This window comes from Salmo trutta, chromosome 27, assembly GCF_901001165.1.
Source record: "Salmo trutta chromosome 27, fSalTru1.1, whole genome shotgun sequence".
NCBI lineage: Eukaryota > Metazoa > Chordata > Actinopteri > Salmoniformes > Salmonidae > Salmo > Salmo trutta.
In genome coordinates, this window is record NC_042983.1 from 21,992,872 (window position 1) to 22,281,229 (window position 288,358).

The window sequence follows — 288,358 nt, forward strand, 5'->3', positions numbered from 1 at the left end:
CTATGATAACAGTGTTCCAGACGCATCAGGCCTCATCACAGCACCTGAACGTACCTTTTTAGCAACTAATGGTGTCCCCGCTGTCTCTCACAGCAAGGCACATTGGGACGAGAATGTGGTGGCCGGGGTTCTTCTCTTCTCTGCCCCACAGCTTTACCAAACACATCCAAGGAGTACAGCTACTGCTGCTGCTGTTGTTTACTTTTCCCTGGTCAATACTCTTTAATCTCCAAGATGATGCTTTCTCTCATGAACTCAAAAATAGCTATTCTCTTAGTGAAGCCACAGGCCCATTACTCTTTATTAGCTCTTACCGTGTAAAATGTGGCCATCTATTAAAGGTCAGGCAGTGAACAGCTACAGCAGGTTCACCACTGTAGTCGAAGAGGAAACTGTTCTACACATAGCAATTTGCACATGAGTTGTTATTATAGATGTAATTTTGCTCATCTCAGGGATAGAGAGGGAGGGGTAATAGCACCTAGGGAAAATGTCAGTTTAAAGTGATCGTCGTAGTGCTCCAAAAGTGATCTTATTGACTCTGTCTGAATCATCCTCTTTCTGTAGGATGATAAATCATTTTGTTTTGCCTGATTCCATAAAATTGTTTCCCTAAATTCCGTTTTCTCTGTTTTGTTTTTCCAGGTTTCTGTTTAAAAAAGAAATTCTTCAGGTTTTCGGTCTCAAAATTGTAGATTTTTTTTGAAAAACAACCAAATTGGATGTTCTAAGTCCACAACAATACTTAAACCACCTCAGGAGACCACCTTTGAGGTCTTGAAAAATCTACAAAATTTTGATTTTCAGGTGGGTGCACCTTAATTCAAGTGTGCACCTGCCAGAGCCCATTGTTTGGATGATTTTCTGTACTGTGCATGTGATTGCAGAGTTTGGAAAACAAATGATTGATGCAAATAATCGGGATATCATTCTGCCATGTAGGCATAGGCTACTTTGTAGTTAACATTGAATTGAGAAGGTTTTTGGGAAAGCCTTTCCATCTCTATGGTTATCATTAGCATCATCGCTAATGGCTACATAAAGTGTAGTCGTACGTGTGCACCTCAGACACACACAGACAGGGACATTCCTGTGTTGTTTCAGAAAGTTGCAGGAAACTACAAATCACTGAAGCATTTTGTTCATGTCTTATGATTAACTTGGGCAAATTAAATAATAAAGTTAATTATATTTAGTGGATTTACTACTAAGTTCAATACATTTTTGAATATTGTTGAATTTCATTTTAATGTCTGTCTTCTGTAATTCCGTCCAAACTTTGCATAGCATAGATTTTATATGGCCCTAGAAAAGTAAACAAGCAGAAAGTAATATCATATTGTAACGTGTATTGATTCGTCCCCTAGTGCCTTTGCCACTTTCTTACATTTCTTGGTGGCTCAACAACATAGATCATTCTCAACTGATGCTTGAAAGAAAAAATGTATTTATTATTGTTGACACTAGGGGCACATATTCAATAGCCCTTATTAATTACATATGATGATAAATACGCTGTTGGTAGTACATAGGGATGAGAGAGCTTTAAGTTATTCTTCATATTTAAGGAATGTCCCATTCGGATTAAAGTCAGAGCTGTGGACTGTGGGAGTCAAAGGTGTAAGAGACAGGTACACACCCAGGAAGAGGAAAAGAAGAGAGGAGGAGGAACTGTCAAAGTCAACCATTATAGCCTTATCCCAGGAAACATGACCCCATTGGCCCCATGTGGGTATTCGGTGGGCAAGGTGGACACAGGTTAGCCCACATCAAACCCACACCAGCCCAGCACGGGCTAGCCCACAGCAATCCCACACCAGCCCAACATGGGCTAACCTACACCAGTCCCACACGGTCTAGCCCACACATAGCTGTGGGAAGTAACAAATAACATTTTAACAAGGCACACCTGTTAATTGAAATGCATTCCAGGTGACTACCTCATGAAGCTGGTTGAGAGAATGCCAAGAATATGCAAAGCTGTCATCAAGGCAAAGGGTGGCTACTTTGAAGAATCAAATATCAAAAATATATTTTGATTTGTTTAACACTTTTTTTGTTACTACATGATTCCATATGTGTTCATTCATAGTTTTGATGACTTCACTATTATTCTACAATGTAGAAAATAGTAAAAATAAAGAAAAACCCTTGAATGAGTAGGTGTGTCCAAGCTTTTGACTGGTACTGTATATACATGTTTTTTTTCTTCCAAAAAACATTGTGCACTGGGCACCGGTTTGAATGTGTCAAGAACTGCAACGCTGCTGGGTTTTTTCACACTCAACTGTTTCCCGTGTGTTTCAAGAATGATCCACTACACAAAGAACATCCAGCCAACTTGACACAACTGTGGGAAGCATTGGAGTCAACAATGTCCAATATCCCTGTGGAACTCTTTCAACAATCAAATGAAATTGTATTTGCCACATTTGCCGAATACAAAAGGTGTAGACCTTACAGTGAAATTCTTACTTACAAGCCCTTAACCAACAATGCAGTTTTAAGAAAAATACCTTGAGAAAAATAAGAAATAAAATAAGAAATAATTAAAGAGCAGCAGTAAAATAACAATAGCGAGGCTATATACAGGGGGTGCCGGTACAGAGTCAATGTGCGGTTAGTGGAGGTAATTGAGGTAATATGTACATGTAGGTAGAGTTATTAAAGTGACTTATGCGTAGATAATAACCAGATAGTGGTTTCTCAAATGACTGCCTCGCCTGGTTCACCAACTACTTCTCAGACAGAGTTCAGTGTGTCAAATCGGAGGCCCTGTTGTCCGGACCTCTGGCAGTCTCTATGGGGGTTCAATTCTCGGACCGACTCTTTTCTCTATATATATAAATGATGTCGCTCTTGCTGCTGGCGATTCTCTGATCCACCTCTACGCAGACGACACCATTCTGTATACCTCTGGCCCTTCTTTGGACACTGTGTTAACTAACCTCCAGACGAGCTTCAATGCCATACAACTCTCCTTCCGTGGCCTCCAACTGCTCTTAAATGCAAGTAAAACTAAATGCATGCTCTTCAACTGATCGCTGCCTGCACCTACCTGCCCGTCCAGCATCACTACTCTGGACGGTTCTGACTTAGAATATGTGGACAACTACAAATACCTAGGTGTCTGGTTAGATTGTAAACTCTCCTTCCAGACTCATGTTAAGCATCTCCAATTCAAAATTAAATCTAGAATCGGCATCAAAGCCTCCTTCACTCATGCTGCCAAACATACCCTCGTAAAACTGACTATCCTGCCGATCCTTGACTTCGGCGATGTCATTTACAAAATAGCCTCCAACACTCTACTCAGCAAAATGGATACAGTCTATCACAGTGCCATAAGTTTTGTCACCAAAGCCCCATATACTACCCACCACTGCGACCTGTATGCACTTGTAGGCTGGCCTTCGCTTCATATTCGTCGCCAAACCCACTGGCTCCAGGTCATCTATAAGTCTTTGCTAGGTAAAGCCCAGCCTTATCTCAGCTCACTGGTCACCATAGCAGTACCCACCCGTAGCACGCGCTCCAGCAGATATATTTTACTGGTCACCCCCAAAGCCAATTCCTCCTTTGGCCGCCTTTCCTTCCAGTTCTCTGCTGCCAATGACTGGAATGAATTGCAAAATTCACTGAAGCTGGAGACCCATATCTCCCTCACTAACTTTAAGCACCAGCTGTCAGAGAAGCTCACAGATCACTGTACCTGTACATTGCCCATCTGTAAATAGCCCATCCAACTACCTCATCCCCATACTGTTATTTATTTCTTTGCCCCTTTGCACCCCAGTATCTCTACTTTCACATTCATCTTCTGCACATCTATCACTCCAGTGTTTAATTGCTAAATTGTCATTATTTCGCCACTATGGCCTATTTATTGCCTTACCTCCCTTATATTATCTCATTTGCACACAGTGTATATAGACCTTTTTTTCTCTATTGTGTTATTGACTATGTTTGTTTATTCCATGTGTAACGCTGTGTTGTTATTTGTGTCGCACTGCTTTGCTTTATCTTGGCCAGGTCGCAGTTGTAAATGAGAACTTGTTCTCAACTAGCCTACCTGATTAAATAAAGGTGAAATAAAAAAATACAAAAAAAGAAGGGGGGGCAATGCAAATAGTCTGGGTAGCCATTTGATTAGAATTTCAGTAGTCTTATGGCTTGGGGGTAGAAGCTGTTTAAAAGCCTCTTGGACGTAGACTTGGCGCTCTGGTACCACTTGCTGTGCGGTAGCAGAGAGAACAGTCTATGACTAGGGTGGCTGGAGTCTTTGACCATTTTTAGGGCCTTCCTCTGACACCGCCTGGTATAGAGGTCCTGGATGGCAGGAAGCTTGGCCCCAGTGATGTACTGGGCCGTGCGCCCTACTCTACCCCACTTTGGGTTTGGCCGGAGTAGGCCATCATTGTAAATAAGAATTTGTTCTTACCTGACTTGCCGAGTTAAATAAAAACTCAAAACTCCGTAGTGCCTTGTGGTCAGAGGCAGAGCAGTTGCCATACCAGGCAGTGATGCAACCAGTCAGGATGCTCTCGATGTTGCAGCTTTAGAACCTTTTGAGGATCTGAGGACCCATGACAAATCTTTTCAGTCTCCTGAGGGGGAATAGGTTTTGTCGTGCCCTCTTCCCAACTGTCTTGGTGTGCTTGGAACATGTTAGTTTGTTGGTGATGTGTACACCAAGGAACTTGAAGCTCTCAACCTGCTCAACTACAGCCCCGTCGATGAGAATGGGGGTGTCCTCGGTCCTCCTTTTCCTGTAGTCCACAATCATCTCCTTTGTCTTGATCACGTTGAGGGAGAGGTTGTTGTCCTGGCACCACACGGCCAGGTCTCTGACCTCCTCCCTTTATGCTGTCTCGTCGTTGTTGGTGACCAGGCCTACCACTGGCATCGGCAAACTTAATGATGGTGTTGGAGTCGTGCCTGGCCGTGCAGTCATGAGTGAACAGGGAGTACAGGAGGGCAGTGTGGAGTGCAATAGAGATTGCATCATCTGTGGATCTGTTGGGGTGGTATGCAAATTGGAGTGGGTCCTGGGTTTCTGGGATAATGGTGTTGATGTGAGCCATGACCAGCCTTTCAAAGCACTTCATGGCTACAGTCGTCAGTGCTTTGGGTCGGTAGTCATTTAGGCAGGTTACCTTAGTGTTCTTGGGCACAGGGACTATGGTGGTCTGCTTGAAACATGTTGGTATTACAGACTCAGACGGGGAGAGGTTGAAAATGTCAGTGAAGACACTTGCCAGTTGGTCAGCGCATGCTCAGAGTACACGTCCTGGTAATCCGTCTGGCCCTGTGGCCTTGAGAATGTTGACCTGTTTAAAGGTTTTACTCACATCGGCTGCGGAGAACATGATCACACAGTTGTCCGGAACAGCTGATGTTCTCATGCGTGTTTCAGTGTTACTTGCCTCGAAGCGAGCATGGAAGTAATTTAGCTCGTCTGGTAGGCTCGTGTCACTGGGCAGCTATCGGCTGTGCTTCCCTTTGTAGTCTATAATAGTTTCCAAGCCCTGCCATCTCTGACGAGCGTCGGAGCCGGTGTAGTACGATTCAATCTTAGTCCTGTATTGATGCTTTGCCTGTTTGATGGTTCGCTGGAGGGCATAGCGTGATTTCTTATAAGCTTCCGGTTTAGAGTCCCGCTCCTTGAAAGCGGCAGCTCTACACTTTAGCTCAGTGCAGATCTTGCCTGTAATGCATGGCTTCTGGTTGGGGTATGTAACTACAGTCACTTTGGGGATGAGTCATCGATGCACTTATTGATGAAGCGTGACTGATGTGGTGTACTCCTCAATGCCATCGGAAGAATCCCGGAACATATTCCAGTCTGTGCTGGAAAACAGTTTTGTAGCTTAGCATCTGCTTCATCTGAACACTTTTTTATTGACCGAGTCACTGGTGCTTCCTGCTTTAGTTTTTGCTTGTAAGCAGGAATCAGGAGGACAGAATTATGGTCAGACTTGCCAAGTGGAGGGCGAGGGAGAGCTTTGTACCCATCTCTGTGTGTGGAGTAAAGGGGGTCACTACAAAGATACAGGCATCCTTCCTAACTCAATTGCCGGAGAGGAAGGAAACCGCTCAGGGATTTCACCATGAGGCCAATGGTGACTTTAAAACAGTTACAGAGTTTAATGGCTGAGGATGGATTAACAACATTGTAGTTACTCCATAATACTGACCTAATTGACAGAGTGAAAAGAAGGAATCTTGTACAGAATAAAAATATTCCAAAACATGCATCCTGTTTACAACAAGGCACTAACGTAATGCTGCAAAAAATGTGGCAAAGCGATACATTTTTTGTCCTGAATTCAAAACTTTCAGTATCTCATTCAATATTGTGCTCCTAAAAGGAGAAATATTGCAAAAAATGGTTTGATGATTTTGGAGAAATGCTTTTGGCCCACTTCACCTGCAGTGAAGATGGAACTGAGTGTTCCCAATGTCCAGACAGACAGGTGCCAGAGAGGCCAGCCAGCATGCATGCAGTCAGTGTCACTGCAGTGTCTCCTCTGAGTCACCAACCTGCCTGCAGTAGCAAATCAGCCTTGGCTGTACTGTAAGCATTACCTCCACTCAGCCTCAGACTCACAAAGTGGGCTTACTCACATTACGTATAATGCTGAGACTTAAAAAACAGAATATTTCCAAGTTAGAATATGACTATTTCAGCATACTCTCTGTGAATCCTATCATGTATAATTAAATAGGAGCATTGTCTTACTTTTAATATAATATATAATTAAACAAGATAATTGTCAAACTTTTTTTCTGAACTAAGACAGCATTATGCTGATTCATAGTTAAATAGATGAAATTAAATGTCTTAATTGTAGGCAACATATTCAGACACTATTCAGTAATGTGTGGCATGTGTGTATTTTGAACAACATATCACTTGTCAGTGTTATAGTGCTTGTAGTCCTAAAAACCGGAAATGAGTTAGCATTTTCTACCTCTGGTTTGTTGGGCATTCCAATGTGGGAAATGAACAGCGAAAATAAATGGTCTTGTGATATATGCCGATAATAAGGTCTGAGGTTATCATAGGCTTAGGAGACCTTACATGTTTTGTTCTATGAGATAATATCAGTCAGTTAACAGGACCTTTATGAATTATGAAGCCTTTATGTGCTCAAAAAAAGTCAGTTGCTAACAAATCTTAACTGTCAGAGAAATGGAACTAGAACATACTTCTCAAAAACATTTCACGTCACTAGGCCGACCACGCAAACTAGTCTACGCTACAGTCCGCCAAAAAGCTAGTTAGCTTTCTGCTAACCAGCTCGAACTGAAAATGCAAGGATGGTATATTTCTTTGCTCCAGGCTTCAACCATATCTCTTCAGTGGAAAGGAGCTAATTTTATCAGTTCCCGAACAATGTTGTCCAGAGGAGACTTTGGGTATGTCTCATAAGGTAAGCTAAGCCTGTTAGCTAGATGTCAAAGGCATGCGATCGGAGGTGTAGTTTGAGCTTTTTATTTGTTTTGAATATATAAATGCTTTAAAATTCACAAAAGGTTATGTTACCTAGCAAAATGTATAAGAACTCCTAAACCTAATTTCATCGGTTTTGAACAACAAGCCATTGCAGAGTTAGCCTCCGTTAGTGCCTACAAAAATATGGCATTACTATTGCTCTCTATTAGCAAGAGTACTAATCATCAAATAATTATTATCATAGTACAGCGTTCTAAGGGAGTGACCATAAAAAGCAAAAGCATGCAAATGATGGTGAGTTTGCATGTTTCTATTAGAGTGAGACCTCTCCAAATGCTTTTGAGGCATTTCTTCTCTTTCGAGAAGAGCTAGCCACATCCTGCGTTCAGCATGGTGATGGGCTTGGGGAGAGCTACACACTGTTTGAGCCATCAGGACAGACAGACAGATATATAGGCAAGTGGACAGGCTCCCAACAAGAGTGTGCATGTAGCTCCCAGGCCGAACCAAACAGTCAGAGCTCCTGACTAAACAAGCAGCACTCCTTATACACCTCATACATACATGCTCAGCCATGCTATCACACAGGCTCCAGACCAGACCAATGTGTTTGTAGAACTGAAACAGGACTGAGAGAGCAGGCAGGGCAGCAGCCTTCACACATGGAGTAGACTGGGTAAATTACTGGCTACTGGAGAGGACACCTAGGATGGAGACAGTGTTCCTCCTGCCCACTGCCTTGTCTAATGATGTGGGTGGCCACTAAAGGAGCACTAGAGGGAGGGGCTGGCTGGTGGCCTGCCTTTCTACTCCTTGCACAGGTCAACAAGAGACAGGGAAAGACTAGTATGATTAGTATGCAAAATACAGCCCTAAAATAGGGTCGGGTGTGATAGAGTGGGATATAAAAGTTTAACAGCACAGAAGGAAAACTTAGCAAAGAGAAAGAACTCCACAAGATATAAGCATACAGAGAAAAGTCAGTAAAAGGAGCATAAGCATCTGACAGCAACAAACAGAGGGGAGGAGCTATCTGTAAGGAATAAGAATACCCAGCAAACATGTCCACATTGGCATGATGTGGGCCAAATGCGGGCTAAAATATTGTCCACATGTTTGCTGCCAACATTGAGCCAAAGCTTTTTTGCTCATCGGCTCTACATTGGCCCACAAAGCATTTGCCCAATTTGGCCTAGTGTGGGCAGCCCATATCTGGTGAAGGCAGCCTGAAATAAGCCATTATTTCCCCAGTAAACATGGGCTAAAATATTGCCTCTATGTAGGCTGCCCACATTGGGCCGATGCGTATGTACTTATAATGTATTCATTACAATTGAATTAAATGCATAATGCAAGTATGAAAATTGGATACTTTTTCCACCACTGCTTTCACCTTTATTCATGGAAAGAGCAGGTGTTCCTAATGTTTTGTACACTCAATGTATATTATTTATTTCAATTCCAAGCACTGGCATGCTGACTCTTGGTTACTATGGATTTGGGTTCAGAGTTTTCCCATCACTCTTTATTTCCTTTTCACTCTTGATGTTTTCTGGGGTTTTTTGAGGTTGTAAATTCGGAGCCAATTCCAGAGACTGATTCCATCAGAGATTTGTATACAAACACCCAGCGTCTGGGAAATAGGATCTCACAGTTGTCTATGGGTGTAAGCATATTGTAGACTACAATTACTCTACCACATAGTCACATAATGAACTACATTAAGGTTGTTGGCTTCAAGCTGCTTTTATTAAATTAAGATACAAATGAAAAAAACATTTGTGTAAAAGGTTAAAGAATTATTTTCTGATGTAAAAACACATTCAGTGCTTTGTGTATTTGTTGTAAACATACAATTCCAACCTCCTTTATTACATAAATCAATCAATCTCCAGCATGTTATTTTACAATGAGCATAGAATGGCTTTGTCTTTCTACAAAACTGCCTCACAAAGATTGCATAGAGGAATGTAGCTATCTGCTTTTGAATACACATGTCAAATTCATAACTATTTTTTATTGGTAGATTTCATGTGCTCACACAGGGCTTTCATTTGTTGCTGGTGCTTTGAATGCAATTCAATAATCTGCAAAGATTTATATGTTCTAGGGAGTCTAAATTTTTAACATCTCTTTTTTTTCTTCCTTTAAACTTTTGTCCTCTCAGTTTAGAAATCATACACTAAATTCAGTCACAAACAGATTCAAATGATGTTGATTAATGTGGTCCCTTTGAGAGATCTTGGCCATGCTTGTAATTGTAATAAGAACATGGTTACATTTACATTTAAGTCATTTAGCAGACGCTCTTATCCAGAGCGACTTACAAATTGGTGCATTCACCTTATGATATCCAGTGGAACAACCACTTTACAATAGTGCATCTAAATTTTTTAAGGGTGGGGGGGTTAGAAGGATTACTTTATCCTATCCCAGGTATTCCTTAAAGAGGTGGGGTTTCAGGTGTCTCCGGAAGGTGGTGATTGACTCCGCTGTCCTGGCGTCGTGAGGGAGCTTGTTCCACCATTGGGGTGCCAGAGCAGCGAACAGTTTGGACTGGGCTGAGCGGGAACCGTGCTTCCTCAGAGGTAGGGGGGCCAGCAGGCCAGAGGTGGATGAACGCAGTGCCCTTGTTTGGGTGTAGGGCCTGATCAGAGCCTGAAGGTATGGAGGTGCCGTTCCCCTCACAGCTCCGTAGGCAAGCACCATGGTCTTGTAGCGGATGCGAGCTTCAACTGGAAGCCAGTGGAGAGAGCGGAGGAGCGGGGTGACGTGAGAGAACTTGGGAAGGTTGAACACCAGATGGGCTGCGGCGTTCTGGATGAGTTGTAGGGGTTTAATGGCACAGGCAGGGAGCCCAGCCAACAGCGAGTTGCAGTAATCCAGACGGAAGATGACAAGTGTCTGGATTAGGACCTGCGTCGCTTCCTGTGTGAGGCAGGGTCGTACTCTGCGAATGTTGTAGAGCATGAACCTACAGGATCGGGTCACCGCCTTGATGTTAGTGGAGAACGACAGGGTGTTGTCCAGGATCACGCCAAGGTTCTTAGCACTCTGGGAGGAGGACACAAGGGAGTTGTCAACCGTGATGGCGAGATCATGGAACGGGCAGTCCTTCCCCGGGAGGAAGAGCAGCTCAGTCTTAATGGTTAATTACTTTGTTCTTTCTTTTGTATCAAATGTTCACAATTGGCTAGAATGGTCCTCAGATATTTTAACAAGGCATCATTTAACAATGATGCAGCACCCCCTTCGGCCATTCAGTGTAATTTTGTAAATTACGGATCATTCAATCAAGTTTCATCAAAATCGGGTCAGTGGTTTCTGAGAAATCGTGTGTGGACTGACATACATACAGTTGATAACTATAGCGCCCCCCTTGGGCTATTTTGTAAATGCCGGATCTTTATGGCAAGACATATCATTCACCTAAGTTTAGTCAAAATTGGGCCAGTGGGGTCTGAGATATTGTGTGGGTCAGTTACTCATGTCCCTGAGCATGTGTGCCAAATTTCATCACTCTGAGTCAAACAGATCAATAGATAAACAGTACCAGTCAAAAGTTTGGACACACCTACTCATTCAAGGGTTTTTCTTTATTTTTTATATTTTGTACATTGTAGAATAATAGTGAAGACATCAAAACTATGAAATAACACATATGGAATCATGTAGCAACCAAAAAAGTGTTAAACAAATCAAAATATATTTTATATTTGAGATTCTTCAAAGTAGCTACCCTTTGCCTTGATGACAGCTTTGCATACTCTTGGCATTCTCTCAAACAGCTTCACCTGGCATGCGGTTTCCAACAGTCTTGAAGGAGTTCCCACATACACTACCTTTCAGAAGTTTGGGGTCACTTAGAAATGTCGTTGTTTTCCATGAAATCATACATGAAATGAGTTGCAAAATGAATAGGAAATATAGTCAAGACATTGACAAGGTTATAAATAATGATTTCTAATTGAAATAATAATTGTGTCCTTCAAACTTTGCTTTCATCAAAGAATCCTCCATTTGCAGCAATTACAGCCTTGCAGACCTTTGGTATTCTAGTTGTCAATTTGTTGAGGTAATGTGAAGAGATTTCACCCCATGCTTCCTGAAGCACCTCCCACAAGTTGGATTGGCTTGATGGGCACTTCTTATGTACCATACAGTCAAGCTGCTCCCACAACAGCTCAATAGGGTTGAGATCCGGTGACTGTGCTGGCCTCTCCATGATCCCTTTTACCCTGTACAAATCTCCCACTTTACCACCACCAAAGCACCCCCAGACCATCACATTGCCTCCACCATGCTCCACCATGCTTGACAGATGGTGTCAAGCACTCCTCCAGCATCTTTTCATTTTTTCTGTGTCTCACCTCAAACTTAGATTCGTCTGTCCATAACACTTTTTTCCAATCTTCCTCTGTCCAGTTCTTTTGCCCATCTTAATCTTTTCTTTGCATTGGCCAGTCTGAGATATGGCTTTTTCTTTGCAAATCTGCCTAGAAGGCCAGCATCCCAGAGTCGCCTCTTCACTGGTGATGTTGAGACTGGTGTTTTGCGGGTACTATTTAATGAAGCTGCCAGTTGAGGACTTGTGAGGTGTCTGTTTCTCAAACTAGACACTCTAATGTACTTGTCCTCTTGTTCAGTTGTGCACCGGGGCCTCCCACTCCTCTTTCTATTCTGGTTAGAGCCAGTTTGTGCTGTTCTGTGAAGGGAGTAGTACACAGCGTTGTACGAGATCTTCAGTTTCATGGCAATTTCTCGCATGGAATAGTCTTCATTCCTCAGAACAATAATAGACTGATGAGTTTCAGAGAAAAGGTCTTTATTTCTGGCCATTTTGAGCCTGTAATCAAACCCACAAATGCTGATGCTCCAGATACTCAACTAGTCTAAAGAAGGCCAGTTTTATTGCTTTTTTAATTAGTACAGCCGTTTTCAGCTGTGCTAACATAATTGCAAAAGGGTTTTCTAATGATCAATTAACTTTTTAAAATGACAAACTTGGATTAGCTAACACAATGTGCCATTGGAATACAGGAGTGATGGTTGCTGGTAATGGGCCTCTGTATGCCTATGTAGATATTCCATAAAGAAATCTACCGTTTCAAGCTACAATAGTCATTTACAGCATTAACAATGTCTACACTGTATTTCTGATCAATTTGATGTCATTTTAATGGACAAAAAATGTGATTTTCTTAAAAAAACAAGGACATTTCTAAGTGACCCCAAACGTTTTAACGTTAGTGTATGTTGAGCACTTGTTGGCTGCTTTTCCTTCACTCTGCAGTCCAACTCATCCCAAACCATCTCATTTGGGTTGAGGTCGGGTTATTGTGGAGGCCAGGTCATCTGATGCAGCACTCCATCACTCTCCTTCTTGGTCAAATAGCCCTAGCACAGCCTGGAGGTGTGATGGGTCATTGTCCTGTTGAAAAACAAATGATAGTCCCACTAAGCACAAACCAGATTGGATGGCATATCGCTGCAGAATGCTGTGGTAGCCATGCTGGATAAGTGTGCTTTGAATTCACTGACAGTGTCACCAGCAAAGCACCTCCACACCATCTTCAATGCTTCACGTGGGAACCACACGTACAGAGATCATCCGTTCACCTACTCTGCATCTAACAAAGACACGGTGGTTGGATCCAAAACTCTCAAATTTGGACTCATCAGACCAGACAGATTTCCACCGGTCTAATGTCCATTGCTCATGTGTCTTCGCCAAAGCAGTCTCTTCTTCTTATTGGTTTCATTTAGTAGTGGTTTCTTTGCAGCAATTCGACCATGAAGGCCTGATTCATGCAGTCTCCTCTGAACAGTTGATGTTGAGATGTGTCTGTTACTTGAACTCTGTGAAGCATTTATTTGGGCAGCAATTTCTGAGGCTGGTAACTCTAATGAACTTATCCTCTGCAGCGGAGGTAACTCTGGGTCTTCCTTTCTTGTGGCGGTCCTCATTCATCATTGCGCTTGATGGTTTTTGTAACTGCACTTGAAAAAACGTTCAAAGTTCTTGAAATGTTCCGTATTGACTGACCTTCATGCCTTAAAGTAATGATGGACTGTCATTTCCCTTTGCTTATTTGAGCTGTTCTTGCCAAAATATGGACTTGCTTTTACCAAATAGGGCTATCTTCTTTATACCACCCCTACCTTGTCACAACACAACTGATTGGCTCAAACGCATTAAGAAGGAAAGAAATTCCACAAATTAACATTTAACAAGGCACATCTGTTTTAATTTAAATGCATTTCAGGTGACTACCTCATGAAGCATGAATGCCAAGAGTGTGCAAAGCTGTCATCAAGGCAAAGAGTTGCTACTTTGAAGAATCTCCAAATATCAAATATATTTTGATTTGTTCAACGCTTTTGTGGTTACTACATGATTCCATATGTGTAATTTCATAGTTTTGATGTCTTCACTATTATTCTACAATGTAGAAAATAGTCAAAAATAATAATAATTATTGAATGATTTGGTGTGTCCAAACTTTTGACTGGTACTGTAAACATGTGCCGTTATGAATTTTCTTGCATATGTTGAGTCTTGACAGTGTTTGCAACATGTGTACCAAATTGTGTTACAAAACGAATATCCTTGACAGATTTATATGCATTTACGTGCCAGACCACGCCCACCTGAATGTTGTTTTAGGTACTAGTCTGGAAAATATTTTTGAGAGACCTTTGTCCATAGTTTCCAAATATCAAGTTTTGTGCAGATCGGTCATTCAGTGCTCGAAGAGTATAACAAAAAATCCATAATGGCGGACCTTATGGGTCCCTGAGGCAAATGTGTTCCTTGTGAGGAGAGGGACCTATGTACCGAATTTCATGAATTTAGGTCAAAACGGGGTGAGGAGCGTGACCTTTTAAAGTTCAATCTCTTGTTATAGTGCCACCACCTGGCCAATCGCCGATTACTATGGCAAGATGCATCATTCACCCAAGTGCTGCCTTAGATATCGCGTGTGACTAACGTATGAATGTACTAACAGACGGAGCCAGATCCACAGTCCCTTCCCCGATTTCAGTCAACCTTGCAATAATATATTAAGTCTATAAAGGTTTTCCTTTCAGCACACACTGCATAGCTAATCTTGGTGGTAACGCTTAACATTGACAGGTAATTCTTCTCTTGATAATGTCTCAGACTTTTGTTGACTCCATAGACGCCAAAATGTTGCCCATGCAGTGTATGGTATCTGTCGTTCACTGTCAATACAGCGTGACAAACAGTTAGAAAATGGTCATTTGACAGCCGTTAACAAGGGAATAAATCTGACTGACTTTAAAAACAGGCGGATTGACTAAGAAGACGAGTGATCCCATTCGTAGATGTGTATATGTGCACTTTGCAGTGTTCTATGTGTAGCATTAGCCTATGTATGTGAGGCACAAAGGGACATTTAATTCCTTCTCAAGTGTGTTATGGCATCTGCAAAGCACAGACGATAAATATCATTATAGTAGAGACATGAGAGAAATGCTGAGGCCTTTGGAGCAAGTGCTTTGTCTTATAAGGCTTGCTGGATTGAGACAGCTCCTGAGATGCGAAGAGAAACATTGCCACCATGGGAGCACAGAGGAGGAGACTTTGTTCCTGATTGTTCTTTCTGTATTGCTCTTGCTGGACTATCAAGCTTTTCATTTGTTAATGTCGTCGTACCATCTGCAACAATGCTTCTTGTGTACAAACAACACTTCTCGAGTTTGTTCAGAAAATAACAAATTACACTGCGGTATAGTATTGTTCAATTCTGTCTTCTGTTATAACCGCTAAGTGATGTTTAAGTGGAGCTGTTATAGAGCGAGAGAGTCCCTAAAATAAACAGTGCGAGCCCCTTAGCTAAACAGTGTTGTATTGCCCTTCAGATGCAGAGGCAGGCAGGCTGCATCCCTCGCGGCCTCCAGGCTGCCTCCAGGCTGCCTCCATGCTGCCTCCATGGGCCGGACAGGGCCGAGGTCAAGTGGGCGCCATGAATCACAAATCCCTGGCTGATTTGTAAATTGTCGGGACATTGATTTACAAGGCTGGGGCTAAGGAATGAAATCCTCTCCCAGCAAACGTTGAAGATGGAAGTGTGCTGTGCAGGCAGGCGGGCGGATGGAGAGGTGTAGTAATCACAGCAGATTGCTCTTAAAAGGAAGGTCATAGCCCACTCTTTGGGTGATTAAAATCTTTTTACCAGTGTAGTGTTTTCTCCCTCATCACACAGGCCATCATGGAGTGGGACCTGTTAACAATAGCCCACCAGAAACAACTCATGATTACTCCACATTACAATACATAAACTCCAATGATTACATTCATTCATACAGTATGTTCATGTACATCTTGCTTATTTAAAGGTGCAATATTCAGAAATAGCTCCGCCATTTCCTGGTTGCTAAAATTCGAATAGTTTGCCTAATTTCAGTTTGTGGCAAAACAAGCAGTGTATAGTGTAGAAAATCACTTTACCATCTAAAACACATTTTCAATAACCGAAAATATTGCATTTTCAGCTGTTTGAAGCTGCAGTACAAAACTGAAAGTAAAAGATGCAAAAAAACAAATTTAAGAACGGGAAGCATAGAAATAGCGCACATTCAACAGACCTGCCGCTTGTTAGACTTGGTTCAATGAGAATGACAGATTTAGAACTCGCATTTCTATGTGAATTTGATCGGGTCACCCTAAAAAGTACAGAATTTCAGCTTTAACACATAGTGAATTGTAGGTCTACTTAAAGTCATCTTTCATATGAATTCCAATATGATAATGATACCTGAGCTTTTCATGAACGTTATACATATTTAAATGTTTATTTGTTCTTGTTTTATCACAATCTGTGTTGATAATCTTGTCATCATACTGTTGGTGTAGTCTGTGTTGGTGCCTCTACTCTCGGTCGGCACCTCTCTGGCTTTATGCAGTACTCTTTGTTCTCACACTAGAATATTGCATATTTCCCTTCCATCTGGAGACTGAGCTGAGCTCAGCTGAAAGATTGATTTACCAGAGGTTCAATATAATTGGATCTCATTCCATTTTCAGAGCAGAATATTTTGAATGTTAGGTGCAGCCAACATGAAGTGAGCGGGGGAGGGGGCAGCAAAGCATGAAAAGGATACTAGTGCTTAGTAGAATATCATTGACCAAAACTTATGATGTGGTTATTCCAGATGTGGTTCCCAGAAATGTGACCATTTCCGTCTTTGTGAATTTGAAATCAATATGTATTATTATTTATTTATTTATTACAATATGAGAAAATATATGGATAGTAATGAAATGTGCAATGGTCCTGACTCCTGGAGTTAGTTTTCTTCATTTTAAGAATATCAAAACATTACAATAACCGTACACCATGAAATGACATCTACAACATAATGAAATGTATTGTAAAGTAGGCCTGACAGTAGCTTACATTAGTCAGTGTCATCTCTGCTGTCTATGTGTAGTTCTATCAGGTCTGTCTGTTAAACTCCAGTCCAAATGGCTGTCACTCAGTATGGCCATTCTAGTTTTACCGGAGGGAAGCTTTAGAGGAAATGTACAGGATGTACAACAAGCAAGCACTGTCTGAGCTTGTCCTGACTCAGCCCTTCTTTTCTGTCTTGTAGTAGCAGACTGTCGAGTCTTGGAGGGATTGCAGAGGTTTTCGTCCATCCCCACCTACTTGCCTGTCAACTACCAGGTGGTCAGCGCAGAGTCTGCCTTCTTCCTGAAGGAGGCCAACCAGGAGTTTATGAGGAACTCCAGCCTGCTGTCGCGGACGGAGCCCTTCTTCATTTACCAGGCCCGCAGCATGCCCTCAGTAAACGCCAGCTATGGCCCCCTCTCAGTGGAGCAGCCTGTCCCCCCGGAGCTCATCCAGCACCCTGGAGCCTTTGTGGCGTCCTCCATGTTCACCTTCAACTGGAAGGTGCAGACCTTCATCATTCAGGAAAGGATCTACCTGGCCAAGCCCAGGGTCCAGGTGCTGTTCTATGTGGCCGGCAGGGACTGGGACGACTACAGCGCCATTGACAAGCTGCCCTGCGTACGCATGTTTGCCTTCCACGAGACCCAGGAGGTGCGTGGCACCTGCCAGCTGAAGGGGGAACTGGGGCTGTGTGTAGCTGAGCTGGAGCCCCTGGCTGGCTGGTTCAGCCCCCCCAGCGTAGTGCCTGGGCGTCAGAGGACCATAGAGTTGGCCGAGGGAACCACCGTGGAGCTCTACTACATGTTACAGTCAACAGAGGCAGGAGAGTGCCACTCGGAGGAGGCCCGGAAAGGCAACTCCATCCGCTCGGATCAGGAGGGTCTGTTTGGCTCATCCACCTCCACCCCCATGAGGAGGATCGGCAGTGTGCGTCTGTACCAGATCCCTGCCGCTCCTTTCCTGACTGAACACAGGCTGGATAGTAACTTCCTGGTCATGGTGCCAGCCATGCCCATGAGGCAGAGGGACACTGTCTCTGCCTTCATCACTGCCTCAGCCTTCTCTCCTGTGGAAATGTTCACCCTAAGGTAAGACAACACTGTACATAAGCATGCTCTGATATTAAAAGTTAATAATTAGACCTGTGCATATCTTCGTACAAAGTGTCTCTGCAATGCTGTATTAAAGAGTGAAGAAATTGAGAAATGAACAACTCTTTGTAGTACAAATCAAATCAAAGTGTATTTGTCACGTGCACTGAATACAACAGGTGTAGACCTTATAGTGAAATGCTTACTTACAGGCTTTAATAGTGCAAAAAAGGTATTAGGTGAACAATAGGTAGGTAAAGAAATAAAACAACAGTTGTAATTTAAAAAACCCTAGTTGTAATTCAATTAGCAAGGAGTATAGGGCAAGTGTAATGTTTGGCAGTTAGTTCTGATTTAATTATTAAGTTATCTCAGTGTTTTTGCAGTCTCCAAAATTAAAGTTACTTTACTCATTTTAGCCAAGCTTATGTAACTCAGTGAAAACAGGGAGTGGAGCATCTCTATCTCAGAGAAATTGTCAGATTCATTGAAGCTGTAAGTTGTAATTAGAATGTGCAGATGAGATTAAGTGATTTAGATAATTAACACACAATGCAAATGAGGATGTCATTAATTAAAATGCATTTCCATTAGCGTAATGACTGCAAGCCTGATCTTAATCACACTGGTTGGGAACATTTATAAACCATAAGAGATGCCATGACTAAGGGTCAAGCCAATTTGTCAACCTGTGTAAATGAAAACAAGCCAACTGGCTGATTGGATTGTTTTCTGCATAGGTGAGTGGAAATGCTGAAACTAGTTTAAGTTAGTTACACCATACTTTTCTCATCCTGAACCATGGAAATAGAGGACAAGTTGTCATAAATGTCCTATATATTTCATTGTTTTCAGAGTCTAGATTTGATGTTGAATATCTCTCTCAGCGATCTCTGACTTTCACATGAAATCTAAATTATAATCTAAATGAAAACTAGAACATAACAAACATTTAATCACCAGATATTTATTCTGGAGATGAGGTAATGGCAAGTTTGTAAATATATATATATATATATATATATATTTTTATCCCATTAATAAAAAAACTGGTCACACAGACTTAGCCTGTGGTGTTTATATTTGGCAGTAGTGTATTTTGTGATTACCAGTCTGTACTGGCCAGCTGAGAGATTCAGATATGGAGAGGCCTTTGGTTTCAGGCCTCAGCATGTTACTAGGTGATGAGTGTCCTCGTGTGTACATGTGTTAGGATGCCCAATCACCAGGACAAGAAAATACGTAGATCTCTTTATACACAACATTATTTTGTTTTCTGTACTCAGTACCTCAACTTCCACCACCACTGGCTGCATGGTGTCTTATTTTTACTATTTTCACAACCAGAATATGGGCATTAGTAGCAAGTGGTGGCGCGAACAGGCTGGGTTTTGATTAATTAACAAGTTGAAGTTGTGTTGAGGCTTGACCACTCACTGGTCAATCAGAACTGCTAAATACAGTTGAAGTCAGAAGTTTACATACACCTTAGCCAAATACATTTAAACTCAGTTTTTCACAGTTCCTGACATTTAATCCGAGTAACAATTCCCTGTCTTAGGTCAGTTAGGATCACCAGTTTATTTTAAGATTGTGAAATGTCAGAATAATAGTAGAGAGAATGATTTATTTCAGATTTTATTTCTTTCGTCACATTCCCAGTGGGTCAGAAGTTTACATACACTCAATTAGTATTTGGTAGCACTGCCTTTAAATTGTTTAACTTGGTTCAAACATTTCGGGTAGCCTTCCACAAGCTTCCCACAATAAGTTGTGTGAATTTTGGCCCATTCCTCCTGACAGAGCTGGTGTAACTGAGTCAGGTTTGTAGGCCTCCTTGCTCGCACACGCTTTTTCAGTTTTGCACACAAATTTTCGATGGGATTGAGGTCAGGACTTTGTGATGGCCACTCCAATACCTTGACTTTGTTGTCGTTAAGCCATTTTGCCACAATTTTGGGGTCATTGTCCATTTGGAAAACCCATTTGCGACCAAGCTTTAACTTCCTGACTGATATCTTGAGATGTTGCTTCAATATATCCACATAATTTTCCTGCCTCATGATGCCATCTATTTTGTGAAGTGCACCAGTCCCTCCTGCAGCAAAGCACCCCCACAACATGATGCTGCCACCCCTGTGCTTCACCTTTGGGATGGTGTTCTTCAGCTTGCAAGCATCCCCCTTTTTCCTCTAAACATAATGATGGTCATTGTGGCCAAACAGTTTTATTTTTGTTTCATCAGACCAGAGGACATTTCTCCAAAAAGTACGATCTTTGTCCCCATGTGCAGTTGCAAACCGTAGTCTGGCTTTTTTATGGCGGTTTTGGAGCAGTGGCTTCTTCCTTGCTGAGCGGCCTTTCAGGTTATGTCGATATAGCACTCGTTTTACTGTGGATATAGATACTTTTTTACCTTTTTCCTCCAGTATCTTTACAAGGTCCTTTGCTGCTGTTCTGGGATTGATTTGCACTTTACGCACCAAAGTACGTTCATCTCTAGGAGACAGAACGCATCTCCTTCCTGAGCGGTATGACGGCTGCATGGTGTTTATACTTGCGTAATATTGTTTGTACAGATGAATGTGGTACCTTCAGGCGTTTGGAAATTGCTCCCAAGGATGAACCAGACTTGTGGAGGCCTACAAAAAAAGAAAAAATTCTGAGGTCTTGGCTGATTTCTTTTGATTTTTCCATGTCAAGCACAGATACACCGAGTTTGAAGGTAGGCCTTGAAATACATCCACAGGTACACCTCCAATTGACTCAAATTATGTCAATTAGCCTATCAGAAGCTTCCAAAGCCATGACATCATTTTCTGGAATTTTCCAAGCTGTTTAAAGGCACAGTCAACTTAGTGTATGTAAACTTCTGACCCACTGGAATTGTGATACAGTGAATTATAAGTGAAATAATCTGTCTGTAAACAATGGTTGGAAAAATTACTTGTGTCATCCACAAAGTAGATGTGCTAACCGACTTGCCAAAACTATAGTTTGTTAACTAGAAATTTGTGGAGTGTTTGAAAAATGAGTTTTAATGACTCCAACTTAAGTGTATGTAAACTTCCGACTTCAACTGTATGTGGTTGCTTTAAGTTGTGTATTTATGGTATTTTATGTATTACATTGTCATCAACGGCAATTTGAATGTTAGTCTGTTATAGACTAGTTTGTTAAATAGCCTACAAAAATAAAATAACAAAATGTAGGCCTATACCATATTTGCTAGATATGTTGAAAATGTTTTTGAACAGTAATTGCATGGCTTCAATATGGAAGTATATTGTTAACATAGCATTTACACTAAAATTTGCCTACTGTAAAATGCATTATGTTTGAGCCATGGAAATGCCAAATGTTGTCAGTGAGCAAGATTAAATTAACTATTGATAAGACCTAAAAAGACAGTGAATAATTCGAATCAAATTCTAATAAAATGAAACAACAACTTGTGTAAAATAGGCTATGTCTAAATACAGTTACAAGCACCATTATTGCTCCCCATGGGCGTATAACATTGGGCCTAAGACAACGTAGACTATGGAGGGTTTTACGCACTTCCAACATTTTCACAGGAGCTGGGAAAATATCCAATATAAAGAGAAAGAGGGAATGTTCACTCACAGTTAATGACCCAAATATACATAGCTATAGCTTCCCATCGCCTTTGATATGGCCAGTAGTGACTTTCATATGTGAAAGGTAAACAAACAAAGAGGAAAATATAGCCTACAAGGGGATTCAGCACCATGGACAGCAATCAGAATTACCGCAATTCACAGTTAGGTCCATGGCATTTTTACAAAATGATAATTGAAAAACAATAAGCAGTCTTTTTAATTATCTTGATGTTCCTAAACAGGCTTCTTTGACACCTTTCATGCAATGGGCATCACACATAATGAGTCCAAATGTTTCACAGGAGCTGGACAAAGATAATGTACAATATATAAAAAAGGAATATTTGAATAAAACATTGGTGATGTACAGTGTGTGCACCTCCGCTGGCAAAATCAATGCCAAAACCAAATGCGTTACCGCTAAGACCAGTTTTTGGTCGGTCTTAAATATCCCTAGTTGTGCTCATTGAAATTGGCATATTGGCACACGTTTTTAAGGACACACCTCAAATATCTCCACCCCTCCCAACTCAGCGCAGGAGCGCTGATATTAGACAGGTAAATTGCCGAACCTGGCGTAAGTAGTGGTGTAGTGAAGGGTATACGCAGGTATACGCTGTATACCCACTTATTTTTCAGTGGGCATTGTGTATACTCACTTCTTAATCCCCACAATGCATATGAAAATAGTGCAGTGGAGGTATACGCCGTATCAATTAATAAGGCTGATGGAACAGATCAGAATGTTTAGCTTAAAATCTTCATAAACTATTATTTCTTCACATTTTAGGCACAGCAACATGCACACAGTGGTAGGTCTACACACGAATGACACCATTCTACAATGCGCACCGCACATGCGAGCGGTTTCATGGACGCAAGATGCAACAACTATCATGGGTTGCTAATAATAGCCTTCCCTGTAGCTCAGTTGGTAGAGCATGGTGTTTGCAACACCAGGATTGTGGGTTCGATTCCCACGGGGGGCCAGCACAGAAAAAAAAAATGTATGAAATGTATGCATTCACTACTGTAAGTCGCTCTGGATAAGAGCGTCTGCTAAATGACTAAAATGTAATGTAAATGTAAATATGACTAGGATAATGCCTTTGTCTAGCAGCCAATGACATAAAGTTTAAAGAAAACCAATAGTACAGGAGAATGCATATGAGGGAAGTCTTTATAAAATAATTGCCTACACTTTTCTATGGAGGGATTTTGGCTCTAGGCTACTTTGGCTATAGGCGAGGTAAGACATGTTATCCACGATAATCACATTATTGTGTGCATGTAACTGTACTCAATGATAGCCCTAACTGTCTTCTGGTAGATGGAAATGCTTTCCCAATAAATGTCTCAATTAAATGTTAACTACAAAGTAGCCTATGCCTATCTGGCAGAATGATTTCATGATTATTTTCATCAATCCAGTGGCCATTTGTTTTGCAAACTCCATCTCATGTGCTATAGAAACACCTCTAACCAAACAACAGTTCTAAGTGCCTGTGCACTTGAATTAAAGGGTAACTACACTAAAAAATCTAAACGTCTTAGATTTTTCACAGACCTCAAAAGTGGTCTCCTGATCTGGATTAAGCATTGTTATGGATTTAGAACATGTTGATGTTTTTTATTTAAAAAAGGGTGACAAAAATCTGATTTTCTTTTTTTACAAATCTAAAGCATGTACATTTCTGACTCATTTGACAGCCTCATTTATATCTTTCAATAGTAAGTCTACTATTAGCCTTCTTGCACAGTACAGCTTGGATTGGTCTGACTGTGAAAGACCAATATGGGGTTCATAATTTTAGGTAATTCAGGGCGCCAGCCTTTGCTGGGTGAGACGTTTGGGAAGATTTTGGCAAAATTAGGGCTGAAAAATGGCAGTGTGCCAGTTTTACATTACGAAATTGCAAACTGACATGCGTTTGACACTTGTGCCTCCCTACCACCAGCCGAAAGTAGTGCCCGTAGTCTCTCTACATAGTAAACAGTAACCTACTATGAGCCACTTCATTCAGCAGTATACAGATCAAGCTCAATGTAATTACAGCCTGTCAGTGGTACTGTAAACAACTTTATCCTTACTCTCTGATTCCCACTCTCAATCTTCACCTCCCTCAACTCCATGTTTATTCAGAGACACATGCTGTGACAGAAACCAGAGATGAGAACTCATGAACAATCATAGCCAGCCAATGGGTTGTTTGATTGACACCTAATTTCTGGACCCTCTTGAATATTTCCATCTTGTTACAACATGTCTAGTGTGATTGGAATAGAAGGAAGTTCGGATCTGGCCAAGATTCAAGGGTGATTAAAAACTCAGAAGGAAAGATTATATCTTTACTCTTATTTGTATACTTACAAGTTAATTCAGACTGACAACATAAACAAGCAGATTGAAAGAATCTAATATGGATTGTGAAGTGATTGTGTAGATTTTTTTACCTTCGCCTTATTTAATAACAGGAGAGAAATGTGATCTAACTTGACAATCTATTCCTTGGAAGAAACATATTTGTCCATACCTTTACCTTGGTTTGCTGGCTTAGATTTCCTGGAATTTCCTGAGGTCCGTCTGATGTGTTACATGTGTCAGATGGAACAATCTCCTCCACCAGATCACAAAGGCCTGAGCTGTAACTACTTGGAGCTGTTAAGAGTCCAAATGACCACTGAATGACAAATTACTCTCTATAGGGTGAGACAGACACAGTCTCTCTTGTTTCCAGTCTCCCAGAGGAAGAATTATTTTCACCATGGTATATTTTTGCATGATCGGAAATTCTCCCCGTATTTAATTACAAAAGTGTCTGTCATTTTGAATGTTACTCTCAGTATTAGTATCGGTTGATTCAATGCTGCTAACATGAGTCAGTGTTGAGATTTGCAATTACCAATGACAATTACCGTAATGTATCTAAACAACTTGAACAATTTTTGAAATCAGAGAACATTGCTGTACACCATAATAAACATTCTGGACTGAATATGATTAAACTGGATTAGGCCTGATAATTGTTTATTCTTCATAGTTGATTCTCGTTTGATATTTTCATGCTGTGTTAAATTGATGAGTGGGTAGTAACAGAATGTCTACACAACTGATTACACTATCAAGTCCAATTATGCCATTTCATCTTGTTTATGTGTATTGGATTCCTGCAACCGGGCCAATTCATCTTCTTTCAAAAGAACAAAATTTGAAAAAAGCATAGGAATAAGCCTAGCATCCACAATTTGAAGGACAATTAACATAATGCAAGTAATACATAACATGAAGTCATTAGCATAATATGTTTTCAGCAATCATTGTAAGACTATAATTAGTATGGTTATAAGTCATTGATAATTTACTATCCCTCAGTATTAGATGGTTTATATGCAAATCAGATTATCCACAAAAGCTAGAATACTGACTTAAAATGATATTTTCCCCAGGACATAAAGCATATAGTATCATAAAGAAAGGCAAGTTCACTAAATAAAAGTGCCCTACTTACAAGCAATTCAATCACTCAGCATGCTAACCGCCGACCAGACTATCTTTGTAGCCTATGTACTGTTGATCAACATCAACATCAATGATTCTCCATATTGCTTGCATTTTGATGTAGATTGATGGGAGTCACACAATGACTTGCTATTAGAGGATGGTTACTATGTTCCTGTCTAATTATCTAAAGTAACCTCCACATCCAAACAAGTGCAGAGTCCATCTCTAGAACAGGGAGATATGCAATAGCTCTAAGGTAGCTTAATAACACAATGCAGTGTTTCATGATGAAACTCAATATGCTGAGACATTATAAAGTGAGGATCATGTCTTAGAGGTTCTTCTGAAACAACCTCTGTGTGATCAGGAAGCTGTCGTTAGAGGTCTTTAGCATGGCCTCTTTCATGAGGGACAGCAGTGACTTCAGGCTAGATTGAAAACAGTGCACTGATTCAATATTGGACTCAATACATATTGGCATGGAATAACACCACTTGATTACATGTTTCTTTCATGTAAGGTCTCAGGTTTTTATAGACTGAGACCGTGTTTGTGTATGTGTGCGTGTCTGTGCGCATTTGTGCAGTGCATGGCTGTGTGTATGCGGGTGTTGTGCATTATGTTGATTTGTTAGTGTGTGTCTGTGTTTACTTGTACCGCCAGACAAATTCTGTTGCTTCTCCCCTCGTAATTTGTTTGAATAATTTGCCCTCCACCAAGAACAATTTACAAATATTTGTCTGAAAACAAATTTAAATAAAACTTGGAGTTGTTGCCTGTGGGAGCAATCCGGAAGTGTGTGTGTAACGTCTGCGTCCAACTCACACTCCCCAAACACTTAGATCCCTGGAATGCAGCCCACTTTCCAGCTCACTCTCCAGATCCCAATCACCGGAATTCTAATCACCTGTTCACACACCTGCATGTCATCATCCCACACTATTTAGTTCAGTTCCTTGCACTCCATCACTGCGAGGTATTGTTTGTTTTGAGACACACTTTTTCGGAGCTCTGGTTTTTCCCATCCCGTGTATGTTAGTTTTTACCTGCTTCACTCACGACGCCTTTTGCATATTCCCTGCCAGTACTGTTGCCATTTTTGAACCTACCATGTATGACCTTTTGCCTGCCCCTGGACCCAGCTACCTACCTCCTCCTATGGTCCCCTTCATTAAACAGCTGCTGCGCTTTGCGCTTGAAACCAGCTCTCTGTCTCCCTCATGTTCATTACAGAATACCTCACCGAAAACAACGAATGGATTCAGCGGAGCTGCAGCTACGTCTAGCCCGACAGGAGGAACGGATTGATGAACTCTGCGACCTCCTTCGCAACTCCATTCCTGCTTCACCGATATCAGGTGCCACAGCCTCCTCTCGTTCATTCTCCACTATATCCATGCCTAATCAATACGACGGCTCCCCAGTGAAATGTCAAGGATTTATCATTCAGTGTAAAATGTACATAGACAATCACCCTGCTGACTTCACCTCTGACAAAGACAGGGTGGACTTCGTCATCTCCCTATTCACAGGCAAAGCTCTGTAATGGGTCACAGCCCTGTGGGCCGCTCAAGGTTCTGATCTGTCCTCTGAATCACGTTTCCATGCCCTTTTCAAGGAGGTGTTCGACCATTCAGTTTCAGGTCGTCACACCGGGAACCTGTTATGTGAGCTTCGACAGGGTCGTCGCTCCACCACTGAGTATGCCCTTGAGTTCCACACCATGGCTGCTGGCACTGGATGGAGTGAACCAGCTCTCCTTACAGTCTACTGGAGGGGTCTTAATCAGGAGTTACAGACCGAACAAGCCTGCAGAGGAGATTTAACAGACCTAAACCAATACATCTGGATGTCCATATCCATTGGAAACCTACAGGTGGACTGCAGCCCTATACAGTCGCCCATTGCCTGCGAGTCTTCCATGCCCTTCTCTCGTCCACCACGGTCCAGTAGCCCCGAACCCATGCAACAGAGTGAACAAAGGATTTCATGTGACCGAACTCCTAAATCCCCAAAATGGGAAAATGAAACTATATGTCCACTTGTGAGAATGTGGGAAGGGACCGTGGACACTTAAGGGACAGTTATGTTGAGTGTGTTTCATTTGGTGACCTCACGAAGGACAGGAAATACACATAATTATATTTCTGAATATGTACATTTCTCAATTATTGTGTTTGCATCTAATTCTTGTATAAAATGAATGAGTAAAGATGAAACTATTTGTGATGTTAACCTTTAATTTTGAGAGAATTGTATTCCCTGTAAAGTTTAACAAGTCAGCGGCCACGCCCCTTTGAGCACAGACATGATCTGGTGTCATGAAACCGCCTTTTTCTATTGTTACGAATAAAACCACCTCCTGAGGAAATCCTCTTCAGCCAACGCATACCTCGGCTGAGGTGGCACAGGTTTGAGTACCAAGACTAAGCAAACCCACAGCGGGAGCTGTGACTGCGAATAGTTGAGTACCAAGACTAGAAAACTATACCATGTGGAGCATTGGCTACACGGCTGGAAACGGTTCAACTCTGAGACTATCGATCCCTAAAGAATAAGAGCAAATCTTAGATACTAATTACTAGTCTGCAGCTAGAAATTATGTTAACCTGGGATGCAAATACCGACAACTGCCGAAACATCTACTCTAAGAACAATGGATGCCTGACGTATCCATTACAACAGACACTATCAGGAGCCTCCGATAGAGAAACCACCATGAGGAACCAGAGACTCTGATGAACTGACTCTCCCAGACGGACCGACGATTCCAACAGAGAAGACTACAACGACATATGGGCCTAAATATATTGTTTGCAATTATTCCCGAATGAGCGAGCGTTCATGTGCAAAGGATTAGCATTTCAATGAATATAATTATCCACTGTGTGTAGTGGTCTAGTTTGTCTTTCCCGTTCTTTCTCAGTCCACACACCCTTCCCTTTGTCCAGCAAGACGTCATATCGGTTTAGCCCCCTACGGGATCTTCCCTATCATTGTTAGTAACCAATATCTACTGTTGTTTGTTTATGCATTTCTGTGATTATTTAGTTAGTAAATAAATGATTAAGCCAATTTGTGTATGGATGATTCATAGTTTGGGCTGGGTTCGTGCAGATAACCAAGAATTCTATGACGTTTGAAATGAAATGGTAAGGTAAAGAATAATTCATTAATTGAAGACTAATTGATCGGATAATAACATATCTGAAGAGTTATATCCGAACATTACAAACATCTTCCATTTAAGAATGATGGAGGCCACTGTGTTCTAGGGGACCTTGAATGCTGCAGACATTTTTTGGTACCCATCCCCAGATCTGTGACTCGACACGATCCTGTATTGGAGCTCTACGGACAATTCCTTCGACCTCATGGCTTGGTTTTTGCTCTGACATGCACTGTCAACTGTGGGACCGTATATAGATGGGTGTGTGCCTTTCCAAATCATGTCCAATCAATTGAGTTTACCACAGGTGGATTCCAATCAAGTTGTAGAAATGTCTCAAGGATGATCAATGGAAACAGGATGCACCTGAGCTCAATTTCAGTTTTCATTGCAAATGGGCTGAATACTTGTGGGGACAACATCACCAATGCAATCCCTAATGAAGCCGGTGGTTAGCTTGTTGATGTCATCAGTGGAGTCTCAGAACATATTCCAATCAGCACAAGCAAGCTGTCTTTTTTAGTTTTCCTTTATTTAACTAGGCAAGTCAGTTAAGAACAAATTCTTATTTTCAATAACAGGAACAGTGGGTTAACTGTCTTGTTCAGGGGCAGAACAACAGATTTTTACCTTGTCAGCTCAGGGATTCGATCTTGCAACCTTTCGGTTACTAGTCCGACGCTCTAACCACTAGGCTACCTGCCGCCCCTGTTCTGTAGCATAAGCTCTGATTCTGTCTACAATTTCTCAACGGGGCGAGTCACGAGTACTTCCTGTTTGAGCTTCTGCTTGTAAACAGGAAGCAGGAGTATGGCGTCATGATCTGGTTTGCCGAATGGGGGACGAGGGATGGCCTTGTATGCATGCTTGTGGGTAGATTAACAGTTGTCCATGACTTTATCTCCCCTAGTGGTGAAGTAGATGTATTGATGGGAGTTGGGCATCACGTGTCTTAATGACACAGAATTTAAATCGCCGGCAACAAGTAAAGCAGCCTCCAGGTGCAAGTTTTCCTGTTGTTTATAGCCTTGTACAGTTCGTTAAGTGCCAGCTTGTTATTTATCTTGTCTTGAGGTAGAATGTATACAACAGTCACAATAGCAGCTGAAAACTATCTTGGGAGGTAAAAGGGTTGGCATTTGACCATCAGGTATTCCAAGATGGGTGAGCAATGGGCCGAGACTTCCACTGCGCTCGAGTTGGCACACCATTTGTTGTTGTTGAAGAGGCAAACACCTTCTCCAATCAATTTCCCTGATTGAGTACACGTCTGTACAGTCCTGTCCGCTCAGTGTGTGTGTGTGTGTGTGTGTGTGTGTGTGTCTGCGCGCGACCGGGTGCACACGCTGAAGCCAAAAGCATGAACTACTTAGGGAGAATAAATTTGCCTCATCTTTAAAAGGCAATGCATCAGTAAGCACATTATCATTATGTGTGCTGATGGACAGTGAACAGTGAACTAATGTATGCAGCGATGGCCTGAAAAAGAAATCAGCAGGTGCAGGATACTATGACTCAGAGAATGCTCAGAGGAGGGGAATGGTGGGGGGTGGAGGAAGGGACTCGCAGAGATGCCAGGTCTTTACTAAAGCTTCAGGGCGAGTGTGTTTGAATGCTGGCAGGTGAGTGGGCTGGTGAGTGGGCTGTGGTAGTGCGTGGTGGACTGTGGCTGACTTGTCAAGTGAGTTAATTAGATTTCTTACGTTTTTCCTGGACAGATTTTACTTCTGATTATACAACAGCATGACCCATAATGCTTCAGTAACATTGCTCTACAGTTGAATTGGTTGTAGTCCCTCTCTTTCAATTCCTATCACAGAAAGGCATATCCTCAGCTTTTGCTCTAAACCTTTACTCTGCTCCAGGCCTTTAGATGGGGTTTATTCTTGGTCCCTTTTGTTTAAGACTCGAATCAGGCCCAAAGTAACCTAGTCCTGCGCGCTTAAATCCTGCCCACTACATCCACATGTGTATCCTGCAACCTGTGGTGGTGGTGGTGTAGCTCAATTATCTTCCTCATCCATATCAGGGATCCAAAGGGAATGTTGTCTCAATTCTCACCCCTCTGATGTATGACTGGTCGACAGCAGTGTACTCAGTATGAGTATCAGTATGGCCAACTAAGGCCAGGGTATAGGAAGTAGTGATGGGGGGGTGGATCAGAATATTCTTCGATTATAATCACAGTCATGTACATCCCCCCCAAGCAGACACCTCGGCGGCCCTGAAAGAACTTCATTGAACTCTATGTAAACTGGAAATCACATATCCTGAGGCTGCATTTATTGTAGCTGGGGATTTTAACAAGGCTAATCTGAAAACATGGCTCCCTAAATTTTATCAGCATATCGAATGCGCAACCCGGGCTGGGAAAATTCTGGATCATTGTTACTCTAACTTCTGCGATGCATACAAAGCCATCCCTCGCCCTCCTTTTGGCAAATCTGACCACGACTCGATTTTGTTGCTCCCAGCCTATAGACAGAAACTAAAACAGGAAACGCCCGTGCTCAGGTCTGTTTAACGCTGGTCCGACCAATCTAATTACACACTTCAAGATTGCTTCAATCACATGGACTGGGATATGTTATGGATAGCGTCGAACAACAACATTGATGTATTCGGTGAGTGAGTTTATTAGCAAGTGCATCGGTGATGTTGTACCAACAGCGACTATTAAAGCCTTCCCCAACCAGAAACCGTGGATTGATGGCAGCATTCGCGCAAAACTGAAAGCGCGAACCACTGCTTTTAATCAGGGCAAGGTGACCGGAAACATGACCGAATACAAACAGTGTAGCTATTCCCTCCGCAAGGCAATTAAACAAGCGTCAGTATAGAGACAAAGTAGAGTCGCAATTCAACGGCTCAGACACGAGAGGAATGTGGCAGGGTCTACAGTCAATCACGGACTACAAAAAGAAAACCAGCCCCGTCGAGGACCCCGATGTCTTGCTCCCAGACAAACTAAACAACTTCTTCGCTCGCTTTGAGGACAATACAGTGCCACCGACATAGCCCGCTACCAAAACCTGTGGACTCTTCTTCACCGCAGCCAACGTGAGTAAAACATTTAAACGTGTTAACCCTCACAAGGCTGCCGGGCCAGACGGCATCCCTAGCCGCGTCCTCAAAGCATGCGCAGATCAGCTGGCTGGTGTGTTGACGGACATATTTAATCAATCCCTATCCCAGTCTGCTGTTCCCACATGCTTCAAGAGGGCCACCATTGTTTCTGTTCCCAAGAAAGCTAAGGTAACTGAGCTAAATGACTATCGCCCCGTAGCACACACTTCCGTCATCATGAAGTGCTTTGAGAGACTAGTCAAGGATCATATCACCTCCACCCTACCTGACACCCTAGACCCACTCCAATTTGCTTACCGCCCCAATAGGTGCACAGATGACGCAATCGCAATCACACTGCCCTAGCCCATCTGGACAAGAGGAAAACCTATGTAAGAATGCTGTTCATTGACTACAGCTCAGCATTTAACACCATAGTACCCTCCAAATTTGTCATTAAGCTGGGTCTCGACCCCGCCCTGTGCAACTGGGTCCTGGACTTTCTGACGGGCCGCCCCCAGGTGGTGAGGGTAGGAAACAGCATCTCCACCCCGCTGATCCTCAACACTGGGGCCCCACAAGGGTGCGTTCTCAGCCCTGTCCTGTACTCCCTGTTCACCCATGACTGCGTGGCCATGCACGCCTCCAACTCAATCATCAAGTTTGCAGACGACACTACAGTGGTAGGCTTGATTACCAACAACGACGAGACGGCTTACAGGGAGGAGGTGAGGGCCCTCGGAGTGTGGTGTCAGGAAAACAACCTCACACTCAACGTCAACAAAACAAAGGAGATGATCGTGGACTTCAGGAAACAGCAGAGGGAGCACCCCCCTATCCACATCGACGGGACAGTAGTGGAGAAGGTGGAAAGTTTTAAGTTCCTCTGCGTACACATCACGGACAAACTGAAATGGTCCACCCACACAGACAGCGTGGCGAAGAAGGTGAAACAGCACCTCTTCAACCTCAGGAGGCTGTAGAAATTTGGCTTGTCACCAAAAACACTCACAGACTTTTACAGATGCACAATCGAGAGCATCCTGTCAGGCTGTATCGCTGCCTGGTACGGCAACCGCTCCGCTCCGCCCACAACCGCAAGGCTCTCCAGAGGGTAGTGAGGTCTGCACAACGCATCACCGGGGGCAAACTACCTGCTCTCCAAGACACAGGAAGGCCAAAAAGATCATCAAGGACAACAACCACCCGAGCCACTGCCTGTTCACCCCACTATCATCCAGAAGGCGAGGTCAGTACAGGTGCATCAATGGTGGGACCGAGAGACTGAAAAACAGCTTCTATCTCAAGGTCATCAGACTGTTAAACAGCCATCACTAACATTGAGTGGCTGCTGCCAACATACTGACTCAAATCACTAGCCACTTTAATAATAAAAAATTGGATGTAATAATTAAAAATTTGATGTAATAAATGTATCACTAGTCACTTTAAACAATGCCACTTTATATTATGTTTACATACCCTACATTACTCATCTCATATGTATATACTGTACTCTATACCATCTACTGCTTCTTGCCTATGCCGTTCGGCCATCGCTCATCCATATATTTATATGTACATATTCTTATTCATTCCTTTACACTTGTGTGTGTATAAGGTAGTTGTTGAGAAATTGTTAGATTACTTGTTAGATATTACTCTATGGTCGGAACTAGAAGCACACGCATTTCGCTACACTCACATTAACATCTGCTAACCATGTGTATGTGACCAATAAAATTTGATTTGATTTGATACAGTTATAGTTGAAGTCGGATGTTTACATACACCTTAGCCAAATACATTTAAACTCAGTTTTTCACAATTCCTGACATTTAATCCTATTAACAATTCCCTGTCTTAGGTCAGTTAGGATCACCACTTTATTTTAAGAATGTGAAATGTCAGAATAATAGTAGAGATAATGATATATTTCAGATTTTATTTCTTTCATCACATTCCCAGTGGGTTACATACACTCAATTAGTATTTGGTCACATTGCCTTTAAATTTTGGACCATTCCTCCTGATAAAGCTGCTGTATCTGAGTCAGGTTTGTAGGCCTCCTTGCTCCCACACGCTTTTTCAGTTCTGCCCACACATTTTCTATAGGATTGAGGTCAGGGCTTTGTGATGGCCACACCAATACCTTGACTTTGTTGTCCTTAAGCCATTTTGCCACAACTTTGGAAGTATGCTTGGGGTCATTGTCCATTTGGAAGACTGATTTGCGACCAAGCTTTAAATTCCTGACTGATGTCTTGAGATGTTGCCTGATGTCTTGAGATATATCCACATAATTTTCCGTCCTCATGATGCCATCTATTTTGTGAAGTGCACCAGTCCCTCCTGCAGCAAAGCACCGCCCCAACATAATGCTGCCACCCTCGTGCTTCACGGTTGTGATGGTGTTCTTCAGTTTGCAAGCCTCCCTCTTTTCCCTCCAAACATAAAGATGGTCATTATGGCCAAACAGTTCTATTTTTGTTTCATCAGACCAGAGGGCATTTCTCCAAAAGTACGATCTTTGTCCCCATGTGCAGTTGAAAACCGTAGTCTGGATTTTTTATGACGGTTTTGGAGCAGTGGCGTCCTCCTTGCTGAGCGGCCTTTCAGGTTATGTCGATATAGGACTCGTTTTACTGTGGATATAGATACTTTCGTACCTGTTTCCTCCAGCATCTTCACAAGGTCCTTCACAAGATCTGCCAAAAACGCAAAGTCAAAGACAATAATAATTATTCTGTCAAGGAAGCTTTAGGAGTAGTCTTGGGGTTCCAATGGTCCAATGTGTTGGTACCCTTCCCCAGATCTGTGCCTTGACACAATCCTATCTCGGGGGTCTACAGACAATTCCTTCAAACTCATTGCTTGGTTTTTGCTCTGACATGCACTGTCAACTGTGGGACCTTATGTGGACAGGTGTGTGCCTTTCCAAATCATGACCAATCAATTGAATTCACCACAGGTGGACTCCAATCAAGTTGTACATACCTATGTAAATGTGATATTTCTGCCCTAGTAGATAGGTGAGGGACTTCTACCGTGGCCTGGGCCTGACATGGTGCACTGCTTTAAACTGGACCCAGATTTACTGTCTGCTCAGGGTTTATAGGGGAAGGTCTCTCTCTCTGATAGTGTGTGTGTTTACTGTATAGGAGACCAGACTATAACATGGCTGATTCCCTTACTAGCTTTATTCAACTTCTCTCTCCCTCTCCCCTCTACCTCTCTCTCTCACTCTCTCTCTTTCTCGCTTCTTTCCTCTCTGCAGTAAAATACTTGGGACAATAATTACAGAATTAGATGGTAATAAATGCTCATGTGTACAATAATGGACAAAATTAACCAATGCCTTTGTGGAAATATACTACCTGGCTTGTGGTGTAAAAAGGCCAAGCGAGTGAGTTTCTATCCAACAGCTAATGTTAAACTCTTCTGATCTGTCCCAGAGGCCTGACACTTACATCAGACCCATAATGGTGTAATCTCATTTGAGAAATAATCATCTACTATAAACAGCTATGAAATCAGTCGCTGTTTCAGTTGGAGTGCAAGATAGAGATGAAAGCCCAAGTGATTGCTGCTTAATGTAATGGCCAGTATCATTGCCCAGGCATAGCCGACCACATTCTGATGAAGCTATTATTTTATATGAAATTGAGATGTAAGCACCCCAGAGATCAGATGGTTGAGATGAGATAAAATATCCAAACCTAAGGTGGATTGACATGAGTTTGAGGGATTTGATGGATTTGATGTGAGATCTGCCAATTGGCAGTTGTGTTTGTGAATGGTTCCGCAACATTCAAAATTAATCACAAATTGCAGCTGGCATAAACGAAAAACTATTTTCTTACTACAATTCCAATGGCCAATAGAGCCATTACCAGAGGCATGGATCAGTTTGATGATCGTTTGTCTGATTTTGCAGCTGCCCAATTGCTCAGTGCGCTGGATTTAATTTGTTCATCTGAGCTTGTGAGCACAATGATAAATGGGTTCAGTAGAGAGGGACAAAAACCCAGCCCATCTGAGCACGGAGCAGATAGTTTTACTGGTGGCAATTCTCCTCACGTATTTAATAAGGCAGCACGGAGGCGCCAGTATGTGTCAAAACCTGACACCTTTTCTGCTGAGCTAGCCTATTGGAATTTAGCCCATTAATGTCTTACATTTTTATAAGCCTGCAGATTGGATCACATGTGCATCTGTGGCCCAGCCAGCAACCCACTGGGGAAAAAATGGTTGAATCAACGTTATTTCCACGTAATTTCAACAAATAAATTCAATGTGATGACGTTGAATCAACTGATCAGATTTGCTAAATGTCATCAACGTAAGGAAGTTTCGTCTTTTTTTCACCCAACTATTAACCTAAATCTAATAACATGGCACATTTGTTTGTTGATTTCAAGTTGTATTCACCTTAGTTGACAACTCAACCAAATGTAAATCAAAACTAGACGTTTAACTTGATAGAGATTCTGTTGACAAACACTCCTGCCAAAGTTCCACCTTCTGTCCGGAGAGAAATACTGTACCACGCTGAGCTGAGCTGAGCAGGGCACTGTCCATCCAACCCCATTGAGCTGTCACCCACCCACCACACTGCATGCAGATCCAAAGGGATACTTCTGCAAAAACCCATGCACAATGCAATGCTGTTGTTCAGTATATGGCCCTTGCCCAGACTGTGCAGATGAAATCACTACTAACATGGCCTGTGTTTTAATTATTCTTCTGATGTTGACTAAATATAACTCTTCTTCTTCTCCTCATTGTGAATATGAATATGCTAATCGAAAGCTGACAAGTGTGTGACACCTCCCAGGTATTAATGTTCTCTGTGGGAAGTTAATGGAGGTCAGACTCTTGATGCTGATGAAAACACTGATAAGAATAGAGTTCTAAGGAATGGATCTCCACACATGTTCTGATCTATCTTAATACGTACATGCATTCAAGTGTATTGTTTATGTGCAGAACGACTGAATTATATCATGATCATATATTCTATTCATTAGAGAGGACTAATTAATGGGTCAAGTTATTAAATCATCATAGTGTTGTATTTCCTTGCTGCAGCCCCCTTTTTACTCTTCTCTGATCAAAGCAGTGTTATAATTAATTGCAATCTCTAACCAGACTCATGTCATGTGGCCTTTGTTCAACTCTAATTTCATTATTTTGCTCATTGTATTAATTGATACAAGATCACCTTAGATGTTCAGGAAAAGCATGCTGAATCACACAAGTAAGCATTAACACTGATGGCATAGCGTTTTAATAAGGGAATCTGAAAACCTGGTAAAACAAGGATTTTTTTATCATCTTCCAAAGACCTAATCCCAAGGGAAAGTCATCTTCAAGTGATCAAGCAGCTGTTATGGGAAAATTACATTAGGAAGACATAAATAATCTTCTGATTTTGGATAGACTTAAAATGATTAAATAAAGGTAACAAAACATTTCCATGTTAGTAAACATGAATAAAGCAGAGTTGACAGAAAAATGTTTTCTGACTCAGAGCAAACACGTATTGATAATTAATCTGATTTGTTTTTTTATTTTACTAGGCAAGTCAGTTAAGAACAAATTCTTATTTTCAATGAAAGCCTAAGAGCAGTGGGTTAACTGCCTTGTTCAGGGGCAGAACAACAGATTTTTACCTTGTCAGCTCAGGGATTTGATCTTGCAGCCTTTCGGTTACTAGTCCAATGCCCTAACCACTAGGCTACCTGCTGCCCCAGTAGGGTGTGTAGCACAAATCAACTCTCTTCCTCTGGGGTGGGTGGTGTGAGGAGGAGCACAAAGATACTGGTCTCCTCTTTAGATAATAATATTACATATATAATTTTGCATATGGAGATAAAATAAAATCAGAGTTTAGCTCCTTACAACTGCTGTATAAAAATCTGTCAATTAAGAAATAAACTGATCAAGGTTGCTCTCCCTTATATACTTTTATATTACCCATCTGTTCATTTCCCTTGATATTTTAAAAAAGAGCACCATGCAGGGTAATATATGTGTTGTAAATTGGGACACAGAAGTAACATTTCCCTTAATTGATGTTAGTACTAGATTGCCAGAATGTACAGTTTATCTCCAGGCTCCATATACAGTGCCTAGTAAAAGTCTGCACACCCCTTAAACAGTTTTGACATTTTGTGGTGGCAGCATCATGTTATGGGTATGCTTGTCACCGGCAGAGACTGGAGAGTTTGTCAGTATTAAAAGAAGTATGGAACGGGCAACGCCCAGGTAAAAAGTTAGAGGAAACCCTGCCTCAGACTTCTGAATACCTAGCCCTGGGATAGAGCCTTTTTTTTCAGCAGGACTATTGCACACATTTTAATGCCAAAGACACACCAGAATGGCTTTCCAATAGGTGTTGAGTGTTCTAGTCTCAGTCCTCTGACTTAAATCTGCATGAAAATCAGAGACAAGGTTTTAATATTGCTGATTCTCAAGCAAATCTACTGAGCTTGAACTATTTCTACTGCGCTTGAGCAAAAACAATGGTTTTAATGTTGCCCTAAGAGTTGTGCAAAGTTGGTAGAATCTTATTCAAAATGATTCACAGCTTTAATGGCTGCCAAAGCTACTTCCACCAGGTATGAACTACGTGTGAAGATCAACACAATCAATACTTTTTTAAATGTATTGTTATTCATTTGGAAAATGTTCTATACTTTTTCTTTCACTTTGAAAATGTGAAGTAGGTTGTGACATCAAATTTTAAGGCAGCAAAATGTGAAAACTGTGTAACCGGGTTGTGTATACTTTCACTAGGCACTCTACCTCAAGTAGGCTATCCTTGTACATTTCACTAGGCACTCTACCTCAAGTAGGCTATCCTTGTACATTTCACTAGGCACTCTACCTCAAGTAGGCTATCCTTGTACATTTCACTAGGCACTCTACCTCAAGTAGGCTATCCTTGTACATTTCACTAGGCACTCTACCTCAAGTAGGCTATCCTTGTACATTTCACTAGGCACTCTACCTCAAGTAGGCTATCCTTGTACATTTCACTAGGCACTCTACCTCAAGTAGGCTATCCTTGTACATTTCACTAGGCACTCTACCTCAAGTAGGCTATCCTTGTACATTTCACTAGGCACTCTACCTCAAGTAGGCTATCCTTGTACATTTCACTAGGCACTCTACCTCAAGTAGGCTATCCTTGTACATTTTCAGTAAAGTGCATTTCATGAGTTCTCATTAATCAACCTCATTTGAAAAATGTGAGAATTCTTACTACGAAATTGATTTCCATTTAATTTGAATGTCAAGTGCATTCTGTCACAACTTTGTATCATATCAGTGAATAGATTCAGAAATGCATATAGACATAAATTAATAGTTATATGCTATAATCCAAAGTCTGGGCTTTTAAAATAATTAGTCATGATGGTGTGCTATGTGATGTGTGAACAGCCCAAGGACACAACCTCTTGTGGGAGCCCATATAATCACTGTCTGCTCTGTTTCTCTATTGATTCTAAAAGGGAGGGTTCTGTTACTTCAGCCATGGGCAGAGTGGGATTTTAACCCTTTTTATCTGAAGAATATCTTATGATTTCAGTATCATTATCTGTTCACAGACACAACTGTGTTTAGCCTGATATGTAACTCTATCTGGCCTAAGCATGAGCATCTCCTCTGTGAGATGGGTGGTGTGGTGTACCTAACCCTGTGTATCCCTGGTATATTACCTATAGCCTGAAGGTAGTGTGGTCAATCATGTACCCTTCTGTGCTGGAGGTTATTTATTTCTAACCTGTTGTACATACAATATAAATCATCCATAATCTCTGGCATCTACTGATGACCTCCCCCCATAGTCGCTGTTGGAAACCCTTCCAAATACAGGATTGGCCCGGATCATCCCCCTAGACTGTGTTAGATCTATTTGGGATGTTTATCTGTTAGTCTGTCTGGCTGCATCCAGAGATCAGGCCAGATAGACTAACCGTGCCCTCTCCTCTCTGATCAGAGTAACACACAGAGCATCGCATGCCATCAGCACTGCCAGTTCCTTCTTGCTCTTCTCTAACCTACATCAAATAATATGGATTAGTGAATTAATGCCCTATAAGCTTCTCCATTGCATTCACGGTAACTAATGCTATTTGGAAGAAAAATTGTGTGTCTAATTAAAATGTTGTGGTGGCATTCTAGCTCCCTTCCAAATAATCTGTGACATATTCATTTTTCACAAGCAGATGTTTTTTTTAACATCAATGTTTTTTTTCCATAGACACCACCTCACCTTACTCAGTCATTCATTGTGTTTTGGTTATTTTCGGGGTTCATACTGAGCATCAATCAGGTAGGCGGCAGGTGGCCGAGCAGTTAGGCCAGTAGCCGAAAGGTTGTTGGTTCGAATACCCTAGCCGACAAGGTGAAGAATCTGTTGATGCACCCCAAACTACTATGGCTAACCCTTTAAAACAGCACATTTCACTGCACCTATCAGGTGTGTGATATAAAATCACAACCACGCAGCTCTTTAGTATCTCTAGCGGAGATATCTCACAGAATGGATGTGGTAGAACTTCAGTACATACATGCTCCAATGACAGGATGTATCTTCTTCTCTTACCAACATGCTGTAGGTAACTTCACTGCACAACTCTGTGAAGTGAAGTTATCCATATTACATGTGAGGCTTTTAAATGCTGGTCAACCATATATTAATGTCCACCAGCTTTGAAAAAATTATTCTGAGTTTTTCGGAAGCAGATCATGTTCTATTAGAATATAGGTGTAGGATTACTTATTTCCATATAAAAACTGGCCATGATAATAAGCTGCATGATACATATGTAGGATCTTAATCTGATAATATTTTTGCTGAGAATTTGCAAACAAAGAACTTTCTTCTGAAACTCGTCAGTCTATTCTTGTTCTGAGAAATGAAGGCTATTCCATGTGTAACGATCGTCAAAAGGAGTAGACCAAGGTGCAGCGTGGAAAGTGCTCATATTTATATTTATTGTAACTCTGAACACTCAAACAAAATAACAAACCAAGGAAAAACGAATGTCACGTTCTGCAGGCTTACTGAGCTGTACAAAAACAAGATCCCACACTGAAGGAGGGAAAAAGGGCTGCCTAAGTATGATTCCCAATCAGAGACAACGATAGACAGCTGCCTCTGATTGGAAACCATACTAGGCCAATCAAAGAAAAATAAAAACATAGAAATATACACATAGAATGCACACCCCATGTCACACCCTGACCTAACCAAACAGAGAAAAACGGCTCTCTCAGGTCAGGGCTTGACACCATGCGAGAAATTGTCAAGAAACTGAAGATCTCGTACAACGCTGTGTGCTACTCCCTTCACAGAACAGTGCAAACTGGCTCTAGCCAGAATAGAAAGAGGAGTGGGAGGCCCCGGTGCACAACTGAGCAAGAGGACAAGTACATTAGTGTCTAGTCTGAGTAGCAGACGCCTCACAAGTCCTCAACTGGCAGCTTCATTAAATAGTACCCGCAAAACACCAGTCTCAACGTCACCAGTGAAGAGTGGGATGCTGGCAGAAGAAAGGTCTTTGTTTCTGGCCACTTTGAGCCTGTAATCGAACCCACAAATGCTGATGCTCCAGATACTCAACTAGTCTAAAGAAGGTCAGTTTTGTTGCTTCTTTAATCAGAACAACAGTTTTCAGCTGTGGTAACATAATTGCAAAAGGATTTTCTTATGATCAATTAGCCTTTTAAAATGATACACTTGGATTAGCTAACACAACATGCCATTGGAACACAGGAGTGATGTTTGCTGATAATGGGCCTCTGTACTCCTGTATAGATATTCCATAAAAAATCTGCCATTTCCAGCTACAATAGTCATTTACAAAATTAACCATGTCTACACTGTATTTCTGGTTAATTAGATTTTAGTTATTATTAGTTATTTTAATGGCCAAAAAATTAGCTTTTCTTTCAAAAACAAGGACATTTCTAAGTGACCCCAAACTTTTGAATGGTAGTGTGTATATATATATATATATATATATATATATATATATATATATATATGTTTTAGCTGTTAGTGATACATTTGTCAATAAATAGGTTATTAATGTTCTGCTGATTTATGAAGGTTCTCTCATGATTCACAGGTTACTGTAGGGTGTGAAAGGTATTTAAATGTGTGATGGACCTGCAAAGTTTGCGCACGCACACGCGTGTGTGTGTGTGTCTCTCACACAGAACCAAGATGATTTGGAGTAGTCCAACATAAAACTACCGCTCTAGGTATTCCTCTTCTGTTCCCATGCTGGAGACCAGGGTTTGATTACAACCTGTTACAATGGTGAGAACATGTTGTGGCTGATCTTTCAGCAGGGGAGTGGGTGAATGTGTCAAATACCTGACTGGGCCGAACACCACTTGGTATGGCTAGGTTTTGTTGTGTGCATGTTTGTGTACTGAGGAACATGTAACTTGGTTCCAGAAGAAAGACACTCAATTTCTTTAGGTTGGGGGTTTTCATCACGGTGAGTGTTTCTTGGTGTAACATCCTCCCCAGGCTATTGCACACAGCACATACAAGCCTGGGATATCAACCATTCAAATTTGGCCTTAGTGGGAGTGACCATAGAATTCTATAGGAGTGACCTTACTGAGTAAAGTATTTGTCATCGTCACTACTTAACACAGTCAAAAAGTAAGAATTATAGCTAAACCCTGCCCATTTCCCCAATTGATTTTCTTAAAATGTGATTTTAAACCTAACCCTAACTAATGACGGCCAAGTTTGATGTGTTGGTCCATCAGACCTTCCCCACAAAAGTGGGCGGAGTTGTCTGGGAATGAGATTAGTTGTAATGGGACTAACATTACATCACTTTAAAGCATATGCCATCCTTAAGCACAACAAGTCACCCTTTATAAAGAGCATGTTTATATCATATTCAACATAGTGGGATATGTCATATTTGACATGGGTGATTATGTCACACAGTTATGCCACATTTATTAACCCTTTATAAAGCATGACAAAGTTATAGATGCTTTGCAACACATTTATGTAGTGCTTATGAAGGCATTACGAAGGCTTTATGAAGTCTTTATAAGCTGAATGTAATTTAAAGCTGGACCGAATAGGGTCAATAATGTCAGCAGACAACAAGAAAAGATAATGCATTTTTCTGCCCTAGATTTCCGTTATTCTGAAAGATGTGTTCAGCTAGTCTCAGCCTCAACTCCTACCACAGTACCATGGGATTTAACCAGAGAAGAAATGCTGTACAACACTGTGGCATTTTACATGCGCTTCCAAAATGTGTTGGGTTATTTAACAGGGTGGCATTTCCAAAGGTCATGGCCTTTCTTTGTTCATATGGTGCTTTCGATGTCAATGTTTCAGTGTTCAACATCAGTTTTTCGAGTGCATTTGTCAGCGGTCTGATCCCTGTTAGGGCTGCAGAGATGGCTTATCAGCAGGAGGGATTGATTCTCAGCCAGCTCCCTGTGATCTTTTCCACCTGTCACTCTCCCCTTCATCTCCCAGGCCTAATCGATGGGCTGCACCCAGATACTAAACTCTGCTGAATTACAATTGCACCTGCCAGCCAGTTTGGGGAGGGAAGGAGTCTCGACAATGATTTACAAGTCCCCTATGGTCTATAGGTCTAGCTAAACACACAACATAATGACTAAAAGTTGACCCATACACTTTACCCTTGAGTCAGGAATAAGGAACTTCTCTGCAGTTCAACTTCTTCTAGTCCGCTGTTGAATTGTTTCTTCTTTTTAATGTTTCATTCCTTCAGATGAAAATCCTGTCACTTTTCAACTAGTATCAAAGTCCAGACAGTGAGAACACGACATACTTTCCCCAGGCAGGCAATTAATCATTATATGAAAGAAAAGGAGGAGCAGAAAGAAGTGGTTTTTCAGAGTCCTCCTGGATCGGGAGAGATGAGACCCGTGGCCTTTTCTTTCCCCTTAAAGGAATCTTGGGGCCCCTCATGGAGGAGTGAAGTTAAGGATTCATCACTGACAAGGAAATAAAAGTGTGTGTGATCAGGGTGGCTGGGTCAGCAGCACTGGGCTTAATGGAAGACTAATGGGCAAGGGGAGCAGGCCTGACGGGCTCTGAGGAGCCCTGTTCACACTCGCTACACCTGCCATCTATCACACTTCCAGCTGATACTGGGAGATAGCTGTACCACGCAAAGGGGTGGGTTCACTGGGGACCAAACAGCCAGCCAGCTGCATGGGGACACAGACAGTGCGGCATGTCATTAGGAACAGCCTGTGTTGTAACCATCCTTTCTGCATCACATATTGAGGTGAAGAATGTGTTGTCAGTTTGGGATTTGTGCTCAGTCTTAAGGCTCGCACACATCGTACACCGAATGTGGATCTAGCTTTCATCTGCCGATCGTTCAGCGTCCAGTGTTTTAGAGACTACCCGCTGTAGACGTCTGACTGCTGACATTTTGATTTGATTATACACATGTCAAATCGGTGTGCACTCAGTTCTCAAATTACGTTCAGAGGTGCTAAGTACTCTCGGCCAGCAAACGTTATTGGTGTGTCTGAGCCCTTACAAGCAGGGCCTTCCAGCTAATCACAGTGTCATCATGTGGTGGATGATGTTATATGTTCTGGTATGAAATTCGTAGGATATTTAAGTTGAAAAAATCGATAGCATCTGTATGAGAGGAAGATGATTGAACCTCCATCTTTGTCAATTGCGATGTGTTTGTAATTAAAATGGTGATGTATTCAGCCCAAGTAGACAATGTCTTGTGTAAGCTGCTATGCGCTCAGTGGTCAGTCTGGATGTTTCTGTTAAACAGTGAGGGTTCAGATGTTTTCCTGCAGTACGGGAGCTCAGGGAGGAATGTGAAAATGATTGGGTCTCGGAGTAAAGAAGGGTAAAGAAAACAGGTTATGGATCTATTTGAACACCTGCCTTCTATGAGTCTTTGCCATGGCAAAACTTCAAAACTGAGTGAATGCTGCTCAGATTGAATAATAAGGAGTACAAAAGCCATTCTTCAGCGCAAGATTGCTATTTACTGTACCATTGTATAGAATAGACGGAAAAACATCAACAACATCCTTGCCAAAAAACAAAATGTTTTAAGAGCTAAATGCAATTACAAACAGGAGAGAGGTGGGCAGGGAGAGGCACATAATGCACAAAGACAAGGGGGGGGGGGATGGGTTGTCAACACAGGTGTTGATTCCAGCAGATGTAATTGTTGATGTATGCCCCAGATGGCTGTTGGTAGGGTGCTGCTAAGTGTAAAGAGGACATGATTATAGCTGGATTACCCTCCCCAGCGCATATAAACCTGGGACATAAACGATTCAAAGTTGGCCATAGTGGGAGTAACCATAGAATTATATGGGAGTAATCTTACTGAGTAAAGTATTTGTCATCATTTAATTTTAGCGAATCAAAACACTGAGAAGGTGTTGTGGGAGATGATTGGTTGGTAGATTAAGCCGATTAAGCCAATGCCTATGTGCTGGGAGTTTCTCCCGGTCTTTTTGTATTGGCTAACAAAGGCCAAGTTTTACGCGTTGGTTCACCAGACTCTTCACTCGAAGTGTCTGGTAACGAGATTAGAGCTGGGTAGAAGAAGGGTGAAGTAAGAGATGTAGATGCACAGAGTATTGTATTGATTACTACTACCACTTACAGTAGCACTCCTGTATCCATCTTTAGTAGCTGTCTACGTGAACTAGTTCTCCTCTATCTGTAAATATCTGTATAACTCCTGTTCTTACCTGCAGAAAATCATACCTATTACCTGCCGCGTCAATGTACCTGCTTTATCTCACCTCCATGTACAGATGTAGGATCTTAATTTGAGCCAGTTTGTTACAGCAGGAAAATAATCCTGCAGCAACAGGAAATGTGAATTATTATGCGGATTATAATTATTGGAAATGTTTGTAGGGGTTGATACATTTTTTGTTAGTGCAAATCAAGTCTGAAACTTTAGAAGCCTTTTTAAAACTCAAATACACTACAAGATTGCATTTCCTGCCTGCTATGCAGGAACATTCTCAACAACAAAAGAGTGATCAAATTAAGATCCTACATCTGTACCTACAATTGGTTTTTCTTATGTGTTTACTGAGGCTCCTCTGCTTGTTGTCAGTTGCAGTCCTGTGTAGCTCTTAAAAATGCAAATTGCATACAGGATAGCTTTCGAGCTAGCTTTTGTGTGCAGTCTGCAATTGACTTTGTAATGTCACTCTCTCCTTGTCACTGAACAGTGGACTTGAGTGTCAGCAGTATAGCCTTCCTCCTGAGTCCTGGTGGAATTACATAGTATCTTTCAGAAAACGCTGCAGCATCTCCCTGATCAGCATGGTGACAAATAGTGTTGAAAGCAGCCGGCTGTTCTGTATACTCTCTAATGTATGAGGCCGTGACAGTATTTGTGTGCCTTTTATATGTATTTTAATCAGGGCTCCAGAATGGCGCAGCGGTCTCTGGCACTGCTTCTCAGTGCTAGAGGCGTTACTACAGACCCTGTTTCGGTTTCTAGTCTGTATCACAACCGGCCATGATTGGGAGTCCCATTGGGCAGCGCACAATTGGCCCAGCGTCATCCGGGTTAGGGTTTGGCCGGGGTAGGTCGTCATTGTAAATACGAATTTGTTCTTAACTGACTTGCCTAGTTAAATAAAAATGATGGCAGTCCAGAGAAAACCTTAAGCGTTCCTCCTGTAGATATACAGTAGCTAAAGATGTTGAGTAAAAATCTTTACTGCATTGAACTGTCAAAAAATTAAAACAGACTTCACACTATGTCTCTGTTAAATTCAGGGACAGCTACATGCATTCATTTACGATTTACTGGCTTTTGAATGATACCCCCTACATTAATGAATTGTATGCAATACTGTGCAAACGTTTTAGGCAGGTGTGAAAAAATGCTTTAAAGTAAGAAGGCTTTCAAAAATAGACATGTTAATAGTTTATATTTATCAATTAACAAAATGCAAAGTGAGTGAACAGAAGAAAAATCTCCATCAAATCCATATTTGGTGTGACCACCCTTTGCCTTCAAAACAGCATCAATTCTTGTAGGTACACTTGCACACCGTTTTTGAAGGAACTCGGCAGGTAGGGTGGCCCAAACATCTTGGAGAACTAACCACAGTTCTTCTGTGGATTTAGGCAGCCTCAGGTGCTTCTCTCTCTTCATGTAATCCCAGACAGACTCAATGATGTTGAGATCAGGGCTCTGTGGGGGCCATACCATCACTTCCAGGACTCTGTTCTTCTTTACGCTGAAGCTGTATGTTTGGGGTCATTGTCATGCTGCAGAATACATTTGGGGCCAATCAGATGCCTCCCTGATGCTATTGCATGATGGAAAAGTATCTGCCTATACTTCTCAGCATTGAGGAGACCATTAATTCTGACCAAATCCCCAACTCCATTTGCAGAAATGCAGCCCCAAACTTGCAAGGAACCTCCACCATGCTTCACTGTTGCCTGCAGACACTAATTTGTGTACAGCTCTCCAGCCCTTCGGTGAACAAACTGCCTTCTGCTACAGCCAAATATTAAAACTTTTGACTCATCAGTCCAGAGCACCTGCTGCCATTTTTCTGCGCCCCATTTCCTGTGTTTTCGTGCATAGTTAAGTCGCTTGGCCTTGTTTCCATGTTGGAGATATGGCTTTTTGGCCGCAAGTCTTCCACGAAAGCCACTTCTGACCAGATTTCTCCGGACAGTAGATGGGTGTACCAGGGTCCCACTGTTTTCTGCCAATTCTGAGCTGATGGCACTGCTGGACATCTTCCGATTGCGAAGGGAAGTAAGCATGATGTGTCTTTCATCTGCTGCAGTAAGTCTCCTTGGCCAACCACTGCGTCTACGCTCCTCAACATTGCCAGTTTTTTTGTGCTTCTTCAAAAGAGCTTGGACAGCACATCTGGAAACCCCTGTCTGCCTTGAAATTTCTGCCTCGGAGAGACCTTGCTGATGCAGTATAACTACCTTGTGTCTTGTTGCTGTGCTCAGTCTTGCCATGGTGTATGACTTTTGACAGTAAACAGCAACTTCAGTCTTCAGCAACCTCACCTGGTTAGCTGAGTTTGGCTGTTCCTCGCCCAGTTGTATTCCTCCTACACAGCTGTTTCTGTTTCAGTTAATGATTGTGTTTCAACCTGCATATTGAATTGATGATCATTAGCACCTGTTTGGTATACTTGTTTAATCATACACCTGACTACATGCCTACAAAATCCCTGACTTTGTGCAAGTGTACCTACAAGAATTTATGCTGCTTTGAAGGCAACGGGTGGTCACACCAAATATGGATATGAGTTCGATTTTTTTTCTGTTCACTCACTTTGCATTTAGTTAATTAATAAATATAATCTATTAAATTTTTAAAGCATTGTTACTTTACATCATTTACAGCATTACTTTAAAGCATTCTTACTTTACATCACCTGCCTAAAACTTTTTCACAGTACTGTATATTACAGAGATTTCCAACCAGTTTTAACCTGCCAGGCAGAGCCACAATCTACTTACAGTAGCTTTTTATAGAACTTTATTCTATAGGTAGCCTGGTGGGTCGGAGCATTGGGCCAGTAACTGAAAGGTTGCTGGATTGAATCCCCGAGCTGACAAGGTAAAAAATCTGCCGTTCTGCCTCTGATCAAGGCAGTTAACCCAGTGCTCCCTGGGTGCCGAGGATGTGGAAGTAGATTAGGGCAGCCCCCCGCACCTCTCTGATTCAGAGGGGTTGGGTTAAATGCAGAAGACACATTTCAGTGAAATGCATTGAGTTGTACAACTGACTAGGTATCCCCCTTTTTATTTGTTTTATTCTAAACCTATGGCATATGGTGACAGTACCATATAGTACTGTAGTACCTTCCCTGATATAGTGTAATGCTGACCCCAGAGAGAGGTCTGCAGTGTGATCTGTGCTCCTTCCCTGATATAGTGTAATGCTGACCCCAGAGAGAGAGATCTGCAGTGCTCTCTGAGCTCCAGCAGGTCTGCTGCTGTTTAAGCACTGGGCTGTTGCCATCTCCTGAGAAGCTTCAGTCACCGCACACTCACCCAAATGCTGGGCCTGTCACAGCAGGGGACTGCTGCTGATTCCAGCAGCTGGATTGTCCATACTCCCTCCCTCCCACCCCCTCTCTCCCAGCCACCCTCTCTCCCTGCCTCCCCCTGCCTCCCAGCCCCCCCTCCTCTGCCTCCCAGCCTCCTCCCAGCCACCCTCTCTCCCTGCCTCCCAGCCCCCCTCCCTCCCAGCCCCCCTCTCTACCTGTCTCCCCCTGCCTCCCAGCCCCGCTTCCTGGGTCTAAGAAGAAGACTCTCAGTAGGGAACATCACAGCCCGTTTGTAAACATGCAGCATTAATTGTCACAGTCTCATTAACTCAGACTGAGAGTAAACAGAGCGTTGGCTGAGATGAAAGTAGTGCTGAGTTGGAAGAGCATGATGCTTGCAATGCCAGGGTTGTGGGTTTGATTCCTATGGGGGACCAGTGTGAAAATGTATGCACTCGCTACTGTAACTCATTCTGTATAAGAACATCTGCTAAATGACTAAAATGTAATGAAATGAAGCTCACTGAAAATAATGTGTGCTTGGCATGGGGAAGAATGCTAATGTTTGTGTGTGTATGTGAGACTGGTTTCCATCAGGATTATACAGCACTTCCCTCTCCCCCGTCATGACATTGAGTCATCACAGCTTCAGGGAAGTGCCCTTGTTGCCATAAATCACACTCTTTATTAACATGCTCCTGTTTATGGAGGAACTAGCCACGAAATAAAGATCACTTAACGAGCCTCTTTAATCCCTGTTTAACATGGCATCTACTTACTTCTACCAAATCCTGTCTGGCTGTCGTCTTGGGCACTAACTGAACTTTTCTCCCCCCCAGATTTCTGTGAGAGTATAAACCGACCATGCTGGTTGAAATGGATGTGAGGAATATGAGAGTGCAATATGCAGTAGAGGTCTGTTATAAAGATACTAAGTACACATAGTACTTTTGTAGCGCATATTCTTTTCCAATGTGATGCCAGTCTGGTAGCATTGATCAAAACAAATCAAATCAAATCACATTTTATTTGTCATGTGCGCCGAATACAGGTGTAGACAGGTGTAGACCTTGCAGTGAAATGCTTACTTACAAGCCCTTAACCAACAATGTAGTTTTAAGAAAAACAAGTGTTAGTAAAAAAAAATAGATAAGTAATCAAAAAATAGAAAATAAAACAAATAATTAAAAAGCAGCAGTAAAATAACAGTAGTAGGCTACAGTATATAACAGTAGTAGGCTATATACAGGAGGTACCGGTACAGAGTAAATGGTTAGTCGAAGTAATTGAGGTAATATGTAAATGTAGGTAGAGTTAAAGTGACTACCGTAAATTCCGGACTATAAGCCGCAACTTTTTTCCCAGGCTTTGAACCTCGCGGCTTAAACAATGACGCGGCTAATATATGGATTTTCCCCGCTTTCAATTTTTTTCCAAAAAAACACATTCTGTGACGTGCTCAGTTTTTTGGCGGCATGAAGCTTTCATTAGATCAATGAAATTGCCGAACGGGTTAAGGTCAAACAACTTTTTTGTTTACTGTTTAGATTAAATCGAGCGCTCTCAAACTTCCCATCATTCTGATTACGGTAGTCATTTTGTCACCCTCATCATGGCAAAGACACAGAGAAATGCATATGATGCAGCTTTCAAGTTGAAGGCGATTGATCTGGCTGTTGGAAAAGGAAATAGAGCTGCTGCACGGGAGCTTGGTCTTAATGAGTCGATGATAAGACGTTGGAAACAGCAGCGTGAGGAATTAACTCAGTGCAAAAAGACAACTAAAGCTTACTGCAAATTTTTTATTTTTTGTTACAAGCCGTGTTTCGTTAAAGTCTATTTATTTTAGTTACAAGCCGTGTTTCGTTAAAGCCTGTGTAAAGTTCATTTGTTTCAATGTACCGGTAGGCACCTGCGGCTTATAGACATGTGCGGCTTATTTATGTTAAAAAAAAAATATATATTTAATTCAGTGGGTGCGGCTTATATTCAGGTGCGCTTAATAGTCCGGAAATTACGGTATGTATAGATAATAACCAGAGAGTAGCAGGAGCGTAAAGGGGGAGGTGGGTGGGGGGGGGGACAATGCATATAGTCTGGGTAGCGATTTCATTATCTGTTCAGAAGTCTTATGGCTTGGGGGTAGAAGCTGTTAAGAAGTCTTTTGGACCTAGACTTGGCGCTCCGGTACTGCTTGCCATGTGGTAGCAGAGGGACTATGACTAGGGTGGCTGGAGTCTTTGACCATTTTTAGGGCCTTCTTCTGACACTGCCTGGTATAGAGGTCCTGGATGGCAGGAAGCTTGGTCACAGTGATGTACTGGGATGCTCTCAATGGTGCAGCTGTAGAACTTTTTGACGATCTGAGGACGCATGCCAAATCTTTTCAGTATCCTGAGGGGGAATAGGCTTTGTCGTGCCCTCTTTCGTAACTATCTTGGTGTGTTTGGACCATGATAGTTTGTTGTTGATGTGGACACCAAGGAACTTGAAGCTCTCAATCTGCTCCACTACAGCCCCGTCGATGAGAATGGGGGTGGGCTCCTTTTCCTGTAGTCCACAATCATCTCCTTTGTCTTGATCACGTTGAGGGAGAGTTTGATATCCTGGCACCACCCGGCCAGGTCTCTGACCTCCTCCCTATAGGGTGTCTCATCGTTGTCGGTGATCAGGCCTACCACTGTTGTGTCATCGGCAAACTTAATGATGGTGTTGGAGTCATGCCTGGCCATGCAGTCATGGGTGAACAGGGAGTACAGGAGGGGACTGAGCATGCACCCCTGAGGGGACCCCGTGTAGAGGATAAGTGTGGCAGATGTGTTGTTACCTACCCTTACCACCTGGGGGCGGCCCGTCAGGAAGTCCAGGATCCCGTTGCAGGGAGGTGTTTAGTCCCATGGTTCTTAGCTTAGTGATGAGCTTTGATGGCACTATGGTGTTGAACGCTGAGCTGTAGTCAGTGAATAGTATTCTCACGTAGGTGTTCCTTTTGTGCAGGTGGGAAAGGGCAGTGTGGAGTGCAATAGAGATTGCATCATCTGTGGATCTGTTGGGGCGGTATGCAAATTGGAGTGGGTCCTGGGTTTCTGGGATAATGGTGTTGATGTGAGCCATGACCAGCCTTTCAAAGCACTTCATGGTTACAGACGTGGGTGCTACGGGTCAGTAGTCATTTAGGCAGCTTATCTTAGTGTTCTTGGGCACAGGGACTATGGTGGTCTGCTTGAAACATGTTGGTATTACAGACTCAGTCAGGGACAGGTTGAAAATGTCAGTGAAGACACTTGCCAGTTGGTCAGCGCATGCTCGGAGTACACGTCCTGGTAATTCGTCTGGCCCTGCAGCCTTGGGAATGTTGACCTGGTTAAAAGCGTGATCACACAGTCGTCCAGAACAGCTAATGCTCTTATGCATGCTTCAGTGTTGCTTGCCTCAAAGCGAGCATAGATGTAATTTAGCTCATCTGGTAAGCTCATGTCACTGGGCAGCTCGTGGCTGTGCTTCCTTTTGTAGTCTGTAATAGTTTACAAACTCTGCCACATCCGATGAGCGTCGGAGCCAGTGTAGTACGATTCGATCTTAGTCCTGTATTGATGCTTTGCCTGTTTGATGGTTCGTCTGAGGGCATAGTGGGATTTCTTATAAGCGTCCAGGTTAGAGTCCCGCTCCTTGAAAGCGGCAGCTCTAACTTTTAGCTCAGTGCGGATGTTGCCTGCAATCCATGGCTTCTGGTTGGGGTATGTACGTACAGTCACTGTGGGGACAACGTCATCGATGCACTTATTGATGAAGCCAGTGACTGATGTGGTGTACTCCTCAATGCCATCAGGAAGAATCCCTGAACATATTCCAGTCTGTGCTAGCAAAGCAGTCTTGTAGCTCAGCATCTGCATCATCTGACCACTTTTTTATTGACCATGTCACTGGTGCTTCCTGCTTTAGCTTTTGCTTGTACGTGGAAATTAGGAGGATAGAATTATGGTCAGATTTGCCAAATGGAAAGCAAGGGAGAGCTTTTTATGCATCTTTTTGTGTGGTGTAAAGGTGGTCTAGAGTTTTCTCTGGTTGCACATTTAACATGCTTCTAGAAATTAGGTCAAACGGATTTAAGTTTCTCTGCATTAAAGTTCCCTGTCACTTGGAGCGCCGCCTCTGGAAGAATGTTTTCCTGTTTGCTTATGGCCTTATACAGCTCATTGAGTGAGGACTTAGTGCCAGCATCAGTTTATGGTGGTAAATAGACAGCTACAAAAAATATAGATGAAAACTCTCTTGGTAAACAGTGTGGTCTACAGATTATGATGAGATACTCTACCTCAAGCGAGAAAAACCTTGAGACTTCCTTATTATTAGATTTTGTGCACCAGCTGTTGTTTACAGATATACACAGACCACCACCCCTTGTCTTACCGGAGGCAGCTGTTCTATCTTGCCGATGCAGTGTAAACCCAGCTGTATTTTATCCATGTCATCGTTCAGCCACGACTCAGTGAAACATAAGATATTACAGTTTTTAATGTCCCGTTGGTAGGATATTTGTGATCATAGCTCATCTATTTTGTTATCCAATGATTGTACGTTAGCTAATAGGACTGATGGTAGAGGCAGATTACCCACTCACCATCGGATCCTTACAAGGCACCCCAACCTATGTCCCCGATATCTCCGTCTCATGCGAATGACGGAGTTGTTGGCCTTGTCCGGTGTCTGAAGTAAATCCTTCATGTTAGACTCGTTAAAGAAAAAATCTCTGTCCAGTACGAGGTGAGTAATCTCTGTCCTGATATCCAGAAGCTCTTTTTGGTCATAAGAGATGGTGGCAGAAACATTATCTACAAAATAAGTTACAAATAACATGAAAAAACACACACAATAGCACAATTGGTTAAGATCCCGTAAAACGGCAGCCATCTCCTCTGGCGCCATTCAGTCCTTGTGACTACTGTTGATGCTTAATATCGTCATGCATTATACATTCAGTCTCCACCTGCCGGTAGCCACTCCTTATCTCTGTCTTCTGCCATCATATCTGTGTCATGTAGACCTTGCGTTTATGGTTGGGTCATTTTATCAATCAGATAATGTAGAGGTGTTGAATTATTCATAAAGCATTAACCTCCCTGGTGTTGCATATGAGGTCTGTGTAATAGAAATGTCTTGCCATAATTGTATAAAGACTAATACAGCAATTCATGATTACTTACTCAACGCTCACTAGTCGACTATTTGTGCAGTGTCTAAATCAGGGCTCCAACCCGGTTCCTGGAGAGCTACTGTCCTGTAGGTTTTCAATCCAACTCCAGTTGTAACTAACCTGATTCAGCTCATCAACCAGCTAATTGTTAGAATCAGGTGCACTAGGTTACGGTTGAAGTGAAAACCTACAGGACGGTAGCTCTCCAGGAACAGGGTTGGAGAGCCCTGGTCTAGATAATCAGACATTTTCTTCAGAAAAGAGGGAAGACCGATTGAGATTGGAGTACTGGGCTGCATACTGATGTGTAACATAAAAGTCTGTTAAAAGCTTGCTAAAGTTGATTTAAGTCATGTAGCCTTTGTACTGAAAGAACTGAGCTGTTTATGTTTCTTCAAACAAAGCAGTTGTCAATACCTGTTCACAATGACTGACCGAGTCTGTCTTCTACAGTGAGACACATGCACACACACACTCTCTCTCTCTCACTCACACACTTTGCTCTGTCCACATATTGAGTTCACCTCTCCTTTCACTGAAATCCTGAGCTCATCAAACATCTATTGTTTCAGAGCAGTGATGTTTTGGGGGGCAGGGTGGGGGAGAGGGGACAGGGGAAGAGGGGGATTGAAGGACACTTCCACTATGGGGAAATAAAAAGGCCCTTTGTGTGCACCTTAAGAGCTGAGCTGGTGGCACAGAGGACAGCCTGGGCTGTGTTCGGCCAGGTCTGTCTATCATCAGGGCTGAGGCTTGGGCTCACAAACAGGACAAACAGGACAAGGACACAAAAAGGCTATCCTGTCCTTCCCAGCCATCCTCACGTGCTCACCTCACTCCCATGTCAATGCCATATGCCTGTCATATGCTCTGTCACCTGTCACTCACTGGGCTTAATGTGTTGTACAGTTCACATCCTAGGACATGGGGACCAGTGATGTCCTAGGAATGATTTTCTCTGTGGAAGACCATTCTAGTATGAGTCAGAGGAAGGGAAGTGAGCCTGTGTCTATGCTGCAACCCTATGATCAGTGTTTGGTCAGTAGAGAGAGAAAGTGTGATTGGAAAATGATGGGATGAGGTCTCTCCCGTCTCCTTTTCTATTCTCTTCCCCCCACCTCCATCTTTTTCTTCCAGTTCTGAGGCCACCGTAATGAAATGGGGTGGGTATTGGAGGCTGGTGGAGAGGGGTGTTGGGAAGTGTCTTTACCCAGGATTAAACACCAGCATCCAATACCAATTCATGAATTAAATCAATTAGGATGCATTTTGTTGTGGGGCCCATCCTCTCCCTGCCCTGGCTCACCTTTCCTCATCCTCTGAAGAGTAGATGGCCTCTGATTGACTCCAACATACTCTCCTCTCCTGTTTTGGGCTCTTAGTGGTGCTCAGTCGTTTTACATGATTTGAATAGTTCTGGCATCACATTAGTGAACCCAGTTCCCTCTAATCCCATCTGGCCTGTGGTTAGAGACAGATAGACAGGGTGCCAGCAGAGCCACTCAGCTGAGAGAATGGGGAAGTAGGCTCTAATAGAAGCATCCCTAATTCAATTTCAATGAATGTGTGGCTTTAATGGATTTTACCTGGTGGGCCTGAAATTGGAAAGATTTCAGGGTACATTAACCTGTTTAAAGTAATTGGAAAAAATGTCTGATTTTCATTTTGTGAGGAAGGAAGTTGGTGACATGCAGGAGATTATGATCTATTTCTTAGGCCACGTGAGTAGAGTTTTGATTCGGCGTAGCTAAAGTGTTCCTTCCCTTCCGCCTGTGGGGTTGGTCTTTTATCTCCCCCATGACATTTGATGTACTCTTCCACAGATACGCTGCACAGTGCACGCCCACCGTCACCAAGCCCTCTCCTCTCCCCTCTCCTTCATTGTGTTTTTGGGATGTTGAACTTCTTGCTTTGTCATCTCTTTGTGTTTCTCCCGGGTGAGGTCTTTTTTTTGTGCTCTGCTCTCTGCCAGTTGGGGCTGGCCTCCTTTCATTCCTGCTTTTTTAAAGGTCAGCGTGTCTGGGATAAAGATGTGTCGATCACAGGATAACCCTGGCTGGACGGGTAATTTACATCAAAGCTGCTGTGAGAGGATGTTGGGTTCTGGAGCACCCAGGGGCCTCTCTCTTTCTCTCTCTCTGAGGACCTCTCCTCAATACTATTAGCCCCACAGAATTACGGTGGAGACATGGCCTTGAGTCTACTCCACCCTGTCTCGCTCTTCATCTCAACCAAATGTTATGTATCTCTGCACACTACTTAGTATTCCATTGGTGATGCAGAGGAGATTAGTGAGCATCATAGGAACATTTAGAATGTTTTGAACAGTCACCTGACAGAATTTCCAGAAGAGCACGGTAGTTGATCCACCCACCCTAGACTTTGTTCCTCTCTTCCAATCTTTTATTCAGTCTCTCCGGCAAGTAGCCTAGCGTTTAGAGTGTTGGGACAGTAACTGAAAGGTTGCTTGTTTGAATACCTGAGCTGGCAAGGTAGAAAAATCTGCTGTTCTGCCCTTTAGCAAGGCAGTTGCTGCTCCCTGGGTGCTGATGACGTGGATGTTGATTAAGGCAGCCCCATGCAGCTCTCTGATTCAGAGCGGTTGGGTTAAATGTAGAAGACACATTTCAGTTGAATGAATTCAGTTGTCCAATTGACTAGGTATTCCCCTTCCCTTCTCTTCCTCCTCCTTCTCTCTGTTAGTTTCCAAACATGGTTTGCATTGATTTATTCTCATCCACCAATTAAAAGTAATTTTGTGAGCATTAGAGTAAGCCATGCTGGGAGCCTTGTACCACAGCAGTCTGTTCATTAACTCACTGATAGTTTATGCGTACAGTGTGTGTGTGTGTGTGTGTGTGTGTGTGTGTGTGTGTGTGTGTGTGTGTGTGTGTGTGTGTGTGTGTGTGTGTGTGTGTGTGTGTCCGTGCCTACGTTTTTGTGTGTGAGTGTGTTTATCTGAGATTCCCATCACATGCAGGGAATTCATTTTCTGTTCTCAGGCTAAATCCTCATGTTGTTGGAGCAGTGTCAGTAGCCTTTGCTGCCACACAATGCTTATATTTTATAAACTCCCTGCCCCCATGGCTGTAGAGGGGTCATTGACCCTGGGAGGGTTGAGAGGAGGAGAGGAAGCCACTGGTGTAAATAACCCTGGGCTGTGATGTCTGTGAAAAGACCTGGACACTATACAGAATACCAAGTGTCACTGCATACCCAGCTCTTCCTCCCCACGTAGCCTACTGCCTGCTGTCTTAGTAGTAGTGGCATTGGCAGAGCTCTGACTGGTTCTGTGTGCCAATGCCACTACTTACACTACATGACAAAAATATGTTTTTGTACGTTTACAATTGCAAAATGTCATAAAATGGAAAGCACATCTTTAAATATACACAACATGACCAAAAGTACACCTGCTCGTCGAACATCTCATTCGAAAATCAAGGGCAATAATATGGAGTTGGTCCCCACTTTGCTGCTATAACAGCCTCCACTCTTCTGGGCAGGCTTTCTACTAGATATTGGAACATTGCTGCGGGGACGTGCTTCCATTCAGCCACAAGAACATTAGTGAGGTCGGGCACTGATGTTGGGCGATTAGGCCTGGCTCGCAGTCGGTGTTCCAATTCATCCAGAAGGTGTTCGATGGGGTTGAGGTCAGGGCACTGTGCAGGCCAGCCAAGTTCTTCCACACCGATCTCGACAAACCATCTCTGTATGGACTTCGCTTTGTGTACTGGGGCATTGTCATGCTGAAACAGGAAAGGTAAAGTTGGCATTTGGCACTATGCATTTGGGCAGGTAGCATTCTCCTGGCATCCGCCACAACGATTCATCCGTCAGACTACCAGATGGTGACGCATGATTCATCATTCCAGAGAACGCGTTTCAACTGCTCCAGAGTCCAATGGCAGCGAGCTTTACACCACTCCAGCCAACGTTTGGCATTGCCCATGGTGATGTTAGGCTTGTGTGCAGCTGCTCGGTCACGGAAACCGACGACAGACGATTTTTACCCGCTACGCGCTTCAGTTCTAAGTGGTCCCGTTCTGTAAACTTGTGTGGCCTACCACTTCGCGGCTAAGCCATTGTTGCTCTTAGACGTTTCCACTTCACAATAACAGCACTTACAGTTGACCGGGGCAACTCTAGCAGGGCAGAAATTTGACAAACTGACTTGTTGGACAGGTAGCATCCTATGATGGGGCCACATTGAAAGTCACTGAGCTCTTTAGTAAGACCATTCTACTGCCAATGTTTGTCTATGGAGATTGCATGGCTGTGTGCTTGATTTTATACACCTGTCAGCAACTGTTGCTGGAATAGCCAAATCCACACATTTGAAGCGGTGTCCACATGTATTTTGTATATATAGAGTATACTGTAGGTATGGAAGTGGATATGGATGGACCTCACTCCATCCTTCATTGTCCATCACAGGGTTTGTGGAATGAGTCGGCTCTCCTCTTCCCTCAACAGCTGATCATCTTGTGGAACATCATTATCTCCAGGAAGCACATCTGGAGCTTTCAATAGGCCTTCCATTTACAACCAATTTCCTCCACGTACAGAACTATTTATTCCACCTATTTTCAAAAGTAAGAACGAATGAAAAATTGAGTGAGGGAAGAAAAAGGGGGGAAAACAAGTGTGAGGGTAAATCAGTCTCCTGCCGCAGGCGACATCCCGGCATTATCGCTCCGTCACAGCTTAGTGAAGGCCTGGTCGTGTGTGTGTGTGTGTGTGTGTGTGTTGAGACTGAGAGGGGGTGTTGTGCTGTAAATGATAGGCATGTTTATCCATATGCACATGTTTGCCTGCAGATTAGCCTGTGCCTGCTGTAGGAATCAGTGGAAACACACTCCTCTCCTGCAGGATGGGAGCCTCTCTTTTCTTGAGCTGAGCTCCTCTACCTGCTCTCTCGCTCTCTCTTTCTGTTTATTTTTATTTTTTAATCAGCTCATCTCGAACAGGGTGACACTTTTAGGTCCTGGGACCTGGGAAGATACTGCCATATATAGGATAGATGAGCAGTTGAACTAATCCTCTATGTAAATTAATAACTGTACAAATTACGGCCTAACTGCCATCCAAGTCAATGATTTCCTCTTGGAATAGTTGAGGCAAGGAGTTAGAGCCATCTAAGTTCTTGGTTAAGGTAATCTTATGGAGATACAGGAAAGCAATGGTGCCTCTGAGTTGAATTGAATGGAACACCTCTGATTGGATGGAGCAAAAGTGGAAATGTTATGCAAGTGTCTTAGTTATGTACGAGTATTATTAACTTACTATTCATATGTATCTCTCTGCTTCTCTCTTTGTTGTGTGTTCTTTATCTTTGTTTTGTCTACCCCCTCTCTATCTTTCTCTGTCTCTCTCTCTCTCTGTCCCCCGACTGTCGTCAAAATACAATTAGGAGACAGATTTGTGAGGAAACCACAGATCCGCACACCATGATCCGCACACCATGATGCTTCCTTTTTGCACATAGCTCAGCGTGTTGACACAAAGGGTGGTGTAATTGTCACACATATATGCATACAAAACATTTTTCCTCTCTCCAGTATGGGCACTCAGGAGAGCAATGGCACAACATACAGTAATCTCTGCTGTGTGATTCTGAAAGGCAAAGCCAATGAAACATGTTCCCTCTGTGAGGTGGAATGTCCGACCACTGAGGGGATGTTGTAGACACTTGCGGTCCATGGTATAAAGGTACAGTAGGCTACATGGGCCAGGGAGCCACAAGTTCACTGCTATGCACCATAGTCACATTGGTCGCAGCCCTTTCTTTTTACTGAGCCACTTCAGGTCATCTGCCGTCCCAGTCTGCCATGCCCCTGTCAGTATGGCTACAATTATAAAATACATGAGGTTATGTAATAGATGCAAATATGGCCATGGGCGCAGGTGGGGAATTCTAAATGCTTTCTTATCATTCATGTTGACATTGTGATGGTTAAAAGGGACACTAGATGAATAATTCATGAGAGATTAAAAGTGGGGGCTGATATGGCTGATAAAATGACTGTCCTGGGAAATATTGTGTTTACACTGATTTCCTAAGGTGTGCTGTTGTGTGTGCTGTTGACAGTAATCTGAGGCTAGGCTGTTTACAGTGAGACTTCATATTTATTCATATTTATAGAAATGTAAAATGTGTGACAAAATGTTGGATTTTTTGTAATCCTATTAACATTTTATTATGACTAAAAACTGCTTACGAATAACATATACTGCAGTTTCCAGATGGTAGTTACTGTTGTCTCTGATAGTTGTCCTATAGCAGCTGTTTCCCTTCCCTGTTGAATGCCCGAGATGAGCGGCACGACAGATCGATTTAACTAGCAGCAGAGTGCACAGTCACGCTCTGACTGCAAATGTAACAGGGTTGGTTATGTTTCCACTTGGTACTGCAGAAATATGTATTCCTATTGGTTGGTTGAGTTTTACATATTATACAATTGGTTATGCTTGCAGATAGGGGACGCGAACGTCATTTCTTCCCAGTTTATTGACATGCAAGCGGTCGGTCACGTTCTGAAATAGTGGAATCTATTTACGTATATTTACAGTGTGTACGAGTTAACTATGTACATTTCCTGATATATACTGTACATATACAGTTGAAGTCGGAAGTTTACATACACTTAGGTTGGAGTCATTAAAACTCGTTTTTCAACCAATCCACAAATTTCTAGTTAACAAATTATAGTTTTGACAAGTCGGATAGGACATATACCTTGTGTATGACAAAAGTAATTTTTCCAACAATTGTTTACAGACCAATTATTTCACTCCTAGAGATGAATGTACTTTGGTGCGAAAAGTGCAAATCAATCCCAGAACAACAGCAAAGGACCTTGTAAAGATGCTGGAGGAAACAGGTACAAAAGTATCTATATCCACAGTAAAACGAGTCCTATATCGACATAACCTGAAAGGCCGCTCAGCAAGGAAGAAGCCACTGCTCCAAAACCGCCATAAAAAAGCCAGACTATGGTTTGCAACTGCACATTGGGACAAATATCGTACTTTTTGGAGAAATGTCCTCTGGTCTGGTGAAATAAAAATAGAACTGTTTGGCCATAATGACCATCGTTATGTTTGGAGGAAAAAGGGGGAGGCTTGTATGCCGAAGAACACCATGGCAGCATGTTGTGGGGTTGCTTTGCTGCAGGAGGGACTGGTGCACTTCACAAAATAGATGGCATCATGAGGGCGGAAAATGATGTGGATATATTGAAGCAACATCTCAAGACATCAGTCAGGAAGTTAAAGCTTGGTCGCAAATGGGTCTTCCAAATGGACAATGACCCCAAGCATACTTTCAAAGTTGTGGCAAAATGGCTTAAGGACAACAAAGTCAAGGTATTGGAGTGGCCATCACAAAGCCCTGACCTCAATCCTATAGAAAATGTGTGGGCAGAACTGAAAAAGCTTGTGCGAGCAAGGAGGCCTACAAACCTGACTCAGTTACACCAGCTCTGTCAGCAGGAATGGGCCAAAATTCACCCAACTTATTGTTGGAAGCTTGTCTTTGTTGGACATCTGTTACACAAACGCACACACAAACACACACACACTGTGAACTCTTTAGCCGTCGGATGGGAGAGGGCAGACCATACTGTATCTGTCACACTACAGTGGCCCACAGTGAACTGAACAAGAGAACTGACTAGACATGCACGCCCATGTAATAGACACACACATATAGCACATGCACATCCTCCTGTTCTCGTCCTCCTGTTCTCGTCCTCCTGTTCTCGTCCTCCTGTTCTCATCCTCCTGTTCTCATCCTCCTAGATCCTCCTTCGACAGCGGGAACTATCAGATCCTCCTTTCCACCCTCTCAGGGCTGGGCGTCTCAGTTTCTGCACAATGCTGAATTGCATCCTACCTGGCAGGTCGCTCCTACCAGGTGACGTGGAGAAGATCTGAGTCTGCACCATGAGCCCTCACTACTGGTGTCCCGCAGGGCTCGGTTCTAGGCCCTCTCCTCTTTTCTCTATACACCAAGTCGCTCAGCTCTGTCATATCCTCACATGGTTTTACCCAATCATTGCTATGCAATTGACTCTCAACCACTTTTCTCCTTCCCCCCTTTTGACACCCAGGTGGCGACACATCTCTGCATGCCTGGCAGACATCTCAGCTTGGATGCCGGCCCACCACCTCAAGCTCCACCTTGGCCTGCCTTCTCCAAGACTTCTCCATCATGGTTGACAACTCCACAGTGTCCCTCCCAGAGTGCTAAGAACCTTGGCGTGACTCTGGACAACAGCCTGTCGTTCTCTCACTACTGCAGGTCCATGCTGTGCAGATCCGTAGAGTACGACTGTTCCTCACAGAGGAAGAGGTGCAGGTCGTAATTCAGGCACTTGTCATCTCCCGTCTACTGCAACTCTCTTTTGGCTGGGCTCCCTGCTTGTGCCATCAAACCCTCGCAACTTATCCAGAATGAGGCAGCCCGCCTGGTGTTCAACCTTCCCAAGTACTCCCATGTCAACCCACTCCTCCGCACACTCCATTGGCTTCCAATCGAATCTTGCATCCACACCAAGACAATGGTACTGACCATGGGAACTGCCCATCCCTACCTTAAGACTATGATCAAACCCTACACCCAAACCCGAGCACTCCATTCTGCCACCTCTGGTCTATCACCTCTGAACTCTTGGCCCTCCCACCCCTACTGGGCTCAGCTCCCACCCAGCCCAGTCAAAGCCCACTCACCCCAATGGTGGAACGAGCTTCCCCCTATCGTCAGGACAGTGGAGTCCTTGCCCATCTTCCGAAAATGTCTCACCTAGCTATCTTACGATGAACGCACTAATTGCAAGTCACTCTGGATAAGAGTGTCTGCTAAATTACTAAAATGTCAAATGTAAACACTCATTACTGTAAAATATGTGTGCTGAATGAGACATCTGTGCATTCCAGAAACCTGCAAGCTCTGCATACCAAATATATTATTTACCAACATCTCAATTGGTCTCAGACAACCCTTAACAACCTCCATGTAATGCTGAACAAAGCATCTGTCTTGGTGGGTCTCATAGTGCCTGATGTTTGTTCTGTTTACTGTCCAAAGAGAAGAATTGGTAGAACATCCAATGTTTCATTGTTGCGCATTACTACAGTATAATGAGCTGTTTTTGTGCAGTCTGGGCCAAGAGAGTGTGTAAATGGTTTCATGTTGTTTTGTATTCCAGGTAAGAGTATGTGAATGACCAGATGTTGTTGTGTAGTTCAGGGTAAGTGTGTGTGTTAATGGCTTGATGTCGTTGTGTATTCCAGGGTAAGAGTGGGGTGGCAGGTAGCCTAGTGATTAGAGCGTTGGACTAGTAACCGAAAGGTTGCACGATCGAATCCCCGAGCTGACAAGGTATAAATTTTCCCTGTGGCTCAGTTGGTAGAGCATGATGTTTGCAACGCCAGCATGGTGTGTGCAACGCCAGGGTTGTGGGTTCGATTCCCACGGGGGGCCAGTACAAAAATATATATATATATATATATAAAAAAAAATGCATGAAATGTATGCATTCACTACTGTAAGTCGCTCTGGATAAGAGCGTCTGCTAAATGACTAAAATGTAAATCTGTCGTTCTGCCCCTGAACAAGGCAGTTAACCCACTGTTCCTAGGTTGTCATTGAAAATAAGAATTTGTTCCTAACTGACTTGCCTAGTTAAATAAATAAATAAATAAATAAATAAAGAGTGTGTTATGTGTACATGCGTGTTAATGGCTTGATGATTTGGTGGTCTGGGTACATCCCAACAGTCTTTTTGATAGTGTCAGCTGCTTCTGAGGCGTTTCAGCTCAGCTTCCATTAGCCACGAGCCACAAACCATCGCAAACCACCATCCCCCCTGTTGTCCCCCAGCAGTCCCCCTGATGACAAACTCACTTTTTCCCCTCCCTGCTGAGCAGTCTCATTCACCCACACTGTGTTGGAGGGGGTGGACCAGTGTAACAGTGAAACATGGCCTCCTGCATGCAGCGCCGAGCCTGGTGATGGAGGATGCAGATGGGCCTCAGCAGAGTAATGGAGGGAAACGAAGAGCAACAGAGTGCCATCCCTCTCCTCTCCAATGGCCTGTGCTGCATCATGGAGCCAGGCAGAGCGGAGCGAGGGAGAGGGGAGCGAGAGGCCCAGGAGCATGCAGGGGACTGCCGACTGGAGACCACTGTAGCACAGCTTCCAACTTATTGGATTTCCTCTGAAGATGTTTGTTTCCTTCACTGCCCCACTGAGGGACAGTGCTTAATTCCTAGTTATCTCATCATTATTTATTGAGGGAACCCTCCAAGGAGTCAGAGTGTGGCTTCTGCAGTCGATCAGGGTCTGAATGAGGAGGTAGAGTGTTAGGCAAGGGTGTAACCTGGTGGTGGGGGGCCTGATGTTATTCTGAAATGGTGTTTCAATTGAGAGTGGACTATAGTAACTTTCTGATTGCCTCAGGACTAGCAGTGTCCACTTTGTTATGCTCAGCTCCATTTTGCTTTGCTATGCTGACAGATTTGTGAAGTAGCATATTGTGACTCCCATGCAGTTTCTGAGAGTATTGTTAATGAAGTATTGGAAGTTGAAAACATTTAAAAACACATGACATTTCCTCTTCAGTTGATGTGGGTATTATATTTTCTTTATTAATTTGTTACTGTGCATTATTTGGTATTCAGGACATTCAATGTGGCACGTAGCTCAATACGTTCAAAGAAAATCTATTCCCTGACGGGTTGGTATTGATATAGAATATGCCTCCACCTTTCATTTCTGTGAAAATGTCAGCTCACAGCTTTCCTTTGTTCAGAGTAACACCCAATTGTTGCATTCTATTCTGTAAGTCTCAGACTGTCCTATGACTTCACTGGCTATTTGGGTGTTGATTCCCACTAGTACAGAGAGTGCTACTACATCCATTAGAGTTCCTTTGTGAGAGGGAGAGGTACAAGGAGAGATAGAAAACCACTGATAAAAATGACTTTTCACTATTCCGTCTGTATGCTGTTAGTGAATCGGCTGAGCTTCTTTAAATTATGTCAGTATTTTGCCACGTTTTCCAGACTCCATTGTGTATTGTGGAGGCAATACACAATGGCAATTTACTTGATTTCATGTTTCATAAGAACATCGCAGGTAGATATTTCCTTTAGATTAGTTGTGCCAGCACATTTCAGCACCATGACAATCCCACGCTCCCCCTCGCACTGCCACAGTACACCACTCATTGGCAATAAGACCAAGGTGTCACACCTAATGAGTCTCTCAGGAGTTGCTTTCATATTCGTAGTCTATTTGTATTTTATGATTATTCACTCCCTCCCCAGCTATCAAAGACATGAAAAGCACATTTGCCATAATTCTGTTCTAAATGCTATATGTCAGTTTTAAAAGTTTAGAAAAGTTGAACAGTTCCAGTATTTGAAGTGGTGTATCCACATGGGGAGTGTTAGATGACCAACATTAGAGGAACTCTGATGGGCCTACAGAGCTGCAGGAGGTTCCTCAACTGGATGCAAGGCCATATTGAACATTAAGTCAATAAAGGGACTTTTACTTCAGTCGATGTACTCAATGTACTACACACTACACTCCCAGCTTCGACATGGTTGGGGAGGTTAATGCCCTGTATTCCTAAGTGCTGGATTCAGCCGAGTACAGAACATTCTCAAATCCAATGTCTGGATGGGAAACTACTGAGAGACATCATGTTTATTCAAGTGAGGAGAAACAAGAACCATGTCCCCTTTGCTCTCTGCCTCCTCCTGAAAAAAACAGAGAGTGAGAGAGAGAGAGACAGAAAAACAGACAGACAGACAGACAGACAGACAGACAGACAGACAGACAGACAGACAGACAGACAGACAGACAGACAGACAGACAGACAGACAGACAGACAGACAGACAGACAGACAGACCTTTACTGTATTTAATATCTCTAAAATGTGTGAGAAGCAAGAGCCATCTTAGAGGAGTGCGTTTACCTGTAACATTAGCTTAAATACTTCATACCCACATTTGTCATTCTGGGTATGGCATTCAGTGTGTTTGCTTCATTTGAAGCGCTGAAATTTAATCTGAAGCGCCCTCCTCTTTTCCGTATGATCCTGTCACATTAGGTCTATCTGTCTGGCTTCACTAATTTTTCATCCAAAGGGAGCTTACTCAACAAACATCCAAGACAAAGAACAAGCTGGTCAAGAGAGCTCAAATTTCTAGAAAGTAACACGCAGCCATGCATTCTGAGTGACCATTAGCCCTGGACTGTATCCCCAATCTTGTAGAGTGGAACCACACCATCTGTGCTGCTGTCTTATTACGCTCCAATCATTGTTCCTGTAATACGCTAATAAGGTTTCACATCAAAGTATTCCTTTTGACTGGCCAGTGAGGGTTTTGTCATTGCATATATGTCTGGTGATAGAAAACGTTTGTTATTGCGGTTATGGCAGAGGGCAGCTGGCATGGATTTGAGCTAGACAGAGTCTCAGGACACAGATGATCAGTGAGACATCAGAACTCAAAATATATGTTTGTTTTACTCCAAAGTTTGTAAACAATGTAAATGTTAACCCTATATAGTCCCAAAACATGGTTAAAACTATAATTTTTACATCTTGGATGGTCATTACTTCCGTCCATAGCTCTGTCTGTGTAGTGTTGGGAAGGTGTTTGGTGTTGGAAGATGTGTGGTGTTGGGAAGGTGTTTGGTGTTGGGAAGGTGTTTGGGAAGGTGTGTGGTGTTGGGAAGCTGTGTGGTGTTGGAAGGTGTGTGGTGTTGGGAAGGTGTGTGGTGTTGGGAGGGTGTGTGGTGTTGGGAGGGTGTGTGGTGTTGGGAGGGTGTGTGGTGATGGGAAGCTGTGTGGTGATGGGAAGGTGTGTGGTGATGGGAAGGTGTGTGGTGATGGGAAGGTGTGTGGTGTTGGGAAGGTGTGGGGTGTTGGGAAGCTGTGTGGTGTTGGGAAGCTGTGTGGTGATGGGAAGCTGTGTGGTGATGGGAAGGTGTGTGGTGATGGTAAGGTGTGTGGTGATGGGAAGGTGTGTGGTGTTGGGAAGCTGTGTGGTGTTGGGAGGGTGTGTGGTGTTGGGAGGGTGTGTGGTGATGGGAAGCTGTGTGGTGATGGGAAGGTGTGTGGTGATGGGAAGGTGTGTGGTGATGGGAAGGTGTGTGGTGTTGGGAAGGTGTGGGGTGTTGGGAAGCTGTGTGGTGTTGGGAAGGTGTGTGGTGATGGGAAGCTGTGTGGTGTTGGGAAGGTGTGTGGTGTTGGGAAGGTGTGTGGTGATGGGAAGGTGTGTGGTGATGGGAAGGTGTGTGGTGTTGGGAAGGTGTGTGGTGTTGGGAAGCTGTGTGGTGTTGGGAAGATGTGTGGTGATGGGAAGCTGTGTGGTGTTGGGAAGCTGTGTGGTGTTGGGAAGGTGTGTGGTGATGGGAAGCTGTGTGGTGTTGGGAAGGTGTGTGGTATTGGGAAGGTGTGTGGTGTTGGGAAGGTGTGTGGTGATGGGAAGGTGTGTGGTGTTGGGAAGGTGTGTGGTGATGGGAAGGTGTGTGGTGATGGGAAGGTGTGTGGTGATGGGAAGGTGTGTGGTGTTGGGAAGGTGTGTGGTGTTGGGAAGGTGTGTGGTGATGGGAAGCTGTGTGGTGTTGGGAAGGTGTGTGGTGATGGGAAGGTGTGTGGTGTTGGGAAGGTGTGTGGTGTTGGGAAGGTGTGTGGTGATGGGAAGGTGTGTGGTGTTGGGAAGGTGTGTGGTGATGGGAAGCTGTGTGGTGTTGGGAAGGTGTGTGGTGATGGGAAGGTGTGTGGTGATGGGAAGGTGTGTGGTGATGGGAAGGTGTGTGGTTTTGGGAAGGTGTGTGGTGTTGGGAAGGTGTGTGGTGTTGGGAAGCTGTGTGGTGTTGGGAAGGTGTGTGGTGTTGGGAAGGTGTGTGGTGTTGGGAAGGTGTGTGGTGATGGGAAGGTGTGTGGTGTTGGGAAGGTGTGTGGTGATGGGAAGGTGTGTGGTGATGGGAAGGTGTGTGGTGTTGGGAAGGTGTGTGGTGTTGGGAGGGTGTGTGGTGTTGGGAAGGTGTGTGGTGTTGGGAAGGTGTGTGGTGTTGGGAGGGTGTGTGGTGTTGGGAGGGTGTGTGGTGATGGGAAGGTGTGTGGTGATGGGAAGCTGTGTGGTGTTGGGAAGGTGTGTGGTGTTGGGAAGGTGTGTGGTGTTGGGAGGGTGTGTGGTGATGGGAAGGTGTGTGGTGATGGGAAGGTGTGTGGTGATGGGAAGGTGTGTGGTGATGGGAAGGTGTGTGGTGTTGGGAAGGTGTGTGGTGTTGGGAAGCTGTGTGGTGTTGGGAAGGTGTGTGGTATTGGGAAGCTGTGTGGTGATGGGAAGGTGTGTGGTGATGGGAAGGTGTGTGGTGTTGGGAAGGTGTGTGGTGTTGGGAAGGTGTGTGGTGTTGGGAAGGTGTGTGGTGTTGGGAAGGTGTGTGGTGATGGGAAGGTGTGTGGTGTTGGGAAGCTGTGTGGTGTTGGGAAGGTGTGTGGTGATGGGAAGGTGTGTGGTGATGGGAAGGTGTGTGGTGTTGGGAAGGTGTGTGGTGTTGGGAAGGTGTGTGGTGTTGGGAAGGTGTGTGGTGTTGGGAAGCTGTGTGGTGATGGGAAGGTGTGTGGTGTTGGGAAGGTGTGTGGTGTTGGGAAGGTGTGTGGTGTTGGGAAGGTGTGTGGTGTTGGGAAGGTGTGTGGTGATGGGAAGGTGTGTGGTGTTGGGAAGGTGTGTGGTGTTGGGAAGGTGTGTGGTGATGGGAAGGTGTGTGGTGTTGGGAGGTGTGTGGTGTTGGGAAGGTGTGTGGTGTTGGGAAGGTGTGTGGTGTTGGGAGGTGTGTGGTGTTGGGAGGTGTGTGGTGTTGGGAAGGTGTGTGGTGATGGGAAGGTGTGTGGTGTTGGGAAGGTGTGTGGTGTTGGGAAGGTGTGTGGTGTTGGGAGGGTGTGTGGTGATGGGAAGGTGTGTGGTGTTGGGAAGGTGTGTGGTGTTGGGAAGGTGTGTGGTGTTGGGAAGGTGTGTGGTGTTGGGAAGGTGTGGTGATGGGAAGGTGTGTGGTGTTGGGAAGGTGTGTGGTGTTGGGAAGGTGTGTGGTGTTGGGAAGGTGTGTGGTGTTGGGAGGGGGTAGCAGGACACATGGTTATTCCTGAGTGCACCACACTGGCCTCAGCCTGATTAATAATGTAAAGAAAGGCTAGCTTTTCCGTTTCTTTACATCATTTCCCCTCAGAAACCCGACTGCTCTACAGTATGTGCAGTGAATGGACTAATCACTTTTCATTTGTAGATTTTCACTGTGAACATTATCCCTTTTTGCAGTATTTTCTGCCAAGGACATAGGGCTACTTTAATTTGCTGTAGTTACTGAACACATTTCATGATGTCCTTTTTGGATTCAGAAAATGTTTGTTATTATAACCATTACTGGAGGATAATAGACATTGTATTTAGTATACACATGGAAACAAATTGCATGGTCCCTGTGCCAGGGACAAACCCTTTTGTTAATCTACTTCAATAATACATGTTGAAGCAAAACAACACCATGATTTTACTGTAAACAATGTTATTTCTACCATTATATGTACATACAGTGATAGTTTTTTATTGAACTGAAGAACAGCAGTTACACCACAAAACGAAGATAAACATGTTTGTCCACAATTTCTCTTCCAGGAGGATACATCTGTTAGTCACATAATTGGCTGGAACGTGACAGAGTTTGAGTAATTATTTGATAGGAAGAAAAGAACAGACAGCTGAGACACATATGAAGAAAAAGGGATTTGTTGAAACCATCTGATCCTTTAATGTGTATTTCTATGGCGAAGACGACATGGTCTGTTGGGCCTCAGCTGTTTGGAGCAGGTTCAGCTGGATGCATACAATGATTCAGTGAATTAAAGATCTGTTTGATATAACCACATGTTTAACCAACCCATGCTGCACTGTGTTCTCTCTCATCCTGAGTCTCTGTGTGTTTTTTCTGCTTCCCCAGGGTCAAGTTGAAAGAGGGCATGGTGTTTCTGGGTGCCCGGCCCAGCAACCCAACCCTGTGGATGGTGAGCCAGGATGTGAGGAGCGAGGGGCACAGGGTGGTCACCCTCCATTGCCGCAGGAAAGAGTCCAGCTACGGACAAAGGTTAGTCAGGAGCACCTGGATCTCCCCACTGTGTCCTATTGGACATCACTGGTATACTGTACGCACAACCATCTACAACCTGCACTCACCCATCTACAACCTTCCCCTATAGGACCGAAGTCTGCCTTATAACTCTTGACTCTAAATATCACAGTGTTGGCTTGAGTAAACCCAGCTAACACATAACGTTCTGAGAACCATATGTTTCTTAGTTCTTGGTGAGAGCGTGGTTGTCCTATGATTATTTTGCATACAACCTTCCCAAAACCTTCTGGGAATGGTGCAGGATAGTTGCTTTGCTTTTAAACATACTCAGCACATTTAAGGAGCTTGACAAAATAATTTTCTTGGTATTTCATTACTTTAACAGAACGTTTCATAATAGTTCAAACATGGTTACATTTAATTTCATGTTCTAGGAGCATTCTCCAACTGGTTTGACATTGGGAATGTTCTCAAATAGTTCAGAGAATGTTAAGAAACAACGTTCTTCTGTGGGAATTTCAGTACTTCAGCATAACGTTTCATACAGGTTTTGTAATGGTTCTACTTAATGTTCTTGGAACAATTTGAGAATGTGACTTTAAGAAAACTTTTTAGAAAAACCACAAGGAAACATTAATAACGTTGAGAGCAGTTCTAAGATTGTTATTTAAAAACATACATTCCTTTCTCAGAATGTTAAGAAAACGTTTCATAAAAAACACAAGAAAACTTTAGTAATGTTTAGAGAACATTCTAAGAATGTTGATTAAATACATATACATTCCGTTCTCAGTGTCAACAAAACTCTCTCTATCCTCTATCTTGTTAAGTGTGTTCAGGTGTTGGCCTCTCCCACTAATTGGCAACACCTGATCTTAATGAGTGCTTGTTTCCTTTGAGATGGGGTCTTTTTGAATAGACTAAAATGAACAGCATTGTATGCGTATAAAAACATGGCATGCTAGCTCCATCCTGATGCCGGATTGGATAGAGAACAGAACATTATAGGTTCAAATCTTACTGATGTCATGTCAAAATACATTTCTTTTCTCATGATTAATGCGTAAGGAAATTAATTTCTGTGTGTCCTATCTGCCCTTGGAATTCCAAAAAGTTAACCCAAAATAAGCTATCAGTGTTAGTAAAATTTGTATTGAAACATTCAGTGAAAGTTAAGGAAGTTATTCAAAAACCTCAAAATAACCTATCCTTTCCGTTCTCAGAGTGTTAATTAAACCTCCCAGGAAAGCTTTCAAGGAACCAAAGTAAAACATTCTCAGAACCTCCCTGCAACCTAAAAATAAACATTTCCTAAACAATTTTCACTTCTGTTCTCAGACCGTTTTAAAGACAATCAGTTTTACCGGTCAGGAAACTTATGGCTTCATTCACAGAACCAATGGGAGAACCATGGGAAACCAAAAATGTACGTTCCCACAACTTCCAAGGAACCAAATGTGGTGATGCCTATGCCCATTTTCTATTATATATTTTTATTTAACCTTTATTTAACTAGGCAAGTCAATTAAGAACAAATTCTTATTTATAATGACGGGCTGGCAAGAGTTAAACGTCCTCCGGGGGCTGAGATTAAAAATAAAAACAAACAATGTAAGACCAAACAGACAACACAGACAGAAGACACTTGCAACAGCACAAATACAACAGCAAACAAACAGTGGATGTGTGTGTGTGCAGGCATGTGTGTGGTGTGTGTAAAGTAAAACAACATGCTTCCTTACAAAAGGCAACGCAAACTAGAAACAACTACGTCTCAACAACCTGTTCATCTATTTGTCCTTTGAACTCCTGTCGTGGAAATTCGAATCGATAATGAGGAGAGACAAGGTCAATCACCAATCAGGATATTAACTTTATTAAAAACGTATCGATAAGGGAGCAGGTCAATACAACACACACATACAAGGTGAATCGATTGAGTGCTCCAATAATACGCAAGGGGTTTATATAGAAACCCAAGAACTGCTTAGTCATGGTTGGTTCCACCCCTCCCCATCAGATCAAGGCATCATAAGCTTCCTTGTTTTGTTCTTGTGGCCAGGTGTAACAGGTCATAGCGCACAAACAAGTGATAACTGCAGTTCCGTTTACTCCTTTCTCTACCAAGCTAGCCTCTGTTCTCTTCCATCCCCCCACAGCGGTGCCCTTGGAAGATAGTAAAAGAACAGGATGGGCTGAATAACTGTGGTCACTTCTCAGAGACTATTTGTCTTATTTTTTTACATTTACATTTTAGTCATTTAGCAGACGCTCTTATCCAGAGCGACTTACAGTAGTGAATGCATACATTTCATGCATTTTTTTTTGTACTGTCTCATGCCGTCTGACCAGGTTACTCAGAAGCAAAGATAAATTGAAACTATACAGGTCTATCTGTTCCTCAAGCTTATCTCCATCCCATGTCCCTGACATGGGATGGACCAGCTGCAGGAAGTGAGTGTGGAAGAGATTAACCATCCTTTCTCAGAAGCACAGCATTGGCACTAAAGAAATGTCTCTACTATTGTTAAGCATATTCATTGTTAACTATTAATATTAAACAAATCAGGTAAATACGTGATTATTTGTCTCATACTCCTCCAGGGACACCAGGTCGTGGAGTTTTAGGTTGGCTTGGAGGGAATTCCAATTTTCAGCACTGTTAGCATAAAACAAGATTGAGATCTGTGTTTGCATGTGTTTTTATTTCGAGCTAGAAGAGAGGATACATAAAATGCCAGTTTTCCTAAAATAGCCTTATAAATAGGAATGTACCAGTGTTTGAGCCTGCGTTTTGCTAGTGATGTCCACCCGACAGCACTATGTCCAATATAGTATGCTCTCTTTTGATTCGCATACTAATTTCCCCAAACTGAAATAGCCTTAAAGCTGTTTGGTAATTTTCTATCTATATTATGTACTTAAATGTATCTAGTAAATAGGAAACAGATTCCCAGGATGTGAAAAAGGTTACTGCTGTGTTAATTAAACTGGGATGCGGGTCCTTTGTGTGTTCAATGGTTTTCTTCTATGGATCAGAAAGTTGGGTTAATAAATGTAACTTTTTAGTGACAGGTGTAATTATACGGATTAGCGAATGATTGGGAGGTTGGAAAGCTCTGATTATTAAGTCCATCAGCATCATTATACTCTACTTATTTTTAAAGAAAAGAGAAGACTTTAGAGTTTGACCCTGTCACCTTCAATTCCAAGTATGCCCCGTCGTTGTTTGAATTTAGCCTTTTAAACTTACTTGTGTAATTCTAATATATTTTTTCCAGTGTTTTTGCTTAAATTCTTGTTAAACAATTCCCCCCACAAAAAGTATTAGGGCAGTAACCATCCATTGATTACTTTGGTTAGTTCAATGCAGAGCTGTGTGTTCAAAAGAAGTAAAAGAGTGATTGCTATTCCAACCTCTGAGTCTAGAGACTTTGAATGTTTAGGTCTGTTGTATAGTTCATATTGATATCATGAACCAGGGAGGTACCCCTACATGGTCCTTAGCAGTACTAGAACACTGACTATCAAGCATCATGTACAACATAAAAAAACATCCAGGCAAACAAGTCTGGCACAGTCAACCTGGCACTCAAGTCTTCTACTTCTCTTGCCTCATCTCCCTGATATAATGCTCAGTGTACTCTCAGCGCTCTGTCTCAGCAGCACCAGGTTGTGCCGAGTTTCTCTCACATGAGTGCGTAGTGAAGTCAGTTTCATTGATTGAAGTGAGGGAGTCAGGGACAAGAGCGAGCATGTTCTGTCTAATCCCTGGCTGTCCTGTTGGGCCATGTTGGATGGACTACTGCTCCCTAATCCCCCAGCTGTCCCAAGTCACTCCATAGGCACAAGAAGCCCAGCCGTGGCTATAATATACAATTATCCTTTATTTTTGCATTGCCTCTCCACCCCTCTTTTCATTGGAGCCCTTTGGAGGGGTTAGATACAGCCATCTCATCTGTTGAGCTGTCATCCAATTTATCAGCCTCACACTGACTGTCATGTTTCTCCAAACCGTTCTCTCTTTTCAAACTAGCACAATGAGTGGATGTGAGTACTGTCGGTCAATCTGCTGTAGCTGCAGCTTTTTTACCATGGGGAATTTTATTACCCACTTTATTACCTGTTTGTTCACAAGTACCTTTAACCTTGTGTATATGATGTATTTTATAACCAGTACATCAGCAGTGCAGCAGGCATATTGTTCCTGCTATGTATTAAAGGGAATACTATAGGTGAGTTGGACGAGTCACACAATCTGGAGTGGTGGCAATTCCATTTGAATTCAGACAAATGTACATTTATTACAATTCATCATGAGTCAATGATTGAATACTCATTTTCTGAAATAATTCATTTAATTTTAATGAATCTCTGAACTGAGTTCAAATTGAGTTGGCTTCAAATCTGCACCAGATAGCCTATCCACACCCAGCTCTACTGTATAGGCCTACTGTAGCTGTTGTAGTGTACTATAGTCCTACAGTGCCTTCAGAAAGAATTTACACCCCTTGACTTTTTCCACATTTTGTTGTGTTACTGCTTGAATTTAAAATGTATTACATTTCAATTTTTCTGTCACTGGCCTACACACAATACCCCATAATGTCAAAGTGGAATTATGTTTTTTATCATTTTTACAAATTAATTAAATCTGAAATGTCTTGAGTTAATAAGTATTCAACCCCTTTGTTAAGGCATGCCTAAATAAGTTCAGGAGTAAACATTTGCTTAACAAGTCACATAATAAGTTGGATGGACTCACTCTGTGTGCAATAATGGTGTTTAACAAGATTTTTTGAATGACTACCTCATCTCTGTACCCCACACATACAATTATCTGGAAGGTCCCTCAGTCCGAACAGTGAATTTCAAACACAGATTCAACCACAAAGAACAGGGAGGTTTTCCAATACCTTGCACAGAAGGGCACCTATTTGTAGATGTGTACAAATAAAAAGCAGACATTGAATATCCCTTTGAGAATGGTGAAGTTATTAATTACAATGTGGATGGTGTATCATTACACCCAGTCACTACTAAGATACAGACGTCCTTCCTAACTCAATTGCAGAGAGGAAGGAAACCGCTCAGGGATTTCATGAGGCCAATGGTGACTTTAAAACAGTTGCTGAGTTTAAGGGCTGTGATAGGAGAACTGAGGATGGATCAACAACATTTTAGTTACTCTACAATACTAACCTAATTGAGAGAGGGAAAAGAAGGAAGCCTGTACAGAATAAAAATATTCCAAAACGTGTGTCTCCTTTTCAAAAAGGCACTATAGTAATACTGCAAAAAGTGAGGCAAAGCAATTAACTTTTTGTCCTGAATACAAAGTGTTATGTTTGGGGCAAATCCAATAACGCATTACTGAGTACCACTCTCCATATTTTCAAGCATAGTGGTGACAGCATCATATTATGGGTATGCTTGTTAATCATTAAGGACTGGGGAGTTTTTCAGGATAAAAAAGAAATGGAATGGAGCTAAGCACAGGCAAAATCCTTGAGGAAAACCTGGTTCAGTCTGCTTTCCACCAGCCACTGGGAGATGAATTCACATTTCAACAGGACAATAACCTAAAACACAAGGCCAAATTTACACTGGGGTTGCTTACCAAGAAGACAGTGAATGTTCCTGAATGGCCGAGTTACAGTTTTGACTTAAGTCTACTTGAAAATCTATGGCAAGATCTGAATGGTTTGTCTAGCAATGATCAACCAATTTGATCAGAGCTTGAATAATTTTGAAAAGAATAATGGGAAAATGTTGCACAATCCATGTGTGGAAAGCTCTTAGAGACTTACCCAGAAAGACTCAGACCTGTAATCACTGCCAAAGGTGCTACTACAAAGTATCGACTCATGGGTGTGAATACATATGTAAATGAAATATAAATTCCAAGATGGCGTAGCAGTTCAGACGTCCTGTCGTGTCCCGTGTATATATATATATATTTACATATTTTTTCTTCACTTATCTTTTTACATTTTTTTTTCTTCTAATTACTCAACCTCAAAGCACTCTCCTGCAACCCGCCTCATCAATAAAAAAAAAAAAAAGAAAGTATTATTTACCTCATCTGAATTCCACGACAGAAGCTAGCCAGAGGTTAGCCATTTTCACTGGCTAACGTTGAAGTTCAGCTAGCTACGGTTAGCTGTCCTCAGCTATCCATTAGCTCGAAAAGCTATCGCCAGTTTTTGTACAGCGCGACTCAGACCAGAGCATATCGGACCTATTCTCTCTCCTTTCCTCGATTTCTACCGCAGGCTCTGGACATTTACACCTGGATCTTGCAGCTAACTAGCTGCTACCTGAGTGACTATTGGCAACGTCGGTCTCGGAATTAACACACACTATTACGGAGCTAGCTAGCTAGCCAGCTGAAGAATTCCGTCAGCCACTCGTGGGCTATTCCTGAGCTAGCCAGCTGAAGTGTCTCCTGGGCTACAACTCACCTATCCTGACCCGTTTTACTGCCGATGCGGAGCCCCATTGGGTCTTCACAACTGGATCACCGACGTTATCTGCCCGAGGGAGTTGTCCAACTGGCCCCTCCGTCGCGACGTAACCTGATCGCCCATCTGCGGCCAGCTAATCGTTAGCTGTCTTTTCGGCTGCGATCTGAATAGGTCTGTCGGACACTTTTCTTGGGCCACTATAACTAACTATTTTGCCAACTTGGACAGGTCCCCCCTTCCACACGGAACCCCACTAACCCACAGACGGAAACGCACGAGGCGGCTAAAAACAGACCTCCCTCCCATCTTCCACCAGCTTGCTACCTATGGCCCGGCTAGCTGTCTGAATCTCACTGGACCCTCTGATCACTCGGCTAAGCATGCCTCTCCTTAATGTCAATATGCCTTGTCCATTGCTGTTCTGGTTAGTGTTTATTGGCTTATTTCACTGTAGAGCCTCTAGCCCTGCTCATTATACCTTATCCAACCTCTCAGTTCCTCCACCCACACATGCTATGACATCTTCTGGTTTCAATGATATTTCTAGAGACAATATCTCTCTCATAATCACTAAATGCCTAGGTTTACCTCCTCTGTACTCACATCCCACCATACCTTTGTCTGTACATTATACCTTGAAGCTATTTTATCGCCCCCAGATACCTGCTCCTTTTTCTCTCTATTCTGGACGTCACAGACGACCAATTCTTATAGCTTTTAGCCGTACCCTCATACTTATCCTTCTCTGCTCCGCTGGGGATGTAGAGGTGAATCCAGGCCCTGCAGTGCCTGGCTCCACACCTACTCCCCAGGCGCTCTCTTTTGATGACTTCTGTAACCGTAATAGCCTTGGTTTCATGCATGTTAACATTAGAAGCCTCCTCCCTAAGTTTGTTTTATTCACTGCTTTAGCACACTCTGCCAACCCGGATGTCCTAGCTGTGTCTGAATCTTGGCTTAGGAAGTCCACCAAAAACTGTGAAATCTTCATCCCTAACTACAACGTTTTCAGACAAGATAGAACGACCAAAGGGGGCGGTGTTGCAATCTACTGCAGAGATAGCTTGCAGAGTTCTGTCCTGCTATCCAGGTCTGTACCCAAACAATTTGAACTTCTACTTTTAAAAATCCACCTCTCCAAAAACAAGTCTCTCACCGTTGCCGCCTGCTATAGACCCCCCTCGGCCCCTAGCTGTGCTCTGGACACCATATGTGAACTGATTGCCCCCCATCTATCTTCAGAGCTCGTGCTACTAGGCGACCTAAACTGGGACATGCTTAACACCCCAGCCATTCTACAATCCAAGCTTGATGCCCTCAATCTCACACAAATTATTAATGAACCCACCAGGTACAACCCCAAAGCCGCAAACACTGGCACCCTCATAGATATCATCCTAACCAATGTGCCCTCTAATTACACCTCTGCTGTTTTCAACCAAGATCTCAGCGATCACTGCCTCATTGCCTGCACCCGTAATGGGTCAGCGGTCAAACGACCTCCACTCATCACTATCAAACGCTCCCTGAAACATTTCAACGAGCAAGCCTTTCTAATCGACCTGGCCCTGGTATCCTGGAAGGATATTGACCTCATCCCGTCAGTAGAGGATGCCTGGTTATTTTTTTAAAATGCCTTCCTCTCCATCTTAAATAAGCATGCCCCTTTCAAGAAATTTAGAACCAGGAACAGATATAGCCCTTGGTTCTCCCCAGACCTGACTGCCCTTAACCAACACAAAAATATCCTGTGGCGTTCTGCATTAGCATCGAACTGCCCCCGCGATATGCAACTTTTTAGGGAAGTTAGAAACCAATACACACAGGCAGTTAGAAACGCCAAGGCTAGCTTTTTCAAACAGAAATTTGCTTCGTGCAACTCCAACTCTAAAAAGTTCTGGGACATTGTAAAGTCCATGGAGAATAAGAACACCTCCTCCCAACTGCCCACTGCACTGAGGATAGGAAACTCTGTCACCACCGATAAGCCCACTATAATTGAGAATTTCAATAAGCATTTTTCTACGGCTGGCCATGCTTTCCACCTAACTACCCCTACTGCATTCAACAGCACTGCACCCCCCACAGCTACTCGCCCAAGCCTCCCCCATTTCTCCTTCTCCCAAATCCATTCAGCTGATGTTCTGAAAGAGCTGCAAAATCTGGACCCCTACAAATCAGCTGGGCTTGACAATCTGGACCCTTTCTTTCTAAAATTATCTGCCAAAATTATTGCAACCCCTATTACTAGCCTGTTCAACCTCTCTTTCGTGTCGTCTGAGATTCCCACAGATTGGAAAGCAGCTGCTGTCATCCCCCTCTTCAAAGGAGGTGACACTCTTGACCCAAATTGCTACAGACCTATATCCATCCTACCCTGCCTTTCTAAGGTCTTCGAAAGCCAAGTCAACAAACAGATTACCGACTATTTTGAATCCCACCGCACCCTCTCCGCTATGCAATCTGGTTTCAGAGCTGGTCATGGGTGCACCTCAGCCACGCTCAAGGTCCTAAACGACATCGTAACCGCCATCGATAAGAAACATTACTGTGCTGCCGTATTCATTGACCTGGCCAAAGCTTTTGACTCTGTTAATCACCACATCCTCATCGGCAGACTTAGTAGCCTTGGTTTCTCAAACGATTGCGTCGCCTGGTTCACCAACTACTTCTCTGACAGAGTTCAGTGTGTCAAATCGGAGGGCCTACTGTCTGGACCTCTGGCAGTCTCTATGGGGGTACCACAGGGTTCAATTCTTGGGCCAACTCTTTTCTCTGTATACATAAATGATGTCGCTCTTGCTGCTGGTGAATCTCTGATCCACCTCTACGCAGACGACACCATTCTGTATACTTCTGGCCCTTCTTTGGACACTGTGTTAACAACCCTCCAGACGAGCTTCAATGCCATTCAACTCTCCTTCCGTGGTCTCCAACTGCTCCTAAACACAAGTAAAACTAAATGCATGCTCTTCAACCGATCGCTGCCTGCACCTGCCCGCCCATCCAGCATAACTTCTCTGGACGGTTCTAACTTAGAATTTGTGGACAACTACAAATACCTAGGTGTCTGGTTAGACTGTAAACTCTCCTTCCAGACTCACATCAATCATCTCCAATCCAAAGTGAAATCTAGAATTGGCTTCCTATTTCGCAACAAAGCATCCTTCACTCATGCTGCCAAACATACCCTCGTAAAACTGACCATCCTACCAATCCTCGACTTCGGCGATGTCATTTACAAAATAGCCTCCAATACCCTACTCAACAAGCTGGATGCAGTCTATCACAGTGCCATCCGTTTTGTCACCAAAGCCCCATATACAACCCACCACTGCGACCTGTATGCTCTCGTTGGCTGGCCTTCACTTCATCATCGTCGCCAAACACATTGGCTCCAGGTCATCTACAAGACCCTGCTAGGTAAAGTCCCCCCTTATCTCCGCTCACTGGTCACCATAGCAGCACCCACCTGTAGCACGCGCTCCAGCAGGTATATCTCTCTGGTCACCCCTAAAGCCAACTCCTCCTTTGGTCGTCTCTCCTTCCAGTTCTCAGCTGCCAATGACTGGAACGAACTACAAAAATCTCTAAAACTGGAAACACTTATCTCCCTCACTAGCTTTAAGCACCAGCTGTCAGAGCAGCTCACAGATCTCTGCACCTGTACATAGCCCATCTTTAATTGAGCCCAAACTACTACCTTTTCCCCTACTGTATTTATTTATTTTATTTATTTTGCTCCTTTGCACCATATTATTTATATTTTAACTTTTAACTTTCTTCAAACTACAAATCTACCATTCCAGTGTTTTTTCTTGCCATACTTTATTTACTTTGCCACCATGGCATTTTTTTGCCTTTACCTCCATTATCTCACATCATTTGCTCACATTGTATATAGTCTTATTTTTTTCTACTGCATCATTGATTGTATGTTGTTTTACTCCATGTGTAACTCTGTGTTTTTGTATGTTGTCGAACTGCTTTGCTTTATCTTGGCCAGGTCGCAATTGTAAATGAGAACTTGTTCTCAACTTGCCTACCTGGTTAAATAAAGGTGAAATAAATAAAAAATAAAAAATAAAAAAAAATATTTCTGTATTTCATTTTCAATAAATGTGCAAAAATGTCAAAAAACATGTTTTCACTTTGTCATTTTGGGGTATTGTGTGTAGATGGGTGAGAGAAAAAAAAATATTTAATCCATTTTGAATTCAGGCTGTAACACAACAAAATGTGGAATAAGTACATGGGTATGAATACTTTCTGAAGGCACTGAATGTGCTGTCTGTCATACTAGCTTGCTTTCTATTTCCACAAGGCCACCACAGCTGTAAAATGCCCACTTCACACATCTTATTCAATGGGATATTATCAAAACCAGAATGACTATAGTGATACATTGTTCATTGTTATTGGATTGCACTCCAAAACTCCAACTCTGCCAGAAAAAAGTGACATAAATATTTGTTCTAATAGACAGAATCTGACTTTATTCGCCAGGACACAACTGCTTACTCAACACAATAAAGTGCCAACTTCTACCCGCCTTGCATGTTATGAGAAAACACACGCTTTCAAATAGTGCGCTTTTTCAGTTACAGATTTATTTTCTCCCTAATACCGTACTACTGTACAGGAGGATCAGAATAAGCTCCTATAGAAACGCACAGATATCAGCTAAAAGAGCACTCTGGGAGATTGGAAATTCACTGGCAGTGGCACTAAAGAAAAGCAGCACATTTAAAACAACAGCAGTCCTGCTTCCTCAGCATGTCATAATAACCCAGTCTAAGTGGACGCTTATCTCCTCAGTAAAAGTGCCTTGTCTGGCCCAAGTTAATGAAGACTGTCTCAGTCCAGATGGATATCCCCTCGGTGGCCATTGGGAGAGACCTCATATAGAGCAGAAACAGGCTCTTTAGAGAACTAGTTCAGTCATTGTAGCCTATTCCCAGGCCTCAGTGAAGAGATACTGTCACACAGACTGAGATTGACACTTACAGTGCATTTCAATTCATCCCAAAGGTATTCGATGGGGTTGAGGTCAGGGCTCTGTGCAGGCCAGTCAAGTTCTCCCACACCGATCTCGACAAACCATTTCTGTATGGACCTCGCTTTGTGCATGGGGGATTGTCATGCTCATACAGGAAAGGGCCTTCGCCAAACTGTTGCCACAAAGTTGGAATCATCTATAATCTTTGGGCTAGGCGTGCCACTAGCGCCCCACCTCGACAACATCCGGTGAAATTGCAGAGCGCGAAATTCAAAATACAAAATTCGTAATATTAAACATTCATGAAAATACAAGTGTCTTACATCGTTTAACCTCTCTGGGGTATGTGGGACGATTTCGTCCCACCTACGTAACAGCCACTTCAATCCAGTGGCGCGATTTTTGAATCGTTAGAAATGCTATAACTTCAATTTCTCAAACATATGACTATTTCACAGCTATTTAAAGACAAGAATCTCGTTAATCTAACCCCACTGTCCGATTTCAAAAAGGCTTTACAACAAAAGCAAAACATTAGATTATGTTAGCAGAGTACCCAGCCAGAAAAAATCTGACACCCATTTTTCAAGCTAGCATATCATGTCACATAAACCCAAACCACAGCTAAATGCAGCACTAACCTTTTATAATCTTCATCAGATGACACACCTAGGACATTGTGTTATACAATACATGCATGTCTGTTCAATCAAGTTCATATTTATATCAAAAACCAGCTTTTTACATTAGCATGTGACGTTCAGAAAAAGCATAACCACCGCAAACTTCCGGTGAATTTACTAACAGTTTGCTAAATTACTCACGATAAACGTTCACAAAAAGCATAACAATTATTTTAAGAATTATAGATACATTACCCCTCTATGCACTCGATATGTCCGATTTTAAAATAGCTTTTCGGATGAAGCACATTTTGCAATAATCTAAGTACATAGCCCGGCATTACAGGGCTAGCTATTTAGATACCCACCCAGTTCAGCCTCCACCAAAATCACATTTCCTATAAGAAAAATGTTCTTACCTTGCTTGTTCTTCATCAGAATACACTGCCAGGACTTCTACTTCAATAACAAATGTTGGTTTGGTCCCAAATAATCCATTGTTATATTCCAACAGCGACGTTTTGTTCGTGAGTTCTAGACACTATCAGAATGCTTCCTCACGGTCCCGCGCATGGCGCGTTGGCTTGTCAAAAATGTCTAAATATTCCATTACCGTACTTCGAAGCATGTCAACCGCTGTTTAAAACAAATTTTTATGCCATTTATGTCGTAGAGAAGTGATAATATTCCGACCGGGAGTATGCATTGAGCCTAAACAGCCGAATAAAATTTCTCCTCAGAAGCGACTCATGCACGCGCATCATTGAAAGGTCCTCCGAGCATCCACTTACAAAAGGCGATAATATGTTTCAACCTGAGGTTCCCTCGTAAACCTTCAGTTATTTCGCGGGCTCTGAGAGCCTATTGGAGCCCTGGGAATTGTCACGTTACAGCTAAGATCCTTACTTTTCAATAAAAAGAGGTAAGACGCACGACTCCTTGTCAGACAGGGTACTTCCTGCTTGAAGCCTTGTCAGGTTTTTGCCTGCCATAGGAGTTCTGTTATACTCACAGACACCATTCAAACAGTTTTAGAAAATTCAGAGTGTTTTCTATCCAAACCTGAACAATAATATGCATATTCTAGCTTCTGAGTTGGTGTAGGAGGCAGTTAAAAATGGGAACATATTTTTTCCAAAATTCTCAATACTGCCCCCTATACCAAACAGGTTAAAAGCTTAAAATCTTGTTAATCCAGCAGCTTTGTCAGATTTCAAAAGGCTTTACAGCGAAAGCACACCATGCAATTATCTGAGGACAGCGCCCCGCATACAAAAGCATTAAACATTTTCCACACAAGCAGAGGCATCACAAAAGTCAGAAATAGCGATAAAATAAATCACTTACCTTTAAAGATCTTCCTCTGTTTGCAATCCCAAGGGTCCCAGCTACATAACAAATGGTTGTTTTGTTCGATAAAGTCCTTTTTTATATCCCAAAAAGTCAGTTTAGTTGGCGCGCTTGATTCAGTAATCCACCGGTTTCCCTCGTTCAAAATGCATACAAATGAATCCCAAAGGTTACCAATAAACTTCGTCCAAACAAGTCAAACAACGTTTCTAATCAATCCTCAGGTCCCCTAATATGTAAATAAACGATAAAAGTTAAGACGGAGAATAATATGTTCATTACCGAAGATAAATAACAAAGTGCGGCCCTCATCCACGCTGGCCACAAAGCTACAGCCAAAATGGGAGCCACCTGGAAAAACAAAAAATTCTAGCTAATTTTTCAAAAAACAAGCCTGAAACTCTTTCTAAAGACTGTTGACATCTACTGGAAGCCCTAGGAACTGCAATCTGGGAGGTATTCCATTGATATTCTCATAGACAGCCATTACAATGAGTGGTGAGCTCAAAAATAAAAGTTCTAGATGGATTCTCTTTGGGTTTTCGCATGCCATATCAGTTCTGTTATACTCACAGACATTGTTTTAACAGTTTTGGAAACTTTAGAGTGTTTTCTATCCAACACTACCAATATGCATATCCTAGCTTCTGGGCCTGAGTAACAGGTAGTTTACTTTGGGCACCGCAGTCATCCAAACTTCCAAATACTGCCCCATATCCCTAAGAAGATAATGTCATTGTATGCCCGAAAAATGAAAAACAGCCCCAGACTATTATTCCTCCTCCACCAAACTTTACAGTTGGCACTATGCATTTGGGCAGGTAGCATTCTCCTGGCATCCGTCAAACCCAGATTTGTCTGTTGGACTGCCAGATGATGAACCGTGATTCATCACTCCAGAGAACGCATTTCCACAGCTCCAGAGTCCAATGGCACCGAGCTTTACACCACTCCAGCCGATGCTTGGCATTGCGCATGGTGATCTTAGGCTTGAGTGCGGCTGCTTGGTCATGGAAACCCATTTCATGAGGTTCCCGACAAACAGTTCTTGTGCTGACATTGCTTGCAGAGGCAGTTTGGAACTCGGTAGTGAGTGTTGCAACAGAGGAAAGACCATTTTTACGCGGTACACGCTTCAGCACTCAGCGGTCCCATTCTGTGAGCTTGTGTGGACTACCACTTTGCGGCTGAGCCGCTGTTGCTCCTAGACATTTCAGCTTTACACTGACACCACTTATAGTTGACCAGGGCAGCTCTAGCAGGGCAGAAATGTGACGAACTGACTTGTTGGAAAGGTTGCATCCTACAATGGTGCCACGTTGAAAGTCACTGAGCTCTTCGTTAAGGCCATTGTCATGTCTGGAGTATCATTAAAATGTGAAGACTTATTTATTTCAAATCAGTTCTCCAGGTTTAATTATTACATGATTAAACTAATCATGTAAACATTAATTAACTGGGAAGTCGGGGCACCACGGAAAATGTTGAGATGTACAGAGTTATCATTTTTCGAATATAATTCTTCAGATACTTTAGTATCTGATCAATTAGTTTTCTATTCATGAATTATTATTATTATTACCTCATCAGTTCTCATTACTGAACGTCGCAAACCCTTGGATATCTGCACGAACCCTAGTTTCCGTAATGAATCAGCAATATACAAATTGGTTTAATTGTTTATTTACTAACTAAATAAATAATCACAGATATACATATCAATCGAACAATAGATATTGGTTACAAACAATGATAGAAAAGTCCCTAGTGGGCTAAGCCGATATGACGGCTTGGTAGACAAAGGAAAGGTGTGGGACTGAGAAAGAGCGGGAAGACGAAATGGATTCACTACACACAGTGGATAATTCTAATCACTGAAATGCTAATCCTTTGCACATGAACGACCGCTCACTCAAGAGTAATTGCAATCTATATATTTACGCCCGTATGTCGTTGTTGTCTACTCTGTTGGAATCCGGTCCGTCTGCTGGAGAGTCAGTTCATCACAAAGTCTCTGGTTAACTTCCCCAGAAGTCACAATGTACTTCGTGGTTGTAGGTGGTTAGAATGGTTACTTCAGAGCACCATTTGGAAATGTTCTCATAGAATATCTGCTTCGGCGGTTGTCGGTATTCTCGTTCTAGACTTACGTAATTTCTAGCTGTAGACTAGTAATTAAACATCTAAGATTTGCTCTTATTCTGTAGTGATCAATAGTCTCAGAGTTTAACCATTTTCAGCCGTGTAGTCAAAACTACAGCTGCAGGGTCTCAGATGGCCTATAGAATTGTAGCCATTCCAACGTGAGGACATCTTTTCACAAATAGTTTCATGTTTAATCACATACGTTTCACAATATTTAGATATAAACCTGACAGCTGGGAAATTTACACTTTAAGAGATACAGTTGTAGTTGTAGAAGTATACATACACTTAGATTGGAGTCATTAAAACTCGTTTTTCAACCACTCCACAAATTTCTTGTTAACAAACTATAGTTTTGGCAAGTTGGTTAGGACATCTACTTTGCGCATGACACAAGTAATTTTTCCAACAATTGTTTACAGACAGATTATTTCACTTATAATTCACTGTATCACAATTCCAGTGGGTCAGAAGTTTATATACAAGAAGTTGACTGTGCCATCAAACAGCTTGGAAAATTCCAGAAAATGATGTCATGGCTTTAGAAGATTCTGATAGGCTTATTGACATAATTTGAGTCAATTGGAGGTGTACTTGTGGATGTATTTCAAGGCCTACCTTCAAGCTCAGTACCTCTTTGCTTGACATCATGGGAAAATAAAAATAAATCAGCCAAGACCACAGAAAAGTCTGGATCAAATCAAATTTATTTATATAGCCCTTCGTATATCAGCTGAAATCTCAAAGTGCTGTACAGAAACCCAGCCTAAAACCCCAAACAGCAAGCAATGCATGTGAAAGAAGCACGGTGGCTAGGAAAAACTCCCTAGGAAAAACTCCCTAGAAAGGCCAAAAACCTAGGAAGAAACCTAGAGAGGAACCAGGCTATGAGGGGTGGCCAGTCCTCTTCTGGCTGTGCCGGGTGGATATTATAACAGAACATGGTCAAGATGTTAAAATGTTCATAAATGACCAGCATGGTCAAATAATAATAATCAGAGTAGTTGTCGAGGGTGCAACAAGCACGTCCGGTGAACAGGTCAGGGTTCCGAAGCCGCAGGCAGAACAGTTGAAACTGGAGCAGCAGCATGGCCAGGTGGACTGGGGACAGCAAGGAGTCATCATGCCAGGTAGTCCCGAGGCATGGTCCTAGGGCTCAGGTCCTCCGAGAGAAAGAAAGAAAGAGAGAAAGAGAGAATTAGAGAGAGCATATTTAAATTCACACAGGACACCGGATAAGACAAGAGAATACTCCAGATGTAACAGACTGACCCTAGCCCCCCGACACAAACTACTGCAGCATAAATACTGGAGGCTGAGACAGGAGGGATCAGAAGACACTGTGGCCCCATCCGATGATACCCCCGGACAGGGCCAAACAGGCAGGATATAACCCCACCCACTTTGCCAAAGCACAGCCCCCACACCACTAGAGGGATGTCGGTCTGGATCACGGTCTGGATCATCCTTGGGAGCAATTTCCAAACACCTGAAGGTACCACGTTCATCTGTACAAACAATAGTACGCAAGTATAAACACCATGGGACCATGCAGCCGTCATAATGCTCAGGAAGGAGACGTGTTCTGTCTCCTAGAGATGAATGTACTTTGAGGCGAAAAGTGCAAATCAATCCCAGAACAACAGCAAAGGACCTTGTGAACATGCTGGAGGAAACAGGTACAAAAGTATCTATATCCACAGTAAAACGAGTCCTATATTGACATAACCTGAAAGGCCGCTCAGCAAGGAAGAAGACACTGCTTAAAAAACGCAATAAAAAAGCCAGACTATGGTTTGCAACTGCACATTGGGACAAAGATCGTACTTTTTGGAGAAATGTCCTCTGGTCTGATGAAACAAAAATAGAACTGTTTGGCCAGGATGACCATCGTTATGTGTGGAGGAAAAAGGGGGAGGCTTGCAAGCCGAAGAACACCATCCCAACCGTGAAGCACGGGGTGGCAGCATCATGTTGTGGGGGTGCTTTGCTGCAGGAGGGACTGGTGCACTTCACAAAATAGATGGCATCATGAAGGAGGAAAATGATGTGAATATATTGAAGCAACATCTCAAGACATCAGTCAGGAAGTTAAAGCTTGGTCGCAAATGGGTCTTCCAAATGGACAATGACCCCAAGCATACTTCCAAAGTTGTGGCAAAATGGCTTAAGGACAACAAAGTCAAGGTATTGGAGTGGCCATCACAAAGCCCTGACCTCAATCCTATAGAGAATGTGTGGGCAGAACTGAAAAAGCTTGTGCGAGCAAGGAGGCCTACAAACCTGACTCAGTTACACCAGCTCTGTCAGGAGGAATGGGCCAAAATTCACCCAACTTATTGTGGGATGAAATGTTTGACCCAAGTTAAACAATTTAAAGGCAATGCTACCAAATACTAATTGAGTGTATGTAAACTTCTGACCCACTGGGAATGTGATGAAATAAATAAAATCAGAAATTAATCACTCTACTATTATTCTGACATTTCACATTCTTAAAATAAAGTGGTGATCCTAACTGACTGAAGACAGGCAATTTTTACTTCGATTAAATGTCAGGAATTGTGAAAAACTGAGTTTAAATGTATTTGGCTAAGGTGTATGTAAACTTCTGACTTCAACTGTATGTGTGTTTCCTGTCCTTCATGAGATCACCAAATTAAACACTCTCGACATGACTATCCCTTAAGTGTCCACGGACCATTCCCACATTCTCAACAATTGAAATATTGTTTAGTTCTCCCATTTTGGGGATTAGGAGTTTTGAACAAAGAGAAGCTTTTTGTTCTGGTAGACTCTCTCTCTCAAAACGGCATGGCAGTTTCTACCAGGTATTGATGACCTGTCGTGAAGTCATAAAACTTGTGGTGGAGAGTGTGAGAGAGGGGGGTGCCACGATATACACCCCAAAGGGCCACGTCGTGACCATTCTACTGTAAATGTTTGTCTATGGAGATTGCATGGCTGTGTGCTCTATTTTATACACCTGTCAGCAACGGGTGTGGCTGAAATAGCCTAATCCACTAATTTGAAGGGGTGTCCACATACTTTTGTATATATAGTGTATATGCTGTCTCCATCTCCCCTTAAGCCCATATATCCTGTGTGTCTTTGACAACTCGACTCTGTATCCCAGCAGAAAGGTCCCTACAATACCACTTTAACAACAGTAGGGAATGAGTAGCATACAGTGGGCCTTAATGTAGCAGAAATCAAGGCAGAAAGGAAATGGGTCTATTAGATTAGGCCTGTAGTGGGCTGTTAACAGGACTGTCCTAATGATAGCACCCTTAACAATGAAGCTTCCCCATGGCTTTCATTCACATAGGAGGCCCATTGGCATTTCCACCAATGTGTAATTGTGTCGGCGCTGCTCAATTTATATATTCTCCTCTCACAATTGGAATGACGTGTGATCAGTTCTGTTTTTCTCTGCTGCAGCCCAGTCCCGTCAGAACTCTTCACTGCTGGGTGTTTAAGATGTACAAATAATGAGAAAGGGACATTCAAATGGGTTGCTATGCAATGAATCAGCCCTCCTTGAGAAAGAGGGGAGATGAGATGGTGTCTTTGATGTCTTGAATAAGACATCCTTATAAAGGCTCAGGGCCAAACCCAGATGCAGATGGTTTGAGTGTTTGATATTTATTAGTAGTAAGCAAGAGAATAGTCGTGGACAGGAAAAAGGTCAAAATTAGATCAGAGTCCAGGAGGTACAGAGTAGCAGGCAGACTCAAGGTCAGGGCAGGCAGACTGGTCAGGCAGGCAGGTACAGAGTCCAGAAAACAGGCAAGGGTCAAAACTGGGAGGACTAGCAAAAGAGAGAATAGCAAAAGCAGGCACACGGGGGGAAAAAACACGCTGGTTGACTTGAAACAGACAAGACGAACTGGTACAGAGAGACAGGGAACACAGGGATAAATACACTGGGGAAAATAAGCGACACCTGGAGGGGGTGGAGACAATCACAAGGACAGGTGAAACAGATAAGGTTGTGACAATCCTGGTGATTACACTAATTGCTGTAGATTACACCCGAGTAGCATGGTGCTCTTTCTGCTTCTGTTACGTGGCCAAGCCAAAAAAACTATCTGGAGATTGAACAAAATGTCCTCGTTTTAGTTGTATAAAGTACTTAAGTAAAAATACTTAAGTAGTATCTGTACTTTACTATTTCTTTTTTTGGCAACTTTTACTTCACTACATTCCTAAAGAAAATGATGCACTTTTTACTACATATATTTTCCCTGACTCCCAAAAGTACTCGTTACATTTTGAAAAGAAAATTGCCCAATTGACGCACTTATCAAGAGAACATCCATGGTCATCACTACTGCCTCTCATCTGGCGGATTCACAAAATGTGTAAATTATGCCTGAGTGTTGGAGTGTGCACCTGGCTATCCATAAATAAAAAATAAAAAATAAAATTGTACCGTCTGGTTTGCTTAATAGTAAGGAATTTTGAATTATTTATAGTTTTACTTTTGACACTCAAGTGTGTTTTTGCAATTCCATTTACTTTGGATACTTTGTATCCTTACGTATATTTAAAACCAAGTAATGTTAGAATCAAATCAAATGTATTTGTCACGTGCGCCGAATACAACAGGTGTAGACCTTACAGTGAAATGCTTACTTACAGGCTCTAACCAATAGTGCAAAAAAGGCATTAGGTGAACAATAGGTCAGTAAAGAAATAAAACAAGAGTAAAAAGACAGGCTATATACAGTAGCGAGGCTATAAAAGTAGTGAGGCTACATACAGACACTGGTTAGTCAGGCTGATTGAGGTATTATGTACATGTAGATATGGTTAAAGTGACTATGCATATATGATGAACAGAGAGTAGCAGTAGCGTAAAAGAGGGGTTGGCGGGTGGTGGGTGGCGGGACACAATGCAGATGGCCCGGTTAGCCAATGTGCGGGAGCACTGGTTGGTCGGCCCAATTGAGGTAGTATGTACATGGATGTATAGTTAAACTGACTACGCATATATGATAAACAGAGAGTAGCAGCAGCATAAAAAGAGGGGTTGGAGGGGGGGGCACACAATGAAAATAGTCTGGGTAGCCATTTGATTACCTGTTCAGGAGTCTTATGGCTTGGGGGTAAAAACTGTTGAGAAGCCTTTTTGTCCTAGACTTGGTACTCCGGTATCGCTTGCCATGCGGTAGTACAGAGAACAGTCTATGACTGGGGTGGCTGGGTTCTTTGACAATTTTTAGGGCCTTCCTCTGACATCGCCTGGTGTAGAGGTCCTGGATGGCAGGCAGCTTAGCCCCAGTGATGTACACACTACCCTCTGTAGTGCCTTGCGGTCAGAGGCCGAGCAATTGCCGTACCAGGCAGTGATGCAACCAGACAGGATGCTCTTGATGTTGCAGCTGTAGAACCTTTTGAGGATCTCAGGACCCATGCCAAATCTTTTTCATTTCCTGAGGGGAATAGGCTTTGTCATGCCCTCTTCACGACTGTCTTGGTGTGTTTGGACCATTCTAGTTTGTTGTTGATGTGGACACCAAGGAACTTGAAGCTCACAACCTGCTCCACTACACGCCCGTCGATGAGAATGGGGGCGTGCTTGGTCCTCCTTTTCCTGTAGTCCACAATCCACTCCTTAGTCTTGGTTACGTTGAGGGATAGGTTGTTATTCTGGCACCACCCGGCCAGGTCTCTGACCTCCTCCCTACAGGCTGTCTCATCGTTGTAGGTAATCAGGCCTACCACTGTTGTGTCGTCTCCAAACTTTATAATGGTGTTGGAGTCGTGCCTGGCCATGCAGTCGTGGGTGAACAGGGAGTACAGAAGGGAACTGAGCACGCACCCCTGTGGGGCTCCAGTGTTGAGGATCAGTCTGGCAGGTGTCTTCACTGAGAGGTGTTAGGGAGGTGTTTAGTCCCAGGATCCTTAACCTGTCTGGGAACCCACCCTAGTCAACAGCCAGTGGAATCGCGTCGCGCGAAATACAAATACCTCATAAATGCTATAACTTCAATTTCTCAAACATATGACTATTTAACACCATTTTATAGATACACCTCTCCTGAATCGAACCACGTTGGCCGATTTCAAAAAGGCTTTACAGCAAAAGCAAAACATTAGATTATGTTAGGAGACCCTGCCCCAAAAAAAAAATCACACTGCCATTTTCAAAGCAACTAGCATGCATCACAAATACCCAAAATACAGCTAAATGCAGCACTAACCTTTGACAATCTTCATCAGATGACACTCCTAGGACATCATGTTACACAATACATGCATTTTTTTGTTCGATAAAGTTCATATTTATATATAAAAACAGCATTTTACATCAGCGCGTGACGTTCAGAAAATATTTTCCCTCAAATGCTTCCGGTGAATCAGTGCTACAATTTACAAAATTACTATTCGAAAACATTGTTAAAATGTAATAATGTTTTTCAAAGAATTATAGATTAACATCTCGTGAATGCAACCGCATTGCCAGATTTAAAAATAACTTTACTGGGAAATCACACTTTGCAATAAACGACGTGGTATGCTCAGAAAAATAGGCTAGGCGATACATGTTAGCGCCATCTTGGAACCATCTAAAATCAAATATACTATTGTAAATATTCCCTTACCTTTGATTATCTTCATCAGAAGGCACTTCCAGGAATCCTAGGTCCACAAAAAATGTAGTTTTGTTCGAAAAAGTTAATAATTTATGTCCCAATAGTTCCTTCTTGTTAGCGCGTTCCGAAGGCTACTCATAATGTACGAGGCGCGCTGGACTTGTCGTCACGAATGTGCAAAAAATATATATTTACGTTCATTCAAACATGTCAAACGTTGTATAACATAAATCTTTTGGGCCTTTTTCAACCAGAGCTTCAATAATATTCAAGGCGGACGATTGCATTGTCTTACTAAACGTTTCGGAACAAAAGGGTTCCCATGGGCGCCCGCGTCATAGTAGTAATGGCCCTCCCTCTATGACCAACATTCCAAGCCTCTCTTTCGGTCAGTTTGTACCATAGAAGACTCAAACCACTTTGTAAAGACTGTTGACATCTAGTGAAAGCCTTAGGAAGTGCTAAATGATTAATAAGTCCCTGTGTGTTTCAATGGCAAAGGCTTGAAAGTGATTCCACACATCAGATTTCCACTTCCTGTTAGGATTTGTCTCAGGGTTTTGACTGCCATATGAGTTCTGTTATACTCACAGACACCATTCAAACAGTTTTAGAAACTTTAGAGTGTTTTCTATCCAATTATATGCATATTCTAGTTACTGGGCAGGAGTAGTAACCAGATTAAATCGGGTACGTTTTTTATCCGGCCGTGCAAATACTGCCCCCTATCCCCAACAGGTTAACTTAGTGATGAGCTTTGAGGGTATTATGGTGTCGAACACTGAGATGTAGTCAATGAATAGCATTCTCACATAAGTGTAGTCTTTTCCTGGATCACTTTTACTTCATTTGTCACTTTGTGTTAAAGTATCTTTACTTTTACTGAAGTATGACAATTGAGTACTTTTCCCACCGCTCACTAGTGTCACAATGTGCAGGTGGGGCTACATAAATCAGTAGGTAATAACTTCCATTAGAAAAGCAAACCAATGAGGATGTGGGTCACCCATCATGGTTACACAAGTCCATATCAATTAGATTCTGATTTGCGCCCCCAGGCTCATTACTGACTTAATAACTCTGACACTAGACACTGTACATTGTTATTGGAATGAATTTGTGCCTAAAACAGTATGTGGTAAATATGGGCCAGGCTGCGTCGTGAGCCAGAAGACTGACAGACAGATTGAAGTTTGCATGTGGTCTCCCTGGCCCACCGTGGGTTCATGTGTTTCAGATTTATAAGGGTTTATGAGTTTATGTGAGTGAAAATCCTGCTCTTAGAGGTTAATCCCAAAGGATTTGAATGTGGCTATGGCACATTAGTATACAGTGTTGTCTCTAACAACACACAGTGATATCCAAACTCCTCCCTGCCTGCCTCAGTACTGCAGCATAGACCTAGATTCAGCTCTCCATTGAGGGGGAGCTTTGGTTTTGTTGCAAAAAATGCTGCTGTACCAAACAAAAGGACATAAATAAGCACAGCATGGTCTTCATAAACCTGCGTGGATTTATTACTCATGCATTCCGCCCATAAACAGATTTGTGACTACATACCCCTTCAGGCAGTATCTCATGTTGTCTAAAAAGCCAAACACAATTTTCTTTAAATTAGACCTGTGGTGAGAGGTAATCTTGCTGTTTTGGAATGAGTCTGCTAAAATGAGAACTCTGCTGTGTTAGCTACAGGTAGCACTAAGCTTGGAAGACAAAGTGGTCTTATGCGTAATTTTACAACGGGTGGTTCTAATCCTGAATGCTGATTGGTTAGAAGCGCATTCCAGCCAGTGTCTATCCCACAAGTTAACACCAGCTAAATCTATGATGTTAAAATGACTGTTTACTCTGTTTCATCTGACCGCTCAAACCACAGTCTCGTCAGCCCAGCCAGGCAATTTATAAACTTGATCTCCACTATAAAAAGCATCTTATCTCACATTTCTTCTAGAAAAACACTACGTTTTCAACAGAGATTTGATCTCCAGCTGTCCAATAGCAATGAATTCGGGTTTCGGGATGAGAAAGACAGGCAGGCAGCGTTTCTCAGCCAGTCGAAATCATGAAACAGCTGGTATCAACGATATGGATATATACAAAGAAATGCAAATTGATAAAAGGTAAAACGAAACGAAGTTCAGCTAGATTACAGTCTTTACAGCTTCAGTTTCAAGTAATTGTGTTAGAGGTCTTGTTGACTAGCTCCTCTAAAACAACAGTGTCCTGACGAGTGAGCAAATTTTCTATGCCAGGTGAAATCGCTCCTCATTAGCTCATTGTTATGGATGTATCCAAATAAATGTCACTAGAAAACAGCTTAAACAAATGCAAATGCAGCTACTTTGCTGTTATTCTGGCCGCACTTTTTGACGTGACTAAGTTAGCCGTAGTTAGCTGCTTAAATCTGTTTTACCTCATTCCTATAGCTTGTCACATGTTCAACCAGAGGAAAAAAAACTCTCGACCACCTTTACTCCAAACTCTCCCTTGCCCTCCATTTGGCAAATCTGACCATAATTATTTTCTCCTGATTCCTGCTTACAAGTAAAAGCTAAAGCAGGATGTACCAGTGACCCGCTCAATACGGAAGTGGTCAGATGACACGGATGCTATGCTACAGGCTTGTTTTGCTAGCACAGACTGGAATACGTTCTGGGATTCATTCAATGGCATTGAGGAGTATACCATCTCAGCCACCGGCTTCATCAATAAGTGCATCAACGACATCATCCCCACAGTGACTGTACGTTCATATCCCAACCAGAAGCCATGGATTACAGGCAGAGCTGCTGCTTTCAAGGAGCGGAACACTAATCTGGACGCTTATAAGAAATCCCGCTATGCCCTCAGACGAACCATCAAATAGGCAAAGCGTCAATACAGGACTAAGATTGAATCCTACACAGGATTTGACACTCGTCGGATGTGGCAGGGCCTGCAAACTATTATGGACTACAAAGGGAAACCCAGCCACGAGCTGCCCACTGACGCAAGCCTACCAGATGAGCCAAATTCCTTGTACGCTTGCTTAGAGGCAAGCAACACTGAAGCATATATGAGAGCAGCAGCTGTTCCGGAATTCTGTGTGATCACGCTCTCTGTAGCCAATGCGAGCAAGACCTTTAAACACGTCAACATTCACAAGGCCGCGGGCCAGATGGATTACCAGGACATGTACTCAGAGCATGCGCTGATCAACTGGCAAGTGTCTTCACTGACATTCTCAACCTCTCCCTGACTAAGTCTGTAATATCTACATGTTTTAAGCCGACCACCATAGTCCCTGTGCCAAAGAAAGCAAAGGAAACCTGCCTAAATGACTACTGCCCTGTAGCATTCACATTGATAGCCATGAAGGCTGGTCATGGCTCACATCAACACCATCATCCCGGAAACCCTAGACCCACTCCAATTTGCATACTTCCCCAACAGATCCACAGATTAAGCAATTTTAAAATCGCACTCCACACAGCCCTTTCCCACCTGGACAAAAGGAGCACAGCTCAGCATTCAACACCATAATGCCCACAAAGCTCATCACTAAGCTAAGGACCCTGGGACTAAACATCTCCCTCTACAACTGGATCCTGGACTTCCTGACGGGCCGCCCCCAGGTAGTAAGAGTAGGCAACAACATATTTTTTAATGTATTTTTTATTTCACCTTTATTTAACCAGGTAGGCCAATTGAGAACAAGTTCTCATTTACAACTGCGACCTGGCCAAGATAAAGCATATCTGTCACGCTGATACTCAACACGGGGGTTCCTCAAAAGGTGCATGCTTAGTCCTGTCCTGTACTCCCTATTCACCCACGACTGCATTTGCTGATGACACAACAGGCCTGATTACCGACAACACTGAGACAACCTATAGGGAGGTCAGAGACCTGGCCGTGTGGTGCCAGGACAACAACCTCTCCCTCAACGTGAGCAAAACAAAGGAGCTGATCATGGACAACAGGAAAAGGAGGGCCGAACACGCCCCCATTCACATCAAACGGGCTGTAGTGGAGCGGGTCGAGAGTTTCAAGTTCCTTGCTGTGCACCAACAAACTATCATGGTCCAAACACACCAAGATAGTCACCAAGATTTTGCATGGGTTACAGCTGCACCATCAAGTGCATCCTGCCTGTCTAGTGTGGCAACTGCTCGGCATCCGACCGTAAGGCGCTACAGAGGGTAGTGCGTATGGCCAAGCTTCCTACCATCCAGGACTTATATACTAGGCGTGGTCAGAGGAAGGCCCAAAAAATTGTCAAAGACTTTGTTTTTACACTGCTGCTGTTTATCATCTACGCATAGTCCCTTTACCCCTACCTACATGTACAGATTACCTCGACTAGCAAATTGACTCGGTACCGGTACTCCCTGTATATAGCCTCATTATTGTTTTTTTACTGTTACTTTTTTATTTCATTTTTTACTTTAGTTTATTTAGCAAATATTTTCTTAACTCTATTTCTTGAACTGCATTGTCGGTTAATGGCTTGTAAGTAAGCATTTCACGGTAAGGTCTACACCTGTTGTATTCTGTGCATGTGACAAATAAAATTTGATTTAATTTGATGGAAAATAACAGAACAATGTAAATGAAATTAACCACAAATATTACTAGTTTATCTTTCCTTATTTTGGTAAAGGTGAAGATTAAATTGTGATGCAGTGCAGCAATATCACCACTTCTGCTTCAAGACATAATTTTGTGCTATTGTAGCAGTCTTTATATGTACCACAGGAGAACCAAGAAATCAAGAGTGACACCACAGTTGTCTTTTTGTCTTTTATGTTGATCTGTAATAGTATTGTGAAAAGACAGGACAGGAACACATCAGTCTCCAATGCACCATCTGACAAGTTGTTCTATACAGGAGCATGAAGAAAGGTAAAACACATCCTGTCTCACATCCCCAATACATTGCTAGCTGCTTTCAGTGTTGACAGTATTAAAATACAACAACTCATGTACAAAAACTCTGTAATACAAACAAGCTACAACGTGAAATCGCTTTAATCCCATTCAGACCAGAGGGCTAAAACTACATTTCCCATAATGCAACAAGCATCGCTCAGCTAACCGTTTGCACCACAGAAACAGTGTTGCCAATTTAGCGACTTTGTTGAGCATTTAGACCCCTCTAGCGACACATTTTTAAAAAAGCGACTAGTGACAAATCTAGCAACTTTTTCTGGTGTTATTTGATACTTTTGGAGACTGACGTGAAAGCACGTATCGTTCTTACTCTTCTCAACGAGCAGCGGGTGCTGCCGTGAGCCCCACCCCGTCCCAAAGCACTCACAGGCGGCCCAGTCCTGGCGCAGCAGTCCCTCCCAGCTGCAGTCAGAGCAGGAGATGTTTACCGCTCCGCGTCTAGACTGCAAATGAATCGCGCATGCGGGAAGCCGCCGCTGGCTGATCCCGACCTGGCTTACATTCAGGGCGGGATGTAAATGTAAAAAACTAAACTAAAATATAAAATTAAATTAAAAACTAAGTAACTTCGCCGGGATAAAGGAGGAGGGTTGGAATCGACAGAAGAAAGTTCATTTGTAGTTTTAAACATATTTTGGGTGTTTTTTACTCACTTTTTGTCTCTCCCACAACTTCATTCCTCTCTCCTACAGCATCCATCACAATTACATGCACATGGCCAATTATGCAAATTTGGTGATTACCTCATTTCGCGACTTTTAGGACAGCCAATAGCTTCTTTCCTTACTGAGGAGTTGGAAACATTGCACAGAAAGGCATGCTAGCTAGCAACAGCAATACGTTTTAGCACTCTGTAAACTATATTAACAACAACAATAAAACTCTGAAAGTTAATGTTTCAATAGTCTCACACGCCCTTATAACAATATCTACAGTATTAACCTTGGGATGTTTTATTTCTTTCACGTTATGGACTTTTACAAAGCAGTTTTCTGCAACAATACCTTTCCAATACCAACAATACCTTTCTCTCAGTGTTTTCTCGGACTGAGGTGAACGGGAGCTACGGGTAGTACCAGGGTGTTAGTAGGTGACGTAAGCACCCAGATGAAATAAAATACATTTAATGAAATAAAACCCGCAGATGTTAACATCATTCAGCTACTGTAGCTGCCTACTTAACATCAACATGCAGCACTAGTAGCGCAACAATAAAAAATAGACACCAAAAGTAAAGTTCCTAGCGATCATAGCAATCTGACTCCCCCCTTCTGTCTGAACTTGGAATATTCCTGTTCGTGGGCTTGGGCCACTGACCCTTAACCTGGTTGTTCTGTTCGGCGTGGTGTACTATTCTAATAATTTGAAGTTTGATGGAATAACCTTTTTAACTCTCCTACACTATGAAAACTCCTTAAAGTTGTATAAGTAATAGTGATGGTCAATCCACTATCCCCTGTATTTATCGATGTTACAAAATAACCTTGGCTTCCAGTTGATACCAATTAATTCCTCTCACCCTATCTTTTGAGGTGATTGGCTTTTATAATGCATGGCACAGCATATTCCAAGAGTATATGACTTTAAGATTGCTTGTCTGGCACCAGGGCTGTCTCATTTCTGTAACCTGTGAAGGAGAGATATTCAAATGACCCTATTAAATCAAGGCCTCAGTTCTGCACAATGGTGGAGGAGTAGAATGAGGGACATTAACATTACATTTTAGACATAGGATGGACATACTATGGGCTGAGAAAATACAAGATATGAGATTGTGAAGAAGAGAGGAAAGAGACATTTTTATCCTGCTGAGTGTTGGGCCACTGGAACCCTCATCACATTTAACACAGAGTGAGGGCTGCTCTTCCCACTCTTCTCAGTAAACAAGCTTACAGAATCAATCAGCCAGAGGGGAGCGGGAGAAGGAGAAAGGAGTCCAGGCTCTTTGTGAGAGCGTCTTGTCCATAGTGTGTGCTGAGAGCAGCAGGGCCATGGACTCCCCATGGCTATGTGTCCTCCTCTGTCTCATCCCATTCCTGCACCAAGCCAAGGTTAACAGGTAGAACTGGCATCCACTTGATGAAATGCAATAAAAACTCAAATGCTAAATGCTCATTCTCTGTGCTGCTGCCTGACTCCCCTTTAGCAGGCATTTACCAGCACTGACATGTAATCAGACGCCCTGCACTCTGAGGGGTATCAGTACACCTACCCCAGGCCCTGGGCTCCATCATTAGCAGGGCCCTTCACTGCCGGCCCCTCAGCCACATTCCCCACCACAAGATGAGATGCCACACTCTGTTCCTGTCACCTGCTCCAACAGGAGACGCCAGCGATACAGAGAGCGAGACAGGTCTCCTGTAGCAGGGTATTTGCCTGAGGAACACCGTGTGTTGTTCTAGGAGCACTACGGTACTTCTGTGACCTGAGGTGTTATTGGACAATCAAATAACTGTTTCACTGGGGTCATCAATGGGAAATGAATAGCTTTTAAAGCAACTCACAACAATATAAGTGCTCGATAATAAAAATATACCCAGGATTCTCTTGTTCTATAGGATAGGTTATTGAAGTCTGGGACAACATGAGTTTATGTACAGTATATATCGAAGACATGTTTGGTTTATTACTATAGTGCAGCAAAAATGAATTAAGGGAGAAACATTCTGTACATTACCTTGGAAATAATGTGTCACGTCCTGACCATAGTGAGTGGTTATTTTCTATGGTGGAGTAGGTCAGGGCGTGACAAGGGGTGTTTGTCTGTTTTTGTATGTCTATGTTCAGTTTCTAGTTTTGCATTTCTATGTTGGTGTTGTTTGGCATGACCTCCAATTACAGGCAGCAGGTTGTCGTTGTCTCTAAATGGAGGTCCTATTTAAGTTGTTTGTTTCACATGTGTTGGTGGGTGATTATTCGTTGTGAGTGTATTTGATCCTCCTGCGTCACGGTTTGTTGTTTTGTGTATATTTTGTGTTTAATTGTTGCATTCGGTTTCACTGGTTAAATAAATATGTGGAACTACGAAAGCGCTGCATCTTAGTCCGCTCCTTCTAACAGCCGAGACAGAATCACCCACTAAAGAAGGACCAAGCAGCGTGGTAAGGAGCAGCAGAAGTATCTGGAGGAACGGGCTTGGGAGGAGATTTTGGATGGTAAAGGACCCTGGAGGCAGGCTGGGGAGTATCGTCGTCCGAGGGAGGAAATCGAAGCAGCGAAAGAGGAGCGATGATACTACGAGGCTCTATATGCACCGAAAGGCAAGGCTGAGAGGCAGCCCCAAAAAATGTTTAGGGGGGGCACAAGGGGAGTTGGGCAGAGTCAGGATGGAGTCCTGAGACAACTTCCCATGCTTACTGTGGGGAGCAAGTGATGGAGCAGACACCTTATTTTGCGGTGAAGCGCACTGTGTCGTCAGGGCGCATTCAAAGGCCGGTGCGAACTGTGCCCGCACCCCGCAGTTATCGAGTGGAGTTGAGCATCCAGCCAGGGCGGATTTTGCAGGCCGTGCGCTCCAGACCTACAGTGTGCCTCCAAGACCCAGTGTACCCTGTGCCTGCTCCGCGCACTCTTCCTCCAGTGCGCCACCATAGCCCAGTACGTCCTGTTCCTGCTCCCCGCACTAGCCCGAAGGTGCGTGTTACTAGCCTGGCGCCTCCTATGCCAGTCCCACGTAGCAGACCTCCAGTGCGCCTCCAAGGCCCAGTGTTCCCTGTGCCTGCTCCGTGCACCCTCCAGTACGTCTCCATAGCCCGGTAAGGCCGGTGCCTGCTTTGAGCACGTGGTCCGCAGTGCATCTCCCCAGTCTGGTGAGACCAGTTCCAGCGCCCCGTAGGAAGCCTTGAGAGATGGTCAATGGTCCGACGTCTCCAGTGATAATCCATGGCATGAAGCCTCCAGTGATGATCCATGGCCCGGAGCTTGTAGGGATGATCCATGGCACAAAGCCTCCAGTGATGATCCATGGCCCGGAGCTTGTAGGGATGATCCATGGCACAAAGCCTCCAGTGATTATCCATGATGCGGAACCAGTAGTGATGATCCATGGCACGGAGCCTGCAGCGAAGGTCCCCAGTCCGGAACCTACAGAGACGCTCTTCAGTCCGGAGCCTCTAGCAACGCCCCCCCAGTCCGGAGCCTCCAGCGACGCCTCCCAGTCCGGAGCCTCCAGCGACGCCTCCCAGTCCGGAGCCTCCAGCGACGCCTCCCAGTCCGGAGCCTCCAGCGGCGGCCTGCAGCCCCGAGTCTTCAGCGGCGGCCTGCAGCCCAGAGTTTTCAGCGGCGGTTGGTGGTCCGACACATCCGGCGAGGATCCATTGTCTGGTTCCTCCGGACATACAGAAGTGGGGGGATCAGCGGGCAGTGGGGGTACCACGCCCGGAACCAAAGCTGCCGCCATAGACAGTTGTCACCCACCCTACCTTCCTGTTGTGTTTTTTTAGGCGAAGTCGGAGTCTGCACCTTTGGGGGGGGGGTACTGTCACGTCCTGACCATAGTGAGTGGTTATTTTCTATGGTGGAGTAGGTCAGGGCGTGACAGGGGGTGTTTGTCTGTTTTTTGTATGTGTATGTTCAGTTTCTAGTTTTGCATTTCTATGTTGGTGTTGTTTGGCATGACCTCCAATTAGAGGCAGCAGGTTGTCGTTGTCTCTAATTGGAGGTCCTATTTAAGTTGATGTTTGTTTCACATGTGTTGGTGGGTGATTATTCGTTGTGAGTGTATTTGATCCTCCTGCGTCACGGTTCGTTGTTTTGTGTATATTTTGAAGTGTTTAATTGTTGCATTCGGTTTCACTGGTTAATAAATATGTGGAACTACGAAAACGCTGCATCTTGGTCTGCTCCTTCTAACAGCCGTGACATAATGGATGACATTGTGGGACGAGGCGGAGCCTCATTAATTTCTATAAGCAAATTCATACTTTCTTATCTTTTGAGTTTGCCTACTCATCAACACTGACTGTTAGTTACAAGGAGATTGTGTTGCATATCAAACACTAGGCTAGAAGCTAGCTAAATAGTTTGTTGCTAGCAAACATGCGAATATGACAACGAAATTAAAAAGTATCAGTTCTGAAAACAGCTGGTCAAACTAGAAATATGAGAGGATTTGACAGAATAGCGCCACTTGTGTCATGACTGCAACTGTAAGGACCAGAGAAATTCATGTTTAGCACTCACCATGTCAGGCCATCAGATGCTCCAAAAAAATATGCCTGCAAAAACAAATCAATGCTAGCTAGCTAACTATGTTTTTCCTTGTTACAATGTATCCAATTTCGGTTTGTGTAGTGTTTAGTTTTCTGTAGATTTGTAGGGCATATGAACTGTATGTGTAGGCACTTACTGGGTCATGATTGCAAGGTGTCCTGATATATTTTCCAACTGTCCTGTTATCTGGTTTTAATGTCCATTCTAGAATGCACTTCTAGACAATGAGAAATGAGTAATCAACAACGCTGTGGTATAATATAATTTAATAAATGAAAATATCAACGAAAAAAGTATTTCTACCAGTAAATGTGTGCTTTCATATTGTTTGTGGTATAAGCAGAATAAATGCCTCCATTTTGTACATTACCTTGGAAAAATGAACTCCGCTGTGTCATCCATTATTTCCAAGGTAAAGTACAGAACGTCTGCGTTTATTCCTTACTTAAAATGTGCCTCAATCCCATTATATGATCTGTTTTACCTGTTTGTCCCTGCTATCCAAGACTTATCCTTTCTCTCATAGTTCTGGCTTGTAACCAATGTTGAAGCAGTGTGTGAATATGTAAATATTTGCCATTAAGTTCACTTTCTCTAATTAGTCATCATATTTTATGACTGAGTGCTTCCAATTATGGATCAATGTCTCATTTCTGTAGATGGACCCCTGAGTGAGTGGAGGCAGTTTAGCGATTATGAAATGATTCATCATTTCTCCTCTGCTGAGAAGAGTGCTCAGCGTACACCAGACTGATTACCTGATCGATGGAAAGCTGCACAGGCTATTGGAAAACTGCATGTTTACAAATTAGGTTGTTTTTTTGTGTTTATTAGTAGTTTTGTATGATGTTTGTGTCCTGTGTGTGTGTGTGTGTGTGTGTGTGTGTCTGTGTGTTCGTAATAATGCGTGTGTGTGTGTGTGTGTGTGTGTGTGTGTGTGTGTCTGACATTCATGTGTTTAATTGCTCTGGCTGTAGTGTAGCACTGAGCTCATTAACTGGTGTACCACAGAGGGGGCTAAATTCTGCTAAATACTTAAACACACTTCTGACACACTGTGGGAAAGTAATGCAGCTGTGATGTGGGTTGTGTTCACATAAAAAAAACACTGTAGTGCCTTAAAACACTGCCATTGATGTTTAAGGATGTTGGTCTTACTAATGGCTGGGGTCTATAGCCTACGTTACTTATGTTTACAGAGGTGATTTCCTACATAGGTCATCGTAGTTGTCGTAGCAACCTTTGCCCCCCACCCTCCCAAGAATTCAGCAACAAAAAATAATAATTTAGGAAATCTGTTCAAGTATTCCCACAAATAAAAAAGAGACTTAGTGTATGTGATCGTGTCTCAATGTAATCCAGGTATGAAATGATTGTTATTTTCAAATATAATCTATTTTTGGGCTTTGTTGTGGTCAGTTTGCAGTGTACAAATTATTATAATTATGTTCTGGTCCGCCGACCATACGCTCTGACAAATCTTGTCCCGTGACTGATTCTAGTTGCCTATCCCTGGACTAGAACATGGAGTAGACGGTATTCTTATTGAATCTGTCCATCCCCAAACCATGTTCACGCTCTCTGTCTGTGTTAACATCTCAGGGGTCACACTGCAATCGATAGAGGATCTCTCTGTGTGTGTGTGTGTGTGTGTGTGTGTGTGTGTGTGTGTGTGTGTGTGTGTGTGTGTGTGTGTGTGTGTGTGTGTGTGTGTGTGTGTGTGTGTAGTCATGTATTTGTGTGTGTATGTGCATGACTGTGTGTGTGTGTATAATGCTTCTGTCTGAGATGGGGGATAAGAAATAAGGCTCTGCGGGTGGGCATGGGCGGGGGGCGGTGCCTCTGTCCACTGAGCCCTGGCTGATTGCAGTGAGCCTGTGGGGTGTGAGGCAGCAGAGCCAGCATGGGACTGGAGTCTGTCCTCTCTCAGCCCCAGCAATATGACAGCCCCTCACTGCCACTGTCATAACAACACAAATGGTGTATGTAGGTGTGTGTGTATATGTGTGTGCCTGCACGTGTTTGTGTGTTAAAAAGTAGATCTATATTGTACAGATCTGTCTGAATAGGCTCAATTTAGTCCTTGATACCACTAAGATGCTGTCTCCCTGTAAACGCAAATAACATGGATGCATTTTCCTATTTTACCTCTGACCTAATTGAGGAGCACATCCTTGTTGAACTGAAACGGATTCCCGCCGTATCCTCTTCCCCCTCTCAGACTCAGAGAGCCTGAATTAACAGTGATGTTGTTAACCTTTTTCTTTTGCATTTTGCCACAGCTAAAGAGCGATTTTGATAGAGTGCCATTGATTGGACACTCTGGGCACCCTTAGTCAATGGACCCTGTGTGTGCCCTGGGTTCAGTTGCCGTGCCAACAATGGTGGACTTCCAAGGTCCAGTCTTATTAGGCTGTAGAGGAGGACAGGCTCTCCCAGTCTCTCAGCTGCAGGTGGGCATCACGTCATGTCACTTACTAAAGACCCTCGAAGAGCCAGGAAGAGGATATCAGCTTATCTGCTGCCCCCTTGTGTGTGGATGAGTGCTGTACCCACTGCCCACCCACTGCCCCAGTGGTCATCTGTGGTCAACTCAAGCTACAGTTTGTTGCAGAATGTGAAAGGGTGGGGTTGAGATTTACTGATCCTCTCTCTTTGGGTGAAAGAGATTTGGGGGTTTGAAGTGAGAGAGTTGGAATGGTGGAATGGAATGTTTTGGAGAGGAGCAACAATACTGTTGAAACAGTAGCCTAAAATAAGTGTACTAATAACAGGAAACCATAACTCTAAGCTGAGGTTGAGGCGTGGCAGTTGATGATTTCCGTAGTCATTCTGGGGTATATTAAAACAGCAGGGTTGCTTCCACTAATGGTGCTAACGATGTTCTTCTGTAGAAAGGCATTCATTTCTGATTGGACACCTGGTGGCACAGGGCATTTGCTTCACCTCTTCATGATGACTTATGGAGTCTGTGGACTGCTGCTGCTATGTATTGAATAATATCCAATGCCTCTTCTCTGTCTGCTGCATTTCTCAGTTCAACTTTAAACTGCATGTCTGCTTTGTACAAAGTGTTAAAAGTAGCGTACTTGCAAAATATTATCTCCAGCACTTAGAATAATGAGTTGTTGGTATTCGTGCTTCCTCAAAACAGCACTGAATTGTACAGTTTATATAGCAACCTATGACAACATAACTGCTAACTGAATGCATGATCCTGTGAGACTCATGATCTGCTTGTGAGACTCATGAGAGACTCATGATCCTGTGAGACTCATGAGACTCATGCATGATCCTGTGAGTAAATACTTAGCAGGACCCTCTTAAGTAAAGAGAGTATCTCTGCTTGTGTCCCTGTTCCTATGTAGTGCATGACAACCTTCAAGGGTATCTTTCTTAAAGAACATGACTATTACTGTAGAGGGTTACTCTCCTTTTGTTGAGTGTGTGTGTGTGTGTGTGTGTGTGTGTGTGTGTGTGTGTGTGTGTGTGCGTGTGTGTGCCCGTGCACCTGCGTGTGTGTGTGTGTGTGTTAGAGAAAGATTGGGCGAGAATGGGAGTATGAGAGAAGTGTGTGAGAGCTGGGGTTTGTTAGCTGATGAATGCTGCAGAATGCTGTTAGGCTAATAGGAAATGTGATCCCCTCTCTGGGTTCGATACACTCTAGCGAGAAGCCTTTGGTTTGTGCTCATGGTTCATTATAATGGTATAATTAATACCACTCAGCCTTTTCTCTGGTGACACAATATAAAAGGTTGAAGAAATAAATGATTCATTTAAAAGAATCTGATGCATATTAAAACACTTCTTTAATTCAGTAACAGTAAGTTATTCAAAATCTAATTGCCAAATCTTTTTTACATGTTTTCAAGAGAATACGATGAATGGAAATTAGAATGTTCACCTCCTTCCCTTGTTCATAGAAAATACCAACCTAAAATCTAATATAGCGCTGTGGAACACCTGTTCTTTTGGTAAATATTTGATTTAAATAAAGTTGAAGGAGTAATAATGAGACACAGTGTAAATCTATATGTGCATGTATTGACGTTGAAACCTTAGCCGCCTTGAGTTAATTAAGAGATATGTATATTTAGACATGCTTCACTTGGTTTCGGTCGTTCTAGTTCCACATTTAATATAGCAGACAAGTAATGTAGGAAAGCTGGATCTCTGTGTAAGGAGATCATATTTGAAGACAGATGGCATATGTGTGGTCATCAAATTGTTATTTGTATCCATGTTTGTATGCTATGTGTAGCACTGTCAATAGTGTACATGTTCACTGGATAGTGTCTGGTGGGCTTCCCCTTGTACTTCACAATCTCAAAAACTAAATTCATTTCAGCTAGCAGCTTTGTATCAGTCCAATTACCAAGGCAACCTGCATGCCACTGCTTCATCTTCCAACTTTGATTTTAGGAAATATGTCTGGAATACAAATTTAGATTCAACATCTCTTTCTCTGTCTCTCTCACTCACTTTCTCACACACACGTGCGCACACGAGCCATGTTGCAATAGCAATTCTCATTCCTTCCCACTGCATAATCACATGGACAATTTGCCTTCTTTTCTTAGCTGCGTCTGTTGTAATGTTCTCGCTAGCAGTTGCACTTGTGAATGAAAAAGCTGGTTGACTGCCATGCCATTAGAGAATAGCACCAGCTTTATAGAGTGAATGTCAGGTCCTGCTGCTCATGGACTGCAGTCAAGAAGCACTTAGTGGGGAAGTGTGACACTGTGACCGCAGAGAGCCTCCCAGACCGGCTGCTCAACTTATCGACAGACAGACAGACAGACAGACAGACAGACAGACAGACAGACAGACAGACAGACAGACAGACAGACAGACAGACAGACAGACAGACAGACAGACAGACAGACAGACAGACTCTTAAAAGAAACCGTGCTATCTAAGCGTAAAATGTTTTTTTGTCTGCCCCCATAGAAGAAACCCTTTGAATAACTATTTTGGGTACCATGTAGAAACCTTTCCACAGAGGGTTCTACATGGGACCCAAAAGTGTTCTACCTGGAACCAAAAAGGGTTATTTATCCTATGGGGACAGTCGACGACCGTTTTTGGAAGCGTTTTTTATAAGAGTGTAGATGGCAGTCTGGTAACCTTCACTACTCAACAGTACACACCTCTCTGCTTTCACCATGGAACCTATTGTAAAACCCCACACATGGCCGGACTACCGCATTTGGGGCCCTGGGGCACCAACCTCCAGGAGACTGATTTTTTGGGGGAAAACAGTTAACTTCATGCATTTCAATTTGCAGTTTTATAATGCTATTCTACAAATGTTGTCATGAGGCTAAGAGAAAATGTTGCAGTTTTAAAGCAGGAATCCGCAGGTTGTGTGTGCCTCCATGCCACCCCACCTCTTGTGGTGTTTTTTCACTTACAACGAAACAAGGGGGTTGAAACCTGAGTCGCCTTGAGCTGGCCTTCTGGACAAGATGTGTCTTTGAGCGAAATCCCACCTACTCAAGTGACCCTTGCTGTGCTATGGCCACGGAGCTGGAGAGGAAGTCACTTGCAAGAAACAAACACAGAGCAGACGAAGCCAACATGCTAGCTACCATGTTTGCAGATAAACTGTTTTGGTAGAAGGGACAATGTTTTCATAAAATGTCAACAGAAACAAGCCTCATTCTTGTTTTTTGGATCTGAATCAACTCAACCCCAAAAAAGAAAAAGAAGAGAGAAAAAGACTGCTCATGACCAATCCATTGGAATTCATTTTGAAAAGTGGAAGACTGATGCCGAAATGGCCACTATTTGCATGGACTGGTAGGTAAGTGTAGCTGCTAGCCTTAGTGTGTGCACTGTTCAAGTTAGCTGACATGGCTACTTGAACAGCCACTAAAGGTGCTAACGATGTATTCTGACTGTTTTGAAATGTTACTCAAAGGAATCTAACGATAGCTACATCATGAAGCTACACTGCATAAACCCCACAAGATGCCCAATGCATTTATTTCAACTAGCTAACGTTAGCTAGCTGAAGCTAGATATGCAGATTGTTGACATGATAGTGTGTTTGGTTTGTAGATGATAATAGATGAGGTAAACAGGTCAATGGAACACAGACTGTGGGAGACAGATGAAGCACTCAGTATTGGAGCACATTCAACAAATCTGATCTAACCATGTTGATATTCGTCAAATCTGTCATGATTGATGTATTGTCAAAGGCCCACAGTGTGGTTACAAAAGTCTGATTTGGATATATTTGGCTGTTATCACTGCATAACATTTAGAAGTAGTCCCTTTTCATGTTTAGAAGAAGTGACTGCTAAATGCTGACTACCGTTCGTATAAACTGGTAGCATAGCTAGCATGGAGACATTTTTAACTGTAATGCAGCAATACAGGCATTATACTCCGATTGTTTCCTCAACATAGTGTGAAATACACATATAAACAATTGCCTAAATGTAGGCACATTTTTCTGGGGGGCAATGAGGAGATTCGGGATCCATGGCATTTCCATTGTTTTGGTCGAGTTCCATTGACCTCGTTAGCGAATCTATGGTAGCTAGCTAGGTGGTCAACAGCATGGATCTCCCCAATCAATGCATCAAGCTATAAAATTCAGGACAGTAACATCACACAAACATGCATTTCTCGGGCAGATACTGGTGGGGACAGTCTGATTTCGAAGGAACCTGAGGTTGTAGAAGTTGTGGTTATGGTAAAATTAACACATGTAAGAAATGCTATGGAATTTTTTGTTATGCTTTTTGATTTAATAATTAATATAAAATGTGCTTTAGAACAGATTATGATAGAGACGAGATTTGGACCATTGGTTTTCATAGAGAAGTATCTACACAATTAGAGACCTGGTCATGTGGTGCCAGGAGTACAACCTCTCCCTCAACGTGATCAAGACAAAGGAGATGTTTGTGGACTACAGAAAAAAGAGGACCGAGCACACCCCCATTCTCATCGACGGGGCTGCAGTGGAGAAGGTTGAGAGCTTCAAGTTCCTTGGTGTCCACATCACCAACAAACTAACATGGGTCCAAGCACACCAAGACAGTCGTGAAGAGGACACGACAAAACCTATTCCCCCTCAGGAGACTGAAAAGATTTGGCATGGTTCCTCAGATCCTCAAAAGGTTCTACAGCTGCACCATCAAGAGCATCCTGACTGGTTGCACCACTGCCTGGTATGGCAACTGCTCGGCCTCCGACCGCAATGCACTACAGAGGGTAGTGCGAACGACCCAGTACATCACTGTGGCCAAGCTTCCTGCCATCCAGGACCTCTTTACCAGGCGGTGTCAGAGGAAGGCCCTAAAAGTTGTCAAAGACTCCAGTCACCCTAGTCATAGACTGTTCTCTCTACTACCGCACTGCAAGCGGTACTGGAGCACCAAGTCTAGGTCCAAGAGGCTTCTAAACAGCTTCTACCCCCAAGCCATAAGACTCCTGAATATCTCATCAAATGGCTACCCAGACTATTTGCATTGCCCCCCCTCCCCCTCTTTACACCGCTGATACTCTCTGTTGTTGTCATCTATGCATAGTCACTTCAATAACTCATGTACATACTACCTCTACATGTACATACTACCTCAACTAACCAGTGCCCCCGCACATTGACTCTGTACCGGTACCCCCTGTAAATAGTCTTGCTATTGTTGTTTTACTACTGGTCTTTTATTACTTGTTACTTTTATCTCTTATTGTTGTCTGTATTTTTGAAACTGCATAGTTGGTTGGGGGCTCGTAAGTAAGCATTTCACTGTAAGGTTGTATTCTGCGCATTTGAATAATACAATTTGATTTGATTTGTCTAATTTACTGTAGCTTTTACAGTGAAAAAATACCATGCTATTGTTCGAGGAGAGTGCACAACAACAAAAAACTTTTATCACGGCAACTGTTTTGATACATTCACCACTGAAGGTAAATAATGTACTTACATTCAGTAATCTTGCTCTTATTTTTCATCCTGAGGGTCCCAGAGATAAAATGTAGCATAGTTTTGTTTGCTAAAATCAATTGTTATATTCTAATGTAGGAACTGGGTTCTACAGTGTAAACCCCTGCTGTCTCTGAAAAAAAGGATCAGATTCTTAAGAGGCTAGTAATGGGCCATCAAGTAATAGGATGGTTACATTAGCATGACACATTACACTGTTTACAGCACAACACCACATCCTATGTATGTAACGGACACTGTTGTAACACTGACTTATTTGGTATTAATGTCTTTCCAGCCCCCCACCCCCATTTAGCTTTAGTCAATAGAGCATTGATGGTGATTCACAACCCTTGAGAGCAATGAAGAAGACGTGGTTGAATTCATAAACGGTGCATACGTTCTCACTATAATGTATTCATATTCAATCAATATTGTTATCAAATCAAAATCAACGTGACATATGCACAGGATACAGTCGGGTGTATACAGTGGGGTGTATTTTGCATTGTACCATATACAATTGAAGTAAAAAGTTGTTACATATTTTCCCAATGTCACACTATGGACATTTTGGATGGAGAAAACAAAGTCAGCCATTGATGATGATGAACATTCTAACCTTTCAGCTACACGACATGCATCGCCCTAAGTACTGTGTCAATGTGACATTCTACCACCTCCACCAGAAACCAACCGAATCAACTTTATTTCTCATTATTTCAATTCAAAAGATCGAATGGAAGGAGGTCATAATCGAAGTAAGCATACGGCGATTAGAAAACCTGATTTTCGGAGCAATCTTTCGAATTATTAGGACATGTAAACAACTTAATCTGTGTTCCAGCTGTGTATTTGATCTGCGCATGTGCCAGCACCAGGTAGCGCAAGCCTCCCTCTTATGAACAAGTGAAGTGAGTTCGGAAAAACGGAAAGTATGCATCTTATAAAAACACTATATATACAAAAATATGTAGACACCCCTTCCAATTAGTGGATTCCGCTATTTCAGCCACACCCGTTGCTGACAGATGTATAAAATTGAGCACACAGCCATGCATTCTCCATAGACAAACACTGGCAGTAGAATGACCCTACTGAAGAGCTTAGTGACTTTCAACAACTTTCAAACAAGTCAGTTCGTCAAATTTTTGCCTAGCTAGAGCTGCCCCGCTCAACTGTAAGTGCTGTTATTGTGAAGTGGAAACATCTAGGAGCATCAACCGCTCAGCCACAAAGGGACCGCTGAGTGCTGAAGCGCGTAGCGTGTAAAAATTGTCTGTCCTCGGCTGCAGCGCTCACTACTGAGTTCCAAACTTCATCTGGAATCAACTACAGCACAAGAACTGTTCGTCGGGAGCTTCATGAAATGGGTTTCAATGGTCGAGCACCCGCACACAAGCCTAAGATCACCGTGAGCAATGCTAAGTGTTGGCTGGAGTGGTGTAAAGCTTGCCGGCTTTGGACTCTGGAGCTTCACCATCTAGTCCGATGGACAAATCTGGGTTTGGCGGATGCAAGGAGAATGCTACCTGCCCCAATGCACAGTGCCAACTGTAAAGTTTGGTTGAAGAGGAATAATGGTCTGGGGCTGTTTTTCATGGTTTTTCAATGCCCCTAGTTCCAGTCAAGGGAAATATTAACGCTACAGCATACAATGCCATTTTAGATGATTCTGTGCTTCTAACTTTGTGGCAGCAGTCTGGGGAAGGCCCTTTCCTGTTTCAGCATGACAATGCCCCTTGCACAAAGCGAGGTTCATACAGAAATGGCTTGTCGAGATCGGTGTGGAATAATTTGACTGACCTGCACAGAGCCCTGACCTCAACCCCATTGAACACCTTTGGGATGAATTGGAACACCGACTGCGACCCAGGCCTAAACGCCCAACATCATAATTCTCTTGTGGCTGAATGGAAGCACATCCCTGCAGCAATGCCTTCCCAGAAGAGTGGAGGCAATTATAGCAGAAAAGGGGGGACCAACTCCATATTAATGCCCATGATTTATGAATGAGATGTTCGACTAGCAGGTGTCCACATACTTTTGGTCATGTAGTGTAGTTTTCTCGTACAATCTGTATGAGACAAACCGAACTCAGAATCAAAAAGTATTCGCAAAAATAACATGGTCGCTGTGGTACAACGTTTCTTTTGATTGCCTAATCAGTAGCTTGATTTCAGATGTGTCCATGTAAACATGCTTATTAGGGAAATCATTCTTCTTGCAAAGCAAGTAAACATTTTAAACAAACTATTATATTAACTTGACTATCCACAATAATCACATGATGTGCATGTAACCGTGCTCATTGTAATAGTCACATTTGGGGGGTGAAACAGCCCCTTTTACCTAGTAAAGTTTTTAATTGTGAATTTAAATAAAAACGTGGATTTTTTCATAATAGAGATTTATGTGGTCCGTTTTTTTTAATCATGCAGCAAGTAGTCCAAGTCTCCCATGGTTCTGTTACTCTGGCAATGTTGTTGCTGATGGAATAAAAAAAAAAGTGTCAATGGCTTTTCCAAACCAAGTTTTCATAGTATTGATTGTATCTCAATGTAATTTTATATTCATTTCTCAAATGTCATCAGTAAAAGGGAAAATAGCAAGTCCTATGCTTAGATGTTCAGTGAGAGAAGACTTGAAATAGACAAGAAGGTGGCGTACACATTGTTAGATTAATTTATGGCGCAATTTTCTTATTTATTTTAATAATGGAGCATTTTCTAAATTCAAATAGACCCCCTGCAACTGGATACAGACATTTTATGAAACTCCTGTTTCCATGAATTGAGGACGAAGACAGTATCGCTAAATTTGGTCGAAAATTCTCTGTGCTTCACCAAACAGTACTTTTCCTGTAACTACCAGTAATGGATAATAAACATATTTGCTTAAATCACATTATCGGGTGTAACAATCTGTAGCTATTAGTGGGACATGAGGGACAAGTCCGAGTCTGTGGGGGTTGTTGGCACTATGTGGGAAAACATGAAAAAAATTGTTACCTCAGTAGTACACGGTATCATGCAATGTCATATTCCCGTATAGACCCCACTGTATCCTGTGCATATGCCACATAAACGTTGATTTTGATTTGATAACATAATATTGATGTAATATTAGTACATTATAGTGTGAAAGTACACACCATTAATGAATTCAACCACGTTTTCTCCAATGCTTTCCAGGGTTGTGAATCGCCATCAATGCTCTGTTGACTACACCTAAATGGGGGGTGGGGGTGGAAAGACATTACAACCAAATAAGTCAATGTCACAACAGTGTCCTTTACATACATACTGTAGGATGTGGTGTTGTGCCGTAACCAGTGTAACATGTGTCGTGCTAATGTAACCATCCTATTACTTGATGACCCATAACTAGTCTACCAATATGTCATGCAGATGAGCCATTGTTTATTTGACTGACCACATTGGATATTCATTCAGTCCTTCAAGTTGGGTTGTTCACAGTAGGAATCAAAGCCATGCAATGTAGGCAATGTGCTCAACAGGCAAACAGCCTCATATAGCTAACTATAACTATATAGCTAACTATTTTGGTCGATTACAAACCAAATTATTATTGAATCACAAAGCATCGGCAGACTCAACTGCCTTGGTTTCTCAAATGATTGCCCCACCTGGTTCACCAATTACTTCTCTGATAGAGTTCAGTGTGTCAAATCGGAGGGTCTGTTGTCCGGACCTCTGGCAGTCTCTATGGGGGTGCCACCGGGTTCAATTCTCGGACCGACTCTCTTCTCTGTATACATCAATGATATCGCTCTTGCTGCTGGTGATTCTCTGATCCACCTCTACGCAGACGACACCATTCTGTATACCTCTGGCCCTTCTTTGGACACTGTGTTAACAAACCTCCAGACGAGCTTCAATACCATACAACTCTCCTTCCATGGCCTCCAACTACTCTTAAATGCAAGTAAAACTAAATGCATGCTATTCACCAGATCGCTGCCGGCACCTGCCCACCCGTCCAGCATCGCTACTCTGGACAGTTCTGACTTAGAATATGTGGACAACTACAAATACCTAGGTGTCTGGTTGGACTGTAAACTCTCCTTCCAGACTCACATTAAGCATCTCCAATCCAAAATTAAATCTAGAATCGGCTTCCTATTTCGCAACAAAGCATCCTTCACTCATGCTGCCAAACATACCCTCGTAAAACTGACCATCCTACCGATCCTTGACTTTGGCGATATCATTTACAAAATAGCCTCCAACACTCTACCAAACAAATTGGATGCAGTCTATCACAGTGCCATACGTTTTGTCACTAAAGCCCCATACAGTGAGGGAAAAAAGTATTTGATCCCCTGCTGATTTTGTATGTTTGCCCACTGACAAACAAATGATCAGTCTATAATTTTAATAATAGTAGGTTTATTTGAACAGTGAGAGACCGAATAACAACAAAAAATCCAGAAAACGCATGTCAAAAATGTTATAAATTGATTTGCATTTTAATGAGGGAAATAAGTATTTGACCCCTCTGCAAAACATGACTTAGTACTTGGTGGCAAAACCCTTGTTGGCAATCACAGAGGTCAGACGTTTCTTGTAGTTGGCCACCAGGTTTGCACACATCTCAGGAGGGATTTTGTCCCACTCCTCTTTGCAGATCTTCTCCAAGTCATTAAGGTTTCGAGGCTGACGTTTGGCAACTCAAACCTTCAGCTCCCTCCACAGATTTTCTTGGGATTAAGGTCTGGAGACTGGCTAGGCCACTCCAGGACCTTAATGTGCTTCTTCTTGAGCCACTCCTTTGTTGCCTTGGCCGTGTGTTTTGGGTCATTGTCATGCTGGAATACCCATCCACGACCCATTTTCAATGCCCTGGCTGAGGGAAGGAGGTTCTCACCCAAGATTTGACAGTACATGGCCCCATCCATCGTCCCTTTGATGCGGTGAAGTTGTCCTGTCCCCTTAGCAGAAAAACGCCCCCAAAGCATAATGTTTCCACCTCCATGTTTGACAGTAGGGATGGTGTTCTTGGGGTCATAGGCAGCATTCCTCCTCCTCCAAACACGGCGAGTTGAGTTGATGCCAAAGAGCTCCATTTTGGTCTCATCTGACCACAACACTTTCACCCAGTTGTCCTCTGAATCATTCAGATGTTCATTGGCAAACTTCAGACGGGCATGTATATGTGCTTTCTTGAGCAGGGGGACCTTGCAGGCGCTGCAGGATTTCAGTCCTTCACGGCATAGTGTGTTGTTACCAATTGTTTTCTTGGTGACTATGGTCCCAGCTGCCTTGAGATCATTGACAAGATCCTCCCGTGTAGTTCTGGGCTGATTCCTCACCATTCTCATGATCATTGCAACTCCACGAGGTGAGATCTTGCATGGAGCCCCAGGCCGAGGGAGATTGACAGTTCTTTTGTGTTTCTTCCATTTGCGAATAATCGCACCAACTGTTGTCACCTTCTCACCAAGCTGCTTGGTGATGGTCTTGTAACCCATTCCAGCCTTGTGTAGGTCTACAATCTTGTCCCTGACATCTTTGGTCTTGGCCATGGTGGAGAGTTTGGAATCTGATTGACTTGATTGATTCTGTGGACAGGTGTCTTTTATACAGGTAACAAGCTGAGATTAGGAGCACTCCCTTTAAGAGTGTGCTCCTAATCTCAGCTCGTTACCTGTATAAAAGACACCTGGGAGCCAGAAATCTTTCTGATTGAGAGGGGGTCAAATACTTATTTCCCTCATTAAAATGCAAATCAATTTATAACATTTTTGACATGCGTTTTTCTGGATTTTGTTGTTGTTATTCTGTCTCTCACTGTTCAAATAAACCTACCATTAAAATGATAGACTGATCCTTTCTTTGTCAGTGGGCAAACGTACAAAATCAGCAGGGGATCAAATACTTTTTTCCCTCACTGTATACTACCCACCACTGTGACCTGTACGCTCTCGTTGGCTGGCCCTCGCTTCATACTCGCCGCCAAACCCACTGGCTCCATGTCATCTACAAGTCTCTGCTAGGTAAAGCCCCGCCTTATCTCAGCTCACTGGTCACCATAGCAGCACCCACCTGTAGCACGCGCTCCAGCAGGTCTATCTTGTCACCCCCAAAGCCAATTCTTCCTTTGGCCGCCTTTCCTTCCAGTTCTCTGCTGCCAATGACTGGAACGAACTGCAAAAATCACTGACGCTGGAGACTCATATCTCCCTCACTAGCTTTAAGCACCAGCTGTCAGAGCAGCTCACAGATCACTGTACCTGTACATAGCCCATCTGTAAATAGCCCATCAAACTACCACATCCCCATACTGTATTTATTTATTTATCTTGCTCCTTTGCACCCCAGTATCTCTCTATGGGGGTACCACAGGGTTCAATTCTTGGGCCAACTCTTTTCTCTGTATACATCAATGATGTCGCTCTTGCTGCTGGTGAATCTCTGATCCACCTCTACGCAGACGACACCATTCTGTATACTTCTGGCCCTTCTTTGGACACTGTGTTAACAACCCTCCAGACGAGCTTCAATGCCATTCAACTCTCCTTCCGTGGTCTCCAACTGCTCCTAAACACAAGTAAAACTAAATGCATGCTCTTCAACCGATTGCTGCCTGCACCTGCCCGCCTGTCCAGCATCACTTCTCTGGACGGTTCTAACTTAGAATTTGTGGACAACTACAAATACCTAGGTGTCTGGTTAGACTGTAAACTCTCCTTCCAGACTCACATCAAGCATCTCCAATCCAAAGTTAAATCTAGAATTGGCTTCCTATTTCGCAACAAAGCATCCTTCACTCATGCTGCCAAACATACCCTCGTAAAACTGACCATCCTACCAATCCTCGACTTCGGCGATGTCATTTACAAAATAGCCTCCAATACCCTACTCAACAAGCTGGATGCAGTCTATCACAGTGCCATCCGTTTTGTCACCAAAGCCCCATATACTACCCACCACTGCGACCTGTACGCTCTCGTTGGCTGGCCTTCGCTTCATAATCGTCGCCAAACACATTGGCTCCAGGTCATCTACAAGACCCTGCTAGGTAAAGTCCCCCCTTATCTCCGCTCACTGGTCACCATAGCAGCACCCACCTGTAGCACGCGCTCCAGCAGGTATATCTCTCTGGTCACCCCTAAAGCCAACTCCTCCTTTGGTCGTCTCTCCTTCCAGTTCTCTGCTGCCAATGACTGGAACGAACTACAAAAATCTCTGAAACTGGAAACACTTATCTCCCTCACTAGCTTTAAGCACCAGCTATCAGAGCAGCTCCCAGATCACTGCACCTGTACATAGCCCATCTATAATTTAGCCCAAACAACTACCTCTTCCCCTACTGTATTTAGTTATTTTATTTATTTTGCTCCTTTGCACCATATTATTTACATTTTAACTTTGAACTTTCTTCAAACTACAAATCTACCATTCCAGTGTTTTACTTGCTGTACTTTATTTACTTTGCCACCATGGCCTTTTTTGCCTTTACCTCCCTTATCTCACATAATTTGCTTACATTGTATATAGTCTTATTTTTTCTACTGCATCATTGATTGTATGTTGTTTTACTCCATGTGTAACTCTGTGTTTTTGTATGTTGTCGAACTGCTTTGCTTTATCTTGGCCAGGTCGCAATTGTAAATGAGAACTTGTTCTCAACTTGCCTACCTGGTTAAATAAAGGTGAAATAAATAAATAAAAATGTGTGCATTTGGCTTGATTACTCTACTGTTGTTTTTTATAGCATGTTGATCATACTTTGCTATTTGCTCCTCAGCAATTTTTAAATGTAACCAGGCAAGTCAGTTAAGAACAAATTCTTATTTACAGTGATGGCCTACTGGGGAACAGTGGGTTAACTGCCTTGTTCAGAGGCAGAACAACAGATTTTTACCTTGTCAGTTCAGGGATTCGATCTAACAATGTTTTGGTTACTGGACCAACACTAACCACTAGGCTACCTGCCACCCTTTTACCCAGGCCAGCTTCATCTCTCCAGTGGCCACTTGAATAACCCATACATCTTACTGCATAACCATGAACATTCCAGAGCAAACGCCCAGCAACATCTCCCTGACATGTATCACTATTATTCTCATTCTTGTCTTCCTTTTATTTGACAGTGTCTGAGTGGGGGTTTACGTCTTTTCTCCTCATGTCGCTATCTCTCGTTCTTTTCTGGACAGGCTGAATTGAAAAGCTCCGTTGGGTATTGGTCTCAGAGGGGACTTGGCTTGTTCCCCTGTCTCTCTATCGTTCTCTTTCTTCCTCATTGTCTTTCTGTCATTCTCTCTCGCTCTCTTTTTCGCTCTCTCTCATTCTTCCACTGAATAGTTAGACGACTAGAAAGCCTCTAGAATAAATAATAGTCTACTAGATATTTGTTTATTTTTTTCTCCTCAAACTGTATTTCAAGATACTTTGTCCCATCACCTTCTCTGCCTATTATCAGAAGTGAATACACTTGAGAGGCCACGTCAAATACCCAGCCACTTAATTTACTGATAATGATGTATCCGCGGCAACAATACACCTCAGGTGGCCTTACGCACCTCCTGAATTTATTAATGGTTGTAACATATCCATTAATTTTCTGTTTCATAATATTGTTTTTCTTTTCAACATATGTTTTACTCTCTTTTCTAACTCTTGACTTTTGTAATGCACAGTATTTCCCTTTCAGTAATCAAGCATTGAGGGATTTAGTGAGGGTGTAGGTTAGGAGATTTTTGGGGGGGGCTCCTAGATTGGGTTTCATGCTCTGACTGTTGGGGTCCCATCTCACGATGCAGCCCTAACAACAGACTCACCTCTGGGGTGGGTGCGTGACGAGAGCGGCCTTGGCTAAAACACTTCTGACGGGCTCCCCCACGGCTGTGAAATGAAATTCCCCCACAGCTTAGTGAAATTTCATCTGGGCTTCACTAGATATTACCACCGCAGTTCCTTCTCGTCCTATTTCCTACCCCCACCCTTCTCACCTTCCTGGTCCCTGGTAGTTGTGGTTTGACTAAAAGGGCTTTGTAAGTTAAACTGATTCTATCCTTCTGATGTATTATTATTGTCAAGGCTAACCAAATTGCAGCCACATTTGAAAAGAGTTGGCCAAAGTAGAAAAACAAAGCCGGCTGTTTTCTGTATTCATGCAGGACGTTTGAGGAAACATACACAATAGCTATGGTTGGCTTGTTGAGGTCTATGTTTATACAGCCTCTCCTAGTCCATAAGCTTATAAGGATATATGTTTGACAAATGTTTGTTACATTTTCCTTTTTTCCGCAAATTTGCACTGTATATTGTAATTTAATATTTTCTGTCATTGCAGCTGAGCACAGTGTGTGTATGTTTTACAGACTGTTTTGAGCACAGCACAAGTCTTCTTCGTGGCACAGACAGGTGTATACTGGACTGGTGCTTTTCATATGTGACTTCCGTGGATTTAATTTGCTGAGATATAGAAGTAGAAAATTACAGTTGTGCTAGCACTTCACTTCTGCTAGAGTTGTTTGCATATTTATGACTGCCGGTAGCTTTGCTCAGAGACAAGCCAGATGACTCTGAAGCACAGAATTAGTCAGCAAGCAAGTGAATGACAGTAGTGAGTAATTGGCAGTTAGTGTATTGCATAATTTATGTGAAATAAAATTACCTTTTCAGCCACAGGTTATATTATACAATACATCCAGGAATTCATAAAAACGTTGTCTACACAATTTCTGAGCACTTTTTATAGTCTCCATATTAGTCATATAATATAATTCCCATAATGCCTGTATCCTATCTTCAAATATTTTGGATTTATAAAAATGTAGTAAAGAAAGGTGATGTTTGTGAACTATTGATTCCTGATCGAATACGACAGGTTATCTTGCATGTGTGAGGAACCCTCCTCTCAGAATAAATAAGTTACTGTGTGTGTGTGTGTGTGTGTGTGTGTGTGTGTGTGTGTGTGTGTGTGTGTGTGCGTGTGTGATGCAGAGTGCTGATATATCACTGTTCCATCTGGATGAGCATGGGAACAGCAGACATTTCAGGGTAGTGTTTTCTAGCACCACTGGAGCCCTAAATTTGATTATTTTTTGAATTCACAAGTGCTTTGGAGTTTGCAAGAGGCCCCCTCCCTTCAAAGCCTCCCTGTAGTGTGATGTACTATAGTGTGGTGCTTCTATTCTACTGACTGTATTCAGGATATGTCCATCACCACATCTCATACTGGCCTCTGTCAACTCATTTCCCCATCTCTTACAGACTGTGTGGTGCTATGTGTGGTTGCATCCTGGCTTCTCCTTGTCCAATTGGCTATGTAGTTTTACACATTCATGAAAAATCCCTCCCTCCACACACACACACACACACACGTGCACACGCACGCACACACACACACACACACACACACACACACACACACACACACACACACACACACACACACACACACACACACACACACAAATGATGGTTGCGTAGCAGTGTAAGCCCCAGCGGTGTAAGGGAGAGAACACAGAAGCACCTATCACATCTCTCAGAGATTAAATGACAGTGTCACAGTGAAACATTGGCTCTGATAATAGGACAATAGAGCCAGTTTCAATTATGGTCTTTCTCTAGAGAGGACTGCAAGAAATGAATTACCTCAGAAAGGACAGTTTTATTTGTTCTATCAGTTTATTCTCGGTGACATTTAAATCTTTATTTCTTTAGACTCCTTGGGGCTTAAACACTCAATAGCTAGCCTCCTCTTACCAAGATAGGCTTTTGTTAGCTGTGTGTGACTGAAATCGCTCAGGTATCTCAAATGTGAGTTTCAGACCATATCAGAAGTACCAGAACAATACACCATGAACCACATACTGTTGTTTGTAAAGGACTTGTTTTTAGCATGAAATTAGTACCTGTCTCCATGTCAATAGCAGAATGATGTTTTAACATATGTGATGGCTGGGTCTTATCAACATGTTTATTTCACCCCTGCTGGTAATGCTTTGTTGTAGTGATTGAGAGAATGAGAGGTTTGCGATGGCCTGTCCTGTGTGTAGCCTGTCTCCTCTCCATGTCAGAGTGAGGACTCTCAGTTTTGTGAGCTCTCTCTCCAGCTTCCCATCTCATCTCAGCCAGCCTGCCAGCTGCTCTTTCCTCAGTCCTCCACAGCCCTTATCTAGCTCTTCCCAAACGTGTCTCTGTGGTGCTGTTGGCTTGACTGCCTGTCTGTGTGACCTGGCTCAGACATGGCCCCGCCTCAGTAGAACAACACAGCCCGTTTACAAGTGATTATCAGCCCAGCCGTATGGAACACATCCAAAGGCCTTTGGTGTAAATTAAGTAGAGTCCATGCTGGAAGTCTGAGAGACTGTCTGTCCCAGGGTCTGGAGGGAGGGAGCTGGTCCCCCTGTGATGCCTGTGATTAACTTTGCAAAATGGCGCCGACAGAGATGGTCGCCTTGCTTCGAGTCCTTAGGAAACTATGCAGTATTTTGTTTTTTTAATATATTATTTCTTACATTGCTACCCCAGGAAATCTTAAGTCTTATTACATACAGCCGGGAAGAACTATTGGATATAAGAGCGACGTCAACTTACCAGCATTACGACCAGGAATACAACTTTGCCAAAGTGGATTCTCTATTTGGACCACCACCCAGGACAATGGATCTAATCCCAGAAGCCGACCCAAAACAACGGCGCCGCAGAAGTGGCCTCCTGGTCAGACGTAGACGTGCACATCGCCCACTGCTCCCAAGTATAGTACTCACCAATGTCCAGTCTCTTGACAACTAGGTAGATGAAATTCGAGCAAGGGTTGCCCTACAGAGAGACATCAGAGATTGTAACATTCTCTATTTCACGGAAACATGGCTCTCTCGGGATATGTTATCGGAATCGGTTCAGCCACCGGGCTTCTCCATGCATCGCGCCGACAGAGATAAACACCTTTCAGGGAAGAGGAAGCGCGGGGGTGTATGCTTCATGATTAACGACTCATGGTGTAATCATAACAACATACAGGATCTCAAGTTCTTCTGCTTACCCGACCTAGAATTCCTTACAATCAAATGCCGGCCATATAACCTCCCAAGAGAATTCTCGTCAGTTATCGTCACAGCTGTGCACATTCCCCCTCAAGCAGACACCACGACGGCCCTCAAGAACTTCACTGGACTCTATGTAAACTGGAAACCATATATCCTGAGGCTGCATTTATTGTAGCTGGGGATTATAACAAAGCAAATTTGAGAACAAGGCTACCTAAATTCTATCAGCATATTCATTGCAGTACAAGCAGGGGTAATACACTCGATCACTGCTATTCTAACTTCCGTGATGCATACAAAGCCCTCCCCCGCCCTCCCTTCGGCAAATTCGACCACGACGCCATTTTGCTCCTACCGTCTTATAGGCAGAAACTCAAACAGAATGTACCAGTGACTAGAAACATTCAACGCTGGTCTGACCAATCGGAATCCAAGATTTCTTTGATCACGCAGACTGGGATATGTTTCGGTCAACATCAGAGAACAACATCAATCTATACACTGACTCGGTGAGTGAGTTTATAAGGAAGTGCATTGGAGATGTTGTACCCACTGTGATTATTAAAACCTACCCTAACCAGAAACCGTGGATGGATGGCAGCATTCGCGCAAAACTGAAATCGCGAACCACCGCATTTAACCTTGGAAAGAGGTCTTGGAATATGGCTGAATATAAACAGTGTAGTTATTCTCTCCGCAAGGCAATCAAACTAACAGAATGCCGGTACAGGGACAGAGTGGAGTTGCAATTCAATGGCTCAGACATGAGACGTATGTGGCAGGGTCTACAGGAAATCATGGACTGCAAAAAGATGTCACGGACATCGACGTCACGCTTCCAGACAAAGTAAACACCTTCTTTGCCCGCTTTGAGGATAACACAGTGCCACCGTCGCGGCCCGCTAACAAGGACTGCACCCCCTCCCCTCTCCTTCTCCGTGGCCGACGTGAGTAAAACATTTAAACATGTTAACCCTCGCAAGGCTGCTGGCCCAGACGACATCCCTAGCCGCATCCTCAGAGCATGCACAGACCAGCTGGCTGGTGTGTTTACGGACATATTCAATCACTCTCTATCCCAGTCTGCTGTCCCCACGTGCTTCAAGATGGCCACCATTGTTCCTGTACCCAAGAAGGCTAAGATAACTGAACTAAATGACTACCGCCCCATAGCACTCACTTCTATCATCATAAAGTGCTTTGAGAGACAAGTCAAGGATCATATCACCTCCACCTTACCGGCCACCCTAGACCAACTTCAGTTTGCAAACCGCCCCAACAGGTCCACAGACGATGCAATCGCCATCACACTTCACACTGCCCTATCCCATCTGGACAAGATGAATACCTATGTAAGAATGCTGTTCATTGACTACAGCTGAGCATTCAACACCATAGTACCCTCCAAGCTCATCATTATGCTGGAGTCCCTGGGTCTCAACCCCGCCCTGTGCAATTGGGTCCTGGACTTTCTGATGGGCTACCCCCAGGTGGTGAAGGTAGGAAACAACATCTCCACTTTGCTGACCCTCAACACTGGGGCCCCACAAGGATGCATGCTCAGCCCCCTCCTGTACTCCCTGTTCACCCCCGACTGTGTGGCCATGCACGCCTCCAACTCAATCATCAAGTTTGCAGACGACACAACAGCAGTGGGCTTGATTACCAACAACGACGAGACAGCCTACAGGGAGGAAGTGAGGGCACTTGGTGTGTGGTGTCAGGAAAACAACCTCTCAGTCAACGTCAACAAAACAAAGGAGATGGTCGTGGATTTCAGGAAACAGCAGAGGGAGCACCCCCTATCCACATCGAAGGGTCAGCGGTGGAGAAGGTGGAAAGTTTTAAGTTCCTCGGCGTACACATCACAGACAAACTGAAATGGTCCACCCACACAGACAGTGTGGTGAAGAAGGCGCAACAGAGCCTCTTCAACCTCAGGAGGCTGAAGAAATTTGGCTTGTCACCCAAAAACCCTGACAAACCCTGACAAACTCGAGAGCATCCTGTCGGGCTGTATCACAGCCTGGTACGGCAACTGCACAGCCCTCAACCGCAAGGCTCTCCAGAGGGTGGTGCGGTCTGCACAACGCATCAGCGGGGTCAAACTACCTGCCCTCCATGACACCTACAGCACCCGATGTCACAGGAAGGCCAAAAAGATAATCAAGGACAACAACCACCCGAGCCTCTGCCTGTTCACACCACTACCATCCAGAAGGCGAGGTCAGTACAACTGCATCAAAGCTGGGACCGAGAGACTGAAAAACAGCTTCTATCTCATGGCCATCAGACTGCTAAACAGCCTACATTGAGACCCAATCACTGGCCACTTTAATAAATGGATCACTAGTCACTTTAAACAATGCCACTTTAAATAATGCCACTTTAATAATGTTTACATATCTTACATTACTCATGTCGTATGTATATACTGCATTTTATACCATCTATTACACCTTGCCTATGCCGCTCAGCCATCGCTTATCCATATATTTATATGTACATAATCTCAGTCACCTCTTTAGATTTGTGTGTATTAGGTAGTTGTTAGATTACTTGTTAGATATTACTGCACTGTCGGAACTAGAAGCACAAGCATTTCGCTACATTCACATTAACATCTGCTGACCATGTGTATGTAACCAATAAAATTTGATTTGATTTTGATTTGATAACAGACAAAAGTTTTGAGGAATAATCCTAGATGGATCTCTCTTGGTGTATCTTTAATTCATTAGGACATTGGACCGGTAACTCTCACAAATGTTTACTACTATGTATTATTTATTTGTTCATATTTTTATAAAGTGTACTGCACTGTTGAGGAAATCTTGCAAGTAGACTTTTTCACTGTACACGTTACACTCTGTATTCTGTGCACGTGACAAATCAACTTTGATTTGATTTGACCTGGGTCAAGTGCAATAGTAGCAACACATGAGCAGAGACTGGACTGTAACAATGGAACTGTACATGCAGTGTTACAGCAAGCCATCTATTGATAAATAGAACATAAATAGAAGATTAAATAGTATTTTCAGCCTTTCTCTCCTGCCCCGACCACCCATGAGAACTAGTGGTTTATTGGCCAAATTAAGTAAGGTACAGTAACTCCTTTACCAGTAACATTAGCAGCTTCAGATGTTGATTAGCTTAACCTTATCTTCAAAAGTTCAGACAGACTTCATAGCAACAATTGTTGCAATACCTTAAAGGACAAGTTAACTTTTTTTGGCATGTTATAGAAGTGTCCAGACACTTTTATTTTGCTATTTCACTTGGTTTTGAGATACTTACCCCACCAGCAATAGATGTGTGTGCTTTCTCGTTTCTCATATCACCACAATGGAATGCGCATGCTGGCACATGCTGGCACATGGAAAAATATCGCTCGACTCCAACAAAGTGGAATACGACATTGTGGATAAAGTTCGGAATTACACATTTTCATGTGTACAACATCTAAAACCCTGCATCACTATACTGAGAGCTTTGCCGTTTCTAAAAGGACGTATTTGGGTGTTTTTGGAGGCTTTGTTAATGTTTTTCCGTAGCCCCCATACTGCAGAACAAGCAATGAGGAAGTCTATGGTGGGGTAAGTTTCTCAAAACCAAGTGAAATCGCAAAAAAAGTGTCTGGACACTTCTGTAACATGCCATATACATTTACATCTGAAAAGAGATTTGGTAAAAAAAGTGAACTTGTCCTTTAAGTGTACTTTATTTAATTAAATGCATCGCATTCTGACAGCTTACATGGTCTGTCGAATATAAGCACATTACACACGCATGCACACACACGTACACTTTCACGCTGTATTTTAACTATATAGCGCCATTTCTATTCAGTGACTCACAGTGTGTTACTTTGGTGTAAACTAATGTTTTTTCAGGCTTATCTAACCTCACCTGCATGGTAGACCTCCCCCACCAGTCTGTCCAGTGTTAATATCCACTGACAAGCTGCTTACCAGGACTCATCTCACACTAGCTCTCGCCATTTGTTTCCACTGCTCTTATGAACAAGGTGGTGTCATCAAAGTCAAAGGGCCAAAATAAAATGTGCATGTAGCTATATGAATTTCTCTACTCCTCAATATATCCTCTTTCTTCACAATCTCTCTTCTCCTCCCATATCCTCCCCTTCCCTCTCCTATCCTATCTATTTTTCTACAGGCTTCATTACTCAGAAATGTTTCTCTCTGCTCTTTTTATTGTAGTCCAATTTTTTTGTTTGACAAAATTGCTAAATTGCCGAATGTCTGTGTGTTAAGGTTAAGCTCAGAGAACAAAGAAAACTTTCATCTGGCATCATATCTTCCTGATATCTCAGGAGCTGGCGTGCTACTGTATATTCAAAGGAAATATGAAACCTCGTAAAGTCCTTAATTTTCACAGCCACCTTTGATATGCCGTAGGGAGGGCAATAATTGACATCTCTAAATCAAAAACCTGAAATCATCCTCTGTTCCTCTGCAGAATAATTTGCGGAGAGAATTATTATTTTTTATTCTTTCAGTGTTTCAGTTCACCCTTTTGGAACCCTTTTTTCTAAAAGTGTAGCTTGCCAAATCCTGCTGCTCCTCAGTCACTTTTATTAGTTTGACTTTACTCCAGTGGTCACCAACCGGTTGATTGCATTAACCCACTTCTTTTCTTGCACTGGCTCTATGTACACTGTCATTCATATTCCATTCACCCAGCTCAATATAACATTGACAGGTTTAGGCTACTACACGATACTAAAATGTCCCTGCACCCATCATGAGTTTGCTACAACCTAGCCTATGATTGAAAGTTTACAACACAGGTGCACAGGTAGAGAGAATTCTGACTATTCAAGGTGACAGACAGTGACACATTCAATACTGCCTTGCAAACTCTTGCCTGCATCTAGCTGATCTTGGGTGTTAACATTATTCCAACAGTTACAAATGTGAGTTTCTATTGGACAAAGTAAGGTGTTTATCCCTGTTTCCTTTCGTTTGCATCCGTTTTAAGAAACGTTTTTCAACAGCATCGGTGGAATGAATACACCTCTGATCACATGCAAACAGTTCACTTTCATAGCAGCCACATAAAAACAGCACGATCATTTTGCTCATTGTATATATAATTCCTTCTTGCAACTATCTACACACTCTCCTCCTCCCTTTGCTTGTGGACTTCAGTGCACAACACATCAGCTGTCTGTGACCGGGCGAAAATACTTTTCCAAGCCAAACCTACATATCATGACTGCTAACCGCTAAACACAGCCTACATCGTTGTCACAACATAGTCAACTAGAACTACTACAACTAGCGTTAGTAAACCCGCTACAATCATGCAGCACAGTGTACAGTCAGAAAGCAGTTTAGCAGTTACACCAGCGGACCACGGTGGCAATAAATGAATTAAACCAAAAGCTTACCTTGACTAGCTAACATAGCATCCCTCTCTGTTTGAGCCAGGTGTTTAAGTAGGCAAACTAGCTAGCTGCATTTGCTAGCTAAGTGAACGCTTTTTAAAAAATCAACCAAATATAGCTATCCCTCTCTCTCTCTCTCGCTACTTAATTTTGGGAGAAATGTATTTGTTGAAAACTATTGTCTTTCTCTCTGAGTAAACTAGTCACCACATTTTATGATCTGCAGTGCTAGCTAGCTGTAGTGTATGCTTTCAGTGCTAGATTCATTCTCTGATCCTTTGATTGGGTGGATAACATGTCAGTGCATGTTGCAAAAGCTCTGATAGGTTGGAGGACGTCCTCCAGAAGTTCTCATATTTACTGTGTAAGTCTATGGAAGGGGGTGAGAATCATAAGCCTCCTAAGTTTTGGATTGAATTTAATATACGCAGAAGAGGACAGAAGCTAGCCATTCTCTGGCTACACCATGGTGCTACCCTACAAAGTGCTGCTGAGGCTACTGTAGACCTTCGTTGCAAAACAGTGTGTTTTAATCTGAAAATAATAACTTTTTTAATGCTTCACTATTTAGATTTTTATGGAATTCACTGAGGAGAATGGTCCTCCCCTTCCTCCTCTGAGGAGCCTCAACTGACTCACACATAGACACACTTTCATACTCTTCACATATGTGACCGACCGGCTTGATCCGGTCTTAAGTAGCAACATTTAAATTGTGTTTTTTTACATTGGATTAAAGTACAGACTCAGAGCTAGAAAATTGTATATCATACACTACAGTTAAGGAACAATGTGAAAGTAATTCTGCTTTGAAAGCTGATAAACCTGGAACCCCACTTTTGAGAAAATTGCCCTTGAGTGTTTTGGTACACCTACTTGGACAGCTTTTCTTTGTCAAATGCCAATTCAGCATTGTTCACACACTCTTAAGCCTTAGCCCCACCCATCTCTTTAAGGATTTGCATGTGAAGCCATGTACTAAACAACCAAAGATGTCAAGACTAAAGGCTGGTTTATACTACATCTATTGACAGTTGACGCAGTGACATCATGAACATTCTATTGTCATCTGACATCAAACTTGTCATTGTGAAAAAGTATACACACAAAATCTACAGGCTGCATGACATTAGCAGCCTGGTTATCCAAAATGGCATAACTGGAGAATTTTAACACCAATAAACCCACCCGTTTAAAAATGAATTTAGTATATGTCAATCTAGCACACCAGGCAACTAAAAGCAACTTTATAAACAGCTTGTTAGATGGTTAGCCAGTTCAAATAATGACCATATCATATAGCTGACAACGTCTTCACGTTACTGCATAGTGGAGTCTTTTGTTTAGACATGTAGCTAGCTAGCCAAACAAGGAACCATAATCCCAACTCATAACATTACTACCCGGCATGAATTTGCAGGTAGCTAACCAACCAAGTTCATTGTTAGCTGGCTCTCAGATACGAATAATAGTTATTCACAGATCATACACGTAATGTTAGCTAGCAAGCCAGCCAACTAATGTTGGCTAGCTAGCTAACAGTATGCTTTAACTTGCAAAGATAACAACTTTCGGACAAAATTAGAAACGTATAATATCTGACAATTATCTTGCTAGACTCTTTTACCCGTATACGTGGATGAACGCTTCTCCCTCCCTGCCATGGATGTCCTTAGTTTGAAGTTGTAATCCGGAGACAGGTGTTTTATACAACAGCCTTCTGTGTGTTCTCTTTTCGACTCCCTCTACATATTTGCAATCAAAGCCAGAATTTTCCCAATATCCTTAGCTATAAATATTCTAATTACACCGGACATTCCACTGATTTCAAAACTTGGTCCTCCAGAAAGTGCAGAGCAACACTTGCAGATCTACTACTTGATATCTTTAAAGAAAAAGCAGCGTTAGAAAGATTATCTACACATACTGACCAGCTCATGTCATAGACAGAACGAAGTGTGCTACATGGCAGACCAATCCGAACTCTTCTCTCGGCATGTCCAGCTCACACATTATCTCAGACAATCATGGCTAGCGGGAAGGTTCCTGTCTTTTCCTAGGTAAAATCAACTAGACTCCAGTGATGGAAAAAGTACCCAATTGTCATACTTGAGTAAAAGTAAAGATACCTTAATTAAAATGACTAAAGTAAAAGTGAAAGTCACCCATTAAAATACTACTTGAGTAAAAGTCTAAAAGTAGTTGCTTTTAAATGTACTTAAGTATCAAAAGTAAATGTAAATCGCTAAAATATACTTTATCAAAAGTAAAAGCCTAAATAATTTCACATTCCTTATATTAAGCAAACCAAACGGCACAATTACATTTAACATTTTTTTTTTTTTTACTTATAGCCAGGGGCACATTTCAACACTCAGACTTCATTGACATCAGAAGCGTTTGTGTTTAGTGAGTCTGCCAGATCAGAGGCAGTAGGGAGGACTAGGGATGTTCTCTTGATAAGTGTGTGAATTAGACAATTTCCTGTCCTGCTAATAATTCAAAATGTAACTAGTACTTTTGGGTGTCAGGGAAAATGTAAGGGGTAAAAAGTACGTTATTTTCTTTAGGAATGTAGTGGAGTAAAAGTAAAGTTGGCAAAAATATAAATACTAAAGTACAGATACCACAAAAAACAATTTAAGTAGTTCTTTAAAATATTTATACTTAAGTACGTTACACCACCGCTAGGCTCCTAATTGAACAATTGTATCCGTATTTACAGATAGCATAGAAGTTTGTTATTAAGGCACATGAAAGTTCACATGTTCCAGAAGGCATTTCTGCCAAAAAACACATTTTGATAAAAAAACATTCAAATGCCTCTCCTGTGAAGTAGTGACACGCGACATATGCCTAGTTTCCTGAAACGAGTCACATATGCTGCTGCTACTCAGTTTATTATCTATCCTGATTGCCTAACTTTTACCCAGGGCTGGCGCCAGAATGAATCAGTTGGATGGATTTTGTTAATGGGTCTGGGGAAGCTTACAATTTATCCTACCATTTCTACCTATCTGCGTGCCAGTTATGATTATTTTTATATGCTCATTTTCGTGGAAAAGTTTAATTTCAATAGTAATGTTTTCGTTTCTCAAAATAATTGTCACGTGGTTAATCATAAAAATTGTAATAAAAATAATACAAATCGAAAAGTTAAAATTCAACTAATACAAGAACACCAGCCTTTGCCATATGGACTCATTGATACACCATGATCCATTGGCAGCTAAAGAAATTAGCACATGGAACTCAGACACAGCCTATTGGCCAATGCAGTAGTAGACCTATAACTTCCATCGTCAACTAAGTAAAATACATAGGCGTAAAGCTGACAAATAAAACAGCTGTGGATTGTTTCAAATCACAAGTGCATAGGCCTATGCCTATTTGGGAAGCCAGAAATTTGGGCAACGCGTGTGCCAATAGGCCTAATAGCTGATTATTGAGTTGCGGCTGTCATTGAAAAGCATCTAAAATGTGTGAAGATAATGTGTCTTGAGTATCATTTAAAATGTTGAGACAAGAAGAAGGGGAGGGGCGTGTGGCGAAGATATGGGCGTCTCTCTCCAGAATGCTTGCGCTCAGCTCTCCAGAATGTGCTCCACTGGCTCCCGCCAATTCTTGCACATTCATTGTTTCATTGTGTGAATTGTTTCCCCTTAGATTGTTTATTTTTTATCACATACGGAGACAGAGGGGTGCTGTTTCGCTCTCTCGGATGCCTTATCTGAGATTGATGCGTCTCTGTCGGCGTGCGTCTCGGTCAAATAAATTTGAAATATATTTCAATATTTTATTTAGATGGGCAAGGAGGTACGGTAGGGCGGGCCCGCCCTTTACCCAGGACCTGCTTTTACCCCTACCTACATGTACTATACATATTACCTTAATTACCTAAACTACCTTGTACCCCTACACATTGACTCGGTACTGGTACTCCTTGTAAATAACCTTGTTATTGTTATTTTACATTGTTACTATTTAATCTTTAAAAAACAAAATCGACTTTTTATCACTTTCCTTTTTTGGGAAAGGGCTTGTGAGCATTTCAAGGTAAACTCAACACCTGTTGTTTTCGACGCATGTGGCAAATAACATTTGATTTGATTTGAAATTGGCATCTGTTTTGTCAGAAGGACTGTGGAGGAAGAAGTTATGTAAGGCAGTTTTCTGTCATGCCATTGCTCTGACAGCACAGCACAGTACAGTGCATCTTTCTCCACACTGATTGCTACTCTGTTATGGAATGTGGCACAAGTTATTTGGTTGTCATTTTAAATATTTCTACACACTTCTGCTTCATGGAGAAATTGGGTTGTTGTGCGCTCGGACGCAACATATCACTCATTCACTCTGTGAAAAAAATATGTGAATGGGGAGTGAGTGTGAGCCTCACAAAAACCCAGGTTTCAGCAAATAAAACGCCTGGTCTATTATTCAGTGTTTTCCTGTTTTCTTTTTTGGTTTGTACTTTTGACCCCTTTTTCTCCCCAATTTCATGATATCCAATTGGTAGTTACAGTCTTGTCCCATTGCCGCAACTCCCGTACAGACTCGGGGGAGGCGAAGGTTGAGAGCCATACGTCCTCCGAAACACGACCCTGCCAAGCCGCACTACTTCTTGACACACTGCTCGCTTAAACCGGAAGCCAGCCGCACCAATGCGTCGGAGGAAACACCATACAACTGGCGACCAAAGTCAGCGTGCATGCGCCTGGCCCGCCATAGGAGTCGCTAGAGCACGATGGGACAAGGACATCCCGGCCATCCCTAACTCTCCCCTAACCCGGACGTTGCTGGGCCAATTGTGTGCCGCCTCATGGTTCTCCCGGTCGCGGCCAGCAGCGACACAGCCTGGGATCGAACCCGGGTGTGTACTGACGCCTCTAGCACTGGGATGCAGTGCTTTAGTCTTTCGGGAGGCGTTTTCCTGTTTTCTGAGTCACATTCTTTCACGATCACTGTCCTAGAACTCCCTGTTATAAATAAGCCAAGGCGCAGCGTGCCGGTAATTCCACAACCTTTATTTAGAAGTGAAACCGAACAAAACAATAAACAGGATAAACAGAAAGAAACGTGACGTTCTGGGGCTGCTCAAAGGCAGCTACACAAAAACAAGATCCCACAACTCAAGGAGGGAAAAAGGGCTGCCTAAATATGGTTGCCAATCAGAGACAACGATAGACAGCTGCCTCTGATTGGAAACCATACCTGGCCAAAACATAGAACTAAAATACATAGAATGCCCACCCCATATCACACCCTGACCTAACTAAACAGAGAAAAATGTCTCTCTCAGGTCAGGGCGTGACACATTCATAATTGAGAGCATTATATATTTGCTCAGATGTCTTTTCTCGAAGTACAATGCATGTTGTTCTTTGTTCATCACAACAATAAAAAGGGAAAATGTATGTTGGAAAGGGTGCCATATGTACTGTAGACAAACTGGCATTGTTGTCCAAGCAGCATAAAGAGAGCTTTAGAGAGAGTGCATATTTATCTCTTTCAATCTCTCTTTCTTTCTGGCAAGCCTCAAATGAAGGAGATGTTGTTTAGTGCCGGTGCGCTTCGGAGACAGTGTGTGAAATGTATTGGCCCTGAGCCCTGCCATTTGACACACAAGACATGGCTAACAGATCTGGTGCCATTTCCAATCTCCTCCTGCTCCTGTGTAAAGCTGACCTTTGCTGCCTGCTGGCTATATTTAAACTCTGAGCACCGGAGACTGTCACTGGGAAATTATATTATCAATGCTCTCCATTTGTCTGCCCTGCCGTATATTCTCCTTGCATACAATTATATATATTCATATTGTACTGCTGCAAACAAGAGCAGTGATAAACACCCAAGCCAGAGCATTTTGTATTATTCTGCTCGTAAATCTGAGAAGATCCATTTAGTATGATATGTTACATTTCGTATGGTATGTATTAATTTGTGGATGTCCATCACCCATTTCGTATGATATGTTACGAATTACAATTTGTATTATATGTTATGAATTTGCAAAACGTACAAGGTACAAATTTACAAAACGTATGATATGTTACGAATTCTAGGTAGGTGGCTAACAGTAGCGAGCTTACTAACGTGAGCTAGGCTAGGGGTTAGAGTTAAGTTTCTGTTTAAAAGTTAGGAGTTAGGTTAAAGGGTTAATGTTAGGGTTAGCTAAAAGGGTTAAAGTTAGTGTTAGGGTTAGCTAACATGCTAAGTAGTTGCATTGTTGCTAAAAAGTAGTAAGTAGTTGAAAAGTTGCTAATTAGCTAAAATGCTAAAGTTGTCCGTGATGAGATTCAAACTCTCAACATTTGGGTTGCTAGACGTTCATGTTATACACCCATCCATCCCCCCCGACCAACCATCCTACTTTTGTTTTTGCCATAAGTAACTATCTGTCTTACGTAGCCATATCAAACATAACATAATAAGCATAAAATTAGCATATGTTATGTCAAGTCTATGAGACCAGGCTGGAGCAGGGTGACAGTTATGTGGAGCTTCCCTCTGAGCTACAGACTCATATATATTACTGTACAGAGCAACTGTGTAACTGTATGGGCAGTACACAGCATGTTAATACAGAGTTGTGAGAAATAGCAGTGCATATCATACCAAGGACCAGAGAGTTGACCTTTTGTAGAAGCACAGTCTATAAAATGTCATGGTTTACAGACATTGATTTAGTCATTAGACGCCACTATTTTTAGTCATAGGAATGTGTGTTGATAGAGCTTATGGAAACACCATTACTTTCTCATACAATATTGATCCTCTCCCATCTCTCTCTCTCTGTCTGTGCTGCAGGTCAGAGGTGGGTTTCCAGAGGGTCCTACAGGTGGATCTGGAGGTGGACAGCTTCCTGGGTCCACTGGGCAGCCGCTGGATCACGTGGCAGGTTGAGTACCCGGGCAGCCATGCCACCACGCAGGAGGCAGAGACAGAGATCTGGCTTGCCCAGAAAGACCTAGGGGGCATTGTGCCCCTGGCCATGGTGAGTGGTGTCACTTAGTCAGTCAGTCAAAGTCACTACAACACATAGAGCAGATGGGCTGTGCCAGAGTTCTGAAATTCATTCAAAGTTCTGTGGGTTACACAGTGTGCATCCTGCTGTTCAGAACAGTGACAACACTTCCCTTAACAGCATCTTATATTTACTTTTATACCCTAATGTGATTAAAATATACTGAACAAAAATATTAACGCAACATGCAACAATTTCAAAGATTTTTCTGAGTTATAGTTCATATAAGGAAATCAGTCGATTGAAATAAATTAACTAGACCCTAATCTATGGATTTCACATGACTGGGCAGGGGTGCAGCCATAGGTGGGCCTTGGAGGGCATAGGCTCACCCACTGGGGAGCCAGGCCCAGACAATCAGAATGGGTTTTCCCCATAAAAGTGCTTTATTACAGAGAGAAATACTCCTGAGCGGAAATCCCCCCCCCCCAGACAATCCTGCAGGTGAAGAAGCCGGATGTGCAGATCCTGGGCTGGCATGGTTAAGCGTGTTGGACATACTGCCAAATTCCCTAAAACTACCTTGAACATTACATTCTCTGGCAACAGCTCTGTTGGACATTACTGCAGTCAACATGCCAATTGCACACTCCCAAAAAACACGAGACATCTGTGGTATTGTGTTGTGGCATTGTGTTGCCTTTTATAGTCCCCAGCACAAGGTGCACCTGTGTAATGATCATGGCGTTTAATCAGCTAAATGATATGCCACACCTGTCAGGTGGATGGATCATCTTGGCAAAGGAGAAAGGTGTGCATTTTTCAGAAATAAGGTGTTTGTGTGTATGTAACATTTCTGGGATCTTTTATTTCAGCTCATGAAACATAGGACCAACACTTTACTTGTTGCGTTTATATTTTTTTCAGTTTAGTAAAATACAAATGTAAGAAGAACAAAGACACATAATTCTTTAGAGATAAACAAAATATAGATTGCCATAGGATTACAATCATACTGTACACTATGATTTTGGCATAATACATTTACTGTATAGTTATCGTACATTACAAAATCAATATTAGATCTGATATAACTACACTGATATTGCAGGCCTGTAGCTCCAGTGTTTTGCCTGTGGAGTGTGTGTTTTGGCATGGAGGAGTGGGTACATGTGGCCGTCAGCAGGCCCTGTGTCTGGGGCCCAGAGGCTCTCTGTGGCCTGAGGCTAGGCCTGGAGGTGTGTGTCTCTCTTAGGTTGCTATACAGATGAGCCTCTCTGCTGGGCGGATTCATCAAAGCTACTCTATTTAACTTCACAGAACATCTGTCGCCCCATTTGCCTTGGTTTTCTAAACAGAGTTAGATCCAGAAAAGCAACTTAAAGATACCAGAGAGATCAACTACACCCACTTACAAGCATGACATGTTGCTTGCCAGTGTTCAGTTATGTGATTGTGATGCATCTGTAAGGGCTTCATTTTGTGGTATGCTTAATGAATGTTGTGAGTGCACTGTCGGGACCTTCTTAAGGATCCGCCCCTTTTTTTAAATTTTTGCCTAAAATAACGTACCCAAATCTAACTGCCTGTAGCTCAGGCCCTGAAGCAAGATATGCATATTCTTGGTACCATTTGAAAGGAAACACTTTGAAGTTTGTGAAAATGTGAAAGGAATGTAGGAGAATATAACACAATAGATCTGGTAAAAGATAATATAAAGAAAAAAACAACTGTTCTTTTGTATTTATATATTTTGTACCATCATCTTTGAAATGCAAGAGAAAGGCCATAATGTATTATTCCAGCCCAGGTGCAAGTCAGAGTTTGGCCAATAGATGGCAGCAGTGTATGTGCAATGTTTTAGACTGATCCAATGGACCATTGTATTTCTGTTCAAAATGTTGTATCAAGACTGCCCAAATGTGCCTAATTTGTTTATTAATAACTTTTCATATTCAAAATTGTGCACTCTCCTCAAACAATAGCATGGTATTCTTTCACTGTAATAGCTACTGTAAATTGGACAGTGCAGTTAGATTAAGAAGAATTTAAGCTTTCTAACCATATCAGATATGTCTATGTCCTGGGAAATGTTCTTGTTACTTACAACCTCATGCTAATCGCATTAGCCTACGTTAGCTTAACCGTCCCGTGGACGGGACACCAATCCCAAAGATACTGTATAAATGGTTCCATATTAGCAGTTTCTATAGCTACATTATAGGTGGCCGTGGGTGTAAGGCAGCCCCCAAAGTGACTATCCCACTACATGGGTTGCTGTGCCTGTATTCCTGTGTTGCTGTGCTGAGAGGAATGCAGATACTGTAGATCTTGTTCCCCAAAAGTATTTAGTATTTTTTTAAATGTATTAGGATCCCATAAACTGTTGCTGAAGCAGCAGCTTCTCTTCCTGGTGTCAACAGACTCATGTCCCGGATAATTGATGCTATGTGTGCAGAGGTACAGTATATTATCCATATTTCTCTTTTCATATTCCTTTTCTTCTGATGTGTCAACAAAAGGATAATTGCACCCACACTTTGCATTGACACAAATTGTATAGAGAATGTATCTTTCTCACATCAGTATTTCATACCGTCTCTGTGAGGGAGCTTTATGTGGGTACCAGAATGAACATGATACCCATTTACGGCTCAGTCTTTTTTATTTGCAGATGAATTAGCTCATATTTTAGTATAGAGTATTTGCAAAATTATTAATGAGGGAATACAATTTCAGATGTTTTTGTAGCTGTCAGAAGTGCAGACTGACTTGGGATCTTTGTGAAGTACTGTACACTCCAAGCCTGGGGCGTTGCCAGAATTTTGGAGCCCCGTGAAAAAAACAACTACCGGGCCCCTAACATAGAAATCAGAATGTTTCAGATTAAAATAACGTACTGAACAATATGTGTTATTAAATGTACTAACTATAAGCTTCTGCTGCTCTATACTACAATTGTGCAGATTCTAGTTTCCACCTTCATCCTTTGCCTATATTAATAGTATTGCAAAAATGTTTGGTTCCTAATGTTAACAAAAGCTGTCTGTGTCATGAGATTTTTATGATGCTTTATTATAAATAACTACACAATTGGTGACTTATTTTTTAATATATGTTATTGCAGTCAGTTTTAATGAAGAAATTACTAATGATCCATGTTTCAGATTAAAGAATGTATTACCAATTCTTATAAACAAGGCTAACCCTCTTCTGCCCTATGCATAATTCCTAAATAAATGCCTAAATAACATAGCCAAAATAAAAATAAAAATAAATCCTGAACTATGTGGAGTGCAGGCATAAATGTGGTACCTACAGAGAACAAGCATCTGTGAAATTGCAACTGTAGTGTCAAGACATTATGTGGGCATTCCTGAGTAAATTCAACAGGAGATGAACAATAGCAGAAAACACTCTGAAACAGTATTTTGCCCGTCCCCTGGCAGGTTTGTGTAGAACAGGTTAAGGCATTTGTCCTTGTGTTTGTTCCCTGTGAACAAAACTCAGAGGTTACACTGCACCAAGAGCCCAGCGTCAAGCCTTCTTGTGAGCAAACGAATTTATAATGTCTTTAAAGTTTAATTTTCTAGCTAACTGGTTTTCAATTGAAAGGAAGGCATTGCTGTTCAACCTGTCTTGGCACATTGTAGATCTTAGTTCTTTATACGTTTCGGCTTACTGAAGGCACGTTCAGCAAATGTTAAAGACATTCGCAGTTCAATGCACACCTCTCCAAAAATGCTCTGTAGCTGCATCTTGTGGATGGCATTTAGGAGCTCTACAGGAGAAAGACCATCTGAAAAAGTGGCACCATATATTGTCTAGATGTCGCACTTCATTTTCAAATCCATCTGTGAGATCTTTGGAGTAATTGTTTCCCAATTTGTGGCAAGATACACAAATTTGGTTTTCAGTCATTTTCCTAAATGTAAGTATTGATGAAAACTCCTTGCATATAGCTGCAATCACATGTCAAAATTACTGATTATACTATCCAGAGCTACATGTAACGGCCGTCGAAGGGAGTAGACCAAGGCACAGCAGGTTGAGTGCTCATAATTAACTTTATTTCGAACACTAAACAAAACAAGAAAAACACGACAGCCAAACAGTACTGTCAGGTACACGAAACACTGAACAGAAAATAACCACCCACAAACACAATGAGAAAAAAAAAACCTATTTAAATATAGTCTCTAATCAGAGGCAACGAGATACAGCTGCCTCCAATTAGAGACCAATCCCAAACACTCCCAACCTAGACATAGACAACCTAGAATAAACACAGAAATAGACTAACATAGAACATAACCCAAAAATCCCGAAACACACAAACCAAACACCCCCTGCCACGCCCTGACCAAACTACAATAACAAATAACCCCTTTTACTGGTCAGGACGTGAAACTACATAAAACACTGTGTTGCAAAATCCAGTGTCTGACTGTTCATTTGCTATGTCATCTTCAGTCTCATCAGGGAAACGTTTTATTTTTTTCTGGCGGCTCCTCTGTTCACTGTGAAGCTGAGTAGTTACACCCATTTCATTTGCCACCATGGAGGCTTCTGCCAGAAGAGCGTCCCACTGATTACACAGAGCCTGTATTTCTTCATGTAGTGCCTTAATGTGAGCTGATTCAGTGTCCAGAGAAATATTTCCTGACTGAAGAATTAGGTTCTATTCTCAATATGCTGCAAAACTTTTACCCAGAAAGTGATCAGGAAGATTGCCTTGAAAGACATGAAATAGCTTTTCAGACTTTTTGCCTCAGATTTGGCTTTGTTTGTCAGGCTGCAGGTATCTAGGGCCTTGATGATAGACGGTAAATTAGTTGACACTGGTCGGACCGCAGCAATACGCGCACTCCATCGCGTGTCTGAAAGGCGGTTAAGACAGCAGCCAGTCTTTTCCTTGAGAATGGCCCATCGCTCTGGGCTGGAACTGAACAGATTGTAAAGGCGATTCACACAGCCAAAAAAGGTTGATACTTCTGGGCACGACTGAGCTGCATGTAAACCCACAGGATTAAGAGTATAGGAGGCACAAGGTGAGTATGTGGCCAGTGGATTATTTTGCAGTATGTATGCTTGAACTCCCTTCACTTTCCCTGACATATTTGGACCATTATCATAGCCCTGACCACAGCAATCTGCTATGTCAATACCATGCCCTTCCAATGCACTCAAAATCATTTCAGAAATGTCACTGCCTGTCTTTCTAGCAAAGTCTTTAAATTCAAGAAAACATTCAATTATTTCCCATTCACCTGTTCCCTGAACTTTATCTTTGTGTACATATCTCACCAATAATACATTTTGCTCAGTATGGGAAATGTCTGGATTTGCATCACATATAACCGAGTAATAGATTGCATCTTCTCTTTCATAAAGTATTGCTTTCAAAACCCTTTGACCACATATTCCTATGAAGTCGTTTTGGCTCTCAGGGCTGAGGTAATGAGTCAGTCGTGCTCCTTTCTTTATGTCCCTGACTTCCTGTAAGTGCTCAGGTAATAGCGGGTCATAATTTGGCAACAGCTCAAGTAAGCCTAGGTAATGTCCATTATGCACATCATCAAGATCATCAGATTACTATTAGATGCTCAGTACAGTGTCACATCCAAAATCCTTTCTAGAAGTGCTCTGTTTTTATACATTTCGGACTGGATTTGTTTCTGCAGCTGACTGTCTATACCTGTAGCTGTAGTTACGGTATGGTGCAGATTTTTCAATTTCCAGTAACAGTTCTTGTGAGACACACCATCCTCATGCTCTGGTAGTTTGTCATACATTCTCTGCCATTTCACGGATGATATCTTATAGCCATCCTTACTATTCAGAGAACTGGGTGATGGTTTACTTTGCTCATGAGAAAAAAGAACACATGGAATGCAATATAATGCATTTTTCCACTCTTACTTTCCACTCTTACTATAAATAAGGCAGTCTCTGCACCTTTTCTCTTCCGTTTGCTGACTTACTGTACTGTAAATAGTTGGGGAATGGCTTGCCTTCTGAGTCTGGGGGCATGATTTTATACAGTTCTGTCTCCTCACCACACCTGTTGGCTAGTCTGCAAACAATAGCTTCTCTTTCATGGTCTTTTACTTTCTCTGGCCACAGTGCTGGATCACCTAAAACCTCATCTTCCTCACTTTGAATCTGTCCATACTCTTCCTTTCCCTTATTACTTGCTTGTTCAATCTCTTCTGTCAGTCCTTCACTGGCACTGCTGCTACTCTTTAACTCCTCTTCCTCCTCTCTGCATCAGTCTGTCTGACAGCTTTCGGCTGAGGTTCTGCCTGCCTGGGGCTCTCTAGGCACTAGAAAGTGAGTAAACAAAGGGAAATATAGGTTTAATGTTCGCTCCTACAAAGGTTACCATACTAAAAATCTACCACTGAAAGAAAAAATGTTTTAATAGCATACATATCAAATAGAATACGTATTTAAGTGTGTCTAAGTATGTGCCTATCTTTACAATTTAAAAATGGTCTAGTTATGCTGCTGCTGCTACAAAACAACTGCCTCACCTCCAAGGTCTGCTGTTTCAACTTCATGTAGTAGACACACGTTGGGATCTTTGTCTACAGCAGTAGTAGTAGCAGCTACAGTATGGATAGGTAATGTGAACTAACTCACTTTTGTACATCGCGTTGGTCTGTACAATTGACCTTATTTTAGCACCCAAAAAACGTAATACTTCCAGATCAACTGTAATATCAATACCATAGTAAAGCACAATTTCTCCCCTTTCAACAAAATCAATAACGAGACCTTCATGATGCCCATCTCTGCATGATTTAAGAAGGCAATGAGCTCCGTCGGGTCTTTTTAAAAATGGCGGGTGGGGAAGCGAAATATATTGCGTGATAGTGAGAAGGAGAGATGTCGTGTGGGGAAACGGCTTTTTTCACTCGATCTGTCCAACTTACCACCTTATCGCCTCTAAAATGTAAATAAAACACTATAAATAGTTTATATAATGTGTCATTACATACCTATTTGAAGGTTTGTGTCGAATTTGATTCGGGTATTTAGGGCGGTGCTAAAGTGATCTTCAGAAGTAAACAGCGGCTTTTGAGAGTCATGATAGCTTGCAGTGATGACGCAAAAAATGACTAGGTATCCCACCTTACCCTGTCCCTTTCTTGTTTTTAAACGGTGAGAGAAGTGCTACACCTGGTGGAGAGAGGCTGTAAGACAGAATTAGTTGCTTTATGCGTGCTGTACGTTACACCATGACACGTCACGATGTAACGTACAGCGTTGGAGGGGTCAGTTTTTCAACTTTTCTCCAATACTATAGAGCCATTACCATGTCAATCAACGCTTGAATAGAAACGTAGTTCACACCAGATTTTGCTGTCAACACAGTCGCTACAGTCCCATTAGTTTTCTTTGCAGCCTCGTTTGAATGTCGCGGTTGCGGACATTTGTACGGAATGGAGTTAGTGTACGTTAGGCTACATGTTAGGTTTTAATTTTAGTCTGGCTAGCTAGCAAATATCGGGGAATACAGTTATAATAATATCTAAATAAAAGCTAATTAGCTAGCCATAGTTGGTAGTGGTAACTCATCATCATCACGTTAATAATTACTGCTCTGACCGATCCGAGTGAGTCCACCGTAGGCAGCTACCTGTAGCTAGCAAGCTATCAAGCTAGCTATATTGCCTAGCTAGGCTACTCAGTTCGCAGGCTTGAGTGACTTACCACTCAAATCCTTCTCCTCATTTTCTTTCTGGGAAAAAACGTGGTGAGTAATTTTTTTCCTGAATTGTGCTGTATCTGTCTTTGTTTCCTTTCTTTCCTTTTCTGGAAACCCGATTTCGTTTTTGAGGGGGGCATAGTGGTTATCTCTCATGAATGCTTAGGCTACATGCCGGAGCAACTGTCAGATCTACTCGTGTAGAATAATGGACCAAACCATTATGGGGTGGGGGGGGGGGGGGGTGGTTGGGTAGAGATGCCTGATCTGATTATGGTTATACGTTTTAATTTTCATCACAGATTATTTGGTCTAACATTTTTTTAATTATAAACAAATCATTCTCTAAACGTTTAGGGGCCCCTACAAGGCTAGGGCCCCATGAATCATTAATGTTTTCCCCCCCTTAACGACGCCCTTGCTCCAAGCCCCGATATATTACCCATCATTCTAATAGTATCTGGTATTATGATGAAATCATTATGCATTTTGAGTGCAATAAGGATTTATGGTTCAAGGCCGATTATAAAGGTTTTTATAAAGCGACAAAGATCCATCATAATTAATCTGCTATTAGAATCACTTGCTAAACTTGGCAGAATCAATTATGGACATAATCATCATTGCGAGAGGCTCATATGAGAAGATGAAGGGTGTATTCAAATACATTAGAGCAGGTTACATACGTGTACAGTGTATGGATATGCTATGCAACCTCTGATGCTTAGTCATCCTTTCCTGATTCTGTATTCTATTCAGGAAGCCTTCCATTAAGCCAGTTATGACCTTGGAAATAGATCCCTGTTCTAGTGATTCTATTTTTATGGTTATGACTACATGTAATGGTGTGACTCAACATTTCAATGCATGCCTATCTCAGGACTGCACCTGGTCAATGCTCGGTGGACATTTCCATTGCTGATATTGACATTGTGAGCTGTTGTTGTCCAGTCTTACTCCAGTCCTATATCAATTCATTCACTCTTCATTCATTCAATCTTTTTTCAATCATTCAATCTGTCTGTTTTTCTATTCCTTTCTTCCCTCCATTTGTTGTAGTTTCCTATCTTACCTGCCTTTGTAGTTTCCTGGCTAGTAAAGTGCAGACTTGTGTCAGACCATTCTCATGTTCAGTATACAACCGGGTTTGTCCATAATTCTATCCTCCTGATTCCTGCTTACAAGCAAAAACTAAAGCAGGAAGTACCAGTGACTTGCTCAATACGGAAATGGTCAGATGACATGGATGATACGCTACAGGACTGTTTTGCTAGCACAGACTGGAATATATTCCGGGACTCATCCAATGGCATTGAGGAGTATACCACCTCAGTCATCAGCTTCATCAATAAGTGCATCGACTGCGTCGTCCCCACAGTGACCATATGTAGGTACATATCCCAACCAGAAGCCATGGATTACAGGCAACATCCGCATCGAGCTAAAGGCTAGAGCTGCTGCTTTCAAGGAGTGGGACACTAATCCGGACGCTTATAAGAAATCCCGCTATGCCCTCAGACGAACCATCAAACAAGCAAAGCGTTAATACAGGATTAAGATTGAATCCTACTACACCGGCTCTGAAGCTCGTTGGATGTGGCAGGGCTTGAAAACTATTATGGACTACAAAGGGAAACCCAGATGTGAGCTTCCCAGTGACGCAAGCCTACCAGACGAGTACCAGCAACACTGAGGCAAGCAACACTGAAGCATGCAAGAGAGCACCAGCTGTTCTGGATGACTGTGTGATAACGCTCTCGGTAGCCGATGTGAGCAAGACCTTTAAACAGGTCAACATTCACAAAGCTGCGGGGCCAGATGGATTACCAGGATGTGTACTCAAAGCATGCGAGGACCAACTGGCAAGTGTCTTCACAGACATTTTCAACCTTTCCCTGACCGAGTCTGTAAAAACTACATGTTTCAAGCAGACCAAGGAAGCGAAGGTAACGCCTACATGATTACCGACACGTAGCACCCACGTCGGTAGCCATGAAGTGCTTTGAAAGGCTGGTCATGCCTCACATCAACAGCATCCTCCCGGATACCTTAGACCCACTCCAATTTGCATACCGCCCCAACAGATCCACAGATGACGCAATCCCAATTGCCCTTTCCCACCTGGACAAAAGGAACACCTATGTGAGAATGCTGTTCATTGACTACATCTTAGCGTTCAACACCATAGTGCCCACAAAGCTCATCATTAGGCTACGGACCCTGGGACTAAATACCTCCCTCTGCAACTGGATCCTGGAATTCCTGACGGGCCGCCCCCAGGTGGTAAGGGTAGGTAACAACACATCCGCCACGCTGACCCTTAACACGGGGCCCCCTCAGGGGTGCATGCTCAATCCCCTCCTGTACTCCCTGTTCAATCATGACTGCACGGCCAGGCATGACTCCAACACCATCATTACATTTGCTGATGACACAACAGTGGTAGGCCTGATCACCGACAACAACGAGAGCCTATAGGGAGGAGGTTAGTGACCTGGCCAGGTGGTGCCAGGACAACAACCTCTCCCTCAACGTGATCAAGACAAAGCAGCTGATCGTGGACTACAGGAAAAGGTGGGCCGAACAGGCCCCCATACAGGGCTGTAGTGGGTCGAGAGTTTCAAGTTCCTTGGTGTCCACATCACCAACAAACTATCATGGTCCAAACACTGCTGAACAATTAATCAAATGACACCCCCCCCCCCCTCCATTTGTTTTGTACACTGCTGCTACTCGCTGTTAATTATCTATGCATAGTCACTTCACCCCTAACTAAATGTGCAAATTACCTCAACTACCCTGTACCCACGCAAATTGACTCGGTACCGGTACCCCCTGTATCCTCGTTGTGTTACTTTTTATTCTTTTTTACTTTAGTTTATTTGGTATATATTTCCTTTACTCTTCTTGAACTGCACTTTTGGTTAAGGGCTTGTAAGTCAGCATTTCACGGTAAGGTCTATACTTGTATTCGGCGCATGTGACAAATAAAGTTTGATTTGATTTGAGTCAAATACAGTGCCTTCAGAGAGTATTCAGGCACTATAAGTATTTTCCACATTTTGTTGTGTTACAGCCTGAATTTCAAATTGATTACATTTCGATTTTGTGTCACTGATCTACACACAATACTCCAAAATGTCAAATACAATCGAGTAGTGAATTTCAAGCACAGATTCAACCATAAAGACCAGGGAGGTTTTCCAATGCCTCGTAAAGAAGGGCACCAACTGCAGTTGCGATTTTAGCATGTAAATCTTGGTGGCGCAACAACAACAAAAAAACTAGTGGGATGCATGCCAGCTAAGCCACTACACAACACAACACTAAACAATACATGAATTGCACTATAACAGTGACAAACGGTACCCACAAACTCTTAGGTGTCACGTGTGCTCCCTCTCCGGCCTCTAGGTCACCAGGCTGCTCGTAATGGAGCACACCTGTCATCATTGTTACGCGCACCTGTGCGTCATCAGACTCACCTGGACTTCATCACTTCCCTGATTACCTTCCCCATATATGTCACTCCCTTTGGTTCCTTCCTCAGGCGTCATTGTTTCTGTTTCAGTTTCATGTCTGTGCGTTCTTCGTGTTTTGTTTCATGTTTCGTTCATTTACTAAATGATTCACTCCCTGAACTTGCTTCCCGACTCCCAGTGCACACATTACATTAGGGCCTACATAAAGCTGTCCCAACAGAAGTTCCAGTATCTTACCTCTGCTATACCTGGCTATCAGTGGAGCCTTGTCTGGCAGCGAAACAGTTCATTCAGTCTCATTTACTGCCTTTAAAAAAACATAGCTGATATGGCTAACTTGCGTAAACAAAGGTGGTTTATAATGACAAGTGAGATGTACAAACTATGGCATAAGGGGACGATGAGCGTATGAGAGTCAATCGATTAAAACATTAATGAGTGAGCTAGGACGGACATAGTCAATATAACTATTTGTTTAGCACTTTTTGTTTAGTACAGGGACCGATTTCAGAACATGGGCCGTTCTTACAGTGTTCTCCCTGTACACCAAGTCAGAACTGTAGGATAAATAAAGGGGGCATATAAGCAGACAATGAAAGCTCTTACAATATTATATGATTACATTTCTCTAAAACAGGTTATAGGCTACATGTGCACCACCAAGTCAGAACAGTAGGCGAAATTAAGAGGGGTAAATAGACTAAATTATTAGGGGGAGGCACATAGGCTACTAACATCTTACTACACAACATACACTTAGTATTACTTTCTCAGCTACAGTATGCATATCTCCCTGGCATATTACATCATTTATGTAGCAGCATACAATATATTTTTGGACTCACCTTGTTGTGCTGTGCTCACTTGAACAGGAAGGTTGCGCGGTGGTCCTTCGTGGGCAAATTATGTCATCAAAGTCTGGCATTCTCTGGATTTATGGTGCTTTCAAAACAACTGGGAACTCAGAAAAAAACAAGGTTAAATCATGATGATGTCATTGATCTTCAGGTCGTAGCTCTAGAAAGAGGCCGGATTTACAATTCCGAGTTGAATGACCATTCAAAATGTATTTTTCCAGTCGGAGTTTGTTTATTCCCAACTTCCCAGTTGTCTTGAACTCACTGAAGTCAAGTTTTCGCAGTTCCGAGTTAGTTGTTTTGAGCATGGCACAACTCATGCTTTATTGACAGCATGGCCAATGTTGAATGTTTATCATTTTAAACTTGGAAAAGAGTCCCTTAAACCCAGATTTGGGACAACACAGCCACTGTCACTGATTCCGTTTAAACCACTCATGGTTGAATTTGCAATTTCCAACTTGTTGTGTAATGTTTATGTCCAATGGCCGATGAGCATCGATGCGTTTTATCTATAATTTGTCTTCATTATTTCTCTTCATATGACAAGGATTAAAAAGGATTTTCCAGTAGATTGGAGATTTGATTCATGATGATGACTGCTAGCTAAACATTTTGTTGACATGATCAATCCAATCAAAGCTACTATACATATAACATGATTTGACGTCATTTTATCTGTGGCCAATGACCTTGAGCCTTCTAGGATGGGCACTTCTAATGTAACTCTATGGCAGCAACCAAGGGGCTAGAATTTTTTAAGTCAACCTTCGACTTGGCAGTGACGTAGTGTCTCCATGAGTGTCAGAACTCTGAGCCAATAACGGCGCAACGCTCCGTATTTTCTGCTGGCTTGCTCCACCACCACAGAAAGCATTGAGCTATGTGACGACCCTCCCACTCTGTCTGCTGTATTTTCTCTCTTTGCTCTTGTTCCTTATTAGGATGCCAGTGGGCGGAGTTGGAAGGGTCGTCAGCTAGATGGGAAACACCTGGGCTCGGGTGTGTCCCAGGATAAAGACACCTCTTCCACAGTCATTAAGATAACTCTCTCCACGCAGAGACTTTGTTGATTTTGGTTGTGTAGTTTTGTGGTTTTTTGGTTATTTGCTTTGGCACCTTTCAACACAATGCATTATTACATTCAGGTATTCAAAACACTCACTTACACTACTGATTACTGATTACACACACCATTGTTAATTACTTAGTTACTTTATTTAATAAATATATATTTTGATACTCCTTGTCTCCACGTTGTCTCCCTTTTGTTGCGAACTCTGAGCCGGTTCGTAACAAGTGGGTGTGAGGAAAACCTACAATCGCATATTAAGACATTTCTTTTGGCCTGGATTGAAGAGAGATGTTTCTGATTTTATCAAAACTTGTCACACCTGTCAATTAACTGGTAAACCTAATCAAGCTATTAAGCCGGGACCACTGTTTCCTATTCCGGTACTCAGCCAACCTTTTGAGTACCTGATTATTGATTGTGTTGGTCCTCTGCCTCGTTCTAAAAAAGGTAGTAATTATTTGTTGACTGTGATGTGTCAGACCACTAGGTTTCCTGCTGCCTATCCTCTCCGGTCTATCACGACTAAGTCTGTGTTAAAAGCTTTGACTCAGTTTTTCTCACTGTTTGGAATCCCTAAGGTCATTCAGAGTGATCAAGGATCAAATTTCACCTCTAATCTCTTTGGTCAGGTTCTCCAACAGCTCCATATTAAACACAATTTGTCTAGCGCCTATCATGCGCAAAGTCAAGGAGCACTGGAACGTTTCCATCAAACACTTAAGTCTTTGTTGAGAGCTTATTGTACTGAGATGGATAAGGATTGGGAGGAGGGGTTGCCTTGGTTATTGTTAGCCGCTAGGGAGGTTTCACAGGAGAGCACAGGTTTCAGTCCAAATGACCTTGTGTTTGGACATAGGGTGCGTGGACTTTTATCTGTTCTCCAGGATGATTGGAAGTCTCCCGAGCCTCCTCAGTCCCTGTTATCGTATGTGTGTGATTTCCGGCGACGCTTGTACGCCGCTGGTGAAATGGCGAAAGAAAAGCTATCATCTTCACAGGAAAGGATGAAGGGCATATTTGATCGTCGAACTGAGCCTCGTCACTTTAGTCCAGGTGACCAGGTTCTTGCTCTGCTGCCAATTATTGGTTCTCCTTTTCAAGCCAAGTTTCAAGGTCCATATACAGTGGTGCGCCAGTACACTGAGCAGAATTATCTAGTTGCCACTCCAGAACGGAGAAAAGCACACCAACTGTGCCATGTAAATTTGTTAAAACCCTATTATGCACGTTCAACGGAGACTGAACAGTGGGAGTCTAAAGAGGACGGTAAACCTGTTCTTTTGGTTGATACCGTTACATCCTTTGGTTTTTCTCATGCTAGGTCTGTGCATGATGAGGAAGATGTTCCTGGTCCCGACGATTGCATATTGCAAGGTAGATTGAAAAATTCAGAGACACTGGATATTTTGGACGACCTTCTTACTCATCTACCTGTTGATGAGCGAAAAGAGATGGTTGGTCTGATTCCGAAATTTCCAGAGTTGTTTTCTGATACACCAACACGTACAAACTTGATAGAGCATGATATTGACATTGGAGATGCTGACCCCATTCGTCAGCGATTCTATAGAGTTTCTGCAGAGAAACTGCGTTGTCTGGATGCTGAGGTCAGGTACATGCTGGAGAGTAAGATAGCAGAGCCTTCTTTCTCCAGTTGGGCTTCTCCCTGTATCTTGGTCAGTAAACCGGATGGAACAAACAGATTTTGTACGGATTACCGTAAGGTAAATGCTGTCACTAAGCCAGATTCATTTCCTCTTCCTCGGATGGAGGACTGCGTAGATCAAGTCGGAGCAGCTAAGTTTGTGAGCAAATTTGACCTGTTAAAGGGCTATTGGCAGGTGCCCCTAACGAGTAGGGCACGTGAAATCTCTGCCTTTATTACACCCTCTGGTCTGTACTCGTTTTCGGTTATGAGTTTCGGCCTGCGTAATGCACCTGCCACTTTTCAGCGACTTATGAACAGGGTTGTTGCAGGTCTGGCCGGGTGCGCTGTTTATCTGGACGATGTAGTGATATATGCAGATACCTGGGAGGAACATCTGTCCCGTATTCAAGCCTTGTTTGAGCGTCTGGCTGCAGGTCGCCTCACGATCAATTTGGCTAAATGTGAGTTTGCTCAGGCAACTGTTACATACCTTGGAAAGGTGGTTGGGCAGGGTGAAGTGCGTCCTGTTCGGGCTAAAGTGGTAGCTATTGATGCTTTTCCACCACCAACTACAAAAAAGGAACTTATGCGTTTCTTGGGAATGATTGGTTACTACCGTGGCTTTTGTAGGAACTTTTCTACTGTGGTCGCTCCCTTGACAGAATTGTTGAAAGCTAAGGCTGTTTACGTATGGTCTTCTCATTGTCAACAGGCTTTTGAAGATGCAAAGAGGTTGCTTACCTCAACTCCGGTGCTGGCTGCTCCTCGTGTGGATTTGTCATTTACCTTGCAGGTGGATGCTAGTCATGTGGGGGCAGGTGCAGTTTTGTTGCAAGCAGACGTGTCTGGGGTTGAGAGGCCTGTTAGTTTCTTTTCCAAAAAGTTTAACCGTTATCAGTTGAACTACTCGGTCATTGAAAAAGAAGCGCTAGCACTCATTTGGGCGCTACAACACTTTGAAGTGTATGTTGGGTCGGGAGTAGTACCTATTGTGGTCTACACCGACCATAACCCTCTCACCTTTTTCAGGTCCATGATGTGTCCCAATCAGAGGATAATGAGATGGTGTTTATTTTTACAATCCTTCCATCTCGATGTGAGGCATATCCGGGGAACTGATAACGTGATTGCTGATGCGCTCTCTCGTGCGCCCTGTTCCTGAATATTTACGTGACTGACCGTTGTTTGGTGTTGTCATGTTCTGTTGTTCCTGTCTGTTCCCTCCTGGTCTCGTTTTCTTCTTTCCTCTTAAAAGTTGCTTCCTGTGTAAAGGTTGCTGAGGTCTGGGGAGGAGGTTGGTTGGGGCAAGTGGAACTGTGAACACGTAACCCCTTGTCAATTTGGGAGGCAGAGGCTGGTACGTTGTTCCGGGGTCCTTGTTGGTCCCCGGTTTTATGGGGGGGGTTGTGACGACCCTCCCACTCTGTCTGCTGTATTTTCTCTCTTTGCTCTTGTTCCTTATTAGGATGCCAGTGGGCGGAGTTGGAAGGGTCGTCAGCTAGATGGGAAACACCTGGGCTCGGGTGTGTCCCAGGATAAAGACACCTCTTCCACAGTCATTAAGATAACTCTCTCCACGCAGAGACTTTGTTGATTTTGGTTGTGTAGTTTTGTGGTTTTTTGGTTATTTGCTTTGGCACCTTTCAACACAATGCATTATTACATTCAGGTATGCAAAACACTCACTTACACTACTGATTACTGATTACACACACCATTGTTAATTACTTAGTTACTTTATTTAATAAATATATATTTTGATACTCCTTGTCTCCACGTTGTCTCCCTTTTGTTGCGAACTCTGAGCCGGTTCGTAACAGCTACGCTAAATCACCTGCATTTTGGAGCTGCCTTACTCAAGAAAACAAAAAAGAGACCATGTTTAATGATATATATATATATTTACATTGTTTGCAAACTATTATGTGACACATATTAATGCCAAAATAACATGCAAAACAGGCAAGCCCCAACAACAAAACAATACTTTTTTGATACATTTTTTGCTAAAAATATGGGGCTCAAAAACAGAATGACGGGTCACCTCTGACCAATTGGTAGATGTCAACAACAAAAAAGTAGACATTGAATATCCCTTTGAGCATGATGAAGTTAGTAATTAGGCTTTGGATAGTGTATCAATACACCCAGTCACTACAAAGATACAGGCGTCCTTCCTAACTCAGTTGCCGGAGAGGAAGGAAACTGCTCAGGAATTTCAACATGAGGCCAATGGTGATTTTAAGACAGTGTTTAATGGTTGTGATAGGAGAAAACTGAGGATGGATCAACAACATTGTAGTTACTCCACAATACTAAACTAAATTAACGAGTTATAAGAAGGAAGCCTATACAGAATAAAAAATATTCCAAAACATGCATCCTGTTTGCAACCATGCACTCATGTAATACTGGACAAACTGTGGCAAAGAAATTCACTTTTTCTCCTGAATACAAGACATTATGTTTGGGGCAAATGCAATGTTGATTATGGCAGCCCCCTGCACCTCTCTGATTCAGAGGGGTTGGGTTAAATGCGGAAGACACATTTCAGTTGAATGCATTCAGTTGTACAACTGACTAGGTATCCCCCTTTCCAACACAACACATCACTGAGTACCACTCTTCATCTTTTCAAGTATGGTGGTGGCTGCATCATGTTATGGGTATACTTGTCATTGGCAAGGTCTAGGGAGTTTTACATGTCTTTAAAGAAATAGAATACAGCTATAGGCACAGGCAAAATCCTAGAGGAAAACCTGGTTCAGTCTGCTTTCCAACAGACACTGGGAGACTAATTCACCTTTCAGCAGGACAATAACCTAAAACACAAGGCCACATCTACACTGGAGTTGCTTACCAAGATGACATTGAATGTTCCTGAGTGGCCTAGTTACAGTTTTGACTTAAATTGGCTGGAAAATCTATGGCAAGACATGAAAATAGCTGTCTAGCAATGATCAGCATCTTGACAGAGCTTGAAGAATTTAAAAATAATAATGTGCAAATATTTTACAAAGCTCTTAAAAATGTACAACAAAATACTCACTGCTGTAATTGCTGCCAAAGGTATTTTGAAAAAGTATTGACTCGGGTGTGAAAACGTATGAAAATGAGATATTTCTGTATTTTTATTTTCAATACATTTGCAAACATGTTTTCACTTTGTTATTATGGGGTATTGTGTGGAGATGGGTGAGAAAACATATATTTAATCAATTTTGAATTCAGGCTGTAACACAACAAAATGTGCAATAAGTCAAGGGGAAGGGGTATGAATACTTTCTGAAGGCACTGTATGTTCACTCACTCACACACTCACTCACACACAGAGAGACTTGAGTATGTGTCGGAAAATGTGTTTGTGTAATATGCATGCTTCAATGCAAAAGAAGGCACACCAGCGAGGAAAGCTGAATTAGATTACTTGGAATCACTCTGGCATGAAAAGCCTCTCTGCTCCTCTCATCCCCTCCCCTCCCGTCCTATCCTCTCCTCCTCTCCTCACCCTCTCATCCTCCCATTCTCAACCTGCTGATGGAACAGAGGAAGTAAGGTAATATAAAAGCAGTTCTTGATCCTGCCCCACTTCCCCCCTGCCAGAGGGAAAACATGAACATGAACTGTGTTTCTGCGTTACACTCTGTCTCTTTGGTAGGACAGGACAGGAGACTGCACAAAGGTCTGTATCAGTGACACAACAATAATGTCTTCCAGCTGTTGATCCTTTTTGTTTGGGGTGTAGAGGGTTCAGAGAGGAGAGCAGGCAGCTCGCTATAGGCCAGGGAGAAGAGAAGAGCATTATTATTACTGATGGGTGACAGAGAATCAGAGAGTGTTATAGTAGCCTAGCGCTAACCTAGAAGGTTCAGAGAGGAGAGCAGGCAGCTCGCTATAGGCCAGGGAGAAGAGAAGAGCATTATTATTACTGATGGGTGACAGAGAATCAGAGAGTGGTATAGTAGCCTAACGCTAACCTAGAAGGTTCAGAGAGGAGAGCAGGCAGCTCGCTATAGGCCAGGGAGAAGAGAAGAGCATTATTATTACTGATGGGTGACAAAGAAGCAGATCTTGGTAGCTTAGCGGTTAGAGCGTTGGGCCAGTAACCAAAAGCTCACTAGTTCGAATTCTGGAGCCGACAAGGTGAAAGATCTGTCGATGTGCCCTTGAGCAAGGCACTTAATCCTAATTGCTCTGGATAAGAGCGTCTGCTTAATGACTAAAATGTAAATGTACCAGAACACACTGGATTCTCCAATTACATTGAATGAACTACTGGACCAAATATAAAAATCCTCCAACCCACAAAGTGCTGTGGTGTTGATGGTATCCTAAATTAAATTATAAACTATACAGACCACAAATTCAAATTAGCTATACTTTAACATCCCCCTCAGCTCTGGCATCTTCCCCAATATTTGGAACCAGTAACTGATCACCCATCCACAAAAGTAGGGACAAATTGGACCGCAATAACTGCTGTGGGATCTGCGTCAACTGCAACCTCTGGAAAGTTCTCTTTATTATCATTAACAGCAGATTCCTACATTTCCTTAGTGAAAACAACGACCTGAGCAAATGTCAAATTGGCTTTTTACCAAATTACCGTATGATAGACCACATATTCACCCTGCGCACACTTATTGACAAACAAACAAACCAAAACAAAAGTATGCTTTTCTTAGGCTTTGTTGATTTAAAAAAAGCTTTTGATTCAATTTGGCATGAGGGTCTGCTATATAAATTGATGGAAGGTGTTGTTGAGGAAAATACTGTACATACGACAAGATGACATCCATCAACAAGTGTATGCTTAAATTGGCATAAAAAAAACACAGCAGCTCGTCAGGCTGTGGGGTGAGACAGGGATGCAGCTTGAGCCCCAACCTCTTCAACATAAACTGAGTGTACAAAACATTAGGAACACCTGCTCTTTCCATGACATAGACTGACCAGGTGAATCTAGGTGAAAGCTATAATCCTTATTGATGTCACTTATTAAATCTACTTCAATCAGAGTAGATTAATGGGAGGAGACAGTTTAAAGAAGTATTTAGAGAGCCTTGAGACAATTGAGTCATATATTATGTAAACTCAGCAACAACAAAAAGCGTCCCTTTTTCAGGACCCTCTCTTTCAAAGATAATTCGTAAAAATCGAAATAACTTCACAGATCTTCATTGTAAAGGGTTTAAACACCGTTTCCCATGCTTGTTCAATGAACCATAAACAATTAATGAACATGCACCTGTGGAACGGTCGTTAAGACACTAACAGCTTACAGACGGTAGGCAATTAAGGTCCCAGTTATGAAAACTTAGGACACTAAAGAGGCCTTTCTACTGACTCTGAAAAACACCAAAGGCAAGATGCCCAGAGTCCCTGCTGATCTGCGTGAACGTGCCTTAGGCATGCTGCAAGGAGGCATGAGGACTGCAAATGTGGCCAGGGCAATAAATTGCAATGTCCGTACTGTGGGACAGGTACAGGATGGCAACAACAACTGCCCGAGTTACACCAGGAAAGCACAATCCCTCCATCAGTGCTCCGACTGTCCACAATAGGCTGAGAGAGGCTGGACTGAGGGCTTGTAGGCCTGTTGTAAGGCAGGTCCTCACCAGACATCACCGGCAACAACGTCGCCTATGGGCACAAACCCACCGTCACTGGACCAGACAGGACTGGCAAAAAGTGCTCTTTTCTGACAAGTCGTGGTTTTGTCTCACCAGGGGTGATGGTTAGATTTGCGTTTATCGTTGAAGGAATGAGCATTACACCGTACTCTGGTACTCTGGAGCCGGATTGATTTGGAGGGTCCGTCATGGTCTGGGGCGGTGTGTCACAGCATCATCGGACTGAGCTTGTTGTCATTGCAGGCAATCTCAACGCTGTTCGTTACAGGGAAGACATCCTCCTCCCTGATGTGGTACCCTTCCCGCAGGCTCATCCTGAAATGAACCCCCAGCATGACAATGCCACAAGCCATACTGCTCGTTCTGTGCGTGATTTCCTGCAAGCCAGGAATGTCAGTGTTCTGCCATGACCAGCGAAGAGACCGGATCTCAATCCCATTGAGCACATCTGGGACCTGTTGGATCGGAGGGTGAGGGCTAGGGCCATTCCCCCCCAGAAATGTCCAGGAACTTGCAGGTGCCTTGGTGGAAGAGTGGGGTAACATCTCATAGCAAGAAGTGGCAAATCTGGTGCAGTCCATGAGGAGGAGATGCACTGCAGTACTTAATGCAGCTGGTGGCCACACCAGATACTGACTGTAACTTTTCATTTTGACCCCCCCTTTGTTCAGGGACACATTATTACATTTCTGTTAGTCACATGTCTGTGGAACTTGTTCAGTTTATGTCTCAGTTGTTGAATCTTGTTATGTTCATACACATATTTACACATGTTAAGTTTGCTGAAAATAAACGCAGTTGACAGTGTGAGGAAGTTTATTTTTTTGCTGAGTTTATCTATGCTACTCATAGGGTGAATTTGCAAGACAAAAGATTCAAGTGCCTCCGAACAGGGTATGACTGTGTTAAGAACTGCAACGCTTTGGGTTTTTTCACGCTCAACAGTTTCTGGTGTGTATCAAGAATGGTCCACCACCCAAAGGATATCCAGCCAGCTTGACACAGCTGTAGGAAGCATTGGTGTCAACATGGGCCAGCATCCCCGTGGAAGGGTTTTGACACCTTGTAGAGTCCAAGCCCTGACTAATTGAGGTTGTTCTGAGGGAAAAAGGGGGTGCAACTCAATATGATGGAGATGTTCCTAATGTTTGTACACTCAGTCTATATACTGTATCAACAAATTGGCGAGGGCACTAGACCAGTCTGCAGCACCCGGCCTCACCCTACTAGAATCTGAAGTCAAATGTCTACTGTTTTCTGATGATCTGGTGCTTCTGTTCCTAACCAAGGAGGGCCTACAGCAACACCTAGATCTTTTGAACAGATTCTGTCAGACCTGGGCCCTGACATTGAATCTGAGTAAGACAAAAATAATGGTGTTCCAAAAAGGTCCAGGACCATGAATACAAATTCCATCTTGACACTGTTGCCCTAGAGCACACAAAAAAACTATAGCTACCCCAGCCTAAACATCAGCACCACAGGTAACTTCCACAAAGTTGTGAACGATCTGAGTGACGAGGCTAGAAAATCATTCAATGCCATAAAAAGAAACTATAATAAAATTCTCAATTCGGATCTGACAAAAAATACTTGAATCAGTTATAATACCCATTGCCCACTATGGTTGTGAGGTCGGGGGTCTGCTCACCAACCAAGAATTTACAAAATTGGACAAACACCAAATTGAGACTCCGTATGCAGTATTCTGCAAAAACATCTTCCGTGTATAACCTAAAACACCAAATAATGCATGCAAGCAGAATTAGGACGATACCCGCTAATTATCAAAATCCAGAAAATAGCTGTTAAATTCTACTACCACCTAAAAGGAAGCGATTTCCAAACCTTCCATAACAAAGCCATCATCTACAGAGAGATGAATCTAGAGAAGAGTCCCCTCAGCATGCTGGTCCTGGGGCTCTGTACACAAACACAAACAGACCCCACAGAGCCCCAAGACAGCAACACAATTAGACCCAACCAAATCATGAGAAAACTAAAAGAGAATTACTTGACACATTGGATAGAACTAACCAAAAAACGAAACAAACTGCAATGCTATTTGGCCGTAAACAGAGAGAGTACACAGTGGCATAATACCTGGCCACCATGACTGACCCAAAATTAAGGAAATCTTTGACTTTGTACAGACTCAGTGAGCATAGCCTTGCTATTTAGAGTGGGTGCCATAGGCAGACCTAGCTCTCGAGGGAAGACAGGCTAAGTGCCCACTGTCCACAAAATTAGGTGGAAACTGAGCTGCACTTTCTACCGTCCTGCCAAATGTACAGTGCATTCGGGAAAGTATTCACACCGCCTGACTTTTTCTACATTTTGTTACGTTAGAGCCTTATTCTAAAATTGATTTAAAACCTTTTTTTTTATCAATCTACACACAATACCCCATAATGACAAAGCAAAAACAAAATGTATAAAAAAATTATAAAACTGAAATATCACAATATTCAGACCCTTTACTCAGTACTTTGTTGAAGCACCTTTGGCAGCGATAATAGCTTTGAGTCTTCTTCGGTATGACGCTACAAGCTTGGCAGACCTGTATTTGGGGAGTTTCTCCCTTATCTATTAGGTGAAATATCACAGTGTGCCATCCCAGCAGCAATATTTGTGACCTGTTACCACAAGAAAGGGCAACCAGAGAAGCACAAACACCACTGTAAATGCAAACTATATTCATCTGTCTATTTATTTTCCCTTCGTACTTCAAATATTTGCACAATGTTACACGACTATACTGTACATAGCTAGTAATATAACATTTGAAATGTCTCTACTCTTTTGAAACTTTTGTGAGTGTAAGTTTTACTGTTCACTTTTGTTTATTATCTATTCCACTTGCTTTGGCAATGCAAACATTTTTCCATACCAATAAAGCCCTTTGAATTGAATTGAATTAAGAGAGAGAGAGAAAGAGAAAGAGAGAGGGTGCTGCTTTAATCTCTTTAATCTAGTTGAGTGGGGGAGACTTCAGAGAGAATGCTGAAGGCATCTGTTGATTTGCGCATTGCTTTGGTTTAGAAAAGGCTTTCATCTGTAATTAGGACTAATTAGGCTAATAGGCAAGATTGTCGTTTGCCATAACGGAGAAGCTACTTTAGACCAGAAATAATCCCTTAAACAAAAATGGGGAATCCATAAATGGCCATGCTGCAAAGGTTATTATGTAATAAAGCTAATGACTATGAATAATGGCAAGCATATTCAGGGTTGGATCACATTTATGGCTTATTGTCACAGTCGCTCCTAAACTAATTTATGGCATGACCTAAATTACTGTGCCTTTGCTCTAATTGATTATAACCAAAACAATGAAATGTTATTACATTTCCAGAGCCAAGTGATAGCGGTCTACTGTAGGTGACACCTCTGAGAGAGAGAAGAATGTTCTGAAATATTAACACTCTTTCGTCTTTGAAGCATCCGCCTCCTGAGCGTTATAGCAGGGAGACCTACACGCTGCCAGCTCACAGTGCTGTTCAATGGTTTGTCACCCATTTCAAACCATGAAGCAGGATTTCTGGAAGTGCCCAATAATGTCAGAGGGAATTCAGATATATGGTAAATAGAAATCAAAACTGGATGGTCTATAGAGACAGATGGAAGGGGTTGAGGGTAGCTGAAAGATGGGACTAAAAACAAACAAAAGATAACTCATGTAAAATATACTGTGTCTGTAAAATGTATATAGTATGTATAAGCTGGAAGTAGAAGCCTATGTGTCGTGGTCCATGAGTTTAGGAGATGGGTGGGATGGTTGGGATGGGGATGGGTGGGATGGTTGGGATGGGGATGGGTGGTATGGGTGGAACACCTTAAAAATATTTTTTCTCTCCCCCTTTTTCTATGGCTCTCCTTTTCTCACTTGTGATTTTTCAGAAGAGCTCTCCCTCACATTTTTTCCTCCTCCCTTCTTCCTTCTCTCCCGTTCTCCCTTTCTCTATTTACTTCAGACAAACATACAGTGCATTCGGAAAGTATTCATACCCCATTTTGTTACGTTTCAGCCTTATTCTAAAATGTATTAAATTGTTGAATCTGCAATCCCATAATGACAAAGCAAAAACAGGTTTTTAGACATTTTTGCAAATTTGTAAAAAAATTAAAGAACTAAAATATGACATTTACATAAGTATTCAGATCTTTTACTCAGTACTTTGTTGAAGTACCTTTGGCAGCGATTACAGCCTCGAGTCTTCTTGGGTATGATGTTACAAACTTGGCAGACCTGTATTTGAGGAGTTCCTCCCATTGTTCTCTGGAAGGTTCTCCTATCTCCACAGAGCAATTTTGGAGCTCTGTCAGAGTGACCATCGGGTTCTTGGTCACCTCCCTGACCAAGGCCCTTCTCCCCCGATTGCTCAGTTGGCCGGTCGGCCAGCTCTAGGAAGAGTCTTGGTGGTTCCAAACTTCTTCAATTTAAGTATGATGGAGGCCACTGTGTTCTTGGAGACCTTCAATGCTGCAGAAATGTTTTGGTACCCTTCCCCAGATCTGTGCCTTGACGCAATCCTGTCTCAGGGCTCTACGGACAATTTATTCGTCCTAATGGCTTGATTTTTGCGCTGACATGCACTGTCAACCGTGGTTGATTTTTGCGCTGACATGCACTGTCAACCGTTATATAGACAGGAGTGTGCCTTTCCAAATCATGTCCAACCAATTGAATTTACCACATGTGGATTCCAATCAAGTTGTAGAAACATCTCAAGAATGATCAGGATGCATCTGAGCTAAATTTCGAGTCTCATAGCAAAGGGTCTGAGTACTTATGTAAATAAAGTATTTCTGTTTTTTACTGTTAATACATTTGCTCAAATTTCTAAAAACCTGTTTTTGCTTTGTCATTATGGGGTATTGTGTGTAGGTAAAAAATGATTTAATCAATTTTAGAATAAGGCTGTAACAATATGTGGAAAAAGTGTATACTTTATCGAATGCACTGTACATTGATATTAACAGTGTGGATTAATTGCTTTCTCCCGTCTTCTCCCCACTTACTCCCCATGGCTTCTCTTCTCTCCCCAATAGTGGGATGTAGCTGTTTGTTTTTTGGGTCACTTAAAGATGGATCTTAAACAAAGTAATTGGAGGCTAAGCTGATTCCTCAGCAGCACGGCAGGAGGCTGGTCTATTATCTTTTACCATCCTGAAGTAATATGCTCCTGTCCAGCCCAGCCTCATCATCATTACCCATGCTGCACTGCCCCAGTGATGGAGAGAGGCTGAAAGGACAGGGCATATATCATATCACCACTCGTATGTCGTCCTGTCCCAGCCTTCCTCGGCAGCAAACTGTGCTCACTCACACACAGCACGTTCAAACAGCATGGAGACGAGGAGAAATGAAAGGAGCAGTTTGTATTCATGTGCTCTCCGAATGGTATCGTTAAACAATAGATTATCACCCTGGTCTTCTCCGGCTACTTTGTCTCTCACATGATATAGTCATCAATCAACAGTACTCAATTGAATGTTTCATTATTTATTTGTTATTTTCAACAAAAACAAAAATTCCTTGCACCTTAGTACACATCTTCTCGGCCAGGCAAGTGAAATAGCAGGATAGGGATTTATCAAACCCATACCAGAAACACAGGTTTGAGAGCAGAGCATGCATCCAGCACTCAGCCAGACATGTGCTCTGGTAACAGGATATGAGCACACAGACATCACAGTGAAGTTTATACACTGTTTTCAGATCAGGGTCTGGGTGCGGATACACGAATATACAACTGAATACTCCAAGTATTAAGGTACAGTGCCTTCAGAAAGTATTCATACCCCGTAACTTATTCCACGTTTTGTTGTGTTACAGCCTGAATTCAAAATGGATTCAATATTCATTTTTCTCATCTATCTACACACAATACCCATAATGACAAAGTGAAAACATGTTTTGAATGTTTTTTGTCCAAATGTATTGAAAATGAAATACAGAAATATCACATTTACATAAGTATTCATACCCCTTTGCTATGACACTCCAAATTGACCTCAGGTGCATCCAATGTCCTTTGATCATCCCTGAGATGTCACTACAACTTGGAGTCCACCTGTGGCCAATTCAGTTGTTTGGACATGATTTAGAAAGAAACATACCTGTCTATAATGTCCCACAGTTGACAATGCATGTCAGAGCAGAAACTATACCAGGATGTCCAAGGAACTGTCTGTAGATCTCCGAGATAGAATTGTGATGAGACATATATCTGGGGAAGGGTATAGAACAATTTCTAGAGTGTTGAAAAACTATTCTGTGGTCTGATAAGACAAAAATTGAAATCTTTGGTCTGAATGCAAAGCACTACAGTATGTCTAGAGAAAACCAGGCACAGCTCATTGTCACATCCTGACCAGTATAAGGGGTTATTTGTTATTGTAGTTTGGTCAGGGCGTGGCAGAGGTGTGTTTGTTTTGTGTTATCGGGGTTTTGGGGTATGGTTCTATGTTTTTGTATTTCTATGTTGTGTATTTCTTTGTGTTGGCCTGGTATGGCTCTCAATCAGGAACAGCTGTACATCTATGTTGCTGATTGGGAGTCATACTTAGGTAGCCCTTTTTTCACCTGTCTTTTGTGGGAAGTTGGTTTTGCATTGCTAGTTGTGAGCCTGCAAACTGTCAAGCTGTCATTCGTTTTCTTGTTTTTTTTCGTTAAGTGTTCAATAAAAGTTTAAGATGAGCACTCAACCCGCTGCGCCTTGGTCTACTCCCTTCGACGGCCGTTACACTCATCACCCTTCTAACACCATCCCTACCATGATGCATGATGGTGGCATGCTTTTCAGCGGCAGGGACTGGGAGACGGGTAAGGATAGAGGGAACAATGAATGAAGCCAAATACAGGCAAATCCTTGATGAGAACCTGCTTCAGAGTGCATATGACCTTAGACCGGGGCAAAAATGTACATTCCAACAGGACAATAACCCCAAGCATGCAGCCAAAGCAATGCTGGAATGGCTTCAGTCAAGAATGTGAAAGTCCTTAAGAGGCCCAGCCAAAACCCAGACTTGAATCACATTGAAAATCTTTGAAAAGACTTGAAGATTGTTGTTTACTGCCGCTTGCCATCTAACTTAATACAGCTTGAGAGAATCTGCAAGGAAGAATACGAGAAAACCCCCAAATCCGTATGTGCAAAGCTGCTACAGACGTACCCAAGCTTTAAACGCCGCCAAAGGTGCTTCTACAAAGTATTGACTCAGATGACTTAGGTGTGTGAATACTTATATGAATGAGATATTTCTGTATTTCATTTTCGCTAAATGTATACAAAAAAAAATATTTAAACAATTTTGAATTCAGGCTGTAACACAATTTTTGGGGGAATAAATCAAGGGGTATGACTACTTGTTGATGGTACTGTATAAGGCCTCTGGTCTCAATCAATGTCTGAACAGCACACGACACGACACTACACTACACTGAATTACACCACAGTACACTACACTACACTACACTAAATTAGACTATGCTACACTACACAAAATTACACTATACTACACTACACTAAATTATACCAGACTACACTAAATTACACCACACTACAGTACACTACACTAAATTACACTATGCTACACTACACAGAAGTACATTATACTACACTAAATTACACTACACTTCTCTACACTAATCAATACTACACTAAACTCATCTATACTAATCTACACTACACTAATCTACACTACACTACACTAATCTACACTACACCAAATTACACTACACTACAGGGACCTGTATTTGCCCCCTAATTTCATGGCACTCAGGCACGGCTATAGCTGATTGCCTTGCCAGGGTAAAGCATTGCATTCCTTTGCATAGAATGACTCATAGTCTACAATGGAGGCTGATGTATGAATCCCAAATCCATTAGAAGCTGGTACAGTATAGCTGGGAGGTTGATGAAAGAGAGCACTAGCTTTGAGCCTACTGCGGTGTTCACGTGTCATAATACATAGAATGTTAATGAGTACAACATATAATGAATGGTCCTCTGATCCGGAACCACTCTCTCCTTGATCACAGAGAACTCACTGTTTAAATACCTTTTTAAACTGCATTCTAAATAAGAGGGATCAGTTCTTTCCATCCATGTTCCTTCTCTACAAAGCCTTCTCTACAATAGGCTGGAATAGATAGGCAGAGTGATTCTCACTTGTTGTTGATAAGGCTTCTAGCGGCAAAGCTAGTGTGGGCGGAACTAAGTTTGCAAGTTTGCCATTTTCAAAAGAGTAGAAGTGCTTATTTTAATGGTGTATTCTTTTGGTGTCAGACGTGAAATACAGAGTGTCTTGAAATGCCTACATAATTGAAAGGCACATTTTTTTGTTGTGATTGTGGCTTCTTTTAAAGTTGACTCTTATGGGTGTATACAGGAGTAGAAGCAAGCCCATGATTAGAATCTCCAAAGTTTTGCTCTCCAAAACATCAGCCCAAAATGTAGACGCCCCACTGATGTTTTCTAAACAATGAAGTTTCCTGCCCTGTGTCAAACTGATAGATCACATTACGGTCGCCCTAAGGGACAAACCTGCTTTCAAAATAACAGCCCGCGAAGTTTGGTAATATGATGCAAAGTTATTTACAGGAAAACATTGGAAAGAGAGGATAGTCAAAAATAAGAATTTCTAGACATATCTCAATGGCAGTATTTTCACAAATGGTCTGTATTGGTCTTGTATCTGAATGCAAATGTGATCCTGTGAAGCTTGAGAGAAAACAGACCGGGTGTTATTTGGGGTTGGTAATGGACTCAGCAGTGGAGTCGACCTTTGAGCCTGCGGAGGGGGGTTTCTGTCCAGAGGGCAGCTAAGCCAAGCTAAGCTGGCTGTATGGATCTTGATCGGAGCCGAGTGAGGAAATCAGTCAGAGAGATCAGGAGGTCATTCCCACCAGACCTGAGCCAGAGCATAGGAAGAGCTCTCTATCGATCGGCTGAAAGTGATAGATAGGAGGCTGAAATGGAGTAGGCTGATACAGACAGAGTTGCATCCCTGGCTGCATCTCTATAGCCCTGAAGTCCAGGCTCCACGGGTGAACAGCGGGAAGTAGAGCATCAGCAGAGCATCAGCAGAGCATCAGCAGAGCATCAGCAGAGCATCAGCAGAGCATCGCTATAACACCACCAGCACATCCAGATGCATTAGCCCCACTGCTGCTGCCCTCATCCTTCCCCAAACCATGTGTGTGCTTTGGGGCAGGTGGAGAGCCCCTTGTGTTCCTGGTGCCTGACCTTGGTGTCTTCTCTCCTGGAGCGCTGCAACTCACTGTCATTTGTACTCATCAGGGATATGGACTCCTCCCACCCACCTGACCCATTAATCTATACTGAATAAAAATATAAACGCAACATGTAAACATGTTGGTCCCGTGTTTAATGAGGTGAAATAAAAGATCCCAGAAATGTTCCATACGCACAAAAAGCGTATTTCATCTCTGTTAGTGAATGTTCGCCTTCGCCAAGATAATCCATCCACCTGACAGGTGTGTCATATCAAGAAGCTGATTAAATAGCATGATCATTACACAGGTGCACCTTGAGCTGGGGACAATAAAAGGCCACTCTAAAATGTGCAGTTTTGTCACACAACACAATGCCACAGATGTCTCAAGTTTTAAGTGAACGTGCAACTGGCATGCTGACGGCAGGAATGTCCACCAGAGCTTTTGCCAGAGAATTGAATGTTCATTTCTCTACCATAAGCTGCCTCCAATGTTGTTTTAGAGAATTTGGCAGTACGTCCAACCGGCCTCACAACCACGCCAGCCCAGGACCTCCACATCTGGCTTCTTCACCTGCGGGATCGTCTGAGACCAGCCACCCGGACAGCTGATGAAACTGAGGAGTATTTCTGTCTGTAATAAAGCTCTTTTGTGGGGATAAAGGGCTGAATGAATTCATTTCAATGGACGGATTTCCTTATATGAACTGTAACAGTAAAATCTTTGAAATTCTTGCATGTTGCGTTTATATTTTTGTTCAGTGTAGATGTACAATGTATCAGATATGGTATTCATGAACTCTGCAGGGGATTTGTCCTATAAAGTTAAAATATAGTGGTTCTACTTCCAGCCATGTTTTATTCACCAGCTTCCTAGCCCAGCATGAGAAGAAGCAATTCCTCGCCACTGTGCTCCAGAGGGTGGTTCACTTCCTGTCTGTTCACTATAATAGCCAAACCTCAATACCCCCTGAAAATGACCTTTCAAAAGACAGGTAATTTGTACTTAGACAGAGTTCTTATATGTTTACAGTGCTTTGCAAAAGTATTCACCCCCTTGGCATTTTTCCTATTTTGTGGCATTACAACCTCTGATTTAAATGGATTTTTATTCGGATTTCATGTAATGGACATACACAAAATAGTCCAAATTGGTGAAGTGAAATGAAAAAAATTACTTGTTTCAAAATTATTCAAAATTAAAAAAACGGAAAAGTGGTGCGTCCATATGTATTCACCTCCTTTGCTATGAAGCCCCTATATAAGATATTGTGCAACCAATTACCTTCAGAAGTCACATAATTAGTTAAATAAAGTCCACCTGTATGCAATCTAAGTGTGAATTGATCTGTATCATGATCTCAGTATATATACACCTGTTATGAAAGGCCCCAGAGTCTGCAACACCACTAAGCAAGGGGCACTATGAAGACCAAGGAGCTCTCCAAACAGGCCAGGGACAAAGTTGTGGAGAAGTACAGATCAGGGTTGGGTTATAAAAAAATATCTGAAACTTTGAACATCCCACGGAGCACCATTAAATCCATTATTAAAAAATGGAAAGAATATGGTACCACAACAAACCTGCCAAGAGAGGGCCGCCCACCAAAACTCACAGACCAGACAAGGAGGGCATTAATCAGAGAGGCAACAAAGAGACCAAAGATAACCCTGCAGGAGCTGCAAAGCTCCACAGCGGAGATTGGAGTATCTGTCCATAGGACCACTTTAAGCCGTACACTCCACAGAGCTGGGCTTTACGGAAGAGTGGCCAGAAAAAAAATTAACAAACATGTTTGGTGTTCACCAAAAGGCATGTGGGAGACTCCCCAAACATATGGAAGAAGGTACTCTGGTCAGATGAGACTAAAATGGCTTTTTGGCCATCAAGGAAAAGGTTATGTCTGGCGCAAACCCAACACCTCTCATCACGCTGAGAACACCATCCCCACATGGTGGTGGCAGCATCATGCTGTCGGGATGTTTTTCATCGGCAGAGACTGGGAAACTGGTCAGAATTGAAGGAATGATGGATGGCACGAAATACAGGGAGATTCTTGAGGGAAACCTGTTTCAGTCTTGCAGGTTCACCTTCCAGCAGGACAATGACCCTAAGCATACTGCTAAAGCAACACTCGAGTGGTTTAAGGGGAAACATTTTAAATGTCTTGGAATGGCCTAGTCAAAGCCCAGACCTCAATTCAATTGAGAATCTGTGTGTCTGTGTTTTCTATTGAAGAAATCAACCAGAAGTTGAAAGCGTTCTCAGAAATTATAGACTTTCTTTATACAGTGGAAAGAGCAAAAAATCACCAGAGAGCTTACGAGAGACAAAACATCGTCACAAAAACAAACTAATACATTTTTTTAGAAGCCATGTTTGATGCTGTTGTTTTTACAGCTTCAACTTGCTTTTGTAGTTTTGTGGTTTGTCCACCTTGTATTTTACACCACTCAACTCACATCGCAAGGTATTGGGTTTTTGATTGAAAACTTGTCCATGTAAATTAAGGAATGGAGCACAATCCATAATGTACTGTAATTAATATTTTAAGGAAGGATTTGTCCAATCAGCAGGGTGTCATTGAGACACTTTGGTTGCTGGAGGAGAGGTTCACCCATAAATCATGTGTACTCATAAATAATGTAGAACTAGAGCAAATCAATGAGACTAAAGGGTCAATACTATCTATAAGCTGTCATATGGATTGCCATGCCCCCGCAACCCCCTCATACCATTCATGACAGACAGAGAGGAGGGCTCTCTGGTTTAAGTATATGTACAGAGAAGCAATTCACCCAAAGTAATTTCCCTAATAGGAGATGATATCTATGAATTTTGGAACCTTATAAATCAGTGAATATTACACTTTCCATAAAATAAATGTGTTGAAATTATAGTGTTTATTTTTAGAGTGTGATATACTTTTGTGTCTGAGTGTTATCTCTCCACTGTGGATATTCTCCTGGATCTTCTCCCTTCAAACTCACTCCTCCTTTCCTCAGGGCATTGTAGTTAGTTAATGAGTGAGTTTATTTTTTTTTAAATGTATTTAACTAGTCAAGTCAGTTAAATTCTTATTTACAATGATGACCTACCCTGGCCAAACCCTAACACGGATGACGCTGGGCCAATTATGTGCCGCCCTATGGGCCGGTTGTGATACACCCTGGAATCGAACCAGGGTCCGTAGGGATGCCTCTAGTACTGAGATGCAGTGCCTTAGACCGCTGCTCCACTCAGGAGCCTGAGTGGTGAACAGTACTGCTGCACAGTAAGGAAAATGGAGGAGGTCCAATGATTCTCATATAGATCTTGGGTTGATTTTTTTGTGTGATGTGGATTATATTGCACAGCAGAAACACCAACAGTTCAGAGGATAATTATTTGCTTTATTTTGAATCTGGCCTTTTATAGCAACCATATGTACCACTCGTTATGAATTGAACTGGCAATCAGCTCATACAATTTTCGGTACTGAACAGACATGATGTTGTAAACCTGCCAGGAATGGGCAGAACAGGTGAGGAATAATGAGAAGTTGTTGGAAAGAAGGATGCACTGGTTAGAGGTATTTACATGAAGGCTGTCATTTTATAAATGACTCACTTTCTACCAAACCATGGTTATGATGAGTACTGTACTATTGAAGAGTTGTGTGTCAAGTGTAAAGCACTGACATGGCTGTATAGTGATACTTCTCCAACTGAAATCATATTGTGCATCACTAGCATACGCTACATGATCTTATTCACAGGGGGAGCCAGGAGCCTCTTCTTAGGCCAAGTTATTCCAATACTACGGTACTTCCAGGGGGATTGATCCTAACTTACACACTGTCATATTGATGTAGGTGAATCAGTTTTCCACCCTACACAAACATCTATACCATCTCATATTCATTCTTATAAAGCATACTTCTGCATCATTTGCTTCAAGCTCTGCATTATGACAGTTAGAAGCAACTTGACAGACATATAACAATAATTCTGTTCTTCCCCCGAAAATATATTAACCGTTTTTTTCCCCTTGTTTTCCTTTTTAGAATATAGCCATTGTCAGAAGTGAGTTCTGTGTTTTCCAGGAAATGACCAACTCTCTCTATAATTCCCCTGAATTAAGTCAAGATAAACTAAATGTAATACCACCAGCCAAATGAGGCCTCCCTCGTGATAGCTGTGTATAATTTCCGACACCAATAGACCGTGGCCATGGGATTACCAGCATGCTCTCTCATTAGACCTCTGTTCCCAGGCTGGCACTCACTGAAAGATCTCCACTATCAAAGCAGCCATTGAATCCAGCAGCACTTCCCACCTTGTCTCCCCTGTACTGGCCTGTGTAGGAGTGGAAGAGAGACAAAGAGGGAGAGAGAGTTGTCTTGGTCTCAGGTGGAGAGAAAGAGAGAGAAACAGAGAGACCCTCATTAAAAGGCAGTGTTCATTTTACAAACATCCCCAACGTTGTCATGCAGTGATATATCGTCATTTGTTCCCCTCTCCTCCACCATACTTACTTCCTCCCAATTTAAAGCCCATTGGACTGAGAGAGAGGAAGAGACACTGGGAACTACACAGAGAGGAGAGTACAGTGGGTGAAAGGATGTGTCTCTCTTAGCCTGCTTAATAGCGCCCTGACACAGTTTGACACTCGTTTTATGCCTGGATCATATTCATCATCATGTTATTCTGCTCTTGTTTTATTTTCTCTGGTCACAAATAATGTGAAAAGTAGAAAACACTTATTTCAGAGAAGTGGGTTATCTAGTCACTCAAATTACTTGACTGTTGAAGGACTGTCACATTTGAAGTGCACATTCTGTCTCGTTCAAACATCACATAATCATGTTGAAAATATATAATGAGTGGCCCAGTATTATAATACATTTTAGACAAGTTATCAATCAATGTAACATATTAGGGATTAGATAAGCTTGCATTGGTCAATGATATGCCTCTACTTATCCTCTCGGTAGACAACGTGAGCAAGGCACATTAAGCTGGGTTTAAAACTGCCACAGTGGTGTGTTGACATGAATAAGTATAAGTATATACAGTACCAGTCAAAAGTTTGGACACACCTACTCATTTAAGGGTTTTTCTTTAGTTTTACTATTTTCTAGAGTGTAGAAAAATTGTGAGAACATCGAAACTATGAAATAACACATGGAATCATGTAGTACCCCAAAAAAGTGTTAAACAAATCAAAATATATTTTATATTTGAGATTCTTCAAAGTAGCCACCCTTTGCCTTGATGACATCTTTGCACACGCTTGGCATTCTCTCAACCAGCTTCATGAGGTAGTCACCTGGAATGGATTTCAATTAACAGGTGTGCCTTGTTAAAAGTACATTTGTGGAATTTCTTTCCTTAATGCGTTTGAGCCAATCAATTGTGTTGTGACAAGGTAGGGGTGGTATACAGAAGATAGTCCTATTTGGTCCATATCATGGCAAGAACAGCTCAAATAAGCAAAGAGAAACAACAGTGCATCATTACTTTAAGACAGTCAATACGGAAAATGCAAGTATGCAAGTAGCCTGGGTAGCCATTTGATTAGATGTTCAGGAGTCTTATGGCTTGAGGGTAGAAGCTGTTTAGAAGCCTCTTGGACTAGACTTGACGCTCTGTATCACTTGCCATGCTGTAGCAGAGAGAACAACCTTTGACTAGGGGGGCTGGAGTCTTTCACAATTTTTAGGGCCTTCCTCTGACACCGCCTGGCATAGAGGACCTGGATAGCAGGAAGCTTGGACCCAGTGAAAAACCATTTAGCACTATGATGAAACTGGCTTAGTTAACAGACACATCTCAATATCATCTGTTCAGAGGAGACTGCGTGAATCAGACCTTCATGGTCAAATTACTGCAAAGAAACCACTACTAAAGGACACCAATAAGAAGAAGAGACTTGCTTGGGCCAAGAAACACTAGCAATGGACATTAGACTGGTGGAAATCTGTCCTTTGGTCTGATGAGTCCAAATTTGAGATTTTTGGTTCCAACCGCCAAGTCTTTGTGAGACGCAAAGTAGGTGAACAGATGATCTCTGGATGTGTGGTTCCCAATGTGAAGCATGGAGAAGGAGGTGTGATGGTGTGAGGGTGCTTTGTTGGTGACACTGTCAGTGATTTAATTAGAATTCAAGGCACACTTAACCAGCATAGCTACCACAGCATTCTGCAGTGATACGCCAAACCATCTGGTTTGCGCTTAGTGGGACTATCATTTGTTTTTCAACAGGACAATGACCCAACACACCTCCAGGCTGTGTAAGGGCTATTTGACCAAGAAGGAGAGTGATGGAGTGCTGCATCAGATGACCTAGCCTCCACAATCACTCGACCTCAACGAAATTGAGATGGTTTGGGATGAGTTGGACTGAAAAGTGAAGGAAAAGCAGACAACAAGTTCTCAGCATATGTGGAAACTCCTTCAAGACTGTTGGATAAGCATTCCAGGTGAAGCTGGTTGAGAGTATGCCAAAAGTGTGCAAAGCTGTCATGAAGGCAAAGGGTGGCTACTTTGAAGAATCTAAAATCTAAAATATATTTTGATTTGTTAAACACTTTTTTGGTTACTACATGATTCCATGTATTATTTGATCATTTTGATGTCTTCACTATTATTCTACAATGTAGAAAATAGTAAAAAATGAATGAGTAGTTGTGTCTAAACTTTTGACTGGTACTGTATATCCACAACAGACGTGTGTTTACCTTTCTCTCTCTCTCTCTTCTCTCTCACTCTCTCTCTCTCTTTCTCTCTCTTCTCTCTCACTCTCTCTCTCTCTTGCCACACCAGTGCTTTATCAGTAATACAAGCCTTCCAAATCCATGGCTCAACAGTGTGCTAGACCTGCTCTAGTGGGAGCACTGGCCAAGTTTTCTGGAATGTGGATGTTTTAGGGCAAACAGAGGCAGATGTGGTGAGCGGATCACTAGCCTGTAGGCTGGGATAGCACTTGGAGCTTGGCTGGCTGCTTCTCATGCTGGCTGTGTCACTCTGGTTGACACCATAAATCTCACTTATTTTCAGATCCAAGCCAGACGCAGGCAAGAATTATGGTCCAGACAACATCGCCAGGCAGCGACTGCACCGTGCTGAATGCTAACAGAGAGCCCCATGATAAACTGGGCAGCCACTTCGCATACACGTTACAGGGCAAAGGCTGAAAAACACTCTCAATCTGTGTGGCTGAGACAGGGCTGATTGGCTATCAAATAGAGTCCAGAACTGGTAGCTATTTGCTCCTGGGTCGCGGAACAACACGTATCAAGGCCGTGCAAGGTAATAGTGTGAGGTAGTCGCTCAAAATAAGTGGGTTGTAGGTATCTGGTTTCTCAGGTACAAGAGTGACAGAAATGTATCCCATACTTAAAGAGTCTAACTTTCCCAGTCAGGTGGTAGCATTACTAGTTAATAGAGTAATCATTCCTATACTACAGGAATCTGGCTCATATTTCCCTATGACCTCTGTCCCATACAGACTAAGCTTTAAGTAACTCTCCTGTTGTGCACCAATGCTCTCCGTTTTGCATTAAATTGCGCAGTCTGTGTGTGGCTGGCTGTGTGGGCCATTGAAGCATCTCTGTGAGATTCCACTGTGGCTTATTACTGCCAGGACCTGCTCTCTCGCTTCTCCTGCTGGTTCCAGCCTGCTGGGTCACTTCCAGCCTCTGTAACTTCCAGCCTCTGTAATGCTCTGTGTTTCACCGGGTCTCAACCATTTACCTCATCATTTATTATAAAAGACCCTCTGGAAATGGAGGAATCCCAGCAGGGACAAAATTAATTTACTTCAGCCCCTATTTTAGGGGAATTGAATCAAAGTCAGCAAAGTCAGAATCTATATGATTCTATATGCTGTATAACAATGTTACAGTCTCTAAAAAATATAAGGAAAAGCAATTTGAAGATAGTGCCACATTATTGTTTTTGTGAGTCATTGGTATTTTTTGTCTCAACCAATAATAATTTCACTCCAAAGCCTGAATGGACTGGTAATTGACGCTTACAAACGTCCATGCTCCTTTTAACAGAACTTAATCGCCTTTTTCTCTCTTTTTTCAATGCCCCTTATTCACAAGCACACAAACACAAGTGAAGGTCTTAAGGAGCAGTGTACAAATCCATGTGTTTTCCCCTCATGCAGAGAAAGAGCAATGTTGACAGGAAGTCAAACACACAGCAGATAGAGCCTGTCACAAGGTGTCAGTATTAGTGATATGAAAGGATATAGACATCGTTTTAGAATTAGGTTAATATCCATACCTAAATTCTGCATAATGTCATGCTGTCGTAGAAGCATTTGAGAGTCTTCAATACAGACACAGCTTTAACTGAGCAAAGTAAAGAGGGTCGCTCAGTTTCTGCCCATTGTTAAAGCCCTTTCAAAGCCAAACCATTGAAATGATTGTGAACCTCTTTATAGAGGTTTCACAGTAGCAATTAAACAAGACGACCTTGCTTGGTAGGACCTTTTTCACTCTATAGGATTCAATTGTCATGTGGGTTCCTCAATAGAGCAAAGAGCAGACAGTCCCCAATGACCTAAAGGCTGTGTACCTTGGCTCCAAGGCATTTCTAGTGGTGGTTCAGCTTATTTAGCCGTCTAATTGAAATGGAGATGTAGTGAATGGCTATAACAGACAATGTAATGTCTGAGTGTCTGGCTAAGACAGTAAAGCCTTTCCCAGGCCTATCTTAATTGAACCAATTATCTCTTCTGACAGTGTGATGGCTGTGTAATGAAAGGTTAAGAGCTCTATTGGGAGTAATGAACCCCTGCCGATCCTCTTTCTCTACTAGGGTTCCATTTCACTAACAGTACTAAGGTCAGACACAGCTGCCCACTCACTAATAGTACTGAGCTTGTTTCTCTACCCAGAGCTTTGAACTCACTAACAGTAATGAGTCAAAAGCTGTCCATCCAAAAGCGGTGTTCGTTCTAGAGCTGTCCACCTAGTAGCAGTGCTGATTCTGGAGCTGTCTACTCCACAGCCGTCCACTCAGTAATGGTGCTGATTCTGGAGCTGTCTACTCCACAGCCGTCCACTCAGTAATGGTGCTGATTCTAGAGCTGTCCACTCAGTAATCGTGCTGATTCTAGAGCTGTCCACTCAGTAATGGTGCTTATTCTGGAGCTGTCCACTCTAGAGCTGTCCATTCAGTAATGGTGCTGATTCTAGAGCTGTCCATTCAGTAATGGTGATGATTCTAGAGCTGTCCACTCAGTAATGGTGATGATTCTAGAGCTGTCCACTCAGTAATGGTGCTGATTCTAGAGCTGTCCACTCAGTAATGGTGATGATTCTAGAGCTGTCCACTCAGTAATGGTGATGATTCTAGAGCTGTCCACTCAGTAATGGTGCTGATTCTGGAGCTGTCTACTCCACAGCCGTCCACTCAGTAATGGTGCTGATTCTGGAGCTGTCTACTCCACAGATGTCCACTCAGTAATGGTGCTGATTCTGGAGCTGTCTACTCCACAGCCGTCCACTCAGTAATGGTGCTGATTCTGGAGCTGTCTACTCCACAGACGTCCACTCAGTAATGGTGATGATTCTAGAGCTGTCCACTCAGTAATGGTGATGATTCTAGAGCTGTCCACTCAGTAATGGTGCTGATTCTGGAGCTGTCTACTCCACAGCCGTCCACTCAGTAATGGTGCTGATTCTGGAGCTGTCTACTCCACAGCCGTCCATTCAGTAATGGTGCTGATTCTGGAGGTGCCTACTCCACAGCCGTCCACTCAGTAATGGTGCTGATTCCAGAGCTGTCCACTCAGTAATCGTGCTGATTCTAGAGCTGTCCACTCAGTAATGTTGCTTATTCTGGAGCTGTCCACTCTAGAGCTGTCCGTTCAGTAATGGTGCTGATTCTAGAGCTGTCCACTCAGTAATGGTGATGATTCTAGAGCTGTCCACTCAGTAATGGTGATGATTCTAGAGCTGTCCACTCAGTAATGGTGCTGATTCTAGAGCTGTTCACTCAGTAATGGTGCTGTTATAGAGCTGTCAACTCAGTAGTGGTGCTATTGTACAGCTGTCCACTCAGTAGTGGTGATGATACTAAAACTGTCCATGGTGCTGTTGTAGAGATGTCCACTCAGTAATGGTGATGATTCTAAAACTGTCCATGTTGCTGTTGTAGAGCTGTCCACTCAGTAATGGTGCTGTTGTAGAGCTGTCCACTCAGTAATGGTGCTGTTGTTGAGCTGTCCACTCGGTAGTGGTGATGATTCTAAAACTGTCCATTACATTTTACATTTTAGTCAATTAGCAGACGCTCTTATCCAGAGTGACTTACAGTAGTGAATGCATACATTTCATATATTTTTTCTCCGTACTGGTCCGCCGTGGGAATCGAACCCACAACCCTGGCGTTGCAAACACCATGCTCTACCAACTGAGCCACACGGGACCATGGTGCTGTTGTAGAGCTGTCCATTCAGTATTGGTGATGATTCTAAAACTGTCCATGGTGCTGTTGTAGAGCTGTTCATTCAGTAATGGTGATGATTCTAAAACTGTCCATGGTGCTGTTGTAGAGCTGTTCATACAGTAACGGTGATGATTCTAAAACTGTCCATGGTGCTGTTGTAGAGCTGTCCACTCAGTAATGGTGATGATTCTAGAGCTGTCCACTCAGTAGTGGTGATGATTCTAAAACTGTCCATGGTGCTGTTGTAGAGCTGTCCACTCAGTAATGGTGATGATTCTAAAACTGTCCATGGTGCTGTTGTAGAGCTGTCAACTCAGTAATGGTGATGATTCTAAAACTGTCCATTGTGCTGTTGTAGAGCTGTCCACTCCGTAATGGTGCTGTTGTAGAGCTGTCCACTCAGTAATGGTGCTGTTGTAGAGCTGTCCACTCTGTAGTGGTGATGATTCTAAAACTGTCCATGGTGCTGTTGTAGAGCTGTCAACTCAGTAATGGTGATGATTCTAAAACTGTCCATTGTGCTGTTGTAGAGCTGTCCACTCCGTAATGGTGCTGTTGTAGAGCTGTCCACTCAGTAATGGTGCTGTTGTAGAGCTGTCCACTCAGTAATGGTAATGATTCTAAAACTGTTCATGGTGCTGTTGTAGAGCTGTCCACTCAGTAATGGTGCTGTTGTAGAGCTGTCCACTCAGTAGTGGTGATGATTCTAAAACGGTCCATGGTGCTGTTGTAGAGCTGTCCAATCAGTAGTGGTGATGATTCTAAAACTGTCCATGGTGCTGTTGTAGAGCTGTCCACTCAGTAATGGTAAGGATTCTCAAACTGTCCATGGTGCTGTTGTAGAGCTGTCCACTCAGTAATGGTGCTGTTGTAGAGCTGTCCACTCAGTAGTGGTGATGATTCTAGAGCTGTCCATGGTGCTGTTGTAGAGCTGTCCAATCAGTAGTGGTGATGATTCTAAAACTGTCCATGGTGCTGTTGTAGAGCTGTCCACTCAGTAATGGTGATGATTCGAAAACTGTCCATGGTGCTGTTGTAGAGCTGTCCACTCAGTAATGGTGATGATTCTAAAAGTATCCATGGTGCTGTTGTAGAGCTGTCAATTCAGTAATGGTGATGATTCTAAAACTGTCCATTGTGCTGTTGTAGAGCTGTCCACTCCGCAATGGTGCTGTTGTAGAGCTGTCCACTCAGTAATGGTGCTGTTGTAGAGCTGTCCACTCTGTAGTGGTTATGATTCTAGAGCTGTCCACTCAGTAATGGTGATGATTCTAGAGCTGTCCACTCAGTAATGGTGATGATTCTAGAGCTGTCCACTCAGTAATGGTGCTGATTCTAGAGCTGTCCACTCAGTAATGGTGCTGTTGTAGAGCTGTCAACTCAGTAGTGGTGCTATTGTAAAGCTGTCCACTCAGTAATGGGGATGATTCTAAAACTGTCCATGTTGCTGTTGTAGAGCTGTCCACTCAGTAATGGTGCTGTTGTAGAGCTGTCCACTCAGTAATGGTGCTGTTGTTGAGCTGTCCACTCGGTAGTGGTGATGATTGTAAAACTGTCCATTACATCTTACATTTTAGTCAATTAGCAGACGCTCTTATCCAGAGCAACTTACAGTAGTGAATGCATACATTTCATATATTTTTTCTCCGTACTGGTCCGCCGTGGGAATCGAACCCACAACCCTGGCGTTGCAAACACCATGCTCTACCAACTGAGCCACACGGGACCATGGTGCTGTTGTAGAGCTGTCCATTCAGTATTGGTGATGATTCTAAAACTGTCCATGGTGCTGTTGTAGAGCTGTTCATTCAGTACCGGTGATGATTCTAAAACTGTCCATGGTGCTGTTGTAGAGCTGTTCATTCAGTAACGGTGATGATTCTAAAACTGTCCATGGTGCTGTTGTAGAGCTGTCCACTCAGTAATGGTGATGATTCTAGAGCTGTCCACTCAGTAGTTGTGATGATTCTAAAACTGTCCATGGTGCTGTTGTAGAGCTGTCCACTCAGTAATGGTGATGATTCTAAAACTGTCCATGGTGCTGTTGTAGAGCTGTCAACTCAGTAATGGTGATGATTCTAAAACTGTCCATTGTGCTGTTGTAGAGCTGTCCACTCCGTAATGGTGCTGTTGTAGAGCTGTCCACTCAGTAATGGTGCTGTTGTAGAGCTGTCCACTCTGTAGTGGTGATGATTCTAAAACTGTCCATGGTGCTGTTGTAGAGCTGTCAACTCAGTAATGGTGATGATTCTAAAACTGTCCATTGTGCTGTTGTAGAGCTGTCCACTCCGTAATGGTGCTGTTGTAGAGCTGTCCACTCAGTAATGGTGCTGTTGTAGAGCTGTCCACTCAGTAATGGTAAGGATTCTAAAACTGTTCATGGTGCTGTTGTAGAGCTGTCCACTCAGTAATGGTGCTGTTGTAGAGCTGTCCACTCAGTAGTGGTGATGATTCTAAAACGGTCCATGGTGCTGTTGTAGAGCTGTCCAATCAGTAGTGGTGATGATTCTAAAACTGTCCATGGTGCTGTTGTAGAGCTGTCCACTCAGTAATGGTAAGGATTCTAAAACTGTTCATGGTGCTGTTGTAGAGCTGTCCACTCAGTAATAGTGCTGTTGTAGAGCTGTCCACTCAGTAGTGGTGATGATTCTAGAGCTGTCCATGGTGCTGTTGTAGAGCTGTCCAATCAGTAGTGGTGATGATTCTAAAACTGTCCATGGTGCTGTTGTAGAGCTGTCCACTCAGTAATGGTGATGATTCTAAAACTGTCCATGGTGCTGTTGTAGAGCTGTCCACTCAGTAATGGTGATGATTCTAAAACTGTCCATGGTGCTGTTGTAGAGCTGTCAACTCAGTAATGGTGATGATTCTAAAACTGTCCATTGTGCTGTTGTAGAGCTGTCCAATCAGTAGTGGTGATGATTCTAAAACTGTCCATGGTGCTGTTGTAGAGCTGTCCACTCAGTAATGGTGATGATTCGAAAACTGTCCATGGTGCTGTTGTAGAGCTGTCCACTCAGTAATGGTGATGATTCTAAAAGTATCCATGGTGCTGTTGTAGAGCTGTCAATTCAGTAATGGTGATGATTCTAAAACTGTCCATTGTGCTGTTGTAGAGCTGTCCACTCCGCAATGGTGCTGTTGTAGAGCTGTCCACTCAGTAATGGTGCTGTTGTAGAGCTGTCCACTCTGTAGTGGTTATGATTCTAGAGCTGTCCACTCAGTAATGGTGATGATTCTAGAGCTGTCCACTCAGTAATGGTGATGATTCTAGAGCTGTCCACTCAGTAATGGTGCTGATTCTAGAGCTGTCCACTCAGTAATGGTGCTGTTGTAGAGCTGTCAACTCAGTAGTGGTGCTATTGTAAAGCTGTCCACTCAGTAATGGGGATGATTCTAAAACTGTCCATGTTGCTGTTGTAGAGCTGTCCACTCAGTAATGGTGCTGTTGTAGAGCTGTCCACTCAGTAATGGTGCTGTTGTTGAGCTGTCCACTCGGTAGTGGTGATGATTGTAAAACTGTCCATTACATCTTACATTGTAGTCATTTAGCAGACGCTCTTATCCAGAGCAACTTACAGTAGTGAATGCATACATTTCATATATTTTTTCTCCGTACTGGTCCCCCGTGGGAATCGAACCCACAACCCTGGCGTTGCAAACACCACGCTCTACCAACTGAGCCACACGGGACCATGGTGCTGTTGTAGAGCTGTCCATTCAGTATTGGTGATGATTCTAAAACTGTCCATGGTGCTGTTGTAGAGCTGTTCATTCAGTACCGGTGATGATTCTAAAACTGTCCATGGTGCTGTTGTAGAGCTGTTCATTCAGTAACGGTGATGATTCTAAAACTGTCCATGGTGCTGTTGTAGAGCTGTCCACTCAGTAATGGTGATGATTCTAGAGCTGTCCACTCAGTAGTTGTGATGATTCTAAAACTGTCCATGGTGCTGTTGTAGAGCTGTCCACTCAGTAATGGTGATGATTCTAAAACTGTCCATGGTGCTGTTGTAGAGCTGTCAACTCAGTAATGGTGATGATTCTAAAACTGTCCATTGTGCTGTTGTAGAGCTGTCCACTCCGTAATGGTGCTGTTGTAGAGCTGTCCACTCAGTAATGGTGCTGTTGTAGAGCTGTCCACTCTGTAGTGGTGATGATTCTAAAACTGTCCATGGTGCTGTTGTAGAGCTGTCAACTCAGTAATGGTGATGATTCTAAAACTGTCCATTGTGCTGTTGTAGAGCTGTCCACTCCGTAATGGTGCTGTTGTAGAGCTGTCCACTCAGTAATGGTGCTGTTGTAGAGCTGTCCACTCAGTAATGGTAAGGATTCTAAAACTGTTCATGGTGCTGTTGTAGAGCTGTCCACTCAGTAATGGTGCTGTTGTAGAGCTGTCCACTCAGTAGTGGTGATGATTCTAAAACGGTCCATGGTGCTGTTGTAGAGCTGTCCAATCAGTAGTGGTGATGATTCTAAAACTGTCCATGGTGCTGTTGTAGAGCTGTCCACTCAGTAATGGTAAGGATTCTAAAACTGTTCATGGTGCTGTTGTAGAGCTGTCCACTCAGTAATAGTGCTGTTGTAGAGCTGTCCACTCAGTAGTGGTGATGATTCTAGAGCTGTCCATGGTGCTGTTGTAGAGCTGTCCAATCAGTAGTGGTGATGATTCTAAAACTGTCCATGGTGCTGTTGTAGAGCTGTCCACTCAGTAATGGTGATGATTCTAAAACTGTCCATGGTGCTGTTGTAGAGCTGTCCACTCAGTAATGGTGATGATTCTAAAACTGTCCATGGTGCTGTTGTAGAGCTGTCAACTCAGTAATGGTGATGATTCTAAAACTGTCCATTGTGCTGTTGTAGAGCTGTCCACTCCGTAATGGTGCTGTTGTAGAGCTGTCCACTCAGTAATGGTGCTGTTGTAGAGCTGTCCACTCTGTAGTGGTGATGATTCTAAAACTGTCCATGGTTCTGTTGTAGAGCTGTCAACTCAGTAATGGTGATGATTCTAAAACTGTCCATTGTGCTGTTGTAGAGCTGTCCACTCCGTAATGGTGCTGTTGTAGAGCTGTCCACTCAGTAATGGTGCTGTTGTAGAGCTGTCCACTCAGTAATGGTAAGGATTCTAAAACTGTTCATGGTGCTGTTGTAGAGCTGTCCACTCAGTAATGGTGCTGTTGTAGAGCTGTCCACTCAGTAGTGGTGATGATTCTAAAATGGTCCATGGTGCTGTTGTAGAGCTGTCCACTCAGTAATGTTGATGATTCTAGAGCTGTCCATGGTGCTGTTGTAGAGCTGTCCAATCAGTAATGGTGATGATTCTAAAACTGTCCATGGTGCTGTTGTAGAGCTGTCCACTCAGTAATGGTGAGGATTCTATATCTGTCCATGGTGCTGTTGTAGAGCTCTCCACTCAGTAATGGTGCTGTTGTAGAGCTGTCCACTCAGTAATGTTGATGATTCTAGAGCTGTCCATGGTGCTGTTGTAGAGCTGTCCACTCAGTAATGGTGATGATTCTAAAACTGTCCATGGTGCTGTTGTAGAGCTGTCCACTCAGTAATGGTGCTGTTGTAGAGCTGTCCACTCAGTAGTGGTGATGATTCTAAAACTGTCCATGGTGCTGTTGTAGAGCTGTCCACTCAGTAATGGTGAGGATTCTAAAACTGTCCATGGTGATGTTGTAGAGCTGTCCACTCAGTAATGGTGCTGTTGTAGAGCTGTCCACTCAGTAGTGGTGATGATTCTAAAACTGTCCATGGTGCTGTTGTAGAGCTGTCCACTCAGTAATGTTGATGATTCTAGAGCTGTCCATGGTGCTGTTGTTGAGCTGTCCACTCAGTAATGGTGATGATTCTAAAACTGTCCATGGTGCTGTTGTAGAGCTGTCCACTCAGTAATGGTGATGATTCTAGAACTGTCCATGGTGCTGTTGTAGAGCTGTCCACTCAGTAGTGGTGATGATTCTAAAACTGTCCATGGTGCTGTTGTAGAGCTGTCCACTCAGTAATGGTGCTGTTTTAGAGCTGTCCACTCAGTAGTTGTGATGATTCTAAAACTGTCCATGGTGCTGTTGTAGAGCTGTCCACTCAGTAATGGTGCTGTTTTAGAGCTGTCCACTCAGTAGTGGTGATGATTCTAAAACTGTCCATGGTGCTGTTGTAGAGCTGTCCACTCAGTAATGTTGATGATTCTAGAGCTGTCCATGGTGCTGTTGTTGAGCTGTCCACTCAGTAATGGTGATGATTCTAAAACTGTCCATGGTGCTGTTGTAGAGCTGTCCACTCAGTAATGGTGATGATTCTAAAACTGTCCATGGTGCTGTTGTAGAGCTGTCCACTCAGTAGTGGTGATGATTCTAAAACTGTCCATGGTGCTGTTGTAGAGCTGTCCACTCAGTAATGGTGCTGTTTTAGAGCTGTCCACTCAGTAGTTGTGATGATTCTAAAACTGTCCATGGTGCTGTTGTAGAGCTGTCCACTCAGTAATGGTGCTGTTTTAGAGCTGTCCACTCAGTAGTGGTGATGATTCTAAAACTGTCCATGGTGCTGTTGTAGAGCTGTCCACTCAGTAACGGTTCTGATTGTGCAGCTGTTTTTCTCCTTTGTGTATTCTGATATTACCCTGTGTTTGACTGTGATGGTCCTCTGTCTCTCTCTCAGGACACAGAGATCCTGAACACGGCCGTGTTGACAGGGAAGACAGTGGCTGTTCCGGTGAAGGTGGTGACCATCGGAGCAGACGGCACGGTCACTGACATCTCAGAGGCAGTGGACTGTCGCTCCACAGATGAAGATGTGGTCAAGGTCAGTCAGTGGAAACTAATCAGAAAGAAATTATTTGATTCATAGACAACAAAAAATCTTTATATTTTCAAACTTATAATAAATGTTTTTCTAAGCCTCATTCTTGCACTGAAGTATTTCCATATGTTTCTCTTCTCACTAGCAATGTAATTTTGAAACATTGTCGCTCAAATTACCATAACATTTCAAGTAATTTATGTGCATATTGAGTTTGTATATGTTTAGAAAAAATTGCTGTTCGAAAAAGTGCCAGCATGTTTGAATGAGCGTCATGCAATTGTTTTGTTTTTTTACATGTTGGTATTATTTGAGTGTTCAGATGTCTTAACTGAATTCCAGTGACCAGTGTTTAGTGACCAGTGTTTAGTGACCAGTGTTTAGTGACCAGTGTTTAGTGAGTGAGATGGAGTTTCCAGTGAGATGGGTTTCAGCTAGCTCCTGGAAGGTGGAGCATAATGAGGAATGGTCAAGTGCAGTTGCATGGCCATTTATTGTTGTATTGACTGTAGTCTGAGCCTGACTCATTGCCAGTTGCAAGAAATGATAAAACTCAAGTACGGTTAGAAAAATGTATTTGTATTTCATTTTTCATTCATCCAAATTCTTTTCAGTCTTCAGACTTTGGATATTGACTTCAGTCCACACATATCACTGCTTTGAAGCACTGTGTTTTTCTTGTGTTCATATAGTTTAATTATAATCTCAACTGCTATACACAGGCTGTAAAGTGCCTTAGGATTCTATTCAGGTTAACCACTGACGTGACAAATAGGCACACATTATTTTCATTTGCACAGCAGTAAAGAGAGAACAATAGGGGTGCATATAGGTGTGCCTGATTATGCAACAACTAAGCCACTGGGAATTATTTATTTGAACTAAATAGGATTGAATGAGAGCAAATATGTAATGATTGACAATATACATGGCATTTTGGCCTTGCAAAGAATTGTACATTTAAGCTTATGTTAAATCAATAAACAAATCCAGAACAGACAAGGAGCTTCTCTATTTTTAGAGTGTCTATTTTCAGATTTAAGCCCCAAGACAGGATACACAAACACAGAAAGCATTTAATAGGAAAACGTCAATGACAGGTCGCTTGAGTTTTCTTTTCCGTGACTCTGTCAAACCGAGGACACACTGCACAAAACACAACACCAAACCCAGAACAGTACAGAGGGATGCAGGCAGAGTCTCCACATCAATGGCTCACTTCTGTTCTCTGAGAAATCCTCCTCCTGACTCACAATGACTGGTTCATTATCAATGGAATGGCTAACTCTCCAAAACACCAACTGGAGTAGAGAGACAGAGCCTTCAATCTCTCCACAGTCTGTTTCCCATCCTAACTGGCTGAGCTATCAACAGACAGGTCCATTATGTGCCAAAGGCTTTGCCAGTTGATGTCTGTTTCCCTCTCTTTGAACATGTCATGAAGATGAAGATGAATTCAGCCAGGGAGACAAAAACCTGGGCCATCCTAATTACAGGCACATTTATTATTAAGACATCCAAAAGAGCTTCCTATTAAGCCCGGTATGGTAGTGTTAACTGACCATTGTATAGAAAGAGATAGCTACTCTGTTTACTCTGATGAGCTACAGTGAGGATGGAATTTTGGCCTTGTTTTTACACTCAACATCTAAAAGATGATTTTCTTCAAGTGTGTTTTAGAGGAAACCTTTTCTGTAGACTACTCTACCACATTAGCATTGTGTTGTCGGCTATAGTTAGAAAACTGAAGTCCCTCCACACCAGAGTGATTTTCTGAGAAAAGGAACAACCGCATATAAAGAGGTTGCTGATACAGGATGTCTGTGCTTTGAGTAGAAATACATGTGTTTAATGTATAAACCGGTTGGGTGAAGAAGAGCTAGATTGTATCAGTTCATTTCTAGTCATGAGTGTAAACATAACTACTTCGTGTCATTTGGGCCTGGGGAATTAAAGGTGAAGAAGAGCTAGATTGTATCAGTTCATTTCTAGTCATGAGTGTAAACATAACTACTTCGTGTCATTTGGGCCTGGGGAATTAAAGGCAGTGTTAAGTAAACACAGAGTGACACATCACCTGAATAATGAATCACTGTGCTCATTTACTGCTGCTTTATTCACTCTGTAGCTTTAGAATTACACTGCATCCTTTTAAAAGGTCACCTCATCTGACATGCTTCTCCCTTAAACCCAGGAGAGAATAATGCTACTTAAAAACAAATCTGTGTTGACAGGTACAGGCAAAAATTAGGCTCTGCCATATTATTATTTTTTTGCATATTTGTATACATACTTTTTTGGGGTGCATGGCTTTGACAGGCCTGCAAAAGGACTGATGAGACCCGATGTAGGCAAACGTGCCAGGCAGTAAAGAGAGTAGCGTATGTGAGCGGCCCACACTATCCCCTGGTTCCAGATCAGTTTGTTGTCCCACTGTGCGGTGTTTGTGGGTACAATCGTATGTGAATCAATCCCAGCACTCAGACTAGCTGTTAGAGCATGTTGCTGTCCTCCACACTCACCCCTGACAGATGTAGGTTTAATATAATATCGCAGACAGTGATTATCTTTGCGGCCAAAGCACTGCTGTGAATCATAAAGAGTTGCATTGTGTGTGTGTGTGTGTGTGTGTGTGTGTGTGTGTGTGTGTGTGTGTGTGTGTGTGTGTGTGTGTGTGTGTGTGTGTGTGTGTGTGTGTGGGGGTTACATCAAATGGCACTTGAAGAAATGTTGCTTAGTGCCATTTTGTTTATCAGTGATGTTACAACTGTCATGGGCTGTGCAGACCTGTTGTAAAGTTTCAACTCTAGGGAAATGGCTTTGACATTGTCTGTCAAAGGCACTTTACTCCCGAGAGAGAGAGAGAGAGCGGGAGGGAGGGTGAAGAGAACAATAGAGCCTGATAAGAAGTGAGGACTCCTTTGACATCTTTATCAGTCCAAACAAACTCACACATCAAGCTCTGACAGAGCAGAATCTGCTCAGTCTGTTGTGAAGAAGCAGAGTTTTAATAACTTTATTAGAAACCAGTAGCAATACAGCAATGCTGCCAGTCTTTCCAATAAAACAACTACATTATCATCATCCTCTTCATTATTTGTGCCATTATAAGTTGTAGAAATAGTAGTCCTAATATGTATTGGTTTAATACAGAATTACTATTCCCCAGACCAGGAAGAAACAATAAGACATAGTGTGGTGGGTTCACCTTACAAAGCTTCCTATTGCAGACGTAGAAAACTACAGCAGCATGCTGAGCGAAGATATCCAGTGGTAAGAAATCCATTTGAGAATTGAAGTCTAAAGCAGTCCTTGATATCAGAGGTTGAAGGGAGCTCTGATAGTTGACTGTAGCCCTTGGGCTGCCCTACAGTGTACTCCAGACCTCCTTAGAAGGATTCATGTCAGGGAGAGAAAATAACAAAGGCTTGAAACCCAGAAAGGCTTGTGTTTGGTGAAAGTGAGGGAAGGACATGAGCAACAACAGGAGACATGGAGCGTTGAGCAGGTGGGAGTCTGGGGTTCTAAAGCTGCCTCAGACGAGCAGTGATGCAGGGAGAGGAGAGTTCAGGAAGAGCTGGGTATCTGTCACACAATCCCTTTTCCTTGAAGACACACTGTATGTTCTGTGAATGATGATTGCTTACTCATCTCTTATATCTGACAATAAAGAAGCAACTTGGAAATGGGAAAATATATTTTATGATGTCATCTCAATTCATCTCATTGAAGTAGTAAACTGCTAACGGGAGCTTTCTCAAAATACCTGCTTTCAAAATAGATAAATTCCCTACTCTGTATGCTTTTAGAATTGTATGAGTGTGTGTATGTTTGTGGCTGGGCAGGTGTGTGTGTGTGGGGGGGTGGGGTGGGGGCGGTGGCAAATTCCAATGTTTGTGTGTTCGATGCACTCCTGTAGCTGCTGGCCACCCCTCTGAAGGCCCTTTGAGGTTTTGTGTGTATTTGTGGTGCTAACATGGCTACATCATAGGGCTTTAAGAGAGAGAGGCTGGGTGTGGATCAAAGAGTAGTTGCTAGTGAAGGAGCAAGGTCAGCCAGCTAAAGCAATGAGGAGCTGTGAAGCCCTGCTTCTTTCAATGCCATACAATTGGCCCGGTGATTTCCTCTAAAAGGCCATTTGTGAAACAGAGGATTTTGAGTTTGTCATGTTATCAGCGGAGACCTGCCTTCCTCTCTCTAGCTGCCATCTATTGGTGCTGCATTTAGCCCCTGGGCATATCTAGGTAATCTAGGGGGCTGCATTGCAACCCTCTATCCACACATTCAAAGATGTGCCCCTGCCCTCTTCTCTCCTTTTGTAGTTGGGAATAAATAGTGGGGATGGCAATAAATAATGCGGCGGGACACAACACTTTATATGGCCTATAGTGTATCTCATTCTGTAAGGGTCAAGATAAAATACATCCTACAGTACAGTACAGCACAGTTTGGAAAGTGTGTGTGCCAGCATTGTCCGTTGAGTTGGGTTTGGCTGGTCCTGATGGTGCTGCTTTGTCTGGGTATCTCCATGTGATACTTACACATGCTTCTCTCCCCCTCCTCTCCTATTCCTGTCCAGGTGTCAGACAGGTGTGACTATGTGTTTGTGAATGGGAAGGAGATGAAGGGCAAGGTGGGGATGATGGTGAACTTCACCTACAGCTACCTGAGTGCTCAGCTGGAGATGAACGTGTGGATCCCACGGCTGCCCCTCCAGATCGAGGTGTCTGACACAGAGCTCAGCCAGATCAAGGGATGGAGGGTGCCCATCATGGCAAGCAGCCAAAGGTATGTGTCCTTCTTCCCCTTCCATAGAATCACATAGGCTCTTCTTCACCCATGCAGTCCTAGCCAGGTAAGTGGACAGAACATGGGAAATGGGGATGATTGAAAGAGCATGCACAACAGCCCTTATCGTAGACATAAGATACCTTGTTCTGCACTTTGGTATGAACACTATTAATATATAAATGCCTGCCATATTTGTCTCCAGCCAACATGATTTTCTGGCAGTACAGGATCTTGTTGTGTGCTATTGACAAATACATCATTTGTGTCCAAGTTGACATCAATTTAAAACATCTTAGATGTTATTAAGTCCCCATATGGGGATGCCAAAAAGTCCCATCTGTTTGCTCTCTGTTTCCACTCTATAAGAGGAGCTGAATTGAAGTGTGAGGTTTCAGACCCCACATTTGCATAGGGAGTGACGTGTCATGTTTTCTGGCCTATCCAGACAAAGAATCAATTATCTCTTCCGCTGAGCGAGTGAGCTCAGCTTGAGAAACAGCAAATGAACGGTGACCGTCTAGCAAGTCCAGACATTGTGGTTTCATCTCACTGGGATATTCTCAGCTGGATTTAGAGCTCTCATCATGAAAAAAATATTAAATAATTTCATATAATTTAAATAAGATCACTTTCTCTTGATCACGTGCTTAAAGCTGTAGTTGCAAGGGGTTTGCACACATTTTAATTTTGTCTTTGTACCGCTCAGTGGACGCTTAGGAGAAAATTAGCTGTCAATAGTTATATGAAATAGTGCCAATATTGTACTGTCACCAAGTATGATCATATTTATTTTACAGTTATAAGAAATGTGACATTTTATTGTAAGTCTGTAACGGCTGTCTGTGGAAGTAGACCAAGGTGCAGCAGAGGATGTGTTCATCATTAGAATTTTAATTAAAAAACAAGAGAACACTACAAAAATGAACAAAAACGACAGCAAACAGTCCTGTTAGGAAAATACTCAAAACAGAAACAATTACCCACAAAACCCAAAGGAAAAACATGCTCCTTATGTGTGACTCCCAATCAGCAACAACGAGCTTCATCTGTGCCTGATTGGGAGCCACACACACGGCCCAAAACAAAGAAATAAAAAAACATAGAAAAAGGAACATAGAACGCCCACCCAATGTAACACCCTGGCCTAACCAAAATAAAGAACAAAAACCCCTCTCTATGGCCAGGGCGTTACAAAGTTGTTTATAATTTGATTGTTACTATATTTAGAAAGCATTTCAGTAATTTCAAGCCTTATTGGCAAACTTTTGTTGAATAGGGATGTCCTCAAATGTTAGTACACCTCAGCAATTTATTTAAAAAATACCAGAAAGGTGAGTTCCCGAGCTTTCTAAAGCTATGCAACATTACCTGTTATTGTTTATAGTCATCATAAAAAAGGATTATGTTTGAGTATGTCTATTTAGGCGGAAATGTTTTAATTGAATGACCCTGTACCAGTGCCTCTTGCCGCTCTGTACTAAGTATATTCTCCTGTGCATAGTATTGTGTACAGAGGGAGCCCTGATCTCACTGACTGTATTGGATTGCTGTCATGGTGGGCTCACACAGGGTAATGAGGGCTGTGTTGTGTTGGACACAACTACCATGGTTGCTACTGGTTCCTTCTGGCTCACTGCAGGGCCCCCCCCCCCCCCCCCCCCCCCCCGGGGCCGAGGCCTCGTCTCCAATAGCACCTTACCCACCATTCTGCTGGCCTCACACTCTTTGACACCCATCAATGGAGGGAGCAGACATCAGGTCAACCTACTATAATTAGTACTGGACATGTTCACTATTGGACCTGGTTTGAGTTCCCTCTCTCACCTGCCAGCCTGGACATGAAGGTGTCTGGCTCCTTTATAATTAGCTGTTATCTTATTCGACATTTTCACTGACTGAGCTGAGAGGCATATAGTTTGGATTTGTGGGGGCTTGTTGTGTTATGTTGTTTTCCTATTGTGTGTTGGTATGCCCCTATCAGCAGGGACAGTCCATTTCTGTTGTCCTTGTTGATGAGTGTGTCTGGTCTGGCATGGAAGCTGACAGACCGCTGGGAGTTTGTTTCCTCCCTGTCCTCCTCTCATCTTTGTTTATCAGGGAATAACAGGCGTAACCTTGCAAAGTAGCGGGGTAACTGGTGACGAGAGCGGGCACCGGGCACCCGTCCACAGTCCAAGGAACCCACAGAGTACGGGCCCATTCAGAGCCTCAATACCAAGAGAAGGGACCTGCCTCCGTCAGATAGGCTGCTAAGTGAGCCACACAGACAAGAGAGAGAGAGAGAGAGAGAGAGAGAGAGAGAGAGAGAGAGAGAGAGAGAGAGAGATGAGAGAGAGAGCGAGATGAGAGAGAGAGAGAGGAGAGAGAGAGAGAGAGAGAGAGAGAGAGCCAGAGAGAGAGAGAGAGAGACCGAGAGAGAGACCGAGAGAGAGAGAGACCGAGAGAGAGAGAGACCGAGAGAGAGACCGAGAGAGAGACCGAGAGAGAGAGAGAGAGAGAGACCATTGGGATCCAGATTATGTGTGTCCAGGCCTGGGAGTGGGGTGCTTGCCAGAATGCTAGCTCCACAGTCTTGCATTTGCGGGGTTTGCCTCCCCCTCCCAGCAGCCCCCATCAAAACATGGACAAGATAAGTGTTTACAGGCAGGCACATGAATTACTTCCCCTCGCTCAGGGATACAAGTGTGCTCTCTGTGAGGGATGTGCAACATGTCATGATGATTTTCTCATAGCAATGTTTCCTTTGTTCCGGGACCGGGTTGCATTTGTGAAGGGTTCTTATGTTCTGTTTTAAGAACATCTGCATGTTTCTTATTATATAAGTGAGTGTATGTTGTCCTCAAATGCTGACCTTGCCAAAACAATGTCACTAACTGTCCTCTTTCGACATTACAATTTTGACACGCTCTCTCCCCGGGGGGAGAACTGATCTCTCTGCCAGAGAACTGATCTCTCTGCCTGTCTGCCTGCCTGCTCCCCGCCTGCCCTGGTCTGTCTCTCCCATTCTGGTACAGGTGTATTCGCCACTCTCTCTCTCCCCATAGCTTTGCTCGTCTACATCATATGCAGACATCACTGACTTTTTATTGATCTGTGGTTGGACTAGTTGATTAGTGACTCTTAGGGCAATAAACAAACATGTTGCTGTTGTTCATTTTGCTGGTGTCTACCCTTGGCTTTTATAATGTTGGCAATACTTTTAGAGCCCGTTGCTCTGTGAATGAGGAAATATATGACTGTTTCTCCCTCGAGTTTTGTGAGAAACCCCACACTTGCTCCAGAATGCATGTGAGAACTATGCACATTTCTCCCAAACAATATGGGAGAAATCGGACTCTTGCGCTCACGTCAGGACTGTTCTCTTGGTACTTAACCATGTCTCTGGACTTTACACATCTCCTGAAATATGTTACGTTAAAGATTCTGGTGACTATGGATTCTCGTTCAAGTGCTGTCTGTAAATCCAAATGTTGTAACCATCGACCTAGACTTGCCATTATCTTGCTGCTTCTATTGTCTGGAAATGTGCAATCTAACCCAGGTCCTGACAGTCTTACCCCTGCCGAATTAAGTAGTCAGAGTGGACTGAAGTTTTTGCATATGAATGCAAGAAGTCTTCTGCCGAAGCTTGATTTTGTGAATATATGGATAAAACTGCCGACCATGATGTATTTATGCTTTCTGAAACCTGGCTCCAAAAATCCATTACAGGCAAAAATATTGGCATAAATGGTTACACTGTTTTTCGTATAGATCGTAAATCTATGGGTGGTGTTGCTGTTTACGTAAAAGACAAGTTCTCGGTGGTCATTCTGACTTCTGTTACTAAACCTAAGCAATTTGAATATCTGTCTTTGAACCTAAACCTTGGCTCATCTTCAAATATTGTTGTATCTTGTTGTAGACCTCAATCTGCTACTGCTGGCTCTCTGGATTGTATTTTCGAATTGTTATCACTGCATGTCAACTCTGAGTTTGTCCTGATGGGTGACCTGAATCAGGACTGGTTAACATCTAGCTCTGATCAACTCAAAATTCTATGCAATACCTGTAATCTCACTCAGATTGTCAACAGTATAACTAGGTTGAATATAAAATATCATCTGAAATCCTCTTTGATTGATTTGATCTTAACCAATACTCCTCATCGTTTTAATGTTTCTGGTATTTTTGCAAATTACATAAGTGATCACTGTGCTATTGCCTGTGGGAGAGATGGTAAAATTCCTGAGAAATCTCCACGTGTCATTACGAAAAGAAACAGGAAGCAGTTTGATATTTTGATATATCTAGCATTGAATGGAATAGAATGGAATTAATCCCTGATGTTGAACTACCCTTTTCTTACTTCCACAACGCATTCCAGGATATATGCAATAGGCATGCCCGGTAAAAAAAAATCAGGATTAAAGGCAGAGAGAACCCTTGGTTTACTAAGGAACTTACTAAAATCATAAGGGAACAAAATGCTATGTGGGCTAAAGCAAGAGGGACTGCTTCGGCAGATTATTGGATGGCTTTTAAATGCCTTCGAAATATGGGTTTGGCTATGATCTGTAAATTGAAAGCAGACCACTACCTGAAATCTACTTCAGATCATTTAAATAATCCATCCAAATTTGGCAAGTTGTGAAAGGTATGGAGTGTAAAAAAGATACACAGCTTCCCAAACAATTTTTGGTAAACACACAGATTGTAACTGAGAGAACTTCCATTCTGAAAGCCTTGAATCAGCATTTTTTTTGATGCAGGCAGTTTATTTGAAAAGGTCAAAGGTATAATTGAGCCCCCTATGAATTTACCTGACACCCCTGTGCACTCCTTCACCAGGTTCTCCTTTTCATCCTTCTCTGTTTCAGAAGTGTGTAAAGCCTTGAAAGAAATTGTTGGAAAGAAATCCCCTGGCCCTGATGAACTAGACCCCCGCTTCCTGCACCTAGCTTCAGACATCATTGCTCCCTCTTAACATGTATTTTTAACCTCACGCTTGATGTTAAGGAAATCCCCAAGTTATGGAAATCTGCTTTTGTACTACCTCTCCTGAAAGGTGGAGATCCTTCGCTACTTGACAACTATCAACCCATATTAAAATTATCTGTATTTTCAAAGGTACTGGAGTCCTTAGTTAGTAGGCAGCTAAAGGCCTACTTCCAAGAAAACAACATCTTAAATAGAATGCAATCAGGTTTTAGGTCTGGCCACAGCACTGTTTCAGCAACATTGAAGGTTTTAAATGACATCCACTGTGCTCTTGATAAGAAGTTACATTGTGTGTCTGTCTTTATTGATTTGTCGAAGGCATTTGACACCGTGGACCATGCTGTGTTAGTGCAAAGGTTAAAATGTTGTGGAATTACTGGTCATGCTCTATATTGGTTTATAAAGTACCTATCAAATCTCACACAAAGTGTATTGGCGGATGGTTGTAAATCTGAGTTCATAGAGGTGTGCTCAGGTGTTCCGCAAGGTTCTATTTTGGGCCCACTGTTGTTCATTTTGTATATCAACAACATTGGGGATCTTATTGAAACAGCGGATGTTCATTTTTATGCAGATGATACTGTTCTTTATTCAAGAGATGGTTTATCTTTAGCTTTTGAAAATGCCCAAAGAGCATTTAACATCATACAACAGAATCTGTATGATTTAAAGCTGGATCTAAATTTGGGTAAAACAAAATGCATGGTATTTTCAAATGCCAGGCATGTTACTAATCATGTCATTGCTACATTGGCTGGACATACTATAGCAAGTTAAAGTGTACAAATATTTGGGTGTATGGGTTGATGATAAGCTGAGCTTCACTGTGCATGTAGAGAACTTGATAAGGAAGCTCAAGCTGAGAATAGGTTTTTATTACCGGCATAAGGATTGTTTTTCTTTGGAGGCCAGGAAGGAGCTGGTATGATGTACATTACTGGCGGTTTTAGATTTTAGTAATGTTATATATATGCAGGCCTCAACCACTACCCTGAGAGCACTTGATTCAGTGTATCATGCAGCCCTCGGGTTCATTACAAATCAAAAACGTCTAACACATCATTGTGACTTCTACAGCGCTGTTGACTGGTCGTCATTGACTTTGCGTAGGCTTAAACACTGGTATACACTGATTTATAAGGCCATATTGGGTAAAATGCCATTTTAATACCAGTTCTTTTTTAATCAGGTCGGTAAATAAATATCAATTTGGTCCCATTCTCATTTGCTTCTAACAGTACCAAAAATTAGAACAGGTCATGGTAGAAATAGTTTTAGTTACTCAGCTCCGTGGTCCTGGATTTCTCTCCTGAACATTTAAAAATGTGATGATCTAGTTTCGTTGGTGGAGTTTAAACACTTGATCGATGTATATATCATAGAAGAGTGTAATTGTCTTTAGGACAGCTGTTTTCTAGTCAAGACTTTTGTGTCTTTTTTTTAACATAATATGTAATTGTTGTACTGTATGTGTGTTTATAATTTTGTTTAATGTTGTCTATGTACGTTGTTTTGTCTGAAAAGTTGTTCCCCCTGCTGCTATTGGACCAGGTCTCTCTTGGAAAAGAGATGTTATCTTAATGAGAAAAACCTGTATGAATAAAGGTAAAAAATATAAATAAATAAATAAGCGGCTGGTAGCCTAGCAATTAAGAGCTCTTTTCCCCAATCACATCCTCACTCTGCACCAATCACATCCTCACACGCCCACAATCACATCCTCCCACTCTGCCCCAAGCACATCCTCCTACTGCCCCAATCCCATCCTCACACTGCCAAATCACATCCTCACACGGCCCCAATCACATCCTCTCTCTTCCCCAATCACATCCTCACTCTGCACCAATCACATCCTTCCACTGCCCCAATCACATCCCCACTCTGCTCTAATCACATCCTCATACTGCCCCAATCACATCCTCCCACTCTGCCCCAATCAAATCCCCCCCACTCTGCCCCAATCACATCCTCACACTGCCCCAATCACATCCTCCCACTCTGCCCCAATCAAATCCCCCCACTCTGCCCCAATCACATCCTCACACTGGCCCAATCACATCCTCACACTGGCCCAATCACATCCTCACACTGCCCAATCACATCCTCACACGGCCCCAATCACATCCTGTCTCTTCCCCAATCACATCTTCACTCTGCACCAATCACATCCTCACACTGTCCGTATCACATCCTCACTCTGCCCCAATCACATCCTCATACTGACCCAATCACATCCTCCCACTCTGCCCCAATCAAATCCCCCCACTCTGCCCCAATCACATTTTCACTCTGCTCCAATCACATCCTTCCACTGCCCCATCACATCCCCACTTTGCTCCAATCACATCTTCACACTGCCCCAATCACATCCTCACTCTCTGCCCATACTCTGACTAATCCTCTAGACTGGAGCTAGTCACTATCCAGACCCGGGTCCTAGGAGCTGGAAGATCCTCACTGTAGAGAGTATGAGTGGATGAAATTACAGTAATCTGTCAATAAATAAGATAAGCTGAACCACAACCACAGTTAAATTGGAAATGTCACGCTACAGTGTAAAAAAGGCAGACAGGCTTTTGCAGTTCTTTATTCACTTTCCTTTCTGTATTATTTCTTACTGAAGACTAATTCCTTGATTTGAGTGCTTGTGCATGTGAAATAACTCTCGTCCTGAAATCCCTCTTATCTTGTCAGTGGAAGTCCTGTGCCTTAACTCTACTACCCAAGGCTGATCTCTAACACGCTTAGCTAGTGTCTTCATTGCCAGACCCTATTCTGCCACACATGGAGGGATACTTTTTAAGGGTGTTGGAGAGGAAAATAGAGACAATGAGAGAGGAATAACATTTCAAGTGAATAACTTTCACTCTTTTCTCTCCCATCATGATATGAAACCTTGTGTGTGTGTGCATGTGTGTTTGCGTGCATGTGTGTGTCCGTGCATGTGTGTGTGTGTTTATGGCCAGACATAAGGTGATAGGTGATGAGGCAGCAGGACAGGCGAAGCCCTGTGATTATTACACTGTTGACGAATCACATTCTTGCTGTGAGATGTTACCCCACTCTTCCACCAAGGCACCTGCAAGTTCCCGGACATCTCTGGGGGGAATGGCACTAGCCCTCCAACAGGTCCCAGACATGCTCAATGGGATTGAGATCCAGGCTCTTCGCTGGCCATGGCAGAACACTGACATTCCTGTCTTGCAGGAAATCACTCACAGAACGAGTAGTATGGCTGGTGGCATTGTCATGCTGGAGGGTCATGTCAGGTTGAGCCTGCAGGAAGGGTACCACATCAGGGAGGAGGATGTCTTCCCTGTAATGCACAGCTTTGAGATTGCCTGCAATGACAACAAGCTCAGTCCGATGATGCTGTGACACACCACCTCCAAATCAATCCTCTCCAGAGTACAGGCCTCGGTGTAACGCTCATTCCTTCGACGATAAACACGGATCCGACCATCACCCCTGGTGAGACAAAACAGCGACTCGTCAGAGAAGAGCACTTTTTGCCAGTCCTGTCTGGTCCAGCAACAGTGGGTTTGTGCCCATAGGCGACTTTGTTGCCGGTGATGTCTGGTGAGGACCTGCCTTACAACAGCCCTACAAGCCCTCAGTCCAGCCTCTCTCAGCCTATTGCGGACAGTCTGAGCACTGATGGAGGGATTGTGCGCTCCTGGTGTAACTCAGGCAGTTGTTGTTGCCATCGTGTACCTGTCCCGCAGGTGTGATGTTCGGATGTACCGATCCTGTGAAGGTGTTGTTACACGTGGTCTACCACTGCGAGGACGGTCAGCTGTCCGTCCTGTCTCCCTGTAGCGCTGTTTTAGGTGTCTCACAGTGCAGACATTGCAATTTATTGCCCTGGCCACATCTGCAGTCTTCATGCCTCCTTGCAGCATGCCTAAGGCACGTTCACGCAGATGAGCAGGGACCCTGGGCATCTTTCTTTTGGTGTTTTTCAGAGTCCGTAGAAAGGCCTCTTTAGTGTCCTAAGTTTTCATAACTGTGACTTTAACTGACTACCGTCTGTAATTAACAACCGTTCCACAGGTGCATGTTCATTAATTGTTTATGGTTCATTGAACAAGCATGGGAAACAGTGTTTAAACCCTTTACAATGAAAATCTGTGAAGTTATTTTGATTTTTCCTAATTATCTTTGAAAGACAGTGTCCTGAAAAAGGGACATTTCTTTTTTTGCTGAGTTTATTTATCTCACTAGAAGTGTGCTGTGTATCATGACACAATTACTTGTTTAAAGCAACTTTACAGGTGAATTCCACGAAAGCAACATTGTAACCTTGTAAGCCTTGTTTTCACATTGCAAGAAATATTCTCATTGAGACACAGTCCATTCTTTGAGAAGATGACTGGTTGCCTGCCTATAGCAACTTGAACAGGATTTGCTGTCAGTGGGTGGGTGTTTGATGTTCATGTTACACTTAATATGTTCATCTTAGACATGTCCAGTGTTGGGGTTAGTTTAGGCTTTCATGTTATACGACTGCCTCTGTTTGTGATGGCAGGTCTGCGCGGGACAGTGATGATGAGGATGATGAAGACCGGAGAGGGAGGAGCTGCACGTTACAGTACCAGAATGCCATGGTTCGAGTTTTGACACACTTTGTGGCCGAATCCACCAACCCACGTGGTCAGCTTGCCTTCATGCTAGGCAGTGACTGGCAGGTGGACATCACTGGGCTGGTGTGGGACTTCCTGAAGGTGGAGAACCCCCAGATAGCTAAGCTACAGGACAGACGTATACTGGTGGGACTGGACATGGGGATGACCACCATCCAGGTATGCGGTATATCTGTGCATGTGTGTTATAATCAGCAGTTTCCATTCAACGGCAAAGCAAAAATGAACAGTGCAAGTGAGTTAGGAGTGAGGGGGGTGGAAGGAATTTGAAAATATAACCGTAAAACATCCCTCTGTTTTAATAATAGGGCTGAAAAATACCTTATAACAGTCATCTTAAGTCAGTTATAAGTTATAACAATGGGATGGGAGGAGATAATATCTATATTTGTGTTTCACCAACATTTTCCTTATCACCTTGTACAGTCAGCCAGGCAGGTTGTTATCAGTGGTCCCATGTCCCCAGCTTTAGGCTGTGGTGACAGTAAATGGGGCCTCACCCTGGTGCAGAAAGGAAGGATGTCATCTCTCACTAGCAGGGCCCCTTCATTTGTCAGCCTCCGCTGGCTAACTGGATAAATAGCAGTCAGTTAATGACGTCTGTGTGAGACTGATCAGCAGCCTGACAGTGTGGACTCATCCATCTGTCTGCAGGCAGACGTGCCCTCATCTCCACACTCATCCATACCCGTCCCCTGGCTCTCGCCTCCCGTTAGGCTGGGCACAGAGGAAAACACCCTCCAGCCCAACAGTGGAAAACAGCACGAGATGAGACAAAACTGTGAATAACTTTCTGTTTGTCTGTCACACCGACTACCTCACAGAGAGCTGGTAATGGGTTTCTGTGAAAGATCTCATTTATTTTCAAAATGACATTAATTAAATTAGATTTGCACTAATTAGATTACCAGGAAAATTCCATTAACAGCTGAAATTAGCACTTGATTGGTCCTTGCCTACCTCCGTGTGTATGATGGTGGTTTTCTGTCCACATCAACATTTGATTAACGTTTTATGAACAAACACCTGACAGTGAGTACTGGAAGGGCTTGTTCAGGTCACCCCAATTACTGACCAATAACTAAATATATATACTCATCATTGTAAATGGAAGCCAGCATAATGTTGGAAGGCATCAAGGGCAGAGCTGAGAATCACTGCAGGATTTACAGAGCATCCTAAAATAATGTAATAACAGGCTCCCTACCTAAACAAGGTAATGTGGTTGCGTGACAACACAGTGAAGGTGACGTTTGATGTCCACTCAGCCGTGAGCACATGAATATGAATGAGTGTGTGGCATTATACTCAGGGGTATACCAGCCTTTTATATACAGTGCATTCGGAAAGTGTTCAGACCCCTTGACTTTTTCTACATTTTGTTATGTTACAGCCTTATTCAAAAAAAAAACTCATCAATCTCACACAATAATCCATAATGACAAAGCAAAAACAGGTTTTTAGAAATGTTTGCAAAATGCAAAATACAAAAAACTGAAATATCACATTTACATAACTATTCAGACCCTTTACTCAGTACTTTGTTGAAGCACCTTTGGCAGCGATTACAGCCTTGAGTCTTGTTGGGTATGACGCTACAAGCTTGGCACACCTGTATTTGAGGAGTTTCTGCATATCCTCTCAAGCTCTGTCTGGTTGGATGGAGAGTATTGCTGCACTGCTATCTTCAGGTCTCTCCAGAGATGTTCGATCAAGTCCTGGCTGGACCATTCAAGGACATTTAGAGACTTGTCCCGAAGCCACACCTGCGTTGTCTTGGCTGTGTGCTTAGGGTCGTTGTTCTGTTAGATGGTGAACCTTCACCCCCAGTCTGAGGTCCTGAGCGCTCTGGAGCAGGTTTTCATCAAGGATCTCTCTGTACTTTGCTCCGTTTATCTTTCCCTCGATCCTGAGTAGTCTCCCAGTCTCTGTTGCTGAAAAACATCCCCACAGCATGATGCTGCCACCACCATGCTTCACCGTAGGGATATGCCAGGTTTTCTCCAGTCGTGACGCTTGGCATTCAGGCCGAAGAGTTCAATCTTGGTTTCATCAGACCAGAGAATTTGACCAGAGAATTTGTCCTTTAGGTGCCTTTTGGCAAACTCCAAACGGACTGTCATGTGCCTTTTACTGAGGAGTGGCTTCCATCTGGCCACTTTACCACAAAGGCCTGATTGGTGGAGTGCTGCAGAGATGGTTGTCCTTCTGGAAGGTTCTCCCATCTCCACAGAGGAACTCTGGAGCTCTGACAGAGTGACCATCGTGTTCTTGGTCACCTCCCTGACGAAGGCCCTTCTCCCCCTATTGCTCAGTTTGGTAAAGTGGCCAGTTCTAGAAAGAGTTTTGGTGGTTCCAAACTTCTTCCATTTAATAATGATGAAGGCCACTGTATTCTTGGGGACCTTCAATGCTGCAGACATTTTTTGGTACCCCAGATCTGTGCCTCGACACAATCCTGTCTCTGAGCATTACACACAATTCCTCCAACCTCATGGCTTAGTTTTTGCTCTGACATGCACTGTCAACCGTGGGACCTTACATAGAGAGGTGTGTGCCTTTCCAAATCATGTCCAATCAATTGAATTTACCACAGGTGGACTATAAACAAGTTCTTGAAAGTTATCAAGGATGATCAATGGAAACAGGATGCACCTGAGCTCAATTTCAAGTGTCATAGGAAAGGGTCTGAATACTTATATAAATAAGGTATTTCTGGTTTTTATTTTTAATACATTTGTTACAAAAGTTCTAAAAACCTGTTTTCGCTTTGTCATTATGGGTTATTGTGTGTAGATTGATGCAATTAAAAAAACATTTTTTTAGAATAAGGCTGTAACGTAACAAAATGTGGAAAAAGGGAAGGGGTCCGAATACTTTCTGAATGCTCTGTATCTAATGAAATGTGTTGAAAGACCAGCTCACCTCACATCCCCTGTATATCAAGAGTTAAGGTTTGATGAAGTTTGGGTAAATAATTTGTCCTCACAAGTAATGTGTTTCTTTCAAAGAGAATACTTTTCATATCCCGCCCATAATCTGGATCCCAAGGTCTCTCTCTCTCTCTCGTGTGTACTGGCCCAGGTGCTGTCCCCCCTGTCTGACTCCATCCTGGCAGAGAAGACTGTGACGGTGGTAGATGACAAAGTGACCATCACAGAGCTGGGGGTGCAGCTGGTCACTGGCCTGGCTCTGTCCCTGCAGCTCAGCCCAGGAAGCAACAGGGCCATCCTCGCCACGGCAACCACACAGGAAGTACTGCAGAGCCCCAAACAGGTCTGTTCAACATTCTGTATATCTTCAGAAACTACTGTCCTACTTGGTTAGCAGTCCCTTTGAGTAAGAGAGGGATTTTACCACGGTGATGCAACAGTGACAATGTTAATTACTGTAGTCTATTTAATGTGAGCCATGACTGTTTTCATCCCATTTTACACAATTGCAGTCCTTTAATGTAAACATTTAGTAAGTACTGCAAACTGTGTGTGTGTGTGCGTGCGTGCGCGGTTGGTTGTGTGTATTTGTTTGTTCCACTGCATTCCGAACCCTCTTAATTCCAACTCTTGAAAGGCAGCGTGACAGAATGTGTTTCCTTAGGCATCTCACAGAAAGGGAAGCTTAATCTCAGAGCGTGTAAAAGCAACACTGCCCGAGCTGTCCTATCGTCTTTTGCCTCCCTTTCTCCTTCACTCTCCTTCTCTCGTGACCTCTTTGATCTGTCCATCAGCTCCCCCAACACACCCTCTATTTTTCTGTTCCTCTCATCCCTTTCTCTTTCTAGTGAGGGATAGAATGGAGGACAGGCTAGTTTTATCAGTCCAATCTCTGTAGGGAGGATGTCCGTGCGGAGATAAGCGGCCAGTAATTCCCTAGCGGATCTGTAATTAGAGAGCAATGGTGGACTACTGAAGGGATCTCCACCCCTGCTCCCGGGGATTTGTCCTGTGGCCAAGATGCTTGTATGTGTCAAATCTCCATTTGCATGAACTGCCTTTAATGTGACTGACAGGGAAAAGAACAATCTTTTATTCCGTGTGCCCTCGGCTCTCAGAGCACAGCAGCTGAGTTAGCGAAACATTGGGTCTTAGTGAGCTATCCCCTACCTCCCCATTCCTACTATTATAGTATATGAGTCTGTATGACTCCCAATGGTGTAGGCCTACATCTCTAAAGGTAGTACCAAATAGTACAAGTAAATGTTGTTGTTTCTTTACGTTCTGATCTTTTGAACCTTGTCCTTTTGAAGTGTTGAGTAGTCAGGTAACTTTGCTTTCTTGTTCCTCATGGAAATCATTTAATTTGTTTTATTTAGCCTTTTTTAACCTTTATTTAACTAGGCAAGTCAGTTAAGAACAAATTCTTATTTTCAATGACGGCCTAGGAACAGTGGGTTAACTGCCTTGTTTAGGGGCAGAATGACAGATTTTTACCTTGTCAGCTCGGAGATTCAATCTTGCAACCTTTCAGTTACTAGTCCAACACTCTAACCACTAGGCTACCTGCCTAACAATTACTCTACAAGGTGCTGTATACAAATAGCTTGCCTAATGAAATAATAGCGCAGAAAAAATGCAAAAATTGTAAATTAATTTTAAATCTATATTTTTGGAGCCTTCATTATTCTCTACTTATGTTGAGGTTGCTGTTGCTCTACAAAAATGTGATAATGTGACCTGTGCGAGGTCACTGTCAGTGTTACATTTGAAAAAAAAAATGTTGTAAGTAGTCATGTCTGTGTTTGGTTCTGTGTGTGTTACCTACTCACTGTGTGTATGTGTGTGTTTGTCCAGGAGGCCCTGATCAGTGCGTGGCTGCAGTTCAGTGATGGCTCCACGTCTCCTCTGGACATGTACAACCCAGACTACTTTGTCCTGACGGCCACGTCTCTGGATGAGGAGGTGGTGACGGTGCAGCAGGACCCCTCCTGGAAGTGGCCTGTGATCGTAACCGAGTCAGAGGGCCAGGGCCTGCTGGTCAGGGTGGAGATGACTGTCTGTGAGCTCTGCCAGAAGTTCAAGCGCCGCAGCGTGCTGGCTGCAGGGAACTGCAACGTCAGGGTGAAGTTTGGCCAGAGCGACAGCGGCACCTCCAGGGGCAGTGACTACGGTCCGGAGGGCGAGGAGCTAGAGAACAGGGCCAGCGACCGCAGACAGCAGTCCCCCTCCCAGGACAGGACTGGTCTGGACGGCCACTACTACGGCAGCTCCATCTCTGACATGGACAACGGGGTCATGAGGAGGGTCACCACCACCACGAGTACCATCGTCAGGCGGCCCAATGGAGACAAGCTGTCAGACGATGGGAACCAGGTCCAGACCATGCCAGACTTCTCTGAATTCCCTGCTCATGTGGACCTCCCTCGCAGCCGCAACATGGACGATGATCTGATCCAGACAGCCCGGGGACTCACTGACCTGGAGATTGGCATGTACGCCCTGCTGGGGGTCTTCTGCCTGGCCATCCTGGTCTTCCTCATCAACTGCATCTCCTACACCCTCAAGTACCGTCACAAGGAGATGTCCATCGAGGGCCAGGAGAGCATGAACCACGCCCATGACTGGGTGTGGCTGGGGAACGAGGCAGAGCTGCTGGAGAGTCAAGTTAGTCTGTCCCCCCAGCAGGACGAGCTCACCTCCATGGTAGACTGCACCGCAGGGTTGGAAGAGGGCAGCCACCTGCTCAACGGGGCTTCTGTCCAGAAGAATGTGCAGGGCCAGGTGCACCGGGCAGCAGACATGGGGGGCTGCACAGCCAAGGATAGCAAAGGAGACTCGCCGACCACAAAGAGGAAGCGTGTGAAGTTCACCACGTTCACCACCATCCTGCCGGACAATGGTTGCCCCACTGTCAGCACACTGAGCGTGGGCCGCAGCCAGGACATTAAGTGGGTGTGTCAAGACGTAGAGCTAGGGGACTCCAAGGAGCCCTGGAACTACATGGAGAGGTTAAATGACAGTGCTTTAGAAGAGGTGGCGTAGTCTGTGTGCTCAGTGCACTTATAGCGAACTCACCCTTATGCCTTTCACAGTGAAGTTGGCTTGGACAGTACCTAATGCTAAACCCAGAGGAGGTTGAAATCTGGAAAATGTATTTAAGGGGACAAAATAGTAATGATACCACACAGGAATAATGGCAAATCATTAACTTGAAAGAAATTAGGATGTCTGTTAATTTTTTGATAATTTGTTTCTCTCTTAATATCTTCCTACCTTTTTATCATTATTTCATTATGGTTATTTTGTAGGTAGACTTAAACCATGTTCCCAGACTAGCTCTGCATTACTGACAAAACTATGAAATGTTACGCAGATGATATGTAGATTTAAGAATGTAATATGAATAAATATTTAAGATGTATATAAAGTACTCATAGAAAGGTTTTGGAAGTTTTGTAGCATTTTGAATATTGATTTCCTATTCCATGTCGTTTTTTTATTTATTTATTTTTTTATAAGTGTCTGGCCTCCCAGAATAGACCAGAGTTAGTCTCCAGAACATCCTGCATGTGGTTTGAAATAAAGGCACAAATTTTAGGTTCATCCTCATCTTTACCAGAAGACACAGAGAAACGGCTATGTATATACTGAACAGTCCTCCTACAAGCCATTGTATTGTTGCTCTGTATATTGTATTTTCATATCTATCATTTAAAAAATATTCAACAATGTAGAGTATGCGTGTCCACTTCTATCCACCAACCACTTGGAAATACATTAAACACGCCCACACTCATTTCTCTTTGCTGCCCACTATCTTCAATGACTGGAGATTAGTGCTTTTCCAAGTTATGTCTTCATATAAGCCACACAGTATAGTTAATATGGTGTAGGAGTTGTAATCGACTACAGTAATTACCAGTAATGGAATCATTTCACAAAGGCTACATTTCCTTATTGAAGAGAACTATTTACCCATTAGGCAACTGTAAGTAATTTGCTGCTCTTCTATTCTCAGAATTTAGCCAAACATACTTAACTCAACTGTATATTAGACCAATCCATTAAGCTTGGTAGCACAACAGCTAGATTTGGGTAAAGGATGAAGATGTCACCAATTATTCTACCAGCAACTATTAGAGTGATTCTCTACAATAACATGACGCCTACCTCATGAATACTGATTGTACTACATGTCAATGTGACATTTCCTCTACAACCCCTCACATTAAAATGCCAATTATGGTCAAATTAACCCGTCTCTGAGCCTGCAGAAACGCTTGGTGAGGACAAAGTGGAATAGGATTTCTTTTGAAATGAAAAATGTCCATCATCAACCCTAATAAATAGGCCAAGCCTTCTACTGTACACGGGAAAGAGGATGGGGAAAACATTTCCACTGGAGTTACTTCAGATATGAGTCATTTAGCTAACCAGCACAGCCATAATATCAACTTGACATCAATAATCAATATGACTTTTGTTACAATATCTACTGCTAGGGAGTAGACAGACAGACAGACAGACAGACAGACAGACAGACAGACAGACAGACAGACAGACAGACCGACAGACAGTGAGCAAACACTCCTCTAAAGTAAGCTGAGCCAGAAAATTACAGCAATATCCTTTCCACTGCTGAGTTAAACTAGCTGTTGTCTACAAGGCCCGTTGAATAGTGCTCTCCTGAAGCTCCTGTGCACTGATAGGGACCCTCCTCATTTCTTTATTCATTTAGTTCAAGTAGCTTGTCTACATGATTCCCTGCTGCTCCTGCGGTTCCTCTATTGATCTTATGCTCTATGGTGAATGAAAACCTCCCTTCTATATCTGTTTCTCTCTTCCTCCTTTTGTCTTTCCCTCAATCTCCTCTCCTTTTTTGTCTCTGTTTCTCTCCTGTCCTGAAGAATTATTATTTATTTTTCCTCTGCTCTTTTTTCTTCCCCGTGTGATTTGACCTGTGCTGTGGCTCTATCAGTGGAGAGGAGGGGGATTGATGTGGGGGCTGTGTGCAGTGCAGTGCGCTGGGACTGTGAACGCTGTGCACTGTGGACTGTGAAGGGCGCAGAAAGCCAGCTAGGCTTAGGAGGAATTTAACATGATTGATGGAGGGCTCTCTGTAATTAACACACCTCTATCACTCTGTTTCTTTGCCTAGTGGTAGCTTTGGCCTTTTTACGTAGAGACAAAGCAGCAGCACAGGGTATTACAAGTCCCCTCGTTTTTCCCCTCCTGAGTCTCTGTGTTTGAAAACAGGTATACCTACATGGAATTAAAGATATAATACATGCTTGCTTGGTACAGGCAAACAGAAATAAACCTCCCATAGGACTCCACTTGGATAGACTTAATTGAATTGATCATGAGACCAGCAGTATACTCACAGTAAATTATAAGCCGTTCTTTTCTCCCCGTGGTAGTGAGTACACTCTCTGTGTTTACTCTCTCGAAATTCACTGATTGACTTATATAGCTTATTGTTTTATTTTGTATTTTTTTTGTAAAAAAACATTCAGTGCGCTATACTAACACACACAGACTCAATCATCTATACACACGCACACTTCACACATCATTTGAGTTCTCAGACTCTGCTGGTGATCCTTCTAAATGTTTGAAAACAGTAAATGCACTGAAGCGTGGAAGTTCCTCTCCTTCGCCGCCTGAGCAAGTTCTGTCAGACTCTGGCATCACTACTGAGAAAAATATGATAAGTGATGCTTTTAATCAGCATTTTATCTCTGCAGGTTTTTTATTTGAAAGAAATGGTGGTTTAATTAACCCTGTTCAATCAGTCGACGCCTCTTCCCTCTCCCAGCCTCCAGTTGGTCCATTGGAAGATCAGTCAATTTATAGCAAATCTTGATCAACTTTCTACTTGTGATGCACTAGATGCCTTCCTTAAGATGTAACAACAACCAAAAAAATCCACTGGGGCTGATTTGCTTGATCCTTTCTTGTTGCAGATTTCTGCTCCCGATTGCGGAGTCAATAACCAGGTTTCCATCCAACCTTTTCATATGAGTAAAGTGCATGTCGGATACAAAATGTCATGACAGGCCTGATGGAAACAGAAGATTTTCCAGTAAACTTTCCAAATGTCGACAAAACTAAACACGCTAGACAAGGTGGGATCTTTTTATGTCGGTAAAATGAATTATTCGAGAATCCCTTTTATGCGCAAATATGTATATTAACCATCGTATCGAAGTAAACTTGGAGTCACGCGAGGTTGTGTGATCCTCCAACTACTGCTCGTCAGGAAAGCATGCAGTTTACTCTGCTACAGTTTAAGAAAAAATATAAGTTATGAACTTCACAGGATGGTGAAAGTGCAAGGGGATGCTTGATTCTTCTTCCCAATAAATATCAAGGGGCTTATTCTGTTGACATTATCATCGATGCTTGGCTGCCGTTTGACAAATAAAAACAAACAATCTCATCATGTAGGCTATACATGCTCTCTAGCCAACTGCACAGGTACTATACTGTATCTGCGTCCTCTGTGCTGTTGGCTAGAGCGCACCTGTCAATACCAGTCGGCACACTCGCTATATATCGCACACATTTTTGTGAGAAATCCATCAGTAGGGTAGAAAATGTGATGGAAACCCATTTACATTTAATGTTTTATTTGGTACATGGGAATTTAACCGCATAAGGTACATTATTTTTATGTGCACTACGTCATCACGCACAGCTTTTTATCAACAATTACATTTGATGGAAACACACATCTGGTGGGAAAATGCAGATTTTAGAATATTCACATGAAAATGTGTCCCCAATTGGACAGAAACCTAGCTATTGACACATTTTTCACCTGACGATTATCTCGGGTGCTATCCCCAGGGTTTTGGAAGGAGGCCCATGTGCTCCCTCTACACAAAGGTAGATCAATGCGTTGCACTCTACGTTTCGAAAGCCCTCCTGCATAAACTTCTGCCATACCTTACTTCATTGTTAACTTGTTGACATAGGAGATACCAGACCTGGTCTCAGGGTTGGCTAACTTTGGAGGTCTCTTCAATTTCCACCACAGGAGTCTGCTCAGAGGGGAACAGCTCATAATAATGCGTAAACAGAGAAAACGGAATGGCATCAAACACCTGGAAACCACGTGTTTCATGTATTTAATACCATTCCACCATTCTGCTCCAGTCGTTTCCACGAGCCATTCTCCCCAATTAAGGTGCCACCAACCTCCTGTGATCTCCACGAGTTGGGTAGATCTGCTTTTAACGGCTGCTAGGGAATCTTTTTACTGAAGAATGTGTCTGTTTATGATTGTGTTTTGCTTTTCATGTATTGTTGTGTATAATAACATGTATTTTAATGTCTATCTGGATGTGCAGTTTAATGTGTATATTGTATTTTGCTATGTATTGTTGTGCTAAACAGGGCTCATCTGAAAAAGAGACCTTGGTCTCAGCATTGACTCCCTGTTAAAATAAAGGTTAAATAAAAGAAAAAGAGCAGCTGTCAAGTTCAGCTTGGCATTCCAGTCTAACCATTTTTTTTTACAGATGGAGCCACGGGGAACTGCAGACAACATTGTTAAAAAACAACCCTGGTGCCTGAGCCAAGTAGCTGTGCCTTGTAAACAAAGTCTCCCGCCTGACCTGTGCACCTCAGTGGGATGACAAACAACAACATTCCCCCCGCTCCCCACCCCCCGGATCCACTACAGAAAATTGCAGTGATGACTCAAACACCCAAGCCTCCAGCTGTAAGATGAGGGGTGCACCCAACCATGTCATATAGATATATAGTGAGGCTGGTTGGAAAGTGTACCACTCCAAGACCTGATGGGACATTTTTAAACCTGTTTGAAAACAAGTGAAGGTCACAAGGCCAGAGCCATATACAGCTGATGATAGCAGCAAGCTTTGTCAAGGCTGAGGAAGATTAATTTGTATATTTTGATGGGACTCTGGCTGTATCCCTACATAAACAACCCAGGCAGATAATGACACAAATCTTAGCAATACATCCTGGTACATACAACATACGTGCAATAAGATGTTTTTCTGGTTATCTGTTCACATGTCTGGCCAAACTAATGTGGCATACCTTAATGCTCCCCTGCCACACACCCTGGTGCTATGGAAACCGGCACTGACAGTGACAAAACATGCTGTTGTAATGAACAATAAATACGTGAATAATAATAACAGGTTAAAGAAGGATTTTTAAGCCTTGAGACATGGATTGTGTATGTGTGCAATTTAGAGGGTGAATGGGCAAGAGAAAATACTTAAGTGCCTTAGAACGGGGTATGGTAGTATCCAGCCAACTTGACATAACTGCGGGAAGCATTGGAATCAGCATGGGCCAGCATCCCTGTGGAACACTTTCGACACCTTGTAGAGTCCATGCCCCAATGAATTGAGGCTGTTCGCAGGGCAAAAGGGGGTGCAACTCAGTATTCGTTACACTCAGCGTATAAACCAATGATGTATATAAATCATTGGTATAAACACTAATGACTAGTGTATTATTCTTTTGACCAATTAGATCAGCTCTGAAAAAGATCTGATGTGATTGGTCAAAAGACCAATTAGTGTAAAAAAGATCAGGATTAGAATGCCTGTGTAAACAAGCATTTAAAAGGTTTTAATGGTCCCAATAGCCTATCTTAATGAACAACATGAGAAAATGTGAGATAATAACATCTTACTCAATAATTACAACTGCAAGACTCAATTATCGTTAGTGAGGGTGTTTGATAACAGGGTTGGGCAGGTTACTTTCTAAATATAATCCGTTACAGTTACTAGTTACCTGTCCAAAATTGTAATCAGTAACGCAACTTTTGGATTACCCAAACTCAGTAATGAGATTACATTCCGTTATTTTTAGATTAATTTCCCTTTAAGAGGCATTAGAAGAAGGCAAAAATGTATGTTACCAATTGAACGACATCTATTGCAGGATAAATCATGTTAAAGTTTACATAGCTGGCCATATATGGATGTTACATTTTACTTTATGGGTTGGTTATGTAGGCTTCTTCTAACCCATCGCTTTCTACTACAAATAATAATATGATTAAATTATATATTTACATTAAAAATCAAAGTCTATCAGAATTCCAATAAATGACTGGAATTCATAAACAACAGAGTAGGGCTGGCTAATAAGTCCTTAGTTTTGGGGTCACGCTCAGGTAAAACACATAGAATCTTGAATGAGTAGGTGTGTTCAAACGTTTGGACACACCAACTCATTCAAGAGTTTTTCTTTATTTTTACAATTTTCTACATTGTAGAACAATAGTGCATACATCAAAACTATGAAATAACACACATGGAATCATGCTGTAACCAAAAAAGTGTTAAACAAATCAAAATATATTATATATTTGAGATTCATCCAAATAGCCAGCCTTTACCTTGATGACAGCTTTGCACACACTTGGCATTCTCTCAACCAGCTTCGTGAGGTAGTCACCTGGAATAAATTTCAATTAACAGGTGGGCCTTGTTAAATGTCAATTTGTGTGATTTCTTTCCTTCTTAATGCGTTTGAGCCAATCAGTTGTGTTGTGACAAGGTAGGGGTGGTATACAGAAGATAGCCCTATTTGGTAAAAGACCAAGTCCATATTATGGCAAGAACAGCTCAAATAAGCAAAGAGAAACGACAGTCCATCTTTACTTTGACATGAAGGTCAGTCAATGTGGAAAATGTCAAGAACTTTGAAAGTTTCTTCAAGTGTAGTCGCAAAACCCATCCAGCACTATGACAAAGCTGGTCCTCATGAGGACTGCCAGAGGAAAGGAAGACCCAGAGTTTGCGTCAGAGGATGAGTCCATTAGCGTTACCAGCCTCGGAAATCGGCAATCAACTGCACCTCAGATTGCACCTCACAGAGTTCAAGTAACAGACATCTCAACATCAACTGTTCAGAGGAGACTACGTGAATCAGACCTTCATGGTCAAGTTGCTGAAAAGTAACCACTACTAAAAGGACACCAATAATAAGAAGAGACTTGCTTGGGCCAAGAAACACAAGCAATGGACGTTAGACCGGTGGAAATCTGTCCTTTGGTCTGATGAGTCCAAATTTTAGGGTTTTGGTTCCAACCGCCTGTGTAATGGTGTGGGGGTGCTTTGCTGGTGACACTGTCTGATTTATTTAGAATTCAAGACACTTAACCAGCATGGCTACCACAGCATTCTGCAGCGGTACACCATCCTATCTGGTTTGCGCTTAACGGGACTATCATTTGTTTTTCAACAGGACAATGACCCAATACACCTCCAGGCTGTGTAAGGGCTATTTGACCAAAAAGAATGATGGAGTGCTGCATCAGATGACCTGGCCTCCACAATCACCCGACCTCAACTGAAATTAGATGGTTTGGGATGAGTTGGACCGCAGAGAGAAGGAAAAGCAGCCAACAAGTGCTCAGCATATGTGGGAACTCCTTCAAGACTATTGAAAAAGCATTCCTCATGAAGCTGGTTGAGAGAATGCCAAGAGTGTGCAAATCTGTCATCAAGGCAAAGGGTGGCTACTTTGAAGAATCTCAAATATAAAATACATTTAGATTTGTAACTTCTTTGGTTACTACATGATATAAAATATTTCATTTTCATGTTTTCACTATTATTCCACAATGTAGAAAACAGTAAAAATAAAGAAAAACCCTTGAATGAGTAGGTGTATCCAACCTTTTGACTGGTACTGTATATACAATGTATAAGTACAAAAGCAACTACAGATTTGTCACGCTGGCATAAATGATTTGGGAGACAGGTGCAGGAATGCGTAATATGGGTTTTTATTACACCCAAATTATGGTGTGCCGTGTAAGGGCATGGGGACAAAAACCAAACAAACACGTAACAAAACACAGGGTTGAAACCCAAACCATAGGGTTGAAACCCAAACCCAAAACACAGGGTTGAAACCCAAACCATAGGGTTGAAACCCAAACACAAAACACAGGGTTGAAACCCAAACAAAAGAGCGAGGAGTACCTCGAATAAATAACACACGCGCACAATGATTAACACACGGGACGAGACCCGTAATCATCTGCGCAATCCACAATGGCACGAAAGCCAAAACACATAGCTCAGGTACTCACACACACCAATGGACATTGTAACAATAATGGACAGCCCAATGGAAACCAAAAGGACACACTTATACAAATACTAATCTGTGGGAATAGGGGACAGGTGTGCGTAATGAAAGTTCCGGAGGGATCCGTGACAAGATTGCTACTTTAAGTCTATCAAAAGTGTGCAAGTTTGAGCATGTGCCCATTAGGTCAATGGAAAAATGTTTTATCAGCATGAAATAGACTGAGCAATAAAAGCCCCACTTTCATGCCATAGGCTTGGATCCGCACTATGCAGCTGTTGCAAGAGCGCATTTTTCACTGGCTATCCATTGGTTTCAAAAACAATGATTGATAGGCAGCTTAAAACCTGTTGAGGCCACGGGTTAGCAATGAACCCTGAGACGGGATTGCTAGCAAGGCTGGAAATTCAAAACATCAAAAATCTAATAATTTCAATTTCTCAAACAATCAACTATTTTACACCATTTAAAAGATAAACATCTCCTTAATCTAACCACATTGTTCGATTTTCAAAGAGGCTTTACGGCAAAAGCATAAAGTTAGATTATGTTAGGACAGTACATAGCCACAAAAGTACAAACATCCATTTTCAATTCAAGGTCAGGCGTCACCAAAAGCAGAAACCAGCTAAAATTATGCACCAACCTTTGACAATCTCCATCAGATGACACTCCTAGGACATTATGTTATACAATACATGCATTTTTTGTTCCATCAAGTTCATATTTATATCCAAAAACCTCATTTTACAGTAGCGGTGAAATTCAGATTTTTTTCTTCTCTGAAATGCTTCCGGTGAACAACGTTACAATTTTCAAAATTACTATTCGAAAACATTGGTAAATTATAATATTGTCATTCAAATAATTATTGTTTAACATTTCGTAAATGCTACTGTCTTGCCAGATTTCAAAATAACTTTACTGGGAAATCACAAGTTGCAATAAACCGGGTGCTGTGCTAAGAACAAAAGGGTAGGCTAAACATGTTAGCATCATCTTGTAACCATGTAATATCAATAATACTATTGTCAATAATCCATTACCTTTGATTATCTTCATCCATTGGCACTTCCAGGAATCCCAGGTCCACAACAAATGTGGTTTCTTTTGACAAAGTTCATAATTGATGTCCAAATAACTCTAAGTTGTTCCATGTTGTTAGCGCTTCGGTGGCTACTAAAAAGTAGCGCGGGGTGGGGGTGTGAAGTCACGGCGAAAAGTAAAAAAAGTTACAAAAATAATCTATTTACGTTTGTTCAAACATGTCAAACGTTGTTTAGCATCAATCTTTAGAGCCATTTTTAACGTGAAACATCAGTAATGTTTCAACCCGACCTCACCTGTGTTTTTGAAAAATGTCTCTTGTCTCATGATTGCGCAGGTGCAGACCATAATGGAAGTGACGACATCCCAGGGACGTCAACTTCACTGCATTCTTATTTGCTCTCTGTTCATCATAGAAGCTTCAAACAACTTTATAAAGATCGCTGACATCTAGTGGAAGCCGTAGGAGTTGCGAAATGAATCCTTTCTCACTGTGGTATCTATAAAACAATGACACTAAATAGTACAGTCACAAAATTCACATTTTTTTAAATCTATTTTTCACAGGTTTTTGCCTGCAATATGAGTTTTGTTATACTTACAGACACCATTCAAACTGTTTTAGAAAATTCAGAGTGTTTTCTATCCAAATCTGGTAATAATATGCATATCCTAGCTTCTGAGTTGGTGTAGGTGGCAGTTAAAAATGGGCACATATTTTTCCAAAATTCTCAATACTGCCCCCGTAGCCCGAATTCAACCATTATTGGGTTCAAATACACATTTAGATTTGTGAACAGCCATGCACAACAACCAGAATATGTAAGACGCAAATAGCTAAATGACAGAGCAGCAGTGTGATTCACATCAATGTGCTATGTAGATATCAATACGTGATATCCGTATCGCCGTAGACTACACTGCTGTCATCCTTCCCTTCAAAAGTTTATTCAAGTTGAATAATGTTTGGATGCCGACAGCAGTCGCACCATTGGAAGACATAGCTTGGACTGTTGCCTACAAAAGCCTATACTTGCTCTTTTCCCGCGATCCATCAAACACATTTGGTGTTTCATCATAGTGGTCTCTGACTTGTGGTCAGACTCCCTGAACGTGAAACAAACTTACATTTGCTTCTTTTTTTTAATGCTGATTTGAATGTCATTGAGAAAACAGAGAAGTGTCAAAGATTTTTTTTCACAAACATCCTTTCTGAATTTGAAAGTAATCTGCGAAGTAATCTTCTAGTTTTTCAAAAGTATCTATAATCTGACTACAATATTTTTGCTGGTGACGTAACGGATTTCAGTTAGCGTTTTTTGTAATCCCTTAAATGTAACGGATTACATGTAATCCGATCCTCGCTAACACTGATAAGTATATGATAGTAGTCAATTCTGATGTTTAGCTTGAATAATCTTGTTCAATAATCTGCTTCGAACATACAATCAAAATGACTTACTACAAACCCTGTTGTACATATCTTAGTCTAGATCAGTGGTTCCCAAACTTTTTATAGCCTGTACCCCTTCAAACATTCAACCTCCAGCTGTGTACCCCCTCTAGCACCAGGGTCAACGCACTCTCAAATGTTGTTTTTGCCATCATTGTATGCCTGCCCCCCACACACACACACTATACAATCCATTTATTTAACATAAGAATTAGTGTGAGTTTTTGTCACCAGACTCATGGAAAGTGACAAAGAGCTTTTATAGGACCAGGGCACAAATAATAATAATCAATAATTGTGTGCTTTATTTAGCCATTTTACATATAAAACCTTATTTTTTCATCAAACATTGTGAATAACTCACCACAGGTTCATGAGGAGGGTGTGCTTGAAAGGATGCACATAACTCTGCAATGTTGGGTTGTATTGGAGAGTCTGTTTTAAATCATTTTCCACACAGTCTGTGCCTGTATTTAGTTTTCATGCTAGTGAGGGCCGAGAATCCACTCTCACATAGGTATGTGGTTGCAAAGGGCATCAGTGTCTTAACAGTGTGATTTGCCAAGGCAGGATACTCTGAGCGCAGCCCAATCCAGAAATCTGGCAGTGGCTTCTGATTAAATTCAATTTTCACAGAACCGCTTGTTGCAATTTCAATGAGGCTCTCTTGTTCAGATATCGGTAAGTGGACTTGAGGCAGGGCATGAAAGGGATAACGAATCAAGTTGTTTGTGTCATCCATTTCGGTAAAGTACCTGCCTAATTGCGCACCCAACTCACTCAGGTGCTTCGCTATATCACATTTGACATTGTCCGTAAGCTTGAGTTCATTTGCACACAAAAAAATCATACCATGATGGAAAGACCTGTGTGTTGTCCTTGTTAATGCAGACAGAGAAGAGCTCCAACTTCTTAATCATAGCCTCAATTTTTTCCCACACACACTGAATATAGTTGCAGAGTCCCTGTAATCCTAGAATCATCATGCAAGCGGTCAGTCAAGTGAAAATTATGGTCAGTAAAGAAAACTTTAAGCTCGTCTCTCAATTCAAAAAACATGTCAATACTTTGCCCCTTGATAACCAGCGCACTTTTGTATGTTGTAAAAGCGTTACATGGTCACTGCCCATATAATTGCATAGTGCAGAAAATACATGAGAGTTCAGGGGCCATGCAGCAAGAGCCTCTCAGTGGATGCTGCAGTGTACCCAAGTGGCACCAGGAGCAACTGCTTTCACGTGCGTTACCACTCCACTATGTCTCCCTGTCATGGCTTTTGCCTCATCAGTACAGATACCACACGAGCAGTAGCTACATTTGGCTACATACGGACCGTTTGTGGAATTCCCGCAAGAGAGTAACGGTTAATGTGATTGGAAGTTAATTATTTGACTAGGCTACCTGTATTTGACATTGTGTTGTTATTTCGCTGAACAATAGATGGTTTAATTTTATTTTTGGCAGTGAAACGAGGCTACTCATGCAAGAATTTAAAAAATAAATCTATAAAAAAATAAATTCACCCAAATGTATAGCCCCGTTGGAAAATATAAACAGACTGCTTGAAAATGTGAAGAAAACAAATATGTAAATGTTTTTTTTAAAATGTGAATCACATTTTTATTGCACGTACCCCAGTTTGGGAATACCTGGTCTAGATAATGAATAGAAATACACATTAGAAACAATTGACTCATAAATAGCTTACAGCACTCCAACTCCACTGCTTTGTAAAGCCTGGTCTATAAATCTGACCTAAACCCAGAACCTCAAAAGCAATATCTCAATTATTCAGTATTTTTCAATGTTATTGCCCTTCAAGACTTCCTCCATAACCACTCATATCTGCCAAAAAGTAATTTTGTGAGAAAGAAGCGGCCACACAGCTATAACCTGGAGGCATTGTGTTAAGTTCAAACATCAAGCTGTCTGTTCTGACACTCTTGTGTGGTCTGAATCCAACCACCAGACTCCATCTAATTTACTATACAGGAAACAGCCCGGAGTTGTTGCCTCAGCTGTAAGGCCTAAGCATTAACACATGATTTGTGGGGACGTGCCAATTTCAATCTCAGTCTGATGAAACATGCATTCGCCTCACTGGAAATGTTAAATTTCACCCATGAGTCACAATAAAAGCTCTGTGTTATGCAAACTATTCTATGCCAACCTGCCAGTGGGTGTCTCCCATGTCTAAGAGGAATAATAGGGTAACAAAGGACTGGAAGAGGCTTACCGTAATCGATAAATAATATAACCCTGATTATGGCAAATATATGCGAATGCTCATGCTACCATAACAGTTAACATACAGTTGTAAAACATACAGCATCAATATGACTAAAATGCTTATGGTTTGGCATTTACGCATCTTTAAAAGAATAGACGTCAATCATTAGTATCGAATGTAGAAAAGACTGATTCATATTTTATTAGCAAAAATAACCACACAAAAAACATTCAAAATACCAATGCTCCAGCATAATTAAAACAGAATACATTTTCAGAAAATGTTTCTTAAAAAGCTGTTAAGTTGACCCAAAAAAGAACCACCATGCATCCAACAAACACTATAATAAACAGCCAAAATAATGTTTTCAGCCATTGTCAATGAGTTAGTAAATGGTTTCAATGTGTTAGCTAAAAAGGTCAATTCAAGCCACCAACCTGAGAATCTGTAAACAACTATACTTCATGAGATCTCAAAGACAGTTTACTAACTATTCTAAACAATTGTATTGGTATTCTTTAATAATTCAATTATTCTACCTCCCTTGAACCCTGAGTAGATTTTGGTTTGTAAAATACCTTACTTTCAGCTTTAACGTTTTTCACTTAGGTCTACTGTAGGTAAAGCAAACATGCAGATCGTTCCTAAACAATCACTTGTCGGGTAAAGGAAGAAAAAAAAACATTGTGGATGTTGCTATTTAACAGAACATATATAGTTTTGTAGTGCCAGAGTCAACGATTAAAGAGCTTTGACTGGGGTGAAATATACCAACTACATAAGAGGGATTACATAGAGTGTTCTGAACATTGTCTACCGTATGATAAGTATACATTAGTCACAACCCCCAAAAACTACAGTATGTAAAAGTGCAGTCTATCCATAAGGACACCATGTGGTGACTACAGACATTCATTAACACATCCAAATCTGAGGCTAGACATTGTCAACAGTCAGACTAATACTGCAAATGAACATTTTCATCTTAACCTTCACCACAAGTGCATAAAGAAACCAGTAACTCTAAAATTGTGGTTCAGTCTGAACTAATGTCAACTTAATGAAAACATTTACTTTCACGATACAATTCACTGCGTTTTCTGCTGCAGCAATCACAGAATATCCCGTTTCAGCAACACAATATTGTGCCTTTGCTGGCTAGGGAGTAAAGGATGATGGTAAAAGTCTGAGTAAAGGATGATGGTAAATACCAAAATGGTTTTCAAGTTGAATCAACTTGGCACTATATACATTTCATGTCATAATCTTTTTTTTTTTTGTAATCAGATTAAAAGTTTGATTAAATCATTGCACAGTGGAAAAGTAGTAGTCTAAAAGACCCTAATGTTTTGTTCACTCAGTGTATAAGCACCAGTATTACATCATTAAACATTAAAGACTGAAAACAGCTCCATATTGAAAAAACGGTTAGTAAAACAAATTACAACTTTTCTATTTAATTAACCTATACATGCCAATCATAAACAAGTTTATACAAGTAATAAAGGAAACACCAAGCCCCTAATCACAATTGAATAATGTTCAATACAGTCTGAATATGGCACAGTTCCTCTAGTGCAAATGATCAAAGGATTTAAGAGAAAACAAACAAGACTACAAACCTGATCAGTCAGTCGATGAAGCCTCAGGTTTTTCAAAAAAGTGTGCCTTGTTTTAAATTGTTATTTGATCTATGGACCAGTGAAAAGGCCACAGTCGTGTAATGCTTACTTATCTGACAATAGGAGTGAGTTATTTGGGATTCATTTGATCAGCTTACGTTAAATTATTGGTTTAAATTTTTGAAATTTACACCATTCATATTCAAGGGCACCCTGATCAAACACAGTAATGATGTTTTAAATAAGGTACTGTACAAGAAATATACATTAAGATGAACTTGATCTCATGTGAGTAGAAATATATTTTTGCTTTGAAAATGTAATAGTCTTACAAACCCATTAAGTAGGGAATCCAGTACCAAATCAGGCAGGTGTTCTGGCACTAACTACTACAAACTAAGGCAGGTAGGGTGAGGTCAGATGGACAGGGGTCAGTCATGGGACCAAGACGAAGTGATACCCTGCCTCTGACTTCCTGCTTTACTACTCTTCTGTTTGTCATACTTGACCGACACGATGAGGAAGACCAGCAGGGTGAGGCCCTGGATCCCCGCTAGTAGGAAGAAGTAGTAGTTGAGCTGAGAGTCATTGATGTTACCTAGGAGGAGGGCGAGAGGGGAGAGGCACAGGGCATTGTTATGACAGAAATCAGTGCAACATCTCAGAAAGAGACACCACAAGAACCTGCAGAAAGGAAGAGATGGAGAGAGAAGAGGGTATGATGCAGATGTAATGAATCGTGAGTCACAATAAATAAGGGTTATTGAAAGAGCAAAACATGACAAACAGCAGTGGTTGATGCAACCTGCAGAGTGGGAGAAAGAGTCGGATGGGAGCATGACCGCAACATCACAAAGCAGCGTTCCACATTAAAGGGATACATACTGTTCATTCAGGCATACAGATGTAGGATCTTAATTTGAGCCAGTTTGCTACAGCAGAAAAATAATCCTGCAGCAACAGGAAAAGTAAATAATTATGTGGATTATAATGGAATGCCCATTTTTGTAGGGGCTGATAGATTTTTGGTTAGGGCAAATCAAGTCAAATTTGTAAGTGGAAATTACAAACTTTAGAAGCATTTGTAGAACTCAAATACACTACAAATACACCACGGCAACAACAGTGATCAAATTAAGACCCTACATCTGCATGGGCATAACCTGGCAATGTCACATGGCAACAAAAGTTGTTCTGTTTCCATGTTTAGCTCGCTCTTTCGAGATAAATGAAAGGAGATCTGTCTGAAGTGGCTTGTGCATGAGAAGAAACAGCTCTGTCAAAGTGCAGAGGGAAGCTGCTTTCGTCTGGTCTTATTTACTTATGAGATGTTCGACGCAGTTTGACCCCACACTTCAATGATCATATGGAGGGTATTATTGAGGATCTGGGATTTAAGCATGAGAAATAACAGAACAGTCTGGACCCTCAGCTGTATGGCGAGGCAGGGAGTCTCAACACTATTAAAGGACTGTTCCCTCAGAGGAACAGATGCAATAAAAAGCAAGAATCACAATGCTGCTCACTTCCTTGTTTGACCTTCACTCTGGCTTAGTGGGATTGAAATAAGAGCTGTGTGTGTGTGTGTGTGTGTGTGTGTGTGTGTGTGTGTATTGGAGACACTGGCATAGCATGTCATAGAAAATCTGACCATATTCAGTACAAACCGACTGGTTGGCATCTCTCCTACATAGACCCTTGTTAGAGCAACTCAGCAACCCATATCACCACCTTGTATCTGTAGTACTATAGAATTCAAATTGTCCAAGACAACATTACCCTTCGGTCTTAATAAGATAAAACATTTGGCACCCTTCTTTCTCAGTTAAATATGACCAGGCTCCAGTTTTAGCAGTGGATCATTACTAAGAAGCCTCTTTCCGAGGTTTATATTTGCACCCAGCTATTGCAGTCTTTACTTCTGAATGTTGGCACTTCTAATTGGTTGTCCCTATTCAAACAAACACTGGAGGGGAATTCTAAACAAAATCTTGTTTTTCCCCCGCTATAGTTTGACATGAAGGGAAAAGCCGACAGCTGCACTAAATCCTCCATTTTGAAACTTAAACGGAACATTGTCTGACAATTTTGTTGGCATTAGAGAAGCTTTCCACCCATGGCAGTGTGGTTTACTGGCCTTGCTGTTCAGCCAGAAGCACTTCTAATGCAAATCACAGCTATTCATTTGACGGCTGTTCCAAACCTCTGCCAATAACAGCACATTTTCAGTTTTCCGCTCTCCACCTCAGACCACTCCCAGACAGTCCTAGTAAAATTCTTGCATGAGACATTTCTCTTGGCTAAGAAGCTGTTTATTTTTGACCATTTTAACTGAAAACAAATTACAGTAAGGTACTTAATTGTTGCAGAAATGCAGAAATGATTTGATATTGAGATAAAAACGGCATACGATTCAACAGCGCTGCCCATCTATGTGAATGTATTTTCACTAATTGAAAACATTTAATCTAACATTCAAAAGGACAGGAAATTTCTCTCCTAATTAGACTGGCGACAGTCATTTTGTGATTCTACAATAGGTTAAGCTCCACCAGTGTATCAGTGTAGAAATATAATGGAGGAGCCAAACAAAATCTTTTTCCATCAGGCCTTTTTCGCTGGTGCTCCCCGCCTCACTCAAGCTGGGACATGTTTAATATGTAAGTAAAAGACCAAAGAATAGATTCCGACGTAATGTTGAATAATTCATAGGGAATAAAACAGTGCACACAGCAGGCTAGCACAGGGGGTATGGGTATACTGGCAGAGAGTCTGCTGCTTGTATTTCAAATCGATAGCTGACACTCAGCCTGCAAGCACAGCTTTAATTAAACAGGGGTGATGGCTTTAAGGGGACTGGGAGAGCAGAGAGGCCAAGGCAGAACTGCAGCTGAATAAATACATGTTGAGGGGAAAGAACACCCCATACATTGACCTTAACTTAAGGATTGGCGTTCCGTCAACGGGACAGTTGTAAATCATGCAGCGCGTTATGTCAAGATCACAGATTTTAGAGAAACAACAGTCGGTACATATAAGTGTCTTATATCAGCTGAAAGCTTAAATTCTTGTTAAAATAACTGCACTGTCCAATTTACAGTAGCTATTACAGCAAAAAAATGCCATGCTATTGTTTGAGGAGAGCTCCTAACAACAAAACACTTTTTCAACGAGATAGGTTTGAAAAATTCACCTCTGAAGGTGAAATGTGTACTTACATTCTGAAATCTTGCTTTGATTTATCATCCAAAAGGTCCCAGAGTTAACATGAAGTGTCGTTTTGTTAGACAAAATCCTTTTTCATATACTAAAAAAGGTCCATATAGCACGCGCGATCGATTTTGTATTACCACTCGTTCAATTTGCAAAGAAAGGAATCTGTGAAAATCTTACCCTAAGCGTTGTTTGAACGAGTCAAATCACGTTCCTATCTATTCCTCAGAGATCCTAGACGGGGTGTAGGACTTCACACTAAAAGTCTTGTCGGTCAATCAATCATTCTTCAAGTTATCCATCTGAAACACACACTGCTGTCATCTTGTGGACACTATATGAATTACAACCAGAGTGATGGCTAGAACTCTGACCTTTCTCTTGCATTTCAAAGATGGTGGTAGAAAAAGACTTTGGTTTTTTCTTTGTATTTTCTTCTATCAGATCTATTGTGTTATATTCTCCTACATTCAATTCACATTTACACAAACTTCAAAGTGTTTCCTTTCAAATGGTACCAAGAATATGCATATCCTTGCAGCTGATTAAATACATGTTGAGGGGAAAGAGCACCCCATTCATTGACCTTAATTGTGTAGTGTTTTATAGATTTAATAAACATCACTGGAGGATAAGTAATATAACTGGCTCCGGGGGAATATCAGGGGACAACTGATTAGCGGAAAACGTGTTTATGGGATGTGTTTGAAAAATTGCGCAAGGTTTACATTTTTTGTAATGGTACTTACCGAATTTCATTAGTCTGCCTCCCTCCCTCCTTCCTTCCTTCACGCCCACCCCCAGAGCCCACTTGGCTGCTAAGCACTTTCAAAAGTGTGGCAATTACGGCAGCAAAAGAAAAAAACATGTATAAACCATTAACAAACCACATAAATATTTTACAAGTATTTAAAACAGCCAAATGCTGAGTAGGGGAGGGAAAAGTGCAACTCAATCGATATGTAGGAAGAATGCAGCGCTATCCAGAGTTGGGACGCTGAAGGGAACTTCCGTGTCTGTTTGCCTCTGAATATGATTCTAGCCACCACGATGAGTTCATTATGCAATAATAATAATAATAATAATAATAAATAATAATAATAATAACAATAACAACACAGACCCCTGAGATGGTCTTCAGCCATAGCTGTGTGGCCCAAGGGTCTTTTTTACAGTGTGTGTAGCAATAACCATGCCACTGTATAACTGGGCTGTTGTACTGTATTTGAGCAAGTCATGTTGTGTAGAGATGGATCATGTCAATATCAATTTAAGGTTTTTGAAGTTGATCAATACATTTAAGCTCTAAATGCAATGTTGCAACAGTTTCACACTTCAAGGCATTCAATACCATTTTCTGGTACAAAATTCATTTAGTGAAGGGGATCAATGCAGGTTGTTTTCAACTGTGCCTGAACATATTCTGCTGCAAAACTTCTGGATTGACTAGACGAAATGGATTCAGTAGAGCAATCATGAGTATGGGTAATTGTAAATACATTGATAATTGTCTCTATCAATACCATTATTAGCCTATCTATAGAGAAATCACTATGCAGAACTCTGACACCATTAAAGGAAATAACAGGCTTCTGCTGTTAGATTGAAAGTTATTGAGAGTTGATCAGATGGCATTTACAGCATTAAAAAAAAAGAAGTTTTTTTTCCTTTCAAAAGGGAGACATTTTGCTGTACAGTTGAAGTCGGAAGTTCACATACACTTAGGTTGGAGTCATTAAAACTCGTTTTTCAACCACTCCACAAATTATAGATTTGGCAAGTCAGTTAGGACATGTACTTTGCGCATGACAAGTAATTTTTCCCAAAATTGTTTACAGACAGATTATTTCACTTATAATTCACTGTATCACAATTCCAGTGGGTCAGAAGTTCACATACACTAAGTTGACTGTGCCTTTAAACAGCTTGGAAAATTCCAGAAAATGATGTCATGGCTTTAGAAGCTTCTGATAGGTTAATTGACATCATTTGAGTCAATTGGAGGTGTACCTGTGGATGTATTTCAAGGCCTACCTTCAAACTCAGTGCCTTTTTGTTTGACACCATGGGAAAATCTAAAGAAATCAGCCAAGACCTCAGAAAAAAAAATTGTAGACCGCACAGAGCCGTGCACAGAAGACCGACCTAGCCCATGGGGAAGGGAGGAGGAGGAAGGGGTGGACCCCCAGCCCGCCATACTGGCAACACTTTAAGGGGCATTGCACTAATAATGGCGCTGACTAGGGAAACGTTGCTGTTGTTCTGTTCTTAGTGCCAGTCTGCAGGTTCAAACTAAAACAATGTAACTAATAATGGCATCTTTATGCTTTCATTAATAAAATGATAAAAATACTCTTTCAAACTGCCAATGTTTATTTAGTTATGGATCCATAACGAATTACTACGGGAATAAATATCAGTGAATTACAGAAATATCCTCTATATGTAATTATTGGCGGAGAGTCACGTCATATTTTTCGATATACTGTAGGCCTACCATAGGCAACATGAGTCTCACTAGTGTTGAGTAATGTGCTGTTAAAAGTGGTGTAGGTCTTATTTATTTAAAGAGCATATTGAAGTTAGAAGCAATAGGATTTGAAGCAATAGCCTACAACTATTTTAGCACCGTTTCGCACTGCTCTGAGACAAGCATGGGGACTGGTCTTGATAAAATCAATGAGATTTTTATTTTCACTAAAATCTCTGTTAGTTAGAAAATGAGGGTGCTTAAATGTTATGCTCTTAGTGTAACCTTTATTTAACTAGGCAAGTCAGTTAAGGACAAATTCTTAATTACAAGGACAGCCTACTCCTTCCTCCCTGACGGGAAATGAACCCCGGTCTCCCACGTGCCCGCAGGACACTGGATTCTTTAGCTAAATAGACCAGTACTGTACTCCTGATTGTCACGTTGTACAGCGCCATATTTTCCGTTCCATCCTAACGAAAACCCAGAGGGTTTTTTGTTTTACTTGGAATAAAAACACCATAATATTAATCAAATTAATTAAGCAAGTACCAGTCAAAAGTTTGGACACACCTACTCATTCCGGGGTTTTTCTTTGAAGATATCACAACTATGAAATAACACATATGGAATCAGTTAAGAACAAATTCTTATTTACAAGGACAGCCTACTACTTCCTCCCCGTTGGGGAATTGAACCCTGGTCTCCCACGTGCCCGCAATCTCTAGTACAGCCATTATTAAAGGCTACCAAATGCTTCTCAAAGATTCCCTCTGGTGGTCAAACTAGCATTAATGGTGCCAGTGGTTCACACTTAAATAACGCGCCATAGAATTCTGTGGCACCATACAAGCTGCGCTGCAGTACGCTGCAACTTTTAAAGGAGGAACCACTGTACCTACCCGAATGCATAGTGCAAACTGTAAAAATGTGGTGTAGGAGGAATAATGGTTTGGGGCTGTTTTTCATGGTTTGGGCTAGGCCCCTTAATTCCAGTGAAAGGAAATGTAAACGCTACAGCATACAATTACATTCTAGACGATTCTGTGTTTCCAACCGTGTGGCAACAGTTTGGGGAAGGCCCTTTCCTGTTTCAGCATGACAATGCCCCTGTGCTCAACGCGAGGTCCATACAGAAATGGTTTGTCGAGATCAGTGTGGAAGAACTTGACTGGCTTGCACAGAGCCCTGACCTCAACCCCATCGAACACCTTTGGGATGAATTGGAACGCCGACTGTGAGCCAGGCCTAATCGCCCAAGATCAGTGCCCGACCTCACTAATGCTTGTGGCTGAATGGAAGCCAGTCCCCGCAGCAATGTTCCAACATCTAGTGGATTGCCTTCCCAGAAGAGTGGTGGCTGTTATAGCAGCAAAGGGGGGATCAACTCCATATTAATGACCGTGATTTTGGAGTGAAATGTTTGACGAATAGTTGTCCACATCCATAGTGTATCATATTATTAAGAATACCTGATATTGTAGCTGTAATCTCAAGAGTTCTTGAAAGATGAATAGCTCTGAGCATTTCTCCTTTTCTGGAACCTTTGCGCCCCCATTAAAACACTGACATTTCACTAAGCGTCACCCAATGGTCCGTGAGCAGGATATGAGGGTATCAACCCAAACTGTGAATGTCCAAAATCCCCTGACATCTGATCCTGGATCAGTCAGGACTAGAATGCGGTAGAATAAAAATAAAAAGGCCATTTCCTGGTCTTGACTGCAGCTACATACTCAGAGCATCACGCTCTGTGTTCCTAAAAGTCAATGATGTATGAATAAATACATACATTGGGCAACAACTGAAAGGAGCACCCGTTTCAGCAGAATAAACCATCTTTAGGTGTACAAACAAAGGCAGAAGGTTGACCTTTCGTTGACTTTACCCGTGGGGTTAACTGAGCACATTGCAGTCTCCGTCAGAGGAGACGATGGCTGCCTTTTCTAGGACCACATAAAGGAATGTGATAATGACCAGTCATACAGTATGTGGTGTCACCAAGTCCAATACATAATACAAATACTAGTTACCAAAAGCATATGCTTTTACATTTGGACAGATTTTGTCTGTATCAATGTATCTAACTTTGCTTCTTTACCTGTACATGTCTGCTGCTAGTTTGTGTGGATTAGAAGAGAGGAGGTTGTGTAGTGTGACAGAGAGGTGAGTAGTAGCCTCCAGCATGCCAAGGAGGTAGCTAGCTAGCTTGCCAGCTCTCTGGTGTGCCCCAGTGGCAGCTTTACTTAAGAGGAGTGGGCTGTGTAATCAGGCCCCCAGCCTGTGATTAATACTGGGTGTCTGTCCTCAAGCCTGCACCACTTTAAACAGGAGCTTGGTGAGCTGAGTAATCCATGCTTCACTCCACTTCGCTCCGCCTCCGCATCACACATCCCTCAGCCATGTAAATAAGAGCGCTGCTGAGTCACAGGAGTGTGGGGGGGGGGGGGTAAAGCCCAGCAAAGTAAGTGGAAAAGACAACAGCACAACAAACTGATTTCTGACAGGCTTTGAGGCTAAAGCTTTGGCCACCTGGATGTTTATTCTGTTTGATCGACCGCCTTATGCTGTTCGGTCTCTCTTTAAATGACTTTTTCAAAAAGGAGAGAGAGAGCGAGAGAAAGAAAGCTCGCAGGCAAACTGGGGTCTCGTTTAACAATCAAATGATGCTTACAAAACAAACGGCCCCTAGGGAAGGCGAGGGATGGATTTAGGAAGCCATGCCAAGCATCTCCAAGTGCTTACATCATCAAAAATACCTCCCAACCTGTCGGCACACTGTATTAATGAGCTATTAGGTGTTTATGGGTAAACAACTTACAGTGCGGTCTTATTTACTGCACACTCCCAGGAAGGTGCATTTGGGCCGGGAGGCTCCTCTCACCAGGGAACACATCCATTTGCTGCCAGCGCCACGCCATTTAGTCTAGCACTACGACGGAGTTACACAAACCTTTTGTTGTTAGTCTGACATCTCTATTTATTACGGAAAACACTGTTAAAACAAGAGAATTGAACCAGGTCATTTTTTCCTTCTTCGGATCAACTCATTTACTAACTCCTTGAGTAGATTTTAAAATCAGGACGAGAAATGAAAGTTCTTGTGGCTCGTCCCCCAGGAAATACATTTACGTTGATGTTGTGAGACTAAATACTGCTGAAGTAATCCAAGTGTCAATACGGTGTTCTGCTATATGAGGATAACAGTAATTTGTCACACTGATGATGTTCTGTCAAACCAATTTTACAGTAACATCTATAAAAACGCAAGACATTGTGCATGAGAAGCATAATATCATAGTTTTCCTCATCCCCGGAAAACTGTGTTCATAAAGATCAATGACCAGTGTGTTGACGGCAGTTCAGAGGCTATGTTTAAGGCCCATTGCGCCGACAGGTTTCCCTAGAGTCCGTATACAGATCATTATGCAGGCTGAGTCGATACAATACACCATCATTCTCAATCACATTGCTTCTCTCTGAAGAGCCTGCCCACCTCCTCTAACATGAGTAATGAACATTGTTTCATAAGAACCTGCTTTAAGAGCTTGTATTGGCTGTGTGTTTGCTCTCTTACCAAAATCCTTGTGGGAGGACATCCAGCCAATCCCTTTGAGGGAGACTATGGACAGTAGGCCGGAACCCACGAAGGAGCCAATCCCAGAGAAGAAGAAGAACAGCCCCATGATGGCACTCTGCATGGACCTGGGGGCAGCTAAGTAGGCAAACTCCAGACCTGGAAGAGGAGACGGAGACACTTAACTCATCGAATAAACTAGAAATACTAACAAGTAAACCCCCATGCAGTACATCTGGCCATACAGAGTAAACATTGACTGATGCTAACATTGATCCAAACACATTTCTAGACTCTGGGCAAACAACATCCATATCTGTACCCTGGCTGGGGGCGATGAACAGTTCAAAGTGTTTTTTCGATGACTTTGGCAAAGGACAGCCCATTGGCCATGTGTGAATGTGGCTGTAGAATAGTGGTCAGCAGCAGACTGTGTGTCACAGTGAGGATGACTCATTACCCATGGGTCCCACCTTGACACAGTAGCCAAGGGACAATCACTACGGAAGCAACTCCAATGAATCACTGTAGAGCTCCAATTTAGAGATTAGATTTACATTAGAATAACAGGCCTTTCATCCATAACCACTTGACAAATGTATATACATGAGATAGAGGCTTTGGCCCACTGCAGCGTTGTTTGACTGCTAAATATCAGTGAAACGTAAAGCTGTTCTCCCCCCAGCAGGCTACCAGTCTGAAGCACCTATTCAGCTGCTATTGTTTCTGGAAAAGTATCTCAATATTTTGTGTCATGAGACAGAGGAGGGGATTGAGGGGGAGGGAGAGCAAGAGAGAGGGGATCAAATGGTTTTTCTTTTGCCATGAGAGTTGCCTGCCTGCTAGCTGACATTGATAATTAGATGTCGCGTCAAACCTGTGATTTTTCTAATTAGGTCCTATAACTGCAGCTGTCAGGAGAGATTAGGGCGCCTCTGTTACCCAATGAGTCCCACTGTAACGTTGGCGCGTTTAACTACCATTGGATCTGTCTTTCTTCTTCATCCATAGACATCAACCATTAGTCTGTGTGATTAACGGGGGCTGAGCTAGAGCTGTGTTTGAGACAAGGACGTCTGTAGAGTGCAAATTGTTAAAAGCTATCTATGAAAAGCTGAGACTCACAGGAACATGTAAGTGTAAAATGTTTTGACACTCACAAGGTACACAAAAGTCGCTAGAAGGTAAAGGGTTATTTTACATAGACAATAGGAAATCACAGGACAGTGTCTATAATAAGCTCATAGTGGCTGTCAAACTCCAAATGCCACACATTTGTCACTGACTAGTTGGATATTAATTTCCCAGTGAGCAAAAATGTTACTTACAGCATTTATATAAATTCATTTATCAGGGTTTTGCTTTGGCTGAACTTTTTTTTGTCAGTACGACTAATGAACGCAATAGTTTGTGTCAAAATGGTTTAGTGTTCTACTTATAGCCTTGGTTGCCCTGAAAATAAAATACTTCATTGTGAAGCTAAATAAGGGCTGGACATGCAAATAAATGAAAGTCAGATAAATGAGAATTCGATTTTTGATGGAGTCTCGGAATCTGATTGGGTTTTAAGGATGCCTTTTTACACCTTCCTCTGAGGGAAAAATTACCAAAAAAATGCATGCAATGCATGACTCCTCTCACAGTTACCTGGACTGTGACTAATGTAGCTTGTTATGATACAGGACCCCTCTCACAGTTACCTGGACTGGGACTAACGTAGCTTGTTATGATACAGGACCCCTCTCACAGTTACCTGGACTGGGACTAACGTAGCTTGTTATGATACAGGACCCCTCTCACAGTTACCTGGACTGGGACTAACGTAGCTTGTTATGATACAGGACCCCTCTCACAGTTACCTGGACTGGGACTAACGTAGCTTGTTATGATACAGGACCCCTCTCACAGTTACCTGGACTGGGACTAACGTAGCTTGTTGTGATACAGGACCCCTCTCACAGTTACCTGGACTGGGACTAACGTAGCTTGTTGTGATACAGGACTCCTCTCACAGTTACCTGGACTGGGACTAACGTAGCTTGTTATGATACAGGACTCCTCTCACGGTTACCTGGACTGGGACTAACGTAGCTTGTTATGATACAGGACTCCTCTCACAGTTACCTGGACTGGGACTAACGTAGCTTGTTATGATACAGAGGGAGGAGTGAAACAAAATAAACGTTACTAATAGAAAAAAAAGAATGTGGCGTGAACACTTTATTACACTGTCAAACGCTCTGCCACAACATACCTGACCTTTCCATTTGTTTCCACCTGAAAACATTTATTTATTTGTATCCTCAGGTAACCTTTTCACAGCAAATGAAAAAAGCTGTAATAGCCTACATATCATAGGGGGAATGCATGAGGTTTCTCAGACAATGCACAGCAGTACAATGGGATCTGTAGTGAAGAGAGGTATTTGCAGGACAATTTTCAATGAATCCCCTACTTGTCTATGTGGAGGTGGATACAATGAGTCGAGATGGAATAATAATGATGTCCGCTTCCCAACCATACGCAAAACAAAACAGCCTGACCTTCTTGCACCAAGAGGCGGAATTATTCAAAAGGGAACGAGAAAGTTAAAAAATTTTATTAAGCTTTCTCCCGAGGGCTGTGTTGCAGGGGTGATTTTTCTTTCTTGGAAAATAACATTAGCCTTTAACATTTTCAAAAGAGCAATACATAATTAAAAATCCCAGAGGGGATCATTTTGCAAAGTTTTCGTATATTCTTAGTGCCTGAAAGCAGGAGAACTGCGGGTGGTGTATAAGAACAGAATTACCCTAGTCCCTCTGAGGCTGAAGGAATTGTAGTGGAGGAGGTGGGAACCTAGATGTATTAAAAGGATTTATTCTAACAGAAAAAGACCAAGGGGAAACTGTTTTTCCAGACATATGTCACAATTCAGTCAACCAATTTTCCTTGAAGATATACCCAGTGGGGGAGGTTTATTTTAGGGCTCCCCACAGCTTTCTTCTGTCTGTATTTGAATTTCATGGGCATTCTGATATTGGAGTAAAGTGTGACTGCCAGTAGTTTTTTAATAGACACCTCGGGCAAACCAATGTGTACGCTGTTCCAAACATAACTTAATCATGTTCAATTTAATTAATCCGGTTAGTTCATTTTCTTTGTATCTGTGCAATGTCTTTGCATCCGCCCTCAGCCACACAACATCTACCTACAGTGTAATTTTCCCCTGGTTAGGACTAGGCCTAGTTGAAGTTGTAAGCAGTAATGCTTCCAAGGGCCATAGGGTGGCAGAACTGCCATTGACACCAATCCCTCCATAACAACCAACATGGTCGGCCATTGTAATGACATCTAGGGGGATCCACAGAGCTTATGGCCATGGCACAGTCACTTCTCTAGAATGAGTCAGTCTATGGGTGCCAGAAGAAAGTGGATGACTGGATGCAGGGGGCTTCACTCAAGACAGTGTTGAATGCTTTGGCAGACCACTCAGTCATCTGGCTCACATTTCAGTCTACCCTACGAGGCACAATACAAAGACTAAACACTGAGTCTCCTATGTGGAGATGCCATTTTTGGGCTAAAGAAGAGAAGAAACACAATCTCCAGAAACATCTAGCAAAAAAAATATACCTCTTATATGATACAATAGACCTTGTGGACTTATTTTTTGAAACTATGCAATGTAAAAATACATATAGTGACGAAGTGACTGCAATGACAGTGCACCTAATAGACAGATGGGAGGATGACGCAATCATGGAGAGAGGTGTCAACAACCCCAGTCCTCCAGGTAATTGAAATCTGTCCGAAACTGAAGCCCGAGCCTGGTAATGATCATGATTTCAGGAGAAATAGAAAGAAAATAATGAGGTAGGATTCTATTGATTTCAATGGCACTCTGCTTGTAGAGCCAGAATGGACAGCTTATGTAATATCTACATCTAACAATACCTCAACCTTCAAAGATATGAGGGAGGACAGATTGTAGGATTTGCTAATACTGCATCTCCTCATGTGAATAGACGTTCTTAAGTCAACAGTAAAGCTGTTCTTCAGTCGATTGCTACGGTGATGACAATGAAATGACGACGCCAACATCTATCTTGGAGCAACAGTTGTTCAATCAAGGGCAAGCGGAAGAAAATAGCCTAGCCTGTCATTTTGTGCTTGTAGGCTTTGCAGTTGAAAAGTATGTCACCACACACAAGAATGACAAAGATTTGACATGCAAAGGATTTCTGCACAACTGACAATTCATATCCACGATTCAAAGCATAACTTCACTTTCTCTGAGTAGAACAGCGTGAATTAGTTTCACTTTCAAACATATGATTGTTGGCATAATAATTATCTACAGATCCATATTGTAGCATCTTCTTTGATCTTTGCCATGCCCATACACTGAGCCCACATACAGTGCAAATCGCAAAGTCTTCAGACCCCTTGACTTTCCCCAAATTCTGTTACGTTACAGCCTTATTCGAACATGGATTAACTTGTCCTAGAAGGCCAGCATCCTGGAGTCGCCACTTCACTGTTGACGTTGAGACTGGTGTTTTGCAGGTACTATTTAATGAAGCTGCCAGTTGAGGACTTGTGAGGCGTCTGTTTCTCAAACTAGACACTAATGTACTTGTCCTCTTGCTCAGTCGTGCACTGGGGCCTCCCACTCTTTCTATTCTGGTTAGAGCCAGTTTGCGCTGTTCTGTGAAGGGAGTAGTACACAGCGTTGTACGATATCTTCAGTTTTTTGGCAATTTCTCACATGGAATAGCCTTCATTTCTGAAGGGGACATGGCAACAACTATTGAACCCTGCAAGATACTTTACTTGATTATACAACTACCTTTTTGCCAAAGCAGAGATGCTGGGAAATAATATTTTTGCTGGCTCTACAGACGTCTATATCGGTCCGCTAATACTAGTAAAGGCCCAGTGCACTACCTTTGTGAATTAAAAAAACAGATTTTTCAGGGGCGCTGCAGCACCCTTAGCACCCTACTTCCCACAGCTATGCTACCAGTTGGAACTCAAACATAGAAAAACAGGGCCCAGACAGGCAGTGTTGCAGCGTGAGGTGGGATAGGCTATCGGATTCGTAGTTATTTGACTTAGTGCAATTAATTTACCATCTACGAAACAAAAACAGCAGAAAAACTTTGAAAACAGCTACTGCAGCATTTTTTTTGCTACAGTATACTGTAAAATGTAATCATAGTTGACTATTTGTATTCACAAATACGAGTGGAATTCTCACACTGTGGAGCCCTGACCACCTGCCAACGTGGCTGGTGAAAGTCATCTTACCCGCCAATGCCAAAATCTACCCGCATTTGGTGGGTGGTGGGTGTTAATTTTAGGCCCTGGGTAAAATCAATCCCCACTGATTGATCCCTCCCTCCTTACCTAGCAATTTCAACAATAGCTCAGACAACGGCTGCTACACAAATGTAAGGATGCAGGAAGGGTTTTTGTGTTTTAGAAAATAACCATTGATTGGAGTCTTAAGAATGAACAGAGGAAACATCAATGTCAGGTTGTTCAAAGGCTGGAGGAGAGGAGGACTATTCATCACAACGCACGCTAAAGACTACTTTACTTTTACATTGACTACTGCACTTCAACTTGCCCTTTAACAAAACCTGCCATTATTGCCTACCGGATAATGGTAGTGCTGTAATCAAGATAGGAATGCTAACCATCTACCATCTAGTATTGACTGCAAGACCAAATTATAATTGTTAACCAAATCTGTTAGACAATTATCATCGTCATTATCAGATCTCTGCATCTCTTTATAATGGTATATATGCAAAATAAGCATCCTTGAACCATTTCTATGTCCACTGGGCAACAGAACAGCTTTCTACTCACCTGCGATGCTGGCAAAGATTTCGCTGATTCCGATGAGCACATACTGAGGTACCTGCCACCATATAGGCAGATCTGCTGCGTAGTAGATGACATCGCCAAATACCTGGTCGAATGTGCCATTAGACTTGATGATCTCAAGTCGTTTCGTCTCCAGTATACCTGTAGGGGTGGAGGCACAAAACGTATTTAGGTCGAGATGCTTGAATTATGTCACTGCATATATAAAGACACAGATGGAAACAAAAACGTGTTCCCGTCTTTCGGAACTCTCTATTCTGGATTATTAAAATATTTAGATACTTTTACATAACTAATGAGGGAAAAGAAAACACTACGAAAGAAAGCAATGGCTATCCCCTTTGCTGATTAACTTGGACTGATTCAGCTTTTAAAAAAAAAAATCTTTGCCGACATGCACCACTTTCTCAAGCCCCAACAAGTAATACAAATGGCAGATGCATTCACACCGTAAACAGGGCAGATGGAAAAATGCCTGCCCTCAAAATACAACGGTCATAAAAACAGAATACTTGTTAAAAGTCCTAAGCTTTCTAAATTAAGAGACACAGACAACCAAACATATTCTGTTGCAGGAGTTAGGGGGATCTGACAGTCCATTAGGGCTTAAGTGTCAAATCAAAGCCAGTGCTTTATTAAGAGCACATTTGCACGCTCACACTCAGTGATTACAGAAGCTCGTAATGGAAGAGAGAGCCATCAACTCAACAATAACACCCCTAGCAGTTGTCATCTGCAGCCGCTGATTCCTAAAAGCTTTATTCGATAACCATTATCATGGAAGCAGCAGCTATTTCTAGATAACTCCCAGAGACATCCTCCTATCGTCGCCCCACACTTAATGCTGTATTTGAGAGGGGATGGGGCCTTATAATCTATCTAGCCTATAATACTGCTTGTCCATCCAAGGCAAGGCGGTTGCTGCCCTGCCCAGAGCAACTTATTACACGCACACATATACTGCTTTTTAAACATCATATAAGGCATTTGAGCCCTATCCCTGGGCGTAAAAATAAATGAAACTAGAGCTACTTTCGGACATCTAATATAGAACATATTCAATACTAGCTAAACAGATTGTTGAAAGTGATAAAAAAGGCAATGTCATTGGCCTTCAAAATTCAATGTCAAAGCTTCTTTGGCATGTTTCCCACACCATGTGGTGAGGGCCAGCATTGTGGTTCACAACTCAACAAGAGCAGGTCGGTATAGCGATAGATGCCAACCCTGTGAACGGAGGATGGCAGGTGTGCAAGGAAGTGTTGATGCTAGGTGTGCCCGGGGCAACAGATACCACTATGGCTGATACACAGCTGCACATCTGTCTGTGTCCTATGGTGTGTGTTGCCTATACAGTTACATCATGAGGTCAGTTATCCTACAGTGTTCCCCATCTATACGCTAGGAGATGAGTTACTGGAAGCAGAGGACGAAGGCTTCTTTAATATAATGGTTAGCAGGAGTAAGAGTACCAACGTTCAATAGAATTATAAAAGCCCTCTCCGAAGGGAACATAGCATGTTACCGACAATGAAAAGTATAGAACATAAATCAGTGTTTCCAAAAGAAATGAAAATATTATAATGTCTATGTGATTTGCTGCCTTATACATTAAAAGAGAGTACTTCATAGATATGTCAGTGGGAGTACTGTCTGGCCACAGTGATGCAGTATGAACAGGTGGGAACATGCAGGGTATAGTAAAAGAGTTGTGCAGCATTCACCACTTCCATGTCCTCTGTGTGACCAGTGGCCACAGTAGATGATGCTGCGCTGCCATAAACCAAATTGTTTCTGAAATAGTCAAGCTTTTTCTTCGCTCTACTTTCAAGTGATGCGATTTCCTTTTAAGAATGTTGTTATGGTAAATAAAAAGGCCGGAAAAAAGCCTTCCAACATCTGAAATAAACACAGTGAGCTCCAAACGTAGTTGGACAGCGACAAATGTTTTGTTGCTTTGGCTCTGTACTCCAGCACTTTGGATTTGAAATTATACAATACCATGAGGTTAAAGTGCACACTGTCAGCTTTAATTTGAGGGTATTCACATCTGTATCGGGTGAACTGTTTAGAAATTACAGCACTTTTCTTTTGGGCACAAAATAATCGAACACAACCAAAACAAAACAGCAAAAGCGTCCAACAAGTCCATAAAGTCACAAGCTTGATGTAATCATTGCATGCTAGGAATATGGGACATAATACTAAACTTTTGACTACTTTAATACACATTAGTGAATTCGGCCCAATACTTTTGGCCCCCTAAAAATGGGGAGACTATGTACAAAAAGTGCTGTAATTTCTAAACAGTTCACCCAATATGGATGAAAATACTGTTAAATTAAAGCTGACACTCCGCACTTTAATCTCAGTCATTGTATCATTCAAATCCAAAGTGCTGGAGTACAGAGCCAGAACAACAAACCATTTGTCACTGTCCCAATACTTTGAACTCACTGTATATACACTCAATAAATTTCCTTTTCGCAATAGTAATGACATAGTGAACATCTAGACAGCACTGTGTCCAAAGAATAGCCTAATTAAAAGTGGTTAATATAACTTTACAGTGGAAAACAAAACAAACACTTTTTCTACTGGCGCTGTTGAAGTTCTGTCTCATCAGACAGGCTAAAAGAAAAATCTTCCCTGCATACCTACAATATCTTGTGCACACACACACACGTTTAGACAGTAAGTTGGTAAGTAGATCCTCCTGCAGAGTGCCTGTGGTTGGCTGTGGTCTATTAATGACGATGCTGCAGTAGTGAGTGGGTTCCAGCCAAGCCGGTCTGTCTCTGGCAAGGAGGGGCTGTTTCTCTGGGGCTTTCATTAGGCTCTGATGACATCCCCACACGGGGTACCAGCTAGCTAGAGCCTCTGGATCACTATCCCTCTATCCACTATTACACAGAAATACAGCAGCATAGAAATGTAATAACTGCAAGAACAAAGCAATGACTATCAGGACTGTGTTTGTGGGGGTGTTGTTTAATGCTACTGTAAATTAAATATTTACGCCACACTTGATATTAATTATCCTCTACAATTAGGTGTTAACAGCATTCAGCTGTGAAGACAGGATTCAATATCCCAAATGTCAGTGGACACCAACACATTTAAAGTGCTCATTATGCTGGAGCGAGAAATAAAATGTGCATTTGGTTCTCAAGCATGCCACTGATTTGAGAAAAGCTATTTTCGCTGCCTTCAGGCTCGTCTCACTCAAAATGTTTTTGCCTGAATATATGCTATTCAATCTGCACAGAATTAAAAAAAAGAAGGTTTTATTCCAAATAGAAATTTCAAAACTGTCAATTCAAATTAATTTGATTAGACTGTATTTCAAAAGATAATCCACAGTCTGTTATGCAACAGAAACCGTTTACTCCAAACGGTAAACATTTTACAACGAAAACAAATTCCTATTTAGTAGGTCCCTTCCCTGTTTTGTTTGCTTCCGTTTGGTTCTTAAAATGGTAAACGGTTTCCATTGCAAGACTTACTAAACACCCCCCAGTTGTCTGGTCTATGAACGTTTAGAATTTTTGCGAAATGATCCCTGGCAGTCTGCCCTTTCCCTCCTTAAACTATGTTGAAACATGATCCACATACTGTTAAAATAAAGCCAAACAACAGAGTACCACAGTATGAGTCATAATACCCATAAAACCTAGTGGTCAAACAGGGAAACGGTTCCAACTGTTTTTCAGGGTAAGCAGGGTCTAAAATTAACAGCTGCCAAATGGGTGATGATTTTGGAATTGGTGGGTAAGATGTCCATTTCACCAGCTACATTAGCAGGTGGTCAGGGCTCCATAGCACTCGCATTTGTGAATAAAAATGGTTATGTATCATCACATTTATAGTAAAATAAATGCTGCAGTAGCTGTTTTCAAAGTATACTGCTCAAAAAAATAAAGGGAACACTAAAATAACACCTCCTAGATCTGAATGAATGAAAACATTTTAAATACTTTTTTCTTTACATAGTTGAATGTGCTGACAACAAAATCACACAAAAATAATCAATGGAAATCCAATTTATCAACCCATGGAGGTCTGGATTTGGAGTCACACTCAAAATTAAAGTGGAAAACCACACTACAGGCTGATCCAACTTTGATGTAATGTCCTTAAAACAAGTCAAAATGAGGCTCAGTAGTGTGTGTGGCCTCCACGTGCCTGTATGACCTCCCTACAACGCCTGGGCATGCTCCTGATGAGGTGGCGGATGGTCTCCTGAGGGATCTCCTCCCAGACCTGGACTAAAGCATCCGCCAACTCCTGGACAGTCTGTGGTGCAACGTGGCGTTGGAGGATGGAGCGAGACATGATGTCCCAGATGTGCTCAATTGGATTCAGGTCTGGGGAACAGGTGGGCCAGTCCATAGCATCAATGCCTTCCTCTTGCAGGAACTGCTGACACACTCCAGCCACATGAGGTCTAGCATTGTCTTGCATTAGGAGGAACCCAGGGCCAACCGCACCAGCATATGGTCTCACAAGGGGTCTGAGGATCTCATCTCGGTACCTAATGGCAGTCAGGCTACCTCTGGCGAGCACATGGAGGGCTGTGCGGCCCCCCAAAGAAATGCCACCCCACACCATGACTGACCCACCGCCAAACCGGTCATGCTGGAGGATGTTGCAGGCAGCAGAACGTTCTCCACCGCGTCTCCAGACTCTGTCACGTCTGTCACATGTGCTCAGTGTGAACCTGCTTCATCTGTGAAGAGCACAGGGCACCAGTGGCGAATTTGCCAATCTTGGTGTTCTCTGGCAAATGCCAAACGTCCTGCACGGTGTTGGGCTGTAAGCACAACCCCCACCTGTGGACGTCGGGCCCTCATACCACCCTCATGGAGTCTGTTTCTGACCGTTTGAGCAGACACATGCACATTTGTGGCCTGCTGGAGGTCATTTTGCAGGGCTCTGGCAGTGCTCCTCCTGCTCCTCCTTGCACAAAGGCGGAGGTAGCGGTCCTGCTGCTGGGTTGTTGCCCTCCTACGGCCTCCTCCACGTCTCCTGATGTACTGGCCTGTCTCCTGGTAGCGCCTCCATGCTCTGGACACTATGCTGACAGACACAGCAAACCTTCTTGCCACAGCTCGCATTGATGTGCCATCCTGGATGAGCTGCACTACCTGAGCCAACTGTGTGGGTTGTAGACTCCGTCTCATGCTACCACTAGAGTGAAAGCACCGCCAGCATTCAAAAGTGACCAAAACATCAGCCAAGAATCATAAGAATTGAGAAGTGGTCTGTGGTCACCACCTGCCAAACCACTCCTTTATTGGGGGTGTCTTGCTAATTGACTATAATTTCCACCTGTTGTCTATTCCATTTGCACAACAGCATGTGAAATTTATTGTCAATCAGTGTTGCTTCCTAAGTGGACAGTTTGATTTCACAGAAGTGTGATTGACTTTGAGTTACATTGTGTTGTTTAAGTGTTCCCTTTATTTTTTTGAGCAGTGTATTTCTGCAGTTTTGTTTCAAAGCTGGTAAATTAAAAATCGCACAAAGTCAAAGAACTACGAATCCTATATAGTCTGTTCCACCTCGCGCTGCAACATTACCTGGCTGGGGGCTGTGCACATGTAAAGAATGGAGTAAAATATTAATTTTTGAAGCGCTGAACACATGCATAAAAGTTGGTCTAATTTACTTGAAACTAACGCCTACTGAAGTGAGACCGTCTTCTGTTTCTTGGCTATTTACATTGTTTTGTTCACAAGCTAGGTTGTTTTTCTATGTTTGAATTTCAACAGCTAGGGAAGAGAAGACAACACTTCTATTAGTCAGACTCAATCTCACAAACAGCGTCGCACTACCACGTAACCTCCCGCCTTCAAAGGGGCAGGTGAACATTTTTGTTTCATCTGTGATACTTTGGTTAAAAGACTAAGGTCACAAATGTAATCAATCAATATACCACATTAGTTACTTTTTACTAGTAATACATGTATTGTTTTAGAAAAATTACAAAGCATGCTCATCCGGTTTTTGTGTTTTGTTGGTGTAATTCTAGCAGCAAAAATGTTCTTCGCCTGGTAAAAACAAAATCAGAGTGGCTGGTAGATTTTTTTTTTTTATTTTTTTTTTTAATCTACCTGCCACAGTGCCTGATATTATGACATCTTCACTGTGGGGCTCTATAGGCTTGCTTGTCCTGTTTGCCTCATGAATCCTGACCAATGATGTGTATAAACCCTGGATTGCTGATGCTATGTAATGGCCAATGACAGTGCCATATTGGCATTTCCCAGAAGGAGCAGTCCTCCATAAGAATTAATGGAATTCTACAGTATTTCAATAAAATGTTAAGAATAAAATTACATGCATTTACATATTTCTTTGTTGTAGTAGGGAAAGTAACATTAGTACAAAAATATATGCTTTTATAATTTTTTTTAATGTTTTATATTCATGTTCAGTTCACTTACAATATTGGCTTAAATATGATAGTAAGGAGATTTGAATTTAACATTGAGCTTATACTGGTGCTGTTCGCCATATAATTTTTTAAGCATGCATTAAGGTGTCTAATAGAATATACTTGTCAAAACTGAATAGACATGAATAAATGCATTTCTATAGCTTCCAATATATATTTTTTTTACAATGGAAGACAGTGCAAAATGGCTGCGCAGTGGCTTCAAACTGCGCACCCTGTCAGTCATCTAGGGTTGATACATATCATTGGTCTTGACATTTACCAGGTAATGTCCGCCACAGAATAAGGAACCGCAACACAGATCATTGAGAGTTGCGAGATCAAGGAGCAGGGTTTTTCCCTAACATGTGGCATTTTGAATGTGGGACATATCATGGCGAACAGTATGAAATTGTGAAACTGTGGCTTGAAGAGGATGTTGGGTGGTTTAAATGGAAGATTTACTAGCATGAACTAGTCTCTCTAGACATGCCACGGAATAAGTAAGGGTTAGCTGTTGCACTCAGTGTACTCCACTCACCAGCCGCCACAGCTGAACACATAACGAAGAACATCCCCACTGCGATCCTCTTGAGGGAGGAGGGCAGCAGGCCTCTGCGTTTGAGGATGGGGTCCACCACTTTGTCCTTAAGGGGGATCAGCATGAGAATAAGCACTGCGTCGAACATTGTCAGCCAAGCGGCAGGGAAGCGGAACGTGATCTGCCGGGAATTCAGAGAGGGGAAAAAAACAAGAGAATATGTACAAGAAGTGCAAAACATGAAAAACAATAGAAAGAGTGTCAGTGCACTACAGTCCAGTGCTTCAGGGGTGAGAGGGGATGTGCTGATGGCCTCGACACTGTATTGGCGCCCTCAGGTGGACAGAACTAAAACTGAACTGAAGTTAAAGTTACATTAAAAATAGTTATGAAAGTATCCTTTACATTTCACAAAATTATGAATACAAAGATGAATCCTACCACTCAAAAGAACAACTAATCATTGACCAGGATAATTCAGAATTTCTCAAAGCTATGCACTGTTGGTTTGTTAACATGTCCCAGCAGCAAGTGTGTTAGGGTGTAATGGGAAATAGACTATTGCAGTAGCAAATGACCATAGATGGAGCGCACATTATTATAATAATATAGCTATAGATCTAGAAGTCCATTGACAGAATACTCTTCGTAATTATTCACATGAAAATATTAGATACATTAAATCAATATGGGAAAACATTTTTATATATCTCGAAACATAGCCTACAATTCAGTCATTTCTGCTAGAATGAGAAACAATGCTACAGCAAACTGCATAGGCCTGATTTATTTTGAAATTCAAATGTTAAGTGCCTCCTGAACTCCAAACATCTGATGGTCCCGTTTATTGCCCGACTGAATTTACATTTCTTAGACTAACTGCTGGTAATTTAAACATTGTGCCTTTGCGGTATGAGTTTGTCATAGCACACTTTCATGTTTTGGATAAGTATTTGCACTGAGTGAATCTAGTTTGAGAGGCAGAGGTGCCCCAGTAGGCTCACTTTAACATGGGTAAGGAAGCACATTAACATTGGTAAATGTTAAGCAGAAAAATAGCCCAGACGAGAACAGCTACTCTTCCCTTGGACTGAGTATGCAGAGAAAACACCTTAAAAACACAGGTGGACAAAAGTCTGGAAAATTTGGCTTTTTATTCAAGAAGTCTCTGCACTTTGGAAGACTAATGAATCATTCATATTTTTGGTTTTTCCTGACCTTTGATAGGAGTTTGCTGGAAAAATAAAACCACAACTCTAAGATACAGCTCAAACGTGTCCTCAGAATCTAAGGAGCACAACATTACTAAGGTAAAGATATCTAATCTCACTTCCCTTTTCATTTTAAGGACTGCTTAGAGTAGGGTGAAAGCAGTTCCTTTTTTTGGAAACAGATATTGCATGTTGAGAATGAAAACAAGTAATTACATTTCCAGTTTAAATGACACTTGAAAATGTTAAGACCTTTTCATAAAAATCACTATCTGAGAAATGTTCATTTCACCTGAAAGCTGTTTTGAAAGATAGTATTGAAATACAAATGGAAATCTGAATAAGTGGAATGCTTTTGCTCTTTTAGGTCTTAAAGATGGATGTTTTAGCACGCTAGAATGTGTGGTTAAAGAGCAAGTGTTTCAGTTCACATTTTACTCTTTACTTCCCTTACCAAACGCCAGAGACAACTGAATCTAAAAGTATCAAGTAGCAACAAACCCAAACCACACTTTAACAGGTGCTCGTCTCTCCTTTGAAGTCACACAGTATGCATATATTATTGTGGATTAGCCAAACACCTCCAATAGGCTACTCCCTGGGAGAAACGGGGGCACACACTACAACAGATGGACTGGCCTAGTCTAGTCAAGAGGCATCACCCAGGAACATTATGTCTGAGAGAAGCACAAGAGATACAATAAAAACCAGATTGCTTATGTGATTAGGTCAAACTCTTGATTTAATCCTCTGGGCTTTAGCAACCTTGACTGCTTCCAACTGTTGCCTCTGATGCATTATCACCGACCTACTGGCTCATCTCTACAGGGAAACTAATCCTTCCCATTCTGAATCAGGACAGACAACTGTAATATTTAACCGTCAAGTTAAAGTAATGGGCAAAATGTGAGACTATCTAGCATTTGTTCAAAGCAACAGTGATCATCATCATCATCATAGCACAAATGCTGGCACACATACAGATAGCAATCAGCCGGCCCTGCTGTGTTCTACAGGGGGGCACTTTTTTTAACGGGACCTTTTAAATGGGTTTTATAGTAAAGACATGTAATTTAACTGTAAAAATGTATTACCTTTTAATGCGGCCTGAACAACGAGTCATGATGTTGTCATCTCATTGTTAAACAAATCACTTCATAGGCGGCATGCGAGTTTCAAGTGTGCTGGCCTCCCGAGTGGCGCAGTGGTCTAAGGCACTGCATCGCAGTGTTTGAGGTGTCACTACAGACCCGGGTTCAATCCCAGGCTATCACACAGCCAGCCGTGACCAGGAGACCCATGAGGCGGCGCACAATTGGCCCAGCGATCTAGCCACTCCTTGTGGCGGGCTGGGCGCCTGCAAGCTGACTTCAGTCACCAGTTGTACGGTGTTTCCTCCAACACATTGGTGCGGTTGGCTTCCAGGTTAAGCGAGCAGTGTGTCAAGAAGCAGTGCTGCTTGGAAGGGTTGTGCTTCTGAGGACGCATGGCTCTCGACCTTTGCCTCTGAGTCGGTACAGACTAAGACCAATTGGAAAAGGGGTAAAAGTAAAACAATACTAATAAAGCTCATATGCACGTTTCTCAAAATCATTGTGACTTGGTTTATCATAAAAATCTGAATTAAAATAATAGAAATGTAAAAGTTAAAATTCTCTGCCATATGGACACTGAAGCACAGTGAACCATCGGCAGCTAAATAAATGAGTGCATGCATGGAACTCAGGAGATAGTCTAGAGCAGCATCAACTAGATTCAGCCGCAGGCCGCTTTTTTCTAGAGCGTATGGTTGCGGTGCCGGAACATAATTGCAAAGCATTTGTAGACTGCAAGAAGCCCGCCCCCAAAAAAGTATTGTAGCATTTTTTAATGGTTCAGAAAACTTGGGGGCCAAATAAAACCACCCCAAATTCAGCCTGCGGGCCACCAGTTGGGGAACCCTGGCCTAGAGGCCAATGCAGCAGTAGACCTATACATTCCATTGTAAACTGTGTAAAAAATACAAAGCCGACAAATAAAAACAGTAGAGAATGTCCTGACGAAAATGTAGGTTCTTTAAAAATCGCATCCATCTCTCTACTTCGCCTGTCTGCCTCCCTTTCTATCAGTCATGACTTGAACTAGGTCTATCACAAATGAAGTGCAACATTTGTATCAAATCAGCTGGGTAAATCTGGAAGAGGTGCAAACATGCAACATTGTATCAATTCGCCTATTCCTGGCCCCCTAAGAGTTTCCCACACTAGTGTACTTTACACAAGGAGACTTGGTGATTATTGAGGGGGAAGAGTATTTTTCAAATACGGTGAGGATTGAGAAACTATTATTATTCACAATGGATGCACTTATTTTTTTTTTTTAAGACTTCATTGACATACTGTGCGAGGTGCAGAAACAATTACTGAGAAGCTCAGCTTATTAGTGCTGGAAGTGGTGAGTGAAAACAATCAGAAATCACACATCCCCAAATAGGCACTTTCCTACATTTGCATGCAGCAGGCCAGGTACTTCTATGCGTGCACAGGCATGCGCGCTCCCTCGACATTAACAGGACAGAGAAATCAGACAGGCTCATTTCTCACATGGAGCACTCCAAACAAAAGACAAAGAAAAAAATGACTAAACTCGTAAATGATGGTTATGAAATAAACCAAAACTTGTTTCTCGCAAGTGTAGCTGGTTGTGAACTCCGCAAACGTTTCCACCCTGAGAATGGTAAACAACAAATTAATACAACACAATATGGCACAGTCATAACAGCTGTCAACCTGTCATAATAGTCACAACACTCATGACACATTTATACCTGTTGTGAGATACAGTATATTGCGTTATTTTATTATTTTATGACTGGTCATCACACCTACATAAGGGTTGAAACCCACATTTTGTCAATTGTTTTGTGTCCCTACCAAGAAGTTTCCTTTTGTTTGAAAGTTTGTTTCTTAAGTTTTGACATTGTTGTAATCAGTGCCACGCACAGACATTTTGGGTGGCATGCGCTCAACAACAAAAAAAAAGATTGAAAAATAAAAGGGCACCCAAAAGACTTATTGAGCAATTATTACAAGAACAAGGGAAAGCAGCCCAATCTGATGAGTATTTTGCAAAACTATTATGAACTGGAATAAATGCTGCACTAAACAATGACCAATACAATTCCAGTCAAAATAGAAGACGGCAAGAAATACTTTAGCCTACCATTACTATAATCCAAATCCATGCCACTATCATGTATCCCAGTGGTTTCCAAACTTTGACCGCGACCCCAAAAAAGGAATGGTAGAAAACGTGCGACTCCCGCGCACGCAAATGCACACAATCTATGCACAAATGTAGCCTGTCATTACAGCCATAAACGGTGATGCATTTTCAAAATGCAAAATAGGCTACAGAAATAAACTGCATTTTACACATGCATTTGGAGCTGAGTCATTCATGTTAGCAGCCAATATCAACTAGGTATACACTACCGTTCAAAAGTCACTTAGAAATGTTTTTATGAAAAGCACATTTTTTGTCAATTAAAATAACATCAAATTGATCAGAAATACAGTGTAGACATTGTTAATGTTGTAAATGACTATTGTAGGCTTACAGAGGCCCATTATCAGCAACCATCACTCTAGTGTTCCAATGGCATGTTGTGTTAGCTAATCCAAGTTTATCATTTTTAAAAAGGTTAACTGATCATAAAAAAAACCCTTCTGCAATTATGTTAGCACAGCTGAAAACTGTTTTGCTGAAAAAAGCAGCAATTTAACTGGCCTTCTTTAGACTAGTTGAGTATCTGGAGCATTAGCATTTGTGGGTTCGATTACATTAATGGCCAGAAACAAATAACTTTCTGAAACTCGTCAGTCCATTCTTGATCTGAGAAATGATGGCTATTCCACGCGAGAAATTGCCAAGAAACTGAAGACATCGTACAATGCTGTGTACTACTCCCTTCACAGAACAGCGTAAACTGGCTCTAACCAGAATAAGAAGAGTGGGAGGCCCCGGTGCACAAATGAGCAAGAGGAGAAGTACATTAAGAGTGTCTAGTTTGAAAAACAGATTAGCCAGTTAGCTTGGCTGCTTGGCAACAGTTGTGAGGTCAGAAAGCTCGGATCAACCCTACTCCTCAGCCAGAGCGTCCAGAGCGTCCTCTGAACGCTCCAATTTACGAACAGACAATCTCACAACTCTGAATTTACGAACGCCCAGAGCGCACTCTGGCACTCCAGATCGAATTTACGAACACACCCTTGGACTAAGAAAACGCACTTCATGACACTGTCAAGAAGCATTATGACCATCATAATCACATAAGCCAAATAGGCCTATCACATACAGTTGAAGTCGGAAGTTTACATACACCTTTTTTAAATGTATTTGACTCTGTTGTTTTCACAACTCCTGACATTTAATCCTAGTAATAATTCCCTGTCTTCGGTCAGTTAGGATCACCACTTTATTTTAAGAATGTGAAATGTCAATAATAGTAGAGAGAATAATTTATTTCAGCTTTAAATCACATTCCCAGTTGGTCAGAAGTTTACATACACCAAATTAGTATTTGGTAGCATTGCCTTTAAATTGTTAAACTTGGGTCAAACGTTTCGAGTACGCCTTCCACAAGCTTACCACAATAACTTGGGTGAATTTTGGCCTATTCCTCCTGACAGAGCTGGTGTAACGGAGTCAGGTTTGTAGGCCTCCTTGATCGCACATGCTTTTTCCAGTTCTGCCCACAAATTTTCTATAGGATTGAGGTCAGGGCTTTGTGATGACCACTCCAATACCTTGACTTTGTTGTCCTTAAGCCATTTTGCCACAACTTTGGAAGTATACTTGGGGTCATTGTACATTTAGAAGACCCATTTGCGACCAAGCATTAACTTCCTGACTGATGTCTTGAGATGTGGCTTCAATATATCCACCTCATTTTCCTACCTCATGATGCCATCTATTTTGTGAAGTGCACCAGTCCCTCCTGCAGCAAAGCACCCCCATAACATGATGCTGCCACCCCCGTACTTCACGGTTGGGATGGTGTTCTTAGGCTTGCGAGCCTCCCCCTTTTTCCTCCAAACATAATGGTCATTGTGGCCAAACAGTTTTATTTTTGTTTCATCAGACCAGAGAACATTTCTCCAAAAAGTACGATCTTTGTCTCCATGATCAGTTGCAAACCGTAGTCTGGGTTTTTTTATGGCTGTTTTGGAGCAGTGGCTTCTTCCTTGCTGAGCGGCCTTTCATGTTATGTCGATATAGGACTCGTTTTACTGTGGATATAGATACTTTTCTACCCGTTTCCTCCAGCATCTTCACAAGGTCCTTTGCTGTTGTTCTGGGATTGATTTGCACTTTACGCACCGAAGTACGTTCATCTCTAGGAGACAGAACACGTTTCCTTCCTTAGCGGTATGACGGCTGCGTGGTCCCGTGGTGTTTATACTTGCGTACTATTATTTGTACAGATGAACGTGGTACCTTCAGGTGTTTGAAAATTGCTCCCAAGGATGCACCAGACTTGTGGAGGTCTACAATTTTTTTTCTGAAGTCTTGGCTGATTTCTTTTGATTTTCCCATGATGTCAAGCAAAGAGGCACTGAGTTTGAAGGTAGGCCTTGAAATACATCCACAGGTACACCTCCAATTGACTCAAATGATGTCAATTAACAAACTGGATATATTTATAAATTAGTAACAATGTCTCAGCCCATGTTCAAGAATGGCGTTTCCTCACTCATTTTATGTTATTTGAAAACGAAATCTCCAAAATAGTTATGATTTTTTTAACAAAGCGATTATTATTATTCATTTAGAATTATATACAAGGCCCTTGGATATTCACAAATATATTATTAACCCTGTTATTTGCAGGACACACACACACATATATATATATATATATATATATATATATATATATATATATATATATATAAATAAATAAATAACAGAACTTGACCAACTGCTCACCAGACACAGCAAGGGCCGTCCGGACCGTTATGCTGTTCTGCTATAGCCTAATAAACAAATGCAGGTGGCTAATATCTTCAAAATGCTTTATTATCCAAATGTAAAAGCATATACTGTACAGTACTGTATTTCTTCATCAGCATCTTCATGCTTTCGTTAATAAAATTATGATAAAAACACTTTCAAAATGCCGATGTTTATTTAGATATGGATCCATAACGAATTACTATGGGAATAAATATCACTGAATTACAGAAATATTGGAACAAAGTTGTCTAATGAAGGTAAACAAATTGTTTCTTATTGAATAATACTCTTTCAAAACGCACACAGTCACGTTGTACAGCGCCATTATGGCTATTAGCAGGTAGCTGAACAATAGACTTGCCTAGGAGGGTAGGAGGAGAATTCTATCGTCAAATGTATTTCTAAGTTAGATTGGCTGTATCACAACCGGCTTTAATTGTTTGCAATTTTAGTTTAATCCACCAGAAAAGACAAAACAAATAAAACAAAAAGTATTATGTATCACATCCGACTGTGATCGTGCGCTGCCCTATGGGACTCCCAGTTGGCCCAGTGTTTCTCTCCCTCTAAAAACAGAAATAAATGTTTTGGCCTTTAAAAGTATTATTTTGGTCTTTATTCAGATTTTTTTTTTTAAACTAAAGTGAGTGATTTGTAAACGAAATAACCTCCAAAATATCATTCTATATTATCAAGTTGATGGCACAGTCATATAGCCCGGCACCTACATAAAGCTGAGTGACTCACTCATTCATGGCTTTGGATCAAAGTAAATAAGTACCAACATTCTTTCTTTAATAAAGAAATGTTTTGATTATCCTGACCTGGACACCATGTACAGTACGGGCTATTAGCAGGACAATACACCTTTACCAACACCTCTCTGTATTATGATAATTTGTGGATGGGGCTTCCCAAGTGGCGCAGCTGCATCACAGTGCAAAATGCGTTGCTACAGATGCAGGTTCGATACCTGTGCCGGCTGCCACCAGGAGACCCATGAGGCGGCGTTTGGTATTAAATTTAGAATCCTCAATGTAATTATTGGCAGAGAGTCGCGTCGTATTTTTCCATATACTGTAGGTGACACGAGTCTCACTAGTGTTGAGTAATGTGCTGTTAAAAGTGGTATAGGTCTTGGGTATAGGTCTTGGGTATAGGTCTTGGTTAGACTGTAATTATACAATTAGGGTGTAGAAATGTTATGCTCTTAGTGTAACCTTTAATTAACTAGGCAAGTCAGTTAAGAACAAATTCTTATTTACAAGGACAGCCTACTCCTTCCTCCCTGACGGGGAATTGAACCCCGGTCTCCCACGTGCCTGCAAAATTGCTCTGCCATTTCCTGGTTGCTAAAATTCTAAACAGTTCGCCTAATTTCAGTTTGTGTAACAAAACAAGCAAGTATAATGTAGAGAATCATTGTACCATCTAAACTGCTGTGAAAACTACAAAAAAATATTGTATATTCAGCTATTTGAAGCTGTACAAAACCGAAAGTAAAAGACGCAAAAACTAAAGTAGCATAGAAATACTGCGCATAGAATCTACCGCTTTTTAGACGTGCTTTCAATGAGAACGACAGATCTATTATTCACATTTTGTTGGGTCAAATCAAATTTTATTTGCCACATGAATGGAATACAACAGGTGTAGACCTTACTGTGAAATGATTACTTACAAGCCCTAAACCAATAATGCCATTAAGAAAATATTGACTAAAACTAAAAAGTCAAAAAAGTAACAATACAATTACAATAATGAGGCTATATACAGAGGGTACCAGGTCAATGTGCGGGGGTACAGGTTAGTCGAGGTAATATGTACATGTAGGTAGGGTTAATGAGACTATGCATAGACAATAAACAGAGAGTAGCAGCAGTGAAAAAAAAATGCAAATAGTACGGGTAGACATTTGATTAATTGTTCAGTAGTCTTACGGCTTTGGACCTGGACTTGGCGCTCCAGTACCAATTGCCCTACTGGAGTCATTGACAATTTTTTGGGCCTTCCTCTGACACCGCCTAGTCTAGAGATTCCGGATGGCAGGAAGCTTGGCCCCCATATTAGTAGTCCCGTGTGGCTCAGTTGGTAGAGAATGGTGTTTGCAGGGTTCGGGGGTTCGATTCCCACGGGGGACCAGTACGGAGAGAAAATTTATGAAATGTATGCATTCACTACTGTAAGTCGCTCTGGATAAGAGTGTCTGCTAAATGACTAAAATGTTTAAAAAAAATGTAATGTATTGGGCCGTACTACCATCTACAAGTCAGATGCCAAGCAGTTGCCAAACCAGGCGGTGATGCTCTCGATGGCGAAGATGTAGAACTTTGAGGATCTGAGGGCCCATGCCAAATCTTTTCAGTCTCCTGAGGGGGAATAGGTGTTGTCGTGCCCTCTTCACAACTGTCTTGGTGCATTTGGACCATGATAGTCTGTTGGTGATGTGGACACCAAGGAACATGAAGCTCTCGACCCGCTCCACTACAGCCGCGTCGATGTGAATGGGGGCGTGTTTGGCCCTCCTTTTCGTGTAGTCCACGATCAGCTCCTTTATCTTGCTCACGTTGAGGGAGAGGTTGGTCTCTGACCTCCACATAGGCTGTCTCATCATTGTCGTGATCAGGCCTACTACCGTTGTGTAGTCAGCAAACTTAATGGTGTTGGAGTCATGCTTGGCTATGCAGTCGTGGGTGAACAGGGAGTACAGGAGGGGACTAAGCATGCACCCTTGAGGGGCCCCACGTTGAGGATCAATGTGTTGTTGCCTACCTTTACCACCTGGGGGCGGCCTTATAACACACCTTCCAGAATAAGAAAGAATCAACCGAGGCTCAGTTTGAGTTTACCTGATGGGTGCCGGCGCTGCTGTTGGTGCCTGTGCTGGTGTCAGGAATCCTTAGATGTAGGCTCTGGAGGAAATACGTTGTCTGCATCTATAGCACAATGAAAATCAAATAATTACACTAGCAATGTAGGCCTACAGTACATGTTCAAAGTCCCCAAATCATCACTATATCTTAAGTTGTAATGCTATTCTGCCTGCAATAACACTGAACAAACGCACCGTTGCTGATGTTACGTCATGTTGCTATGAAAACTAAAGCTGCTTTGTTACCATAAGGAGGAGAGGTTAATGCATCTCTCTTACCTGAAAGTACACAGTCCAGTATGGGATAAGAGCAAAGAACACTGGGAGAATTTTCAGCAGTGCTTTCACCTCTTCCACTTTCTCCTCAGGGAATCTCCCTCCATAAGTCACCTTAGCTCCATCCAGCATGGTTGGCTTAGCCCTTAACAAGAGAAGAATAACACAATTTAACAACTTTAAAAGATGTACAAAGTGGCTACTGCACGCTTTGATAGGGGCCGTACAATTCTGTAAATATTCCTTAAACATAAACTCAGCTACTATTAAACTAAACTCTGGAGATAAGAGACTTAAATCAGGCCTTTTTTGTTTATGTCTCTCCTTTAAATAATGGCACTTCTGGCGAAGGACACATTTTCTACTAAAGCCTATAATCCCTATCTCTTGAGAAAAAGCCTTAATAAGGAATTCTTGAAACGCTGTAGGATTGGCCAACTTAAAACATTGAATGTCAAGTTCTTGAACTGATTGTGCTACTTAGGTTCAAAGTCAAGCAACAGCACTTCAGAATAACTTCCTCCACAATGAATGATGATGAATGCCAGGGAAGACCACAAAAAAAAGTACAGGCTAGGGATCAAAGAAGGGTTTAACATAAAGAGCTACGAGCAACACCTAGTGGTGTGGTACTATCTTGGATTAGAGAAGAACCATAACATAGCCTTCTTTTTTTACTCACAAAGTAGATTAGATCATGATTGCTACAAAGTCAAGATTATTGTGTTTCCATTGAGATCAGATAGAGCACAGCCTCTTTCACACCTTTTATCTAGCCTACATATAGATTCTGATACTACTAGATGCATTTCCATTGGAACTTTGAAGTCAACCCAGGTTGGGCTAACTATTGGGTTTCCACTGCCTCCAGAAATTACAAATGTCATGTTGCTAGGTAACCAATATGTGACTACAGCTAGCTTAGCTAATGTTACTAGCTAGCAAGATGTTGAAGAAATTAATTCACCCTCACCATCCAGTAAATAACATTACTTATACTCCTGCCAGTGCCAGCCAGACTCAGAGCCATGTATGCATCTTGCTGACATTAGCTAGCTAAGTAAACATTTAGCGCCGTTGCTAGCATAACAGGGTAGCTAACATTCGAGAGCTGACTTTTCTCATAAAAGTTTGTGTAGTGCAAAAATGAATGAAGGATCCAGCTATGGTGGTAATTTGCATCATGTGTGACTACTGCAGTAGTGCTTGTCCATGTGCTAGCTAACAGCAACAAGCCCAGACGAGCTTGCTACCTAAAAATGTTGACAGCATCCAGCAGTGATCAGCTTGGTGGCTGTATAGTAAAAGGCGTCACCAGCCAGAATTCTAATCGAGCTGGCACCAGTTGTGAAACTGGGCTGCGCTGGCTCGGATTTCCTCGACCCAGCTTGAATTTGAGATTTCTATTTGAGCCACCTTGAATTTGGCCCTAATTGTATGTGCCAATGGAAACGGGGCTTTAGTAACAGCGGTGATCTGCCTGGCCCCTCTTACCGTAGCAGGTTGGGCTCTTTGGGCTGTGAGTTGCAGCAGGCATAAACCAGGATCTTGAACAGGTCAGTGAAGGCACTACCGTCAGCAGGCTTGTTGATGAAGACTGTACGCCCCAGCAGGAACACCAGGAAGGAGACACCCAGGCACACAGCTGGAATTATGTACCCCAATTGGAAGTTGATGTTCTGCTGGATGTAGGCCACGCCACCCAGGGACAAGATGGCCCCCAGGTTGATGCACCAGTAGAACCAGTTGAAGAACCTGCGAGTGGCCTCTGGGCCGCGATCTTTTACCTGCGAGGCAAAAGGGATTGTCATGGCAAATAATATCATCATCATTCTGCTCTCCATGAGCATCTTTAGGAAACAAAACAGAACTGTAGTATTATATCAAACTCAAGACATAGGCCTAACATTGTTACCTAATAAGATAAACACCCTAATTATATTAAACATTTTATTGTATATCCCATCATTCAATGGCAGTGAATGAGTGTATAACATCCACGTGATAAACAGTGCTAACATCTTCCTTTTATTCCGTGCTTGACAAAAGAAATGGGAAGGGGAGGTAACTTTGTGAAAAGCAATAAGAATTTCTAGTCATTTATGAATAGGCTAATCTAATCATGTTTTACAGGTGAACAAGATTTCTATGAATCCTGCTCAGTGGCATTTACCTTTTTTCCTTAATATTACTTTGTGAATCCCATTGAAACATTGAGCAATCAAAATGAAACAAATCTAAACCAATCACCCATCAAACATGTGGTAAATGACAATGGGATTGAAATCTATGCTAATCAGTCATCAACTCTGAAAACATTTTGGGCCAGCCTGGGTTAGCAAGATCAGAGATTTCCCACTGAAATGGGCTTTCATCTTTCATTAAGGGTCTTACGGGTAGGCCTAATACAGAATTTTGATGAGAAACATAATGGGACAGATGTACATCAACTTAGGAAGTGAAACTCACAATTACTCATCTAGCATTCTTCTCAGCCTTAGATGACTGGTGTGTTGACCAGACCTGATGGATGGCATTACCCAAATGTAAACTTCATGATGAAAATTACAAAAGGGTAAACCAGCAGGGGCTTGGCTGATTGAGTTCTCGTGGTAAATGTAGATGACAGGCGTACTAGATCAACATTTAGCCTATTCCACAACTACCATTTCAGTCCATATACAAGGCTGAACAAAGTAAGATCATGTTCAGAACCTTTCAGGCTTTATAAATTAGGATGTTACATGGGATAACATTAGCAACAGTACAATACATTGAGCCTTTATTGAGTTTTCATTTGACCTTAAGAAGCCCTTCTGAAGAGGTCTTAATTGAGAGAGAATGCTTTGCTTATTCATAAGCTTTACTGTACCTGGTCGGCCCCAAATGGAGTGATGTTGGACTTTACTGTTCCTACACCTAGGGCGATGAGAACAAGGCCTGTGTAGATCACTGGCCCACAGTAAGGTGCCCGTGTGGGGCAGGTCACATTGCTTGGTGGGGTACTGTTTGAGCTCAAACACTCTGCAGGTTGCACTGGAAATGCAAGTTCATCACCACATAGGGCATTCCTGGAGTAGTCATATGTGATAAATGGGAAAAACAGCATGCCAAGGAAGTATAGAATCAAACTGCCAGCAATGGTCCAGAACTTGCCCAAATATGCATCAGCCAGCCAGCCACCAAATGGTGAGATCAGGTATGTAACCCCCATGAACATCAGGGGGGCCTGGCTGGCCTCAGTCCCCTCCCAATAAAATGGGCTACTGTTAAGGAAAAGAACCAGGTTGGAAGTGATGCCATAGAATGCGACTCGTTCCAATGATTCTGCAAGCAGAATCGTTGCACACGCTAGTCTTCTGCCCTGGAACACTGACACTGGCCTGCAGACAGAGCTGCTGTCCAAAAGAGGGGTGTTCTCACTGGCATCCCTGCTGGCCATCGTCAGCTGATTTGAGATGTTTACTGGAAACCGTCAACCCTAAACAAAATGAACACGAGATTATGATACGAAGCGTTATGACAATAATTGCAACAGTTAAGATGTTGAAGAAATTACAACAGGGTGGCCCAGCTCAGTTTGAGAGACACTTGTTAGCCAACTCAGTTTGAGAGACACTTGCTAAATTTGGTGTGCTTCCTGGCACCAGCATACTAACTTCAGCATGATTATGATTTGCATAATAACATTAAGAAGTAGTATACTGTACCTTCAATGAATGACACACTTTCCAACGTCTGGCATTTAGCCTCCTATCTTATCAGTTTGTGCTCGACATGCCACAAAATCAATGTGTTCAGAAGAGCGAATATCTACTCGGGTAACTAGTAATGAAACTGACAATCACAAACTGGCTGTCAAAGCTCTGGCGCATGACTGTGAATTCGTTCAGCAACATCTAAATTGTGTTTTTTTTTCCCGCATTCCGTAAACAGATGGATCGACGTCACATAACACCACGGACAGTTTAAGCGAATGAGGCAGTTAACACCTACATTTTAGAAATCTGCGTTTTGTGCAGTTGCTGTGCTATTTAGTCAGCCCACTTAATGTATTTTAGTGAAGCTCCATTGGCAGGAATGGAAACAGGCTTATACGCTATTGGTCGAAAAGGAAGATATTCAATACTATTTTCTTCAACACTTCCTGGAGGGCTTGCAGATACGTAAGAAGGCGGGGTAGGTGGTATGAATAGTCATGAGTCTCGACATCGAACCCGTTGGGTGATTGGTTGAGCCTACTTGCTTTATGTAAGAAAGTTAACCCAAATGTATCAAAGAATAGGTCATGCGTCCACTATTAGTTAGTGTGTACTGCCTGGCCAGTAAACTCGCTAAGTACATTTAAGTAATTAGCTATCCTCCTAAATGCGGTGGTCAGTGGATAAACTAAGTTGAAAATATTTGTCGCCAGTTATTGTTGCCGATGGTGTAATTATGTCTAACCAATTATTTATTTACACTAGATGACTATTAGGGGGCTCTGTGTTGAAGCCTCCGTGCCTCCATCTTGGCACTAACTGACGTTATAAAAAATAATTTGGAAGCTGTGGAAATGCATTTTTTAATGTCTACATTACTTTTTTCCACATTTATTCATACAACTACATGCATACTTTTACATTATTGTAATGAAACAAGCAGGGAGTAGGCCTCGACCTTCTAGCCTGAATTCCAGCGCGCTATCGACTGTGCCCCAAAAGCATGCTCGAGCTGCAGAGTCAATATTCGCATTTCAATTTGATGTTCATTGTCATTGAAGTTGGTGACTACTACTGGTTTCAGTTGAGGTGAGCGAAATTGTCCGCCATGTCTTTGTTTTGGTAATGCCGCGTTCAAAACAACTGGGAACTCGGAAATATCTGACTTTAGAGCACTCAAGATAACTGGGAACTCGTGAAAAAAACGACCTCCGACTGGAACAAAATTGTTTGGAACGGGCATCCAACTCGGAATTTTAAGTCGGGACCTCGGGCATATTTCTAGAGCTCCGACTTTCCGACCGGAATATCACTGACATCATGATTTCACCTATTGTTTTCCGAGTTCCCAGTTGTCTTGAACTTAAGGGCCCAGGCGCAGAGTGACGTCAAACTCAAGAACGATCAACCAATCATCTGATGGGTTCTATGTCGAGACTCGTGAATACCGGGTGTGTTCATGAATTCAATTAGGAGTGCCAGAGGGCGCCTTTGGGCGTTCGTAAATTCAGAGCTTTGTGAGATTGTCCGTTTGTAAATTCAGAGCATTTTGCTCTCTGAGTGTTCAGAGCACACACTGGACGCTCTGGCCGAGGAGTAGGCGTGTGTTCTAAATTCAATCTGGAGTACCAGAGTGCGTTTAGGGTGTTCGTAAATTCAGAGCGTTGTCAGATGGTCAGTTTGTAAATTCAGAACGTTCAGAGCGCACACAGAGGAGTAGGGGTGTGTTCGAAAAATCAATCTGGAGAACCAGAGTGCGCTCAGGATGTTCATAAATTCAGAGCGTTGTCAGATTGTCGGTTTGTAAATTCAGAGCGTTCAGAGCGCACACTGGACGCTCTGGCCGAGGAGTAGGGGTGTTTTTTTCAAAGCGTTTTTTGCTCTCAGAGTGTTCAAAGCGCACACTAGACATCACCTATTATACCATCTATTGCCTATGCCGCTCGGTCATCACTCATCCATATATTTATATGTACAGTGGCAAGAAAAAGTATGTGAACCCTTTGGATTTACCTGGATTTCTACATACATTTTACATAAAATGTCATCTGATCTTCATCTAAGTCACAACAATAGACAAACACAGTGTGCTTAAACTAATCACACACAAATTATTGTATTTTTCTTGTCTATATTGAATACATAATAAAAAAATTCACAGTGTAGGTTGGGAAAAGTATGTGAACCCCTAGGCAAATGACTTCTCCAAAAGATAATTGGAGTCAGGAGTCAACTAACCTGGAATTGAATCAATGAAAAGAGATTGGATCCTATATCCATCCTGCCCTGCCTTTCTAAAGTCTTCGAAAGCCAAGTTAATAAACAGATCACTGACCATTTCGAATCCCACCTTACCTTCTCCACTGTGCCACCCAGATTCCGAGCTGGTCATGGGTGCACCTCAGCCCCGCTCAAGGTACTAAAAGATATACCCGCCATCGATAAAAGACAGTACTGTGAAGCCGTCTTTGTCGACCTGGACAAGGCTTTCGACTCTGTCAATAACCGTATTCTTATCGGCAGACTCAACAGCCTTGGTTTCTCAAATGACTGCCTCGCCTGGTTCACCAACTACTTCTCAGACAGAGTTCAGTGTGTCAAATTGGAGGGCCTGTTGACTGGACCTCGCAGTCTCTATGGGGGTGCCACAGGGTTCAATTCTCGGGCCGACTCTTTTCTCTGTATATATCAACGATGTCGGTCTTGCTGCGGGTGATTCCCTGATCCACCTCTACGCAGATGACTGTGTTAACAAACCTCCAAACGAGCTTCAATGCCATACAACGCTCCTTCGGTAGCCTCCAACTGCTCTTAAACGCTAGTAAAACCAAATGCATGCTTTTCAACCATTTGCTAGCATCACTACTCTGGACGGTTCTGACTTAGAATATGTGGACATCTACAAATACCTAGGTGTCTGGCTAGGATGTAAACTCTCCTTCCAGACTCATATTAAACATCTCCAATCCAAAATTAAATCTAGAATCGGCTACCTATTTCGCAACAAAGCCTCCTTCACTCATGCCGCCAAACATACCCTCGTAAAACTGACTATCCTACCGATCTTCGACTTCGGCAATGTCATTTACAAAATAGCTTCCAATGCTCCACTCAGCAAACTGGATGCAGTCTATCACAGTGCCATACCTTTTGTCACCAAAGCCCCTTATACCACCCACCACTGCGACCTGTATGCTCTAGTTGGCTGGCCCTCGCTACATATTTGTCGCCAGACCCACTGGCTCCAGGTCATCTATAAGTCTATGCTAAGGAAAGCTCAGCCTTATCTCAGCTCACTGGTCACGATAACAACACCCACCCGTAGCACGTGCTCCAGCAGGTATATCTCACTGGTCATCCCCAAAGCCAACATCTCCTTTGTCTGCCTTTCCTTCCAGTTCTGTGCTGCCAATGACTGGAACAAATTACAAAAATTGTTGAAGCTGGAGACTTATATTTCCCTCTAACTTTAAACATCAGCTATCTGAGCAGCTAACCGATCGCTGCAGCTGTACATAGCCCACCCAATCTACCTACCTCATCCCCATATTGTTTTTATTTACTTTTCTGCTCTTTTGCACACCAGTATTTCTACTTGCACATCACCATCTGCTCATCTATCACTCCAGTGTTAATTTGCTAAATTGTAATTACTTCGCTACTATGACCTATTTATTGCCTTATCTCCTCACGCCATTTGCACACACTGTATATAAACATACTTTTTTTCCTATTGTGTTATTGACTGTACGCTTGTTTATTCCATGTGTAACTCTGTCTTGTTGTTTGTGTCGCAATGCTTTGCTTTATCTTGGCCAGGTCGCAGTTGTAAATGAGAACTTGTTCTCAACTAACTTACCTGGTTAAATAAAGGTGAAATAAAAATAAATTGGAGCTTTTGGTTAGAGCTGCACTGCCCCATTAAAAACACTCACAAAATTTGAATTTGCTATTCACAAAAAGCGATTGCCTGATGTGAACCATGCCACAAACAAAAGAGATCTCAGAAAACCTAAGATTAAGAATTGTTGCCTTGCATAAAGCTGGAAAGGGTTACAAAAGTATCTCTAAAAGTTAGTCCAGAAATTTCAGTACTGTTGCTACTCTCCCTAGGAGTTGCCGTCCTGCAACGGTGACTGGAAGAGCACAGCGCAGAATGCTCAATGAGGTTAAGAAGAATCCTAGAATGTCAGCTAAAGACTTACAAAAATCTCTGGAAGATGCTAACATCTCTGTTGATGAGTCTACAATACGTAAAACACTAAACATGAATGGTGTTCATGGGAGGATACCATGGAAGAAGCCGCTGCTGTCCAAAAAAAACATTGAAGTTTGCAAAAGAGCACCTGGATTTCCAGGTACTACTGGCAAAATATTCTGTAGACAAATTAAACTAAAGTTGTGTTGTTTGGAAGGAACACACAACACTATGTGTAGAGAAAAAAAGGCACAGCACACCAACATCAAAACCTCATCCCAGCTGTAAACTATGGTGGAGGGAGCATCATGGTTTGGGGCTGCTTTTCTGTCTCAGGGCCTGGACAGCTTGCTATCATCGACGGAAAAATGAATTCCCGTTTATCAAGACATTTTGCAGGAGAATGTAAGGCTATCTGTCCGCCGATTGAAGCTCAACAGAAGTTAGGTGTTATAACAGGACAACAACCCAAAAGAAGAAATTAAATCAACAACAAAATGCCTTGAACAGAAGAAAATATGCCCTCTGGAGTGGCCCAGTCAGTCCTGACCTCAACCCGATTGAGATGCTGTAGCATGACCTCAAGAGAGCGGTTCACACCAGACATCCCAAGAATATTGTGAAACTGAAACAGTTTTGTAAAGAGGAATGGTCCAAAATTCCTCCTGGCCGTTGTGCAGGTCTGATCCGCAACTACAGAAAAACATTTGGTTGAGGTTATTGCTGCCAAAGGAGGGTTAACCTGTTATTAAATCCAAGGGTTCACATACTTTTTCCAACCTGCACTGTGAATGTTTACAAGGTGTGTTCAATAAAGACATGAAAAATTATAATTGTTTGTGTGTTATTAGTTTAAGCAGAACGTGTTTGTCTATTGTTGTGACTTATAAAATGTTATGACCAGTTTATGCAGAAATCCAGGTAATTCTAAAGGGTTCACGTACTTTTTCTTCCCACTGTATATATTCTTATTACATCCCTTTACTTAGATGTGTGTATTAGGTAGTTGTGGAATTGTTAGATTACTTGTTAGATATTACTGCACTGTCAGAACTAGAAGCACAAGCATTTCGCGACACTTGCAATAACATCTGCTAACCATGTGTATGTGACCAATAACGTTTGATTTGATTTAGCTGATAGCCAGGCTAGGATACGTATCTAACAAGAGTCCGCCTCCTCTATCCTCCGGAGTGTAGGCTAGCTAAGATGGAGCAGAGTCAGGAATTCTTGCGCTTTTTGAGAGATCAACAAAGGTTTGATGAGGATCTTGTACAGACCATCGTCAATGAAAAGGTAGGCTTGGCAATGTGGTTGCTAACTTTTATTGGTTTTATAACAAAATAGCTATAGTGCAGGGATGAGAGTGAATCATTGACATTTATTGCACCTGTTAACACCGAAGCCTCGAGTCCAAGAAATTATTAATTTCTGCCTCTGACAATTAAACAATCATAAACACATCAAGGCATTTGCCTGAATCAAGTCATGATAGCACTATAGCAAGCAAATTTAGCTCTGGGTGGCGAAAGTTGTGTTCTGTGCATGGTTCTCTGCATGGTTGTGCTCTGTATTTACAAATCAGCAGTACGGTAAGGAGCAGGCAAAACAGACTTTCCAATAACCTGAACCATTGTCATGTTACAGTGTTATTTCATGATCTAATCTTAGGGGACCTTCAATGCTGAAGACATTTTTTGTTACCCTTCCGCAGATCTGTGCCTCAACACAATCCTGTCTCGGAACTCTATGGACAATTCTTTTGACGTCGTGGCTTGGTTTTTGCTCTGACTTGCACTGTCAACTGTGGGACCTTATATAGACAGGCCTTTCCAAATCATGCCCAATCAATTGAATTTTCCACAGGTTTACTCCAATCAAGTTGTAGAAACATCTCAAGGATGATCAATGGAAACAGGATGCACCTGAGCTCAATTTCGAGTCTCATAGCAAAGGGTCTGAATACTCATGTAAATAAGGTATTTCTGTTTTTTTTTATTATTCATTTGCAAAAATGTCTAAACCTGTTTTTGCTCTGTCATTATTGGGTATTGTGTGTAGATTGATGAGGATTTTTTTTTAACATATAATCTATTTTAGAAAAAGGCTGTAACGTAACAAAATGTGGAAAAAGTCAAGTGGTCTGAATACTTTCCGAATGCATGGTAAATCAACAAATAAATCTAGGCTTATATGCATGGAAATAAATATCTTTGTTTTCAGATTGACTGCACTGCAGTCGAGGTCATGATGGATGCCGAACTCCCAAAATACGTGCCCAGAGTTGGTGATCGTATTACCGTAAGGCAGTACTGCAAAAGAGAAGTGGCCGTATTCCACGGATCCAGTGTGTCCAAAGCAGCAGAAAGGCTTATGGAAAAAGTTTAACACAGAAATAAAAGTCATGAGAAGTCAGCAAAACTTTGTGGAAAGTCCAAAGCTAAGAAAACAGAGCGTACTTTCCAAATTGGATGGCTGGAACAAGTTGCATTCAACTCATTCTGCCAAGTTAGAGAGAAAAAAAGTGGTGGGACAAGACAATTAAAGGCACCAAAGACGGCTACTGTGGCAAAACTGTGGAAAAAGCTAGGGCATGTCAATGATTTTGAATTCACCAAGAGCTAGACCCACTACTTCATTAGTCAAACAATACGAACTCAGAAAAGTTAAAATGTTAAGACAATATCTTTCCAGCAAAAAACCCCATCATGCAGCAGATGAAACTCTCATGGCAGCTGCCTCTATCTCCACAGGGAACAATAGCAGAACCAAGTACAGCAGAATCATCAATGTTTCCTCATCCGACGACGAAAGCTTGTGTTGGGTTTTGAACAAACAGAGTAAAAACTAAAACGGACAACTAGAAAAAGTTTTCACCCACTGGGTCATACAGCTGCGAAGACAAAGCATGATTACACAATCACAAATATGTATAGCCTCTTACTAGGCAGGGTCAACTGCTTACATATCTAGACAGTCTAGCATGTAGTCATGGCCCTGCCTGATGCTAGAACCTTCGTGGGTGTGGAAGTGTATGCGTGTGAGATAGGACTGTAGTAGGAGGCTTGTTGTAGTGGGCTCCTCTGGCCCCTGTCCCAGAGGTTTCTTCTCACTTCATCTGTTGACTTGACCTTGAGCCGAATTCCCCGCTCCTCCCTAGTTCCGCAGCTGGCCTGCCTTTTCAGGAACTGAAACTAGACTGTTGCCATTTGCCTCCCTCCTTAGGAACAGAATATGAACTTTCTGCACTTCCCCCTGTCTCATTCAGTAACTTTCCATACACCAAATTCTTATCCACCCTTCTTTGATGCCAACATATCCTCTCTAGGTATTTTCACATCCGGATGAAAAGCATGCCCAAAGTAAACTGCCTGCCACTCAGGCCCAGAAGCTAGGATATGCATATCATTAGTAGATTTGGATAGAAAACACTCTGAAGGTTCTAAAACTGTTTGAATGATGTCTGTGAGTATAACAGAACTTATTTGACAGGCAAAACCCCGAGGACAAACCTCGGGGTTTTTTGAGGTCACTCTCTCTTCAATGGGCTTTCTATGGGGATCTAGATTTCTAAGGCACTTGCTTGCAGTTCCTATCGCTTCCACTGGATGTCAACAGTCTTAAGAAATTGGTTGATGTTTTTCCTTTGTGTAATGAAGAAGTAGGGCAGTTCAGAACGAGGGTCGAGTGAAGTGTACTGTTTGCTAGAGGCGCGTGACCTGAAAGCACGGTCCACATTGTTTTCGTCCGGTATTGAACGCAGTTTATCCCGTCTTAAATTTTATCGATTATTTACGTTAAAAAATACCTAAAGTTGTATTAGCAAAGTTGTTTGAAATGTTTGGACAAAGATTACAGGTAACTTATGAGATATTTTGTAGTCATGTTGCTCGAGTTGGAACCGGTGTTTTTCTGGATCAAACGTGCCAAATAAATGGACATTTTGGATATATAACGACGGCATTAATCGAACAAAAGGATCATTTGTGATGTTTATGGGACATATTGGAGTGCCAACAGAAGAAGCTTGTCAAAGGTAAGGCATGAATTATATCGTTATTTCTGACTTTTGTTTCGCTCCTGGCGGGATGAAATAGGATTGTCTGTGTTTGTTTGATGGGGTGCTGTCCTCAGATAATAGCATGGTTTGCTTTCGCCGTAAAGCCTTTTTGAAATCTGACACCGTGGCTGGATTAGCAAGAATGTTAAATATTTACAATTCTGTAGTTTGAATTTGGCGCCCTGCACTTTCACTGGATGTTGGTCATGTCGGACAGTAGCGTCCTATCTAGCCTAGAGAGGATATACAGTACTAGTTTTTTACTATTTTCGACATTGTAGAATAATAGTGGAGAAATCAAAACTATGAAATAACACGTATGGAATCATGTAGTAACCAAAAGTGTTAAACAAATCAAAATATATTTTCTTTTTGAGATTCTTCAAAGTAGCCACTGTTTGCCTAGATGACAGCTTTGCACACTCTTGGCATTCTCTCAACCAGCTTCATGAGGTAGTCACCTGGAATGCATTTCAACTAACAGGTGTGCCTTGTTAAAAGTTAATTTGTGGAATTTCTTTCCTTAATAATGCATTTGAGCCAATCAGAACATTTCAAGAACTTTGAAAGTTTCTTCAAGTGCAGTCCCAAAAACCATCAAGTGCTATGACAAAACTGGTTCTCATGAGGACCGCCACAGGAAACGAAGACCCAGAGTTACATCTGCTGCAGAGGATAAGTTCGTTAGAGTTACCAGCCTCAGAAATTGCAGCCCAAATAAATGCTTCACAGAATTCGACAGACACATCTCAACATAAACTGTTCAGAGGAGACTGTGTGAATCACGCCTTCATGGTCGAATTGCTGAAAAGAAACAACTACTATAGGGGGGGGGGACTGTCAAGTCTACTCCCTACTCCCGCTCCGCTACTCAACGTCTCTGATCTACTAACCACCGGTCCTGGCAACCCACATTGTGCACACCTGGAAACCATCATTGTGCACACCTGCTCCCCATCGTTAAGCATACCTGGACTTCATCACCACTGCTTACTCTCCCTTCATATAGCCCTCTGTAAGCCTCAGTCATCAGGCAGTATTGGTTTTGGTTACGTTCAGTACGCGTCTCCTGTTTTGTATGATTGAACTCACCTTTTGCACCAGTTGCCAGACTCCCTGCATATACATTACAACATTTCTGGAATATATACTGTTACTTCAAGACACAATTCTTATCCATTGATTCTCAAATGATGACTCGTAAATACCTAGTACACTGTATTTATGAGTTGTAGAGGGAGAATGAAATAGGCCTACAGTCTCAGTCAAGCATCCCACCATGGACTCTCAGGGGTTTAAAAGTACTAACAGCTCTTCTCTTAGCATGAGGTAGAGGTCAAGGGTCATGTATGCACCTGCAGGAACAGGAAGATTGTTCTCTGCAATGATGTAGGAGCACAGGGTGTCCACCTCCTCATCACAAGCTATGTCGTGACAGTGGACACACTGATCCTCGCAGCTGGTTATGTCCTCCTGTGACACATGCACCACACAAGTAATCATGTGTATCATACAACTCTGGAACCCTGTACATGACATCAGGCCTACCATGGGGGACATTCTCCTTTGTAACGTCCAATTTGTAGCGTCCAATTCATCCTGTAGAGGTGGAAATAATACAAGCGCCAAAATAAGAAAGAAATATCTGTCTATTTCACCATAATGTGGGACTACCAGTAACCTATTCTACATGTTATTCAAAGCCCTCTGTGTAATAAGCTTAGTGGCCTGCCATGGGAGATGCCCCATGAACTCCAAGATGTGCCCATTAAAACAGCAGACACATATTGATTCAGGACCAGGAACAGTGGCACAAATCAGCTCCAAATAAACATAGGAGTGCTGTCTCTGTGATTTCAGAACCAGCAGTTGAGAGACAGCGGCGCATCAAAAACTATTTTATTGGTGGCGTACACATATTTGCAAATGTTATCGCAGGTGCAGCGAAATGCTTGTGTTTCTAGCTCTAACAGTGCAGTAATACCTAGGAATACACATAACTCCAAAAAATAAAAATAAAGAAATTAAGAAAGGGGCACCGGGACAACTTGTCGCTCAACTCAGAGTTCATGAGAAGATTCTATACCTGTGGCTCGTTGGGGTTGGCATTGGCATTGCTAGTGTGTTGGCATGTTGAAGGCCTCATGGACAAGAGACTGATATGATATTGTTACCATTGCACTGATCTTTAGAATTGTAAAATACTGAATACACTTGAAGATTATTGCAACTACTGCTCCAGATCTTTTGCTTTCTGCTACAGGCCATAGAGAATAAACTGATATGTCTATATGACTGATACTCGGAAGGTGGGGTCTATTAATTGAACTTGACTTTGGAAGCTTGTCTGCCCCAAACAGCATGCAATTAAATTGCAATTAGATATGGAAGTCATAGGGAAATACAACAGATTTTTAAGAATTACATTCTGTCCTCATTTTCAGATACATTACAAAATATGCTTGTAATTGCAGTATTGGTCAGGTACATGGACAAGGAAGAAGAAAAAGTTTATTCACATAGCCAAGTGCAGTATAGTGTGTCACATACCTGTACCAAGTCCAGGAAGCAGAACAGCATTATGTTCTTGTCCAAGAAGTCCCCGTCAAAATCACCTTCATCTTTCAGTGTATGGAGATGCTCAAGCCAAAAATCAACAAACTCTTTACGCAGAAACCCCTACCAGCTTTCGATTCTTTGATTGCTGGTGGATCAACCATAATAAGAAGCTTCTCTCACCCCCATAGGCATCATCATCATTTCGTCGTAGGCACCGTTGCATGTCCCGGCCACGACTGTTCTCCGCCCCCATGTCTGCTCTTAAAATGCGGCCACAGCCCCCCACTTCCCCAACCATATCAAGGAAATAGTCACCAATAACTCTGGGGTCGCTGCTGGTGTTGTATGCTTTGAGCCAGAGTTTTTTCTTGAGAACCCGTTGATGGTACCATTAATGCAGACCCTAAATAGCTTGAATTTATCATAGGAATCAACATGCCACACGAAGTTGGGCCCCTTGACCCCAGTTGGGTCAAGTGTGGATATAATTAGGCGTATGTCTTCTTTCCGTACATACAACCCCCTTTCTTTGCACTTATTGTACCTCCACCGGTACCCATGTAAAGCCCCAGAGCCCTGCAGCTCGCCTCGAATAAACTGTACAATTTCTGCCAAGTTGTAAAATAAACTGTACAGTTTCTGCCAAGTTGTCAAAGTCTTTACGACAAAAAAGGCCTTGCTGGTGCAGGAAACGTTTCAGAGTTGCTAGGCTGGGAAAGATAGTGTTTAACACTCAAAACATGAAGAATATCTTTGTATTTCAAACCCAGATTGAAGTAGAATTCAATTAACTGATCGAGCCATGATAAGCGGTAAGCACATACGCTGGAATCTGCAGGGGAGATCTAAGGGAATGAAATCAAATTAATAAACTGAGGAAATGAAACAAACTGGAAATAAGCTATTGAATAAATATAATTAACTAGATATAATTACATTTAGGCTGCAATATGTTATGGTCAAGTGGGACCGTCATGGTAGCCTACATAAGAACAAGAGGAATAAAACATGTGGTAATAGATAACAAATCTGAGGGAAATAATAAAACATCTGAGGGAATAGATAAAAAAAACCTGAGTGAATGGATTAGCCTGGCTGTTTTTTGTTGTTGTTTTTTTTACCATGATGCCTACATAGCAATTTGCTAATGTCAGAGTTGCAAACTCCCAAGGATCCCGCATAGGAAGGACCTGTAAACAATAGTCCCACGTGTGCCAACTTTGACATAAGTAGCTAGCTATCTTTCAGCTGGATGATCTAGCTATATGTTAAAACCTCTTACATCTAGATGTGCCGCTAGCGGAACGCCTCGCCAATATCCAATGATTGAGCGTGGCGCGAATTACAAACACCTCAGAAATCCCAAAACTTCAAGACTCTCCTTTATCTAACCACATTGTCCGATTTCAAAAAGGCTTTACAACGAAAGCAAAACATTAGATTATGTCAGGAGAGTACCCAGCCAGAAATAATCACACACCCATTTTTCAAGCTAGCATATAATGTCACAAAAACCAAAACCACAGCTAAATGCAGCACTAACCTTTGATGATCTTCATCAGATGACACTCCTAGGACATTATGTTATACAATACATGCATGTTTTGTTCAATCAAGTTCATATTTATATCAAAAACCAGCTTTTTACATTAGCATGTGACGTTCAGAACTAGCATACCCACCGAAAACGTCCGGTGAATTTACTAAATTACTCACGATAAACGTTCACAAAAAACACAACAATTATTTTAAGAATTATAGATACAGAACTCCTTTATGCAATCGCGGTGTCCGATTTTAAAATAGCTTTTCGGTGAAAGCACATTTTGCAATATTCTGAGTAGATAGCCCGGCCATCATGGCTAGCTATTTTGACACCCACCAAGTTTGGCACTCACCAAACTCAGATTTACTATAAGAAAAATTGGATTACCTTTGCTGTTCTTCGTCAGAATGCACTCCCAGGACTTCTACTTCAACACCCAATGTTGTTTTTGTTCCAAATAATCCATAGTTATATCCAAATAGCTGCGTTTTGTTCTTGCGTTCAAGACACTATCCGAAGGGTGACGCGCCGGCGCATATCGTGACAAAAAAATTAAAAATATTCCATTACCGTACTTCGAAGCATGTCAAACGCTGTTTAAAATCAATTTTTATGCGATTTTTCTCGTAAAATAGCGATAATAATCCGACCGGGAGACCTTGTTTTCGTTCAAACACTGAAAATAGAAAATGGAGTCTTCACATGCACGCGCGCAACCGTGTCATTGTTCTCAGAACGACCACTTTCCAAAAGCCCTACTGTTTTTCGCCCAGGGACTGCAGAGTCATCATTCCCCATTCTGGCGCCTTCTGAGAGCCTATGGGAGCCTTAGAAAATGTCACGTTACAGCAGAGATCCTCTATTTTCGATAAAGAGGCTATAGAAGGACAAGAAATGGTCAGAGAGGGCACTTCCTGTATGGAATCTTCTCAGGTTTTGGCCTGCCATATGAGTTCTGTTATACTCACAGACACCATTCAAACAGTTTTAGAAACTGTAGGGTGTTTTCTATCCAAATAAAATAATTATATGCATATTCTAGTTTCTGGGCAGGAGTAATAACCAGATTAAATCGGATACATTTTTTATCCGGCCGTGAAAATACTGCCCCCTATCCTAAACAGGTTAAACAGCTGAGCTTGTAACTCAGGTAGTTCTACACTAATTGAACATTATTTTATAACTAACCAGCTGGATCAGTGCTCATATATCTAGCTAGCCACAAAACTTACACTTCAAGACATAGCACGGTATATAGTGCTAGCCAACTTGTTCGCTACAATCGTTTGAATTCAGGGCACACATTGAATCTGTTGGTCACACCTGTGAGCTTCGAGATGCCACGGATTTCCATTCGTCGGCAGAGGTGGCCAGTTTGACAGAGCAGAAGCCAACCTTTGAGGGTGCTAATGCCATTTACCTGTTCAAACGAGGCAGGCTCCTTCTAAGTTAAGTTATATTATTCTCTTATCATCTTTTTCTATTCCCTTATTGAGTCACCCTTTCATTTAGGTGAATTGTACTGATAATGTCATTGATATATTATTAGCTAGCTAGTTAACTAAGGATAAAGGTTCCAACTCCTTCAACTTGATCAACATCATAATATAAACTTATTTTTCAAAAATAAAGGCCTTGTAATTTGTTTTTACTTTTTATACCTGATATCCAAGTACCCTTAGGAGTAGTCTTCGGAGGAACGGACATTAATGAAGATGTGAAAGTTGAGCAGAAGCATGCAGTTATGGAGAAGGTGTAAGGGGCTTAATACAGTTGTATTCCAGCCACTAGGGGGTACTCTGGTGAAGCCCATGTGAAATATAGAAATAAAGGAAGCAGTAGAAGCAGCAGTAATCAGAGCTGTGAGCCCAGGGCTTAATATGAGGAGTTATCTGGAGGGAAAAACAGACATGACACTCTACGCACTAAGGCAAATCCTGAGGACACATTATGCAGAGAAGGATGCTACTGAACTGTATCACAAGTTGACTAAAGCAACACAAGAGCCGGGAGAGTCTGCCTTGGACTTCCTAGTCCGAGTCTTTGACCTGAGACAGAAAGTGTTATCAGCCTCAGCTCGTGCCCAATCAGGACTGAAATATGGCACAGAGTTAGTCAAGAGCCAATGCCTGCAGGCCATTGTTACAGGATTAACAAATGATGATGTCAGGGCAGAGATGAGAGTTCACCTCCAGAATATTAACACCAGTGATGAACTGTTGCTTGAGGAAATGTAAATTGCCCAGGGCAATGAAAGTGAACTCATGCAAAAGGCCTGGATTTCACGTAAGTTCACACCCACACGAGTGAACGCAGTACAGAGTGAGGATAACGGGGATAGCGGAGAGGAATGTGCAAAAGCAGAGCCCTCACAGACCACAGTCCGAAAACAAAATAAATATAATCCTCTCCTGAGTAAAATTCATACGAGCAATGAAGCAATCAAAGAACTGACCTGTCAGGTAGCCTCATTACTACAGTCAGTGCAGGGCCAGGGTGACAGTTCAGTTAGGAATCGCTCCAACAGAAAACCAAGTCCAACCAACAGGGAGACTTGCCATCATTGCTACAAATGTGGCAGTGATGGCCATTGGGCAGTAGGCAGTAGGATGTAGAGAAATGCACATCCAACGGGAAACGCCTGGGGGTCACAACCATGGAACGGGGAGTGACCTCAGATACATCTAGTTCCATCCAGTGTTGCAGTGGCTGCAGTGCAAAGGTAGAGAGAACCTTAGAGTTTAAGTTGTTCATTGTGTCATAAAGCTTCCTATTGTTCCAAAGTGTGCCAACAGGATCATTGGAAACAGCACCAACATACATGTAAGACTGCCCGCAAGACTGACCACAACGCCCCTTGTCCCATGACACAGAGAGAGTGGGGGCCAACTACCCCAGCAACCACAGGACATTGTAATATAGCACAGCTCATTGGTAAAAAATGTCAAGTGTGGTGTTATATGGAGGGTGTAGACCCTAGCACTATGGGACACAGGGGCTCAGGTATCCATCATATGTAAGGAATTGAGAAAACGTAATTTGCCACGCACACAAATTAGAACACTGGCAGAAATCATGGGCAATACAGAGGAACTGGATCTGAGGGCAGCCAATGGCACTGAAATTCCCTTTCTGGGTTGGATGGACATTTAGTTTGCTTGATGCCAAAGCTGAGGTCATTTCTGTCACACCCTGATCTGTTTTACCTGTCCTTGTGATTGTCTCCATCCCCTTCAGGTGTCGTTTATTTTCCCTGGTGTATTTATCCCTGTGTTTCCTGTCTCTCTGTGCCAGTTTGTCTTGTATGTCTTTCAAGTCAACCAGCGGGTTTTTCCGTACTCCTGCTTCTATTCTCTTTTTGATAATCCTCCTGGTTTTGACCTTTGCCTGTTTTCTGGACTCTGTACCCTCCTGCCTGACCATTCGGCCTGCCCTGATCTCGAGCCTGCCTGCAACTCTGTACCTCCTGGACTCTGAACTGGTTTTGACCTTTTGCCTGTCCATGACCATTCTCTTGCCTAACCCTTTTGGATTGATTAATAAATATTAAAGACTCAAACCATCTGCCTCCCGTGTCTGCATCTGGGTCTCACCTTGTGCCCTTATAATTGCAGGAAAACAGTTGAGGGTTCCGATATTAGTCACAAATGAAAGACTGGAGAATCCATTAATTGCGTTTAATGTAATTAAAGAAATAGTTAAAACAAAAAGTAACAAGGAGCCCTCAGAGCTGATGTATACAGTAAAGATGCTTAGAAATGCACTTAAGCTAGGACAGGGAAAGGCAAAGACTCTACTCAATCTGTTTCAGCACTCAGAGTACACGGAGGAATGCTTGATTAAAGCAGGCAGACGTGACGTTGTCATTCCAGGTGGACAAACAAAATAGATTCATCCCTGTACCCCAAGAGAGGCCCCCTTCAATGATGAAATTGTGTTATTTGAACCGGACGTGAGAGTGATCTGTGGCCTGGACCTACAAAGTCAGGTCTTGAAAACATCAAAACGGCCATCTCGAAAAGTTGACATTGCAGTGGTGAATACTACCAAACATGACATTACCTTACCAAGACAAACAGTGATAAGGACATTACAGAGAGTAGTAGCGTGTCACCAGGTTCCTGTTCCCAGTGGAGAAAAGGTTACCGTAGCACAGGTTCAGGACAGATCCCCACCGAAGCCTGGCCCTGACAACGTCACATAGAGTGGTGGGACCCACCTATAGATGTTCAGCACTTGAGCCAAGAACAACAAGAATTAGTCAAACAGATGCTCAGAGAGGAATCAGCTGTTTTCGCCAAAGATGACATGGACATAGGGTGTATTGAAAATCTCAGAGTGGAGATAACATTGACTAATAACATACCAGTGGCAAAGAGATACAACGGTGTGCCACACCCCTTGTATGCTAAGGTGAAAAGCCACCTTCAGGGGCTCCTGAACAAAAACTTCATTAGGAAGTCAACTTCATCATACGCATCACCTCTGGTCTATGTACGGAAAAAGGATGGGAGTTTAAGACTTTGTGTTGATTACAGGCGATTGAACAAGAAGAATGTTCTGGACAGGCATCCCATACCCCATGTACAGGAAATACTTGATGGTTTGGGAGGAAACTCATGGTTTACAGTTTTAGATCAAGGAAAGGCTTACCACCAAGGCTTTGTGGGAGAGGAATCCAGAAAATACACTGCCTTCAGCACCCCTTGGGCCTTATATGAATGGAATAGAATTCCCTTTGGCTTATCAAACAGTCCCCTTCCAACGAAGCATGGAGGAAAGTTTAACGGGTATAAGAGATATCTGTATACCATATTTGGATGTGTCACGTCGTTCGTCGGAAGGAGTGGACCAAAGTGCAGCGTGTGTATCGTTCCACATATTTTATTGAACTGTGCAACTATGCAAGATACACAAATAAACTTAAGAACAAAAACAACAAACCTTGACGAAGAGGTGCAACATACACCAACTCAAAAACAATCTCCCACAAACCCAGGTGGGAAAAACAACTACTTAAGTATGATCTCCAATTAGAGACAACGATGACCAGCTGCCTCTAATTGGAGATCATCCCAAAAAAGCCCAACATAGAAATACAAAAACTAGAACATAACATAGAAATCTAAACTAGAAAAAACCCTGTCACGCACTGACCTACTCTACCATAGAAAATAACAGCTTTCTATGGTCAGGACGTGACAGGATGATGTTCTTAGTTTTAGTCAGTCATTTGAACAACATGTGAAAGATGTCCGTCAGGAACTCAGGCAGCAAAATAAATGGGGTATTGTTAGGGTTAAACTGGATATTTGTTTGCATAACCTATATAATATACCGGGAAAGCTATGCTACAATATTAAGTATATAAACTACGGATAAGTCAACTGCTGAAGACAAGAACTACAACCGGCGACAGGAAGTGCGTCACGAGGTTGGGACCAGGCTGCACGCCGACGATAGGATGAGCAAGTTTAAACCACGCTCCTCCTCCCTCTGACAGGCCAGCATTGAGCGGGAACTATCTCTGTCCGAGTATATAAGAGAGAACAATAGGATGTGACACTCTCTTCTCTGTCTGCCCTGCGTGGTGTCACAGCGAGACCGTATATATATACGAACAACTTATTTTCCATACACGTGTTTGCAATAATTAAAGAACAAAGAAAACTTGAGTTACTCTTTGCCAAATAATTTGTTCTAATACCAGATTTGAATTGACGCGACCTTACAGTATTAAACTCAGGGCTGATAAGTGTGACCTATTCAAGAATGAGGTCCGTTATTTAGGAAAACTAATTTCTGCTGAGGGTTACAGAATGGATGTTAAAGAAATTGTAGCGGTGCAAGAACTGGTAAACAGGCCACCAACAAACGTGAGAGAGCTGAGGAAACTACTTGGGTTTCTAGGGTACTATGGAGGTTATGTATAGACCTTCTCACAACACGCTAAATGTCTCTATGACTTACTAGCAGTGAAGTCGGAGACCCCAGCATCCGGGAAGCGGAGGACCAAGGTAGCTATGCAGTCGGGACAGGCTCTGCCCCACCAGAAAGTTATATGGGAGGATGCTCACCATGGAGCATTAGAACACTTGGTGACTGTGTTGACTAATTCACCTGTGTTTGCTTACCCAGATTTCAAGGACCCTTTTATTCTGGATGTTGATGCCTCCGAAGAGGGATTGTAAGGTGTGTTATACCAACGACAAAGTGGCAAACTGAGGGTCATTGGATATGGCTCCTGCACCCTGACTCAAGCAGAGAGAAACTATCACCTTCACTCAAGGAAACTGGAATTCTTGGCCCTCAAATGGGCAGTGACTGAGCAGTTCCGAGATTACCTATTTTATGCTCCCTCGATCTCATGCAGGCTCAGTTAAAGGATGCAGCTGTATGGAGAATCTTGGAACTGAAAAGTCAAAGGACTAAGCCTAAACCAACAGAATGTCAACAAGAGTCATACTGTCACGACTTCTGCCGAAGTCGATGCCCCTCCTTGTTCGGCCGGTGCTCGGCGGTCGACGTCACCGGTCTTCTAGCCATCATTGATCCATTTTTTCATTTTCCATTGGTTTTGTCTTGTCTTCCTACACACCTGGTTCCAATCCCATTCATTACATGTTGTGGATTTAACCCTTTGTTTCCCCTCATGTCTTTGTCAGAGATTGTTTGTTGTTTTGCGCGTGTTGTCATTTTTGGTGCGCAACAGGGTTTTTACCCATGTTTCCTTTTTATTGTACTTTGGTTTTGGAGTTTGTTTTTACTTTATTAAACTACTCCAGTTCCACCAAGCTTGTTTCTCCTGCGCTTGACTACTCTGCCACCTACACCCACGCCGTGACAGAATCTCTGACCCTATATGAAGTCAGCAGGAAAAGGTACCCCGGACATGGAGGTGGAGGAGCGCGTCCAGGAGCATGCGGAGAAGCGTCACCATCTGTGCGCCACCATGGAGCGCGTTGTCCAGAATATGGACCGCTGGGAGAGACAGGGAGTTCTTCCAGCGCCTCCACCAGCCCAACCGGGGTCTATCCTGAGCGCCCCTTTTCCATCTGAACCCAGTGGGATCCGTCTATCCATGCCACAGGGGTACGATGGAGGTGCTGCCAACTGCCAGGGTTTCCTCCTCCAATTAGACCTTTGTCTGGCCACGGTCCACCCAGCTCCATCAGACCGTGAGAAGAGTTTCGCCCTCGTCTCGTGCCTCATCGGAAGAGCCCTGGAGTGGGCCAACGCCGTGTGTGGAGGGGGATATGCGGCGTTTGACCGTTTTGAGGAGTTCACCCGCCGTTTTCGGGCGGTCTTCGACCACCCACCCGAGGGCAGAGCGATGGGTGAGCGCCTCTACCATCTGAGGCAGGAGACGAGGAGCATCCAGGAGTTTGCCCTGGAGTTCAGGACCCTGGAAGCCGGTGCGGGATGGAATCACAGGGCCCTGATCGACCAGTACCGCTGCAGTCTGCGTGAGGACATCCGTCGGGAGTTGGCCTGCAGAGACACCACCCTCACATTCGACCAGCTGGTGGATCTGTCCATCCGGCTGGACAACCTGCAGGCTGCTCGCGGATGTCCAGATCGGGGTCTGGTGGTTCCATCCTCCCGCACCCCCTCTCCTATACCCATGGAGCTGGGAGGGAGGGTGCACAGGGAGACTGGAAGGGGTTCCCGCTCATGCACCATCTGTGGCCGCAGAGGTCACACTGCTGGTCGGTGCCAGGTTGGTTCCTCTGGGAATCGAGGCAGCAGGCAGGGCGCTCTGGCGCCACCCCAGGTGAGTAGGCACCATTCTCACCCAGAGCCCTCTGTTGCACAGATATTTGTGTCTGTCACTTTTCCTGAATTTTCCCTGCGTTCTCAGCATAAGGCGCTCGTAAATTCAGGCGCAGCTGGGAATTTCATTGATCAAGCGTTTGCTCATAGTTTAGGGATCCCCACTGTACCCGTGGATGTACCTTTCCCCGTTCACACCTTAGATAGTCGACCATTAGGGTCAGGGTTTATCACGGAGGCCACAGCTCCTTTGAGTATGGTGACGCAGGGGGGTCACAAGGAGAAAATTTGTATTTTCCTTATTGACACTCCTGCTTATCCTGTGGTGCTGGGCCTACCTTGGTTAACTTGTCATAACCCCACTTTTTCTTGGCCACAGAGGGCTCTCACAGGGTGGTCGCGAGAGTGCTCAGGTAGGTGTTTAGGGGTTTCCGTTGGTGCTACTACTGTGGAAAGTCCAGACCAGGTCTCCACCGTGCGCATTCCCCCTGAATATGCCGATTTGTCTCTCGCCTTCTGTAAAAAGAAGGCAACTCAATTACCACCCCATCGACAGGGGGATTGTGCGATAAATCTCATGGTAGACGCTGCACTTCCCAGGAGTCACGTATATCCCCTGTCGCAAGCGGAGACGTTGGCTATGGAGACATATGTCTCCAAATCCCTGCGTCAGGGGTACATTCGGTCCTCCACTTCACCCGTCTCCTCGAGTTTCTTTTTTTGTGAAGAAGAAGGATGGAAGTCTGCGCCCGTGCATTGATTATCAAGGTCTCAATCAAATCACGGTGGGGTACAGTTACCCGCTACCTCTGATCGCCACTGCGATTGAGTTAATGCATGGGGCGCGCTTCTTCACTAAACTGGATCTCAGGAGTGCGTACAACCTGGTGCGTATCCGGGAGGGAGACGAGTGGAAGACGGCATTTAGTACCACCTCAGGGCATTATGAGTACCTCGTCATGCCATACAGGTTGAAGAATGCTCCATCAGTCTTCCAATCCTTTGTAGACGAGATTTTCAGGGAGCTGCACGGGCAGGGTGTAGTGGTGTATATCGATGACATATACTCCGCTACACACGCCGAGCATGTGTCCCTGGTGCGCAGAGTGCTTGGTCACCTGTTGGAGCATGACCTGTATGTCAAGGCTGAGAAATGCCTGTTCTTTCAACAGTCCGTCTCCTTCTCAGGGTATCGCCTTTCCACATCAGGAGTGGACATGGAAAGTGACCGCATTGCAGCCGTGCGTAATTGGCTGACTCCCACCACGGTGAAGGAGGTGCAGTGATTTTTAGGGTTTGCCAACTACAACCGGAGGTTTATCCGGGGTTTTGGTCAGGTAGCTGCTCCCATTACCTCACTGCTGAAGGGGGGCCCGGTGCGCTTGCAGTGGTCGGCTGGGGTGGACAAGGCTTTTAGGCACCTGAAGGCTCTGTTTACCTCGGCTCCTGGGTTGGCTCATCTGGATCCCTCTTTGCAATTCATAGTGGAGGTGGACGCGTCTGAGGCTGTAATAGGATCTGTGCTCTCTCAGCGCTCGGGTACGCCACCTAAGCTCTGCCCCTGTACCTTCTTCTCTAAGAAGCTCAGCCCGGCGGAGCGAAACTATGATGTGGGGGACCGGGAGCTGTTGGCTGTCGTCAAGGCTATGAAGGCATGGAGACATTGGCTTGAGGGGGCTAAACACCCCTTTCTCATCTGGACTGACCACCGCAATCTGGAGTACATCCGGGAGGCGAGGAGACTGAATCCTCGCCAGGCAAGTTGGGCCATGTTTTTCACCCGTTTTGTGTTTACCCTCTCTTACAGACCAGGCTCTCAGAACGTTAAGGCAGATGCACTGTCCCTGCTGTATGACACAGAGGAGCGGTCCATGGATCCCACTCCCATACTCCCAGCCTCTTGTTTGGTGGCACCGGTAGTGTGGGAGCTGGACGTGGACATTGAGCGAGTGTCACGTGCAGAGCCCGTTCCCCCTCAGTGTCCAGCTGGGTGTCTGTACGTTCCATCTGCTGTCTGCGACCGATTGATCTACTAGTGTCACACGTTACCCTCCTCTGGTCATCCTGGGATTGGTCGGATGATGCGCTGTCTTAGTGGGAGGTACTGGTGGCCCACTTTAACTAAGGACGTGAGGGTTTATGTTTCCTCCTGCTCAGTGTGCGCCTAGTGCAAGGCTCCTAGACACGTACCTAGAGGTAAGTTACAACCCTTACCCGTTCCACAACAGCCGTGGTCACACTTGTCGGTGGATTTCCTAACCGATCTTCCACCTTCACAAGGTTACACCACGATCCTGGTCGTTGTGGATTGTTTTTCTAAGTCCTGTCATCTCCTCCCTTTGCCCGGTCTCCCTACGGCCCTACAAACTGCGGAGGCTCTGTTTACACACGTCTTCCGGCACTACGGGATGCCTGAGAATATAGTGTCTGATCGGGGTCCCCAGTTCACGTCAAGGGTCTGGAAGGCGTTCATGGAATGTCTGGGGGTCTCGGTCAGCCTTACGTCAGGTTTTCCCCACGAGAGTAACGGGCAGGTGGAGAGAGTTAACCAGGATGTAGGTAGGTTTCTGAGGTCTTATTGCCAGGACCGCCATTCGGATTGCCCTGCACCTCGTCCTCCGGGTCGTCCCCGAGGCCGCACGTCGGGGAGCTGGAGGAGCCGCGCGTCGGGGTGGGGGGGTATTGTCACGACTTCTGCCGAAGTCAATGCCCCTCCTTGTTCGGGCAGTGCTCGGCGGTCGACGTCACCGGTCTTCTAGCCACATATACATACAAAGTCAAACAGTTACTGCAAGAGTGGAAAAGGCTCCATGTCTCACCAGATGGATTATTACAAAGGAAAACAGCAAAAAGGACACAAGTTGTGGTACCAAGTCAGTATAGAACACTGATTTACAAGTACTTACACACTGAAATGGCCCATCTAGGAACAGAAAGAGTCTTGAGAACGCTTTTATTGGCCACGCATGCAACATGACATTGAACACTTTATCACTAAAGTGTGTAAGTGTATCAAACAAAAGAAGCCCAGTGTAATAACTAGGGCCCCAATGCAACATGTACAAGCTACAGCTCCTTTCGAGATTGACTATGTGCATTTGGAGACAAGCAGAGGGGGCTACGAGTACATTTTTGTTATTTTAGATAACTTTACAAAATTTTCACAAGCCTACCCCACCAGAAATAAGTCAGGGAAAACTGCAGCAAAAAAGCTTTTTGATAATTTTTTCCCAAAGTTTGGCTTTGTGTCAAAAATCCATCAAGATCAGGGAAGAGAGTTTGAAAATCAGTTATTCAGAGCCTTGCAGAACTGTACGGGAATAGCCAATTCCAGTACCTCTCCATATCATCCATAGGGGAATCCGGTGAAGAGATTTAACTGTACACTGTTGTCAATGTTGCACACAGTAGTTGAAGAGAAAAAGGCCAACTGGGGTGATTATCTGAACAAGGTCATTCATGCATATAATTGGACCACCAGTGATGCTACTGGGTTATCACCGTATTTCCTGCTATTTGGAAGGGCTCAACTGCTACCTGTTGACCTTGTCTTTGGGTTACAGATAAAGGAACAGGAGATCATACCAGGATTATGCTAAGAAGTGGCAGCAACAGATGGCGGAAGCCTATGACATCGCCATTAGAAACCTGGAGAAATCAACAGCAAAGTAAAAAGTCTACTACGATCGGAAGAAAATTTGTTCGGTTCTGGTCTGGTGAGGGACATGTCAGAACGTGGGGGGCCGGGAAAGCTAAGATCACACTGGGAGGACCAAATACACGTGGTGGTAACCAGGAAAGGTGATGACAGCCCTGTCTATGAGGTCAAACCCGAGAGGGGTACAGGCTGGGCCCGGGATCTGCATCGCAATATGCTCATGTCATGTAATTCCCAACCATTTCAAGAACCTGTTGAAACACCCAGTAGAGGTCTGTGGAGAAGGGAACCACCCCAGCAAAAGCAGCAAAATGGGACAGTCCTGAGTCTGAGAGCTCAGATGAGGATTCTAATCCAGTTTTCATCAATAGGCCACGTAGGGATGAAGAGAGCAGACAGAGTAGCACACAGCTAGTTTCAGATAATGGTGAGGAACGGGGTCAGACTGATAGAAACTTCACTGTGAAGGAGTGCCAGCCAGTCCTCAGAGAGAGCCCGGAGATGACGGGGGTAAATATGGAAACGGCTGAGGGCTCAGAGACTCAATCATCTCATGATGAAGTGGACACTGATTCATTGGGGTCACCCATGATCTTCCCCGCCGTTCAGCTCGGCAGAGGAGGCCCTGAGACATTCTAACCTATAACACTTTATGGCCGCCAAGCTCTTATCAGGATACCAACTAGAGATGTTCAGATGTGTATATATGTGAAATGATTTTACAACATTTAGTTTTTGCAGGGGGGTGTTGTAAGGGGCTTAATACAGTTGTATTCCAGCCACTAGGGGGTACTCTGGTGAAACCCATGGGAAATAAAGAGATATAGTTTAAGTGAATTGGGGAGAGGAAGAATAAAAAACAAAAGAAGGGCTATTACATGTGCTGACATGATTAAAAGTGAAGTAAACTGTACCTTTCACGTTGTAGTTTATATTATAAGCTCATAGAAAGGGTAACAAAGGCACGCCTCTCAGATTCTAGATATATGAAGGGAAACCATTCATGTCCAGTAGAACCACAGATTATGCTGACTGCATGGCACACTAACCATTTTCAAATACTGTGGACAGTTCCCTTGGTTTTATGTTGTTTTTAAGTAAGCCTACCCCTGAACACATTGTAGAATTTTATTTGTCACATGCGCTGAATAACAGTTGTAGACTTTAATGTTTACTTACTGTCACTACACCGACGGATGGTGGCGCCCCTCCTCGACCGGGCGGCGCTCGGCGGTCGTCGTCGCCGGCCTACTAGCTGCCATCGATCCTTTTCGTTTCACTTTCTGTTGGTTAGGTCTAGGTAGGCACGCACCTGTTTTGGTTTAGTTATTAGTAGGGGGGGGTTATTTAGTCTAGCAAGGTATGTCTGTGTTTGTGCGTGATTATTTTCGTCAGGTTGTACGTCTGGGGAACAGGTTTTTTTTCCCTTCTGCCTGTAGGTTTTATGGCAGTGTGTTTTGGGCTGCGTCCCTACGCTGTGTTCGGGCTGTTTATGGGTATTTGTTTTATCTTGCCCTGCCCTACCTGTTTTTGGCAAGCGTGGATTATTTATTAAAAAGAAACGAGTGTTCACGGACTTGTGTCTCCTGCGCCTGACTTCAACCCTCCTGCTTCCTTGAGCATTCTGACACTTACGAACACTTTCCCAACAATGCAGAGTCAAAAAAGTACAAAAAATAAATAGTAAGGAAATAGTAACACAATAAAATAACAATAACAAGTCTATATTCAAGGAGTACCGGTACTGAGTCAATGTGCTGAGGGTAAGCGGTGATTGAGGTAATATGTACAGTACTGTACATGTAGGTAGGGGTAAAAGTTGCCTAGAAACCCAACGTTGAATTACATTGAATTCTACATCGGCCAGAAATGAGCGTTAGAATCAGGAAAGTCTCCTCTCATGACCTCTACAAGCTGGTTGTCTGTGCGGTTGGTCCTTCTGGCGGCAGGAATGTGAGACAATAAATCCACAGGAAAGTATAAGTACATCAACTTTTCAAAGCTCTGGTAGTGCATTCAGATTTCTATCACCTGAAGCATGCACACAAGATAAAAATACATGCACGAGAGGCATGCATACTTGCCAGGCTTGTGCATGTCTTTACATGGTTCTATATATGCTTCAGGTGACAGACATTTGAATGCACTACAAGCGCTTTGAAAAGATGAGGCTGTGGTGTTCATAAAATTCTGTCAGTTAGTTATTGTCATGGTTATTGTCATGCAAATAGCTGCCGGTCTCACGGTAATTGACAGTTAATTAACAAACACCTTTAGCATCTCTAGGCCTCCACTCATACAAGCCGCTGATGCGCAACTTTGGAACATCTACATTTAAAAAGTCTAATAAATCAATTTAATATACACCATCACAATAAATCCATTATTTATTTTAGGCAGGTCTAAAGAAACATTATGTTAAGAAGAAAATGTATTTCATAAAAACAGAATATGAGTTGTCCTACAGTATGTTATCTGGCAATGCGCCATGCCATGGGCTGTAGGCTTGTTCATTTAGCAGACAAGATATGCTTATAAGTACCGTGCCATTATTTTATATTATATGATTTTATAATTAAAAAAAAAAATAATTCAATATAATTTAACAGCTGAATAAAATAGAAAGGATATTTTTCCCATTCTGAGTGCACGTATGGAGTGGCTATGTTGAGCGTAAAAGTGATCATTTGAAACAGGTCCTATACGGTAGATTTATAATTATTTGCCAACTTTAGTTGTGAATGATACAAACTTTAGAATGTCTTAGAAATCCAAACATATATGGGCTGCATGATGTGACCATAAGCTATTAATGATTTGAGAAAGTCACAAAAAAAGCTTGCGCTCTGTTCCTTGCCTCAGGCTGCACACGCTGTTCTCTCATCAAGTGACTATATTTTCACTCATCAGATTACTCTCAATTTAACCTTGTCTTTAACAATATGTACAATTATTTTAGATTTGGAATGGCCCGTTATCAAATGGGCAGAAACAGGACCAGGGAAAAAAATACATGTTGAATAGCGAATGTTGGTTTTTCAATCATGCCAGGTAGGCTACTCCGGTTATTTCACCCCACACATCAACCACTGTTTGAGAAGTATGCAGCCTCTAGCTGCAGGACATGTGATATTCCACCCAAATTCTGTATGCCATTGCCTCTCCAACCCTGTTCCTGCAGCTACCCAGTGCTTAATTTGGGAAACCAAGTGAAATCAGTTCAGGAACATGATAGTAACATGTTTTCACAACAAAACATATTTAATTAAACAGTTGACAGCCGCTCTATCTGCGTGCTCTTGAAAAGAATGAAGGACAGAGAGAAGGAGGTGGAAACGCACGTTGGTGAGATATTCTGTAGCTAAAGGTAATATGTCAGCTTATTAATTATGAAAATGTAAAAAATGCCATATTACTAGGCTATTCAAAATCAAATACAAATTCACTATAATCATAGGCTAACTCTGTAAGCCGCCCTGCACAATCAATGAACCAACAGCATCGCCTAGGCCTATAAGTTCTCTCCCAGACTCATGGATATAACGTTTGGAGCGCAGCATAAGGTAACCAGTCGATCCGGTATGCATAATAATGCAGTCCATGCTCAAAGGTGATTACTATACATAATTTGTTTAATTTTGAACTATATGCTAGACCAATTATGTACCAAATGTTTCAATTTTTCTGCTGTGCGTAATATGCAGTAAGCTATGTAGGCTATTGTATAATGGTACAATCATTATTTTAATTCAGGATTTTTGGGGGGGTTTGGGCTCATGTATAGGCCTATACATGTGCATAATCTCTAATATGCATAACTTCTAATATGCGTATGGGTGTTTTGAATTCATCATCACCTTAGAAAGCATTGTTGTGTTAGTCTTTAAAACAGCATCCAGCATCAGTTTCAACCTATTGTTGAACTTCTTTCTTCAAATTGATCAATCACAGTTACTGTTATGATGATAAGTGTTTGATGTGATTTTGGAATGCATTTGCATTTATGTCAGAATGGTTAGAGACACAATAGAGCCCTGAGTACCAGGCCATTAGCAACCTGATGGTCGTTGGTGAATTGGGTACTACCAATGCATGTCCAGAGTGCATAAAACGACCCAAAGGTCACTGGAATTTTACTGCGGTCATGACACATGACTGCCAGTGTGGCGGTAATATGGTCACAGCAACAGCCCTTGGACCAACCGCACGGGCAACCGGTTAAGTACATTTGATATCATATCATTTGATACAACATTCTGGCTTGTAAAGGTCACGAGAGGAAACTTTCCAGATTCAAACGCTAATTTCTACCCAACATAAAAATTCAATGCAAAGGTTTCCAATGCAAAAGTGACTAGGCAATGAGGATAGATAATAAACAGAGTAGCAGCAGTGTGTGTGAAAGTGTATCTGTGAGTGTTTGTGTGAGTGTGTTTGTGTGTGTGTGCGTGTCATATAAAATAAAATACAATTTTATTTGTCACATGCTTCGTAGACAACAGGTGTAGACTACTCCTGGCTACTCCTGGCTAACGTCTCTGTCCCGAAGCAAGCACCAGTTAGCCTGGAGCTAGCCTCAAGCTAGGCCCATCTCCCGGCTAGCCGAAGAGGTCCATCAGCCAATTCTTGGGCTACAATACCTCTTTTAGCAATTGGCCTGGATCCTTTTACTGCCAACACGGAGCCCAGCCGATCCATCACGACTGGTCTGCCGACGTAACCGTCCGAGGGGGTTTCAACAGGCTCTTCCATTGCGACGTCCTCCAGAGGCCCATCTGCTAGCCTGCTAGCCCCGGGCCGCTAGCTGTCTGTATCGCCGTATCTCCAGCTTGCCTAGCTACTCACTGGACCCTATGATCACTCGGCAACACATGCCTCTCCCTAATGTCAATATGCCTTGTCTATTGCTGTTTTGGTTAGTGATTGTCTTATTTCACTGTTGCGCCTCCAGCCCTGCCCAAAATGCCTTAGCCCTTTTGTTCCACCCCTCACACATGCAGTGACCTCACCTGGCTTAAATGGTGCCTCGAGAGACAAAACCTCTCTCAACTTCACTCAATGCCTAGGTTTACCTCAACTGTACGCACATCCTACCATACCCTTGTCTGTACATTATGCCTTGAATCTATTCTTCCGCGCCAAGAAATCTGCTCCTTTTACTCTGTCACCACCGATAAATCTACGATAATCGATCATTTCAATAAGCATTTTTTTACGGCTGGCCATGCAAAATCTGGATCCCTACAAATCAGCTGGGCTAGACATTCTGGACCCTCTCTTTCTAAAATTATCCACCAGAATTGTTGCATCCTCGATTACTAGCCTATTCAACCTTTCTTTCATATCGTCTGAGATCCCCAAAGATTAGAAAGCTGTCATCCCCCTCTTCAAAGGGGAAAACCCAGTAGCGTTGCAGTTCTTGACACAAACCGGTGCACGTGGCACCTACTACCATACCCCGTTCAAAGGCACTTACAATGCCTTTAGAAAGTATTCATACTTGCTGTGTGGTAACAGAGAGAACAATCTGTGGCTTGGGTGGCTGGAGTCTTGAAAAAATGTTTGGGCCTTCCTCTGACTGCCAGAGATCATGGATGTCAGGGAGCTCAGCCCAGGTGATCTATTGGGCCATACGCACTACCCTCTGTACCGTATTGTGGTCAGATGCCAAGCAGTTACCATACCAAGCGGTGATGCAGCCAGTCAAGATGCTCTTGATGGTGCAGCTGTATAGCTTTTCAAGGATCTGAGGGCCCATGCCAAATGTTTTCAACCTCCTGAGAAGGAAGATGCGTTGTCGTGCCCTCTTCACAACTGTGCTGGTGTGTTTGAACCATGATAGATCCTTAGTGATGTGGACACAGAAGAACTTGAAGCTCTCGACCCGCTCCACTACAGCCTTGTCAATGTGAATGGGGGCGTGCTCGGCCCTCTTTTTCCTGTAGTCCACGATCAGTCTACCATCGTCGGGTCATCGGTGAACTTAACCCACGCAGTTGTGGGTTAACAGGGAGTACAGGAGGGGACTAAGCATGCACCCCTGAGGGGCCCCCTCAGCGTGGCAGATGTGTTGTTGCCTACCCTCACCACCTGGGGGTGGCCCGTCATGTAGTCCAAGATCCAGTCCCAGGGACCTTAGATTAAGGATGAGCTGTGAGGGCACTATGGTGTTGAATGCTGAGAACAGCATTCTCACGTAGGTATTCCTTTTGTCCAAGTAGGAAAGGGCAGTGTGGAGTGCAATAGAGATTGTGTAATTTGTGGATCTGTTGGGGCGGTATGGGAATTGGAGTGTGTCCAGGGTGTCTGGGATGATGGTGTTGATGTAAGCCATTGACATTCTTGGGCACAGGGACTATGGTGGTCTGCTTGAAGCGTGTAGGTATTGCAGACTGGGTCAGGGAGAGGTTGAATATGTCAGTGAAGACTCTTGCCAGCTGAGTATGCATCCTGGTAATCCGTCTGGCCCTGAGGCCTTGTGAATGTTAACCTGTTTAAAGGTCTTACTCACATCAGCTACGGAGAGCATGATTGCACAGTCGTCCGGAATAGCTGGTGCTCTCACTCTTGGTTCAGTGTTGCTTTCTTCGAAGCGAGCATAGAAGGCATTTAGCTCATCTGGTAGACTTGTGTCACTGGGCAGCTCGTGGCTGGGTTTCCCTTTGTAATCCGTGATAATTTGTAAGCCTTGCCACATCCGACGAGCACCGGAGCCGGTGTAGTAGGAATCAATCTTAGTCCTGTATTGACGATTTTGCCAGTTTGATGGTTCGTCTGAGGGCGTAGTGGGATTTCTTGTAAATGTCCTTGTTAGTATCCCACTCCTTGAAAGCAGCAGCGCTAGCCTTTAGCTTAGTGCGGATGTTGCCTGTAATCCACGGCTTTTGGTTGGGATATGTAAGTACGGTCACTGTGGGAACATGTTCATCGATGCACTTATTAATGAAGCCGGTGACTGATGTGGTAAACTCCTCAAAGCCATCGGATAAATCCTGGAAGATATTCCAGTCTGAGCTTGCAAAACAGTCCTGTAGCTTAACACATGCTTCAACGGACCACTTCCGAATTGAGTGTGTCACTGGTACTTCCTGTTTGAACTTTTGCTTGTTAGCAGGAATCAGGAGGATAAAATCATCATCAGATTTGCCAAATGGAGGACTAAGGAGAGCTTTGTATGCATCTCTGTGTGTGGAGTAAAGGTGCACTAGAGGTTTTTTCCCTCTAGTTGCACAAGTGAAATTAGGTAAAACAGATTTAAGTTTTCCTGTATTAAAATCACTGACCACTAGAAGCGCTGCCTCTGAATCAGCATTTTCTTGTTGGCTTATGGCCCTATATAGCTCGTTAAGTGAGGTTTTTGTGACAGCATTGGTTTGTGGTGGTAAATAGAAGCTACGAAAAATATAGATGAAAACTCTCTTGGTAAATAGTATGGTCTACAACTCATAGTATGGTCTAAATCAGGCGAGCACAACCTCGAGACTTCCTTAATATTAGATATTGCGCACCAACTGTTGTTTACAAAGAGACACACTCCCCTGCCTTTGAGTTTACAAGACACTGTTATTCTGTCCTGTCGATGCATAGAAAAAACGTCCTCGTTCAGCCACGACTCTGTGAAGCATAGGATATTACCGTTTTTCTGGTCCAGTTGATAGGATAGTCTCGAACGGAGCTTGTCTAATTTGTTCTCCAGTGATTGTACATTTGCCGATAGAACAGAGGGTAGTGGTGGTTTATTTGCTCACCGCCGTAGTTTCATCAGGCTGCCCTGACATCGGCCTCTACATCCCAGTCTTTTCCTCTTCCAAGTGTCAGGGATTAGGGCCTGTTCCCGGGTGAGCAATATGTCCTGCGCGGCCGAGTCATTGAAGTAGAATTCTTTATCCAAATTGATGTCCAGAAGCTCTTTTCGGCCATGGGAAACGATGGTGGAGACAATATGTACAAAAAAAGTTTCAATCACAGCAAAGAAAACACAAATAGCATAATTGGTCAGGAGCCCGTAAAACGGCAGCTATACATCCCAGTGTGTGTGTGTGTGTGTGTGTGTGTGTGTGTGTGTGTGTGTGTGTGTGTGTGTGTGTGTGTGTGTGTGTGTGTGTGTGTGTGTGTGTGTGTGTGTGTGTGTGTGTGTGTGTGTGTGTGTTTGAGTGTCAATGTAGTGAGTGTGTGGGTAGAGTCCGGTGAGTGTGCATAGAGCCAGTGCAAGAGAGTCAGTGGAAAAAAAGGGGATCAATGCAAATAGTCTGGGTAGCCATTTCATTAATAACAGTTCAGCAGTTTTATGGCTTGGGGGTAGAAGCTGTTCAGGAGCCTTTTGGTGCCAGACTTGGGGCTCCGGTACCAAAAAGCCAAAAAGCCCATACAGTTGATCTGAAAAATATTACCATACAGACACAACACTTGTATTATTGCTGCCATGACTGCATTATGTTACTAATGATAAGTTAAATTCAATATGCAATAACCTTATTTAACACAAAAAAGTCAAAACTCAGAGTGAAGTTCAATTGTTTAATACCAAAGACGCAACAGCTGTAATGCGCACCCCTCGAGTGGCGCAGCTATATACATACTGTACGTCTCGAGTGGCACAGCTGGATACATACCGTACGTCGAGTGGCACAGCTGTATACATACTGTACGTCTCGAGTGGCACAGCTGTATACATACTGTACGTCTCGAGTGGCACAGCTGTATATATACTGTACGTCTCGAGTGGCGCAGCTGTATACATACTGTACGTCTCGAGTGGCGCAGCTGTATACATACTGTACGTCTCGAGTGGCGCAGCTGTATACATACTGTACGTCTCGAGTGGCGCAGCTGTATACATACTGTACATCTCGAGTGGCGCAGGATTTTCTTCCACTCCCTTCCCCCCAAACAACTTCAGCAGTTTTCCACTGTGGTTGACTTTCACCCTGATTTAAGACCACATCTGACAATAGTTTAATCATCCTTTGTGCCACTTCCTGTTCTCATCCTACTATTGCTCCAGATAACATGTTGGAGGTCTCCAGTCCCCGGGAGTACACAGACACTTCTTAAAACCGACACACTCATATTCACCATAACACTTTTCTCTTTCACTATGACTTTGTAAGACAAAACATCCCAGAGACTTGAGCCACCATTCTACTTCTCATTAATCCCACAAACAGCACTTATTTACAATCTATCACTTTCTACAGTCCCAGTAGTGCATAACGCACCATAGTGGTTCCCATTAAGAACCAAAATAATGTGTGGGAAAATAAAGACAGGATTAGGCCTACTTTGAGCTACCACTAGGAGATCTAGGATATGGATTACTGGCATGAAACAAAGTGTGTTGAACTGTCTTACCAGGGAAGCTAACCCCAGCTTACCAGGGAAGCTAACCCCAGCTGTGCTGTTTGTGGTTCTCTCTTCTTGAGATCCCGCCCTGCCCCTAATTCTGCTGGCTAGCAGTGCATTGACTCATCAATATCTGGGCCTATACCTCTCATTTCACAGATGACTTTGTGTCTTTATTTTCAAGGGTGTTGTTAGATTTGTACAGGCAGTAAGACACCCATCTACTGTGAGTGTAAAGGGATAATTGCCTCTGGGGAGCACTGGTGCAATCTGGGTCCCATGACTTCAAACGTCTCAGTCAGAGGATCCCCTGCTGCTACTGCCTGTCCTCACGAACCTTGATCATGAAATTCAGTCATCCATAACTAGAACCTGTTGGCCCAATTCAAAATCCTTAAGCAATAAAGCGCACTACTGTCTTTTGTTCAACATTCCCTTTGTATTCTTAGTATATTCATGCAGAAATCCTTGCTTCTCAAACCAGAAGCAGCAGCTTCTCCACCCTCACCTACTCATCCTCAGTTAGGAAGTTTTTATGGAGTTGCTGTCATTCGCCTTTGATTTCTGCTCTGACATTTTCTCAACTGTTATTGTTTGGTAAGGAGTGACATAAATGCCAACCCTAAAATGCAATTGTATTATCATGATGAGGAAAGAGATATGCATCCTGCTGTCCATAGGCCCTTGTAACTGCATACTTTAAAATGATATATATTATTGATTTGCTGTTGCATTTACTAACAAACTGAAAGAAGAGGCTGAAGTATTTCTGGTAGCTATTATTCATTTATCAGTTTTCACTACTATTCGTAGTACAGTGATCACATATGACAATTCTAGACCAGACAAATCAAGTAAATGTACTGTAAAGTTGGTTCAATACAGTATATCTCTCAGTTGTAGCTGGTTCATATGCAGTTACGACTGCATTGAGGCAGTCGTAACTGCATTATGTGCTGATTTTGTGCGTAATAATGTGCGTGATATGTGTAATGATAGCCAAAACATGGCAGTCTAAAAGAGCAAGACATCTCAGAGGTCATTGTGGAAGCGAGCGAGTCAAATGTTTTTCACTTCCAATTTACAGCACATCAAGAGACAGCAGGGCCCTGACAGCTTCAATAAATAAACAGAAGGGTTTTACTACCCAAAACCCAATATCCTGCCCCGTCCCATAATAGTGTAGCATTAAAACAATATTACTATGTTTTATTTCCAGATTAGATTCCAGCCGTGTGCTGCAGGTTGAGGGGAATGGCATGCTTTATCTCTGTCATCTAGCAGTGACAGCATGCGGTCAGGACAGGCGCAGGGAGGATGGGCCACACGTTTTATTCAGACAGAAAACACACATGGTGGATTGATCTAGCCTAACTCTGTGTGATAACATCCAGTCAATTTCCTTTACATCAACTGTGAGTTATTTGCATGGGCTCACTCCCTCTTCCTGGGATGACTATTTCTGCTTATTTTGAGGTGGTGGTTATATAAAAAATATGCTATGGTTGAATTAGACTACCAAGAAATATACATTTGCTATGATTGTCCATTTCCCCTATATCAATATAATCATTTAGGTACAACCTAATGACAATATTTGATAACCATATACTTTACATAAACACAAATTATTGCTCACAGTTGTCTGTGGGGGAAATTTTATCCATTATGAAAATGTCTACACACTGCTTAGTGCTACTCAATGGGGTATGTCTTACCATGCAAATCACGTAGTATGTTTAAACTTTCTGTATTTTTGTCAATATCATATCCTCTGTTTTCATTCCCCCAGCTGTCCTAAAGCAGCAAAATCTACGTCCAGCCTCAAGGTAAGCTCTGCAGGATGAAATATTCATTGCCCATAGCTGTGCTTCCCTATCTGTCTGTGGCAGTATTTGCTGTTGCATTAAGCAGCTTTAGTAGTTCTCCCACAATTATAACTTGCTGCAGTAGAGTATTTTGAGTCGCTCTTGCCATTGGCTGTCTGTCACACCACATGGGTCAGCCCAAAGCAGCACAGAGCAGTGTTGGTCTCCAAGCCGCAAATCTGCTGAGCCAATAGTGTCCCGGCTCAACCCCACCGAAACAGACCAGATCTGCTAACCAACTGTATTACCCACTAAACATGTTGGAGTGTCAATGACAAAAAAACACCCGGAGAAATACAGCAATGACTCATGCGTGTTATACTCCTGTCAGCAGGTAGCAATCCCAGGTGTGTCATCTTACCTCATTTATATGTCACACAGGGGTTGCTAATTTTCATCACCCCATGTGGAGTATGTGTGATAAGTTGCACGGAGATTCAGAGCACATTAGCCTGTTCATTTGGAGGAGGCCAAGCTGATGATACTGTAACTCATTACAATGACCTTTCACAGACACACTATTTTCTTTGGTTCTGAAGCTCAGAGCTTCAGCTGGTGTGAATTTCTAAGGAACTAAGGTGCTGTCCCTTTTTCACAACAGTTAACCTGGAGACAAACAGGGGAAAAAACATAGATGACAGATTTTTAAGCAACAGAATTCCAGAAGACCTGAAGGACATGCACATTGCCTTCTTTCTCTCTCTCTCTCTCTCTCTCTCTCTCTCTCTCTCTCTCTCTCTCTCTCTCTCTCTCTCTCTCTCTCTCTCTCTGTGTCTCTCTGTGTCTCTCTCTGTGTCTCTCTCTGTGTCTCTCTCCGTGGCTCTCTCCGTGTCTCTCTCCGTGTCTCTCTCCGTGTCTCTCTCCGTGTCTCTCTCCGTGTCTCTCTCCGTGTCTCTCTCTCTCTCTGTGTCTCTCTCTGTGTGTCTCTCTCTGTCTGTGTCTCTCTGTCTCTCTCTCTCTCTCTGTCTCTCTCTCTCTGTCTGTGTCTCTCTGTGTCTCTCTCTCTCTCTCTCTCTCTCTCTTTAGATCTACTCA

General features: G+C 42.6%; 2 protein-coding genes across 2 annotated transcripts; one reads left to right on the forward strand and one right to left on the reverse strand.

The window, feature by feature from the left end:
- The first annotated feature begins 17,024 nt into the window (after positions 1 to 17,024).
- LOC115164599 (transmembrane protein 132C) lies at positions 17,025 to 202,427 on the forward strand. Its single transcript, XM_029717255.1, has 8 exons — positions 17,025 to 17,969; positions 69,637 to 69,780; positions 134,288 to 134,474; positions 181,206 to 181,349; positions 185,926 to 186,134; positions 195,646 to 195,919; positions 198,845 to 199,036; positions 200,551 to 202,427. The coding sequence occupies exons 1-8, from the start codon at positions 17,206 to 17,208 to the stop codon at positions 201,736 to 201,738; spliced, it is 3,102 nt and encodes a 1,033-aa protein (XP_029573115.1). The 5' UTR covers positions 17,025 to 17,205; the 3' UTR covers positions 201,739 to 202,427.
- Positions 202,428 to 214,694: 12,267 nt separating this feature from the next.
- Positions 214,695 to 252,653, reverse strand: LOC115164601 (solute carrier family 15 member 4). The gene is made up of 9 exons (XM_029717256.1): positions 252,329 to 252,653; positions 251,491 to 252,099; positions 250,113 to 250,405; positions 248,622 to 248,763; positions 248,320 to 248,406; positions 238,263 to 238,443; positions 231,265 to 231,423; positions 225,406 to 225,564; positions 214,695 to 216,743 (listed from the first exon to the last, which is right to left on the reverse strand). The coding sequence occupies exons 2-9, from the start codon at positions 252,058 to 252,060 to the stop codon at positions 216,577 to 216,579; spliced, it is 1,758 nt and encodes a 585-aa protein (XP_029573116.1). The 5' UTR covers positions 252,061 to 252,099; positions 252,329 to 252,653; the 3' UTR covers positions 214,695 to 216,576.
- Positions 252,654 to 288,358: the final 35,705 nt, after the last annotated feature.

Coding starts and splice junctions, on each gene's coding strand:
- LOC115164599 (XM_029717255.1), top strand. CDS start 17,206: ATGAGGAACTCCAGCCTGCTGTCGCGGACGGAGCCCTTCTTCATTTAC. Junction 69,781..134,287: donor GAGTCCAGCTACGGACAAAG/GTTAGTCAGGAG, acceptor TCTGTGCTGCAG/GTCAGAGGTGGGTTTCCAGA. Junction 134,475..181,205: donor GCATTGTGCCCCTGGCCATG/GTGAGTGGTGTC, acceptor TCTCTCTCTCAG/GACACAGAGATCCTGAACAC.
- LOC115164601 (XM_029717256.1), bottom strand. CDS start 252,060: ATGGCCAGCAGGGATGCCAGTGAGAACACCCCTCTTTTGGACAGCAGC. Junction 248,764..250,112: donor AAAGAGCCCAACCTGCTACG/GTAAGAGGGGCC, acceptor TCTCTTGTTAAG/GGCTAAGCCAACCATGCTGG. Junction 248,407..248,621: donor ACTGGACTGTGTACTTTCAG/GTAAGAGAGATG, acceptor ATTGTGCTATAG/ATGCAGACAACGTATTTCCT.